At 49.8% G+C, this 278313-nt stretch overlaps 11 protein-coding genes and 1 long non-coding RNA gene across 19 annotated transcripts; 10 read left to right on the forward strand and 2 right to left on the reverse strand.

The window, feature by feature from the left end:
• The first annotated feature begins 6773 nt into the window (after positions 1 to 6773).
• NOTCH1 (notch receptor 1) lies at positions 6774 to 48407 on the forward strand. The gene is made up of 34 exons (XM_066562954.1): positions 6774 to 6831; positions 8512 to 8593; positions 24756 to 25018; positions 25547 to 25885; positions 28750 to 28872; positions 29021 to 29254; positions 29357 to 29512; positions 29602 to 29787; positions 30200 to 30313; positions 30950 to 31063; positions 32033 to 32266; positions 32621 to 32731; positions 33392 to 33584; positions 33818 to 33963; positions 34485 to 34598; positions 35474 to 35593; positions 35845 to 35997; positions 36404 to 36632; positions 36749 to 36950; positions 37057 to 37210; positions 37452 to 37636; positions 37810 to 37942; positions 38249 to 38506; positions 38607 to 38719; positions 39225 to 39796; positions 40510 to 40938; positions 41735 to 41883; positions 42513 to 42729; positions 43044 to 43134; positions 43354 to 43519; positions 44205 to 44500; positions 45205 to 45352; positions 45475 to 45572; positions 45979 to 48407. Exons 1-34 carry the CDS (start codon positions 6774 to 6776, stop codon positions 47446 to 47448), a joined length of 7650 nt encoding a protein of 2549 aa, XP_066419051.1. The 3' UTR covers positions 47449 to 48407.
• Positions 48408 to 54223: 5816 nt separating this feature from the next.
• Positions 54224 to 81675, forward strand: SEC16A (SEC16 homolog A, endoplasmic reticulum export factor). 2 transcript variants are annotated; one of them, XM_066562722.1, is made up of 31 exons: positions 54224 to 54332; positions 58310 to 62076; positions 62823 to 62965; positions 65291 to 65376; positions 66062 to 66191; positions 67574 to 67772; positions 68804 to 68969; positions 69370 to 69512; positions 69942 to 70003; positions 70216 to 70354; positions 70613 to 70855; positions 71086 to 71183; positions 71655 to 71736; positions 71891 to 72008; positions 72231 to 72342; positions 72567 to 72672; positions 73122 to 73262; positions 73358 to 73471; positions 74072 to 74273; positions 74481 to 74720; positions 75390 to 75478; positions 75870 to 76028; positions 76280 to 76357; positions 76581 to 76637; positions 76809 to 76920; positions 77224 to 77361; positions 77438 to 77538; positions 77903 to 77977; positions 78584 to 78643; positions 79534 to 79608; positions 80010 to 81675. In XM_066562722.1, exons 2-31 carry the CDS (start codon positions 58384 to 58386, stop codon positions 80076 to 80078), a joined length of 7230 nt encoding a protein of 2409 aa, XP_066418819.1. In that variant the 5' UTR covers positions 54224 to 54332; positions 58310 to 58383; the 3' UTR covers positions 80079 to 81675. The 2 variants fall into 2 exon arrangements, with proteins under 2 accessions (XP_066418819.1, XP_066418821.1); XM_066562724.1 differs by lacking the exon at positions 78584 to 78643.
• Positions 81676 to 82215: 540 nt separating this feature from the next.
• Positions 82216 to 91898, forward strand: INPP5E (inositol polyphosphate-5-phosphatase E). Its single transcript, XM_066563076.1, has 11 exons — positions 82216 to 82322; positions 83008 to 84063; positions 85721 to 85844; positions 86054 to 86151; positions 86670 to 86794; positions 86914 to 87033; positions 87405 to 87512; positions 88264 to 88425; positions 88966 to 89081; positions 89430 to 89566; positions 90540 to 91898. Exons 2-11 carry the CDS (start codon positions 83219 to 83221, stop codon positions 90670 to 90672), a joined length of 1968 nt encoding a protein of 655 aa, XP_066419173.1. The 5' UTR covers positions 82216 to 82322; positions 83008 to 83218; the 3' UTR covers positions 90673 to 91898.
• A 167-nt stretch (positions 91899 to 92065) lies between these two features.
• PMPCA (peptidase, mitochondrial processing subunit alpha) lies at positions 92066 to 97879 on the reverse strand. Its single transcript, XM_066563060.1, has 13 exons — positions 97827 to 97879; positions 97449 to 97651; positions 97251 to 97330; positions 96848 to 96930; positions 96592 to 96686; positions 96346 to 96446; positions 95737 to 96000; positions 95440 to 95532; positions 95054 to 95172; positions 94523 to 94613; positions 94350 to 94412; positions 93833 to 93977; positions 92066 to 93550 (listed from the first exon to the last, which is right to left on the reverse strand). The coding sequence occupies exons 1-13, from the start codon at positions 97877 to 97879 to the stop codon at positions 93381 to 93383; spliced, it is 1560 nt and encodes a 519-aa protein (XP_066419157.1). The 3' UTR covers positions 92066 to 93380.
• A 115-nt stretch (positions 97880 to 97994) lies between these two features.
• ENTR1 (endosome associated trafficking regulator 1) lies at positions 97995 to 100972 on the forward strand. The gene is made up of 7 exons (XM_066562947.1): positions 97995 to 98132; positions 98209 to 98400; positions 98861 to 98934; positions 99067 to 99178; positions 99738 to 99800; positions 100390 to 100526; positions 100812 to 100972. The coding sequence occupies exons 1-7, from the start codon at positions 98004 to 98006 to the stop codon at positions 100903 to 100905; spliced, it is 801 nt and encodes a 266-aa protein (XP_066419044.1). The 5' UTR covers positions 97995 to 98003; the 3' UTR covers positions 100906 to 100972.
• Positions 100973 to 101546: 574 nt separating this feature from the next.
• On the forward strand, positions 101547 to 114872 carry SNAPC4 (small nuclear RNA activating complex polypeptide 4). The gene is made up of 23 exons (XM_066562957.1): positions 101547 to 101712; positions 102363 to 102409; positions 102689 to 102856; positions 103223 to 103348; positions 104025 to 104103; positions 104614 to 104695; positions 105212 to 105316; positions 105787 to 105859; positions 106127 to 106291; positions 106511 to 106658; positions 106940 to 107046; positions 107299 to 107393; positions 107540 to 107634; positions 107903 to 107988; positions 108449 to 108847; positions 109239 to 109328; positions 109546 to 109777; positions 109867 to 109937; positions 110265 to 110363; positions 110605 to 110632; positions 111061 to 113132; positions 113615 to 113745; positions 114380 to 114872. The coding sequence occupies exons 1-22, from the start codon at positions 101547 to 101549 to the stop codon at positions 113732 to 113734; spliced, it is 4653 nt and encodes a 1550-aa protein (XP_066419054.1). The 3' UTR covers positions 113735 to 113745; positions 114380 to 114872.
• A 2120-nt stretch (positions 114873 to 116992) lies between these two features.
• Positions 116993 to 122949, forward strand: CARD9 (caspase recruitment domain family member 9). Its single transcript, XM_066563018.1, has 12 exons — positions 116993 to 117251; positions 117596 to 117733; positions 118072 to 118397; positions 118768 to 118959; positions 119142 to 119264; positions 119542 to 119667; positions 119755 to 119946; positions 120475 to 120516; positions 121103 to 121148; positions 121767 to 121837; positions 122342 to 122418; positions 122647 to 122949. Exons 1-12 carry the CDS (start codon positions 117068 to 117070, stop codon positions 122741 to 122743), a joined length of 1614 nt encoding a protein of 537 aa, XP_066419115.1. The 5' UTR covers positions 116993 to 117067; the 3' UTR covers positions 122744 to 122949.
• A 102-nt stretch (positions 122950 to 123051) lies between these two features.
• Positions 123052 to 125060, forward strand: DNLZ (DNL-type zinc finger). Its single transcript, XM_066562706.1, is given in 3 exon segments — positions 123052 to 123429; positions 123838 to 123977; positions 124738 to 125060. Coding segments are annotated over 3 exon segments (690 nt in total). The 3' UTR covers positions 124910 to 125060.
• Positions 125061 to 128098: 3038 nt separating this feature from the next.
• GPSM1 (G protein signaling modulator 1) lies at positions 128099 to 194350 on the reverse strand. 7 transcript variants are annotated; one of them, XM_066562699.1, is made up of 14 exons: positions 194242 to 194350; positions 174459 to 174680; positions 173890 to 174025; positions 173153 to 173295; positions 171915 to 172038; positions 170278 to 170393; positions 169271 to 169426; positions 166935 to 167043; positions 164387 to 164513; positions 152602 to 152672; positions 149879 to 150043; positions 132513 to 132672; positions 130145 to 130353; positions 128099 to 130052 (listed from the first exon to the last, which is right to left on the reverse strand). In XM_066562699.1, the coding sequence occupies exons 1-14, from the start codon at positions 194298 to 194300 to the stop codon at positions 129864 to 129866; spliced, it is 1986 nt and encodes a 661-aa protein (XP_066418796.1). In that variant the 5' UTR covers positions 194301 to 194350; the 3' UTR covers positions 128099 to 129863. The 7 variants fall into 7 exon arrangements, with proteins under 7 accessions (XP_066418796.1, XP_066418795.1, XP_066418797.1 ...); XM_066562698.1 differs by having other exon boundaries at positions 149879 to 150049; XM_066562700.1 differs by lacking the exon at positions 194242 to 194350 and adding an exon at positions 177248 to 177314 and having other exon boundaries at positions 149879 to 150049.
• Positions 194351 to 235910: 41560 nt separating this feature from the next.
• Positions 235911 to 237791, forward strand: LOC136564792 (uncharacterized). Its single transcript, XR_010784754.1, has 4 exons — positions 235911 to 236091; positions 236456 to 236797; positions 237137 to 237280; positions 237696 to 237791. It is a non-coding gene; the product is annotated as an uncharacterized lncRNA (long non-coding RNA).
• A 3593-nt stretch (positions 237792 to 241384) lies between these two features.
• Positions 241385 to 266178, forward strand: QSOX2 (quiescin sulfhydryl oxidase 2). Its single transcript, XM_066562955.1, has 12 exons — positions 241385 to 241718; positions 246593 to 246693; positions 247861 to 247909; positions 248995 to 249103; positions 249309 to 249399; positions 250725 to 250870; positions 251393 to 251536; positions 253289 to 253418; positions 255281 to 255403; positions 256468 to 256618; positions 260093 to 260281; positions 262352 to 266178. The coding sequence occupies exons 1-12, from the start codon at positions 241385 to 241387 to the stop codon at positions 262900 to 262902; spliced, it is 2118 nt and encodes a 705-aa protein (XP_066419052.1). The 3' UTR covers positions 262903 to 266178.
• A 2542-nt stretch (positions 266179 to 268720) lies between these two features.
• Positions 268721 to 274467, forward strand: LHX3 (LIM homeobox 3). The gene is made up of 6 exons (XM_066563009.1): positions 268721 to 268790; positions 271383 to 271554; positions 271732 to 271934; positions 272091 to 272242; positions 272333 to 272504; positions 274049 to 274467. Exons 1-6 carry the CDS (start codon positions 268721 to 268723, stop codon positions 274465 to 274467), a joined length of 1188 nt encoding a protein of 395 aa, XP_066419106.1.
• Positions 274468 to 278313: the final 3846 nt, after the last annotated feature.

The raw sequence follows: 278313 nt of genomic DNA on the forward strand, positions 1-278313 counted from the left end.
ATCGTGTACAGGCTCCAGAACTGAGCTCCATGATCCTGACGGGTCCCTTCCCACTCAGCATACTCTGTGATTCTGTGAAAACTCACCAAGATTTTCTGGCAAAGAAATCTCTCACGTAGAGCTGCCTGTGAGCAGAGGTCTGAGAATGGGCTCTGAGGCTCCTCCAAACCCTTTGGAACCAGCTGTGGCATCACCAAACCCCACAGCCAGCACAGGGCAGGGGATCCCCAGTGCCCCAGCCCAGGGGGTGTACTGGGCATGACAGGGGGTTCCTGCAGCTCCTGGGTACCCCAAGAATGGTTTGTAGGGGTTCTCCCTCCCTGTCAGGCTGTGGTGGGACACCCTGTGCCCCGCAGCCACCGCTCTCCAAGAGGAAATGGCATCTTTGGGCTGATTTCTCCTGGTTCCCGTCTTCGTGTGCCTGGCTTTGATTCGCGGCCGAGCCCTGTGATAATGTGGCTGCCTGGGAAGGAAGGGAGTAGAAGGAACTGGCTATTGTGTTTGGCCCCTCTCCAGGAGGTGTTTTTGCTGGGAGGCACCAAGGTCAGAGCTGGGTGGGAAGCGTTCCCCGACAGCAGCGCTCACACATGTGCCCAGCCATGGCAGGGGGGGACAAAGGAGCACCCCCAGCACCCCAGCACAGGGCTGCCATTGAGAGTGCAGCAGCCAGCACACCCTGCATCAGTGCAGAGGATGTGTGGTCCTCCCTGTGTGTGTTTCAGGGGGCAAAGGACTGCTTTGCAGCCCTTCTGGAAAGTGAAACATCTCCCAGCCTTCCCGTTTCCATGAGGAAGGAAAGAGGGGGCGGCGGGTGGGAGTGCCCGTGAATGGAGCATCAGCAAAGGCTGCGGTGCAGAAAATCCTTTTTTACTCTCATTTTGTAACCGCTTAAGAATTTCAGCTGTCTTCATCCCGGCACAGGAGTCCCAAATCCCAGAGCTGTGAGAACAGAGCTGGCACTGAACTACCCCTGAAACTCCCTGCTGGTATCAGTGGCGTCCCAGGACCCTGCAGCGCAGCCCCCCGGGGCAGCACAGCGAGAAGGGGCACGCCCAGATCTCTGTGAGTGATGTCTCCCAGAAAACCTGCCCGAAACCTCTGCGGGGCGAGTGTCCACATGGCATGACGTTTTTCTTGAGCATGAGCCCCGGGAGAGGCAAATCCCAGCAGCACAGAGAGGGTGAAACTGTGGGGATGCCAGCGTGACTTGGATGAGCTTGGCATTGCACCACGGTCCAGAAATCCAGTATCAGGTTCATGCCCGGGCTTGTGCACAGAGAATCACGCTTGGGTTTTCACTGCTGTGAGCGATGGTTTTTGATTATTTAATGGAGATATCAGAGGAGGTTTGATCCTGGCCCTTCCACACACTCCGGCGAGCAATTTACTTGCTGAGGTGATGAAAACTGCCTCGGCAGGAAAAGGGGGAATGGAAGAAAGAGCAAAGAATGGATGGCCTTGAAGGAAGATGCACATGAAATACGAATATGTCCCACATGTCCCCAGCACCAGGACAAAGCTGGACTGGGGTTTGCACTCCAGAGAGTCAGGGTCAGCCCCTGCATCTCCTCTGTGGTGTGCAGAGCTGTCCCCATCCCCGAGCTGGGTGCCTGTGACACCCTGAGGAACCGAGGGACAGCAGGGGGACACGCAGGGTCTGCAGCACCAGGGTGCAGACAAAGGCACAAACAAGCATGGAGGGAACAGGGACAGAGAGAGCTGCATTTCCAGCAGCCCATGTGGTTGGGACGGGCCTGGGGACAAGCACATTGTCACTCGCAGCCCCATAAACCCCAGCAGGCTCTGTTTACACAACAGAGAATGTTTCAGTTGTTTTATGGAGGTGGATAGGAACAGCACAGGGACCAAGGGGCCAGGGCCAGGCTGAGCAATGCCTGCCCAACACCTGCTCTCCCCTCACAGCCCATAAAGACATTTTATTTTAAATATGACACAGATTTTATAGCGCAATTCCCCAGCAGCACCTTTCACCCAGGTACAAACGGTGCAGGCAAAGCTGCTCCTCGGGGACGTCTTCCCGCCTGTCTCTAATCCCTGGGTGAGAGTTCCTGAGCTGACTTTACACACTGAGAAATGATGGCCAGGAGCAACCCTGCAATTAAAACCAGTTTCAGCAGCCTGTGAGGAGGAAAACTCAGCGGGTGCCAAGCCCAGTGCAGGAGCTGTGCCAGGGCAGGGACACACATGGCACCAATCTCTGCCCATGGCAACAAGGACTGATTGTCCTTTGTCCCATCCCAGCCCTGGACATCCTGATGGGACCAAATCCCACTGCATTGGCGGGAGGAAAGTAGGAAAGTCGTCCTCCATGAGCATGTGATGCCAGAGCACTGTGGCAGAGGGATGGCACTCGGTGTGATTTAACCTGTGACTGTTCAGGCACACCACTCAGCTCTTTAAGAAAGGTAAGATAAAAACAAATCAGGATTTCGGCAATTCTTGCAAATCCAGCCTCTTATCTCTGGTGCCCCAGAGAATCATGCCTTAATCCCGTTATGGAGAAGTTTGGGGATAGTTTTACCTCGCAGACTCCGTGACCAGTGCGTTTTTATCTGCTCAGACTTTCCAGGATGCTCTACCTGCTTTGATTCACACTTAATTACTAAAAATGAGTTTTTTTCAGAGCATGAGGGAGGGTGGGGGTGCATGTACCAGCATGAGGAGGGCTAACCCTCCGTGCTACTCCAAAATCCAGGAGGCAGAGCAATGCCAAGCCAAGCACGGTGGGGGAAGCAGGAGAGATCCAGTTTGATGTCTGCCTTATCAGTCTTATTTTTATTGCACCGAAGGTATAAGAGCAAAATATTGATTGTGATGATAAAGAGATGAAAGTGTCAAGAAGGAATAGGCACACAAGTTACTCAGGCGATTGGAAGCCGCCTTGGTTGTATTTAACAGGCATTTGCCATTAAAGAAAAACGCCTGTTTTTATTTAAATAGCCTCGGGCAAATTTCTCACTAAACCAACTTTCCCACGCCAGCCCAGTGCTCTAACTCTGGTTTTTGGCAAATTTTTTCCTGAGCTGTCAAGGCAAAATATATATAAGAATGCTGGTCTCACTTAGGTTTTTTTCCAGCCCCTGGAGACATGAAAATAATTTACAGATGTGCATTACCTGTTTATATTTGTATTAAGTTTTGCTTAACGGACATGATTTTCTTAGCTTGCAGTAACAAAAAAATATTCCCAGAGTTTCACTCATTTAATTTTAACTTATTAAAACTTTTAAACATGTGTGGAGGTTTCATGTTTTTAAATCACTAATCACATGGACAGTCGCCAAGGTTTCTATTAAAGCCTTTTACAAACACTATTTTTAAAAGGACCTAAAATCCCATTATTTTTAACCCCTGAAGACCACTCAAAAGAAAAAGTTTCTTTGGATTTATGTCTTATTCACCTCTTATTGCAAAAAGATTTATGCTGGACGCTGACTTCTGCCTTCCTCCCTTTTTTACTTTTGCTGGTAGGAGTCTCTGGAGGAGGCGTCTGGGAGAAGGAAACTTGAGGAGGTTCCCCACGAGGATCTCACAGCAGATCCCTCAGTACCAGGGGAAGGATGGTACCAGATTAAATCGGGACATCTCGCAGCAGCGCCTGGCTGGAGGAGCCATCCTCGTGTTCAGGCTTCCATGGGAAACCACAGAGGACCCTTTTGGCTCCCTCCCAGCAGAGCCTTTTCCCCAAGCAGAGCCCCAGAGCTGCGGGGTCACAGAGCCCCGGGGTGATGGCAATAAATAGATGTATTTGACCTGCTGTGCTCGGGGGACGAGGCGACGCGGCTGCGCGGCCGCACGCCCGGTCTGGCTGTGTTTATGCTGTGGACACCACACAGACCCTTCCAGCCACGGAGCAAACCCAGGGCCAGGGCTCACCCCTGCCTTCCCATGTGCCCTTCCAGTCCAGCACCTCCAGGAGCAGCCTGGGACACAGGGTTGTGCAGTGTCTCCAGCACCCTGCACAGCCCTCAGCATCACCACCTCTGCATCCCCAGGTGGCACAGGCAGGGCACCCTGACAGCCCCGTGTCCCCAGGCATGCCCATGATGGCTCGGAGGGGCAGGGGGGCTCTCCCAAGTCTCAGGGATCAAGTCCCAGAGCACAGCTGAGCTGAGTGCACGGTGCTTTCTGCACATGGAGAACAAGCCCGGGCAAAGCTTTGGCCGGTATTTCCAGGCAGTGGAGCTGAGATGCTCCGTGCTCCGGGGGCTCTGACAGAGAGGGGGAAAGGGGGGAGATGGAGAAAGAGCACAGAGTCTCCATCTCCAAGGATGCCCAAGTGGAGGAACCTCAGGCTGTCCTCACACCTCCAGATGAGGCTGAGGATGGTGACAAGGTTGTGGTGGCACAGCTGGGGTCACATCCCACTGCCCAGTTGTTGTCACCATACTTGTGTCTGCAGGGAGGATCAAACAGGCAGCACCCACATTCCGGAATTGTTCAGGGCTCGAGCTACCAGTGCCACCTGGACCCTGAGTGGCACCTGGACCCTGAGTGGCACCGAGCTCCACACAGGGCCCTGGCTCCCCAGCCCCAGTCAGGGCACTGCTTTAGAGGCCAGAGTGGGGAAGGCAGGAGGAGCAGGGAAGGAGGGAGCCGCGGGAGCGAGGCACCGCTGCAGGGCTCACGCCTTTGATCTGGTGAGCAGACTCTGCCCTTCGGTTTGTTTAATTGTTTCACACTTGCTCTGGAAATAGTTTACAACAGGAAGCAGTGGGATAACAGCAGGGCTGGCATGGGATGGGATGGGATGGGATGAGCCCGGGGGCTGGTGGAGAGGTACCCTGAGATGAGAGACACAGATGACCACAGTGTCACCTCCTTCCCATTAACCCATTGCTGATCCTCCTTCCCCTTCCTCTTTCCCAAGCTTTCAGCCAGAGGCTGGCAGCCATCCCTTCACGTCCTCATGTTTGGGAGCTGTAAAAGAACCATCCAGTAGACTCCAACAGTCTTGAGGTAGACACAGGAGTCCAATGGGATTTTTACCCACATCCCTGGAAGAGCTGGTACCCCAAATTCTCCACACTGAGTTTTTGCTCCCCACTTTTGCAGGTACTGCAGCCTCACTGAGCAGGGCTCATGAGGAACCATCATTTTTAAGCACCCTCACGCAGGCTGTTCCCATCAGTGGTGCTCTGTGGGTACAGCCCTGAGCACCCCCTGCAGCCACTGCTTGCACGAGACACCCACAAACACTTGTTAAGGGCTTCAACCTGCCCTGGGCTCAAGGCCTGGATGGATTTCAGGTGGAGCATTCCAGCTTGGCTTTTATTTTTTTTTTTTTCAAACTTGACTGTGGCCCACGGCAGCTGGGGCAGGAGTGGGGCTCTGGGGATGAGGGCACAAGGACCCCCTGTCACCACTGCTCCAACAGGAACCTGCACACACGTGGGGGTTGTGGGGCTGCCCCTGGGTTTGGCTTCCCCGTTTCTCCCAGAGTGTTTGTTTATTTGTGGATGCGGCAGCACACGGGGCTGGCCAGGCTCTGCCTGGGAGTTCATGAGTTCACAGCACAAAACAAACAACATCCGACCCAGCTGCCGGCACCTGCGGGGGAGCTGGGTGGGAAACGGCTCCGCATACCTGCACACACCTGAGTCCCGGTGGGGTCAGAAGGGGAACCCCACACTGCACTCCCCAGCACTCAGGGGATGGTCAGTCCATGTCCTGGTCCCCCAGCACAGCCACCCCATTCCCGTAGTTTGTGTGCCCCAGGTCCTTGCACGGACACACCGTGGGTCAGGCTGGCCTGGGGTCTCCTGTGCTCACTCAGTGGCTACTGCGGCCCCAGGGGCTGTGTAGGGACTGGGGGGCTGCACTGGGGAAGCTGTACAGGGACTGGGGGGGCTGCACTGGGGAAGCTGTGCAGGTACTGGGGGGGCTGCACTGGGGAAGCTGTACAGGGACTGGGGGGGCTGCACTGGGGAAGCTGTGCAGGGACTGGGGGGGCTGCACTGGGGAAGCTGTGCAGGTACTGGGGGGGCTGCACTGGGGAAGCTGTGCAGGAACTGCCCTGGGACCATGGAGGAGCTACACTGGGATTATGCACGGTGTGCACGGGTGAGGGCTGCATCAATACTGGGGTGGGGGCTGAACCGGGGGTGTCCAGAGCTGCACTGGGGAAATGTGGGGCTGCTTGTGGGGGCTGCATGCAGGCGTGCAGAGCTGTGCTGGGGCTCTGTAGTGGCTGCACGTGAGAGCTGTGCTGGAGCTGCCCTGGGAATGGGGGGCTGCCCTGCGGGGTTTGGAGGACTGCAGGGGGAGGCTGCACGGAGAGAAGGAGCTGCACCCGGTGCATCCGTGTCTGCATTCGGGGGGCTGCACCGGGGGTGTCCGGTGGCTGCACAGAGGGACGCGGCTGCCCCGGGGCTGCCCGTAGGGTCTGCGCGGACCCCGCAGCCCCCCTCGCGTCCCACTCGGGGACCCTCCGTGGCGGGAAGGGGGTTCCCGGCGGCGGCCCCCCGGGCTGGGCAGGGAGGAGCGTCTCGCCCGTCCCGTCCCATCCCCTCCCGTCCCGCGGCGCCCGGCCCGCCCCGCACCGTCCCGTCCCGCCCCCCGCCGCCCGGCCCGGCCCGCCGGGGCTGAGCAGCCGCGGGAGGCGCCGCGTTCGGAGTCGCTGCTCTCGGGCGCGCTGTGTTTGGGGCTCCCGGCGGGGCGGCGCGGACCCGCACCGGCACCGGCTCGGCTCGGCTCGGCTCGGCCGAGGCCCCGCGGATCTATGCGGCTGTGAGCGGCGGGAGCAGAGCGGGATGGAGCGGCTCCTGGCGCCCGGCCTCCTGGTGCTCCTGCTGCCCGCCCTGACGCGAGGTGAGGGCCGCCGCCGCCGCGGGCCCCGCACCGGCCGCCCCGCAGGAAGTTTGCCGGGAGCGGGGCCGGGAGCGGCGGGCACCGGAGCGCAGCGGGGCACGGCGGGCACCGGAGCCCGGCGCCGTCGGGGGGTCCGGGCCGGGAGGTTCCCGTGGGAACCGGGACTCGGCTTCTGCGGCGGGACCGGAGCGCGGCGCCCTCGGGGGGTCCGGGCGCGGGGTCCGCGTGGGAACTGGGGCTCGGTGCCGCGGGATGCGCCGGGACTGGGCTCGGCTCTTGCGGGAGAACCGGAGCTCGTTGCCAGCGGGACAACCGGGAGCGGAACCGGGCTGGGAGAGCGGGGCTGAGCCCCGCGGGGGTGGCCGGAGCTCGGGGGAGCCGGGGCCGGGACGGCGCGGGGGAGCGCGGCGGGGCCGGGGCTCGGTGTCCCGAAGGAGGCGCTCGGGGCCACCGGGAGCCGGAGCTCGGTGCCCGGAGCTGCCGGGGGAGCGGCGCTCGCTGCCGTCGGGGGGAGCGGAGCTCGGTGCCGGGGCAGCCGGGGCTCGGCCCGGCGGAGGGGCGCGCAGGGCGGCCGCGCTCCTGCTGCTGTTCTGCGACAGCTTTTGACCGTTTTGCAAATTTTTCTCGGTTTCCTGTTTCTTGAAAGTCGGGGCCCCCCGGGGCCCCCCCTCCGGGGCGGGTCCGGGTGCTTCGCCGCAAAGCGCTGCGCGACCGTCGGGGGCAGCGGGTCGGGGCACGGGAAAAGAGCCCCTAAAGCGGCCGGGAGTGTGGGACGGAGCGGGGAGCAGCCCATCCCAGGGGGTCCGGACCCTGCAGTGCCCCCCTGCCCCGGGACCGAGCTGGTAGCCCCCTCCGGAGTGCCCTGAGAGGATTTTGGGGAGCGAAGGCAGCGGTGCTGCTCCCACAGCAGGGCTGGGAGCCGTGAGAGGCGAAGTTTGCAGAAAGTTGCGCCCGGCCGGAGCGGTGCCCAGCACCCCAGCCCGTGTGCCGTGGGACACGGAGCCCCAGCAGGGTGACCCGGTGGGCTCGGCACCCGTGCAGGGCAGGATCTGGGTTGTGGCGGTGGTGGTGCCGAGCTGCAGTCGCTCAATGTGAAACTGGCCCGGCTGCACACGCGTGTCGCAGAACCAGTTACCGTGAAGAGCGAGCGGGCAGAGAAGGGGAAGAGCGAGCCGGGGTGGAAATCGGAAGCGATTCTGGTACTTTCAGCGAGTTGCTGTGGTAACTCTGCAGAATTTGGTTCTGAGGGCCAGACAATGAAACCTTTACTCATAGCAAGTTATGACGGGCAACTCATTTCGTTACCGAGCTTATGGTAACTAATGGGCCCCGGGCTGGATGTTTTTTCCCAAATGGCATTTGTCAGTCAAGGGCCTGATCTGGGGCTTCTCTCTGTCAGTCCTCCTGCTGGAGGAGCAGGCACAGCCTACCCTCAAACCCACCCTGGGTTTTATTTTTAGGTGAGCCTCTCAGCGCAGGGGCCACACAGTCCCTGCCCCGTCCATCACCCTGCGGGCGAGGGCTGCCGGGTGCTGGACCCCACCTCACCAGGCTGTGCAGGCACAGGGGGTCTGGGGGTCTCAGCGAGCCTGTCCCCAGCCCAGGTGACACCAGGGGATGCAGCCCCCCTGCTGCCACCAGGGCCCTGAGCTGTGGCTAATGCTGTCCCTCTGTTTGCAGGTTTACGGTGCTCGCAGCTTGCTGAATCCTGCCTCAACGGGGGCAAGTGTGAAACTTTTCCCAACGGGACGGAGGTGTGCCAGTAAGTATGGAACAGCCAGAGGATTTTCATCTCCCCCGACCAAAGTTATTGACATTCATGTTGACTTTGCTTTGAAGGCTCTGGATTTAATAGGGCAAGATGCGTTTTCTTTCCTTGAGTGGCAAGAATAACCTGCTTGTGTAGGAGTCACCGCGAGTTTGGCAGGATCGGGCTTTGTTCCTGGCTGGGTGGAAAAACATGGGCAAAGGGCCATGTTTTGCTGGTGTTAGCCTATGCAGACTGCCCTGCTGATGGAGCAGGAGGTAGGGCCAGCCTGCGGCGCTCCTTGGACCGTCAGGCGGGGAGGGAGGCTGTCTGTCTGTCTGTCTGTTTTCCAGCTACTCCCTCCTGGCCCTGAAGCATTGCCTTTCAGTCCCTTGCACACAAGGGTGACAGGTACACCTCCAATAAACACTCAGGAGAGGTTCCACGGCATGGCTCTGGCTGCTGGAGCTGCCCCAGTGGTGTCCGTGGGCCGATGAGGCATCGCCAGGGGAGCAGGGCACCTCCTCCTGCAGCCCTGCCAGTGCTGGTGCCAAGCTGTGGTCTAGGCTGGCGTTCCTGGTGGGACCTGGCACCCAGACTGGGTCTTTCTCCAAGCTGATTGTGGGGAAACGGATGTGTAAAGCGTTGGGACTCTTTGAAGGACCAACCGACCCACCGCAGCGATGGCCGATTCACTCCAGGCTCCCAGGGAACAATAACCGAGAGAAATGAATAAGACTCCAGCTCCCTTTTTAAAACTATTCCATAAAAGAAATGTGAATGGGCAAGGCTCTGTTTTCCGGCCAGATTTCCCCTCTGCCTGTTGAACGCGGCCTGAGCTGCGAGCAGGCGGGGAGACGTTCCCACCCACCCCAAATTTCCAAATAGGAAGTCCTCGGCGGAGGAACCTGAAGGCATTTCCAATCCCAACCTGTTGAATGGCAGTTTCCCTTGACAATGTGTGTTGCTTTTTTGCAAATCCGCCTGGGTGCCGTTACTCTGCCCAGTAGCCGGGCACCTCCCGCCCCCTTCTCCAAGCTGAGCCCCCCAACCCTTTGGTGCAAATAAATCAGCAAATCAATCAGGCACATGAGCAATTTAATGGACAAAGGCTGGGTCCCTTTGTGAGGCACTAATGAATGCACGCCACTTTTTTTTGCACAGAAGCCCTTACCAACGCTTGACGCTCTAAATCTTGTTTTCTTTCATTCAAAGAGCGACAGCTGGGATTCGGTCGAAATTCGGCAGCTATTGTTAAGGGAGGCAGATTAATGCTGTGTGACTAATCATGTATGGCTTCCCAGAATGCCCAACCCTCCACCCCCTCCCCAACCTTACACCCCTCCTTTTCCTTGTGGTCATTCTTTCCTTTTTTTCTTAAGTCTCTGCAACTCCTGATTTACATTTCATGTGCAGATGGTGATGGAATCTAATTAGATCTGATGTGTGCGAGCTCTATTTGGAGAAGCCTCCAAAGTAGGCTCAGGGTGGGTTGGGTTTTTTTTTAAGAGAAAAAGTTAACTTTAAAGAAGTTCTTGGTTGCTGGCTGTGAATAACCACTTTTCTCTTGGCTGCAGATGCCTTGTGAGCGTGTGTGAGTTATTTTTGCAGGAGCACAAGGTGTGTGCTCTGGCTGTGTGAAAGCTCTTGTCCCGTGCAGGGCGATGGAGGCAGATACTGGAGGTACAGCCAGACTGAAGGAGGTGCAACTTCCCAAATTACCTGATAGCAACTCGCAAAATCCTGGTTTTTCACTTTGTTTGAATATCTCTTGACGAGGAGCTTTGCTTGGAAGCTTCTTAAACAAAGCAGAGCCAAGAGCACAAGATAGCAGACACAGAAAAGCTTGGCACTGCCCTTTGGCGCCTGCGTGAAATGCACCATTTTGGCTGCTGGCCACATCTCTGCTCGGCCTGGCACTTAACAAAGTTTGGCCATAAAGCCCCTTTGTGCTGCCCCCACAAATCCAATTAGAAAGTGGAGTGAAATAAATAGTGTACGAGGGGGATGCTGCTCCAGAGGAAGAGTGTCCCAGCACTTGTGGCGGGACAGAGCTCGTTGGGTTACGTGGAGCCGACTCTGATAACTCCAAGCCCAGGTTATCAGCCCTGCTACGGAAAGGAAACTGCCAGTGCAAGACCGGGAGCTTTCTCAGCTCTTTATTATTTTACAGAGATAGTTTGTAAAGTTCCAGGTGCCTTATCTTGCTTGTCCCTTTGCCAGGCGGTGCAGGGCACGCAGGGCTTTAATTGAATGGAGGGACCAAGTGTTGGATTGGAGGGCTTGAGACAGAAGCACCCTAATTAGGCTCCTTTGGAGCTGCTTTCCATCTTGGCAGGGTATTATCTGGGTCTTTCAGTGCAGGAAGAGCAGCAGCAGGTTTGTGGGTCTTGCACAGACCCCAGCTGAAGGCTCTGGGTGTTTTTGCCCCAGAGCTGGAACTTTAAAAGGTCCAGGCTGGAGTTGGTGGCTGCTGCAGGGCTTGGCGTGAGGTTCTGTGGTGCTGGGGAGCTGTGGCATTCCAGAAAAGGCCCTTGCCTTGGACTAAGGCATTTTCCCAGACTAAATGAGAAGGTTTTTCCAAGAGGTCATTTTTGACTTCTAGTGATAGCTCCTAATTAGACTGTTGGATAACCCTAGTTTTGACTGGCATCCCTGCAAATGAGTCGGGCTGATTTTAGCTCCCTGTGCCATGTGACATTTATTCCCAGGACCTCCCTTGCTCTGCTAGTTAAAAGCAGATGGCATTGAAAGAGGGCTGAGCTTCCAGCCCTGCCCCACCAGCCTCTCACCATTAAAGCCAGAGGAGTCGTGCCTGGGTTCTCCTCTTGCTCAGAGAAGCAAAAGAGATGGAAGAGGGAGAGAATAAGTTAAATTAATCACTGGGCTTGTGCTGAAAAGGGGGAAAAGTCAGTTTGCTAAAGTACTTCCTCTGTTTATGAATCAGCACAGCGTTGTCGTTCAGCCAGGGCAGTGGCTCCTGAGCTGGTGCCCATTGCCACCACCAGCTTCCACGGGCAGCGGGCCAGAAACATGGGAAGAAACATTCTGAAGGGGGCCATAGCGGGAAGAGGAGATTATTTTAGCTCAAAACTCTTTCAGGAGACAACCAGGAAGGCAGAGGAGTGATGTGAGCCCTGTGAGTTTCTGTGCCCTTCAAGTTATTCAACTGCTCAGTCATTGTTATCTCATTGTAAAGGGCGGAAGTTTCCTTCTGGTTTGGTTTTTCTCATGTGCTTTAACCCAACGTTATTTCCATGAAATAATAACAAAGAAAAAATGCAGTCTCGGTGCTGGAGAGGAAGAGGGTGGAGTGTTGAACAATCAACCAGAGGAAGCTCTTAAAGAAGTAGAGGAGCAGTGATTCAGCCATGTTGAGAACTCTTGTTGGCTCTTTGGAGTCTGATCTCATTCTCGGAAAGAACAAGGTGGAAATGGGTAAGAGGGGAGATTAAAAATACCAAAGTGTCACCTGTTGTGGATTCCAGTGGAATAGAAACTGAAGCCCAGCTGCTGAGGTCATTGGAACAGCAGTGGGGGTTTTAGCTCTTGTCTGAGAGAATCTCTTTGTGTCTCTGGTCCCTGCGAGGTGTCTCGGTGGTTGTCAGTTGTCTCAGGTGGTCCCACTCACTTCTGCTCTGTGTCCTTGAGGTTTTTTGCTTGGTTTGTCTCTGTGGTGGCCAGAGGGTTGTCCTGCATGGGAAGTGTTTGAGAGGAGATATCTCAGCAGGTCCCACAGCACAGAGATGAGCAGGAGAGATGGGGTGATGCAGAGGGGGGTCAGGAACTCACAGTGGTGCTCATCACCTCACATGAGGTGGGCTGTTCCCCAGCAGGGACTCAAGCTGTGCTCACAGAGTGGTTTGGGTCAGAAAGGACCTTTAAAGGTCCTCTGCAGTGAGCAGGGGCATCTTCAGGTTCCATGGTCTCGTGGTGTGAAGCAGCGCACGGGGCTCTGCTCCCTGGGGCTGCAGGTCACTCACTCCATGGTATGGGTATGTTTTATTCCACCAAAATCTCTTCCATCTCAACACCTGACTCGCTGTCCTCCTTTCTGCTGGCAGCCCCAACACGTCCATTTGTTCCAGCTGATACCTCACACCTGGCCTCACCTCCCAGGCTATTATGGTTTATTGTATGTAGCATGAGGGTGACACGTATAAGTCACTGCTACACCAGGCTATTCACCAATTAAGGGCTCGGACAACATCATCAGGAGGCAGTTAGCAAGTTTTAAAATAACATTGTTTGGAAATTAACCTGCTTTTTCCAGGCCTGGAGGTGTGGTGACCCTTGTTTTGCTCGTGTTGGTTGGTGTCCCAAGTGGTGGCAGCGTGTGTACATGAGTGGAATGTGAATTTTATAGAGCATCGGCGTGTTTAACGAGGGAGTAGCCCCAGGGTGCACTTAGGGAGAGCTGGTGAGCTCTGGATCTGGATGGAGACCTCTCTGTGGTTAACATGCTGCCAGGTGAAGGTTTTGCACCATCTGTTGGGGCTGCAGAGGGGAAGAGCCTCTGGGATATAACTTAAAGCCCCCTGGGAAAGCAAACCTGCTGTAGGGTCTTAGTTGAGTCCTCCCTTCTTCCCAGTGGCCAAGAAGGTACTCAGGGTCCCCTGCTGCACTCAGGGCTGTGTGCAGGCATCCTTGAGGACCTGCCAGGCTCCTTCTGCTGCCCGGGATGGGGCAGCACCAAGGGGCACTTGGGGTGCTCACTCACCACTCCCCAAGCTGGGCTACCCTGCAGCTCTGCTTTGTGACCAGCAGTCTGGAGAAGCGATGGTTTGGGATGGTTCCAGTTTCTCCCCAAATGGTGTCTTCATCTCATTACATGCCCCTGGCACGTGGTGCTGAGCCTGAAGGGTGGTGCTGCATCTCCCCCATCCCAGCAGCTGTGCCCAAATCCCATCGGTCCCTGATGCTGCCTTGCTGCAGGGTGCCCTCATGAGCCCGGATTTGCTGCAGCCAGAGTTCTGGAATAAGGACAGAAATGCTGCTCTGGTGTCAAAGGGACAGGCTGGATTTTGGATTTCTTGGGTGTGGAGGTACCCAGGAGCAGAGAGGTGTGAGGGTCAGGCCCTGCTGACTGGATTTTATAGCAGAGCTCCTGTGTGTGATGTGGGGAGGTCTTTGCAGCACCCTGCTGGTCCCAGTGACTCCAGACCATGGCTGAAGGTTAGAGGTGCCCACCTGGGAACTCCCCAGGGTTTAACACCTTGTGCTGGCAGAGCAGCTCAGTGCTGCTTCCACTCCTGATCATCTGGCCAGGTGTGATGGTGCCTGTTCACACCTGGACACCCACACCTGGACTCTGCCTTCCTCTCGGGCACATCTGGTGGGTCAGGTCCTCTCCTGTCACCTCCCCATGGGCAGGTCTGTGGTACAGGATGGTGTTGGGGTTCCAGATATCTCAAGCAATTTGCTGGTGGTTAAGAGGGTGATCATGGAACTGTGGAATAGTTTGGGTTGGAAAGGACCTTAAAGATCTTGTTCCACCCCTGTCATGGGCCAGGACACCTTCCACTAGCCCAGATTGCTCCAAACCCTGCCCAAGCTGGCCTGGGACACTTCCAGGGATCTGGGGGCAGCCACAGCTGCTCTGGGCACCCCGATGGTGCTGGAGGTTCCCACTGGTAAATGCAGTGCTAGATGTGAGAGATGCAGGAATAAAACCACTGTGAGGTGCTGGTGATGGGGGAGAGATGTTTGGCTGGGCTATATGGGGAGCTCTGTCTCCAAAAAGAATATTTTCAGTTGGAAGGAGCCTACAATGATCACTGAGTCCAACTCATGCCTACCAGCTCACATGCAGCAGAATTCATGCTGTGCTTCAAGCCAGCCATACCCAAAACCAGCTCTGTTGGGAATCCCAGCACACCCTGAGCTGGAAAGGACCCACAAGGATCATTGAGTCCAACTCTTGGCCCTGCACAGAACAAACCCAAAATCCCAGTGTGTGTGCCATGGGAGCAGGATGCTGGTGAGCTCAGGGTGTGCCTCCCTCACACTGCAGTAATTAATGTCTGCTTTAAGCCCTCACCCGTCACGTCCTCCCCTTCCCCCCGTGGCAGCCTGGAGTTAATATTGGAAAAGCCAGTTAAACAGTTAATGTTTAGGCCATGGTTATTAGGCTCTTGCACATTTCCAGCAAAGGGAGCCGAGTCGCATTTTAATGGGAAACTTTCATGCTCAGTCAAGTTGCAAAAATTTATTTGCGCCGAAGTAATTTTCTTTTAACAAGTTTTCACCCTAATTCCCTTCCCCAAAACCTGGATTTAATGGTATTTATATGGGAAATGGATTTATTAAGTTTTAATGATGCTATAATGTTGCCCTTATTTAATAGAAGGGGCACCCTGCAGGCAAGTGGGCTGGGAGGGCTGGGTGCCACAGGGGCACCCAGGGGTGGGCAACCTGTGCCTTTGGGCTTGGTTTAAACTCACCATGGCTGAGAGTGGCAGTGCCAGCTTTGCTTTACCCTCTGGGCTGTGCAGGATCTGTTGTCAGGCCTGAGTTTGGCATCCTGCTGCCAGTCCCTCCTCATCCTCTGGTGTGATGTGATGTGATGTGATGCTACCTGTGCCTGTCACGCCTGTCCCCAAGAGGAGCAGGGCACGGAGCCTTTGGCACTTTTGGCTTTGTCAGCAGGGTGATGGGGACCTCAAGGGCCACACACTCCCTGCTGGCATCACTGCCTGGGGATTGAGCATTTGTGAGTGACCTGTGGTTTATTTTAAGGAATTTTCTGCAGCCATGGAGGAGAGCATGTCCCCAGCGCTCCCACCCTGCTGGAGCATCCCTGCTTGAGTGGAACAGGATGAGACCCTCCCAAAGGCTCTCCTGGCTGGTGAAGCCATGGGCTGGCTCCTCTGGAGCAGGTGGAGGAATGTGCCTGTCCTCTGGGATGCTTTGGGGCGGGCTGGGAGAGTGACCCCACGGGGGAGCAGCAGGGACAGAGGAGGGGCTGTCCCCGGCCCCCAGCCCCTATTAAAATGTTAGACACAGACCTCCAAGTCAAAAGGCAGGGCGACAGACGGCCCTTTCACAGGGCCTGCTGCTCCCCACAAAAGGGGGGTTTCCAGGGGAGGGGGGCAGGAATGCGGGCTGCGGCCGGAGGGCAGAGCCGCCACCATTGTCCTGCTCCCTCGGCGAGGACGTCATGTTGACACAGGGATTTCTGCCGGCAAAAGGTGTCAGAGGAGGCACAGGCTTCCCTCCCTCTCTGCTGTTTCCTTGGTTAAACTCGGCAGCAGCAGAAATCCCAGGGTGCAGATCCCAGGAGCTGATGCTCGTCCGCTCTCGGCTCCTTAAGCACATGGTTTCCAAGTGGGCAAGAGTTTTGTTGCTGGTAACTATTTCTGGGGGTTTTGCTTGCAAAGGGAGACCAGCAGCTCCATGGCTGTGAGGTTGAGGGGAGCTGGAGCCATCCCTGTCTGGCCATTGCCACCTCTGCCCACTCCCCATCCCACTGAAATGTCCCCAGCAGGAATTTCTTTGGCTTTGGGTTGGCTTTGTGCCACGGGGCACCCGTGCGCTCTGCAAAACCCCCCTCTCCTCCTTGTTTATAAATATCAGGGCTAAATTTAGCTTGTTTAAACTTTTGGTGGCTGTTCAGATCCTAATCGTAGGTTTGAAGTTTGGGATTAGACGAGTGGGATGGTGGGGTCACGAGTGGGAGTTTTCCATATTTGGCTCTGGGGCAGTGTGATGTTTAGCCAAAACTTGGTTTGAGGGGGAAAGGGGAAAAAAGAGCGAGTCCATCATCACTGAGTGAGATGGTGACGCTGGGGCTGTGTGTGAGCCAGAGCTCTGAGAGCACAGCAGAGTGAATTCAACCTGCATGGGCAGCAAGTGCTGGGTCCAGAGCGGGGTAAAACCAGCAGTTACCCCAAAAAGGGTGGTGAGGGAGGAGCGAGCTCAGGCAATGCTGGGCTGGCAGGCAGCCTGTGGAGGCAGAAACTCCTTATCTGCCCCAAATTCTGACTTTTTCTTCTGCTGGCTTAAAGAACATCAGATTTTTAGAGGGCAAAAGCAGGGAGCAATTGCACAGGGGGTGTTCTCAGATGCCACAGGGGCTGGGTGCTGTTCCAGTGTCTGATGGGCACTGTGGGTGCTCCTTGGGGGACCTGCCCCGGGAATGTGACACAGGTGGGTAATGGGACCATGTGCCAGCCCCAGCCCAGGCTGTGTTCCCTGGGGATCCATCCTTCATGGTCACCCCATAAATGCAAGAGCAGGAGCAGGGGCCAGGGTGAGCAGAGTGAGCTGGGCTCCCACAAACAATGGGGCTGTGCAGCTTTGCACTGGCAGAGGATATAAAAAACATCCACTGGGGAAAACAAATATTTCATAGCAGCCATTGTTGAGGGTGGGAATGGGGCGAGTTTTGTCTTGGGCTCTTCCTTCGACATCTTTCATGTTTGTTGTGAATGAAGCTGCATTGAAAGGCAGCTCCTTCCCAGGTAGCCAGATACCACCCCTGAATAGCCTGGCCACTCTGCCTAGTAATGGGATTATATTGTTTTTCATTACAATGGGAACTTTGATTCCCAAACTGTCCTGACTAATGTCTGCTTAAGAAACAAAGGCATTTTTTTCCTTCATAGGAGGAACAGGGCTCTAGCATGTTTTTTCCCCACTCCTGTCCACGAGTATATCCAGCTTTGGGAATTCCTTTAGTTTCTCTCCAGATGAAAGTCTGGATCTTAAAATCTCAATTAGATGACTTGGGCTAGGTCAAAAAATGAAATGGAACAAGAGAAAAAAAAAAACACATCAAAGACTTGGGATTGCAGTTTGCTTTTTTAATTAAACAAGAATGGAGATCTGCTCTTGCTTTATTAACCTGATGTCACTTGGAGTAACCTGCTGCTTTGCCAACCACCTCCCTGTGTGAAACTCTGCTTTTTTCCCAGGCTGGTGTCCCAGAGTGTTTAATAAAGCAGGACCTGGATGAGACTTCTTAAAAAACCACCACTTAGGTCTTGAGCTGGGTTTTGGTACTGGGAGCTCCGTCGTGGCTGCTGGAGGTTTCTGTGGGGCTGTGCTGGCACCGGGGCAGCTTTAGGGTGCCTCACCCAGTCAGGGTGCCCCACATGGGTGAGGGCAGCTCTGCCTTCGTGCCATGGCTCTCCTGGCAGCTGTGGTGAAGCCTTTGGTTTGTTAACAGCCCCACATGGGTGAGGGCAGCTCTGCCTTCGTGCCATGGCTCTCCTGGCAGCTGTGGTGAAGCCTTTGGTTTGTTAACAGCCCCACATGGGTGAGGGCAGCTCTGCCTTCGTGCCATGGCTCTCCTGGCAGCTGTGGTGAAGCCTTTGGTTTGTTAACAGCCCCACATGGGTGAGGGCAGCTCTGCCTTCATGCCATGGCTTTCCTGGCAGCTGTGGTGAAGCCCTTGGGTTGTTAACAGCCCCACATGGGTGAGGGCAGCTCTGCCTTCGTGCCTTGGCTCTCCTGGCAGCTGTGGTGAAGCCTTTGGTTTGTTACCAGCCACACGTGCCAGGAACCACCGAGCAAAGCTGCAGGTGAGGTGTAGAGCCAGAGGGGGCTCAAGCAGCCCCCCAGCCCCTGGGAACAGGGAGTATCCACAGCCCCACGTGCTCCAGGGAGATCAGGGCAGCACCCAAATGTATTCCTTGTCTCCCTGCACCGATTTCCTTCTGAGTGCTCTTGGTGATACCAGGCAAGGAGGTTGGGGCAGAGACCAAGGTCCTGAGCTCTGATTCCCCAGCAGGATTGTTTTCCAGACCTCCCTGGCTCCAGAGCGTGCTCCTGTGCCAGCAGGATGTTTCCAGGGCAGGAAGCCATCCTGCAGACCACAGTATGCACCTGTTGCTCCATGCATCACGGGAGGGATCCTTGGGGAGGCAGTGGAACAAGAATTAATAAGCTGGAGTAAGAAGCAGGTTTCTTCTCTCAGGGAGACATATCCCCAAGCACTGGCCTTTTCTCTGGTCAGATTACAGCCAGGGGAGCTCAGGGTTCCCTGGGCTGGCAGTGAGCAAGCGTGTCTTACAGGAAAGGGTGTGACTTCAGGGGAGAGCTGGGGTGCTGCTCCCAGGCCGTGCCAGGCAGGGAGCCACTGGCACAACTGGAAAGGTGACTCCTGTGTGTGGCAGCCTGCTGGAAAGCAGGGGCCCTGCTGCCTGGGCTGTGCAGCTGCTGGGGCACAGGGGAAGCTGTGGGGCTGTGGTTGCCATTGCCAGCCCGGGGGTGACGGTTACCCCGAGAGGTGCAGGGCTGTGTCACTGCTCTGCACCTGGAGCAGCCTGCTCTGCCTCTGGGCTCCTGTGCAGCCAAGGGAGGCCCTCCTGAGGGCTGGTTCTCCTTCCCTCAGCTGTTGCCAGCAAACATGTGAAATCTGAGTGTCCTGCTCTGCTTCGCTCCATGGGGTCCCGACCACGCTGGCACAGCCACCCACAGGTCACACACCACATTTGCTGCTGCACGGGGCTCTGGGGGCGTGAAGGTCCCGAGGGGGGACCCTCTGCACCACTCAAGGTCACAATTGTGCTCCTGAACCTTCTCTGTGCTGGGGTGGCTCTGCCTGAGACTCTGGGGCTCATCTGAGGTGGCTGTTGTGAGCCACAGGAGCAGAGAATGGCATCCCCCAGCCCAGCCTGTCGGGGTGGGAGCCTCTCCCCATGCTGGGAGACCCTGCACCCAGCACCAGGGAGTGTCCTGGTCCCATTGGTCTCAAGTGCCCCCAAAATGGTGCTTCAGTAAAGCACCTGAGCCTGCCCTGCTCATCTTTCCCACGCTGCTCAGACCTTGGGGAAAACAACCACGGCCGTTGATGCTTCCAGCAGCTGAGGGTGAAGAAGAGGTTGGGTGATAGCAGAGCAGATAAGAGGGAGCCTGGATGTGGGGCCAGGGGCCAGGATGGGGGTCCCCACCAGCCCCCTGCCCCTCCTGCAGTGTGGGGCTGTCCCTTGAACCTGCCCCTCCAAAGGATGGGCATGGGGGACAGCCCGTGCACGTGCTCCAGTTTACACCTGGTTTCCACTTTGCTTGTTGGGGTTTTTTGTACATTTTAAGCCCAGAGTGGGTTTTACCTCCAGCCCTGCCACAGTCTCAGCATTCCTTGGGAAGACAGGCTGTGGCCTGGCAGGAGGGCAGTGGTGGTGTGAGCTGGGGGTGATGCCACATCCAGGACACCCCTGGGACAGGGCCTGGGCTGTGCTTGTGCAGGGCTGTGCATCCTGAATTTAAACAAAGCCCCCGTGCTGCCGTGCAGGAGCTGTGCTGGCTGGGTGTCATCTGTGCTGGCTGTGGCAGATGGCAGCTCAGTGCAGAGAGGAAAACATTAGTCTTGGGTCAGAGGTCACAGAAACATCTGCCTCGGGATGCTTTCAGTGCCCGCATTGCTGCGCAGGGACAAAACCTGTTGCTGGTGGCTTGGAGCAAAAGCCTTGTGCACCACAGAGCCAGCAAAGGGCTGGCAGCACCAGAGCCACGCACAGGGAGCACCCAGAGCAGAAACCAAGGCTGGGGGCGCTGGGATGGGCACCCCAGCTCCAGCACCTCTGCCAGAGGTGCTGGAAGCTGTGGCAGCCCAGCAAGCAGAGGTGTGGAGCAGAGCTGAGGCAGCAGCTGGCTCTGATACTCCTGCAGCTCATTCATGCTGTTGACTTTCTGATCTGCTGAGCTCTCCTGGAGCCTTGCTGGAATAGCTGCAGCGTTGGGCCTCTGGTTGTAACTCCTCAAGGATGTGCTGCAGACACAACAAATGCACGTGCCCGTGCTGAGCAGATCCAGATTTGGCCCAGGCTTGGTGCTGGGAGCAGAGTGGGAATTCAGGGCTGCCGTTGCTGTTCCCAGGCCGTCCCCAGGGACTGCTGTCTGACCTTGGACAAGGCCTTCTCCATCACCCTTCACACTGGCCATGAATCATGCAGATTTATGGCCGGCAGCTCAGTGCGTTATTAATCTTGTCCCCCCTCACCACAGTTTGCACTCGGATGCTCATTCCGAGGGGGAAGACACATCCCAGCCTGGTGCTGTGGGAATCCAGCTCCCAGCCTCTGCCTGACCCCCAGAAACAAAAAAAGCCACTGGGGTGGCCAGCCCCAGACACCCAGGGGAGTGTAAATCAGCGTGCTCACCCCTGCAAGGAGCACCCTCATGCACAGGGGTGGGGACTGGCTGCTGTCCCCTGTCCTGCCTGCCCCCGTGGTGGAACACACCCCAGAAGTGCAGACGTGTGAGATTTTCTGCTGGAATGGTGCTGGGAGAGGGGGAATTGTGTGTTGGAGCAGGGCTTGGCCATCACGGGGATGGGGATTGGGATGGGGATGCCATCACCTCCATCAGTGGCTAAAATGGAGCACTTGATGCCTTCTCAGCACGTTAATGAGTGAATGGAAACAATGAGGGAGACACGGGGGTATTTTTAGCCATTCCTGCCTGGTTTGGGAACAGGGTGCTTGTCATGCCTGGAGCTGGGACTGTGACCACACCAGCCTAACTGAGGCTTTCACAGAGGCTCCTCAGGACCCCAGGCAGCTTGGCCACATTTCAGTGCCTCCAAGCTGCTTTCTAATGGCCCTCCCGAGCTGTTTTGATCCTGCAGCACCCGCCCTGTCCTCTGCCAACAGGTACATCTGTAATTAAAGCCGAGCTTTAATGTCTCCTATGCTAATTTCCATGAGCTGCTTGGGGTTTGGTTTGGGTAGCCCTGGCTTGGGAAATGCCAAAGGAAAAAACCACAGGGTGATCTTCACCTGGCTGAGCCCGCGGGGACGTCGCATCCTCCCCGTCTGCTCACCTGACACCACCTCATGTTTTTTACAGAAAATAAAGCTCAGCTCCTTGGGCTGAGCTTTAGGAGAGGTTTTTAGTCCCTGGAGAAACAGGTGGCTGCGTGGTGAGGTTGTAGCATAGCTGGGAGTTGAACTTAGCTCTGCTGAATCCAGCCTTTCCAGACCTGGAGAAGTTGGAAAATAACTACAACTTGTATTGCCCTGGTTCTTCACCTGGTTTTTGATCTCTTGCTTTGCATGTGAGACTTGTCTCCAGGCTTTCCTCTGCAGCCAGGACTCCCTGAATCTGCTGAGGTCGCTGGGCTTTGAAATGCAGCTCCAGGCTGTCTGTGAGTGAGCCCTGGGACCCGTGAGGGGAGGGAACAGTGAAATTTATCCTGTGGCTCCATCCACAGCTGGGAATGCGCTCTCCCCTGCTTGTCCCAGACCTGCTGCTGCAGAGAGGGCAGGAACAGCCCCGTTCTCTGCTGAGGCATCTGCAGAAGATGCACGAGCAGAGTGGAGAGGGAGGAGGATGTCCTGGGCACAAAGAAACCAAGATGATTCAGAAACCACGGAAAGATTTGGGAGGTTCCCCGTGCTGGGAGCTGTGTGTGCAGTGGGTGTGTGAGGCTGGGAGTTGCTGGGCACGTCAGAGGGTCTGTGCTGCACAGCCCCATGTGCAATGACAGAAACTCCTCCCTGGGTTAGAGCAGTGACTGCGGGATTGGAAGGGTGCCTGTGCTGTGGTGCTTTTTTCCTGAAGATTTGCTGGGAATGCCCCTTTTGGGAGGAGAAATGTGGAGCATGAGTGTACCCTGGACTTGATGGCCCAGCTGTGCCCATCTCAGCCCTTCCAGGCTGAACTCTTCCCTGCCATCTGCTGCACTCTCCCCACTTCTGGAGCTGATTGTGACCATGAATAAGCTCTTAAACAAATAGAAGTTAATTTTAAAATAATCTATCAACTCCATGAAATTTTGAGGGGTTTCCTGAAGCACAAGCCTGGAAAGCCCCTGAGCAGCCTAGCCAGGTGTGGGGCAGCCCCCATCCTGGGCAGTGTCACTGTCCCCAGCCCGGGCACTGCCACTGTCCCCAACCTGCCCTGTGCCTTCAGGCAGGGGCTTTCCTGTCTCTCAGGGTTCTTCCCATCACTAATTAACCTCCTGGCTAATAACCACGCCCAAATTCAGGCTGGGATTTACTTAGGTTTCCCATCCATGTGTTCAAACCCCACTTGCCTGCGTTGCAATCGGAATCAGTCTGAAAATTAATTCAGTGGGAGGGCATTGGGCTGTGTGCCCCTCTCGCCGACCTCACAGTGCAGGAACCCCAATTCCAGAGAGCCCTCCTGGCCTCCAGCCTTGTCCTGGGGTGCTGAGCATCCCCTCTGGTCCCGCAGCATCACCGTGTCCCTGTCCCGTGGTGGCACCACCGCGCCCAGCGCTTCCCGCGCTGCCACCGCGCCTCTTTGTCCAGCAGAAACTTTTCTTTCCCCTTTCCTCATTCCCCTCTTTTCTTTCCCCTTTCCTCATTCCCCTCTTTTCTTTCCCCTCTCCTCATTCCCTTCTTTTCTTCCCCCTCTTTTCTTCCCCCTCTCCTCATTCCCCCCTTTTCTTCCCTCTCTCCTCATTCCCCTTTTTCCCCCTCTCATTCCCCTCCTTTATTCCCCCTCTCCTCATTCCCTCTTTCTCCCCCCCCCATTCCCCTTTTTCCCCCTCTCCTCATTCCCCATTTTTCCCCTTCCTTTCCCTCCCATCGCACCCTCCCGTGACGCTCCGCTCTCCCCCAGCCCCGCGCATCGCGGGCGGATTGTTTTAAGAAAAAAAGCGTGTGCGGTGCGGCAGATCGGGGCTGTTGCCAGATGACTGCCCGGCCCAGCGGCGTGCCCGTGCCTGCTCCTCTCCCCGTCCCTGTGCCCGTGCCCGGCCCCGCACAAAGAGCCCTTCTCAGGCGGCCCCAAAGCTCCGCATTCCCCCGCGCAGCCACCCAGAAGCGGCCGCGGCGCCCGGGGCTCGGAGCCGCCGGCGAGCCGGGCACCGTCCGTCCGCGGGCGCCGGCAGCTGCTGAGCCTCATTAGGATGCACACCTGCTCCCCGCCGCCCTTTGTGTGCCGAGCAGATGCCCTGATTTATTATTATACACATTTTCTTTTTCATTTGGCCTGGATAATGCCGTCTCATTAACTCAAAATGTCTCCGAATCCTGACAAATTCTCACACAATCCCCAACAATGAAATCAGAATTGGGTTAAAAAAAAAAAAAAAAAAAAAAGGGAGAAAAAAAAAAAAAAGTAGGAGGAGAGGGGAGCTGGGCTGAAACGTGGTCTTGCTGCCGGCAGAGCGCTGTGGCTCCGGGCTGGAGTGGCTGAGGGTGGCGTTTGCTGGTTGTGCTTCACCAGAGGAGCCCCACCGGCTTGTTTTGGGGGTTGCAGGTGACTGCTGTGCTCTGCAGCATCCTCTGGGACCCCCCCCCCCCCCCTGCCCGTCCGCTTGCCACAGGAGCCTTGGAGGCGTGCAGGAGGCTCAGGAATGCGATGTCCCACCAGATCTGATGGCAACAGGTGTGAGCTTGTGGTGCCCTGAGCCTGACCTGCCACAGCACCCTGGGGACCCCCAGGTGCTGTCACCTTCCCCACCCATCACCTCCAGCTGGGGTTGCCTTACCCCCAAGCGGGGGGTTTTGTGCCTCATCCCTGGGATTTTTTTGTGTCAGGTGCACAGCTTTGCTCCATCCTCATCCTGCCCCCTCTGCAGAGTCCTGCCAGCCACACATCCTGCCCAAGCCCACCAGGACAGCTGGTGGGGTTTGCCCTCAGGGCATATCTCTGGTGCCAGCTCCAGCCCAGGTGGTCAGTGGTGACAGATGGTGAAGCTGGTGGTGGCATCAGTGGTTCTTTTCTCAGGGCCCCCACGCAGAGGGATGCAGCAGCCAGAGCCACTCACCCTCCTCGTGCAGGGTTTTCCTTTGGGGAAGCTCTCAGCTGACTTGGAGGAGCAGGAACTTGTCCCACCTGTTGCCAGCCAGTGCTGAGCCCCTGCTTAATTGTGTTTGAGTGATTTAGGAGGGAGGGAGGATAAAAATAACCCTGGTGCAGCAGAGACTCCAGCGTGGGCAGGGAGCAGGGCTGGCCCTGTGGATTTGGTGTGGGTTTGGGGATGCTCCTCTTGTCCTTTGTGCCTCGATTTCTCCGTTCAGCAGGGAGGGGAGGGAGATGAGACGCAGGATGTCAGTGCCGCGGCTGCGGTTCTGCAAGTCAGCACAGGCCCCTCCACGGGGGCCACCTTTGTTCCCAGCACCTTTCATCCTCCCCTTCCCAGCCTGGAGCAGCCAGGGCAGAGCCTGGATGGGGCTGGGCCGGTCCCCGGGGCTCACGGTGCCCTCGGGCCGCTTGGGGCCATCCCGCTGACGGTGTCTCTACGCCTCACCCCTGCCAGGTGTAGCGGTGCCTACGTGGGCGAGCGGTGCCAGCTGCCCAACCCCTGCCTGAGCTCCCCCTGCAAGAACGCGGGCACCTGCACGGCGCTGGTGCGCGGCAGCACGGTGGATTACAGCTGCGCCTGCCGCCTGGGCTTCACCGACGAGCTGTGCCTGACGCCCCGCGACAACGCCTGCCTCAGCAACCCCTGCCGCAACGGCGGCACCTGCGACCTGCTGACGCTCAGCGAGTACAAGTGCCGCTGCCCGCCCGGCTGGTCAGGTGAGGGGGGCACCTGGGGGCACGGCCGGGCAGGGAGGGATGGGCTGCCACCCCAGGGGAGGGGTGGAGAGCTGCCCCTGAGTTTGGCTCTGGGGAGGGTGGACTGCAAAGCTGGTTAGGGGTGGATAGCAGCTGAGGGAACTGCGAGCCTACTGCACAGTGGGGGTTTGAGGTGGGGGGACCAGGTACAACCAGTCCCAGATCTGGGGGGTGGTGGTTTGAGGTAGGGGGATCAGGCACAACGAATCCCAGATCCAGGTCTGCACCCTGGTGTAGATCCCTGGCACCAAGAGCTGCCACAGGGGTGGAGAGCTGCCTGTGATTTTGGCTTTGGGGAGGTGGGGAGGGTGCTCTGCAAAGCTGGTTAGGGGTGGGTGGATGGCAGCTGAGGGAACTGCGACCCTACTGCACAGTGCGGGGATCAGGTACAGCCAGTCCCAGATGCAGGTCTGCACCTCAGTGTAGGTAACTGCCACCAAGAGCTGAGCTGCTGTTTGCATCCTCACCCTCCCTCCCTGCCCTCCCCAGGTAAAACCTGCCAGCAGGCTGACCCCTGTGCCTCCAACCCCTGTGCCAACGGGGGCCAGTGCGTGCCCTTCGAAGCCCACTACATCTGCCGCTGCACCGCCGGCTTCCACGGCGCCAACTGCAAGCAGGACGTCAACGAGTGCAACATCTCCCCACCCGTCTGCAAGAACGGGGGCAGCTGCACCAACGAGGTGGGCACCTACCAGTGCTCCTGCAAGCCAGCCTACACGGGGCAGAACTGCGAGCACCTCTACGTGCCCTGCAACCCCTCGCCCTGCCAGAACGGGGGCACCTGCCGCCAGATCGGGGACACCACCTACGACTGCACCTGCCTGCCAGGTAGGGAGGGGAGGGCATGGGGCAGCACCTTAGTCCACCCTAAATGAGTGGTGCCTGAATTTCCCGTCTGGGAGAGGCAGAACCCTCTGGCTGTGGGCTGGTTGTGCTTTAGGGAAGACGTTGGGCAGCGATGCCCGAGGAGGAGAGTTCATCTGGGGGCTTTATATACTTTGTGCTCCACCAAAATAGCTCTTCCAAAACAACTGTTTGAGCAGAGGCCCCTGTGCGGATGCTCATATTCCAGAATAAGAGTGCCTTTTTCCGCTTTAGCTCAATCCACTTCCAGAATGGAATAATTAGCCCGGAATGGCTATTTTGGAAAGTTTCCGAGTGCTAATGGAGCTGGGGAAGGAAGACCCTCTCTGTGCTCGCTGCTGCTCCCTCTGGCAAACTCTGGAGCAGGATTGCAGCCTCTGGCATGGGGAGCTCCTGTGGAGGGGCCTGGTGGGCACTGTCCTGGGAGCTCAGCGCCCTGGAAGGAATCTTAGCACCCTGGAACGGAGCTTGGCACCCTGCAAACCCCAGAGAAGAACAGCAGCTGTGAAAGGCTTCCCTGACCCCAGCAAGCCCTTTCACTTCTGCCCTCAGACAGTGGGTCTGCAGTGCAGTAAGGGCAGGGAGCAGAAGGGACTGAGAAGCTCCCCCTGTCCCTGGGTCAGCTGGAGAAATGAAACTCGAGTTTCAGCTCAGAGCCATGCTCAGACCAGGTTGTGTTTCCTGGGCTGAGTGCTGTCCTCACCCCAGCCAGCCACACTGGCCAGCTGTGGCACATGTGGAGGGGATGCACCCGCCCTGTCCCTGGGAAGGAAGCTGTGGGCAGCACTGTGGTGCCTGAGGAGCCTCTTGTGGGGTTGGTTTGATCCTCTGGTCACCCATAGCCCAGCAGTGGCCAGAGCAGGGTGAGGCTTGGGTGGCTTCTCTGCTCTGCACCCCAGGCAGGGCTGGGCATTGCCATGGGGAGCTCCAGCCTCCCTCCTGTAGCTCCTGCCCCATCCCTGCTGGGGACGTGGCATCAGGGTGGGCATGGGGTCTCCCAGATGGCACAGACACCCACACCCTGCTGGCAGCCCAGCCTGGGTTAGGGCAGATGAGTGATCCCTGTGAGCTGTCTGGGAGATCTTGTCTGGATGTCTGACACAGGTTCAGAGGTTCCACCCCCTGCCCGAAGCTTTTGGCTGCAGTACCTCAGCAATCAATCTCATCAACCATCCAGGACAGACAGGGCCCTGCAGGATCTCCCGCCTCACCCAGGCTGGAGCAGAGCTCCTGTCCTTAGGGACAGGGAGGTGTGGGGCTGACTGAGCCAGCAGTGCCAGGAAGGAACTGTTCAGTTCCTTCCAGGACGAGCTCCCGGGAGCGATGCTCCTTTGGAGCACCTGGGAGCCCTGTCCCGCAGGGATGGGCAGGAGGAGGTGCAGGAGGAGCTGTGCTGGCCCTGCCCTGCCCTTCTGCTGACTGAGGCACTTTCACTGAGCACGGCGGGGTGAGGCACAGCCCGGGGCAGAGCCCGGCGCTGTCACACCCAGCTGCGGCTCCGTGGGCTGCTTCCAGGAGATTTGCATCCTGCAGGAGCTGCTTCACCTCCCGTGGGCTGGCACAGCCCCTGCCCCAGGGAACTGGGGGTCCCTCAGCAGCTCCTCCATGGCACACAATGCAGGGGCTGCAGGCAGCAGAGGGACAGGGGGCTGCTGCTCATGATAAGGGGGTGATTGATATGCTGGTATGTGGCACAGCAAACGTGGAACAATGTCCCCTTTTCATTCCTGGAGAGGCCTGGCTGTACCGGGTTTCTTCAAGTTAAACTAATCTTGGCTGTTTTATCGTGCCATCGCTGCAGAATGTAACCCTGAGTTTAAAGTAATTGCCGTGCTAATTATTCATTTGGATGGTTCAAAATGAGTTAATCCTGGTATCTAGGGCACTGTGAGCTATGGCTGCTCAGGCTCAGCCCCACTGCTTAAAAATGAGGTGCAAATCAATGTTATCTGCAGTCATAAAAAGCTGTGGCTGCTCCCCATGTGTTGGAGATGGGGAGAGGAAAACATGGAGAGAGTGAGGGGAAACCTCCCAGCTGGGCCAGGGTCTGGGGTCCCACAGAGGATGAGTCTGGGCACCTGGTCCTTACCTGTGCAGGTGACCTTTTTCGGTGCCTGGGTGGGGAGCAGCCTGATCTGGACCTGCAGAATGCCCTGGGGAGTTTGAGGGAGCTGCAGCTGGACACTGGCACTGTGGGCTGGCATTGCCATCCCAAACCCCAAGCAGCTGGGTTGAGAGCTTTGAGGGTCGTACAGTAAATGCAGCTTTTAGCACAAATGTCAGTCGGAGGTGGCTTGGCAGATGTCCTGAGGAGGGCCTGGCTGCTGTGCTCCTGCTGCAGAGGCTGGGGGCGGCAGGGTTTCCATGCTATCAGCTGGAGGTGATAACAAACCCAAGCAGGAGGTGGGCTGGGATGAGCCCAGCGCCCTGTGGGACGTTGGCTTGCACTGGCAGGGACTTGGATCCCCCTCAGGGGCAAGCACTGCTGCTGAGGCTCTTTACAAGTGAAATGAAACACTGGTGATTCAGCACTGGGTGCCACAAGCCTTCGTGGGAGCAGCCCTGCTTCGTTCTGGCTTGTGTGGAGTCAGATCCTCCACTGCTCGAGGCAGGCGTCTCCGGGGCTGGAGGCTCTGGCAGCAGGGCCAGCCTGCCCTGTGCAGAGGCAGAATGGGGATGAAGATCAAACCAGGCAGCTGCTTCAAAGCCACCTGGCACACGCTCAGCACCTGATAATGAACCTGCTGGAGGTGGGGGGTGGTGAGGGGCACGGTGGTGACGCAGCCAGTGGGTGAGTTGGCATCATGGCAGGTGTCTCCTCTGTGCAGGGTTCACGGGTCAGAACTGTGAGGAGAACATCAACGACTGCCCGGGCAACAACTGCAAGAATGGGGGCACCTGCGTGGATGGCGTCAACACCTACAACTGCCAGTGCCCACCTGAGTGGACAGGTAATGCCAGGAATGATGGTGGCACAGGGCTGGGCTGGGAGGACGGGTCCTGCTTGGGGGTTGATGGGCGCAGTGTGGGCAGAGCCATCCTGCTTCACATCAGGAGTGGTCAGTGCCAGCTCCAAGCAGGTGCCCTGTCCCCTGGCAGGTCAGTACTGCACTGAGGACGTGGACGAGTGCCAGCTGATGCCCAACGCCTGCCAGAACGGTGGCACCTGCCACAACAACCACGGCGGCTACAACTGCGTCTGTGTCAACGGCTGGACGGGCGAGGACTGCAGCGAGAACATCGATGACTGCGCCATGGCCGCCTGCTTCCACGGGGCCACCTGCCACGACCGCGTGGCCTCCTTCTACTGCGAGTGCCCCCACGGCCGCACAGGTCAGGCCCTGCCCCACCTTGTCCCCTGCCCTGCATGTCCCCTGGCTCCTCGGTGCAATGGCTCGTGTGCCCATCGTCCTTGACGTGCCTTTGGGTGCCCAGGTTTGCTGTGCCACCTGGATGATGCCTGCATCAGCAACCCCTGCAACGAGGGCTCCAACTGTGACACCAACCCCGTCAATGGCAAAGCCATCTGCACGTGTCCTTCGGGGTACATGGGGCCGGCCTGCAACCAGGACGTGGACGAGTGCTCTCTGGGTGAGCTCACATGGGGGACAGCAGCGTGGCTGGGGAGGGCTCTGGCACAGCCAGGAGCGAGTCCTGAGAGCTGTGCTTGTGTTTTACAGGAGCCAACCCGTGTGAGCACGCAGGAAAGTGCATCAACACTCAAGGGTCCTTCCAGTGCCAGTGTCTGCAGGGCTACTCAGGCCCTCGCTGTGAGATTGATGTCAATGAGTGCCTCTCCAACCCCTGCCAGAATGATGCCACCTGCCTGGACCAGATTGGGGAGTTTCAGTGCATCTGCATGCCTGGTGTGTGGGCAGCCCTGTGGACTCAGCCTTGGTGCTGGGGGTGGGCAGTGGGTGGGCTTTGAGTGGCCCTGAGCTTCAGCTCAGCGTGGGGTTGGGTCAACGTCTCCTGTGTGACTGGGGACAGCACTGAAAAGAAAGAGCTCAGTAAAGGTTGTGTGGTGGGGGCACAAGAAGTGAGATTTGGGCACCATCAGCCCTACACTGAGCTCCTCCTCTTGCCAACCTCGGCTTGGATTGAGCCAAAACCTGTTGATCCCAGGAGCAGCTTATGCATCAAATCCCACCATGTGTAGAACAGCTCCTGAGCTGCCTTTTAAAGACAGAGGATCCAGGTGTGCCCGGGGGTTAGGAACCATAGTGGGGCTGTGCCAGCCCCGTGCCAGGGTGCTGACAGTGCTGGGTCTCTCGGCAGGGTACGAGGGGGTTTACTGCGAGATCAACACGGATGAGTGCGCCAGCAGCCCCTGCCTGCACAACGGCAACTGCCTGGACAAGATCAACGAGTTCCACTGCGAGTGCCCCACTGGTACGGGGCACCCTCCCACTGCCAGCAGCCATCCCACTGCCACCGTGGTGGAAACAAGGCCAGGATGCATCCTGGCTCGAGCCAAGAATGGGCTCCTTAAATTTCATAGCCCTCCGAAATGGGGAGAGCGTAGCAAGCAGCTCTTGATGCTTTGGAGGGAGCTTCTCCAATTGGGATGAGGGGCTGAGCCCCGTGCAGGCCATGCTGCTCCAGCTCCCGCCCATGGGAGAGGGGAAGGAGGATTAAACCCCACGGCTTTGCACTTGAAAAGGCCCCTCTTTGGGAAGGAGGGCTGGGGGCTGGGGGGGGCCGCACCAGCGGCTTTGAATGCGGTGTCAAAGTCACGGGGTGGAGCAGAGAATGGGGAGACGGTTAATCTGTGAAAGGAGGTTTTGAAGTTCAGAGACTTTGCTCCTCTAGAGATGTAAATAAGATGCTCTCAATGGTGGGTCGCAGCCCCGCATTCAGGGCCCCCAGCAGCCGTCCCCATGGAAACGCGGCGCCCCGGCCGGGATGCGGGGCCGGCGGGAGCGGGGCGGGCAGGGAGGGGAGGCTGGTGGGGAGGGGAGCCCGGCCGGGAGGGGAGGCTGGCAGGTCCAGCCGTGTGCAGGGATGTGATTTCTCCCTCCGTTCCAGGCTTCAACGGGCACCTGTGCCAGTTTGACATCGATGAGTGTGCCAGCACCCCCTGCAAGAACGGTGCCAAGTGCGTGGATGGCCCCAACACCTACAGCTGCGAGTGCACTGAAGGTGAGGGGATGCTGGGGGGCTACGGGGGTTATAGCCCCGTGATGTGCTATAAAACCACATTGACAAATCATTTAGTGCCCACCTCTGCGAGCACCCGCTGTGGCAGGTGTCCCCGAGCCATCCATCAGTGAGGCTGGTCCCTGCTGATGTGACAGCAGGGCAGGATGTCTCTTTACCTGGGGGTGGCAGAACAAGTCGAGCTCTGGAGCCTGCTGGCCCCGGAGCCAGGTGTGTGGAGCCTGGCACTCCTTAGGTGTGGCCCCGCAGCAGCCGTCCCACCGTGCTCCCGCCTGCAGCGAGAGGGAAGGCAGGAAGGAAGGAATAAAGCTGCCTCTATGGGCATGCAAGGTGCAGGGCCGTGGGGGCTGGCCGACCGAAACCCAAGGAGCAGTTGCACAAAATGATGACTTGAGCCCTGGTGGCAAACAGTGGCTCTTTTGTGGAGCAGCTCCCGCCAGAAATCTTCCAGCTGAATGGCCTCTAATTAGTGTCTTGCTAATGCCAAGCCCCGATGAAAAGCTGCTATGTGGGCTTGGCGGGGTCTAGTCAAAGCTGTACTTTGTCCTCGGCTCTCCACCCCCAAACCCGGCGGGGAGGGAGCTGGCCAGGAGAATAGGAGCTGCCGGGGGGGTTATTATTGGGGGGTGCTTGCAGCCAGCTCCCCCCGAGCGCGCCAGGACGAGCGCGGGGCCCCGCTTGCAGCCCAGGCTGCTTTAATGCAGGGCATTGTGCACCCCGGGACAAAGCCCCCGGGCTGGGGTCTGAGCAGCCCCCCCACCAGCACATCGGGGTGCTCCCTGCCTGCACCCAACTCCTGGGGGTCCCAGAGATCACAGCGGGGCAGGTAAAGGCACCACAGTGCGCTGCCTCACGCCTGGAGAGGGTGGGAAGGAGTGTCCCCCATCCCCACCCCTTGTCCCCCACCCCGTGTCCCCCACCCTCACCCTGTGTCTCTCCTGCTGCTGGCAGGTTTCACAGGTGCTCACTGCGAGATTGACATCGATGAGTGTGACCCTGACCCGTGCCACTACGGGACCTGCAAGGACGGCATCGCCTCCTTCACCTGCCTCTGCCAGCCCGGCTACACCGGCCACCGCTGCGACATCAACATCAACGAGTGCCAGAGCCAGCCCTGCAAAAATGGGGGCACCTGCCAGGACAGGAACAACGCCTACAACTGCATCTGCCTCAAAGGGACCACGGGTGAGCAGGAGGGAACCCCTGTGGCTCCACACGGGTCGGCAGTGCCGGTGCAGCATCCCACTCCCGTCCTCTTCCTCAGGCAGGTTGGCCCTGGGCCACCACCAGCAGCCACCCTGGTGCCAGGGCCGGCCTGGGGCATCCCGGGTGAGGGCGAGTTCTCCCAGTTTGGTGCCCGGCTCAGGCAGGAGCCGCACCCCAGCCGGGAGCTGCCCATGGCGGAGGCGCTTTGTTGTGGGGCGGCAGTGGCAGTTGGTGCCAACGGGGTTCATTTTACTGCTTTGACGAGTCTGGGGACCTCCTAATGACACTCCTCTCCTCTTGGGGACCCCCTAACAACCCCCCTCTCCTCCCCAGGCTCCAACTGTGAGATCAACCTGGATGATTGTGCCAGCAACCCCTGTGACTACGGCAAGTGCATCGACAAGATCAATGGCTATGAGTGCACCTGCGAGCCGGGGTACACAGGTGAGAGCAGGGCCTCACACCCTGGGGACCTGCAGCTGCTGGTGCCTCACAAAACCAGGACAAGGGTGGAACAGGGAGGGGGGATGCTGCCATCCCGCTCGTAGGAGGTTTTACACCCTCCAGCACTCCTGCTTGTTCAGGAGGGTGACCCCGGCTCAGTCCGAAATCAAAGGGGTGTCTGGTGCTGCGAATTCGACTCCTGCTGCGCCCACTCCCATGGGTATCAGGTTGCTGCCTTGTCCAACTGGTTTGTTTGATGGCTGCTGGAAATGGTGGAGGGCTTTGATGGGAGCAGCCCCCACCGCTCCCCGCTCGCGCGGCCCCTTGTCCCCGGGCCCGCCGGGAGCTGAAATAAAGCCTGGCTTTGTCAGCCATGGCAGGTAGGGTTACAGGCTGAAACCTCCTCCCTTCGGCGTTCCCTCCTGGGCCAGAGCAGCCCAGGGCACGGCCTCTTCCCAGTCCCATTTAGTGAAGGCAGGCGGGCGATGCAGGGTGTGAAGTCACCCTGCCTGCAGGGCAGCCAGCAGAGTGTGTCCTGAGATCCCAGCTTCCAGCAGACCCTCCCTGGGTGGCTGGAGGGGGGAATGCCTGGTGGGTGCACTCCCCACCCCGTGCTGTTCATGCTCATGGGGTAACTGCTCCTTGCTCCCCCTTTGCCAGGGCGCATGTGCAACATCAACATTGACGAGTGTGCCAGCAACCCTTGCCACAATGGGGGCACCTGCAAGGATGGCATCAATGGCTTCACCTGCCTCTGCCCCGAGGGCTTCCACGACCCCAAGTGCCTGTCTGAAGTGAATGAGTGCAACAGCAACCCCTGCATCCATGGGAAATGCCACGATGGATTGAATGGGTAGGCTGGAGGGTGCTGGGGCTGCTGGGGGGCTGCAGGGACCAAAGGATCCCCACAAAGTCAGGGTTAGAGGAGGGCGAGCATCTGTCCCCTGAGCTGGTGCTTGTCCATGCTCTGAGCCAGTGCCATGGGATATTTCTCTGAAGGGACAGGATTTGCTGGATAAATCCTGGCTGATGCAGCCTAGAGGGCTGGGATGGACCAGCTCTTTATGCCCCAATTTTTTCCCAAAGCTACAAGTGTGACTGTGACCCTGGCTGGAGTGGGACAAACTGTGACATTAACAACAATGAGTGTGAATCCAACCCCTGCATGAACGGTGGCACCTGCAAGGACATGACCAGTGGCTACATCTGCACCTGCAGGGAGGGCTTCAGTGGTAAGTGGGGGGTTAGCTTGGATATTCTGAAAAATTTCTTCCTAGAAATGGTGGTCAGGCACTGGAACAAGCTGCCTAGGGAAGTGGTGGAGTCACCATGATTGAAAGTGTTCAAAAGGGGTGTGGATGTGGAACATAGTGATGCTGGGTTAATGGTTGGACTTGATGATCTTAGAGGGCTTTTCCAGCATTAGCAAGTGTGTGGTTCCATGATTCTCAGGGTGCAGCCAAGGATGCTGCCACATTCCCCCACACTGAGGCCTGGGTGGGAGCTGTGGGTGGGTGTTCCATGATGCCGGGTGGGCTGGAGGCTTCATTTTGGGGACAGTGGAGCCCCAGGTGTGGCTGGGAGCTGTGGCAGTGCAGCCCTCCTGGAGTTCAGGGCTGGAGCTGAGCACAGGAAGCTTTCCCAGGGCAATGGGTGTGCTGTTGTCACTGCCACCGTGTCCCACTGTGCCCTCAGCCCCCTGCCACCAGCACACCTCCATCACAGCCACTTCTGCCTATTTTTCTCAACACAGGCCCCAACTGCCAGACCAATATCAACGAATGTGCTTCCAACCCCTGCCTGAACCAGGGCACGTGCATTGATGACGTTGCTGGCTACACCTGCAACTGCCTCCTGCCCTACACAGGTGAGGGGAGCACCCCGTGCCCCAGCACAGCTCTGTGGAGTTTCTGCTTCACGTGTGACACCAAACTGGTCCCCAGCATATGCAGTGAGCTGGCACTGAGCAGGAAGGCTTCCCTCACTTTGCCCTGCCCGCAGCCACGGCTCCACCTCTCCACGGTGCAGCTGGAGGAAATTTACAGGAGCTTCCTCCTTCCCTCCTCTTCCTCCTCCTCCTCCTCCTTCTGGAGGGTGGCTCGGGGGCAGCAGCACCCAGGGGCTGCCCTACTGACATTGCCCAGCCGTGGTGCCTGTGCTGGAAGGGGCAGTGCGGGGCCGGGGGATTCTGCTGAGCCGATTCCTGTTTGCCGGCCCCGCGCTTCCGCCCGCCAGCCCAGCACAATCGCAGGAAGCCGTGAGCTGTTTCCTGCCCTCTCCAGTGGCCATAGAAACCCCTGGGGGGGACGGGGACTGGGCAGGCAGGGGAGGGGAAGGCTCTGGAAAATAGCAAAGGCCAGTTCAGGAGATATTGGCTGACAGGGAAGATAAGGGTTCGGAGGGAACGTGTCCCTTGGCTGGACGTAAACAGGAAAAGCAGCAGAGAGGGAAGGGGGGAGGGAGAGCAAGGGGGAAAAGACACCCCGAGCAGCACTTCCCTGCCAAAGGAAGTGTGCAGTGCTGTCATGCAGCCCAGATAGCCAGGGCTTAAAGGTTTGGGGAGTTCAGGGTCATGGGTGATCTGGAATGGAGGAGACAGCCCCATCTGGGCTGCCCTGGGGTGCTGGGGAAGTGCAGAGCCTTCCCCAGACTGGCAGCAGCCCAGGGCAGGGGACAGGGATAGCAGGGTCTTGAGTCCCCTGTCCTTGTGGAGGGTGTCAGCGGGTGCTTGTGCCTGTGCAGGAGCCACCTGTGAGGACGTGCTGGCCCCCTGTGCTGGCAGCCCCTGCAAGAACGGTGGCGAGTGCCAGGAGTCAGAGGACTACAAGAGCTTCTCCTGCAGTTGCCCCCCTGGCTGGCAAGGTATGGACATGGCCCTTTTGGGGTTAGAACCCCCCACTCCCCTCAGGGAGGGAAAGGCACAGGGGAGGGAGCCAGGCTTTGGGGAGGGTCCTGACCTGCCCCATGGCTCAGCTGGGTGGATGAGAGACAACCATTGCCTGCATCCCTTGGCTTCTGCCCTGGTGTGAGCGGTGCCCAGGATGTTATTGTCACCCCTGGGGCTTTCAGCAGCATCCCCAGCCCCCACAATCCCTGTCCTGCTGTGTCCCCAGGTCAGACCTGTGAGATTGACATCAATGAGTGTGTGAAGAGCCCCTGCAGGAATGGGGCCACGTGCCAGAACACCAACGGGAGCTACCGCTGCGCCTGCCGGACCGGCTTCTCCGGCCGCAACTGCGACACCGACATCGACGACTGCAAGCCCAGTAAGAGCAGGGGCTGCACCCAGCCCACCCTGGGCCTCATCACCCTTCCTGGGGCTGGATTCTCCTCCCCATGCATGGACCAGCCCATGGCTGCCACTGTGGCCTGGGCTGTGCTGCGAGCCCTGTTGGCTTTTGGGCCACTTCAGGCATGTCGCTGTTGCGCTGTGTCAGCCTAAGGCAGGAGGAAGGAGGCTGGGGGACAGTGTGTGCCATGGGTTCTCCTTGTGCCCAGTCTCCTGGAGGGGTTGGTGTGGCTTCTGCCCAGTCCATGGGCTCAGTCCCATCCCATATCTCCACATGGCCAGGGGATGTGTATGGGGACAGTGCTGTGGGGCAGCTCCTGGGCAGGGCTGCAGCACCACTGCTGGACCCATCACATCTTCACCTGCACGTCCCTCCTCTCCAGATCCGTGCCACAATGGTGGCTCCTGTTCCGATGGCATTGGCACCTTCTTCTGTGAGTGCCTGGCTGGTTTCCGTGGTCCCAAGTGCGAGGAGGACATCAATGAGTGTGCCAGCAACCCCTGCAAGAACGGGGCCAACTGCACCGACTGCGTCAACAGCTACACCTGCACCTGCCCCTCCGGCTTCAGCGGCATCCACTGCGAGAACAACACCCCTGACTGCACAGAGAGGTACAGTCCTGGAGCTGGGACACGGGGCTGAGGTCCCTGTGCTGCCCCACAGCCTGGGTTGGTGTGTGGGGCACGACGAGATGTGGCTCACTGGGGCGTGGTGTCTGTGTCCCCAGCTCCTGCTTCAACGGTGGCACATGCGTGGATGGCATCAACACCTTCACCTGTGTCTGCCTGCCCGGCTTCACGGGCAGCTACTGCGAGCACAACATCAACGAGTGTGACTCCAAGCCGTGCCTCAACGGGGGCACGTGTCAGGACAGCTATGGCACATACAAGTGCACCTGTCCCCAGGGCTACACCGGCCTCAACTGCCAGGTACGGGAGGGAGCCTGGGGTGGATACTGCTGTGGGGATCTGGGGGTCACTGCGGTCTCCACTCCCTGCTGGGTCCTCACCCTCCTCCCTTGCACTGCTCCCCCAGAACCTGGTGCGTTGGTGTGACTCCTCACCCTGCAAAAACGGAGGCAAGTGCTGGCAGACCAGCAACCTGTACCACTGCGAGTGCAACAGCGGCTGGACAGGGCTCTACTGCGACGTCCCCAGCGTGTCCTGCGAGGTGGCTGCTAAGCAGCAAGGTAAGGCCCTGCCCTGTGTACGGGGCCAGGCTGGGGTCCCAGGTGTCCCCTGTGCTGGGCACTGAGCGGGGATGTGGCCGGTTCTCTTGGTGGGAATCTCTGGGACAGCGATCTCAAGGATTGCTCTAGCAATGCGCGCCCAAGGCTGTGATTCCCTGTGGGGTGTGTGTGGCCAGGACATGGCCCTGTGGTGTGTGGGTGTCACCAAGGTCCCTGCATTTCACTCTGCTCTCCCTGACAGGTATTGAAGTAGCACACCTCTGCAGGAACTCGGGGCTCTGTGTTGACACTGGTAACACTCATTTCTGCCGCTGCCAAGCCGGCTACACCGGCAGCTACTGCGAGGAGCAGGTGGATGAATGCTCCCCCAACCCCTGCCAGAACGGAGCCACCTGCACAGATTACCTGGGAGGCTACTCCTGCGAGGTGGGTGCCTGGGGGGCAGGAATTCCCAGGGGAAAAGCCTCAGTTACTGCTTTTCTGCTGCCCTTGCATGATGCCCCTTTACCAAGTTGGAGATTCGGGTGCTGGCTATGCTTCTAGGGCTGTATGGGAATGGAAGGAACCTCTCTGATAGTTCCTCTCTTTCCTCCTTGCAGTGTGTGGCTGGTTATCATGGAATTAACTGCTCAGAGGAGATCAATGAATGCTTGTCCCACCCATGCCAGAATGGAGGAACTTGCATCGATCTCATCAATACCTACAAATGCTCCTGCCCCAGAGGAACTCAAGGTAAATTAATTCCCCAGGCTGGGGCATTAGTGGGTTGAGTGCAGATATCCTTGGATTCTGCTCATTAGCTGCTCGGGCTGGCGGCAGCAAACGCAGCGGGCGAGGTTTGTGTTTGCTCGTGGGCTTAGCCATCAAGGCCACGGGCCTTGGCCACGTGGTGCCATGTCCCTCCTGCCCCAGAGGTGGCTCAGGCTGCCACTGACGTGGTCAGGCTCAGCCCCTGGGCAGGGCAGGCTGACACAAGGGAGCAGCGGGCCCCCCGATACTGTTTGATGAGCTGTGTGGGTTGTTCCCCCCTCTCTCTAGGGGTGCACTGTGAGATCAATGTGGATGACTGCAGCCCTTTCTTTGATCCTGTCACCCTGGGGCCCAAGTGCTTTAACAATGGCAAGTGCAAGGATCGGGTAGGTGGCTACAGCTGCATCTGCCCCCCTGGCTTTGTAGGGGAGCGCTGCGAGGGAGATGTCAACGAGTGCCTGTCCAACCCCTGCGACGCCCGCGGCACCCAGAACTGCGTGCAGCGGGTCAACGACTACAAATGCGAGTGCAGACCTGGCTATGCAGGTGAGCACTGCATCCCCTCTGCTCCCAGGGCCCAGCCTGCAGCCCCCTGTCCCCCCAGGCCTGCCTTCCTCTGCTCCTCACACGCTCCTCTCCCTCGCAGGCCGTCGCTGTGACACTGTGGTGGACGGCTGCAAGGGCAAACCTTGCAGGAATGGGGGAACCTGTGCTGTTGCCAGCAACACTGGCCGTGGCTTCATCTGCAAGTGCCCCCCGGTAGGTGCCTGCTCCTCCCCAGGAGGAGGGAATGAGCGTGGGCATGAGGAGTGGTCAAGAGGCCAGTTTAGTCCCTGAGGCTTCCCCAGCTGGGATAGGCGTGAATGGGAGGATGCTTTGCTGTGGGTGCATCCATAAAGGTGCACCCTCCATGCTTGCAAGGATGCTGGAATAGAGTTAAGGAGAAGATGGCTCAGGCCTGAAGGTAGAACAGGCTGAATGTTATTTGCACCACACAAAGTGGGACAGGCAGCTATGGAGAAGAACTCCCTTCACTTTGAGGGGATGCTCTAAGGGGCTTTACAGTCAAGATTATTCTTGCCCATCACCAGTTTTAGAGGGTGGGTTTAATTTCCCAGAGCACACATGTGTTAATGCTGGTTTTAGTTTCCCAGGACACACATGTGTTAATGCTGGTTTTAGTTTCCCAGAGCACACATGTGTTAATGCTGCTCATAGCACAGCATCCGTGGCTCTGACTCCCTCCTTGCTGTGCTCTCCCCAGGGATTCGTGGGCGCCACCTGCGAGAACGACTCCCGCACCTGCGGGAACCTGCACTGCCTGAACGGTGGCACCTGCATCTCCATCCACAAGAGCTCCAAGTGCATGTGCACTCCAGCCTTCACGGGCCCCGAGTGCCAGTACCCGGCCAGCAGCCCCTGCACCTCCAACCCCTGCTACAACGGGGGCACCTGCGAGTTCTTCAGCGACGCCTCCCCCTACTACCGCTGCAACTGCCCCGCCAACTTCAACGGCCTCAACTGCCACATCCTGGACTTCGACTTCCAGGGGGGCATCGGGCAGGACATCATCCCCCCCAAGATTGAGGAGAAGTGCGAGATCGCCGTGTGCGCGGGCTACGCCGGCAACAAGATCTGCGACGGGAAATGCAACAACCACGCCTGCGGCTGGGACGGGGGCGACTGCTCCCTCAACTTCAACGACCCCTGGAAGAACTGCTCCCAGTCCCTGCAGTGCTGGAAGTATTTCAATGATGGCAAGTGTGACTCTCAGTGCAATAATGCTGGCTGCCTCTACGATGGGTTTGACTGCCAGAAGTACGAGGGGCAGTGCAAGTAAGTGGCTTCTTTAACACCTTCTTGTTTTTGAGGCCCATCAGGGTCAGCATCTCTGGTGACCCCCTGGTTGTTCTGATTGTATCTGGTAAAGCTCCTAGACTCAGGCCTGCTGTTCATTCCCAACATTTTGTTCTGCTGCCTGTGGGGCAGCAGCTCAAGCAATCACATCTCCCTGTGGTCCTTCTAAGTTTACATCCACTTGGAAGCTCTCTGGGTTTGACTCATTGCAGATGGCTTCCCTGTCCTTTCTTGTATCACTCCACAGAAGTGATTTCTCCAACTCACAGCAGTAACACAGTCAGTTTCAAGGCAGGGAGACCCCAGATGGAAAAGCAGCCAGGAAACACGATGATGTTAACATCCAAGCATTTCCCAAACATTGTCTTTGGCAACAGTAGGAACTTAGTCCCAGATTCCTGGACCAACTGTGGTCTTAGTAACTATTCTGTGTCCCCATGCCTTCTCTGACTCACAGCAATTTGTCCCTTTTTCTTTTATAATTTAACAGCTGCTCTCTCTCACCTGCAGCGGTGAATGCTTCACAGCGCTGCATGAAACAGCTGCTTTCTATGTAAACTGGTTTATAGTGTCTGTCAGGGTGAAGAACATTTATACAAAAGAGAGACCACCACTGCTTTTCTCAGCAGATAGGTGTTATTTGCACTACTTGGTCTAATTCTTTCTTCTGCCTTGCTTCTTCCTCCACCCAGCCCTCTGTATGACCAGTACTGCAAAGATCACTTCTCAGATGGGCACTGCGACCAGGGCTGCAACAATTTTGAGTGCGAGTGGGATGGTCTGGACTGTGCAAACAACATGCCAGAGAAGCTGGCAGATGGCACGCTGGTGGTGGTGGTCCTCATCACCCCCGAGAACCTGAAGAACAACTCCTTCAACTTCCTGAGGGAGCTGAGCCGCGTGCTGCACACCAACGTGGTCTTCAAGAAGAACCCCAAGGGGGAGTATATGATCTTCCCATACTATGGCAACGAGGAGGAGCTGAAAAAACACTATATCAAGAGGTCCACAGAGGACTGGTCAGATATGTCCAGTGCTGTCATCAACAAAGTGAAGAGCAGCCTCTACTCCAGGGCTGGCAGGAGGCAGAAGAGGGAGCTCGATCAGATGGACATCAGAGGGTAAGAGGGTTCCATTTTCTCTGAGCAGCACTCAGAGTGTGTTCTCTGTGTGTTGATAATAGTAACACGCTAGGAAGGGAAGGATGTAGGCCAGATAATTGTATTTAGATGTTGCTTTCTGTGTGAACAGAAACCAGATTTTGCTCTCATGTGGGAAAATGGAGTGATCATTCAGGAGTCCCTGATACAATCCTGCCTGACTCTCACGATTGAAGGAGTCCTGGGCATTGTTGGGAGCCAGGGCTGGGCTGGGTGGGACCTGGAAGCAGAGGTTGGCCTGGCTGACTGTCTGACTTCAGGAAGTCATTAAGTTAAGGCTCATTTTCTCCCTGGGAAATGCTTTCTAGAGCTTTGTTGTAAAACTCAATTGCTGCAATCTGTGTTTGGAGATCTTTGGTGTAAACATACACATCTAACCTGCTCCCTCTCCACGGACTCAATCAAAAACCCCTGAAAGCAAAGGAGTTAGAGCAGGGAAACTGATATGAGAACATCTGAAGGCTCCCAAACAGCATTATTTAAGATACTGTAGTGTCTGGGTAATTATAAAACATTGTGAAGCAGAGACTCCCTTCCATTCCTGTAGATAAAGAACTGGATTTTACAGCATTCACTGAGGCAAATCCAACAGACCATGAGTGTGAGCTGCAGGCTTTGAGCCACAGGGGAGCAAGGAGATGGGTTCCCACTTCTAATTCCCACTGATGGGGGTTAAAGAGGGAAAGGAGACAGGGCTTGGCCGTGTCCTCAGTGTGGTCATCTCTCCCTGTTCCTTATTGACTCTTCTCTCTCACAGATCCATTGTCTACTTGGAAATTGATAACCGTCAGTGCATCCAGTCATCTTCCCAGTGCTTCCAGAGTGCCACTGATGTGGCAGCATTCCTGGGAGCCTTGGCCTCCCTTGGCAACCTGAACATACCCTACAAAATAGAAGCTGTCAAAAGTAAGTACAGCTGGTCACTTGAGGAGGAGAGACAGCCAAAACTTTCCAGCCTTCCCTGAGTTTAGTTATCTGTCAATTGGCTGCACCGAGCACAGTCTGGTTTTAATAACCTCACATATATATTTTTTTTTCCTTTAAGTCTTTTCTTTAAAAAAATTTCCAGCCCACTTTATTATTTTTGCTTATTCCAGGTTTTATTTCAAAATCATTATCACTCTAAAAGTTATTAAAAAAAAAAAGAAAAGAAAAAGAAAACCCAAGCAGCTCCAATCAATCAGTGACATGCAAGGAGTTGAAGTTTGTATCTTGAAAATCCCCCCTAAATCCTTTTGTCTTAACAGCTCAATGCAAGCGCAATGATTTGAAGTTTGCTAATCCTTTTCCTTAAAGGAGAAAAAAGTGAAGCTGTCTCCTGGTGCAGGCTGCCTTGTGCAGCCGAGAATTTGCCGATAGTTTGCAATTCTGATTAATAGCGTATAAAATGACCTTATTTTGGTGGGGGGGGGGCTGCTGATTTAGATCAGACTTAAGGTACCTCTATTAACAAATTTTCCTTCATTTCCACTCCGTCCCTGGTTTGCTATGCAGCTTAATGTCTCAGCATCTCTCTGTGCCCCACTGTTGTGTAGGTGAAACAGCAGAGCCCACGAAGAACTCCCAGCTGTATCCCATGTACGTGGTGGTGGCCGCGCTGGTCCTGCTGGCCTTCATCGGGCTGGGAGTGCTGGTGAACCGCAAGCGCCGCAGGGAGCATGGGCAGCTCTGGTTCCCAGAGGGCTTCAAAGTGACAGAGTCCAGCAAGAAGAAGCGACGGGAGCCCCTCGGGGAGGATTCTGTTGGACTGAAGTGAGTAATTTGCTTGCTGAGACGATGGGCACGGGGCAGGGCTCTGCTGGGAGAGCCTGCTGGAGTTTTGTGTGTTGTAGTGGTGTGGCAGGGAGGAGAAGAATCGCAGGTCTTAAAGTTCTGCATGAAGGAAAAAAGCAGTGTTCTGTATGGTCTGTGCTTTTTAATCTTTTTTGCACTCGGTAAAAAATGAAATGCAGCCTGAGGGGAACCTCCTGGAAATTCGTTGATTCTTCTTTCAGTTTGTGCCTGTACAAACATCACAAACAGTTCCTGCAGAGGAGGTAACTTTTTATGTGGTTTTATTTTTAAAGACCCCTCAAAAATGCTTCGGATGGCACGCTGATGGATGACAACCAGAATGAGTGGGGTGATGAGGAGACCTTGGACACCAAGAAGTTCAGGGTAAGCCCTCTGCCACGTTCCCTGCCTGTGCTACAGGCAGTCACTCCTGGGTTTGTCACAGAAGGAGGAGAGGGACCCTCAGGGCCCCTCATTGCTGCTCTCGGCTCCTTTGCAAACCTGCCTGTGACAAACACACACCTTGGAGCCTTGCAGAGCCTCCCAGGCTGGAGCTCAGCCCAGGTGCTTTCCTGGGGGCTCACTCCCTGCTGTTTCCCTCAGTATGAGGAGCAGGCAATGCTGCCGGACACGGATGACCAGACGGATCACAGGCAGTGGACACAGCAGCACCTGGACGCCGCTGACCTGCGCATTTCCTCCATGGCCCCGACGCCTCCACAGGGGGAAATCGATGCTGACTGCATGGATGTCAACGTCAGAGGGCCGGGTAAGCACCCCTTGCACTTCTGCACTGGCTGGCAGCTCATGTGGAACCCTTCCTGAGCCCCTGCAGAGAGAGGAGCAGCCCCACATCCCCCTGTCCCTTGCTGGTGCAGAGTCATCGCTACAAGCTCTGCACCACAGGGTTGCTGTTGTGTGTGATTTAGAGAGGGACCCTGACACATTTTGCTTTCCATGAGAGCCCTTTTGTTCAGTAACTGAGGTGGAAATTACAGAAGTACCTATTAAATCACCCAGGTTATCTGTCTGCTGCTCCTATATTCTTCTCCTCCCACTCAACCTGTTCATTTCACAGCCTTCCATTAAGGTTTTTTACAATGGTTAGTAGCTTTTTAAATGCTTACAAACACTTGGTCTTCCCCATGTCTGTGAAACTGTCCTCTGAAATAATGAAGGTATTTACCATACTCTATTTGCTTTGAGCAGCCTTCCTTACAAACTGCACCTTACATGGTGCAGATGAAATAGGAAAAGCAGTGAGATACCACTAAGGAATTTCAGATACATATCAGAGGAAGCATATTCCTGTTTGATGTTCAGAACTAGTCAGGAACTCAGTCTCGGTGCACCCAGGAGAATAAGCATCTATCTCAGGCAGAGCATCTGCCAGAGCCCTGTTGCATTACAAGGGTAAAAATCCTTTTTCATCCGGGGCTCCCCTGTGCTTTCAGACGGCTTCACCCCCCTCATGATCGCCTCGTGCAGCGGCGGAGGGCTGGAGACCGGCAACAGCGAGGAGGAGGACGACGCTCCCGCCGTCATCTCCGACTTCATCTACCAGGGGGCCAGCCTGCACAACCAGACCGACCGCACGGGCGAGACCGCCCTGCACCTGGCCGCCAGGTACTCGCGCTCGGACGCTGCCAAGCGCCTGCTGGAGGCCAGCGCTGATGCCAACATCCAGGACAACATGGGCCGCACGCCGCTGCACGCCGCCGTCTCTGCCGACGCGCAAGGAGTCTTCCAGGTAAGCTGTGACTAAAAGAATACCCCGCTAGTTTGGGGGTTTTTTGGGGGAAATCGTGGTGCTACAAGAAGGGTTTTATCGCAGGGTGTCCTGCTCGCCTGGGCAAGGTGTGGGGTGACCGTCATAAAATATGAAGCCCCCTGTTGTCTCTGGGTGTAGCCACACGTTTCTCTTCAGAGAGAAAAGCAAGGCGCAGTTCTTCCCAAGAATATTCTTACCTCATTTTCTGCGCCTGTGCTTGTGCAGAAGTAGAATGCGATATGGAGATTGTTTGCCCAAAGTCGTGGTGTTTTGTTTCCTTGGCCTGTCAGGGCCAGGTGTGTGTGTGTGTGTCGGGACTGTGGGCTGACAGTCACGAGATTCTGGGCAGTTGGAGTGCAGTGTGTGCAGGGTTGAGTGCTGGGCAGATTCAGTTTAGATGTAATGTAATAGGGATGTAATATAGTATAGAATAAATAGTATAATAAAGTAATTAGTTAGCCTTCTGATAAGATGGAGTCCTCCTCATCATTCCTCCTTCGTTGGGGCCTTCTCAGCACTGCTATATTGGGGAGCAGCACCATGGCAGCATCCCTGGACTGGGAGCAGAACTGGAGAGATGAACCTTTGGAAAGGGCATTGCAGGTCCTCAGATACCTGGGGTGCCCTGCTGTCTGCCCCTCCTAACGTTTGTGTTCCCTCTGCTTTGGCCCTGCTTGTGGCAGATCCTGATTAGGAACAGGGCGACAGACCTGGATGCCCGAATGCACGACGGCACCACTCCCCTGATCCTGGCTGCTCGTTTGGCTGTGGAGGGGATGCTGGATGACCTCATCAACTGCCATGCTGACGTCAACGCCGTGGATGATTTAGGTACTGAGGCAGCTAAAACACCATGAACTGGTGTTTTGTCCCAGACATGGGACAAAAGGGCTGCTTGCTGTGGACCTCAGCACTCTCTAATGTGTGTTGTATTTCGTGGTTTTCCTCTCCAGGCAAGTCAGCTCTGCACTGGGCAGCTGCTGTGAATAATGTGGAAGCTGCAATGGTGCTCCTGAAGAATGGTGCCAATAAGGACATGCAGAATAATAAGGTAGGATGTCCTAGGCTGATATATGCAAGTGAAGAACCAATTGGGGAGTCTGTTAAAGAGTAATTTCTGGCTAAAATACAAATGTCTGGCACTGAAGACTCTGATTTGATTGTTCTACTGTGAATGAAGTTGGATTTAGCTCAAAGGAGCACTGTGGGATTTGGTTGTAGGGGTGGTGTTGAGGGGCCATGCAGTGCCTGGTGAGCAGTGTCTTTGGGGCCACTCATAGGGTTCCTGACTTGATACCAGTACAAGGACATGGCTCTGCAGGGTAGGAAAAAGAAGGAGCAAACCCTTCCCAGAGCAGAGATGGTGGCCACCCAACAACATGGGTGTGGAGCCTAGAGCAGCTTTAGCCAGGAGAATCTATGAACTCAACCCTAACCAAACCTTGCTGGCTTTGCAGGAGGAGACCCCACTGTTCCTGGCAGCCAGAGAAGGCAGCTACGAGACCGCCAAGGTCCTGCTGGACCATTTTGCCAACCGGGACATCACGGACCACATGGACCGGCTGCCGCGGGACATCGCCCAGGAGCGCATGCACCACGACATCGTCCGCCTGCTGGACGAGTACAACCTGGTGCGGAGCCCCACGCTGCACAACGGGCCCCTGGGGGCTCCCACCCTGTCCCCCCCGCTCTGCTCCCCCAGCAGCTACATCGGCAACCTCAAACCCGCTGTGCAGGGCAAGAAGGCCAGGAAGCCGAGCACCAAGGGGCTGAGCTGCAACGGCAAGGACACCAAAGACCTCAAAGCGCGGAGGAAAAAGTCACAGGATGGAAAAGGGTGTCTGCTTGACAACTCCGGGGTGCTGTCGCCCGTGGACTCCCTGGAGTCGCCGCACGGGTACCTCTCGGACGTGGCCTCTCCGCCGCTGATGACCTCTCCGTTCCAGCAGTCCCCTTCCATGCCTCTGAACCACCTGCCAGGCATGCCCGACGCCCACCTGAGCATCAACCACCTCAACATGGCGGGCAAGCAGGATATGGCCATGGGCAGCTCCAGCAGGATGGGCTTCGACTCGGTGCCCCCGCGCCTGTCCCACCTGCCGGTGTCCAGCCCCAGCACGGCGATGAGCAGTGCCCCCATGAGCTTCTCGGTGGGCAGCGGGGCCAGCCTGAACGGGCAGTGTGACTGGCTCACCCGGCTGCAGAACGGGATGGTGCAGAGCCAGTACAACCCCCTGAGAGGCAACCTGCAGCCCGGGGCTCACCAGCAGCCCCAAAACCTGCAGCACGGCATGATGACCTCGCTGCACAACGGGCTGCCCACCACCAGCTTGTCGCAGATGATGAGCTACCAGGCCATGCCCAACACCCGGCTGGCGTCCCAGCCCCACCTGATGCAGAGCCAGCAGCTCCAGCAGATGCAGCAGCAGCAGCAGCAGCTCCAGCAGCCCAACCTGCAGCCCCCGCAGCAGCAGCAGCAGCCCCAGCAGCCCCAGCAGGCGCCGCAGCAGCCGCAGCAGCACCACAACCCCAACGGCTCCAACCTGGGCCAGAATTTCCTCGGTACGGAGCTGAGCCAGCCCGAGCTGCAGCCGGTGAGCGGCGGCGCCATGGCCGTGCACACCATCCTGCCGCAGGATTCCCAGCTGCTGCCCACCTCCCTGCCCTCCTCCCTCGCCCAGCCCATGACCACCACGCAGTTCCTGACCCCTCCTTCCCAGCACAGTTATTCCTCCCCCTTGGACAACACCCCCAGCCACCAGCTGCAGGTGCCCGACCACCCTTTCCTGACGCCGTCGCCGGAGTCTCCGGACCAGTGGTCCAGCTCCTCTCCTCACTCCAACGTGTCCGACTGGTCCGAGGGCATCTCCAGCCCTCCCACGAGTATGCAGTCACAGATGGGACACATCCCCGAGGCCTTCAAGTAAAAACAAAAAAGGTGTTTTAGAGACGCTCGCTGCGAGCCAGAAGCTCGAGGGAGATCTTTTCTAAAAGGACCATCGGATGCTTTTATTAAAGGATCCTTTTTAAATATGTTTTTATAAAAAAAGAAAAAAAAAAAAGACAAGAAAAAGACGAATTAATTCTTTTTTTTTTTTTTAGTATTTATTTATGTACTTTTTATTTTACATGAGAACACTGCCTTTTTATTTATATGTTCTATTGTTAAGAACTCAGTGTGGGACACCAGTTGTGTTTCGAGAAATCAACAAATTAGGTTTTTATAGGATGTTCTCTTTTGTTTGGGGGGGTTCATTGTGTTTGATTTGAGAGGAAATGTTTATGTAAAGCTATAAGCAACGATTTGTGATTCTGAAATGCCATTAATTTATTTTTTTTCTCTTTCAACTCAGAAAGAGAGGTGAGAAAGAAGAGGGGAAGGAAAAATTGACAAAGTACCACTCCTTAAGGGGAAAAAATTAAGTATGGACAAATTTTTTAAATGTACTTTAAAATGTTTCCTTTGCAATTATATGAGAGGACATTTTATGGTACCAGTCATGAATCTTTGTTTAAATTTCAGTATTATATAGTTGTACATTTGCCTTGATAATAGAAATTTTTGTTCTCTCTTGTTTTTATATATATAAAAATATATATATTTAAATGATTTTTATGATCTAAAAAAAAAGAAAAAGAAAATCAGGATTATAGGCCTGTAAGAACAGTTTCTAAGCTAAAAAAAACCTACAAAACATGAATACTGTCCCCCATCAAAAAGAAATGTATTTACCAAACTTCCAAGAGAGCAAGCCCATAACTATGGAGTATATACACAAAAGAGACTTAATTTTACTTTGAATATCTTTACTGATTTTTTGTTTTGTTTTCGTGTTTGAGTAACTGTTTTAAGAAACAAATGCCAATATAAACTTTGTAAACCACATCCTTATTTTAAGGATGGCCTGCCTATTTTTTAGAAGAAGGTGTGTCTGGCAGTGCAGACACCCTGAGTGAGATTACAAAGCATTATCACACTGCCACCCCCACGTGCTCCTCTGGCAGAGCCCTCACTGGGTGCCCAGTGGGATGTGCTGCTGGTTTTGGTGGGAGGCTGGACTGGCCAAACTGGAGGGCGAGGGGCCAGCACAGCTGTGCTGTGAAATGTTGACATTTTGTTCTGTGACGTTAGCCTGGAGTGACGCATCTTTTTTTATATTGATGTGCACTCTTTCTGTGTATCATGTAAAATATAGTATAAGCCTGTGGCAGATTTAATGTTTGTAAATATGGGGGTTTTTCGGTTTTGGTTTTTTTGGTTTGTTTTTTTTTTTTTTTCAAGAAAAGGTGGATTTTGTTTCAAAAATCTAAATGAGCAAGTCTTAAATATATCATAAATATATCACCTTATAGAGGTGTTGGAATATCACTCACTCGGGTGCAAAAGCAAGCAGACACCCTAAGACTAGATAATGTGCATGGGACAGGCAGATAGAGAGCAGTTAATCAAGAAAACCTAAGAAAAGAGTTCCTTTTCCTCATTCCTTTCTATTAGAACACCAAATAAAATGGATATTTCTCAAGGCACAGTGCCTTGCTGAGCACTCATCTTAGTTAACATTTCAGACCATTGTTATTGTGACACGCCTAATATGAGTGATAAAAACATCACATGGTGTTGAATCTTCCTATGTTTTATAAACTAGAGTGTAGTTTAAGAAAAGATATCTTCTGTAATAAAGTTATCTACATGCAAAGTTGTAGTTTGCAAAAATGATGTATTTTTTTTGGTTAACTGATTTGCAATAAATGATGCTTCTGGGCATCTAGATTTTACTAAAACTGGAACTTGGTGTTTCTGTTATGGGTCAGTTGAATTCTGGATTTGACACCTTTCTTTCAGAGCTGCTCCTTGCACAGAGGGCTGGAACTTCCTCAACATCTTGTTCTCTGTGTGAAAACTCAGAGAAGAGCTTCGGACAATGAAGATTTCTCTTTAACTTCTGCTAAACTCTCACTGACCTGAGACACCTGAGCAAGGCAGGAGGGGCTCTGCCCGGGTGGTTTTTTATCTGCTGGGAGTGCTCTGATATCTTCAGGCCATCGGGTCAAGATCTAAAAGGGGAAACATGGAAAAATTGTCTTAAAGAATGTCCCTCATGCATCTTCAAAAAAAGCCAGGAACAGCAGCACCAGAGGGACAGTTTTACTTGTGCCGCCCAGAAATGTTTGCTGTCCTTGCTGTGCTCAAGATTTTTAAGGTAATTTAATTTAATTTCATTCTTTCTCTACCCCACAGGGGCTCTGTAGTGCAAATGCAGCTGCAAAGTCCCCAAATAACTGGATATAAATAGCAGAGCCATTGACCCTCCTCCCAAATCACATAAGCCTGGAATGCTGGTATTTTCCACTCCGTGGCTGGGGAGGGAGAGGCTCTGTGTGTGCAGGGGCCTGGTGTCCAGCCCCAGACACATCCAGGGCCACCAAACAGCTGCTGTACAGCTGGGCAGCTCCTGCTGCTGTGACAGTGGTGTTTATGTGCCACCCTCAGCAGTGAAATGCACCTTCACGGGTCAGGGTGGGTGACATTCCAGGAAAGGGAGCCTCAAACTCCATGGAAAGGGGTATTTTAAGGTAGAACAAACCACCCCTCTTCCCCCTGCAGGATGGGTCACCGGCGAGGATCTCAGCAGCCAGAGGGACATCCTGGAGGGAGCTGGGCTTGCCAGGATGTGTCACCCCCTGCCTGTGGCTGCATCCCATCTGGAATGCACAAAATGGAGTTTGTCTGCCTCCAGAGTGACTCACACATGAGCTGCTCAGGAATCCCAGCCTGCCAGGCTTCTCCCACATCCCAGAACCAGCGCAGCACGGCACTGGGACAGGCTCACCCCAAAATCCCATCCCAAAGTCCCATCCCAGAAACAGCCCCAGTGCTGCCATGGGGCTGGGACAGACCCATCCCAAAGTCCCATCCCAAATCCCATCCCAAAGTCCCAGCCCAGCACAGCCCCAGTGCTGCCATGGGGCTGGGACAGACCCATCCCAAAGTCCCATCCCAAATCCCATCCCAAAGTCCCATCCCAAATCCCATCCCAGCACAGCCCCAGTGCTGCCATGGGGCCGGGACAGACCCATCCCAAAGTCTCATCCCAAATCCCATCCCAAAGTCCCAGCCCAGCACAGCCCCAGTGCTGCCATGGGGCTTGGACAGGCCCATCCCAAAGTCCCATCCCAAATCCCATCCGAAATCCCATCCCAAAGTCCCATCCCAAATCCCATCCCAGCACAGCCCCAGTGCTGCCATGGGGCTGGGACAGACCCATCCCAAAGTCCCATCCCAAAGTCCCATCCCAAAGTCCCATCCGAAATCCCATCCCAAAGTCCCATCCCAAATCCCATCCCAGCACGGCCCCAGTGCTGCCATGGGGCTGGGACAGGCCCATCCCAAAGGGAGGAGGCATTAGAAGAATCCTCTCTCCTGCCTGGTCCACAGTAAAACCAAGTCACTCATGGGCAAGGCAGGAATTTGGCCTGGAATAGATGAAAAAAAGAAAAAAAGGGTTTATGAGGATGTGGAAAACAATGTGACATTGCAAGAGGCAACACATGTGGGCTTGTTTAACAAGAGGGGCTGCAAAGCAGGGGATTTTCCATGAGGAAGGTTAGAGGGACAGGATGAGGAAAGAGAGGGCTAAATACCATGGAAAGAAGCAAAGGGACAGATACTAATTAAGTGTCCTCAAGGTAATTCAAACTAGAAGTCAGTTAAGGTTTTTAAGGAGTAGAGGAGAAATTTAGGTTTTAAGTGCTTAGCCCCAAATTGCTTTGATTTATGAAAGCATCTGGTGACCAAACAACCTGTGGGCAAATGTGGTGTCACAGATCCAGATGGAATGGAGGCTAAGTTAGAGGATAAATGAGAAATATAGCCCAAGTTTCAAACTCTTTAAGGCTTCTTCCCACACCAACCAACCCACCACAAGCTCATCTTCACCTGGTGTGGATGAAGATTTTTGGGAGCTGAGCCTCAAACTCTCCCAGCACCAGAAGATGCCGAGGAGTGATGGATCATGGCAAGCACAGCTGTCTCAGCATTCCAGGTGAAAAAGGCTGAGAAGCACCAAAATCTCATCCCTCACATACCCGAGGGAAGAAGGGTTCAGGAGCGCTGAAAACAAGATTAGCAGCTATTGCCATGGCAGGTATGCTGGTGCTCTGAGGAATCCCTGCACCTGAACTATTTGTTTACATGCTGGAGGGCTTGGTTTTTTTTTTTTTTTTCCACTCTTTGTTTTCATTATTCCTGCTCAATTAGATGGGACATTTAGACATTTAGAAACTGCTACTCTGTATTGCCTCTCCCTCCAGGCTGTATTGGTGTTTGCTCACAAAGTTTCTCGCAGCTGCTCCAGCCCCGATTGAGGAATTGCTGCTGCAGCTGAAATTAGCCCTTAGAGAAGGTGCAAAAGGAGCCAAATTCATCTCGGGTTTAGCCTCGCTCAAATCACACAGGGGTTAATGTGGCTGGGGTAGCCTGAATAATCACAGCAACTGAATGAGTAAATAAATAAAACTCGGGTTGTCCGGTTGGCCAACACCGTGCAGAATACTGGTAAGGGATACTCTCCTTTAGCATTTTCAATGTTTCTAAACTCAAAGAATGATCCTTTTCATAGCAAGCCTGTGGGGCAAGGTTGTGTTTCTGGTTGTGTGCAACCTGAAGACTGAATAAATTACCAGAAAAAGGCCAGAGTCGTTTGTGTTGTACCCCAGGTGAGCGGAGGAACAGAGCAGCTGGGGCTGCCCCTGGATCCCTGGAAGTGCCCAAGGCCCGGCTGGACAGGGCTTGGAGCACCCTGGAATAGAGGAAGGTGTCCCTGCCATGGCAGAGGGTGGAATTGGATGATTTTTAAGGTCCTTCTCAAACCATTCTGTGATTCTGTGACTCAGGAGAGAAGGACACACGCTGTCCTCACTGGCAAAGGTTTTCATTTATAATGGCTCAGTCAAGTCCAGAACTACTGCTGAGTACAGCAAACCAGCTAGAAAACTTCAGGTTAAAAAGGGATTGCATGCTTTAATGTGGAAATTCTTTATAATCACATACATATCAAGAGAACAGCAAAGGTGAAATCCCACTGTTGATGTTTGCATTGTGTACCCCTGTATAAGGGGGTTAAATATGTAACATAAATATCTAACTATAGACACAGATGTGAGAGCTATTGATGCTATTTAGCACACAAAAAAGCCAATCAGGCTAATTAAAACCATGTTTCCTCAGATTACACCTGTTGGGGGAAGTATCAAGGGAGAACCAGGGCTTTATCTGCAACTCATGCCTGCGCAGGGAAATTGTATTTGACAAGCTGGTTTATAAGAATGTTCCTACAAAAGAGGGAGATGAAAGGCACTTAAAAATCACAGCGCTGCCTCTGGTTCCCACACCAGCATCAAAGTGCTGCTTCCCCTGCCTGGCTGGGGCTTTAAGGATATTCCCCTGCTTTAATGATGGGAGTGCAGGAACAGCTCTGCACTGATAACGACCCTTGATTAAGATGTTTGTTTAGCTCCTTGTGTTTTCCTCTCCAAGGCTTGTTGAGTGCAGGGTGGGACAGTGTCAGCACCGGGAATGACAGATATTCTTCTGGTGGCTGGAACGGGGGTTCACCCCCCCTAAAAAAGCTTTGTGTTTGTGTAAAATAAAGCTGCAATTCACAGAGCGAAGCTGATGAAGGGTCTGGAGCACCAGGGGTGGCTGGGGGAGCTGGGGGGCTCAGCCTGGAGAAAAGGAGGCTCAGGAGGGAATGTTTTGTGCTGCTTCTGGGCTTTTGATTCCCAAAGAGCCGTTTTCATGGAGTCACAGAGTGGTGTGGGTTGGAAGGGACCTTCAAGATCATCTCGTTGCATCCTGTCCATCATCTCATTGTCCCTGGGCACAGCTCCCCAACAGGAGGATGGACACAAGGAACAGGGTGAGAGGAAATGGCCAGGAAATGGCCTCCAGCTGTGCCAGGGGAGGCTTAGCTTGGCTATTTGGGAAAATTTCATTTTCCCATTCAGCCATAGAAAGGGTGGCTAAGCCTTGGAACAGTTCTGGAACCATCATCCCTGGAGTGTTCCAAAGGGCACACGGATGCGGTACTAGGGGACAGGGTTTAGTGGTGAATGTGGTACTTGGTAATCTTGGAGGGATTTTTCAGCTTTAAGGATTCTGGGATTCATTCCTGATTCTGCTGCTGTTGGACACGTGCACCCCAGCCTTCCCCAATTAATATGCCTTTCCTAATTAGGCCCCTACGGACGTGCAGGACAGGACCTCGCTGTGCAGCGAGCCACAGCTTCGCTCTGTGAGGCAGAATCTCATTCCCCGTGTCTATAAACTCGGATTTCTCAGCTCCGCGATGGGCAGCGGCTCCCCCGGGAGCGGCCCCGGAGCGGCGGAGCTCTGTCCCGCCCTGGCGGCCACCCGCGCCACTGCACCCGCACCGGCCAACCGGGGGCACCGGGGCCCGCACGGAACCCTCACGGGGCCGCGCTCCACCACTCCCCGGCCTGGGGGTGAGATCGCGACGGCACAGGGGAGGCACCGGGACGAGGCGCCCGAATGGGGCTCGAACCGTGACCTTCCATCCCGCAGCCGCCCCAGCCGGGACTCGAACCCGCGGCCCCTCCCGCCGCCGAACAGCAACACCGCCGGCTGCGCGCGCCGCCGTGACGTCATCGCGCGCCGCGCCGTGACACGTCGGCGGCGGCGGCGGAAGCCCAAGCCGGATGTGCCAAGATGGCGGCCGCCGGCGTTGGGGCCGTGCGGGGCGGCGGCGCCCGTGCCCGCTGCTGAGGGGCCGCGGCCGGCAGGGCCTGCCAGGTACCGCGGGGCGCGGCCGGAGGGAGGGCCGCGGGTCCCGGGTGGGCTGCGCGAGCACTGCCGGGCTTGAGGTGCGGGCCCCAGTGTCCCCGGTGCCCACCCCGCCGTGCCTCAGCGAGGGCCTCGGGACTGTCGCAGCGCCGGGAGCCGGCGGGTCCCGCAGCCCCGGGCTCGGCCCCCGGCCCGGCTGGGGCGGGCTGTGGTGCCGCAAGGAGGGGCGAAGGCGCTGCCGCAGTCGCGGGCCGCGCTGCCCGGGGCTTTCCCCGCAGGATTTGAGGTGCTCCGGGCGGTTTCGAGCGGGGCGGCGGACAGGGACGATCCGCGGGGCTCCGAAGGTTTTTCCCTGGGGTGCGGCGGGGAGAAGGTTCAGACTGATGCTGGCTATCGTGTGTCCCCTCCGACAGTGCCGGGCCCGGGTCAGGGCTGGTTTTGAGGCTCTCAGGTGCCCCAGGTCGGCGCAACTGGTGCTGACTCAGGAGTGCGGCTCCCGGAGAGCCTCGGCACCGCTGGGCTGGAGAACTGTGAGCCAGGCTCCTTTCGGAATAAACGGGAACGCTTTCTGCTGCTTCTGGGCTTTTGAGTCCCAAAGAGCTGTTTTGATGGAGTGACGGGCTGGTTTGCGTTGGAAGGGACCTTAAAAATCATCAAATTCCACCCCCTGCCATGGCAGGGGCACCTTCCACTGGCCCAGCGTGCTCCAAGCCCTGTCCCGGGACACTTCCAGGGATCCAGGGGCAGCCACAGCTGCTATGGGCATTCCCACCCTCACAGGGAAGGATTTCTTTCCCTGAGATCTCATTAAACTTGTCCTGTGCCTGTTCAAAGCTGTCCTGTCGCTACATTTTAACAGGAAAACATTTGTAGCTCTGGTTGCTGTTGAGGAAAAGCCTGGTAGGAATCTGTCAGGAGAGTGAATGATGCAGAATGTGTTCAGTCTGTCACCCACATGTGTGCAGATGTGCAGCTGTCTACATGAGATAAAACTGAAAAAGTACTTGCTGATTTTAAAGCTGCAAATCTCATTTTTCCAGCTGTTCCTGTATTTGAGATTGCAGTGGGTTGTTTTTTGTTTCTGTTTTTGTTTTGTTGGTCAATTTGTTTTTACTAGGAATCTGTGTATGTGAATATGTTATTTATTGTTTGCTTCATGTGTGAGGATGAGAGTTAATATTAGTCCTCTCTCACCTGCTTTATGGGCATGGTTATTCTGTTTAAGAGTAATTTATTTAGATAGGTTTAAATTAAATTTGCCCCCAAAGGAATTATTTCTTAATAGATGAAGCTATAGAGCTCATCAGATGAACTTAATTTTATGGCCTTGTCTGGAGGGTTTTAATCTTTTTTTCCTCTTTGGCAATGTTTTTTTGGTGTGCCTGGAAACACCTTCTGCAATTGTTACTCCTGGTGACTCATGTTTAGCAGGCTGCTCTGCTTTATCAATTAATAAACCAGCTGAAATATGAGAATTTCCAAACTATACAAAGCAGAGGTGGATTGCTCTTAACTTGTGTAGTTATTTCTAAATCCCTTAAAATCAGCATTTCTGTTAATCCTGGATAAGGCACAAGGGAGGGTCAGTAGCACTGAGTTATCTTCTGTTTAAATTACCTGACATGGACACGTTCATTTTGTTTGGACTCAGTTCCTCAAATCTTGCTTGCTTTTACTATGTGCAGTCTGTTAATATTAACTTTGCTTCTGAGGAAGCTGATCCCTCATATTGAACCTCTGTCATGCACCATCAAAGATCCTGTCAGAGGAATGGCAAGTAAAAAATAGGACTTAAAGTAGGACTTTACACTTAATATTCTTATTAGCTAATTACTAGTGCTGGCTGTTACAAAAATATGGTAAAGTATTAAGACTTTATTTTAAAATAAGACACTGCAAGGAGTAAAGTCCACGTTAGACATTTGGAAGTGGGTATTTGAGTTGGCTTTTGTGCTCAGCTGTATTTTAGAAACAACTTTTCTATGAAAAACAGAGCTATTTAGTAGATACCAATATTTTGGTCAGTGAAGTTTGTGCTTTCCAGGACATAAGTGCCTTGGCAGATGGTTTAATTAGCTTTTCCCCAACCCAAAGTATGCTCCATAAACCCATGTGTTTATTTGGAGGGGAGAGAGGAGTTTTTGAAATCTGGTTAATACAACAAAGAACACGATGGAGAAGAAATGGAGATGCCCAGAGCAGCCAGAGGTTCCTTCAGCATGTGGAAACTGGGGTGGGTGTTCAGGCAGGATTTCCTGGAAACGTGACTGGCAGCAAGGCTGGTGAGCATGGCCAGCTGGAAAAGCTTCACCTCAGGATTGGAGCAGGAGAAAAGATTGCAAAGTCCTGAAACATTTTTGTAAGCATTCCTTGATGGAATTCAGCAGCTGTGCTTTGAAAAGAACGGTGAAGGCACACCCAAGTAATGCATGACAGTGATGGAGCTCTAATGCCTCTGTTGAAATCTGTTTTGTTGTCCTTCCCATCTTAATAAAACACAGATTTATAGAGTCTTAACTCTAGATATTGCTGTGGGATATATGGATATATGGATATGAGGGAGAAATTGAGAATCTCTGTTAACCCTGAAAGAGGGACCTGGGTTATACACAGGCTGTTGGAGGCATTTTTCTTTAGGAGAGGTTGCTGCCCAGTAAAGGCTGAGTGTGGTGGTACTTCAGTGTGCTTTTTATTGTAATTTTTTAGCTGTAAATCTCTATGAAATACATGTAGTGTTTTTGATAACAAGAAACCCCAAGTGCTTTGCATTTGAACTTCTCTGTAACTATTACAGCTTTGTCCTGATTACAAACATCTGACTTTTCTGGCTTCCCATTTTATTACTCTTACTGACAAGATGCTGAATCTTATAAGAACTCCAAATAAGAATTGCACAGCTTTTTTCTTTTATAAGCAGAAATGCATCTGGTGTGGAGCAATTACTGTGGGTACTTCACTCTGCATATTGTAAACAATATTTGTTGTGTACTATGAGAAAACAGGATTATCATGTGCTGCTAAGGCTTCACTGAGCTCCACTGGAAACTGATGAATTTCTCTGGTTTGTCAGCCTCCATCCTCCCCAGATTGTTAACCGGTGATAAAATTGAAAAAGACACCCTGATGAATTTACTGAGCTTCCTGTGTACCAGATTCCTGCCTGGTATTGTTTGGAGCTGGGGTTGGATTACTTCCGAGCGTGTCCTTTCCACCCTGAGGTGCAGCTGTAACCCTGATACTGTGCCAGAGTCCCACTGGTGTTAAAGTGAGAATGCTCATTGATAGCATCAAAAAACATTGATGATTGTTTTTCTGTCCTTAAGTGCACTTTTGCTATGCAGCATTCATCTAGAAGAGAGAATATTTGTGATGAAGATGCTCTTGCCTTTCTCACAATAAATAACAATACTGTGTCACACCATGTTTTCCTGGTTAAACCAAAAGTTTAAGGGTGATAACATCTGATGAATTCCTTCTAGGGATGCTTCTCATCTTACCTGTGAAAAGGTCCAGTCACATGGAGTGCCAGTGCAGCAGGGCTGAAGATCATCTCTAACAGAATTAGAGTTAGATAATGACTTCTCAACTCTTCATAATTAAATTGAGCAGGGCATGGTGCTGCAGGCTGTGTTCCAGCCTGGTTGCTGTCCTGTCTGTGATGCATATTTCTGGGAAATGTAACAGTGGGATGCCACTGGAGGGTTTGACACTAGTATGGGTCTGAACTGTGTGTCATTAGTCTTACTTGGATCTATTTAATAGAATTGTTAAATAATGTGCATTGATACCACACAGCCTTACACTTCATTAATGCTGGACTGGATTTAGAAATACAATGGAGTCTGTCAGTTCCTTATGCATTCTGAAGAAAAGGGAGATATTTCCCACTTCAAATTCTTCGAGTGATTTTGTTTCTAAAATAAAACTTGCTTGAGTGCTGCATGTATTGTGAGAGAGAGAACTGACTCGTACCTGTGTTGTCTCAGCAGGCCAGAAGAAGAAGCCTCTGCGCTGCCTCCGCAGGTGGTTTGTCACCGTGTGACCCTGCCAGGAGGCCACCATGCAGCAGCCACCGCAGCCTGTCCCTGCGGGGGCGGCTCCTCCTCCTCCCGCCGGCGTGGCTCGCAACATGTACTGGAGGAACAGCCCCCTCGGCAGGCGGGCAAACGCCGCGGCCGCGCCGGTGCAGCCCGTGACAGACCCGTTTGCCTTCGGCAGGCAAACCCCGCAGGGCTCCCCCTCGGATCACCCACCCAAGGGCAGCGCTGCGGCAGCGTTCCCGCAGCCCGCCCGCGCCGGGGACAGCCCGCATGGACCACACACCTCTCTGCCAGCTCCTGTGGCTCAGGCAGGGATAGGCACCAGTAGCTTTCCCAGTGTTCCAGTTCCTTCTCCGTCCCCGGGGTTTGTTATAAATAGTGCTGCAGAAGGGCATCCCAATGCTGATGTTGGACTCCGCGGGCCTGCAGCGCCCTTGCATTATAACCCAGGAGCAGCAGTGGAAAATTCTTTCAGTGTGCATCCTGGAGTGGTGTCTGCAGCGAACAAACCTGGAGCTAGACAGGATGTTGGCAGAGATCCAAATGATGCAGCTTCAGCACCCAGCACAGCAGCGCTCTTCCCACCACCTCCCCAGCAGCCTGGGCCCCAGTGGAGGCCTGTCCCAGGGAATCTGCAGTCTCCAGTTCGGAATTTTGTGCCCTATCCTGAGCCGTCTCCTCAGACTGACGTTCATAACATTTCTCAGCCTTCCGTCAGCACTTCTCACCCTCCTCCACACACAAATGTCCCACAGGGTCCTGGGCACCAAGGAATTCCACAAAACATCATGCAAGCGCCTTTACCCGCTGGTTGTGAGAAGAATGGCAAAAATGGCCCTGCAAACAGCAGTCATCACATGAACAGCATCCAGCCTGGAAATGTGTTTAGGCAGAACACAGACATGACCAACCCTTGGTCAAACCAACCTTACCAGGAACAGTTTTACCCACAGCCACTTTTGCAAGACTCCGGTTTTGTCCTTCCCACAGCTCAGGAAAACAACCCCAAAAACCAGTCTCCAGCTATGTCTGAAACATCAAATAGATCTATTCCCACGGATCGAGATTCAGGAACTCTCTCTATGTTCTTCAAAGGGGATGAAGCAGAAAATGAAGAAATACTTTCATCTGAAAAAAAATATGTAATGGAGAAAACAGAGTTTGATGCCTGCCAGCAAAATCCGGCCTCCCTGTATCACCAGCCTGTGCATCCTCAGCAGGTGGCAGCCAATATTCTCTCTCAGGCACAGCTGGGTACAGCTGGTGAAATGGTACAGAAAGGAATGGATGCCCAGTACTTCCCTAAACTTGTCAGCCACCAGGAGGCACAGGCTGCTAAGCACTCTCTGTTTGCTGGTGATGACAAGGCACAGATAGGTGACCCAGCTGCTGGGTCCCAGTATGAAAACGTGGAGAACCTGGAGTGCATTCAGAATCAGGAGGTGCTGCCAAGTGAACCCCAGAGCATCAACGCTCCATCCCCTGCTGCTGGTCCTGATCCGTACAGGTACGGATCCTTCCCAGGTCAGGTGCTTCCCAAGAATGCTGTGAGCCATGCTGAAGGAGGACCAAACCTGGAGGCACCTGACTCCTTACCTCACCCTGGCCGACCAGACAGCGGCTCTTCCAACTACAGCAGCATCAGCCACAGGAGCACTTCCAGCTCTGCACGGCCCCCGGAGCAAGTAGGTACATTTATCCAGCAGGAAATTGGGAAGCCTGATGAGGAATCCTCTGCCAGCTTCTTCAAACAGATTGACTCCTCTCCTCTGGGAGGTGATTCAGGAGAACTGAACCTCAGCAAGAGCTACCACAGCAATCTATCCCAGCCGCCCACTCCAAGTCCTCCTAAGCCTACAGGAGTGTTTCAGACAAGTGCAAATAGTTCTTTTGAACCTGTGAGGTCCCATGGAGTTGGTATAAAACCTGCAGAGATCGACCAAGCAAAGATGGTGGTTGAATTAAGAGAGAACCACTCAAACCAAAAGAATATCAAGAAGAACACAGCAGTGCCTGCTGCATCCCCTGGCAATCTTGAACAGCCACCAGATAATCTGGAAACAATTTACATGCCTCAGGTACACCCAGGGCCTCTTGCAGGTGCTGGGGAGGCTGGAAACACGCTGCACTCTGGACCTGTTGTGGAAAATATACAATCAGTATCTGAGAGACGCTCCTCAACCAGAGCTCAGGGAGCAGTTAAGAAGTGTGATAGCCCAGCAACAACTTTATGGGCTCACAATGAGTTACCAAATTTTGGGGGAAATGTTCTCCTAGCTCCTGCTGCTCCTGCAGTGTATGTACCTGCCAAACAGACTGTGGAAGTCATTCAGCCACCAGAAGAAGGCCTGTCTCATCAGCAGCCATGTAAACCAGGGACTATTGCTGTGCAGCACTCCCAGGATGGAAATATAGCTTTTGAAAATCTTGAGAATCCTCCCAAAATGGGAGAGGAGGAAGCACTTCAGTCTCAGGCAAGTTCTGGTTATGCAAGTTTATTGTCTTCTCCACCTACAGAGTCTTTGCAAAATCAGCCTATCCTGATTGCTCAGCCTAATCAAAGCTATAACTTGGCTCAGCCAATTAATTTTTCTATTTCTCTATCTAATCAGCTAAGCAACAATGAAAACAATCAGCCAATGAAGGACTCTGGAGTTGGGGACAAGCCTGCGATGGGTCCCCAAAGTTCACATGCTGGTGGGGAAAACATGCCATTACCTGTGATGCAAGTTGGATCTCTCTTAGTTAATGCACTTCCAAATACTAATCTGTTAAAACATAATTTATTACAAAGTCCTGTTAATTCTTCTGATGCTGCTTCTAATCAGCCTGCAAACTTGCTTATGAAAACTCCTCTTAATTTGACTCCAGAAGGGCAAAAGAATGTTAATGTGGAAGGCCTTGTTCCTGAATTTGCTAGCAAGCCAGGGTCTAACTCATCTGTTTCTCCTGGGACAAATCTTCCCAGTGGAAGTGCAAGTGGCCTGGTCCCCCCTGTTAATTCCATAGCACAGGCTAATAATTCTGCAAATCAATCAAGTAGCAAAGAAGCTGCTGGAGTGCTGGACTTCACAGTGCCACGGACGTTGGAGAAAAGCAGCACAAGTAATTCTGTCCAGGTGCACAATCAGTCACCCTCTGGTGCTCCAGTCCAACAGGCAGCTGGTGCTGGTCAGGTGCGTCCCGAGGTGCCTGACAAACAACATTTCTACCAACAGGTGACAAAAGATGTGCAGCACCAGGCTGCAGCAGAGCGAGCTGCACAGCCACAAATGCAAGCAGCTCAAATGCAGCCACCAACATCTGGGCAGCCCTCAGTTCCTGCAGACTCCCAGATTTCCACAGGGGCTAAGGCCATGCAGCAGGGGGACAGCCAGGTGCTGGGTAACCGTCCCCAGCCTGGGGGGCCCCAGGAGGCAGGTTCAGCCCAGCCAAGGTACGAGCAGACGAGTCCCGGCAAGCAGCCGGTGTCAGAACAGCCTCCAGGTGCTCCAGCTGCCACTGCCCCTCCTGCCACCACTGCTCAGGCAGTGCCACCCAACGGGCAGCAAGACCTGCAGCGTCCACCCCCTCCTCAGACCCCTCAGGAAGCCTTTGGTCCACCCCAGAACCCTTACTACTACTACAGACATCCTTACGATGCTTACCAGGCTCCATATCCACCACCTTATCCTCCTGCAGACCCCAGGACAGCAGCTCACCTTTATTACATGGTAAGTTTCTATTTTTCCCTTTTTTTCCCCCTTTAGTATGTATTATTCATTTTCATTTTTGAGTTATGAATTTAAGCAGTCGTGTCACGATCAACATTCAGCAGAGCATTCATGTTAAGTGTTTAAGTGTAGGGAAAATCTGGACAGCAGTAACAAAATTGACATTGCAAAGATTATGGGAACTTAAATGGTTGCTGATACCAATTCCAGTTGGTACAGATGTCAGCTCATAGCAATTTGTTTGGAAAAAGTTGGCAGTCCAGTTGCTCAAACTTGGTTCCTATCTGCTGCCTGAATTATTGATGGTTTAGTAGAATGGTTGAAATGACTTAAGCCTAGACATAATTTTTTTTTCTTAAGTTTAGGATATTAATAATTTGACTATAATTCCTGCCACAAAAAGTAATAAAAGCTAAGCTGTAGTTTATTAGCCTCCATTTCTTCAGGTGTCACTGCTGTGGTGTGAATGGTGATGTGTTTGGTTTGAACTGTTCATTGTGGAGGTGTGAAGCCTTTTCCCTTGCCTGTGCTCTTGCAGGAGGACAGCTATGGCTCACTGCTGTGGTGTGAATGGTGATGTGTTTGGTTTGAACTGTTCATTGTGGAGGTGTGAAGCCTTTTCCCTTGCCTGTGCTCTTGCAGGAGGACAGCTATGGCTCACTGCTGTGGTGTGAATGGTGATGTGTTTGGTTTGAACTGTTCATTGTGGAGGTGTGAAGCCTTTTCCCTTGCCTGTGCTCTTGCAGGAGGACAGCTACGGGCAGTACGACCCCCGGTACCGGCACTACGAGGGCGGTGCTGCCTACATGGAGCCCGGCAGTTACCGCTACCCCGAGCCCGAGCGGCCCAGCTCCAGGGCCAGCCACTGCTCTGACAGACCTGCCTCCAGGTGTGTGATTCCTCAGCTGAGCCAAGATTTGGGTACCCCAAAGCAGGGAGGGTAGTGGTGCCTGTTGAAGTTTTGCAGCATAAACCACAGGGAGGAATTCAAAACCTCTTTGTGTGCTGCCTCAGGGATGGATGGTATCAAATGCCATGTCTGGGAAGGATACAATTCCCCAGCCTTTCCTCTTGCTTGTTGTTCCTTTCATTCAGTTCTTTGGAGGTTGTTGGTGTTTCTGCCAGGCAGGAAGTCACTGTGATAGCCTCAGTGCTGATGTTTGCTGTGAAAGAGCAGTGCAGGTCATGGGGTTATTAATCAATACTCATTTATTTTCTGCCTTGCACTTAAGCAGGGGCCCCCTGGTCTGTTAATGAATGGCAGTTTTGCACATTGGGTGAAATTTGCCTTGCAGCACCATGGATACACAGTGGTTCAGGTGCTCAGAAGAGAGTGGTGAGTCAGGTGACAGCATCCTGGTGCTGTGTCAGGTCCATTTGTGTACAATTCCCTCAGCTGTGGATAAGCTTTCCTCACAGAGCTCCCAGAATGTGGTCTGGATGGCAGAGGTGCTGTGTGGGAATGTCCCACCCACTCATTTCACTATTAGGGAAACTTAAAAGCCTTGATCTGTCTGATTAATACAAAATAAAGACATTTGAGAGAGGAGGAACAATGTGTTCAGATGCTACTTGAAAATATTAAATAAAAGCAGGATTAAATCTCTAACTCGAGCAAGAAGCAGCAAATTACCTTGAAGAGATTGCTGCTTTCTGATGATAATTGTGTAAGTTATTTGTATGAACTTCAAATTAATGACAAAATGTTACTGTTACCTGCTGAGGAGTTTGCAGTTTCTAACAGAGAAACTCCAGTTACCTGTCTGGAAATGATTAAACCCTTTGTAATGTTTGTCTGTTGTTGGTAGTTCACTCATGGAGCAGTGATCAAATTACAAATATCACATTTTATTTACCATCTCCAGAAGATTATAGATGTATTTTGGTCTTGAGGAGAACAAAACAATGGCTGTAGCTCCATGTGATAACTTTTACCATTTTCTTAAGTGAATTTAAGTGCGCTGTGAGCTCTTGAAATGAGATGATAACCTCTAGCAGCACTTCCTGCTGTGTCCTCTCCTGAGGTGCTATTTTTTAGAAGGGGTTGAAGTTTCTGTACGTGGCAGTGGGCAGATCAAAGCCTGTTAGAAGTGGCTGTGTCAGGGCTGCTGTGTGAGTGCCAGTGCAGACAGACAGGGACTGTGGTGTGGAGCTGCAGGGCAGCAGAGCTGTGTGTGTGTGAAACTGCCCTGAATGCGCAGTGATGGCACAGCAGCTTTGTAAACTCTGCTTGCAGAAAGGAATGAGATCTCTCTGGAGGAGACTGGGGAGACTGGTTGGGTGGCTCAACCTGATGTGATAAGATCAGAGCTCCTGTGCAGAGTGAGTGCTGTGTTAGCAGGCTTCCCACACTCCTGGACTCGCTGCGCCACTTTGGAGTTTGCACTCTGGGTTGTGGGACCAGTTGCAGGGAAAGGTGGAAGTTTCCATCACTCCCAACTGGCATTAAATACCTTCACCTGCTGTGTGTGTGCCCAGGTGTGTTTGTGAGGTTCATGAACCTGTGTTGGTACAAACAGACATGGATGTATACATATATATACATTTATGTGTGTGCACATACATGTAGACACTGCATTTTTCATCTAACATTCATCCTCTGGCTTTTTTCAGAAATTCTAGGATGATTTGAAAATGTTGTATAATAAAGGCTCATGATATTTAAAATAATGACCACATCTTTCTTTTTTTCATCAGAAGAAATGATCTTTTTGTATGCACTGACTCTTACTTTGCTGTCTTGGTTTTAGCCAGGTTTTTGTGCTTGTTTGGACAATCAGCTCTGTAAATGAGTATTTTCTTCATCATGAGCTGTATAATAAAACACTGTTAAATTTAGGGGAGCTATTATTTCTTAATGAATTGTTAAATTATCGACTTCTCTGTTGAGACAGTTCAAAGGATGCTAATTATAGCAGTAGTTTCTGTGAATAATTGTCTGTAAGTAATTAAACTTATCACCAAAACAGTTTATAAAGCCACTAAATGATTGTATGCTAAGGGCTGTCAGCTTTCAATGGCACACAACAATTTAGTGGTATATTGGGTTGTAAAGTCTTAATTTTGGGACTCCTTGGTTTCTTGGAAATGCATTATTTTAACTATGCAACTCTGTCTAATCAATTGGGGCATAGAGTTTTTCCTACCTCCCGCTGAATTTAGAAGAGATTAAGGAGGAATAACGACTTTTTTATACATTTTTGCTTTCTTTCAGGCAAGGGTATACAGAAGATTATTATGGAAAAGGTGGATGGAGTGATTACTATTCAGGCTATTACCCAAACTCCTATGATTATGGAGGTAAGGTCCAAAAGAACTCTGACTTTTTTCCATAGATTTTCCTCACTTCACCCTTCAGTTTGCCTTTCCTTTGTGCAAACCCTCCATTGTAAGGGTACAGAACAGTTTTGTTCCACGTGTTGCAAGGCTGCCTTTCACTGGGGTGTGTCCTTGGTGTGTGACCTGAAGGCAAACCTGTAAAGTCAATTTTAGGTGGGTGTAAAGTTGACTCACAACTGGATTTTGGTTTTGTCCATCATTATCTAAGTGCTCACTGAGACATGCTGGCGTTGGGAGTCTGGAGGTAATTGCTTGTGTAGTGCCTGGGAGGGTTTTAAGCAACATCTGTCCACATCCTGAGATGTTTTGCTTGGCACTCTGCAGACTGATCACAGAGATTCTGTGAATCTCATAACAAATAATAGAATTGAGGTTTAAAGATGTTAGAAAAGATCTGATGGCAAACACTGACCCCTTAGGAGTAACTAACTCTAACAGCCATGTTTCTCTGAAAGATGTGAAATTGATTTTTTAAACTTTTTTTAAAGTAAAAAGAGTGGGCATATTTATGTTGCATTAAGTGCATTGCTTTGGGTTTGCTCTGTGCTTTAGGACCAAACCAACTTGTAATTAAAGAGAAAGGAGCAGAAAAAGATTACAGACAAAACCTACCAATATCTGAACCATTTCTTTATCTTTTCCAAAGATCCAAGTCGCTGGGAACGATACCCTTATGACCCCAGGTACAGAGACCCCAGGAGTTATGACCAGAGGTACTGGTATGATGCTGAACACAACCCTTACCAGAAGAGAGAAGCATATCCATATGGCAGCAGGTTTGTCCAGTCTATCCACGTTCTCCCAGTGCTCTTTCCAGAGCTGGGGCAGCAGATTCTCTGGAGCAGGCTGTTAAAATGCAGTGTTACACATATTTCACAGTGTAGTTTCTAGTGTGTGTGTGTTGCTAGTTCTTTCTGTAGCTTTAACATAGGTCATTGAGGGAAAACCAGATGAGCTGTCACATCACTCTGACAGAGGGATTGAAGGTAGCAGCATTTGTTTTTAAACCAGCTTAACATTCTGTGGGTTTTCAAAACACACTCTGAGTATAATGTTGGTCTTGATCTTGAATAATCTGGATGAACTCCGTGAAGGAATGTCAGTTTGTTTACTGTAACAACAACCTCTGTGTAGGCAGATTTAAGAGCCCTTCTGGAGCAGGTCCTGTGGTGTTACATTTTAGTTAAATGGTGTTCTCTGTCTCACCCCTCGAAAATGTAGGGTTTATTCCAAGCCTGTGATACTGCAGGGGGAGGATCATGGATCTGTAATCCCATTGGCCCAAGTCTCATTCTGCGCCCACTTTGAATCTCCCTGTTAGGCTGTGCTGGGGAGACCAAACCTCTCTTGGCCCTTTTCTCCCTAGGCTCTCCCTCTCTCCCCCTTCTCTCTCAGAAACCAAGCAAACCCCTGATAGAGATCCGAAATTTCATCATCTGGAGATATTTGATGGTGCTGGGAGATCGATTAGGGCGTTGTGATGATTTTCAGGATTTTTTGGTGTTTTTTATGAAGGTTGAGGGCCATTGGTTGTTTCTGTATGTGGATATGAGGATGGTCCCACCGGGGGTGGGACCTCCAATAAACCCTCATCTAATCAGCTCCTCCAGAAGCTGTGTGGAGTCTCCTCGCCTGCCTGCTGCTACCAGTGAGCACACAGCTTAGGGGGCTCCCCAGGGATCCCCCACACAAACTGCACCAAAGTCCAGTGTGAAACAAACTGCACCAAAGTCCAGTGTGACCGTGTTCACAGGGGTCCGAGGATGAGGGAAGAGACGAGGATCTGACTCCATCTTTCAGAAGGCTTGATTTATTATTTTATGAGATATACTACATTAAAACTATACTAAAGGAATAGAAGAAAGGATTTCATCGGAAGGCTAGCTAAGAATAGAAAAAGAAAGAATGGTAACAAAGGCCAGCAGACTGTGATTGGCCATTAATTAAAAACAACCATATGAGCCCAATCCCAGATGCACCTGTTGCATTCCACAGCAGCAGATAACCATTGATTTTGTTCCTGAGGCCTCTCAGCTTCTCGGGAGGAAAAATCCTAAGGAAAGGATTTTCCATAAACGATGTCAGCGACAGTCCAGCTTTCCTGCCTCAGCCCCGAGGGTGCCTGAGCTCACTCCTGCTGTGTGTGTGTGTCCCTCAGGAACGAGCGATACGAGGACAACTGGAGGTACGACCCCCGTTTCACCGGGAGCTTTGACGACGAGGCGGAGCCGGCGCGGGATCCGTACGGGGACGAGTTTGAGCGGCGCAGCGTGCACAGCGAGCACTCGGGCCACAGCCTGCGCAGCTCCCGCAGCGTGCACAGCCACCGCAGCAGCTTCAGCTCCCGCTCCCAGCAGGTGAGCTCCAGCTGCACACACAGCCCGCCACCTGCTCTGCTGCGGGTGGCTTTCTTGTTTCCTAATAAGAAAATATTTCAGGGCTTAGCACGGGGAATGAAAATTTTGGTTTTTTTGAAAACGTTCATAAGCTGAGGCTGTTTTGTGATGTAGTTTTGAACTTAATGCTTGTCACAGCTCTTAGGAGAACTTTGCAGGAGTTCTCCTGCAAAGAGAGGTTTCAGCACTCAGCTGTGCAGGTTGCCACACACACACACACAAAGAAATGGAAAATTTCCTCTACTGAATCCATATGCTGTTTGTGAGAGCATTGCCTTCCCTGTGCTTGGCTGTAGTGGACACTGTGCCTGGCTTTGAGTCATGTCATTTTTCTCATCACAAGTTTGGCTGTGTTACTGAACTTGGGATGTATTAAAGGACTAACTCATATTAATATGATGTTATTTTGACTTTAAAAGCAAAAACCAAAGCTAACTGACTACTCATCTACTTACACCACAAATACAGATACATGAAAAGCTCAGAAAATATTTGGCTAATTTTTGAGGTACAATTTTTGCTCATGTAATGGGTCATTTCACCTGTACTTGGTTCATCATGTTACTTGGAAGTTTAGGTACTTTTCCAGTCCAAATTCCAATTAATTCAGTAGTGTTTGAAGCAGTATTGGAAATCATTTAGACATTAATCTTTAGGCACCTGCTGTCATTTGACATTTGTTGGGGTTTTTCAGTTGGGATTTTCTGTCTGTTACAGCAGAGGTGAGCATTCATTCTGGCCCACAGTTGTTGGTAACAGAACTGGTGCTGTAATCTTAACTTTTCACACGAGCACGTAGAAATTCTGTTGTGAGAGAACTGAACATGCTTGGATGTGAACAGATCAAACGATGGTAAAAACATTGGGGGAGAAGACAAAATGATTAATTATCACAGAAGGGTCACACAGGGGGGCTTTCTGCAAGGCTGTGTGTGTGCAGTGCTGCTTGCTGAGTGTAACCCCAGCTAACCTGGCTGATGTGCCCTGCCTAGAGCCAGCTGTACAGGAGCAATCACGATCTCACTGCCTACGAACCCCCTGCACAGGCAGTGCACGCAGATTATCCCTACGGAGGGTATGAGCCCAGCTTTGATGGACAGCAGCCCTTCCCAGACTATGGCTACCCTGCTGAAACAGCCTGGTCAGCTGTGGAACAAGGTATGGAGCAAGGGGAGGGAGGGAAAACCTTGCTAGAGATACAAAACACTTCCTCTGGAAAAGCTTTGCCAAGGTGGTGATGTCTGTTTGGCTCTTTGAAGATGTGTTATGTGTTTGTACAGAGATGACAGGAATGTGTCTGATACTATCAAAACCCCTGCACTGAAAAAAAAATAACAATATTTTAAAGTTCTGGAGTTTAGTTATTGCAAATCTTCAGGTTTGGGACTTTGGGATTATAAAGGAACTGATTGTTTCTTAGAAAGTTCAGGCAACTTCAGTAACAGGGTGTTTTCCACTAACACTGCAGGATTATTGAATTGGGTAAAATGCATCAGCAAGTTTGCGTAGCTGCAGGGCAGGTTACCTGTTCTTATTTTATCTTTTCTCCCCATTTCAGCACCTTTAAGGCCCTCAACACCTGAGAAATTTTCAGTGCCTCATATCTGTGCCAGGTTTGGGCCTGGGGGCTTCTTAATAAAAGCACTGCCAAACCTGCCTTCTGAGGGTCAGCCAGCTCTGGTTGAAATCCACAGCATGGAGGTAAAGTTTAGAAGGAAAAATGGGAAGTAATGGAATAAAGGTCTTTTTTTTGGAAGGGAAATAGGGAACTTGAATCTATAACTTCCTGATTTCTCTTCTTTTTATGTCAGTGCATGTATCTTTGTATGTTTGGGCTGTAATCATAAGTAAAACAGTAAATTTAAAAGTTCCTTTCCTCTGAGAGATGACTTAGTCATGATGAGATCATCCAGCTCCTTATAATTTTGTTCAGGAAGATGTACAGAGTAATTGCATTAAAGTAGATTTCATAATTCATCGTCCTTATGCAGGTTGTGACAAAGTCACCCTTTAAATTTTGCTTAAGGGGCTTGATTACATGATGGGTCATGTTCAGCTCTGGGGGTTTTATCAGTAAAAAGCAAAATTTAGAGTTACAAGAATTTCTTATGGATTATATTTGTGTTTCAGACTATGTTACAACATTCTCCAGAGCAAGAAGAGATGAGAGCCTTTCCTGGTCCACTTGCTAAGTATGTCCCTACAGTTTTCAAAAATAATTTTCATACTTTCAGAAATTATTTCTTCATTGCAAATTACAGGATTTAAACTGACTTAAAATATTTGTGGCTTTTCACCTGCCTAAATAATACATGAGCTTTAAAATTATTCCTCAGAGTAATTACAAATAATGACCTGAATGTTTACATTTGTCTCATTAAAAACTTTTTTCTTTTTTTTTCAGGGATGAGACCCATAAAGTGGATGTTATTAATTTTGCACAAAGTAAAGCTGCACAATGCTTTAAGAATGAAAATTTAATTGACAAAGAATCTGCAAGTCTTCTTTGGGACTTTATTGTACTGTTGTGCAGGCAGAATGGGGTATGTCTCACTGCTGGAGTTTTTATCTGTCCTAAAGTGTGTTGTACACAAATAGTTTTTGTGCAGAGATCTGGAATTTGTGTTCTAGTCATTGATCTTGGGATATGTCACAGACTGAAGGAATGTGTAAACTGGGCACTCACCCTCAGCTGCTCAGAGGTGCTGATGTTCAGATATTGCTGTTGAAGTGCCAAATAAAATGCAGGCAGTGTTGAAATAACAAATTTTTCAATTTTTGTTTCCTCTCCACACACACAGACCGTTGTGGGAACAGACCTGGCTGAACTTCTGCTCCGAGATCACAAAACAGTGTGGCTTCCTGGGAAGTCCCCTAATGAGGCAAATTTGATTGATTTCAATAATGAGGCTTTGGAACAAGTGGAAGAGGAATCTGGTGAAGCCCAGCTCTCATTTCTCACTGATAACCTTGTAACCACAGTTGACAGTTTTGAGAAGGAGACTGAGAGATTCAGGGAGTTGCTGCTTTATGGCCGTAAGAAAGTGAGTGCCTGTGCTGCTACTTATTTTTGTAGTGCATGCAATATTTCATGGCACTGTATTGCTCTGATACAGAAATTTATACCCTACAGCTCATAATCTAAAGCAAAATTACAGTGTGTTAGCTTTTATCTAAACATACTTTGATTTGATCACAAATCACTACTGTAAAACTGGTTTTTATGAGTAATATGTGAAGCTATTCCCAGGAAACTAATTTGTGTGTTTATTAGGATGCTTTGGAGTCTGCCATGAAGCATGGCTTGTGGGGTCATGCTCTGCTCCTTGCCAGCAAAATGGACAGCAGGACACATGCAAGAGTGATGACCAGGTACTGGGTTGCTTTTTGATTAGTGAAATTTGGCTGCCTGTTGTGCTAATGAGGTGGAGAATTCAAAATCATGGGTTATCCATAGTAGTTAATGCAAGATGTGTGCTTTAATTTTACCTGTATTTATTTGTTAATTATTACTTTTTATTCTGGGATCTTCTGGGTATAAATTTAGACATGAGAAGTTGTTCTCTGCCACTTGATCCATTTAAGGAGTATTTGAACAATGTCATCTGTGGCCTTGCTTGGAAAAAAACTGCAAAAACTCAACTGTCAATTTTGTTAATATTTTACTGATAACATTTTACTTTTGAACATCACCCACTGGGTAATTTCCTCTTCAGTGTAGTATTTTCACACAGCACTTCCTTCTCTTGGGCTAGGTTAGATTAATTGCCACTGAGAGTTGAAGTACATTTTAACTGCTTACCCCACGTCTGTGTTTTGTTTTTCTCTGCAACGTCTCTGTAGATTTGCCAACAGTCTCCCAATTAATGACCCTCTGCAGACTGTTTACCAGCTCATGTCTGGGAGGATGCCAGCTGCATCCACGGTAAGATTCACTGGGAGCTGTAGGGAGGAGTGGAGTTCCCAACAGAAATCCTTCCCAGAATGTCAGAGAAAGTTGGTCTGGTCCTTTTAAGGTTGAAACACTTTAACCATGCAGAGCTCCAGTCACTGATTTGACTAAATTCTTCTAATTTTAGTGCTGTGGAGATGAGAAATGGGGAGACTGGAGGCCTCATCTAGCAATGGTGTTATCCAACTTGACCAATAATGTGGACTTGGAATCCAGGACCATTGCGACCATGGGAGACACTCTTGGTAACTCTTGGGGAAATGAAGGGTGGTGACTGAAGGAAAAACTTTGATTGCTCAGCCTATTTTTTTGAAAACAGGCAATTTCTTTATAAAATATAAAGTGGAGCAGTTCTATATGGGCTTGTCTCTATTGTGAAGGCATTTGAATGCAAAGCCAAACAATACAGGAAGGACACTGAATTTGCCACTGGAATATCCTGAGCTCTGTCCATTATTTCTCTACAGCTTCTAAGGGCCTGCTGGATGCTGCTCATTTTTGTTACCTTATGGCCCAAGTTGGGTTTGGAGTTTACACAAGGAAGACAACAAAGCTTGTCCTAATTGGATCAAATCACAGGTTTGACTTTCTTTTTTTTAAAGCCCAACTTTCTCGATGCAAAAATGAAAGTTTGAAAGACTGAATTGCACTGTTCCCCTTATCCTCACTAGCTGGTGTTGAGATAACTGTTTGGTGTCCTGTCTTGCAGAAGTTATTTTGTGTCTAACAGAGCTGTGTGTCTGACAGTGACAGTTCTGTGTTTGTCAGCTCAAATTATATTTTTCTTCTCCTGTTTGAAACAGCTTGCCATTTTTAAAGTTTGCCACCAATGAAGCCATTCAAAGAACAGAAGCCTATGAGTATGCACAGTCACTAGGAAGTCAGCCTGGCTGCTTGCCCAATTTCCAGGTGAGGAGCAGTTCCTGTTTTGGTTTGGTTTCTTTTTTGGCAGATGTCATGCTTTTAATCTCTCATGTGCTGTAGTCAGTGGGGCAAATATTTTCTCTGTTTTAACATGAAATGTTCATGGATAGTAATGCCATATAGCTGTTTTCCTGTAGTCATTTCATTTTCATTTTTTTCATCTCTACATCCTGAACTTCTGAATTTTAACAATAAATTGTAATTCTGTATTCCAGAAGAAAAGTCCAGCAGAATATGCTGGCACTAGCTGTAGATAAATAGGCAACTTCCAATGGATTCATTAGGTGGAAGAAATGAATTGAATGCTTTTTCCTTTAATTTTGGATGTGACAATGAAATATCTGAGCTTTCAGCTGAAATGTCAGACTGCCTTTTATTTGTTACCACCCAGAGTGTTGTGATCACTTGTTTTATTTGTCCTGTTGCCTCCCCAGGTTTTCAAGTTCATCTATGCCTGTCGGCTGGCTGAGATGGGCCTTGCTGCCCAGGCTTTCCACTACTGTGAAGTGATTTCCAGAACTGTCCTCAAAGATCCACATTACTATTCCCCTGTGCTGATTGGCCAGCTAATCCAGGTAACATGAGGAAGAATGAAGTGTTTGTGGCTGGATATTGTAGGTGGGAAGCTGTGGCTGATGAACTCACACTTGGCAATGGTTCCTTTCCACAGATGTCCTCCCAGCTGCGCCTGTTTGACCCTCAGATCAAAGAAAAGCCAGAACAGGAATCTTTTATTGAACCCCCCTGGTTGGTGACACTTCGACATGTGGATGGACAGATCAAGGTATGGTGTGTGGTTTTCAGCATGAATTATTCTGTATAAAGGATTAGTGTAAATCCAGTTTTTTAAATGCTTTTGTTTACACTGCTAATCACAGAAACATGGGAAGTGACCTAATATATTCATGTCCTAAATGGCAAATGCTATGGTGTAAACCAAGTGAATTTACCACACTTCAGTGCCCTGAGATTCAATACAGAATAATGAAAGTTATGAGAGACAGGTTTTTCTTAATACCATAATGCAAGGAGAACTGCAAAACTCATTAGGCTGCAGTAATCAGGGGATCTGCTTGCCATAAAAATATCTCATGTGTGGATTGGTGTTGCTAGATTATAACAGTGGAAATAGTTATTGTCTGTTTAAAGAGATGTGTTAGAAATTGGAACCCTGAGCTAATGAACTGTGTTTCAATTTAAAAACAAATAAACCCTTTAGATTATTGGTTGATCTTGGCTTATAAATGACTGACAACTCGTTTTTCTTTGACTGAACACTAAAAAACCATTTTCACACCTAAGATTTCCTTTGCTTTGTGTTCCCTTGCTTCTGAACTGAATGTCTGGTAGAGATGAGTTAACAATATCTTGTTTTTTCCTGCAGGAGGGTGCAATAGCCTATAACACAGACAGGTCCACCCCCCCTCCCTATGAATGCAGCACTCCCAGCTCTGAGCTGGACCGTGCCAGTCAGTGTGATGGGGGAGGAGGCCGTGACGTGGGGCCAGGTGCTGAAAATGCCTTGCTGGCATCCTTGTTACCCAATATGGCTCAACAGATGCAGAGCGTGCAGCTGATGCCTTCAGGTTGGTGTTTCATATCCTTTATGAGAGAGAGAGAGAGGGAGAAAACAAAGGGTTTGGGTTTCTGATACAAGAAACCATTTAAGGGGCTGGTTGGAGCAGGGAGATTTCACTTCTGCATTGTATCATTCATAGGGTAAAAGGTTCACACTGGAATTTCTGCCTAATTTTAATTCTGGTTTGGTTTTTTTTCTTTTTTTCATGCTGCAGTACCTCAGGCTGTCCTTGATGGCTCAGCTGCCATGATTCCTCCTGGTGACCAGGGAAGTGTCCCCTTCTACCCAGTGGCTCCTCAGCCTCTTGGCCCAGGACCTGGCTTTGCACCTCAAGGGTTTTCAAATCCATATGGAACTGAACCATCCCCACTATATTTAGGGACAACACTACCCCCAGGAGGGCCACCACAAGAAATGGAACCACAGCCAGAAGAGCAGACAAACCTGGAAACAGGTCTGGGATCTTAATAAACAACTTTCCTTCCTTAGAAAGGGAATGAAGTGTTTCAGGGAATAATTCAAAATACCTCAGTATTTTAAAAATAGTCATGTTTTAGGTAATGAAATTTAAAAGCACCATGTAATGGTATGGAAACACCTGTAGAAAGTTGTAGTCTTCATCCTGCTTTGTTGGCCTACTTTAAAAGAGAGCTCAGACTCAGCAGGTGATGATTTAGACCTTGACAGGTGATCCCTGAGTGCAGTGAGATTGGCAGTTCTGTTTCCAAGGGATATCAGGGATTTCTGCCTCTGGACATGACTTTCTAGGACCCTGATGAGTTTTAACTCTGTGGCAGTAGAGCCTGACACATGTGGAGTAAAGGAAACTTAAGTTTGTTTAGAGTTGGAGATGTGAGGAACTTCTAATTGCTCCATCCTGATGGTTAAGTCCCTCAGCCTGCTCTGGCCTGTGTTTAGAACAAACACAAACCCAGACAAGAGAAAAAAAAATCACAGCAATTGCAGCTCTCATTCTTTAAGAAACCATGTTCTCCCTAGCACAAAACTCATAACTGTGAAAACTTTTGCCTTAAAACTATTGTGGGGCTTGGGGGTTTTGGTGTTTATTTTGGTTTTTTGGTTGGTGTGTCCCTGCTAACATAATATAATTATTTTTTTTAAGGAATGCAGAGAATTGCCCCAGAGTCTCCTTCACAAAACTCCTTCCCTGAGCAGAGAGAGGATGATTTCTATGGCAGGATGGCTAACATGGTATTGTTATTTCACACATTTCTTCAGCTGCATTGCAGCACAATGCAAACACAAGAGGATTTGGGACTGTGTATTGCTCTTCAGCAAGACTTGAAGCTTGCTTTTTAGATGTCCCCAAAGAACCAGATTAAATGTCTTTGTGTGCAAAATCTTGATAAAAAATTAATGCTGTGTCAGATATTTATCTGCTTGTTTATTATGCATTGATGTCCTGGCTTTATATCCAACCAGGCAGCAGGACAAAGATCCATCTTTAGGTTTATTTTGTATGAACTTTTAGGTCTGTTCTGTTTATGGATTTTTCAAAGAAGGGTTGTCTTTTAGCAAGGTGGAATGTGATCCGTCACTGCAGCAGTGACAACTTTTGCTTTCCTGTGTATTTGTCACCCAGGGCTATGGGCGAAGGTCCCGAACAACCTCGGAGTCCTCTGCTCATTCTGTGGGACGAGAGAGATCCAACTCTGCAGCAAAGCAACCCTCTCCTCCCCCCTCTGCTCCTGCAGGGAAAGACACTAAAAAAGAAACAAAAAAGGAGGCAGCACCCAGAAAGGTAATCTTTGTTGGAAAGGTACCTACAGCTGGAGGAGATTTGTTAGTAAATGTGGTAACTCCTGGTTCTCTGTAGTTAAGAAATCCTGACTAAATTATTTCTACTTATTCGTTGCAACTCTGGGCTCAGAGTTGAAGTCCCTGACAGAAAATGTGTTGTTGCATGAAAGTTTGTTTTAACTTGCCTGTAAAGTGAGACAAGAATTGACCGAGAGGGAGAGAATTAACTAAGAAGATTTGATTTGTTTTTAGACTGGTGGAACCTGGTTTCGCTGGCTGATGGGAAAAGGAAAGAATGAGGCTCACCTGCCAGATGACAAGAATAAATCAGTAAGGCCCCAAGAGTCACAAAAACCTTTATATACTTGAATTTGTTCCTAATGTTCTCCTGGATGACAAATTAACATTGTTTTGATGAGTAACAGATGATTGTAAAACTTTGAGGATTACTCTTATTCTAAGACCAGCTTTAAAAAAAAAAAGTTACAGTTATTTTAAACTTCTTTAGCAGCTTGCTTTGAGCTCTTTGTTTTTGACTGTGATTTTCTTTTAGATTGTTTGGGATGAGCAGAAACAACGTTGGGTTAATCTGGATGAACCAGAAGAAGAGGTAAAAATCTGAGTTCTCATGATTTCTCCAAGTAGAAAACAAAAATTTGTACTTGGCACACAACTTTCTTTAGTCTGTGATTGTCTCTTAAGAGCTGCTTTTTACTGAATCTGGATTAAAATCTGCTACATCAGACAATGATGTGATTGGAATTTTTTTGTCTCCTTGCAGAGTAAACCTCCTCCACCACCTCCAACAGGATTTCCTAAAGCTGCTCAGGCTGCTCCCCCTGGGCCTGGAGGCCCACCTGGTGCCTCTGTCAATGTGTTCTCCAGGAGAGCAGGTAACAGCCAGCACTGATATTTGAAGACTTTCTCCTGCATAAAATATGAAGGCAGAAGTTCTGACGTTCCCTGGCTTGTTTGGGAACATTGGCAGCTCAGTGGAGCTGTGGCTATTGCTGGCTTTGCTCGTGCCCAGCTCCTGCACTGCTGTCACAGCACCATGACTTGGGTATTACTGTTTGTATCCCTGGGGTGTTATTTCCTGATCCTGAAGGATGCTTTAACCAGCCAGCTGTTCAGAGTAGACACAGGCATGATAAACACAAGGGTTCTTTCTGTTTTTCTGCATGTTTGTGGTTTAGCTGGAAGCAGAGCCCGTTATGTGGATGTCCTGAATCCAGGAGGAACCAAGGCAAGTGGTGCTGTTCCTGCACCATCAGACCTGTTTGCCCCCCTGGCACCCATGCCCATTCCTGCCAACGTCTTTGTTCCAAACTCAGGTGTGTGCATAGGATTGTGGGGAGGTTTTATGGCTATTTATGGGGTGTGTTTGGTTAAATCCCATTTTCTCTGTAGTTCCAGGGGAATCCCAGCCCGTGGAGGGGAGTGGAGCAGCAGAGCACACAGCAGCTGCAAACCAAACCAACACAGACCCTGCTGCAGCTGTGGAACCAGAGGTGGGTTCCAAGGAGTATCTTGTAGGCAGAACCCAAAGTTCTGATTCAAACCCCTCAGGATTCTGAGCAGCAGTTTGACAGCCACAGTCCATAAAGCATGATGTTTGTGGTTTAACGTTGTACCTAAAGAACAGAAGAGAAATACAAGTGAAAATGGAGGTGGGAGGTTGCATTTCCTAATTTGACAGGGCTGCAGCTTCCATGGGTGCAGGAAAGGGGCTGAGAACATGGGAAGAGCCTTTCACTGCAGGTTACAAATGCCTGATTTGCTGTAACATTGTTCTGCCCCGGTGGGATCTCTAAGGGAAATGTGGAATAGCCTCGTAGTAATGACGATAAACAGAAGTGCCTTGTTTTCCTTCAGTACTTAAACCCTGCAGCCCTTCCTCCTGGATCTGGACTTCCTGTTCCTAACCCTGATGGCTCCCAGTCAGGCGAGGTAAGGCTTGATGCAATTTAATTAAGGACTTTTTACAGTTAATTGTAGTGGTCTTACAATGGGCCATTTAAAACAACCAGTAACTGATTCAGTTGCTGATAAGTAGGCAAGATGTGATATGACTGCCTTCAGAATTGTACAGAAAAGACCTCTAAGCCCATATGAGAAGTTCAGCCTCCGTGTCCTACATTCTGTGATCTCCTTTTCCTATATAAGTACTTTTAAAAGCCCTTTTCAGAGTAAAATATCAGTAGCAGTTGAAGGGTCTCTTCTTGCCTCCCTGCATGCATATAATTTCACTAATATTAAATGCAAGACAAGGAGAGCAAGTGCTGTGTGCCAGGCAGAGTAACGTGACCTTTGTTCCTACTAAATGTTTTCTATACCTACATAATTTTGTGCTTTAAGAAGTCCTTTTGATTTAAACTAACTTCTGGCTTTACGTTTGTTTTTTGTTTTTTGTTTTTTTAACTTGAAGTTGGTTTAACCTTTGGCAGTGAGACTTTGACAATGAAATAAAACAACTGAAAGCTTGAGGCAGTGACATGCATGACGACTTTTTTTATTTGTGTTTTTTTGTATTTGTGTGTTCTTGCTGTTTTGTAGCTTTCGCGCTCTAGTTCAATGAGTTCATTATCACGTGAAGTAAGCCAGCATTTTAATCAGGTACATGTGGCTGGCCATTCTCATTTATGTTAACTTATTTACTTTCCCCTTTCCCCTCTTTATTTTGCATTTGCTCAAATACTAATGCTACTTTTAGTCATTTCCCCCTCATTTCACAGAATTGTCATTAAAAGTAGATCATGATGTAGTGTTCCTTTTTACACTCAAACAGGGTCTTCAGTTTTGTGTATTTATGGGAGTGCATGTAATCCAGGCATGCTTTTTATTTATGTTCCTGAGATTCACATAATTTCATCGTCTTATTTCTGGGATACCAAAGAAATCAGTTGATTTTAAACAAAAAAAAAAACAAACATCCTCCAACAAAACCAAACCAACCTCCTAAAAAGTCTCAATACAAGCAAAACTTGGTCGTTCTGCTGCTGCCAGTCTCAAACTGGTAATAAACCATTTGCAAAAGTCCCTGTAGGAATTAAAGGAATGCTTCATCTCTGCTGGAAGTTCCAGAGCTGTGGGGTCACCACAAAGGGGTGACACAAACCTTTCTGATATTTCTTAATAAAGCAAAACCTGACATAGAATGTTTATTTTGGGGCAAGTCCTGAGGTGTGTACTAACAAAGGCAGAAGGTACTAATTGAGTGGAGTTGCACTGGTGTCTTGTGTTGGTTTTGCATGCTTTGGACCTGCAGAGCTATTTGCAGTTGATGCATGTGCCACTGTTTGGCCAATTCCTACATTAAGCCAGCCCTGTTCTAGATCTGGATGCAATCTGTACCAGCACTCTGGAGTTGTTCCAATAGGCTGCGCTCTCCATGTTGTTGGCATTATTCCTGTGAATATTTGCTCTGTATAACTTAGCAGACCACATTTGAGAGGCACTGGAGTTCCTCTCTGCTCTTGTCTAACTTCAGTGTTTTCTCTTCCCAGCCTGCTGCTGTTCCACCCTCGGGGGCACCTTCAGCAGGGGCGGTACCGTTCTACAACCCCTCTCAATTTGCACAAGTGAGTGAAGGCCCCGGCTTTCCTTTTCCTTATCCTTATTATCCAACATTTCCCAGAGAAGCTGTGGCTGCCCCTGGATCCCTGGCAGGGTCCAAGGCCAGGCTGGGCAGGGTTTGGAGCAGTCTGGGACAGCAGAAGTTGTCCCTGCCCATGGCAGGGGGTGGAATGTGGTGGGGCTTTAATGTCCCTTCTGACCCAAGCCAGTCTGATCCTATGCTTTGAACAAAACATGATTTTGTGCTTTATCAGTTTAATCTGGGTTGTTGCACAGGGTGTTAAATGTGCACAAAGATCAGTCTGGCACCTGTTCCCATTCCAAACTTTCTTCCAGTTTTCTTGAATTTTTGTCTCCAGTATAACCCTTTTACAGAACATTTTATTTATCCCTGTTCTTTTTTCAGTCTCCTGCAGCCACTGGAAGTTCAAGACTGGGAAGAATTGGACAGAGGAAGTATCCAACATTGAAGTAGAATACAATGGCTTTGTATTTGGAGTCCTTACTCATGTTCTGAGTATGCACAGAACTCTCCAGCCTTATGGCACGTGCTATCAGCTGCAGTTGACAGGACAGAAATCTGATGATGGGTGATCTTTTTCATGCTTGCACCTCATCTACGCAAACCATTACCAAACATGAAATATGTGTAACTTTTCCTTTTCAAAACCTGGCTAGAAATAGCTTTGCTGTGATAAAGAATAGGCACAAGAGAGGAAATAGTTGCTGTCTGTTACAAAACCTGTTTGTAAATTGCATATAGGCAATTTATTCCTTGAATTTATTTTAAACCTTACTAGCGTGACCTTCCGAGACATAGTTTCAGGGATTCCTTGATTTCTGAAGGATGCTTCCCTCCCAGCAGGGGGTTAAAAAAAAAACCCACAAACATGTCCACATTGTAAGATAACACTGTGGCCTTAAGAGGACCATGCACAATCAGCCAGAGTGTGGAACCAGAGGTGTTCCCCTGGGAGAGGCTCACCCAGGAGCTGCCTCCTGCTGGTTTGGCTTTTGGGAGGCGGGAGGGGGCCACAACTCATCCAAATAAATCAACTTCGATTGAATGAAAACTGTGACTGTAATCTAATCCTGATTTGATTTGGATCTTTCCTAGTCTGTATGTAGTTTGTGGTTTAGACTACCTGTAAAGCCAAGTGTATAGTGGGAAGGAGCTCTGTATCATAGCCAACGCTGTTCTCTTGACAAGTGAGTGTTTGTTTAAGTGCAATACGGTTACTTTGCTTTCTCTCAAACTGCTGGCACTCTGCAGCTGGGGGTAACAGCTTGAAAGTTGTTTATTTTTTCCTTTTGGGAGTGCCAGAATCAGTGTAATAATCCGTTCTTGAATCTCCCTTACTAAAATAACCAAGGTCTTAAATAGCTAACTGCTAAATTTCATACTAAAAGTAGATGGATTAGACCTCTACAGATGGACTTCAAAATCTTTAGGTTTAATATAGGAAATCTTGAAAACCATGGTATGCAGCATTTATATTCACTGAAGAATCTGAATTATCTGCAAAGAGAGAAATAAACTTTAAATATTTATTAAATCACTAGGCCATATTTTATTTAGAACTTGCCACCAAACTATTTGATTTTACTTGAATTTCTGCCCAGGAGTAGAAGTAATACGAATGTGAAATTGCCAGTATTTGTCCCCAGTTGTTTTGTTTTGTTTTGTTTTTCTTTTCTTTTCCTGAGTAACACCACTTTTCTAAGATTGTGATAGCCTTATCTACGTCCCAAAAAGTTTGTATGGAGCCCAAGTAAAACACTATTTGGGGGGATTAGAAACCTTTGTGTGCTGGTCCATTCTCAATTCCTGACATGGACAGCAGCAGTCAGTGTGGTTTACTTTTCTATAATTGAAACCTAATCAGGCACTTGGCTTTCCTCTAGTCCAGCCAGGCTGCTGATTATTTTCTCCTTTCAGTAGAGACTGCCAAACAACTTCATTCAAGGAGGCTCCCCCTGAGCTGGGAGCGGCTGTCTTTCCTAAGTGTAAGATTTGACACTGTAAATTCTTAAATAAAATATTTTGCGCTCTGGAGCACTTTCACATTTCACTTTCTTCTTGTGGTTATTGCTCTAATTAGGTGGGTGAAGGGACCTTTCCTGTTTTTCTGGGAATGATCTGAGGAAAATGAAATTTTTGGTGTTTGAACAGCTTCATCGGTGCAGGTTTTGATGCAATATTGGGAAGAAATCCTTCCCCATGAGGGTGAAGAGGCTCTGACACAGTTGCCCAGGGAAGCTGTGGCTGTCCCATCCCTGGAAGTGTCCAGGGTCAGGCTGGACAGGGTTTGGAGCCTATGGAAGGTGTCTGTACCCTTGGCAAAAGCTGCAAACAGGGTCATGCTCAATGTCCCTACCACCCCCCGTAATCAGTGTTTGTACTGAAACGTTCAAAATTGAATCTTCAGCCTTAATATAGGCAACTTTTAAACTTCCTCGAGTGCGACACGTTTATTTTTAAGCTGTTTTTTAAATGCCACCTTCATCCCGTGTCGCGACAGCCGCGACTCCCCGCGGGCGCTGCCGGGCGCTCCTCCGGCCGCCGGGGGGCGCTGCGGGCGGGGCGGGCCCAGCGCTGCCCCCGTCGCCACGGCGGGGCCGGGGCGGCCGCAGCGGGACCGGCACCGACACCGGGACCGAATCGGGCACCGGCAGCGACTCTGCGGCCACGGGTACCGGCGGGGAGCCTGAGGAACCGGTAAGGCCCGGGCTGCAGCGGCGGGGAAGGGGCGGCCCCGGCGGGCGGGGGGCGAGGCCGTTGTGAGGGCCGGGGCCGGGGCCCTCCCGCCCGGCCGGGGGATGCGGGCGGCGGCCCCTCGGTGCCGAACCCCAGCTCGGGGCTGCGGTCACCGCGTGGTGCCCTCCCGGGGCCGGGGGAGGCTGGTCCGCGGGAGCCGCAGAATGACGAGGTGCTTCCCTCGTGGAGAAATGCACTCGGAGCCCGGTCCCGTACCCCAGAGCCACCCCTGGGGCGTTTTCTCGTTGAGCGGGGTTGGTGCAGGGCAGCGAAAGGCGACAGCGATTTCCCCGTGCCTGTGGGATCGCTGGAAATTTCCTGGCCTCGGGCTGCGGGCTGGTCGTGCTGGTGACGCCTGTGTACAGCAAGGACAACGAGCTGTGGTTTCTATGCAGCTTAAATTCCCTCTCGTGCTAACAGGGCACGCTGCCTTTCCCTAAAGAAGCGTGTACACAGCCGTACAGGAGGTCTCTGCTCTGCTTTTGGGGTAAAAAAACGGGAAAGAACAGTGATTTTCTAACAAGGTCACGTTAAGGTGTGAGTTGTGCTAGAGGGAGGTGCTGCAAGGAGATGCTTTCTGATCGGGGAGTACAGTTTGCAGCTCGATAACTTCTCATTCTTACATCTTTCTCTTGGGGGAATCCAGGTACCCCACGTCTTGGAATTTTGCAGACAATGCCTCTGCCTGCACATTCACCTGCCCTGCATTCCCAGCTAAAGGCTGAGCTGTCTGCAATTCCCATGCCTTGCTGGCTGAGTAGAGCCCTGTGAAACCCACAGGGTGGTAAAGGGAAGGAAATTATGCTTTGAGGAATTTTTCATCTGGAGCAGCATCCACAGCTGGTACCTGGGGGACAATGAGTACTCCAAATGGGTTTCCGCAGCACTCAAGGGTGTGTCTTACTCGGAGCATGGAGGGTGGAGCGGTACAGGACCTGCAGGCAAAAAAAGCTGGAAAAGCAGCCAAAAAGGAGGCTGGGGGTGATGGGGCACCTCCGAAAATAGGCACTCCTATAAGTGAGACCTTAAAGCTTCTGCCAGACGAGCTCAAAGCTAATATGAAAATTAAATCGATCACTCCAAGGCCCCCTCGGAAGCCCCGGCTGGAACGTGCTGCATCCCTGGATGAAAAGAGCTGGAGGAAGTGGAGACGATTTAGGACAAGCCAGGAAAGTCTGACTGACCCCAACGAGACGAGCTCCTCCAACGGTTCCCTGCAGGAAGCGTCGCCCAGCCCGCCCAGCAGGGGCAGGGCCAGCCCCTGCAATCCCTGCTGCCAGCAGGAATCCTTGCACACTTCACCAGACGCCTTGGAAGCCAGCCCCGGGGGGAAGAGCAGGGGGGGAGGCGCCTCGGACCTGGGCAAACGAGCCTCCGAGATCTCCAGTGCCTTTGGGGGGCTCCTGCGGGGCAAGGGGTTCGCGGGGGGCAAACCCCGGCTGTCCCAAATCATGCCGGCCCGGCCCCTGCCCCCCATGGAGCTCAACGTGGCCTCGCACTCGCTGAGGACAGCTAATAGGATCGACTCGGATTGTCTGGATTACCGACATCATTCCCAGCACAAGTTTGGGAGGGTGAGCAGCAGCCTCAGCGACTCCCGGCTGCAGGGCAATGGGACTCTCTATGACAGCTGCTCCACAGACTCCATGAAATCCACCTTCAGCGTGCTCACCCCCATCCGAGCCAAGGATGTTCGAAGCAGGTAGGGCTCCCCCAGGTTTCTCCTGCTTTTGGGGTGCCAGCAGGGAGGAGAATCCCTCTGGGCAGGGGCAGGGAGCTTCTGAGCTCAAAAGCCATTCTGTGTTATTTTACCTGCTGTGAAGAGAGTTGGAAAATTAAGAGATCAGCACAAATACTCTTCGTTTGCTCCTTTTAGCTGAGTATTTTCATTAATACATATGAGTATTTTCATATATTTTATATAAATATATATAAATATATAAATATATTTAAAGACATATAAATATAACTATAAATATTCATATATCCATTATCATAAATATATAATATTCTCACAAATATATACATATAATACATTTCTATATTATATAAATGTATAAATATTATATGTTTTTTATCTATTTATTCTCATAAATACATATGAGTCTGGTCTGCTGTCAGTTTGCTTGTAATATTAACATAATCTGGTTTGAGAATTAAGAAGTGGTGGCTGTGCATGCCAGCAGTCAGGAAAACTTTTTCAGAAAAATCTAAAAGTACATTGGGCTTGAACTAAAATGATAAATTACAGGAAAAAAAATAGCACCAGATATTTTAAATTGAGATTGTCATGCAGCATTATCACAGTCCTGTGAGGTGCTGAGCAGAGGTTGCACTTGTTTGGTTTCTGTCAGGAACAAATTTATGTGCTGGGAGCTACTCCAGTATCCCACAGGAGCTCCTCTGCAGGAGGGAAAAGCCTAATCATTGATCCAAAGCGTGGGAGTCAGTAGTAGAGGGGAAAGAATTCTGAGATAAATTAAAGTGTTACTAGCTGATAAAAAAGCCCCAAAGATAGATTGTTACTTGTTTGCCATGAGGGTTTTCTTTCCCATTCCTCCCTAAAGCAGCTGGAGCCAGCTGGGTTGCCCAGAACTCTCTGACATTATTCTCTCATCATTATTTGCAGAGCTTAAGCAAGATTAAAAATGCTTATTCAACATGCAGTCCCTGTGCCAGCATCCCTCACCTCTGTAAGCATGTCCTTCAGAGAGGCAGGTGCTGTGGGATGCATCTCTCCTTCCCAAAGGGGATATTTTGGGACCTCAGGCTCAATAAATTATTTTCTTGAGGCTGATTTGATGAGCGGAATTGAAGGAAGGATGTGAGTTTGAGGTTTTGGTTAGGAGAAACCTGATGCCAGAACACTGGGAATGGTGGAGCTGTTTTTCTGTTTGAAGTAAACTGAGCTGCTTCAAGGTACTCAAATGTTATGGAGTCACAGAAATGGTTTGGGTGGAAGGGACCTCAAAGCCCATCCATGCCACCCCTGCCATGGCAGGGACACCTTCCACTGTCCCAGGCTGCTCCAAGATCTGTCCAGCCTGGCCTTGGGCACTGCCAGGGGCAGCCACAGCTCCTCTGGGCACCCTGAGGTTATCAAACCAATGTCTTTGTTCTGTGTCTGGATGAGTTTAGTGGGGCTGAAGACTTTGGATGGCTTCAGTCTTCTCACCACAGTTCACCCTTGTGTCCTGACTTTGGAAGGAACTTCAGGCAAGCAGAACAATTTATAAATATTCAATTCCTTCTTCATAAAGGCATATTCTTGATTCCTTCAGGATTCAAACATTACACATCAATATCCCAGCTGCCCTGCCCTTTCCTTAGATGCTCTTTTTTGGGTCTTCTGTCCACAGGAGCTATTTGGAAGGCAGCCTTCTGGCAAGTGGTGCCTTAATGGGAGCAGAAGAACTCAGCAGATATTTCCCTAATCGGAATATGGGAATCTTTGTGGCCACCTGGAACATGCAGGGGCAGAAGGTGAGTGCACAGAGGTCTGCACAGGTGCTTTGGAAGCAGTAAAGTTACCCCAGCTCTACTGAGAGGACTGGGGTGATGTTTTTCCATTCAAGACTATGTTCCTTGTCAGTCATCTTTGTCAAATTACAAGGTATTTTTCTAGTAAATACTCGCATAACTAATACTGCTTTTCTTTTCTTCCCGTTTGTTTTCAATTTCTTGTGTAATAGGAACTTCCAGTGAATCTGGATGACTTCTTATTGCCAACAGATCCAGACTTTGCCCAGGACATGTATGTCATTGGGGTTCAAGAAGGCTGTCCAGACAGGTAGCAAAAACAATGTAATGAACCATCTTCTTTTATTGTTAACTAATCATTTTGCTTTGAATTAGACTAGAAATAGTCTCCATTGTATTCCTAATATTTTCAATAATCAACCCCTTTAACAAGACTGAATTCTATTGCATGAACACCAAAGGAAATGGGATTTAGAGGAAAAAGTCACGGAGATCTGTAAATCATAAAATCCCAGAATGGTTTGGGATGGAAAGGACATTAAAGCCCATCCAGTGCCATCCTCTGCCATGGGCAGGGACACCTTGCACTAGCCCTGGCCTAGGACACTCCCTGGGATGGAGCAGCTTCTCTGTGCATACAGAATTTCACCCCGATGGCAAAACCCTGCTGATTTCTGTGGCACCTCAGTTGAGTGCAGGGAGGTTTAGCTTATGCCTTGATGCTGTGTGTGAGAGGGATGGCTGTGTGTGCACGAGGCTGATCTGCTCTCCTGGCTGTTGCTGTGTCCTGTGCTGGCTGTGTGGTGCAGCTGTCGTTCTGTCCTGCAGGAGGGAGTGGGAGATCCGCCTGCAGGAGACGCTGGGCCCGCACTACGTCCTGCTGCACTCGGCTGCGCACGGCGTGCTCTACATGTCCGTCTTCATCCGCAGGGACCTCATCTGGTTCTGCTCGGGTGTGTGGGGAGCTGAGGGCACGCTGCCAGCCTGTGCCCTGCCCTTTCTCCCTCTCCTAACCTCCCTGCTCGCTGTCAGAAGCGTTTCAGTAACAGCATCTTTTTTTCCCTCCTTCCAGAAGTGGAGTATGCCACGGTGACAACTCGGATCGTGTCTCAGATCAAAACCAAGGGGGCTCTGGGAATCAGCTTCACCTTTTTTGGGACCTCCTTTCTCTTCATCACCTCCCACTTTACATGTGAGATATTTGCAATCTTGCTACAAGTGTCCTGGTTGAGGGAGGAGGGGAAGGAGCTGTAAAGAGGTGAAAAAGCAGCTCAGGCTGGAGCCAAAGCTCAGGATTGCTGAGCTGAGAAGGATAAGGGAGGAGGTTTGTTTGGTAACAAACTTACGAAAGAACTGTGTTTATGGAAACAGAAACGAACTCTACATCACTGTGTCCCTTTTTCCACACTTTCTGTCATCGTTATTCAGTGCAGACACTCCCAGAGTGTCACATTTTATATGCGGAAAATGTCTGATACCGTTTGGAAGCACCTGGTTTAACCAAAAATCATCATTGCATGAAAATGATTCACTGTTGGCAGTAACGGGGTTTCTGTCTTGCAGCTGGGGACAGTAAAGTGAATGAGAGGAAACTGGACTACAATAAAACCATTCAAGCCCTTACACTTCCCAAGAATGTTCCAGACACAAATCCATATCGATCCAGTTCCAGTAAGTGTGAAACCATGAGCGTGGGGGAGCCCAGCTCAGCAGGGTCTGGGCATTGTCTCTCAGTCTGCACTGGGAAAGAGACAAGAAGAGTGATCATTTGAGACTGTGTGAAAAGAAACTACAGCTCTTTTTGTCTGAGAATGGTTATTACTCCCATGATTTTTTTTTCCTTGAAATTGGGAATTTGAGAAAAAAATTGAAATGGGAGAGAGAAAATTCAAAAGGGAACTTTTACATTATGTATTTTTTTAGAAATATGATAATTTTGGTTTAATTATTATTAATATTACAGATGTGTTTCACTTTCCAGGTGTTTTCTAGAACAATTAGGAATTACTTTATTTCAAATTTAAGAGAATAAACCTTATGTCACTTTGCATGTACACAGGTCAGAGCATTGTTTGCCAAAGTCCATTATCGTTTCCTAATACTGTGCTGACAACTTGATACCTAGATAGATAATTAGGTCCTTGTCCAAGGAAATTTAATATACTCTATCTGCAATGTAGCATTAGCTTTTTGTGTTCCCTCTGGTGTTAGGTCCTGTAGATAGTTTGGTCTCCTTACAGCTTTTTCTATGGTTTTTAACATTTCTGTTCTGTTTTCTCCTGGGTTGTTAATTCCCATATTCATTGGGGATCACAGGTAGAAAACATACTCAATATCACATCTCCAGGTAGTGAAAAGAAAGAATTTCTTCCACTAACACATTCAGCAGCATCTCTTAAACTCTTGTGTTGTGAATTTGCAGGTGATGTCACAACTCGGTTCGATGAAGTTTTCTGGTTTGGGGACTTCAACTTCCGGCTGAACAAGGATCGGGAGACGGTGGATTCCATCCTGAGCCAGAACCCGGACACAGACGTGTCCAAGCTCTTGGTGTATGACCAGCTGACCAGCGAGATGAGTCGGGGTAAGGGGCAGCTGTTCCTCTCCCTCCTCTCCAGAAACAAAGATACCTGCACACAGGAGTAATGTCAGCCCAGTCCCCATTTCCTGGAGGCTTTTTTTGGTGAAGTTCCCTGAAGAAGGGAGTCAGCAGCTGTCAAATACAGTGGCAGTGTGTCAAGGGACCTGTTGCTGTAGTAGTTTGTTCTGTTTAATGTAACCTCCCAAGCCATTTGCTGCTGTTTCATCTGACTCCTCCATAACCTGGGCATCTTTGTCCCAGTGTCCAGGGAATTTAGATTTGAACAGCATTTGCAAAGCAGCACAAGCTTTCAGTGGAAGGGGAAGTGCATGGACCAGTTCTTCTTTGTTTAACTGACCACTGACTAAACAGCCACTGGTTATTTTTTATCCTCTCCATGTCAGGATTGGAGCTTGCTCCCTTTCTGGAGCCCAAGCCCAGTTTTTTCTGGGCCGTACATGGCTGTTGTTTCTAGCCAGCATTAGTAGACACGGTTCTAAGGAGGGAGGAGTTTGTTCATGCCATTCTCCCCTTCCCTTACAGGGTCTATTTTCAAAGGATTCCAAGAGGCTGATATCCATTTCCGTCCTTCCTACAAGTTTGACATAGGAAAGGACAGCTATGACACCACCTCCAAGCAAAGGACTCCCTCCTACACAGTAAGGGATGATTTCAGAAGTCAAAGGGGGTTCAGTTGTGCTGAGATTTGTTGCTTAAGGATATCTGGGACTTGTGGAAGAAAGGACTGTAGAATCTGTGAGCACAGGGAGAGCTTGGCACAGGCTGTTAACTTTATTTTCCCTGCCTTACATCCTGAGTGGGCTCAGAGCTGGCACAGAACTGTTGGGATCAGACAATGAATGGATCCCCAGCCAAGGCCACGTTAATTCCACCAAGTGGAGGGTGATGAATGAATGGATTTGTCTCTTGTGAAGCAGTGCTGCTCTCCAGGGTGGGTGATGTGCAGAGGGAGTCACCCTCCCTGTCCCCTCTCCCCCTGCCTCCAGGACCGGGTCGTGTTCCGCAGCCGCTACAAGGACGACATCCAGGCTGTCAAGTACTCCTCTTGTCCTGTCATCAAAACCTCAGACCACCGACCTGTGTTTGCCTTGTTTCGTGTCAAAGTGAGGCCTGGCAGAGACAAGTGAGTACCTCCTGCAGCTCCACGTGATTGATTGCTCCATGACCCGAGGATATCCTGTGTCTATCCCTGCAGCCTGGTTGGGTTTTACCCAGTATATGCTGGTGGCCAGAGCAGGAAGAGCTTAAACCTTGCCCTGACAGCTGAAATCCCTGCTGCCAGGTCTCTTAACCCTTCTGAGAGGGATAAACAGAGCCCACTGGAATTGAATGTAAATCTGTGCTTTATCTGAGATGCAGCTTTGTTTTCCCTATCAGCATGAGCAGCTTTCCTCTTCTCTTCCTTTTCCCCTGTTTAGGATCAGTTCTGTTTTCCCTCCCCAGTGGTGGCTGCAGTTCAGCACAGCTGGATGTCAGTGGAGTATTTTGAGATCCTCCAGGTTCCTAATGTCCTGTTGTATTAGTAGAACTCCTTAGGAAATTTGGTTTGGAATTATTCTCTTTTTTGTGAGTAACATTGTCAGGGATTTCAAGACCTGAATATCTAAAAAAGTGATTTCTCAAAGTATTCGATCAGCAGTGCAATTGCAATGGGAATTTTTGTTTCTGGGTATTAAATACCCATTAAATAGTGTGTGATGGGCTGCTCAGGTTTCCTCTCTAAAAGACCAAGGTAAGAATAGTTGAGATGAACCACACCAGTGAGTACACCAAGTTAGCAGTAACCTGGTGTAGCTTTTCAAATGAGTAGGTTTTAATTCAGAGTCATTAAGAAAGTCCTTTATATATAAAAGGAGGTGAGTTCATACTAAAATTTAAAGTACATTTCCCTTTTACAACCAGCACTTAAAGTATTGTGAAAAACCTTAACTTGTTGCTGTGGAAGAACAACACTTGTTTCGCCCACAGCAGTCACTGAATGCCTTAAGAAAGTAAAAATCAGATTTGTGGCCTTTGTTGTATGAAGTAGTAGGGAAATTCTGGGCAAACAAGAACCTGTTTATGCCCTGACCTGCTGGCTTGTGTTCCTGTTGCAGCATCCCCCTGGCTGCAGGGCTGTTTGACAGAGATCTGTATTTAATCGGAATAAGGAGGCGGGCCACGAGGGAGCTTCTGAGGCGCCGGGAACAAAAGGACCAAAGATCCAGCAGCATATGTAGCATTTCTTGAGCTGAAAGCTCTGCAGTGCTTGTGGTAGAGGTGCCCTGAAAGAGGATTTCAGACCATGGCAAACTCTGCAGGGAATTGTCAGCATAAGCACCTCTGGCAGTTGTTGTGGCTTGTGAAGAATGTCTTAAACCTCATCTTGGATTCATTTGCATGAGCTAATCCATGTAGCTCAAGTGCTTCTGCCTAAGAAAAGGAGTCAGTTCTTTAAGACATCCATCCCAACTGGTATAATTGATTTATTTTTAACCAGACTATCCTAGGAAGCCACTGGGTGCAGACCCTTGGTTCCCCTCCATGCAGGGGCACAGCTGCTGGAACTGGCATCACCCAGAGGGCACCTGAGAAAAGCCTGCAGAAAGGTGAATTCTTTGTTTGTCTCTTTGGTTTGGTCAGGTTAACTTCCATCCAGTGTGGGGTTGGGTTTGCTCCTTCTCTGTAGCCAAGTGTTGCTATTCTGTACAGGGAGTAACAAGGACCAGTTCATGGCAGTTGTGTGTATGGATGGTGCTCCTGTGTTGGGCTTTTTGGGTCCTCTACAGCAAATTGTTTGTGAATGTACTCCTGTACATTGAAGTGTAGAAACATTGCCTTTCAATAATTGTTCTTTAGGCCTTCTGTTACTAAGGGGGTAAATATCAAACTCTCAGGCCATATATTTGTCTGCTGAGACTGCTTGAAGCCATCCCTTCCTGAACTCACTTGTCCTCCCCAGGGCTGATTAAGCACTACCTGCCTTCAGCAGCAGGAGCTGGAATTTATCTGAGAACAGGCACTGTGTGATGCTTCACCAAAGTGATGCAAGTGAGTGCACCAGGGAGGTTTGCAGAGCAACTGCAGCCACTCAGCTCCACACAGCTCCATTACCTCCAATCACGGTCAATTCCTTTTGGTTTTATTTTTCCAGATCAGTAAACTGTGAATAACTTGCTATTTCTGAGGTAGTGTTGTCTTAAGGCTATATATACTACAAGGACCAGTATGGCACTGGTAAAATGTTAAGTACAGCTAATAATTAAGAACTCATGGGCACAGATGGGATCATTAATCACCTTAGGACCTAAAACATCATGCAAACACCTTGGAGGAAGTGCTGCTGACTATGCAACCTGTCCAAGACAGGCTCCTGTTCTGCGGTACATTTATGGCACTGACCTGTCTGTAGTCATCAGGTATTTGGATTTCCTTTCTTTTTAAAGGAATAAAAATAAATTAATGCAATACCTTAAGTGAGAACCAGAGTTCTTTGTGTGGTGTGTGTTTGGGTGACCTGGGCCATGTCTTCAGCTGGAGGGGTGGGACAGATTTCTCTAATTGTTTGCATTGAACAGAGCATGCTCCACTGGCCAGCTCAGGAAACCCTTGGCAGATGAATTTCAGAACTCTTACTACTTGCTCAGTTGTTCAGAGGCCTCTTTATTTCCTCACAAGCAAACACAACAACTGAACAGGACTTGCACACTGTGGGCTCTGCAGGAAGCAATGCAACGTTTGAGTTGCATGAGGAAAGGATGGGGTAAAGCAGGTAACAGCAGCCTCACAGTGCTCTGCTCCCAGCTGCATTGCTCCTTACCAAACACATCTAGCAGTGAAGAGCTGCAGTGCAGCTGTCTTGTATTTTTAAACCCATGTATTAGGGGTTTATATAAATCCAGTGTTTTATTCCTCTGTTGAGTCTCCATTTCTTTAGCATGTCACACATGTGGCACTTGGCTTTCTGTGATGTGGTGTCAGTCAAGATTGTGTTTCTAAATGTTATGATTTTGTTATCTTGACTTCCAGCTGAGCCACATCTCTGCTGTGAGACTGATTGTGTCTTCCTTTTGCAAGGCCTTAAGTCCATCTGGGTGACACTGAGGAAATGAGGCACGAGTTTAAGGTGCGGCAGCAGCAACTCCTTTAATAACTGTTTGTAAAGCAACTCTGGAGGAAAAGAACTTTTATTCTTTAGCACAGTTCATGTCCAAGTGAAAAACCTAAAGAACAGGATCAACCTCATTCTCAAGTAAGTGTCCTTTATGTACAGTACCTCTGCAGAGGAACTCCACAGAAAATTGGTTCTGTCATGGGGCTGCTTTCCTTGGAACTATAGCAAGACGATGAAGTTATTCCCAGGTGGGTGATTCCTTGTCAGATGGTGAATGGATCCATGATTTGTAACAAAATCTGGATTTGCAGGAAACTTTTTGGCTAACTTCACAAGGACAGTAACTATTATTCTCCTAATTCAGTTTGACCAAGTCTTAGTTCACCTTGGTAACAGTTATTAATATTCTCTGAATTCAGACATGGAAGCTAAGTTGTTTAAGGTGCCACACATTCCTCAGGAAGGGCACAGTGGGGCCTCATGTGACAGCCCCACTTCCACTGCTGGGGTGATGAAGAGGCAGTGACTGACTGCTCAGAGATGTGCTTTCACTGTAGTGATGAACATTTTGGCTTGCTCTGTTCTCCCCAAAGCCAAGAGAAGGGTGTCAACACCCATCTTCCCTTGTAGCCTACTCAGAGGGTCAAACTCCTCCTCCAGGGGCAGTGCTGGCTCCTTACATGAGCTCTTCACAGTCCAGTGCTCCAAAGCAGCTTTGCTCAGCTCCACGGTTGCACAGAATGCCTGGGAGCATTGGGGGGAGGGAGGCTGGTACAGCAACATGAGAATGAGAAAAAAAACCATTAAAAAAGAAGGGATTTGAGGCCGGGCAGGAGGTGCTGCTCTATCGGAAGAGGCGGTAGAGCCGCGGGAGCCGCCCGTCCTTGCTGGAGAGGGCGGCCTGGATGTGCTCGTACGTGGGCAGGTCTGTCAGGTCACCCAGGGCAGCCACTGCTGGCTTCTTGTGCAGCATCTTAGTCACCACCCTCTTGATATCACTGGGTTTCACCTGACCTGCAGGCAGAAGAAAGGCAGAGCTGTGACACCTCCATTGTGAACAGCACAAAGCAGATTTGGGCCCGTGCTCAGAAAACCAACTCCATATCTTCTCCACCATGATTCCTCTTTTCCCTTCCTTCTGACTAAAATAAGCCCTGTGCTGGAATTGTGAAAGCAATTAAGCTCAGTTTGAAATGTATTCCTGTAGTATTTTCAGAGGTAACTCATCAGTGCTACAAGAATATTTTAACTGTACCTAGAGTTCCCTCAAGGTAGGGCAAAGCATTGGCTACTCACTGATGAGGTCACAGAGCTCATGAGGTAGCTTCCTTGTGTTTGTTGCCAAAACCTGCCTCCCCACATCTTCAAAGATCACTGGCCGAGACTCCAGGTTCATCATGAGCATGGACTTGAGCTGTGTCTTTGCTCTCTCAAGTTCTACCTGTAAATGAGCAGGAAATTAAAAAAAAATCTTCTGGCTGCTCTGTAGTACAAGGTAACATGGGAGAGTTCTGCAGACACCTCTCTCTTTGTGGATACATTGCTAATGTTGCTGTATTCTTTTACAGAAATATATAACAAAATTATCTCTAAAAATCCATTCTAGCACAGTCAATGCAATGCATTCACAGAATCCCAGAATGGGTTGGGTTGGAAGGGAAGCCTTAAAGCCCATCCAGTGCCACCCCCTGCCATGGGCAGGGACACCTTCCACTATCCCAGGGTGCTCCAAGATCTGTCCAGCCTGGCCTTGGACACTTCCAGGGATTATTTCAGCTCAAAGACCATCTGCAAACTCAAATGTGCTGCTGACCTCTCCCACTGCTCCTGCCATGAGGATGAATTCCCTGGTGATGATTTCCACCATCTCCCGAACCTGGGGAAAACAGATGATGGAGAGAAGATCAGAGCAATACTTCTTGTGTCCACAGAACCCTGGTACTGATGTGGTTAAGGACTCCTGTCCCTGAGTACAGGACTCTCTACCTGTTTTGGATCTGCACTGGCATGGATGCACAGCAGACCTGTGTCCTCATAGCTGTGGTGGTAAGAGGTGGCATTGTACATCCAGTGGTGCCTGTGAGTATAAAACAGTCTTTTAAAATGTAAAACCCAGAATTTACAATGTGAAAATTAAACATGGACAGTGAGCACCCTCCCAGTGCATTCTCAGGGTTCTCAGCAGTGCAGTGAGAATTGTCAATCCCTGCCTCTGACAATTTGTGCATGTGGCATCTACTCCCTTCTCTCCATTTCAATCCTTGAATCCAGGAAAATACAGAGCCAATCCTGTTAATATTCCCTGATCAAAGCATGGACAGGGCTAAAAGAAGAAAACACAATTCCTGGTCACTTCTGCCCTTTACTTTCACCCTCTCAAAATGCCAACTGACACACGAGTCCCATGTTCCAAGCAGAATGAACTGATATAAAAAATCCTGGTGGGATTTGCTTTTTTCCATGTAAACCTGCTACAGGATTGTTTCTGGCACCCCATAAACAGCAAGACAAACCCACCTGTTGAGCACATTGAGGTAGAGCCGGGTGAACATGCCCTTGCCAGGCCCTCCAGCTGAAAAAGAGCCACCACCTCCCATCATCATGTTCAGCACAGCAAAAGGAATGAAATCGTCCTCCTGCATTGGAACAACAAACTCAGGTCATGGCAGAGCTCTTGAGGGTCTGGGGTGAGTAAAGGGGAGGGAAAAAACACAGCACAAGAGCAGTGGGAAGGGCAAAACCTTCAGCAAAGTGTCGTGGGAAATGCTGCTTGTTTTTATGTGCAGCAGCAAAAATGTCAATGTTTGTGGGATGAGTGAGTGTTCTTGGGATTCTCCAAGGAACAGGAATATGTACTCCAAGTACAGGGCACGTAAAATGAAGGATTTCAGGTTAATACTTACTAAAAACGAGCAGCTTTCTAACCCAATCATGATGTGGGTGAGCTCTGGGATGGGAGTAGGGCCCAGACTCACATCTGACATGTCTTTTTCAACCTGTGGCAAGGGCAGACAGATCATTAACACCAATTTTCACAGCTCTTATACCCACTTTGATACATTTCATACAATCACCATACCACCCAATTAACAGCAGTCATGGCCAGTTTGAGGCTCATACTCATGAAATGCAACTCAAGAAAAGCAAAATCCTGTAGAGAAATCAGCAAATCCCAGCAAGCTGCCACCTCCACCACGTACCTTGATGATGCCTCCGGTGTACTGAGCCACGGATCTGTCCACAGCCCTGCCCTGCCCCGAGCCCCACACGGGCTCCACCCCCAGCAGGTATTTCCTGGCACACTCCACCAGGTGCTCGTGCTCAATGCCCACCCCAGCCAGCACCATCCTGTCTGGGGTGTAGTAACTGCTCAGGTAGGAGTGCAGCACGGCCCGGTCGATTTTGTCCGTGTTCTCCACAGGGCAGAACCTGTTCAGTCCCACTGTGTTGTCTCTAAAGGCTGCCTAAAGGGGAACAGACACATTGAAGTCACAAAAATTTTTCTCTCAATCTCATTTTTCTTTGGAATTAAGCCCCCATCTGAGAGAGGAAAAGCTGAGAGTATTTCAACTCAGTAACGTTTTGTCACCCACATCAACAAAGGGAAGTTACAAATAGAATTATTTTTCAGTTTGGGTTAGAATCTTCCACGTGTGGAGAATGCTGGATTTCAAAGGGAAGGGACAGCCAAATTCTCTCATCACAGAAACTGAATAACAGAAAATCTGGTTTTGGAACAGTCTAAAATAAACCCTGAAGCTGCCAAAACACAGGAGGAATGCAGCAGGGTGGAAATGCCAGTGTGTTACCGCATGGATCATTTCTGTCAGGAGAGGCTCTGGGTCAGGTCTCATGTTCAGATCCTCTAGCTCAAACCTTATGGCCATTCGGGTCATCTCAATTTCTTCATCTGCAATGAGACAAAACAAGGGATGGCAACACCTACAGAAAACCCCCAGCTGCTGCAAGGTCACCTCTGAGAGAATTCTGAGCTCTCAGGAGCAAGCCATGAGATGGAAATGGTTTTTTTGAGATAAAGGATTGTGCTGCCAGACCTGATAACCTGGGCTGCAGGGTTACATCAGCCAGCAAGTTGACCACGGTGTCCAGGCCTCTGGCATCAGCAGACACTGCGTACATGATGGTGTCCCTGCAACACACAACCAGGTTCTGCACTGAGACATCACTTCTGGGGTCACTCAGTGTCATCTCAGCATCAGGAAATCACAGATGAAACTGTCCTAATCATTAAAATATTCAAAGTGCTGTCAGTGCTGCACCACCCAGGTAAGAGCAGAAGGAGCAGCCCACCTCGATGCCTGGCAGTCACAAATGCCTCCATGCTTCTCCAAGGTGAGGAGAATTTCGTCTTTGCTGCCAAACTGAGCTGTGGACTAAGGAAGATACCAGTGTTATTACCAAGTACCAAGATACCAGTGTTATTAATTAGTAAAGCAATAACTGTTTATAACCCTTCAGCGTAACCGGAGCATCTCTGACATTCTTTCAGCCCAATCACTACATGCAAGCCTTGGAGGTAAAACCATAAAGACTTTTAAAATGTAATTACAATCATGCTAATTAATAAGCAATTAAGATTCTGCGACTCTGTAGATGCTGGCACCACTGTTTAACAGCTGAGGTGCAGAGAGCCCTGTGGCTCAGTCCTCCTTAGCTGCTCTGTGCAGATTTGGGGACCCAGGGCAGTACTCACAGAGAACGCCAGTTTCTCCAAGAAGTGCGAGATACCACTGAGATATTTCGCTTCGTGTCTCGATCCTGAATTCACCAGAACTGCAGCAAAGAAAAGAACAAACCAGCGTGACTTTGACACCCGTGCTCCTCACACCCACCCCCGGCTCGGGGGGGAGCTGGGGTGACCCCGGCTGCCCCCGGCCCCGCCGGCACTCACCGCCCACGGTGCAGAACTGCCCGAACTTGTTCTGGGAGGCGACGCGGAGCCCGTTCTCCAGCACCGTCACCCGCGTCTCGAAGCGCTCCCGGCTCTCGGCCGCCGCGAACACGGCCTTGGGCACGCCGGGCAGCGGGCACGTCAGCGACACGCTGGGGTAGGCGCCGCCGCCGCTGTAGCTCCGGCCGGCCGCCAGCCCGCACCTGCGGGACACCGGGCACACCGTCAGGGCTGCGGGCGCGCCGCTCCGCCGAGGCCGGTACCGAGCGCTGATTCCCCCCCCAGAGCGGGTGCCGCCCGTCCCCTCGCTGTCCCCCCGCTGTCCCCTCGCTGTCCCCACCACCGTGCCCTCCCCGAGCGGTGCCGGGCCGCGCTCACCGTCGGGCCTGGCCGCAGGCGCCGCGCCGCAGCCACGCCATGGCCGCCGCCATCTTGCCGCCACCGGGAGCGTGGGGTCAAGGGGCGGGGGCGGGGCCGCGGGTGGGCGCGGCGGCGGAGAGCGCGCGCTCATTGGTCCGCTCCGAAGGGGAGGTCCCGCCCCGCCCTCAGGCGGCCATGGCGGCGCCGGCGCTGCCGGTGGCGGAGCCGCTGCCGGAGGGCCCGGCCGAGCCCAACCCCTTCTCCTTCCGCGAGTTCGTCCGCTCCAAGGCCCGCGGCGGGGGTGGCGCGGGCGCTGACACACAGGTAAGGCCGTGCGCAGCAGCGCGGCCGGGATCCGCCCCGTTACGCCGCCCACCTCAGCCCGCTGTCACCTCCGCAGGCGGCTTGGGCTGCGCCCGCCGTGCCCCCGCTGCCCGCAGTGCCTTCAGAGTCGGGGGACGAGCAGGAGGACGAGGAGGAGGAATGGAGCGAGAGCTACCGGCCGCTGGCCGTAGAGCAGGAACACCTGGGCAGCGCCGGAGCCGCGCCGGGGCCGGGCCAGGTTCCCCCTGGGCAGCCGAGCTACGAACAGGTGAGCGCTGCCCGCCCCCCGGTACCGCTCCGTGAGAGCAGCCCCGAGCCCGGCGTGCTCCAGAGCCCGGCCTGGGCACCGCCTGCCCCCACCGAGAGCCGCTGGGGAGGAGAATGAGCTCTGGAAATGTGCGTTTCAGCAGGGCCAGGTCCGGTTCTTTCCCTGTCCTGCTGCCCTGCACATGACCCGGGTGACTTCCTCGTGCTCCTGCCCTTGGGGTCATGGTCATTTAGAGTCGGCGGCATTAATTAGTCACGTTTACACTGGTGCTTCAGTGCCACGTTCCTGTGCCCCACAGTGGTTTCCAGATGGGTAAACTGAAGGTAAAATTCAGCTTGAATGTATTAGAAAGCAAAAGGATTTCCAGTATTAAAGCCAAATATTCTGCTATTGATCTTGGATTGTTGGTATTGTTGTGAAAATGCACTTCAGTCCTAATAAGAATTTTTTTTTTTTTTAGCTAAAAGAAGAGAATGCTATTTTGAGAAACGAGATCAATAAGCTTCAGATTCTGTCTGAAACTCAAGCAGACAAGTGCGTGAGAAGAATTCATTTTCCACAAAACCATGAGATTCTTGATCCTTTCCCAGAATTTTCCTCCTAAAGCATTTAATGGTACAAGTGCTTACTGTGTGCCATCTCTTTTTTTTTTTCTTATTTTTGAAGGATGAGGAAGCTTGAGAAGAAGCTTGAGGAAAACAAAATCAAAGAAGAAAAGGAAGCACGGGATTTGGAAGCAATGGTGCAGCATGTGGAGCAGAATCTGCAGCTGATGACTGTAAGTGTTGGCTTTAGATTGGGCTCAGATGTCAGGAAGAAATTCTCCCCTGTGAGGGTAGGGAGGTTCTGCAGATCCCAGAAAGAAGCAGTGAGGAGGGAAGGAGGGAGCTGTTCCTACCTCCTAAAACATTCAGAACACAGCGTGGTGTAACACAAACCCTGTCCCTCCAAATTCTGTGCTAGAATCACTCATTCCCATGTGGCTCAAGCTGCCTGGGTTATTATTATTACTATTTCTGTTATAATTTAATTTTTATTATTAATATTAATTTCAAGAATAAATGTGATCTTCATTATAGCATTACTGTATAATATTTTTTATATATAATAATATTCTATTTTATTATTATATACAATAATATATAATACTATTATATAATAAATCTATTATTATTTTCAATAATCAAGTTTGATTATTATTAACACTATTGTTATACAATTATTATTATTATTATTATTATTATTATTATTATTATTATTATTATTATTATTATTATTATTATTATTATAGGAACCAATTTATTATTACTATTTCAATAATCTCTATTCTGTTGCAGAAAAGGGCTGCCAAGGCTGAGAACAGTGCTGCCAAACTGAGGCAGGAGAATGCACAGCTGCAGGTACACAGCAGCACTGCTGGGGCTGCAGGGACATGTCTCAGAGTTGAGCCAGTGCAAAGGATATTCCAAGGGTTTTGCAGGCTCTGAGGAAAATGCTGGGTGTGGGAGTTGTGTCCTGGCAGAGGCTGGGAGGGCCTGGATGGTGCCAGACTCTTCAGTGGTGAGGAGCAATGGCCAGAAACTGAAATGAGGAAGAATTTCCTTCCATGGAGGGTGGCAGAGCCCTGGAGCAAACTGCCCAGGGAATTCAGGGAATGTCCCTCTCTGGAGACATCCAAACCCACCTGGAATTGTTCCTGTCACCTGCTCCAGGTGACACTGCCTTGGCAGGGTTGGGCTGGATACATCCAGAGGTCTTTCCAACCCCAATGATTCTGGGCAGACACTCCCTGCAGGCAGCTGGTTCTGGGCTCCAGTCCTGTTTATTGCATTGCTTATTGCAGTGTTTATTGCAGTGTTTATTGTATTCCCTTGTGTCAGTCAATGATTACATTCCAGCCCATCAGCTGCTGTGGGAATGCACCATTAGCTGTAGAGTATCTGCTGCGGTTCCGGGGTTGTTTCTCATGGATTCTGCCCCTCGCCCCAGGCGGAGCTGAGGAATTCCAGGCTGGAGAAGGAGGAGCTGCGGGCGGGGCAGGCGGGATTGGCCGCGGCCAAGCAGAACGCGGAGGCGGCGCTGCAGCAGCTGCTGCAGGTCACAGCCAGCTCCCGAGCATCCATCAGGTCAGCTGCGCTGGGACAGCCCTCCCGACACCCTCCTGGGCTCACAGATAAACCTCCTCAGTGGGTTTTTAGGGTTAAAATTCAGGGGTTTGTGTTCTGTGCCGGAGGAGCTGCTCTGTGTTATTACCTGCTATGTGTTTTCCTCCAAGTGTAAAAATAAGTGGGAAGTGGGAGTTTCCAGTCCTGATAAAATGCTGCTTGATAAATCACAGAATGTGGGGAAGCTCTCCCAAAGCTGCCTGGCTGCCTGTCTCCACGTGTAACCCTGCATCTCTCCCACTCCAGGCAGCTGCTGTCTGGAGCAGAATCCCTGCAGCTCGTGGCTGATCTCCTGAAATCCATAGACAGAATCTCTGAGGTGTCAGAGGACAGACACTGAGTGACTCACACAGCACGGAGCACTTTGTTTTCATATGGAAACCATTACTAAAAAGTGATTTTTTTAATACTTGGCCTCATTTTGACGCGTCAAACTGCAGACCTGGCTTCTCCATCCCTTCCTAAGAGATCCCTGACCCAGGAAGGGAGCAGCTCCTGCGGGGCCGGGAGCGCGGTCCCTCTTCCCCGGGCACCGCCATCCCCCAGGCCGCGCTCGGCGAGCCCCGCGGCTTTGGCTGCGGCTCCCGTTGCCCTTCGGTGCTCGGGCTGCGGAGGGGGAAAGGCCCGTGGGTCGGCCGGAGGTGGGGGCGTCCTGGTACCATTGAAGGCCGTGTCCTGGTACCATTGAAGGCCGTGTTGCGGTGTCCCGGTGCCATTGAATGCCGTGTCCTGGTGCCACTGAAGGCCGTGTTGCCCGGTGTCATTGATGGCCCTGTCCCGGTGCCGCGGTCCCGTCCCGGGCCGATCTCTGCGGGTCCCGGGGCCGCCCCCCGGCCGTGCACGTGCGCCAAGCCCCGTCCCGATTGGCTGAGCAGTGTCACGTGCCGGATCAGCTGACCCGCGCTCGCAGCAGCGATTGGCGGGGCGGGGGGGCGGGGGCGTGGGCGGGGCCGGCGCAGCCCCGGGAGCGGCGGTGCCGCCATGTCCCGCGGGCCGGGCCCGGCCGGGCCCCTGCGCTCTCCTCAGGGCCTGGACCTCGATGCGGAGCGGGAGAAGATCCGCCGCGAGATCGAGCAGCTGGAGCGCAGCCTGCAGCCCGGCGGGGCCGACATCCAGCTGGCCCTGTCCGACTCCAGCCTCAGCTCCGGTACGGCTCCGGGGGGCTCGGGGCGCTCCCCGGCGCTTTGCGCGTTCCCTCTGCCCCCAGGACCGGCAGTAGTGCAATGGCGGGGCCGAGGCAGCCTCACCCAGCGCTGTGTGAGCCGTAGCATGCCCAGCGTGACCAGTGCGGTGTGCGGAGCGGAGCGGTCGGTGCCGGCGGGAGCGGCGCTGCCCGAGCGGCTGCACCCCCGGTCCTGCGGGCGCTGCGGCTCCGGGACCCCCGCCCGCAGCCTGTGCCACCCCCGGTCCTGCGGGCGCTGCGGCTCCGGGACCCCCGCCCGCAGCCTGTGCCACCCCCGGTCCTGCGGGCGCTGCTGGTGCCAAGGCTGTGCTGTCTTGCCTTGGAGCTGTCCCTGGGCTCTCACCCGGGAGCCTCTCCAGCAGCACCGTTCAGCTTTGCTGTGCTTACCCAGAACTGTTCTCCAGAACAACAACACACAAACAAAAAAAAGCATAAATGGACTGTAACAATGCACTTTTTACATGACAACGTTGTCAGTATCCAAACCCACTGATGGTCACGTCTGAGCTCTCTCTGGTGCTTTTTCCTCTATGCTTTAATTGAAAAGATTTGGGTTTAAAGCTTTTCTTTTATTCCACTGCAATCAGCATTTTTGTGTTTTGTTTGTCTAACAGATGGTGATGATGAAGATGATGATGATGAAGATTCTTATGCTGAAATGGTAACTGTTTTTTTTTTAAGTATGTATTTCCAGTTTTGAAGGGAAACCTCACCCTGCTCTGGGGAAATCCAGGCAGTTGCCTTGGCTTTGTGCTCAGGAAAACCTGGATTTGGGGTGTTCCTGCCCAGGATGTTGTTATTCAGGCTCAGAGGCCTCCCTGCAAACCCCTCAAGCTGTGAGAACACAGCAGCTTCAGCTGAGGAAGAGCTGAGTTACAGCACTGGTTGTTACAGACCTGCTTTTGTCACTTTTCTCTCTAAATGCCTTCTTTGCCTGCAGGAAGTGGAAGTGGAAGAAGACAGCAGTGATGATGATGATGATGATGATATTGAAAGTTTGCCCCAGGATCCAGAAACCTGCCTGCAGATGAACCATGTGTACCAGGATGTTATCAAGGAAAAGATTGAGGAGGTGGAGCTGCTCATTGCACAGAACAGAGCACAGCAGGTGAGCACAGCAGCAGTGAAATGCTCATTTCTGTGCTTTTCTGGGTTGCCATTTGCCTTCCTTCCTTCCCCTCAAGCCCAGGACTGAGGTGGTTTATTTAACTGATGATTCTATGCTTTCTTACAATAAAAAGGGTATTTTACATGTTATTTTTTAGCTTGTTGTGGCAAGTTAGTATTTTATTAAGCTTATAATCATCTGCACAGTGCAAGCTCAGCAAGTTCCAAATGCTGCCTTTGAGTCCTGCACTGATTTTGAATCTGGTGCTGCAGGTTTGAGCCCTGGGTTGTTTGTGAGGGCTCAGCTCTCTGAAATCAGCACTTTGGGGGAGACACTGATGCTGTTCAATTCACTCTTGTATTGCAGAAGGAAATCATGGGTGAGCGTGATGCTTCAAAAACAACCAAGGCAGGAGATGGCAGAAATCTGCCCGCAAATGTGTTTTTGGGTCATTTTATGAAGCCATACTTCAAGGATAAAATAACAGGAATTGTAAGTAAATAAAAGCAGCTTGCAGACTGGTGTGTCTTCAGTGATGGTTGTGCACTGTAATGTGTTTGAACTGTTCTCATTTCAGGTGTGTAACTGTCACTCCTCAGCCTGAAACTTCTCCCTCTCACTTGTCACTCTCCCTCTTTTGGAAATGTTTGTTCAGCCCTGTGAGGTCTGAGGAGTGGAATTGCAGCCACCAGGGGCTTGAATGTTCTTGAGTTTAACTTAACTTTAATTGTCTTTGTTTCCATGACCCAATTCCATGCTGCTCTTTAAAGCCCTCACTGAAATCTGATCTGTTTGTCTGGGAAACTGAGTTTTCTCAGTTCCTGAGATTTTCTGTATTTTTTTCTATTTTCTGGAACAATCAGTAGTACTTTTTTAATGTGTTTTTAAAAGGCCATCATCAAAAGGAGATCTTGGCTTTTTGTGGTAGCCAAGATGTCAACTATCATCATCCATATATTAATATATTCCAGCAATTACTGGTAATTTCTGTTTAATTAAATGAAACCTGTGAGCTCTTGCTAACAAAGGTAGCTAAGCAGTGTGATTGTGACAGTTTGCACAAGTTTAGGTTTCCAGTTATTGTTGTAGCAGTTCATGCTGGAGTTTTAAGAAGAAACAGTAATTTTGTCTGACTCTGAGTGTATCTAACCCTTCTAATCCTCATCAGGGCCCTCCTCCCAATGAAGAGGCCAAGGAAAAGGCAGCTCAGGGCATAAAATCCTTTGAACAGCTGCATTCAGCCAAGTGTAAGTAAGTCTGGGTGTTGTTCAGTGCTCTGGAACACCTATAACATGTATATATTTATATAACAAATGTATATATTCATATTGTTTGTGTGTGTTCCTGTTTGCAGTTAAACATCAACACCTCTGCCTGACTCACAAAAAGTTGTTAGAAGGGAATGGGGTGCTCTGTAGATTATTTCAGTGAGTCATTAAGGACTTCTTTTCCATTTGTTCTGCTGCTCAGCTCCTGTGAGCACTCCTAAACCAAGTAAGGTGGTGCAAGGTGCCCAGATGAGGGCAGTTCAGGGGACACCTGCAGCTCCAGATGCTCACAGGGTGATTCCTTTATTGGGATCTCTTTGGGGATCCCAGTAGAACCGAGCCAGAGGCTGTGCCTTGCCCAGGGCTGACACCACGTGGGTGATTTATGCAGGGAGCTCTCACTGCAGAGCTGCTGGGCATTCCCTGGCAGCACTGGCTGTCTCCTGGCAGTGTTCTGCACTGATCCTGGCTGCTCCCTGTCTGCTTTAGGGAAAGCTGCAGAGAAGACACTGCTGCAGAAATCCGTGGTGAGCGACCGCCTGCAGCGCCTGCTCCAGCCAAAGCTGCTCAAGTGAGTTCAGCCCCCAAATCCCCTCTTCTCCTGCTGAGAACATTGCATGGCAAAGGAGAAGGGACATGTACAGATTTCCCCTTCCTCCAGCAAGTTCCTGTGTTGCTTGTGTTTGGAATTTTACAGCCATCTACTTCTTCCCCTTGGCACCGTGGTGTAACTTCAAATACTTGGTAGGGCTTGGAGCTGAAATTGTGATATGAGGCCTAAAGGTGTGGATTTCTGTGCTGGAGCTGGCACAGTCTATATGGCTGTTGCAGCAACCATTGGTTCTCTTTGTAAACACCAAAATGGTTTATCTGAAACTTGCTGTGGGTCAGGGTTTGCACTGAAGGGGCAAAAATATGGCAGTGAGTGTGCCTTGTGGGAAACCCTGGGGGAGCAGTTTGGTGTGGAAATAAACCTGAAGGGAGGAATGAAACTGATGGGGAAGGTGTCTCTGCTGTACATCTCCTGATGCCATTGACCTCATTCCCATCTGTCCTCTTAAGTAGTGATAAAAATGTCTTTGAACAGGTTGAGTTATTGGAATCAGAAACTGGAGAAAATCAAGACTGAAACAGAAAAAGAGACCTTGGAAAAGCAAATCAAAGACTTGGAGCAAGAAATAGAGGCAATTAAGTAAGAAGTCTTTCTATGTTCTTGGGGAAAAATGAAATGTCTTAGTGTTTAGCTCTAAAAGTTCCCTCCTTCTACTTCTAGATGGGTCATTGGTGTTGGGTTGTAAAAAATTAGGTGCTGTTGTGGCTCTGCAGCTCTCTCATCTCCACTGTTCTTTACTAAGAAATGTGTTTGGGTCTTGATACACAAAGTGCCTGCACCCAGTGTAGAGGTGCTGCTTTAAATGGTTCTTTAGCAACAAAGGAGCAAAGCTCTGATTTTTCCATAGTTTTGAGCTTTTGCTCATGAACAAATATCAAGCAACATGTTTGGATATGGCATTAATTGTTTCTCCTGCTAATCTGAGTGTTCAGTTCTTGTGGAAATCAGGAACAGGTGGGAGGAATGAGATGAGGCAGGATCAAGAAGACAAAGTGTTTCATTAACCATTTAATAAGATTCTTTCTTCCTCTTTGTACCTTCTGCTGTAGCCAACTCCCAGAAAGTGACTTAATAGGAAGCAGATTCGATGAGCATGACTGGGACAAAATTTCAAACATCCATGTGAGTTGGGGGATCAGCTGTTTCATTGCTTCTGATATCTGGGTCCTTCCTCTTGAGAATCTCTGATCTGGTTTGCATCCAATGTTTCCATCTTGCATTTCTCCAAGCTGACTGTTAAGTGATCTCAACTTGTTAAATTTGGTGATTTAATTCTGGAAAACTTGGCAGTAAGACATATCTGGAATGCAAAATACTGATTTTCCTGTTTGTCCAGGTGTCTTAATCCCAGCTATGAGACTAAACATATTTTTGTTGGTTTTTTTTTAGTTTGATGGACAACGTAGCTCAGAAGAACTGAGGAAGTTTTGGCAAAACTGGGAACATCCAAGCATCAACAAAGAGGAATGGACTGAGGAGGAGCTGGACAGGCTGAAGCAGATAGCTGCTGAGCACGACTGCCTGGACTGGCAGAGCATTGCCCAGGAGCTGGGGGTAAGGGCTGAGCTGGCTGAACTTGGTTCATTCTGGCTTTACTTTGCCTCTTGTCAGGTTTAAAAAACAATGTTAATACTAATTCAGTGTTAATTAGTGTTTTCTGAGGAGTGTCCCAGAACAGTACCAAGAAGGTTTGGTGCTTTAGCTTTTCCCTCTTGCTTTTTGTCTTCATAAATGACTAATTACCTGCTTCTCTCTGTTTTCCCTGTATTTAAGACAAACAGGACACCTTTCCAGTGCTTGCAGAAATACCAACTCTATAGCAAAGATTTAAAAAGGAAGGAATGGACCAAGGAGGAGGATCAGATGCTTTTAGAGCTTGTTCAGGAGATGAGAGTGGGAAGCCATATCCCATACAAGAAAAGTAAGTGGCACACAAGTGACAAACCTTTCCTTCACCTGGAATGCTTCACTCTCCCAGTCTCTTTTCCTTGGTGATCTCTGCCTTTCCTGTTTCATTATATCAGCAAGGACTTCATATCTCTTGGAACCTTTATCCATACTGGAAATTTGGCTGAAACTGGCAGAGCACCATTTTTAAAGACATGAAAGTGCTGCTTATGGCAATCACTGCTTGCAATTGTTGTGCAGATAAAGGAAGAAGCATTAATTACAACAGATTTAAATAAACCTTTTGATTTCCAGTTGCTTATTACATGGAAGGAAGAGATTCTGCTCAGCTGATTTACCGCTGGACGAAGAGTGTGGATCCCAGCTTGAAGAAAGGACCCTGGACACCAGAGGAAGATGCTGTAAGCTCCATTCTCTGGGCCTGGAATTGCAGGGTGGGAATGTTGGAGTGCTGAGGTGTGGCATGGCTGTAAATCTGAGTTTGAGGAGTGTGACACAGACCAAATGGGCACTCCACAGCTCAAGAGCACTTAGAAGCTCCTAAACAGTTTTGTCCAGAGATTTGCACAGGAAACAAACAGAACTGCTGCTGTCACAGGCCTGTTAGGGTTGATCCTGGTGAGGATTTCAGCTCTGGCTTTGCCTGCACACAGATGCTGATGGCTGCAGTTAAGAAGTACAAGGAGAAGGACTGGTACAAAATCCGGAGGGAAGTGCCGGGCAGGAGCGACGCCCAGTGCCGGGACCGGTGAGTTCAGGCCAGGGAACATTTTCCCTAAACTAGGGAGAGCTCTGACTGGGAATGCTGGGTTTGATCAGCCTTGGAGTGCAGGGATGGTCTGAGTTTTACAAGCAGGATTGAATGATCCTGACTGTAATGTTTTCATTTGGAAGGTATTTAAAAGCATTGCACTGGGATGTAAAGAAAGGCAAGTGGAGCTTGGAGGAAGAGGAGCAGCTGATTGAACTGGTTCAAAAGCATGGCCTGGGTAGGTGTTTCTGTGGCTTGATCTATAGAAATTTAGAGGTGTCATTGAGGTTTTCTCTTCTTTCATTGTAAGCCCTGCAGGCTCTGCTTTGTAGTGATGATTGCAGCTTCTCTCTATTGTGTGTTGTGGGTATGAGATCCATTCATTCAATAACTCTGTCTCTTATCCAGGGAAATGTATAACATGTGTGGAATGGCTGCATTGAAAGGCCTGTTGCTCATTTTGTGGCACAAATAAAAATGTTCTGCATCCTCTGCATCCTTTTCAGGTCGCTGGAGTAAAATAGCTTCAGAGCTGCCCCATCGGACTGGTGCCCAATGCCTGAGCAAGTGGACAGTCATGATTGGCTCTAAGGTACTGTGGGAATCCTGCCATGTCACAGCCCCATCTCTTCAATTAAGTTTCTCTAAACTAAAAGTGGAATCCTGTGAAATCAATTAAAAATTGACATTGATTTCACACAATCAAGGTTTTTGTTGTGGATTTCAGAGTTTAATCTTTGGTGGGTAAAGCAGCCTTTGTTCTGAAGGGATGAAGTTAATTTGCTGTATATTTATATATTATCCAGAATCCTTTCCTGCCTTGAAATGCCTGTAAGAATGGGATATATGTAGGTTTTCATGTCTGTACCTCGTGAGTTGCCAGTTTTGGTCCCAGGCACTCAAGAAATTCTGACTGCTTACGACCATTTTGAAGATGGCCTTGTTTCCAAAATCTTGTTTCCTTTGAAAAAGGAAACTTCCTGATTTGAGACAGTTGCAAGCCAGGGGTGAACACTGACTAAAACTTGTGTGTGCTTTTTTTTTTGATCAAGAAGAAAAGATCTGGGGCAACCAAACGGCGCCACGCTGAGGAGAGCTCCAGCCCCTCAGAGAGCAGCAGTGAGGAGGAGCTGGAGCTGGAGCTGGCAAACAACTCAGAGGAGGAGAAGGTGACCACGAGAAAGGAGAAGTTTGCAGTCCCCAGCATTGACCTGTGGATACCAACAGGGACAGACAAACAGGAGGCAACCAGAGAGAGAAACCAGATCCAGTCCCTCCTCTCTGCTGCCAGGGCTGGCACAGGGAGCAGCTGCAGTGAGGTTCCAAGGGCAGGGTGTGATGGAGACAGAGCTGCTGATGAATCATCTGAGCTGAACACCGTGCTCATGGGCATTGCAAATGCCTGTTCCACAGATGTGCTGGTGAAGAATCCAGCAGAAGTGATGGCCAAGGTGAGCTGGGATGGGGGCTTGGATCAGAAGTTGGAAGGGAAGTGCAGCTGCTGCAGTAAGGGCAGGATGTGATGAGCAGATAACATCTTGCTGTTCATTCCCTTGTGGTGTTAAGTCAAAAAATGTGAAGATAATTACCCAGTAAATTCTGGTTTTTGGGTTTTTGGTAGATCCCTCACACAAAAGCTTCTGTGCAATAGGCATTTCACAGAAATGATGTTGTGATGATGCACAAGGATTAAAAGGGAAGGTCTCCAGAGTTGATTTCATTTAGTAAGATACCTTCAGCAGCAGCAATGTTGAGAACTTGTACCTGCTGTGCAGATCCAGTGCAAATCATTTTTTTGAGGGACTTTCCCTTCTGTATTTTCTTGCGTTCTTTCATTTTCAGGCTTCCCAGTGTGGGAAACACGTGCTGCGGGTTAGCCTGGAGGAGGTGAGGACAATATTGAAGAACAACACGAGCTTCCAGAGGAAACTGGTGAGTGCCTCTTGTGTCTTGTCTGCTCTTGTGACATGAGCACTGCCAGGCTGTGCTTAGTAGGAATTTATTTTTATATAATCACTGTAATCCCAAGAGGAAAAGCTCACAGCTTTTTGTCCTGCCTGCCCTGTGAATGGTTTGTCCTGGGACTAATGGCAGAACCTTCCTAAGGGGAACTCTTAATTGTGTATTTTTTCATGCACGGCAATTCAAGATGCTGAGACCTGCCAGGCTTTTAGCCATGCCCCCTGGAGAGGCTGCAGCTGTTGGCCAGGATGCCCAGGGGCTGCAGGAGCTGCCCAGGAGAGCTTGGCGCTGGAACAGGGAGCACTGGAGGAGGCTGAACCTGGACAGGAAGCTGCTGATGGCAGTGACCCCTTGGGTGGGCAATGTGCTGCTGCCCCGCACCCTGCGGGCTGGCAGGATGGCTTTCCACCACACAAAAGGTACTGGGGACCCATCCTACCTTTGTCCCTATTTTCTGATGTCTTCTGAGTGATTTCCCAGCTGATTTTGATGTTGGATTTCTTGCCAGCTGCTGCTATTCACGAGAAGGTTAAGTCAGTGAGTCTCACCAGCACTCCCCTGTTTGCACTGCTCATTCAGGTAAGTTTTACTGTCTTAATAACATTACCTGCTTTCAAACAGGGGGAGTCTTTATTTCTCAGTATTTGAGGCTTAAATAAGTGGTTTAACTTTGTTTCTTAAACAAATAATCTAATTATTGCACTAATCTGCCGTCATGGTTTGCATAAGAAGTTTCTTAAATAAGTCCTGCATCCAAAGTCTGGTCCTGCCAGGGCTTTTCCTATAAGTGTAAAATATCCCCAGAATCTTGCATGTGGAGCATGTCCCATCTATCTTGCTTTGTCACTGGCCCCACCAATACAATTTTGTTCTCATTTGAATGTTAATGAAGCTCTCACCTTGCAGCTCCTCCAGATTGATACCAAGGGCTGTATGAGGATTATTAAGGAGAGGAACCTGAGGCACTTGGAGCTGCCTAAGGCTAATGCAAAGAGCCCTCAGCAGGTATTGTGGTTTTAAGCTTTCCCCAATGAAATCTTGACTAAAATAAGCACTTTAATTGTGTGGCCACATAGTTTATGTGTGTGTTAGCTGTTTTGGTTCAGAGGCAGAATAAAATGCTGGCTGTATGGCCATTTGTTCAGGAGGTGGCAGATGTGGGTTTGATTCACATCTGTGCTGTTTCAATCATCTTTAAATCTACCAGAAGTATAATTTATTATGCTTTTTTTAAATTTTTTTACAGGCTTCCCAAAATACAGAGACTTCTTCAGGTACCTACCAGAACATTTATTTTTGTGATGTACAAGAGAACTTTCACATAATTCATCGCTGTTACATTAATAACCAGTTTAACTGAAGGAGAACTTTGGGGGACAAACCTGCATTGTCATGCTCATTTTTGCTAGCTCTTTGATCTTTAAGCATGTTCCCCTTTGGTAAGGACTGGAAAAAACTCTGGAGGGCTGGGGAACCAGTGGCTCTGGACCAGTTCAGTGGGGTGTTAGGGTGCATTCCTGGCCCATCTCTGATTTCTGGGGGCAGTTACCCCTTGTTCAGTTGTTGGGATGTGGCTGGATTAAATCAGGACTGTAGTGTTGTAGGAATTCTCACAAACAGGAATTTTGCCACATTCCTTGATGTTTAATGAGAAATGGCTTTTGGAAATACTGTTCATTCATTGTCATTTTATCCTCTGCAGGCAACTCATCCCAAGCTTGTTCTCAGAGGAATTCCCAACAGGGCATCCCCAAGAGTGCTGTCAGGAGATCTCCTGCCTTGAGAGCACGGGCCAGCCCCACTGGTGCCTTGGAGAGCTGTGCCCCAGCTGTGCAGGGAGCTCCCCCAGCCCAGGGCCAAAGGCAGAGGGTGAAAACTGTCTCAGAATTGCTGCAAGAGAAGCGTTGGAGGAAGTCCCAGGCCAAGGCAGCCATGCAGAGGACGGTGCTGGTTGCCCCACAGGTGCTGGTTTCAGGGCCTTTGATAATCCAGCACCCAGCACAGCAAATCATTCCCTCTGCACAAGCAGAGAGCACACCTGCAGCAGCTGCTGGGACAGACAGCCAAGTACAGGGTTCACCAAGGACTTCTGCTGCAGGTTCTGCTCCTGTGCCTGAAAACCATTCCTCTGCAGTGCCAGAAACTGGGGAGAGCCCTGGCTGCTCACAGGGGACAGATCTACAGTCAAGTAAGGACCTAAAAAAGGAAGCTCTGGGAAGCAGCTCTGAAGGAAGGGTTTCTCCAGGTGTGAGTCCAGCTGCAGCAGAGAAGGCCCCAGACCAGGGAGGGTGCAATGGTCAGGTCACAGCCAGTAGCTCAGCTTCAGCAGTGTTGCCAAACCAGGCTTTTGTGCCTCACCAGATCACAGTGATGGCTCTTGGCCTGGAGTCTGGCACCAATAAATTGTCCCTTTCCTCACCAGTCACCAGTGAGCTGGAGAGTAACGGGCCCCAGCAGAGGCCAGTCAGCCTGCTGTCTGCTCTGGTCACTCCACAAGCTGCTTCTCCCGTCATTCCCAGCAGCATCCTGCCCTTCAGGTGGGTTGTAACCCCCCAGGGTCTGCTCCCCAGCACTGTGCAGGCTGTGGTGGGTGTTCCCCAGGGAATGCCAGCTGCTCCTGGGGGATGCCTGGGTCAGACAGCTGTGACTTCCAATGGCAGTGTCTCTGCCTTGGGAGGGACTCCTGTACCAGCTGAAGCAAATCCACCTCAGCCCAGCAGTGCAGAGCCAAAAGGGCTGAGTTCCCAGCTGGCAGGAGTTCCTTTGGCAAAGGCAGCTGGCCAGTGCACAAATCTCTTACCTGTGACCTCAGTGGGTGCTGGATGCACCACATGCAGCGTTTCTGCTGTAACCCCTGCGTGTTCAGATGGCTCCTCCACGGCTCCAGACTCCTCTGCAGCTCCAGCTGCCCCTCCAGCTGCCAGCCCAGCCCTGTGGGCCATGCTGCTGCCCCAGACACAGCCCCCTGCCAGCACTCAGGGCTCTGACACCCAGCCTGTGCCCAGTCTCACCAGCTTGGGAAGGAGCAGTGACTCCATCGCACCAAACGGATCATCCTCCAACCCAGGCAGCAGCAGGAGAGGGGCTGTGCTCTCACCAGGAGCTGCAGCTCCTCACAGCAGTGTCCCAGGAAGCTCTGCCTGCTCTGGTGCCCAGGCCCTGAGGAACAGACCCATTGCCTCCAAACCACCAAGCACTGATGTCCCCCCCCAGCCAAGCACCTCCCATGCACAGAAGAATCTCCTTGACTTCAGCCTGATCTCCCTGGAGGACCAGGGGCTGGTGAAGGAGTGGCTGAGTGGGAAACAAGGGGTTCAGGTGCCACCACTGCAGACCAGGCTGCCTTATCTGCCACCTTTCCTCTGCAGCATAAAAACCCTCTCAAGGCTCCTTCTGCAGAAAACAGCTCTGGAGGTGCAAGCAGCCTCTCTCCTGGCCTCTGAGGCCAGCGGGGATGGGGGCACTGGGGATCTTTTCCACGCTATTGGAGAACTGGTGCAGCAGAAACTGGGTGATAACCCTGCTTACCTCCTGCTGAAAGCCAGGTTCCTGGCAGCCTTCACACTCCCAGCTGTCCTGGCAACTCTGTCTCCTCCCAGAGTGACAACAACTGTGTCAGCCGGGAAGCAACTGGAGGAGAGTGATGAGGAGGAGTGGCAGAGTGAGAACCAAGTGTGTAAGGAAGAGAGCTGTGGGAATGAATTAACAGGAGTACAGGAGGACTGGAGACTTGGGGATGAGCCTGGAGATGAAGATGCTGATTTACTAAATCAGGTAAAAACAGATTCCAGGGGCAAAAAGCAGAAAATTACTGCCAGATAAATATTGCACTGGAATCCAGGGGGAGGCCCCCACTGTTCTTAAGTGTAGCAGAAATTTGGTCTTTTTGAATAAACACAGTTCTGCAGCTGCTGAAAAGAAAAGCTCTGCAGCTCAGCTGGGAGGCTAAAATCCCATGGTTTATGTAGCACCTTAAACTTGCCATGACAGTTCCCAGAATTGGGTATCAAACTCCTTTTCCCTTTCTGTTTATAATCTGCTCTTGCCTTTTTGAAGTCAGGCCTTTGTTTTTACTCTGTAAACTGACGTTTTGTGCCTTCTCTGGTAATGGAATGTTGTCACTGGTAATGGAATGTTGTCCCATGCATCATGCAAGATTGTTTTAGAAATCTTGCTGAGCTCCCTAAATCAGGAAGGTGGCTGAAGGGGTTGTTTGTAATTCTCATGGTGTTGATCATCTTCTGCTTCTGTTGCAGGACATGGGGGCTGAGGAGGGCCCTGCTCAGGCTGCCTTGGGCTCCTGCACTGATGGGGCTGATGCCAGAGCTCCCCAAAGCAGGAGAAGTGCCCGCTTCAGGAAGAGGAGGAGGACATGAGAAGGAGATGTGTTAGTAGCTCCTCAGTGGTTTGCACATCTTGCTGAGAAGCTGAACCACGTTTGTCTGTGGTTCAGCTCAGGCAGTGACTCATGACCCCAGGAAAGGACTGAAATGATCTCTGCTCTTGTTCCCTGAGGACACAGAGTTCTGCAGTCACCATCAAGCACAGCCTAAGGCTGATAATATTTGGGGCAGAGGGAAAGTTGATGTCTCTACAATAAAATTATATATAAACTCATGAAATTCAAACATTTGGCAGCCTTTTAGTTCATGCCCTGAGCCCTACTTAGTATGCACCTGGTTGGTAGCACTCTACAGGCTTGACAGTATAGTTTTTCTTTAATACTTCATTTTTGAGCAGCTTGGTGGAGTTTGGGGTTTATTTCCCCCATTTGGCTTCATTTCTATGCAGTTCTAACAGATCACCTTCTGCAGGGTACAAATGGGTGATGTCCTGATGCCTGCTGAGGCTTTTGGTGCACTGGATGGAATGAACATGAGCAGTGTTTGATTCACATGGTTGTCAGATGAGACTGGTTGGAGATTTTTTTTTTTTCTTGAAAATTCATTTTAGGAACTCCAAAAGGGCAAGTTCCCTGTAAAAATGTGTGACTGATAGGAGCTGTTTGTGCTTTGTTACAGGGGTCATGGAATGAGCTCTGCCTTCCTGCATGGCAGGAGGAGATAATCTTTGCACTGTTCACCTTTACCACTTCCAATGCTGACTGGATGGACCTGGGGAAGAGGAAAATGCTGGATTGATTTTCCCATCCCTCAACAAAATCCGCATCTGTAGGCAAGGTTTAAAAATGATGGAAACTGGCTGGAGGGAAATCTTTCAGGCACAGACTCCTGCTCTTTCAAACTCCCACCTGCCATAGATTCTGAGAGGGAATATTGCTGGAAATGTGGGGAAACAAGCAATGGTGGTTATTTATTTCCTTCTTGTGTTGTTTATGTGAATGCTTATCCATGTTCAGAATATGTTAATTGGGTGGTTTTTAGTGCTGTGACAGTGGCTTTGCTTGGTAACTGACTGAATACTGTGGAATAAGCAGCAGATTAATTTTGTATCAAAATGACTCTTAAGTATTTGTTGAAATACAGATGTTTTATTTTTCACACTTAAAAATTACTGATGTGTTCTGTGTGGGTTTTTTTTTTTTCCTGGTAAATAGTGCTTTTAATAATGTGTGTATGAGAGTGATTGCTAATGAGAAAAACGAAGTTTTCAGGCTGCATGAAAACCAGGGAAAATAGGGGAAATGAATATTCATGTGCCTAAAACTGCAGGATTGAATTAGGATTCTTCCTTGATTCTTCCACAGCCTGCCCTGTACAGACATCACAAATCACTTTAAAAAAACTTGTTTCTTCATTTATAACCCAGCAATTTCTGTCTCACAGAGAGGTGCAAGGTTAGCTGAGGCAAAGCTGATAAAATCTAGAGGGAAAGCGCTGTGAAAGCTTCATTCCACTGCACTGACTGAACTCCCCTGAATGCGGTGGGGAGTTGAGAGTTTGAGCTTTTCCACCAGGGCTCTTCAGGCAGAGCTGGGGGCAGAGGGGCACTGGCTGCCAGTGTTGCTGTAATTTGGTGTCCAGACTTTATGGAGCAAAAGGAATGACTGTGGAAGGCTCTCCTCTTGCAGTGTACTCTGTTTTCCATAAGCCACTACAGATAGCAGTTTTCCAGGAAATTCAGCTGTGGCAGAGTTGTGGGTGCTGTGCCCAGGCTGTTACAGTGAGACACTGCTGGGAAAGGTGAGCTGGGCTCTAAATGATTGTTGGCCTTTGCAAATGCTGCTGAAAAGATGCCCTTGTCATTTATTTGTGGGGAAACTGCGTAAGCAGCAGCTGGCTTTGTCCTTTTTCAAGATGAAATTGATTTGTCACTAGAATAACACCTCCCCAGGCTAAACTGGTCAATTAACAAACAGACACACTGATTACCTCCAGCGAGGGCACAGCTGACACAGGTACTGCATCTTTTTTTAGTGTAAAGCTAATTTCATGACAAGAAACACAGGCTGGAAGAATCTCTGAGCATCTCTGCCCTACTCCTAATGATAAGATGGAAAAACTCTCCATAAACTTAGAAAGCAGAACAAAGAGGGGAGTGGGAAGCTAACGGGAACATGTGTCATGCTGCCATGGCATCAGAGCCTGTGTGCTCTCCAGGCTTTCTTTAAAAAACACTGAGTGAGTTCTGAGTTCAGTGCCAGGGCTGTGGCAAGGGGGGGAGGCGGGCTCGGGTCTTCTGGTGATGCTCAGCATCATCACAATGGCATTATCAGCATTATCAGCATTATCACATAACCCATGGCCACAGGCTGCCATTTGGGAATCAGGGGTGATGTTCCTTGCTTTGCCAGGACTTCATTCCCTTTCTTGTCATAATTATGCTGGAAGCTTAATCCAAAATGAGAGGCATCAATATAGAAATCACCCTTTTCAGCTCAAGAGACTTCTGTCTAAAAGAAGGGCGAGTTCTTGCTGCCACCTGTTTTCCTGGAGAAGATGTTAACAGCTGGAAAGCTTTTGAAGAGCCTCTTCCTTCTTATTTTGTGGCTTGTTTTGTCCCCTGCAATCAGCTGCACACACCTCTATGGCTGTGGCCTTCATTCTTTTTAGTCTTTCTGACCCACTGTGCAAGGAAACTTTCTGGAGCCCAGGAGGTCCTTCAGTGGGACAGATTAGAAAACAAAACCAGAATTAATCTAAAATCACTGCTTATGTGTTGCTGCTGACTCACAATGCCACTACCATCTTTCTCCTCCCCCAACATCCATTCTGGCTTCTGCTTTTTTTATTTATCTCTCTTTTTCTTTTCCTTCCCTTTCCTGTCTTAGGGTATAGCTGAGTAGTTTCTCCTTTTTCTCAAACCAGTTTTGTTCCTGGAGTTATCTTTTTTCTACTCAGAATACAGAGGGAGGCTGCATCCAAGATAGATTTTCTCAGAGCCAGGACACAAGAGGAGAATCAAGGAAGCTTTTGTGACTGCAGAGGTGAAGGTCGGTGATACAGAACGGCTGATATTAACAGGGAATTAAAGTTTATTTCACAGCTCTGTGGGTGATAGATTTGGTGTCTGTGTGGTCAGACAGAACACAGGGATCTCCCATGCTGGGAGGTGGAGAAGGAAGAGTGAGCTGCTCGTAAAGCAGAGGCAACAGCTCATTAGGACACTTCTGCATTCTCAGTCTTGACGCCCTTGGTTTCACCACCACTGCCACACTGCTCCAAGAGCCTCAGGGGCTGCTTGGGGATTTTTTGGTGTTTTTTTTCCAGACAAGACAACGCTGCTCACTGATTGCCCTCACTGCTGACATGCTGGAAGAGGATAACGATGAGATCTGTTGGAATAAGCTGGAGAGCTTCCGTGTGAAGCTGATCTCGGTGATCGAGCCCTCCCGGATCACCCCGTACCTGCGGCAGTGCAAAGTGCTCAGCCCTGACGATGAGGAGCAGGTGCTCAACGACCCCAGCCTGGTCATGCGCAAGAGGAAGGCAGGTGGGAGCACTTCAAATCCTTCTGGGGAGTTTCCAGGACATTGGTTTGGGATTGTCTGGGGAGTCAGACACTGGAGGGGCTGCCCAGGGAGGTGCTGGTGTCACCCACCCTGGAGGTGTTTAAACAAAGCCTGGATGTGGCACTTGGTGCCATGGTCTGGTTGCCAAGGTGGTTCAGTCATAGGATGGACTTAATGATCCCAGAGGTCTTTTCCAACCTAATTTATTCTGTGAGTGGATCCCAGGGACTTTTGTATGTGGAGGAAGTGAAGCTATTTTTTCTTAGGTTAAGAACAGGTGAAGAGAGAAATAACTGAATAGAATATCCTGTTGCCATGATTTCAGGTGTTCTCCTGGACATCCTTCAGCGAACGGGGCACAAGGGCTTTGAGGCATTTATGGAGAGTCTTGAGCTTTATTATCCCCAGCTGTATAAGAAAATAACTGGCAAAGAGCCCAGCAGGGTTTTCTCCATGATTATAGGTAATATTTGTGTTCTCAACAACAGCTTTTCCTTTGGTGCTGCTGAGCAGAGCCAGGAGCATTCCCTGCCTTGCTCCACGTGTGCTTGGGAAGGGTTCTGGGAAGAACAGCCCTGGTGTCACGGGCTGGGCTGGGGAGGGGGAAGGGGAAGCAGAAGGATGAATTCTTCCTTCTGCCTGTTGTGTGGTGCAGGAAGGCACAGAGCAGAGAGGCACAGCGGGGATAATTTGGTCACACACCGCCAGGGTTGGCTGCAGTGACATGGAGGGGAAGCTGACCTCTGTGTGTGCCTTGGCAGCAGCCAGGAGAGCAGAGCGTGACCTCTGTGCCCCAAACAGACACGGCTGGCGAGTCTGGCCTGAGCCAGGTGCTGATGAACGAGATCATGAAGCTGCAGAGCGCGGTGCAGGAGGAGCGGCGCAAGGCGCAGGAGCTGGCGGGGTGGCTGCACTCCAAGGAGGACACGCTCAGGGAGATGTGGGTCAGGGACAGCCTGCTCCGCAAGCACCAGGAGCGCGCCCAGAGGATGAAGGAGGAGAGGGACAGCCTGAGCAAGGAGCTGCGCAAGTGCAAGGACGAGAACTACAGCCTGGCCCTGAGCTACGCCAAGCAGAGCGAGGAGAAGAGCGCGGCCCTCATGAAGAACAGGGACCTGCTGCTAGAGGTCAGGCACGGCTTCTCCAGCTTCCCTCTCTTACCTGGGCTGAGCACCTCGTCTTTGCCAAGGATGCTCCAGTCCAACATCTTTTCTAGCACGTGTCTTTGTGGTCCCCAGCTCAGCCCTGTAGGCCTGAATTTTACAAGTTGTGCTGTGAATGATGACCAGACTTGCCCTCACTCAAAGCTGCTCTCACAAAGGCAGCATAGGAACATGCACCTGTTAGCACACAGGCAGGACTCTGGCCCCAGGGCACAAAACTTTGAGGAAAACGGCTGGGGAGAAACTTGCCCTGTATTTGGCTGGGGAACAGAGAACTGGTTTTGCAGGCCAGAGCTCTCTCCTTTCTCCTGCTGAGCTCTGAACCTTCTCGTAGATCGATCAGCTGAAGCACAGCCTCATGAAGGCTGAGGATGACTGCAAGCTGGAGAGGAAGCACACCATGAAGCTGAAACACGCCATAGAGCAGCGCCCCAGCCACGAGGTGGTGTGGGAGATCCAGCAGGAGAAGGAGCTGCTCTTGGCCAAGAACCAGGAGCTGGAAAACACTCTCCAGGTTGGTGGGGTGGTTGAGTATGGACTGAAGGGATTATTTGTAGCAGCCAGGGCAGCGATGCTGCGGTGAAGATTGTGGGGATCAGCTGTTACCCAAGAGCCCCGAGGGGAGAGAATTGATATGGACTTAGATGGTGGCCCTGTCTCACTTCTGCCTTTGTCCTGCAGGTTGCCAGGGAGCAGAACTTGGAGAAGAGCCTCTCCAAGGAAACTCTGGAGAATGACTGCAGCCAGACTGTGGAAGAACGCCGGGAGCTGGTGAACACCATTTACAGCCTGCGCAAGGAGCTGCGCCGAGCCAAGGTGCTCCAGGACAAAGTAGGTGCTGCTGTTCCAGTCCCTGCTGAGGCTCTGGATCAGACAGGAGGCAGGTGAAGCACTTGCAGTGTCCTGCCTGTGGAGCAGAGCAGCTGCTCAGGAGCAATCCCTGCTGCTCCTGCTGTAGTACCTGTATTTCAGCACTCCGTGTGTGGCAGCTGACAGCTCAGACACCCATGGAGCTCTGGCCAGAGCAATCTGTGGCACAGAGCAGGAGTGGGGACAGTCTGGCTCAGGCTCTGCCCACAGGCAGGTGCTTTTGACCTTGTCTCAGCAGTGTGCAGAGGAGAAAGAGGTGCTGGAGCTACAGTGCACATCTCTGAGGAAGGACTCCCAGATGTACAAAAAAAGGATTGAGGCTGTCCTGCAGCAGATGGAGGAAGTGGCTTCGGAGAGAGACCAGGTGATAAAATATCCCTCACTGCTTTTTGGGCAGACAGTGCCAGCCTGTGTATGCTGTTGTGTGACTGCCCCATGTCCCCCTGCACAGGCTCTCCTGACCCGAGAGCAGTTCCACATGCAGTACTGCAAGAACCTGGTGGAGAGAGACGCCTACCGCAAGCAGATCCGGGAGCTGGGCGAGAGATGTGACGAGATGCAGCTGCAGCTCTTCCAGAAGGAGAGCCAGCTCCTGGCCACTGAGGCCAAGCTGAAAAGGCTGCAGCTGGAGCTGCCCACTCTGGTATAGCTCTCCTCCCCTGGAAGGATTGGGAAGCTGAGGATGGGGTCACACTGCGGCTGTTGCCAGGCCTTGGCGCCTGAGCAGCTCCAGCTCATTGGGCAGTGAACACTTCCCTGAGCCACCACCAAATTTAATTAAAACCATTGCCATGCAAATGCTGAGTTTAGAAAATGAAAGGTGTGATGGTCTCTATCACCCCACCCTGGTTTCAGGCATGGAAAAGCTGGACAGATGCAAGCTCAGGCCACCTGTGTTTGTGTTTGGAGCATTTCCAAAGGTGGTGAGGGGTTCCTCATCCACCACAGAGTGACTCTATTTAGAGACTGGCTGTGAGCCATTTGGATGAAACGGGGAGCTAAGTTTTCTGGAAATAAATTAGATATATTTTAATTAATATGGCATCTTGTGTACTTTCTAGAGTGGCCAGACAGGAGTGTAGGAGTTCTGTGTTTTGAGGAGCATTAAGTCTCCTGTGTGTTCCCTCCCTTGCTCATGAGGAATGATCAATCTATACTGGTTTTGTTTCAGACCTCTGACCTGGATGACTCCTCCTCCAGAGATTCCCAGGAAGTGAGTAGAGTTCCTTGTTTACCTTTCCCTTTCTTCTGGGATGGTTTCATGTTCCTCGCCTGTGCTCAGCTCCCCAAGTATCAGCAGTTTGCAGTGGCTCAGGTTCATTTCAGTCAAAAAGTCCAGAGGCAGCAAGACAGTGACAGAACCTCCCTGTGTCCTGAAGTTCTAAGTGCAGGACACAGTTATGACATTAGTCAGCAAGATGTGTTGAGTCTAAGCAAATCAGGGAATTTAATTATTTTAAATTGCTTTTAATTGTCTCTCTTGTGTGAGAACAGGCAAAAATAAGTCTTACCCTGGAGCTACCTGTAGTAAAGAGTTTCACTTAGTTCATAACTTCAGTGAGGGAGTGATTGTCACATTGTCTGGAGGCCAAGAGTATAAATGAGGCCAAAGGAAGCTGGATCTATTAATGGAGGAGAAATCCATGAGTAAATCTGTAACTCCTGGCTGTCTGCTGTTTGCTGGCAGCAACAGGGAGAGAGAGGTTGGTTCTAGCCTGTCCTGGGTTTTATGTTCCTTTTTCTGTTCCTACAGACTGAGGGACAGTTCTGAAGTTCTTGCTCTGTTTTCTGCCCCACAGCTTGTTCTTCACAGTCACCTGGATGAAGATACACAGACAGCTAAAAGTAAGGGAAAACACTGAGTAGAGCTCTGGAGAGGATGGTCCATTCTGTTTTGCTCTCCTGGAAGATCTAAATGATCTTTTCATCCGTTGAGATGGGAGAATTTTCACTAAAACTAAACAGCACTGATCCAAAAAGGCTTTAATTATTATTCTACCTTACTCAGTTCAAAAATATATATTGTAACACCTGGTCACTACAGAAGGTGCTTCACCAAAATAGGGTCTGGTGTGAAGTGCCATGATATTCACAACTTGGGGAGCAGGGACAAATGGTGGATAAAATAATGATTAACACATTTCTCACAGTGGCCTCAGAGGAGCTGCTTGGAAAAGGTTTGTTTTGCTCCTGCTGAAGCTGGAAGTGGAAAGCTCTGTCTCTTTCTGAGGGAGGTGGGGAACCCCACCATCCCGGGGAAGATTCAGTGCTCAGTTAAAATGAGAAGTGACTTGTGATTGATGACAGGATGGAGTTCTGAGTGCTTTGGGCTTGGTTTCAGTTCTGCTGTGGACTCTGTGCAGTCACATCACAGCTCTTCTGTTGGAAGAACTGCTGGAGGGAGAAGTTACTTTGCAATGGCAACTCTGACTAAAGCTGTGATTTTTTTTTTTTATCTTTCAGAAGATAGCCTGGAAGTACAAAACCAGGAACTCAGCCCTCAACAGAGCCATCTGCCCCCAAAATCACCAAGTGTAAGATAATCTTTCTGGGCTCTTCTTTATGATGACTGGGATTTGTGATCTTTAATATTCTCATTAATGATGGATTTACCAGCTTGGAGAAGCATGGCAGCAGCCCCTGCTTTTCTAAACTCTGAGCACTTAGTGCAGAATCCACCCTCCAAAAAGGGCGAACTCTGAACAGCAAAACATTTACAGTGGACATTTCTCCATCTGTATATACAAACTTCTAATTACTTTCTGCCCTTCTTCTCTGGGTGGGGACGTTTTCCAGTGTAATTACTGCAGAATTACTGTTGCTGCAGAAAACAGACTCCCAGAATTACAGATGTAGAGGGAATAAATGTAGTAAAACTGTGTGAAACAGCAGCATTACCATCCTGCACACACAATAAGGAACCTGCTGGTACTTGATTCTGCAGATGCAGGAAGCAACCTGGTGTTAACATCGATCTGATCAAGAATAAATTTGTATGTTTTTAGGGTTTTTTAATTTTTATTTTTTTTTATTTCAAGGAGTGTGGCTTGGCCAACGAGGAACTGGCAGAAAAGGAGAGGAGGAGGATGAAGGACTGCTTTGAGCGTTACCGAAGGTCTGGGCTGCAGTAAGCAGGGCTAACCTGGCAATATCCATGATTTGTATTTGTATATCCATGTTTTTATATATCCATGTATTTGTATTTCCCCTTTCCTGTCCCCAGGCTTGATCAATGGAGGGCATTAAATGAGCCACAAAGGGGACTGATACACACTAAGGGCATGAAATGCCTCTTGTTTGCAGAAACACCTTCTGAAAGTTGTATGTCTGGTGATGTTTGCAGAAAAAGAGCAATGAGAAGGGTGCCCAAAGACCGGCACCATGAGGCGGATTGGGAGAACACCTCTGGCAGTGACAACACCGACACCGAGGGCTCCTGAGAGAGGGACAGCGCCAAAATCCTTTGGAAAGGGACACCACGGCCACCACAGGCTCCCCAGGAGCCAATCTCTGAGGGAAACAGCAGCTTCTACAGGGTGCCTGTGCCTCTCCATTTCACTCACAACGGACTGTTTAGGTTCTAAAACCGTCCAAACACCAATTTATGAAAAGCGCTGCAGTGACACTATTGTATGGGTCTGACGGCCCCTCGGTCAATAAACAGGTTTAAATTCCTGCGTGTGACACAGGGCCGGGCTGAGCTGGTTAATTACGGGTCAATTAATGAAGGGCATTGCCCGACACCGCCATGGCGGCTGCCCGCACCCAACATGGCCGCCGCTGCCTCAGGGCGCGCTGAGGGCGCATGCGCGGTGCCATGCAGCGCGCGCTGAGGGCGCTGCTCCGGGAGCCGCCGCCATGGCGGCCCCGCCGCCCCCCGCCCGGCCTGAGGGTCTCGGCCCGCACCGCCCCGGGGCTTCTCTGCGAGCCTGTCCGCCCGCTCCGCACCGGCCAGGGACAGCGCTGGGGCCCGGCCCGCCCGCTCTTCACCGGCCAGGGACAGCGCTGGGGCCCGGCCCGCCCGCTCTGCACCGGCCAGGGACAGCGCTGGGGCCCGGCCCGCCCGCTCTGCACCGCCCCCGGGCCGCCGCCGGCCACGCACTATCGCCTGGTGTACACCTGCAAGGTGGGCGTGCGGCCGGGGCGCTCTGAGGGCACTGCCGCTGGGGTTCGTGGTGTAGCTGTTTTCTTAGTTTTAAACTTGCAAAGACTAATTCAGAGTGGAAGAGTCCTCTAGAGATTTCAAATCCAAGCTCCGTGTTGGAGAAGGATGTTCGGGGTCTTGTGAGTGTCTCTGAGGGTGGAGATCCCACAGCCTCCATGGATCCTCCTCATTAGGGAGCCACGGAAAGCAGTAAAACCTCTCTCAGCCTTCGTGTCCCGGGTTGAACTCACGACATCCTAACATGATGGAGCCGACTTGGGATAGTTCAAAGTGAGGGAGGGAAGACTCTTTTAATGTCAAAAGTATTTTTGTCTTAAAAGTCCCAGGAGCTGCAGTTACGGTGCTCATGAAACCCACTTTGTTTTTCAGGTGTGCCAGACCCGCTCAGCCAAATCCATCTCTAAGGCTGCCTACCACCGAGGGGTGGTGATCGTGACCTGTCCTGGCTGCGGGAACCACCACGTCATTGCCGACAACCTGGGCTGGTTCTCTGACCTGGAGGGAAAGAGGTGAGTGTGCCAGCAGCATCCTTGTCACACCCTGCTCCCAGGGATGCCAGCAGCATCCTCCTCTCACCCTGCTCCCAGGGGTGCCAGCAGCATCCTCCTCTCACCCTGCTCCCAGGGGTGCCAGCAGCATCCTCCTCTCACCCTGCTCCCAGGGGTGCCAGCAGCATCCTCCTCTCACCCTGTTCCCAGGGATGCCAGCAGCATCCTCCTCTCACCCTGCTCCCAGGGATGCCAGCAGCATCCTCCTCTCACCCTGCTCCCACCTGCAGCTTCCTGAACTGATGCCTTATTTTTGTGATTTTTTTTTTCTAATGTGGCTCATACTAAAACCAAAGTTTCATCCAGTTCATTAAAACACACAGACTGTTTTCAGTCATTATAATTTGACTGTTGCTGTCTAGGATCTAAATAAATTGGTGTGAAGCTGCAGTAGAAACTTCACAGGGATCCTTAGTGGTGCCAGCGGGTGATTTGCTGTTCCCCTCAGGCTTAATCCCTTCACTGCTGGCTTTCCTTGGATGTTTCAAGTGTGTAGATTGGTCTGTGGAATTCCAGTGATTTCTAAATTCCCAAGATAACTTTAAAAGCTTCTGTAATTGCTAAATCATTGATCCTGGTGGATGAGAGCAGTCCCAGAAGGTTCGGGTGGTTTTCTGTGGTTAATTTTGGCTGGTTTTCCTGGTGATGTGATTCCCTGCATGGTGTCAGTGCTGAGGGCATTTGCTGTGGTGTCACTGCTGGTTCTCAAATCCCTGTGCAGGAATATCGAGGAGATCCTGGCAGCCAGAGGGGAGCAGGTGAGACGTGTGGCTGGGGAGGAAGCACTGGAGCTGCTGCTGGAGAGCCCTGCAGAGCCCGGGCCCCAGGCTCAGCTGGCACAGGGGGACAACGGGGAAGCCCCCCCAGATCCTGGCAGCAAGGGACACACCTGACACGAGGGACTGTGGCCTGTGGGACACATGTGACATTGTGGCCTCTTGGACAGGCCTGCCACGTGGGATTTGGGACATTCTGCTTGGACTCTTCACCTCCATTCCCTGATTTTAACTGTTTCTAAAATAAACTTGGGTGTTGGGTTCTCTCTGTTTTGTGTCTTTGCCTTGTGTAGTTTTGCCTTTGATCAAGCTGATGTCTTTAGAGATGTGTTGGTGTCTTTCCTGGTTCTTTTTTTGCTGACTTTCAGGCAATTTTCAGTACCCCAGCAGTGTCCCATGCCTGGCTTTGTTCTGTGCTCAGAAATTCTCTATGTGTGTTTGACCTAGTGAGGTGCAGATGGAGCTGGAGGTTTTAGGGATGCTCAGGTGTGGCAAATCAGCAGAGGGGGCAATTGATTCCACCTGAGGAGATGGGTCCCAGAATTCTAAAGCCAAAATAACCCTGCAGGAGGGTCAGATCACCTGCTCTTAATGCAGTCAAGGGCTGCTTTTATCTGTTCTTTTGACTTCTTCCAGAGTTTTTTTTTTTCTGTGTCCCTCATGTCAGGGCTGAAAGTTTTGTATTTTGATCCCACTCGAGCTCCAGCTTGGGGGTTTTACCACTCCTTGTTGGTGAGGGGGAGTGTGGGTGTGAAGGCAAAATTACTAGTGCTGGAGAGAAGAAGAGGACCCAGAAAGTTGTCTTGGCAGATATTGAGGGGCTTATTAGTGCTACTGCAGTATGTTAAGATTAGTTAGAAATTTAAAAAGAAATAAATGACAGATGTGGGAGTTTGTCAGCATGCAGCTCTGGGGTAGTGGTGGATCAGGCACTGAGATGATGATGCTGTGCTTTGTTAGGGTTTGTTCCCTCTGCACAGTTCCCACCTGCTTTCTTAGGGTTTTGAGCTTGCAATCAAAGACTAATTCAGTTTGGAAGAGCCTTCTGGAGGATTCCAGTCCAATCTGCTTGTCAGAGGAAGATATTCAGGATCTTGAATCACAATCTCTATGGATCCCCCTCATCACTGAGGCACATAAAGCAGTAAAACCTCTCTCAGCCTTTGTGCCTTGGGCTGAGCAAACCCAATTCTCTCAGCCAGCCATCCCCAGCTGCTTGTGGTGCTTCATCAGGCACAGATTCAGTGAGTATTACTGCAGGCATTCATGAGTTTCCTTCATCTGGAGTGTTCATAACAATTTTGTGTTGCATTGTAGGTGTTGGGTCAGAGCACCAGGAAAGTTGTCATGTTCCTGTGGGTGTGTCAGTGCAGAGTGATGAAACAGGGGCAGGAACTTCATCAGCCAGCTCGTGTGTGCTCAGATCCTGTGAGATGCAGCTCCCCCTGACACAGCCAGCTGCTGGAGTGACCCAGGATTGACAAACAGGAATTTGCATTCAGAGCACTGCTGTGTTCTCCCCCTGAGCTGGGCTGCTGGCACCTATTAGCACTGCTGGAAAAGTGTTTGTTTTATTACCTTTAATCTGAAAATCAGCATTCTGCTTCCATGGTGCTGATGCCTTTGATGGGGTGGAACAGAGCAGCTGTTGCAGGATCCGTGTTGCCTTGGAAACAACTCATTTACAATCTGGCTTTTTTATACTGTTTTCCTTACCTTTCTTACCTGTTACTAGGTCCCAGGAAGGTGGTGCAAATTTTTGCTATGTTTTAGTAAAAAAAGTAGCAAAATCTTTGTTGGCTGTTCCTAGATTTTAGTGTTTCCTTGTGCCAGTGTCCTTTGTCACCAGGTGCCCTTTGGGGTAGGACAGAGACAGAGGCCCTCTGAGCATGGTGGGTGGCAGTTCTTGCTGCTGCTCTGAACATTCAGGTTAACATAAGGGGAGGGAATTTACACATAATACAAAAAGATTTGCTGCTATGACATTGCAGCTAAAAACCCGATTTTTTCCTCCCTTTTGAAGCTGTTTTTTCTGCAAAATGTTGTGTCATAGGGCAGTGGGTTTGCTCTGGAAAGGGGACACAGGTCAGCACACGGGCTTGCTGTAGCCAAAGGCAGGGAGGGAGGAGAAGCAGCTTTTCTCCTGAGTGCCTTTCTCCATCAGCCCTGTCCTGCGAGTCCCTCTGGTGCTTGTGCACAGCTGGGTAGGAGAGGGCAGGATCTCGTGTTTCTGCTGGATTTTTAGGGTTCTTTGTGAAGAGGACGTGCCCTGCACGGGGGACAGCCCTGCTCCAGCAGCTCACACTGCACAGCTGCAGCAGCAGCAGCAGCAATCAGGGCCGGCAGTCCCGCGCCTCTCCAGCGGATGTCAGCATCAGAGAGCTCTTCCCGACGTGGGAACGAGCCTGGCAGCGTGGGAGAGAGGAGGATTCACACAGCAGGAGCTCAGAAGGAGCCTGTGCTGCTCAGGATGGACAGACAGGAGGTGAGACACCATCACTCTCTCCCAGGGATCACCTGCTCCTGGGGAATCTGAGCCTCTGCACACCTGCAGGCACAGTTCTGGCCCCAGGTCACACTCAGAGCTGCAGTGCCCAGGCACCCTGAGGTGTGAGAACACCTGATGGGAACAAGCTGGTGGCTTTTTAATTATCTTTGATCAGGGCTGGCAGTGGCCAGCACAAATGAGCCAGGCACGGGAAGCCCAGCTGTGACTTGGCTTTATCCTCAGAGGGCTCAGGATCCAATCTGCTGTTCCCAGGCTGCCTTCCAGCCCAGTCCAAGAGCCTGCTCATGCCTGCTGTGCTGGAATGAGCTGGTGCTGCTGCTTTGTGTCTACTCCAGGCTGTGCCCAGCACTCCCTTCCCTTGTCCCCTGGCTCTGGGGAACAACCCAGCTTTGGGCCAGGTGCCGGGGCGGCACCGAGACCGGGCAGGGCCTGAAAGGAACAGCTCAGCCTCTCCTCAGCCTTTTCCAGTGGCCTTTTCTCAGCCATGCAGGGCTGCTCTGTCTGCCCTGTCGTCCTGGAAACTTCTGGGCAGGGAATTCTCAGGGCTTTGTACCTTCCCTCCACAGCCACTCCATGCTGGCAGACTGGCAGAGCTGGGATGGTGGTGGCTGCCATGAGCCCCACGTGCTCACAGAGTAAAGTGATGTGGAGGTGGGTGCACAACACTTTTCTTAGCACATGTGCTGGTGTCTGTTACCAGAGACCCCCCCCTCCCTCCATTCACCCCCATCCTTATTCCAAAGGGCCAGGATTAGCCCTGCTGTAAGCCAGGAAATAATGGAAATGAGTATTTGCACTGAAGCTTAGACACAAATATTTATTAAGCACAATTCCCCCCACCCCTTCCCCTTGAGCTGTATTCATTTCTAATATATTAATCCATTTGGCAGATTATTTTTTAGAAAAAAAAAACAAGTACCTGTGGGTTGGAAATTCCCCATTAAAATGACATTAGCAAATGCACATGTAAAAAATAAATAAGCTCATACATTCAAGTATATGGCAAATAATACCTCAATAATACCTCTGAAAGCTTAATGGTCAGGTTCCAGTTCACCACCTGGCTGAGAGCTGCACAGGCCTGAGCCTGCAGCTGGTCAGGTCATCATCATCCTCAATGTTTTTCTCTTTTACAAATGCCAGCCTGGCTGGTAGGTAGGGATGGGCAGCTCCTCCTCTCCCCTCTCCAGAGCTCTGCCCAGCCCCAGGAAGGAGGCCCAGCCTTGGCCAAGCAGCAGGTGAGTGCTCCCAGGTAAACTGCAGCTACCTCTCCACATGGTCAGTGTAGGCAGGGGAAATGCCCCATGAGCAGCATCACTGGTCTAAGAACACCTCCCTGCTGGCTGGGAATGTTTCCATCAAATGCATTTCCAATCCAAAGTGCTGAGTTAGTCTCTGCAGGAGCGGCGCTGCTTCGGCACAACGCTGGAGCTGCTGAAGTCCAGCACAGTCTCTGGTCAAGCACAGGAAAAATACTGCACCTCCTCAAGTCAGGGCCCTGCTGCCCTCCTCCAGCTTTTCCAGCTGGTCCAAAAGGGGAAGGAATGTCAGTAAATGTGAGTTCCCAGCCAGCCCCCCCAGGCTGGGGCTCTCCTGAGGCTCCAGGGGCTGGAGACAGGTGGACAGAACCAGAGAGTCTCACTGGGAGCACCTCAGTGCTGGTTTGGGGAGAAACAAGAGGAGGGAAGGGCCACTGGCCCGAGCTGCTGTTGGACACAGAAAAAAGGAGGGATGAGCCATGGGCAGAAAGCTTTGCTGGCTGTTGAAGCAGGGCCCTGGCACACACAGGTTCTGTCTTGGACACCTTCATATCGGCTCAGTGGCACCAGGAGCTGTCCCTGATTGCTGTGGGCTGAACACTTGGGCAGAGACCTCTTTCCTCCTCCCCTCTGCCCAGGAACAGCCCCTGCCATGGGGCTGCAGAGGTAACAAATCCCACTAAAGCTTAGGGTCAGAGAGGCTTTTCCCCTGCTCAGGAGGTCCTGCAGGGTTGCAGCTGGAAGCAGAGAATGTCCAGGGCTCTCCAGAGAGTCCTCAGCAAACCTAAAATACACTCAGGTGTGTGGGACCACGATGCAGTTGGGGTGGAAAAGGTTTAAAGGATTCAGGCTCTTTTTCTCCTGTAGAAGGAACAAAGCTGAACAAGATGTTCCAGAGAAGGATCCAGAGCCATTTGTGTCAGGGAAGACAGGAGGACTTCAAAATGGAAAAGGTGTTCTTCCCTTTCCCTGTTTAAATAAAAGTGTTGTGGAAATAAAAGAAATCAAGGATGGAGTTAGCTACCCCCTGTGGGCGCCTCCAAGTTCCTGGGGTTTTAGGTGATCAGCAGGGGGCTGCTAAAGTCTTCCAGGTGCTGTGCCCAGAGTTACAGTGGCCGAGTGTCCTAAAAAAACTCCCTTATTTAAAAACTGTCCCCCATCCATTGGGCTCTCCCATAGGAACACGATGGAGGTGCAAGACTGGGAGCACAGGAGCACTCGGGCTTGAAACCACCTACTCTGTTCTTCCTTTTTAAAAAACAAAATAAAGCTGAAACAACCCCCCCAGACCAAAGCCCAGTTCTTAGCTGGAACCAGGCCTCTGCTGCTCCTCCTCGGCCTCCTCCTGGGCTGAGGCCAAATCCACACGCTGCTCGTCCATGCGTTTGGCCTGGACACGCTGGATGAGGCTGAAAAAGTCTTCATCAGGCATGGTGGGGCCACGGGGGATGGAGTCTGGGGGGGCACAGCGCTGGTCATCGATCCTGGAGGACTGCAGGGGACACAGGGGCTCAGCATTAGCACAGGGCGGGGAGGAAGGGGCTGGAGCAGAGGTGCCAGAGCTCCCCAGCCCTGTGCCCGTACCTGACACTTCATGAGCATGTTGAAGAACTCGTCCCCGGGCTCCTGGGCGTCCCCCTCCACGCGCAGGTGGCCCAGGTTGTTGTGAGTTATCCGCAGGCCGGGCAGGTTGCCCACGTTGGCTCGTTGGTCATCCAGGCGCCTGCTCTGCGAGCTGGCAATGAGGTCGAAGAACTCCTCTGTCTGTGGAGATGCCATCAGGGTGGACTGTGCTGGGGGAGAGGAGCACAGGACAGGGTCAACGCTCTGCCTGCCCTGCCTGAGCTGCAGAGCCCAAACCCCCTTCCCAAACTCCTCTCCAACCCACACAAACCCAGCAGGCAGCAGCGGGGGAATCGGGTGCCTTGATAAAGCAGAACCTCACACACCCACCTTGCACGGCTGGGTCCCTTGCAGGGCTCCCTGCCTGTGCTTGGCCAGCTTCTGGAGGCCACCAAAGTGCTACCTCAGCCCAGGAGATCCAGTGCCCCCGGGATGAACCACAGCCTGCATGTGATCCCTGCACTGCCACTTCCACTCTGCCTTCCACCTGGACCAAGAGGCACAGGCAGAGCTGGCAATGGCAGGCGAGCACAGAGTTCCTGGTGGCCCCTGTGGCTGTAACAGGCACCCACACAGTCCCAGCTGCTGGGAATAATTGCAGACGGGCCATCAGCAAAGCCCAGGCCTGGCTGAGCCTCTCACCTGGCAGCACCTTCCCAGAGCCCCCAGAAATCCAGGCTGTTTGCCCAAGGAGAGGCACTGCTGAGGTGAGTCTGGCCATCATGGGCTGCAGGACCTGGTCAGCATGAGCAAAACACTAAAACACTCCTGGGCTCTGCTGCTTCTCATCCCACAGAGCAGAGCCTGGGCTGTGCTGGTGCTGGGGGTCCCAGTCCAGAGCCAGTACGTTTATCTATCCACCACTGACCCTTTGGAAACACCTCTGGGCTGTGCTCCCTGGAAAGGGCCTGTTGGCTCCTGCAGCTGCTGGGTAGGGAGAGGCTCCCAAACAACAGATCAGCAAGGGAAAACTCAGAAAAAACTCAGAAATCCAGCCCAAGTGGGGTTACTTTCCCTGAGCACAAAGCATTGGAGCAGAGCTCTGAGCCTCCCGACACAAGTCCTTAGAGCCCCAGCTCATGGAGCTGCAGAAACACAAGAAAATCTCAGTGCTGACGCAGGGATGAGTTTCCTCCCCTTCAGCTCACAAAGAATCCTCAAAAATAACACGTCCAAAAGGCTCAGAGCCCAAAAGAGCCGAACAGAACGTGGGGCCGCTCGTGCATTCTTTATAAAGCTCCACATTTTCAACCCCATCTCCTAAATTACACAGCTGTTACAGCCAAATGCACTTGTGTGTCAGAAATGCATCTCTTGACAAAACAATGCTCATTTCCACCTTATTTTTAGACAATAAATACCCTCTTCTCACCTCAGAGCCAACCTGCCTTCTTACCACAGCCTGACCTCTGCTTCAGCCCCTGCCCTGGCACACGCTCCTTGTGCTGCGGCTCTGGGAGCAGCGTCAGGGGGCCCCTCTGCTGTTTGCACTTCATATTCATTTGGAAACTGATGATGAACAAATCCATCAGGTTAAATAACTGGTTTGAGCCCTCTGTGCTGGTGATTAAGCATGTGAGGGTGATCGTGCATTTTAGAGCTTCTCCCCAGCTTGGGTTAAACAAAGGCCCTGAACACTGAAAAAGCCACGAAACCCAAGTGCAAACACAGCCCTGCCTTTCCTGCCCTATTTGTCAGGCGCCTTCCTCAATTTATCCCTGTCCTTCCTAGGGCTGAGCTGTTTGCCTGAGCAGTTCCCACTGTTTATCCATCCTCCTGGCTCCTCTGTCCTCACACAGCACCTATCACCGCCGTATCCAAGAACTGTACAAAATCCAGAAGTTTTTCCTCCATGGCAACGCTATTACAAAAACTGGCAATATTTTAACTTGCCTGAGAAAGCCTGACCCGGCCCCTGCATGTCCCAGACCCCAGGTTCTCACAAAGCTCCTTCAGCAATGACCATCATCATCTTCCTCCTGGAGGTACTGGAAGAGGCACAAGTCCTGTGCCAACCTCCTTGTTCAGAATCCAAGACCTAAAGACCCACACTGAAAAAAAATCCAAGTGTATTCTGCATTTCTGTCGCTAATTTACTCCCCAAACCTTAGCTCACATTCTCCAGCCTTTCCCTCGGCAACCATTTACATAAGAATGTTTTTTCCTTCCTTAAATAATGACGGAGATTGCCAAGGAACTGCTAAAGTTCAGAGAGCTGAATGAAAACATCACGGGATGCACGGCAAACCACAACAGCTGGGCACGCCGCGGGAGCAGCGTCACTCCCACAGGAGCAGGAACGGGGATTTGGGAACGCTCGGGTGCTCACACAGCCGCTCTCCCAGGGCAGGGACCCGCGTGGCCGCTCCCTCCGCAGCCTCGGCGGGGCACTCCTCCAGCGGGCAGCGCTGATCATCCATCCGGTTGCTCTGGAACTTGCTCAACAGGTCAAAGAAGCATTCCTCGTCCGAAGGGGTCCGGTTGATTTTCTGGGAAGAGAGAGGAGAGTCAGAGTCAGAGCACCCTGAACAAATCCCCGAGTCTCAGGAACAGCCGTGCCCTCTCTGCTGTGTGCAGGGCTGGCTCCTGGCTGGAGCCTGCTGGGGTCTCTGCTCCTCTGATCCCAGAGGCTCCAGGCACTGCCACAGCCCAAATCCGTGCATGGATGAGCCTCGTGCAGCTGCTGTCACTGCAGAGCAGCCAGAGGAACCTGGAGGCTGAATGGGAAAGAGGGAAAAGGAGACAGAATTTACCCTGGCACTGCTCCAAGGGGAGCTCCTGGGCTGGACAGGGCTGGGTCAGAGCAGGACAAGGGGAGCCGTGCAGCCACCCTGGCTGAAATGCTGCCCTGTGCCCAGGGCTCAGCCCAAGCTCAGGGATTGCTTTTTCCACCAGCTAAATCCAACGTTTCCAGGCCACTGCCCCTCACACCCCAACACTTCCCTCGGTGCCTGTTTCCTCAGCACAGCACTTGTAGCAGTCACCCAGCTGAAAATGCCACAAAATTACAGATTTTCAGGACAACAGCCCTTGCACAAGAGCCCCAAATGAGCACCTTGCACTAGACAGGGATATATTTAAGTTGTGCTGCAGGAGGCTGGCGTTGGAGGCAGCCTCTCCAAGCCACTGCCAGCAGGGAGAGGGGCTGTGTGTCCTGATCTGGAGCAGACAGAGCAGCAGGAACCACAGATCCTTCCAAAGAGTCACTTGGAATAGGAAATAAAATTAGCCAGTGATTAGAGGGGCTTGATCTGATCTGCCAGGCTTGGGGATATTCCCTACACACTGAGCTGGTCCCACCAGTTGCTGGAAAAAAAGCCACAACAGAAAGCAACCAAAACCTCTTAGAACTGGGTCTGAGCTTTTTTCTAGCCAGAGGTCAATCAGAGGCACTGGGCCCTTCCTGAGGGGCTGCACATTCCACCAGCAAGATGGAGAGGGCAGAGCCAGACTTTACAGCAGAGCAAGGGATTCCCTGGGCTGCTGGTGAAACAAATTCCTTCTCCCAGCTCTGCTGGTGGCCACTCTGGGCAGCTTGGGAGCCCTCCCAATCCCACCACAAACAAAGCTGCTCCCACCAGAGCTCTTCCCCATGGCAGGGGCAGGCAAAGCCCTTCAGGGGAGCTCTGCAGTGGGGAGAGACTTGTGCTGACAGGGTTAAAGCCACAAGTTGGATTGGGTAGATGAAGGAAAACAATTTTCCTGTATGCTAAGCGAAGCAGATGAGATGCACTCAGCTTCTATTTAGGGCAGCGTCAAAATTAGCAGCAGGCCAGAGAGGAACATTGGCAATGTGGGAGCTGATCAGGGAGGGGAAAAACCCCTCTCACCTCCTGCCTGCCACGTGCTGATCTAATGGAGCCACAGCCCCAGTGGACCCTCTGAACCACCAACAGTTGCACCTCAGAAATCAAAGCAGGCTTGGGCTTGAACTGAGGGTGAACTTCATCTCTCACAGCTCTGCTGTGCTGGGTTGTGTGACCCAAATTTCAGGGTAGAGGAGGAAACCGGTTCATTCACACCGAGCCTCCCTCCTGCTGTTCCACGACTGCATGGAGTAAAGCAGAGCAGTCCTGCTCCAGGGGGAAGCTCCAGCTTGCAGGAGCAGCCTGGCAGTGCATGGCAGAGCCCCCAGCTCAGAGCTCCCCTCCACAGATCCCCCCACAGCACCTCCTGCAGACCCTGCAGTTTGGGGATCCTGCTCCCAATGCACCTGGCAGAGCAAAGGATGCTCTGAATGAGTAGGAAGAGCAGCCAGAGCATGGAGGTGTGGGGCAGGGCTGGCTGTGTGCCTGGTACCTCCAGTGGCACCCGAGGGGCAGCACGTCAGTGCCCATGGGCCATGTTAGTGCTGACAGGGCTGTGCCAGCCCCAGGGCACCAGGCTCCCTCCAGCCAAACCCTGCCCCAGGCCTGAACCTCTCTAATTAAAATGCCCAAATGTGACAAGGCAGGGAGCTCTGAGCTCCTTCCCTGCCAGGCTGCTCCCAGCCCTGAGGCAGGAGCTGGGAGGGCAGATGGAGCTGTGATCCCACCCTGGGGCTCTCCATCTGCTCCGAGCTGTGCTCACCCAGGGCTTGGCACAGCCAGGGTCAGGAGGCTTCCCGAGAGCCAGGGCATCCCTCGTGGGGCTGAGCAATGCCCTGCCACAGCACAGACACACAGCCACATCCCCAAATGCTCCTGGGCACCAGCCTCAGGGTCCAGCCCTCAAACCACTTCTCACCTCGTGGCCGGTGTCCCTGTCTGGCCTCATGCCCCATCCTCTGCCTCCAGCGCTGCAACTGCCCAAATTCTGCCAACTGTCACCTTCCTGTGGCAGCCAGACTGTCACAAGGAGTAAAACCAACGGTGCAGAGGGACCCGGGGGCTGCTGGCACTGCAGAGATCACCCCAGGGCAGATCTGGCTGCAAACACACTTGTCCTTGGCACGGGCACAGAGACACTCCCAGCTCTGCCCACACAGGGACAAGGACAAGTGTGGAGCCTCTGCTCCTGCTCCCTGACCTCAGGCAGGACAGGGATGGCACCATCCCAGGCAGGTTGGGGTCCCACTCGTGGGGGTCAGAGCTTTGTTCACATTTTCTGAGAGTAGCAGGGAGCAGGACTCCCTCTCCTCACACAGGTCACTGGAAAGCATCCAGGCTTTTGCACACATTCCCTTGCTGGAGGAACAGGCTGTTGAACCTGCCTGGGTGGATTCAGGATGTGTAAAACCACAGCCGAGGTGTTGGAAAGGCAGCAAAAAGCAGCTGCAGAGTGTGACAGGAGCCTGCTCTGCCTCTGTCCCCTCTCCCTGCAGGCTGGGACCACCAGCTCCCTCAGGAGCCCCAAGCCAAGGTCATCACACCCCGTGGAGAAGCACAAATCCACCCATTTTCCTTTCTGATAAATTCTCACACCACATTAACACCTGTCACAGTTTTGGGGTGAGACGGTCCTGGGCTGCCCAGCTCTGCCCCAGAGGTGCAGGACATGGAGCAGCATCTCCTGTGGAAATCCCTCAGTCTGAGCACTCCAGATGTGCAGGTGAAGCCAAGGCTGGAGCCATCCCAGGCGAGGCAAAACAAAGTCAGAACTGACTCCTGAGCCTCACCCCCCTTGGCCATTTTCACTGGGATTCAGGAAAGCCATCCAACAAAGGCAGAAAGCCTCCCTGCAAGAGCTAAACCACCTCCCAGCTCCCAACACCTGAAGGCACAGCCCAAAAATGCCCTGCAGGGCTCCCACCTTGGACCCGCTGCCCACCCGTGACCCTGCAGAGAACACGTTCCCACTGCCAGTGCTGGGATCAGCACCTGTCCCAATCTCTCTGAGCCACGCAGACCCCCAGCCAGCCCAGCTGTGCCCCCACCACACCAACATCTGCTGCCAGAGATCCTTCAACCCAACACTGGTGGTGGCTTCTCCCACAGCTTCCTGCTGCCCCCACAGCAGCTCGGGATGCAGCTCTGCCCACAGCGCCGCTCAGCCCCACCAAAGCCTGTCAGATCTGCTCTGGGACAGTGCCCCAGAGGTCCCCAAGGACCACAAAAGTATTTCTGTGCTGGTCAGGTCATGGCACATCCCTCAGCGACTCCATGGTCACCCAAACACGGGTGGGACATCCCCTTCGAAGGGAGCTTCGCCCACCAAACCAAACCAAATCACAGACACCCAAGAGCCACCCAAAGGGCCAAACCTTGTCCCTCTGTCAGACCAGCTTCTCTCACAGCTGGTGTCCCCAGGGCACTGACCTGCCTTTGGTTCCCCTCCTCTCCTCCAGGCTCAGCTTCTTGCAGCCCTGACCCAGTGCAGGATGGAGCCGTCAGGTTCGAGGGCTGCTCACTCCGGCTTTGTCCAGCCCTCCCTGGGACAGCTGGTTGGGATTTGCAGATCCCAGAGGTGGATGGACCCTGGTGGGTCTGGTACAGCAGATCCAGCTCAGGAGCTGCTCCCTGAAGGTGCCTGTTGAGTGCCCAGGTCAGGGACGAGCGAGGAGGGTTCAGCATTTGTCACTGTCCCCTGCTCGGAGCGCGCTGCCTCGGCATTCAAACGTGGCCACCACAATTCCACCTTATCTCAGGAGGACACAGCCTGGAGATGAAGTGACCTGACCATGTCCCACAGTAACAGAGCCAGCAAGCAGCCCCCAGGACCAAGTTCTCCCCTGTGGACAGTCCTTGGAGATCCGTGCCCTTGCCCAAGCAGGCGCTTACCTGCCCTGGCAGTTCTCCATTCCCACACCTCTGTGCCCACATGCCCTGCCCTATCTGCCTCTCCCCTGTGAGCCACACATGTCACCACTCCTTACCTCTGCTCTTTTCAGGGCAGCCGACCTCAAAATCTCCAGGCAGGAGCAGGGCTGGTGCTGCTGGTGACCACCAGTGCCAGGAGCACCTCATCCAGGGCTGTCTGTCAGTCTGGCAGTCCCCTGCACTCCCCAGCTTTTCTTTATCCTGCACCACCCCACACCTCAATCCACAGAACTCACCGTGGGGGCTGCACCTCTGGCACAGCCACAGCCTCAAACCCCAAAACCATCAGGCACTGAACTTCCCAGCCTCACCTGGAGAAAGGCTCTGAGGGGGAGGTTTGCAGAGAGGCAAGCGGGGGCTGGAGGAGAGGAGTGGAAGGAAATCCCTGGCTGGAATCCACAGCCTGTTTTAAAAAGCAGGAGCTGAAATGCCTGGAGAAGCGTCCCTGTGCTCCCGAGCGGGGCTGTCCCTGTCCCAGCCACCAGCTCCCGGGCTGGAGCCCCACTCCTCTCAGCTCCAGAGGCAGCAGAGCTGTAAAATGCTCCCAGTCTGCTCAGGACAGGCAGCAGAGCTGTAAAAGTCCCCGGTCTTTGCTCAGGACAGCGCTTCCCTTTCCGTGCCAATCCCCCGCGGGTGACAGACGGACAGACAGACAGACTCCCCGTGTGTCCCCCCGAGCACGGCCGGGCTCAGGGACCCTCCGCCCCCCCTGTGCCGTGACACACAGCCCACCGAGCAGCCTGAGCCCCACCGGCAATATTAACAATAAAAAGTTCACACCGGAGCTACCTGAAAACTTCAAACCCCCGAGCGCACACACGGCACATCCCGGCCCGAGCGAATCCTCCGTGTCTCCGCACCCACCTCCTCCTCCCGATGCTCTCATTTCAGAGGAAGACGGACACACGGACAGACAAACCCCCGTTTCCCTCACTGACCTCAGCAGGCGGCTCCGGCTCTCACATGTCCGCGGGCAGCAGCGCTGGATGCTCCGAAGCTCTGCCGGGTTTGTGCCCAGCGGGGTTTTTGTGCCCAGCGGGGTTTTTGTGCCGAGCAGGGTTTCTGTGCCGAGCAGGGTTTCTGTGCCCAGCGATATGAATGAAGAGCGTCGCCGGCTGCAGGGACCCGCTGGGTGCGAGCCGAGGTTTAAAGCGACAGCCCCGCTGCCACCTCCCCCCGGAGCCCTGGCACGATGGGGAGGCTCCAGAGATCGCTCCCGGCTCCCTCACCTCGCTGCCACGATCCTCCCGTTATTAGATGATGCTCTTAAACACACAGTGCAGCTACGTGAATATTTAGCTTCCCTTCCACCTCCTCACCTCCCACCCGCCACACTCACTTCACCTTAAAAATAGATCGGGATCGATTCTCCCAAACTACATCTGCAAACACGCTCGGCTCCGCGGGCACAGGCAGCACACGCTCTGTGCACACACAGACACACTCTGATCGCTTGGATTTAAAGCACCAAAATACTGAAGGACCATTTTTAGCTCCTGATAGTCCTCCTGCTCTTCATATTATTAGATATGTGTGGTTTTTTTGTCTTACTGCAAGAGCCTAGGCTGCTCAGCCATAAGCATCTCTTGATTTAAATGTAACACTGCTCGACAGAGGGAAATTTCTAATTGCAACAGGGTTTTAAACAGGGAAAGATGGAAATGCCACACAGCAGCCAAAGAGCTGCTCTCACGTTTGTGAGATGGGAATTACTGACAGAGAAATGGGGCACTGGGAGGAAAATCACTTTTCCAAAGGGGCAAAATGGGGACAGAGCCCCACTGGCACTCTCGGCTCTCTGTCCACACTTGTCCTTCATTCTCATTTTTCACTGCAAAAGTAGGAAATCACTTTAACCTGAATAGCTTTGGGGACCTGCCCATGCTGTTCCACACCAGTAAATTCATTTCCAGGAGCTATCCAGTATTTTCCAGAGAAAGATGGAATCTGTCTGGGACCTGAGATCAGGATGCCTGGCTCGGTACCTGGCCCTGACTGAAGAAGAAGAGAAAGGTGAGGGAAGGCAGGGCACAGCCACAGCTCCTGTGAGCTCAGTGCTGGTGCTGCAGCCCTGTTCCCACTGGGGCTGAGATCAGGGATCCACAGACAGAGAGGGCAACAGGGGAATGAACCAAGATGGGGACTCTGCCCCTGATCCGAAGAGCTGAGCCGCCTTTGGAGAGCTCTGAAAGAGGGAATCTGCAGCTGGAACAGGGGGAAAGGCAGAAAAGGGGGATAACAGAGGGGGAGAGGTGCTTGGAACAACATGAGGAAATGACATTTTCCCTCTGAGTTTAGGATGCAGCAAAGAATAACGAGCGAGACATCTGTGATCTGCAGAGACACCACCTACCACGTCAGGCTGGAGCTCAGGAGCTGAGCGTGCCCCGGGCACACGTGTGCCCTGCACTGTGCCCAGCCCCTGGCACAGCCCATCCACACCCTGCCCGGCCCCAGGACGTGCACACGCTTCCCTCGGAGCATGAAATTATCACCCTCACTTGGACACTTTTCAAAGATTTTTTTCCCTTTAAACAACTCGCCCACTCATCCCTATAAACGCCGGTGCTAAAAGCTGGTTCTGTTGTTAAGATTTCAAATAACTCGGGTTTTATTGTTCCAAACAAAATCAAAATAACTCACCCACGCTGCCTCCTTCCGAAATGCAGTCAGTGCTGACCTGTTGGGACCATGCCCTGCTGCCACACAGGCTCAAGCACAGGGCTGTGCCTCACTGCAGGTGACAATATCACTGCTGATTGCATTTGGAGGGAGCCCCGGGGGTGTCAGCCTCAGGTGTTACTGACACCTCTGATCTGTCTGGAAGCCACTGCCACCGTGACCAGATTGGGCCACTTTGTGCCACAGCCACACAAAAATGGGATCTTCTCTTTTTCCTCAGCTGCACAACAACCTGTCCTGAGATCACAGGCCAGTCCAGCCCTCACTGCTGAGACATGGGGGAATTCTGGTTTCTCTTCTGTGTATTCACACAATCCTCTGCAGTTAATGTAGCAAGTTTTCCATGTGGATTTTGACAGCATTTACCACACCAGGCTGGGTTTCCCTGGCACTATTTAACACAAACACACCAGCCTGGATTTAGCACCTGGAGCTTGTTTTACTAACCAGGGACACAAGGTAGGAGCATTCTCACTCCAGGTCAGTCCCTGGAGAAGATGAGTGGCCAGAGAGGTCAGAATGGCCCATCAAAAACCTTAAACACCAAAACTGGGAGTGAACCTGAGCTACTGCTTGGAACAGCTCAGGCTGGAGGTGGATGACAACAAGCAGAAAGTTTTTGGGGTGTAGCTCTCACCCAGGGCTGTGGTACCTGGCTGTGCACACCAGCACACACCCAAAGCAGTAAAACACAGGGTTTTGGCTACAACTCACTGCAGTGACTGACCCTGCACCTGGAGAGGGTGGAACCAGGACCATGCTCAGCCGTGGAGTCTCAGCAGAGCAGCACTAATTTGCTAAACTGAAATAACTCTGTTGCTTGAAAGGGTATAACCCATATTCCTGGTTAATTAGCACAAGGTTAATATATAGAGCACTTTCTCTATCCACCTCCCCACTCCAAGCCCCACGGAGCAGGGCAGGTGAGCTCCTCTTCAGTGATGGAGACAATCCATGCTCCAGCTGCTCTCCCCATCCCTTGCACTCCCTGCCCCTCACATTGGAACCTCCTGACAGTTTGCTTTGAAAATGCTTTGCAAAGAAAGCGTGCACGTCTCTGGATTGCCAAAACTGTGCTGCTTCCTTGAATCAGACTTTTATTTAGACACCTACTTGCTCTGAGCACAGCGAGGTTTTCAGAAGGAGCTGAGCAGATGCAGCACCTTCCTCAGGGGTGGTGGGGATGGGGGAAGTGGAGCTGTGCACACCCATCCACATCAGCACCCATAACACATCCAGCCTGCACATAAACACCCCTGCTCAGCACACACCCAGATGTTAATTATTATTTACTCCCAGCCCAGAAACGCCTGAAGGCCGCGTTCCAGATCAAGGCTTTGTTGTGCAAGGCACCCCACAAAACACGAAATCCTGGCCCTGCTGGGGCTGCTACCTGTGGGTTTGCCACTGCAGCCATGGTCTGTCTGACCTGCTCAGGAGAGTTGAAACAGGCAAGACAAAAATCACATGCAAAGGCAGGAGCAGCTTCTCCTATCAGGCAAAAGCATCTCCTGCTCTGGTACCTGCTGCTGCAAAGGGCAGGATGGAACTACACCCTGTTTGGGGTTTGCTCCAGGGAACACTGGGATTCAAGTGGCTTTAGACACAGGCAAAAAACCCTCCTGGGACTTTCCTGCAGGTCCCAGGGAGTGGCACCTCCTGCACCCAGGCACAGGCAGGGCCTGGCTCTGCTGGCTCCCAGACAGGGCTGCATTGACTGCCCTGCAACGAGCACTGCAGGGAGCTGGAACTTCCCCTGTGGCACAAACAGCACGATCCAGGCTGGAAAAGTGGGATCCATGGGATGGTTTGGGGCCTGCTCTGATCGCACATCTCCCAAGGGGAGCCTCTCCAGCCACCCCTGCACTCAGAGCCCTCACTGGGCTAAGCTCTGCCAAGGCTTCGGGGGCCACCCGGGGAAGGGGAAGGAGCCAGGGGCTCTGAAAAACCATTCTTAGGGCTTTTTAGATTAATTGGTGTAAACTGCCTAGGGAGGCTTAAAAATAGCACAGCTAATGGAACATGTGGATGCTGAAGGTGAGGTGTGAGCAGAGGCCACGTTAACCTGACACAGGCTGTGCCCAGCCTGCAGCCAGTGCCCAAACCAGGGACACCTTCTGTCCAGCTGTCCAGGGACACCTTCTGTCCAGCTGTCCAGGGACACCTTCTGTCCAGCTGGGAATTGCTGCCTGCACCTCTAATTCTGCCCCCTCAGCTGCCTTCACACCCATCTGTGGGGGACAAAGGAACCTCTCTGCTGTCACTGCAGGTTTTATCAGGAGAGCTCCAAGATACAGCCCCCAAACCCTCCTGTGATTCATGGATTCCCATCCTTCTCCTGCAGCCATGGAGGACCCTCAGCCAGCTCCCAGGCAGCCTCAGTTTCCTGCACCCTGTCCAAGTACAGATGCAAGGACAGCTCAGAGAGACCCCAAAGCCCCTGCTCGCCCCAAGGCCACCCTAAATCCAGAGGAGAGGATTGCATTGATGGGACAGGGTCTATCCTAAAGCAGTGACTTAAGGAATAACCTGTCCCCTGAGGAGGTCACTGCCTCCTTGAGCCTCCTCCTGCCCACAAGCTGCAGGGATGGAGCTGCCTGGTGCCAGGGAAGGCAGCAGGGTGGCCTCTGGGCAGGAGGCCCCACTGGCTGCTCTCTGGGGCTGATCTGCCCTCCCCAAAACTGAGCAATGACAGAAAAAACCCAAACCTGCCCCAAGGCTGTGCTGTGGTTGTGTCCTCTGGGGGAGCCTCCACTGCTCAGGAACTGAAAACAGCCACAATCAAAGATAAGGCTCAGACAGAGCTGGTCTGGTTGTACAGCCCTGTCCTCCAGTGAAACCCAGGAAACAACAGCAGCAGCATTTCCTGGGTTTCAATAGAATTCACAGAAGGAGAAACACAAGTTATTGGTACAGAAAGCATTCTTTAGGTAGCCCCAGCAAGCACAGCCAGACCATGAGCCCTGCCAGCACAGGGACCTGCTGGATCCATCCATGCCAGACCCCCCCAGCCACAGCTGGGAGCTCAGGGATGGTTGTGCAAGAAAATCAAACACAGCCCCGAGTCACCAGAGGCCCCCTTGTCATCTGGTGTCACCCCAGCTCCAGGGATTCAAGCCCAATTAGGCCAATTTACATCCAAAGAGAACCTGGGCTATGATATTTTTTAAGCTCTTCCGCCATGTGAAGTTTAATAAATGCCAGAGGCCAGAAGTGTGAAGGTACAAGGTGCCCCAGGCACAGCAGAGACCCAAGAAAGGAATGAAAGGTTCCAGATTTTGAGGGAAATCAAACATTTGGAGGCTTATCGCTCTGGGTTTGGCTTCAATTCATCCTTTTTTCCCTGTGCTGTTCCCTTTAAAGTGACAGTTTCTAGGAAATGGTGAGTGTAACATCTCTTTTACTGTCTCATCCCACTTGATGGCTGACAGTTTGCCGGGAGAAAAGGTTGTGCAAGGAGGAAAGCAGACCTCAATTAGGGTTTCAAAGTGCCAATAACTGCAAACTCAGTTACAGTGAGTCAAGAATGGATTTGGGGAGCTTGGTTTGTCACCCCCAGCCTGGCTCATCGACCTTCAGACCTCCAGCACGAGTCTGCTGGGTGGCCTTGGACAACCAGCTCAGCTTTTACCTCCTTCCCCGGGCAGATTCCTCTGCTAAGAGGCTTTTTCCTCACAGTTCTCTAGCCCCAGAGCTGGCCTCCACATGGAGCCAGTTTAGGATGGAATATGAAGTCCCTGATGCTGAAGCAGAGAAGCACCCAGACCCTGGGTGTCCTTGGTGCCACCCCTGCAGATGCCAGGGCTTGTTCACCCTCCTGCAGGTGGCACAGCCCTGGCTCTGTGCCCTGAGTGCGGCTGAGGCACAGGCACAGGCTTGTGCAAATCCTGTCTCCCATTCCCCTCCCTGACCTCAGCCTTGGGAGGAGGGAAAACACAGAAAGAGGGAGTGCAAGAAACAGAAATATCCCAAAGAACTGGGGAGAGCAGGGACACTGATCCCTGCAGCCCAAACAGACACTGCCAACACCAGCCCTGCCCCAGGGAGCACGTGGAAGCTTCCTGCCTTCTCAGGAAGGGTCAATCCTAAATTCAATCCCTTGGATCTGCCCCTCAGGAAGGGCCATTCCTTAATTCAATCCCTGGAATTCAAATCTTGGATCTGCCCCTCAGGAAGGGCCATTCCTAAATTCAATCCCTGGAATTCAATCCCTTGGATCTCCTCCTCAGGAAGGGCCATTCCTAAATTCAATCCCTGGAATTCAATCCCTTGGATCTCCTCCTCAGGAAGGGCCATTCCTTAATTCAATCCCTGGAATTCAATCCCTTGGATCTCCTCCTCAGGAAGGGCCATTCCCGAATTCAATCCCTAGAATTCAATCCCTTGGATCTGCCCCTCAGGAAGGGCCATTCCTAAATACAATCCCTGGAATTCAAATCTTGGATCTGCCCCTCAGGAAGGGCCATTCCTTAATTCAATCCCTGGAATTCAATCCCTTGGATCTGCCCCTCAGGAAGGGCCATTCCCAAGCTCCATCCCCCAGGCACGACACTCGCCTGCAGCAGAGCCAGCTCTGCCCTGCCTCCCTCTCACTCACACAGGCTCATTGGATAATTACAGAGAAAACTAAGGCAAATCCCAATTTTAATGCCATTATAAAACAGAGAGGGGGAATTCATTACCTGGCAGCTGTTCATATTCAAGGAAGAAACTGATAATTTGCCTCTGAGGCAACGAATGCAGCAGAGGCAGCAGAAGCCAGAAAACGCTGCTGCCTCCCCCCACCTTCTCCTGCAGCCACTTTTTGCAGAGCTTTTCCATCCCCACGTTTATTTCCCTGCCTCCCATGACCAAAGTCCCACAGAAGAATTACTGTCAGGGTTCTGCAGAACTCCTGAGAGCTCTGGCTGTGTTGCAGCTCCAGATTTGGGGGAGCAGTTCTTACACCTCTCCTGGCTTGTGCAAGGAGCCCACCTGAGCCAGAGAACAGGAGATGAGAGAACCCTACAGCTCAACAGAGAGACTCAGAGAGAAAGACAGGTCAGACAATCCAAGATGACTCTGGGGAGACGCCCCTGACTGCTTCTCCCAAGAGCCCAAATCCCTGGCACAGCCTCCCCATACCTGTCAGGCTGGAGCTCTCCAGGTTTTCCTGCACATCCAGGAACCAGCACAGCCTCCCTGCCCCGAGCACTTTGGAAGGTCCCAGCAGCTGAACAGGCAGATAAAGCACTCTGAGAACAAGGCTCTGTGTTTACCTGCTCACTTCCAAGAGGACTGACACCACCACAGCAGCCTCCAGGTGTCATAGGAACAGTCTTAAATTTAGCAGCAGCTGCCTTTCCTCTCTGCCTGGCTCTGGCTTCTCCCTTCCTCTCAGAGCACGTTCACAGCAGAAAGTCTGACCAGCACTAATGGCATAATTACAGCCCTGCAGCTGAGCAAAGTGAGCTGTGGGGTGAGGGAGGGTGTGATCTGCACTGCCCCTGTGCTGTGGCATTCACACACAGGGAGAGGAAGCAGGGACCAAGCTGATGTTCAAACAGGGAGGATGCAGTGAAGGCTGCCTGCTGTAAACCCCTCATCCCAGCTCCAGAGGGAACTGGGGAAGTGCCAATCTCCCCTCAAACAGCACAAGGCAACCAGGGAAAGGAGGCAGTGGGGCCAGCAGCCCCCTAGGCTGACACATCCCTGCACCCACCCAGCCCATTCTGCAGCTCCCAGTGAAGTCACAGGGGAGGGATGGGGACACCTGACAGCCAAGAGCTGCCTGGACGAGCCCTGATTCAGCAGGGACAGGCAGAACCCTCCAGATCTGCTCCCTCTGCCAGCACCCCCAGGGCTGACCCTCGGAGGGTCAACCACGAGCGTCCTGCAACCAACAATCCCCCAATAAATCCTGAGGCAGAAAGCCACCAAAACAACTCTGGCAGCCTGCCTGTGGGGTGGGGATGTATGACCTACAAAAAAATTCCTTTCTTTTATGGCTGCCTCTCACTGTCATCATAAAAAAGGCCTTATAAAAACATTTGTCCCAGGGAATGTTTGGAGATGCAGAGTGCTTGAAAATCGTTCAGTGTCTAAATACATCAGCAGCCATCCCTGCAAGTCATCACTGCAGTCACACACAGCTCCTCTTCCCCCTGCCTATAAATGGGCCTGGCTGAGGACAGGCTGGGGGACAGCTCTGGAGGGTGAGGAGCCACTGCCTGGAAGGGGAGAGTCCTGAGGACCAGGAATTTCCAGAGCACAGATCCAGACGGGTGGGTTTGATCCTTACCTTGCTCCATGGGTTTAGTTCCAGCTGCTGGACCTTGACACAATAAATTGGTTTGGCCCTTGAGCTCTGGCTGATGCTCAGTGCCATTGACCTCAAACACAGCCCCAGAACTGGGGCAGGTCCCCAGGAAGTCTTTTCCAGAACACACAGCCCCTTTCCTCCATGGGCCCTCTCCATTCTGCACAGAGGAGGGTGAGGGACACAATCTCTGAGATTTCTGAAGTGTTAGAAAAATTCCATCCTTCCAGTAACCTTCTAATAACTCCCTAAAACACATCTGCTACCGAGTCAAACCCAAGCTGGAGCATTCTGACCTTCAGCACAGTGGAGAGAGGGGTTAAATTTATGAGCAAGCCTTTGATGTCTGCAAGTTTCATGTAGTACAAAACCCCTGCTTTGATGTTCCTTTGAAAAGAGAGGGAACTCAGAAAGGTGTGCACTGCACGAGTCCCAGGGAGGGATTTGGAGGGACTTGGATCTGGCTGCCCACAGCCACAGGGACAGAGCTTTAATGCAGCCACTCCTGCTCAGGGCTCTGCTGCACCAGAGCAAAAACGTGACCAAAAGCACCTCACCCTCATCAGCTTCTCCCACCCCAAATCCTCCTCAGGGCACTGACAGCCCTGAGCATCCCCAGGGGAGCTGCACACCTGGGCTCCAGGTGAACAGGGCCTGTCCTTGCTCATCCCCACACCCTGCAGGGCTGCTCCTTCTCCTGCAAGTGCCACCAGCCATGGCTGGGAAATCTCCCACTCTGGGCAGGGTAAGGAGGGTCAGGAGCCTCCTGCATGGGCACCACATTCAGCAGCAGCCTCCTGCAGAGGGTGGCAGGCGGGTGTGAGGCACAGGGGCCCTGCCACGCTCTCCTACCTTCCTCAGCAGCTGGGCCATGGCTGCTCCCATCCATGCCAGCATCCCCACGGCTTCTCCTGCGGGCTGAGCCCTCCTCTCAGGGCCCCACGGAGCTGCCAGGAGGGACAGGCTCCTCTCCATGCCCCGTTCCCTGCCTCCCCTCCGCCTCCTCCCAAGGGGAGTTTCCCAGCACTCGGTAATTAGCAGCATCATCACCAGCGCTAATGACAGCCACCAGGGCTCCTGCCATGCCAGGCTCCAACAACTTCACAGCCATCAGCACGCCCCTGGAACCTCCCCGGGGGAGCCAGGAGAGCAGCATTACCCCAGCACAGCAGGGGGAGAGGGAGGGAAACAACAGGCAGGGATGGATGGGGGCTGAGTGCAGGAACTCTGAGTCAGGCACCTCATCCCCAGCACCTCCCCAGGCTGGGTCTGCCCTGGGATGGAGCTCAGGACAGGGCTGGATGTGCCCTGGGATGGAGCTCAGGACAGGGCTGGATCTGCCCTGGGATGGAGCTCAGGGCTGGATGTGCCCTTGGATGGAGCTCAGGGCTGGATCTGCCCTGGGATGGAGCTCAGGGCTGGATCTGCCCTGGGATGGAGCTCAGGGCTGGATCTGCCCTGGGATGGAGCTCAGGGCTGGGTCTGCCCTTGGATGGAGCTCAGGGCTGGATCTGCCCTGGGATGGAGCTCAGGGCTGGATCTGCCCTTGGATGGAGCTCAGGGCTGGATCTGCCCTGGGATGGAGCTCAGGGCTGGATCTGCCCTGGGATGGAGCTCAGGGCTGGATCTGCCCTTGGATGGAGCTCAGGGCTGGATCTGCCCTGGGATGCAGCTCAGGGCTCACCCACAGGTCACATCACTGGACCTGGGTTAATTTTTTTCCCTGCTCACAGTCTGGGTTTTTTGTGGCATCCCAGAAAAGCCTCAGATCAACCTGCAGAGATCACCCCTAACTAAGGACTCACAGTTTACCAGCGGATTAAAGAGAATTTTTGCTTTGTTCCTTGCAAAATGAGGAATCTGGGGGAGTTGTTGCCTGAACAGCCTGACCAGGAAAAGCTTCTCTCCCACTGGGGTGGGGTTTGCTCCCTTTGCCTGCAAAGGCTCCCATGGATGGAACTGCAGCTTTCCAACAGTGACAGCAGAGCACAGAGGGGTTGCTTTGCTCATGGCAAAACCCACAGGACAACGCTGACTTTGAACACCCTGAGGTCCAGCCTGGCCGAGCTGGGAGCTCCAACACAGCAAAGCTGCCCTGAAGTGACCCAGAGCCACCCCAGAGCCCTCTGGCCTCTCTCAACCCCCCATGTGCTGCCAAGGGGTCACCAGTGGCTGGCAAAGCCCCACAGGGCCATTGTCAGCCACAGCCCATGGACCCCCAGCTCCACTCCTCAGGAATGCCTTCCCCAGCTCCTGATGGAGCGTGGCTCTTGTTTGGTCTCTGGCTGAATGTCTGAGTTAAAAATACAGGGCTATTTCTGGCAGAAGTGGGTTTTTTTTCTCTCTTTATATTGCCTTGTGTGCCCCCATGCTGCTGGCTCCTCTCTGGCTCAGATGAGCTTTGTTTTCCTTCTCACTGATCATGTTTGCACCTGTGAGCTGCAGGAAATGTTTTTCCCAGCAGACCATTTCCATGAGCACTGTTGGGAATGAAGAATGAGCTCAGAGAAGTCTAAAAAAAAATTTTAAAACTCCAGTTAGTGTAAAAATTGGGTCTCCAGTGGCCAGAGAACTGAAAGTCAGGAATGTCTGTGGTAAAAAAAGGATGTGCCCACACACTCATGCACACAGGTACAGCAGGATGTGTTCTTCCCATGATCCACAGCTGAGGAACAAAGGACTCAGAGCCAGAATTCCCTTCAAGCATCCCCACTCCACAGCCACGGCTTCATCCCAAGCTCTGCAGCTCTGACTCTTTCTTAGCCAGCATGAAAATATTTAATTTCTCTTTTTCTTAAATGCCAAGGAAAAACAAAACCTAGGCCTATCTTTTCTGGCTTGGATTTCTTCCATCTGGAATCTCTGCATGATCACAGAACTGTGACAGTGTGTTAGAGAGCCAGTGCAAAGCAAAAACCTGAATACTTCCAGCACCCATGAGATCACTGATCATTCATGCTTTGTCTCTCCTGGCAACAAGCTGAGGGTTTGGGGCTTTCTCACCCGAGATCACTGAGCTCAAACACCTCCAAGCCCCCTCCCACCATGCAGGAAGGTGCCATCACTGTGGGAGTGAGCTCTGCTTCCAGGGCTGGGAACAAACCCAGCACAGCTGCAGGGAAGCTCCCCAGTCTTTGTGTTTGCCATGTGTCACCACAAACACCAACACCAGCCAAGGGAAGGGCCCAAATTCAGCAGAACTCTCGGGTTAAAAACAGCAAAAAGGCATCTGGGGAGCTGCCCAGGACATGGATCCTCACCATCCCCCAGGGAGCTGAGCCCAGACTGATCAGAGCAGGAACCTGGAAATCACCAACACCAGGGCCAGCTCTTGAGGAAATGAGCTCCATCTGTGCTGCTCCCAAAGAAAAGCTCCTGGATGATGATTTCTACCATCTCTGATGGATTCTAAGAGATCACTCTGCACATTGACCATCGGTGTGATCAGAACATGAGGCAGAACTTCTACAGTCCCACATTTGGCAGAGGCAACCAGCAAACCAGCACCTCTGGTTGTGTGTCAAAATCCTGGGAAGGGCTCTGCCTTTGGAAGGCACCAATCCCACTCATGGGCCCCAGGAGCTGGTCAATCCAAGCTCCACAAAGCACCCAAACTGCTGTGCTTTCCTGCAATCCAAGGCATCACATCCTGACAATCCTAAACTCAGCTAAGCTCAGCTCCAGGCTCCTGTCCCTCAAGAGAAGGTTTAAATGTCACCACTGAGACACAGTTTGTGATGGAGACTGGTTCCACTGCTCTGCCAAAAGGACAGTGATGCTCAAAAAGACAAAAGGATTTGCCCACAGCTGCCCCCAGAGCCAACAAACAGCACAACTTCAGAATCTCCTTTCCAGCCAGAAGTCCCCCCCTGCACCCCCACACCTGGCTGGAAATGAGGTAAGAACAAAGATGAGGAACTCCCAGATCAGCACTGGAGAGTAAAATCATCCCACTGGAGATTAAAATCATCTTCCTACCGACTGTGGCACCTGCACCCTGAGCTCCCCAGCATCCAGAGGGGATCCCTGGGGTCTCCTCTCCGAGCTGGCCTGGTGCTCCCGGTGCCTCCTCGTTCTGGCAGGTAACGACAAGAACTCCTTCCCTGAGATCTTCATCTCTCCCACGTGGTGGCTGTCCCCATTCTGCTCCTTGGGAAAGCAAGAAACAGTCACTGCAGCAAGGCCTGCCTCAGGGTTTGGGGGAGCTCTACCCACAGAGCAGGAGAGGCACAGGAGCACAGGTAACGTGGGGCTCGTGCTCAGGGATCCCACAGACACAGAAACACAGGATGGGACACAGGATTGGGACACAGGATTGGAATAGAAGATTGAAACACAGGATGGAAATGCAGGATGGGAACACAGGATTGAAATACAGGATTGGAATACAGGACTGAAATACAGGATTGAAACACAGGATTGAAGTATAGGATTGAAACACAGGATGGAAACACAGATGGAAACAGGATTGAAGTACAGGATGGAAACACAGGATTGAAACACTGGATTGAAACTCAGGGTGGAAACACAAGACTGAAATACAGGATTGAAACCCAGGATTGACACCCCAGGTATGGGGAAACACAGGTGACAGAGATCCCAAACAGGAACACTGAGAAGGAAGGAGAGATTCATTGCCACGTTGATGGCACAGCCAGGCCAGTGCCCACATCTTAAAAAGCAGCCACAGGAACATAAATCAGAGCTGGAGAGTGCCTTGCAGTGCCTTGGTTGGAGCCCTCACAGCGCTCAGTGCATGACAACAGGAGAGATGACTCAATTGCAGCAGGTGGGCACCTTCAGGGTGAAACCCAGAGTGTGAGAAAGGGATTTTAGTCTGGTACACAAAGGAATAAACAAGAGGCTGGGAGACAAAACCAGAGGAGATGAAATGCAGGAGTGAGAGACACAGGGTGAGCAGGGAGCAGTGTCCTGCAGTGTGCTGGAGCTCAGAACCAAGGTGGGTTCCTGTGAGAAGAAAGAGAAGGCATTTCTGGTAGAGACAACACCCAGAGGATGCTGGAGAGGTCAGGGTTCACCCCATGGGTTCACTCCTTGCTCCTTCTCACTCCCACCACAGCACAAAGCACAGCAGTGTCGCAGACATCTTTTATGGAAAATCCTTTCCTTAGGATTTTTTTCCTCCCGAGAAGCTGAGAGGCCTCAGGAACAAAATGTAACCAATGGTTATCTGCTGCTGTGGAATGCAACAGGTGCATCTGGGATTGGGCTCATGTGGTTGTTTCTAATTAATGGCCAATCACAGCCCAGCTGGCTCGGACTCTGTCCGAGACAGAAGCTTTTGTTATCATTCCTTTCTATTCTATTCTTAGCCAGCCTTCTGATGAAACCTTTTCTTCTATTCTTTTAGTATAGTTTTAATGTAATATATATCATAAAATAATAAATCAGCTTTCTGAACCATGGAGTGAGATGCTCATCTCTCCCCTCATCCAAGATCCCCTGTGGGCACGGTCACACAGGAGCTCCCCCAGGGCTGTACCCAGTGGGACAGAGCAGAGGAACTGCACCCAGAGCACTCTGAGGGAGAGGTGACCTCACAGCCTGCCAAGGACACTGCAGGGGGACAGGAGTGCTCACACTGACCCCACAGCTCCTGCCTGCTGCATCCTCCCACAGAACCCCTGAAATCCCTGACCCTGCCTGAGCTGGTGAGTGATGCTCAGCATTTACAGCCGAGAGCAGGAACCAGCAGCATGAACAGCCAGCCACACAGCAGCCCAGCCCCTGGCCAGCCCTCAGGGCTCTGCTGCTCCATGGGGACACCAGCCCATGTCCCCTGACCTTGGGCACTGCTGTCCCTGCCATCGACACCCCGGAGATGGAGTCACGTTGGTGAGAGCAGCAAAAGCCAAAATGGCCAAGGGGCACTGGGAGAATTGATCAAAATACATCAGGACATTTGGAATTTATTTTCCAAAGAGAGTTGATTCAGGGAGGAGCTTTTGCCCGGCCTTCCCAGTGTTTGCTGGGATTTTTAGGTACCTAAATGGTTTCTCAAGGTTGTGTCCCATTGACCACCTGCACCCACCTGCGGCTTGGGTGAGCTTCTCCTCTCTGTGAGTTCTGGAAATGCTGTGCCTGGAAAGCACTGGGTGAATGGGGATGATTTGTGCCAAAATCATTCCAAAAAGGCAGCACGGCTGCAGGGGCAGGGCTGACCCTGGGCAGCAGCATTTCCTGAGAGGCTGAAATGATCCCTGGGGCTGGAAGGGCTCAGAGCCTCCAGCTGCTGCAGGAGCAGCCCTGGGGACACAGAGGAAACTCTGATCTGCTCAGATCTGACACTCCCAGGAGCAAAGCAACCCCTGGAACAAACCCTGGAACAAACCCTCTGCTCCTGCAGGGCTCCATCTCCCTCTGTGCCACTCCACTGGGGTGACAGGCACTGGCAGCACTCAGGGCTAAGCTGCTCACCATGATCCTTCCAATCAAGGGCTGCTTGTTCAAAAAAAGCCCAGAAGTGACTTTCCAGCTCTGAGTGTTAAGTGCATTTTGAGTCAGACCAGCTGTTCCTCTCCTCCAAGCTCTCTAGAAACCCTCTTTGGTTATTCCCATTGACTCCAGTGATATCTGCTAATTGCATATTTCCCTGCAAATGAAGCCAGGCACCAACAAACAACTGGAATCTGTGCACAGATTCCCACTGAAAATCTCTGAGGCCAGGCATCTTTGCTTACCTTTCCAGAAGGGAACTTGAGGAGGTCTAGGCTGTCCATGCTGTTCCTCTGGAGCCTCTTTGGCCTGGCTCCTGCAAAACAACACTCTCACATCAGGGGGGTGTCACCAACACACAAATGTCACACAGAGAGAACCCAAACCACGGCAGATCCCCTGCTCTGGTTAGCTAAAAGTCAAAGGGGTGGGATGATGCAGCTGTGCTGGCCTTGAGATTCAAATTTGGGGGTTTTTTTTCCTTTTGTTTTGGGTGTTTTTAAAGCTCTGTCACAGGGCAGTGTGAGCCTCTGGCCATTGAGCTGCAGCCAGGTCACACCACGACCCTGATCTCAGACAAGGTCTCTGGAATTCAGGAGTTACAAACCTCACCCTAAACCACAAAAGCCATGGGACTGGCATTGAGAAAAATCATAACAAAGAGACAATTCAATACATCTGTGGATTTTCTGCTTTATCATCATGTTTATAGCTGAAAGAATGTTTCTGGGACTCAACTTTGAGCTTTTCTCTACAGTCACAGAGGCTGGAAAACTAAGTGAAGGAGCAAATGTGTTCTACCATAGGCCCAGCCTTAAGGGGAACAAAATCTTGCCTTGAACCTGAAAGAGGAATCAAAACTTGGCAGGATTTATGATATTTATTTGAGATTTCATAAGATTTTGATGTTTGATTCCAACAACAACAGAGTGGGTGAAACACAGTTCACTCCTGGTTTCCAAACCCTCTTTACCTCCAGTCTCCTTCCAGCTGCTCCCGCCCTGCTGACAAACAGCCAGGATGTACCAAACGGCCCTGGGATGCTTTCACCACACCTGGGAAAGCTCCTGCCCTTCCCTGAAGGCTCCTGAAGGCTCAGCTGAGCTGATCCCCATGTGACACCCCACTGCATCAACCCCACACAGGGCAGAGCCCAAAACTCTGCACTCGGGGTCCTGTGACACCTTCCAGGCTGGAGGGGAAATCCTGGGCAGGGAGGATCCCTGTGCTGAGCCCTGAGAACAGAAACCACAGAGCTCTGGGTGGTTCCTGCAGCAGCCACGTCCCCAAACCCCAGCTCAGCTCCCCCAGCCCAGCCCAGTGCCCCTCTGAGCTCAGGGGCCACACAGCTGCTCACTGGGCAAGCACAGCAGAGAAAAAGCACAAAATTCACAGATCAAGGCTGGCTGAAAGCAGAGCATGGGGATTAAATGGAAAAAGGCTCCAGGGAATCCTCCACCAGCACACCCAGGGCTCCAGATGCCACCACAGCTGGATCCAAACTGCACCAACTCCAAGGACAGCTCTGCTTTGAGAAGCTCAGCTTCACAAGACACAAGCTCAGACCAGCTGTGTCTTTTATCTGCAAATCACCCTTGGTTACAGAAAAGCTGATGCACATTTGGGGGAAATCTGAAATCAAAGATGTGCCCAACACCACAGCAATTACTCAGGAGTTGTAATCTTATTGTACAAATAAGATCCCCTTGTATTCCAAAGCTGCATCTTTCCTACCCTGAGTTTGCTCCTTCTGGGGGAAATAAATAGCAAATTTATTTATTATTTAAATAATAAATAAAGGGTCACAAACTCACATCACAGTTCAGCCAAAAGGGACCTGAAGTTGATGTCTGTGCCCCACCACCATGAAGGGATTTGCTGCTTGCAGCCATAAAGACTCCAATCAGCAAAACATTTCTGCACATTTCTGCCTCTCTCCTCCAAAAAGCACACCAGCTCCAGCTTTGTTTTAAGGTGATTCATTACCAGGCTTTGAGTTCAGGGGACTGACATCAGGGCTGGAGGTGGGGAACAGGCACTGAACACACGTCACGAGGAGCAGGCAGAGCTCCCACCAAACTCATCCCCTGCACACAAAGCCAGGGGCCCACCTGCCAGCAGCTCAGAACATTTGTGTCGGAAAAGGCCTCAAAGACCTCAAATCCAACCAATTCCCACCCTGTCACCCAGATCAGAGCACTGAGTGCCACATCCAGTCACTCCCTGAACACCTCCAGGGGTGGCGACTGCCTGGGCAGCCCAACAACCCCATCCCTGCAGAAAACTCCACTTGCTCCACCACATTCCCACCACCCTCAGAGGGAGGAGATGGCTGTGAGATGGCTGAAGGACCTTTGGGTGCTGTCAGGCCTGGCTGAAGGACCTTTGGGTGCTGCCACGTTGCTCGGGCAGGAGGGGACAGCAGGGCTGGGCCGTTCCCAGTTACACCCTCTGGACACTGCCACAGCTGCTCGTGGCTTCCCTCAGAACAACCCACAGCAGCAAAGGTGGATCTGGAAGAAAAGTCACCTCCAAACACCTGATGAGAGGCACATCTGGGTTCCAGAGGTGAGCCCAGCCCTGGAAGTGAGTGTGCGTCAACGCTCCCTTTAACAGCCACTTCCAGGAAAGCAAGAAAGCAGCAAAGTGTGCCCAGTTAGATAAACACACATCATTTCCAGCTGTCTAAAGAGTCATTAATTACACACCTCCATCCCCAGGTGCTTTTGTGTGTTCCCAGAGCACTGAACTGCTGGCCAGCAGCCATTAATCTGCGAGCAGAGAAAACCTGCCTGCTGTTAATTTAATAGACACAGGCAGCTGAGCCTACCCCAGCACAACAACTCATCTTCTCTTGCTCTGATGCTGGTGGCTGTTTGTGACTGTGTGGGGTTTGCACACACTGGAGCTGAGAGAGGAAGAAGTTCAGAATTACAAATAAACTTCATCCAACTCAGCTGTTTCTCCCAGAAATCCCAGCCAGTGCTGGGGGCACTGTCTCCACTCACCACCCCTAAAACAAGCAGCATTAGGAGGGTCCCTATCACCCAGGGCTACAAGAAACTGGATCCACACCAGCAGCAAATCCCACCAGACATGTGGGAGCTTCTCCCCTTCTCATCCCACACATCCTCATGCACCTTCCAGGAGAGCAGAGCTTTCCATACTCACAAGCATCCCACAGGATGGATGGATGGCAGGAGGAGTCCCTCTAACTTTCTGTCTCCATTCCCTCAGATGGCTCCAGATGTAACTTTCAGCCTCTCCCAACTTATTTTGCCCAGAAATACCTGCAGCACCACTTCATGCTCAGCCAAAGCTGAGCTCTGCCTCCTTCTCCCCAGGGCTGCTCCACAGCAGCAGTGGGGATGTGAAGGATTGAGCAGCTCAAAACCCAGGTCTGCTCCTCTGGAAGGTTTTTTTTCCCCTCTCTCTCTCTCTCTCTCCAGCATTTATTGGCATGTTTACCAAGCCTGCTGCAGAGAAATGGAAAACCTCAGGGGCCTTTCTAAATGCTCTCTCTGTCTTGGAGGTTTACTGAGGTCTCAAAGAGAGCAAGTTGAAACCTTCTTGTGAACATCAGCTGAGCAAGGCTCCTGACTGGCTGCATTCATGCCCTGTTTTCCTGGAGCTCCTGGGCTGTTGCTCTTTTCAGGGGTGTTGCTCCTTTTTTAAATATTTTTTTTTCAAAATCTCTTCCTCCTCCCCATCTATGATCTCAACAGCACCATGAACCAAGGGGATTTTTGAATTTTTTTTTTTTTCAACTTTTTGCTTCTGCAATTTGGCTGCTGAGGTGAGTTTAACGGATTTCACATTCTTGTCTTTAATCTGCAGCCACAGAGAACACACAGAAGGTTTATCAAGGATGGTGATGGGATCATCTCAGGGAAAGGAGCACTAGGACAAGCTGGGCAGACAGAGCTTTGTTCCTGCATGGACAGGCTCCCTCTCCCAGAGATTGCACTTGACAAGGTCAGGCTGAACACGTGTAGAGATTGCATTTGATAAGATCAGGCTGAACATGTGTAGAGAGAGCAGCTGATAAGATCAGGCTGAACATGGGTGGCAGGGACTCAGGGAGCCCTGGCAGGAGCTCTCATCAGGCTGACATGAGCTTCGATGAGCCCCAGCTCTGCCCCCTCTCCTGCAGCTCCAAGAGCAGCAGAGCAGGGCCCCCCCACCCAGACACGGCCCCAGTTCTGTATTTACAGCTGGAACAGGCTGGATCCCTCGGGGGGGGCTGTGCCAGAGCAGGCAGAATTCAACCTGACAGGGGACTCCAAGGAAAAGCAGCAGGGAAAGGTTGTGGAGCCAGCATCAGCCCCCCTGCAGCCCTGCTGGGTGAGCAGCCCCACAGAGCACAGGCTGGGCACCCCAAACACATCAGGACTTGCTGTATTCTCATGAAAAGGTCATTTCCCCCTGTGCCTGTATTAGCCAAGAGAGTGACTTGGCTTTTGGGTGAGTTCTGTCAGCCCTGGACAGCACCTCCCCCCTCTGCACAGACCCAAACCTTGATCCTGGCAGACAACTCTAAATATTGCCCAGGATAATTGCATCAGAGCAGCCAAGACCATTGTGTGGGGTGGAATGCTGGTCTGGAAACCCTTCCCAGCCCCCAGGTGACAGTGGGGATAGGGTCCAGTGCTCCCAGAGCATCTCCAGCCACCCTCTGCTGACATCTCATCAGGGCAGCTCTGGCAGCCTCGTACTCCTTTGTTACAGCAAAGCTCTCACAGAGGCAAGGGGGAGGGGGAGAACGAGCACAGCAGCAGGAAAAGAAAGAAGGAAAAAAAAAAAAAAAGAATCCTCCAGTAGGACAAGCATCTCATTTAAGGCTTTAATTAGTCTTCAAACACATAATGGGTTCTGGCACTATAAATCCACTTGACCTCTATTATTGTCAGCACTCGCCTGATAAATGGTGGCATTTGTTTTCCCAGTTGCTACTGGGGTAGAACAATACTTTTCTCCAAATAGAGAAAGCAAATAATATCAGTTATTTACAACGACTGGGCCATAAAATGCTGGTGCCAGGCTGTTGTGTGCCCATCCATGGAAGGGCCATCTGCTCACCCTGCTCCTGCAGGCAGGGAAGGACCAGGGAATCCCAGCAGCTCTGGCCCCTTCTGTGCCTGAGGACACAGAACCACAAGGACAGGATTGATCCCTGCTCTGCTGGGAGGCACTGATGAGCTCTATCCAGAGCACAAGCAAATCTCAACCTCCCAACAGGCCCTGAGCACAACACAGCCCTGCTCCAGAACAAGAATCCTGCAGTTTTCTCCTCTGTGGCAAAACTGCTCCTTTCCAAAAGCTGCACACAATATTGTGGCAGTAAAGAGAAATTCCCTTTGCATCAAGGTGCTTGTCTGGCTGACTGGCAGAAGATGATGCTCTGTGTTTGTGTCACCCCAGCTCTGCATCTCCACAATCCAGCCTGACAGCTGAGCAATGGGCTGAAAAGAACAGAAATAATAGAAATAACAGCAATAACAGCAGTGCTGCACATCCACACAGCACCCAGAGCCCTGGGGCATTTCCTGGCTGCACTCAGGGTGAGCAGCTGGCACAGAGGCTCCTCGGATGGGGAGAGGGAATGAGGAGATGCTCTGGATCACTGGCCAAAGAGCCCTGACAGTCACATGGAAGAGGTAAAACCTGGGAAAAGAATCCTCCTTGCAGGTAGAAATGGCACAAGGGAGCCACTTTTTTTCTTATTTGTTATTTATTTCCCCCAGTAGGAGTAAACTGAGGGTAGGGAAGCTGCAGTCTTGGAATACAAGGGGATCTCATTTGTAGTCTTAAAACTCTTGAGTAACTGCTGTGGTGTTGGGCACATCTTTGATTTCAGTTTTCCCCCAAATGTGCAACAGGCATCAGCTTTTCTCTAACCAAGGGTAATCTGCAAATAAAACATTGGCAATTTGGGTCAAAGAATGAAATATTTAGGAGGGGTATTTGCAGAAAACACCGAGCGCCCAACCCCAAAACCCTTGAGAAAGTCAAGCCTGGAGGCTGTGGGGAGGTTGGGCAGTGCAGGCAGAGTCTCCTGTAACCAAACCCCTGGCAGGCAATCAATCCCTGCTGCAGAGAGGAGCCTGTGGGGACAGAGGGATCCTCTGGGGAGCAGCAGCTGAGCGGGGTGGGGCAGGCTGGGAGCAGGCTCAGAGCCCCAGGGCTCATCCAGCAGAGGGGAGATGGACTTGGCAGCAGCACCTGGCTTGTTTTGAGGGCAGGAATTTTCCCTCCAGGATGCAGCAGAGCCTCATGACCTCCCACCAGCCATTATCAGCCGGTGTTGAGCAAGCAGAGATCAAAAGCAGGGTTCAGCTAAAAGTGACACGCAATAATTAACAGGGGCAACATCTCCAGCAGCCAGACAAGCCCAAGGACACGTTCCTGTCCTCCAGACTGACTCAGGGAGGGCACAGAAGGAGCAGCCACATGTCAGCTTAGCAGCCATCAAACACCCACAGGAAAACCCTCAAAAAAAGAGGGGGGATGGACTCGATCCCTCCTCCTGTGATCAGCCAGCAGCTCCCAGAACACGCTGCCCACGCTGGACTGGGCTCCTGAGCTCTGCCAGGGGTTTTGCTAAGCCAAGGTTGGCTGTCCAAGGGTTTGTCCCTGCCAGGGAATGGTCCTGAGGCCACCCCAGGGATGACAGGGACTCTGCTGAGGGTCTGGCCTGGCCCTGCTCACAGCACACCGTGGCCATCCACACAGAAAGCTTTAGGAGAGAAAAAGAAATTCTAGCTGGGCAAGAAAGAGAACTTCCTCCTTCTCTTTCCTTGCTCTGTGCTGCATAAAAGGCACAGCAAGCAGAGGAATCTTGTTCCTAAGGGCAGTGCTGTGCTCTAGGCCAGAGCAGCATCACAGCCAGGGCATTTCCTACCCCACAGCTTCCAGGGAAAACTGTCTGGGAAGGAACCAGACAGCACAGCAGAGCTGGGAGTGCTGCTGGAGTCTGGAACTGCAGCCAAAGGGAACTTCAGCCTTCCCAGAACCAATGGTTTCCAAGAAGTTCTCCCTCCCCACAACAAGAGATTCAATCTTGATTGGATGCGTGGCTTTGCCACAAGCCACGTTGTGCCTTCCCCTGCCACAGGCTTCAACAACTGGCCTGCTCCTCATCCTCTTTTCCTGCTCTTGCCATCTCCCCTGGCATCAAGATAAAACAAATTTCAGTAGCACAACATCACCTTCTCCTGTCCTGGAGCATTTCCTCTGCTGTGAGCCAAGAACTCCTGCTGTATTTGACACCAGTGCTGGGAAGGAGGCTCATGGACACAGCAGGATGAGAGAGGAACGTTAAATAATCAGGAAGAGCATCTTAAAACTTCCTAAAGCCAATACTGGGGCAGTCTGAAGTGAGTGCTAAATTACTGAGTTTAAAATCCAAATGACTCAGAGGTTCATCCCCCCACCAGTGCTGCTGGAATGACTTCACAGCTGTAACAGCAGAAGATTTAGAAAAAAAACTCATTATAAAGAGGAGGCATCCTTGAGAATCCTGAATCTTCACTGCAGAAGCCCTGTGGAAGCAGCTCTCCTGCCCTGCTCCTTGAGGGGCCACACTGACAGGTATTTTGGCCCCCCAAAAGTGTTCAGAAACACTCCTATTTCCAGATACTGCAGAAGGGGAAGGATGGAAGAGGGATGGAGGGATGGAGGGCATTTTCTCCCTGAGAGCCCCTGCTGGAGCACAGCAAAGCCACCAGCCCACCAACCCTCCCGTCCCCTTGGCCAAAAGCCACTCTGCTCCTGCAGCACCTCATCCATCCATCACCCCCGCCTCAGCAGGTACAATTAGCCAGCACAGCCTCAGGCTCTCCTTTTCACAATGAAAAAAAAAAAGGGCTGAGATGCAGCCCAGCAGCTCCTGGGAAAAATCAAATCCAGCTGAGGAGATTTAACATGAAGCACTTTACGTTGCTGCCCTTGCTCAGTGTGACTGGAGGGCACTGGGAAGGTTCCATGCTGGGGATGTGACCCCAACCCTGCCCCAGGGAAGGCAAATGCTTCCCAGACAGTGAAATCACAGCCTGAGGGAGCAGGGCTGGCCCGCTGTCAGCAAGATGCTGCTCTCACACTGCCACAGCTCCCAGCTGACAGTTTTCTGCAGGAAGATGGAGCAAACTACAGGGAAGGAACATCCCTGTGGCTGGGCAGCATCACCCCCTCCCTGCTTGCATCAGCACAGGGATGGTCAATCCTGCCTGGTTTATCAGCCCTAAACACTTTCTAGGTACTTCAAAGATATTTAAAGCGAGCAAACAAACAAAGACAAACAGGCTGGAAAACATAAAAGCAGATTTTTTTCTATTCCAGTCTGATTGATCCAAGGGTTCAAAGATTCCTGTGAAGAGATGAGCTCCAAACTGCACTGAGGATGCAGAGCCCCACAATCAAAGCCCCACAGAGCTGAGCAGTGCTCAGGAAGGAGTGGGGTGCTGTGCCCGCTGCAGAACACACAGGACGAGCAATCCCAGCATGGAGCACCAGACAGGCAGGGCAGCCTCGTGCAGGAGATCAGCAGAGAGGGGAGTCAGGCTCCTTCTTTGACACAAACTGACCAGGCTTTACCTGTAAGTCAGCCTTATTCCAGCCTTGGCCAGGCAGGGTCAGCTCAGTGCTCCCAGGCCATGCCGGGCACAGGCAGCTCCTCACAGAGCAGGTCTGCAGCTTCACCTCATCTGCAAAAGGGCACCAATGCTGGCTGTCTGTCTGTCTGCACCCCAGGACATCCCCCAGTGCTGATTCTCACCCTGGCTGCCTTCACCCCTAAAAACAGAAAAGCTGATGCCCATTGCATGTGCATGGGGAAACCAAAATCAAAACCAAAGATGTGCCCAACATCCCAGCAATGCCTCAGAGCTGTGTGAGACCACCTTGTACCACAGCCCTGCACTGAGTTTGCTCCCAGCAGGGCAGAGGGGTCTGTGCTCTGCAAACAGCACAGAAACCCTGCCAGAGCCAGCATCATCCCCATGCCAGCGCCTCCTGAACACCTGCAGCAGCCTCCCCACCCACTGCCAGCTGCCAGCAGAGGTTGTTTGGTGTCTCCTGCCTCTGCTGCTGCCAGCAGGGATGGCTGAGGCTGAGGAGAGCAGGAAAAAGGAGCCCAGAGCTATTTCTCCCTGTGGAGAGGCACTGAGGGGGCCAGGGCTGCTGTGTGCCCCCAGCCCACGGGGGATCCCTGTCCCTGTGCCCCCTCCCAGCTGGGCAGGATCCCCCAGAGGATCAGGGCAGCAGCCCCAGCCCTGATTCCCCTCCCAGGCTGGGACCAGGGACAGCTCAGAGCTCCCAGTCCATGGTGGGAACTCTGCTCCTCACAGAGCAGATCTGCAGCTTCACCTCATCTGCAAAAGGGCACCAGTGCTGTCTGTCTGTCTGCACCCCAGGACATCCCCCAGTGCTGATTCTCACCCTGGTTGCCTTCACCCCTAAAAACAACCCCATGGAGCCACAGAAAAGTCCTTCATTCTCTCCAAAGGCAAAGCCTACCAGTACTCAACTCTCAGCCTGCAGTGTGTGAAAGAGAAGGAGATTTATTCAGGGCCACATTTTTGGTTGTTTGGAGAAGCAAACCCAGCCCCTGTTTATTTACTTGGTGTTCCAGCTCCTCTCCAGCCTCCCTCAGTTTGTTGCTTTAAGCTCTCTGTGTTTGCCTTTCTCAACAAGGTCGCTGCTTTCACAAGACTTCTGCAGCCCTGCCCCACTTCCCCAGCCTCCAGCTTTGTCTTCTGACATCCAAATACTCTCAGAATATTAATTAAAATCATCAAGAGCTCAGCAAGGGGAGCCAGAAGAGCAGAGAGAAACATCAGGCACTCCTTCCACCCCCAGAGCCCAGGGAAGGGCAATGACCAAGAAGGAACCTGTGAAGGACACCACAGTGAAAACCTGGCCCAGCCTCTGCTAGGAAGCTTTACTGTACCTGCCTGATGAAACTGATGTGTTTAATCACGTTTGCCTAATCAGAGGGTTTTAGCATCCTTAGGAATGTGCAGCCATTTTGTAACCTTAAGCAGGAAAAAGAATCGGAATGGAATAAAAAGGTGGAAAGCTCTCCTCACCATGAGATTTGTCAACATCAAAAGGCACTGCTGGTTCAGGAGCCAACTCCAATCTCAACTCCCTCACCTGCTTCCTATTACAGAAACAGATGTTCCTCTGGCTGGAAATTGCTGCTATTAATAATATAAAAAATTATGCTCTTCTAATCATTTAATAGGTGCACAGGAGGGTACCAAAATTTCTGGCAGTCATAAAATACATCTCCCTCCCCTCAAGGGCTCAGAGACACATTGGTGGCCTCTCATCCTCCAGTGAAGTTTGGAATAAGAGAGCTGAAAAGGATAAAAGCTAAGGAGAAATCAAGGAGTCAGGCTCCTCTCTGCAGGCTGTGCCTCCTGTGACAGGGCCAGCCCCTTCCCCACCTGTAGAGCACGGAGAGCTCAGCCAGGTGTGACCTCACACTCCCTCCCTGTGGCCCCAGCCCAACACACAGAGCTGATTTTTACATCCCCAGCAGATTCCCAGGACCTGGAGAGGGGAAATCAGCTCTCCAGATCCTTCTCTCCCTGCACTGCAAATCCCAGTTGTTTGCTGGTGTTCCTCCTCCCAAGAACACTTTGTCCTTCTCTCAACAAACAGCCCCAGCCTTGGGAATGCAAGCGAGAGCACCACGGATTAACGGGGTCACTGCAGCCTCCAGAGCTCTGCCTGCAGCTGCTCAGCCCCTTCCCATCCTCCAGGGATCCCACAGACCTGCTCAGCTCTGCCTCTGGCAGAAACATCACTGCTGGCTCCAGATGTTAACACGGCACATCTGGATCTGCAGAGGGCACTGAGCAGCCCGTGGGCCACATCCACACCTCCTGTGATCCAGACACAGCCCCAGCACTGAGGCTCATTTCCTCTCCCCTTTCACAGCAGAGTCAGCTGCCAGAAGGAAGCCCCTGAGGAGATGCCAGGCACGAGTTCTTCAGGAGTTACAAGAGGAGAAGAGGTGCACAGGGAGCTGTGGGGCTGCTGTGGCCCCCACAGCATTTGAGGCAACAGCTCAGCTCCAGTGGGGCATGGCAGGACATGCTGGCTCCCTCCGCTTGCCAGGAGAAGCTCCAGCAGTGAGGCAGCAGGTTATCAATGTGAGATCAATTGAGGTTATCAATGTGAGATCAATACAGGCACACACACACACAGCCAGCCTCCCCTTCCCCTCCAGGGCACAGTGCCTCAGCCCCAGCATCATCCCCTCCACGTCAGTGCTACCCACAGGGCAGCGTGCCCGTGCCACAAGGTCACATTTAATCAGTGACACCTCCTGGGATGCAGGGTGTGCATTAATAACTCTGCCCCAGCATGGAGCTGCCAGCTGGCAGTGCCAGGCACCACCCGTGGGCAGTGGGCAGTCCAGGACAGTCCTGGCAGCACTGTGGGGACCTGTCTGTGCCACCCTGCCCCCTGGCAGCACAGGCAGTGACCCAGAGCCCAGTAAAGCCACTCTGGCTGCTGTGACCAAGTGTTGCCACATCTTCTTTCCACGTTCAGCACTGCTGCAGGTGTTCCTGTCACCCAGTGTGTGCTGATGGTCCCAGCCTGCCTCCAGCCCCTGCCCTGAGCTGGTTACTGGCTGCTCACCAGAACAAGAGCAGAACAAGAGCAGCCAAAAATCCCTGCCAATCACTCCTGAAAGCCTCAGGTATCAGTCAAATCAGAGAAAAGAGCCCTGCAGAGCTTTAAAAGATACAAAAGCTGGTTTGCTGCATGGCACGTGGAATTCCATTCCCAATGCAGATTAATTCCATTAACTCCTTCTGTACCATTTTTTGGGGACCATTTCCTGCCTTTGCAGCTTGTGGAAAGCACAGGGCAAACATCCCTTTGGGGTGAAGGCACTCACTCCACAGCCTTATTCTGCTCTAGCATTTCCATTTCCTGCCCACTTGCAAACGCCTTCCCCTCCCCACACCACCTAATTCCTGACTTCCCAAGGCCACCAAAATGCCAGGAACTCACCTTGTGCCTCGTAGCCAGGGTAGGGATGAGCTGCAGCCAGGTCCTCCTGGCCAGGGCCCAAGCCCAGGGCTGCCCTGAGCTGGGCCACGTTCAGCTGCGCCGTCAGCTCCCCGCTCCTGTCCCCGATCTGCAGCAGGAAAACCAACAGGGCTCTGGTTAAAGGCTTGGGCTGCTCCAAACACACAGCCCCCAGCCCAGGGTTTGGCAGTGCCACCCCAAAATCCAACACAGAGACACCTGAGAGGCCACACAGCTCTCCAGAACTATTCCCCAGGGATAATTTGGGAGAGGGTCTGGGCTCGCCGTGCTGCAGCTCAAACAGCTCAGTGCAAGGACTGAGAGGGCTCAGCTCGCCCACTGCCACAGGACTGAGCCTAAAAGGGCTCATCTGGGCTGTCCTGTAGGCACACAGAGCTTGGCAGAGAGCCCTGGAACTCCCAGGCCCCTTCCCCAAGGATTTCCATAGTTACTGAGCACAGACACCACGCTGCCGTCAGCCACGTGGGCACACCGGGGCCCTGGGAGCCCTTCTCTCCTGGCTCACAGCCATACAACTCCGAGTTGTTCCTAGTGATCCACCCACACAGTGCTCCAAAAATCCCTTCAAAAGTCCACATTTCCCCCAATTCCCACCTCTTGCTGGCCTGAGGCCAAGGAAGCTGATGTTACATGTTTGGACAGAGATCTTAAAATGAGGAGTTGTGGGACACATCACTGGATCCTCCTCAAAGTTTAAGCCAAGCAGAGAATGGCTGTGCTGCACACCACAGAGGTCACCCAGAAACAGCCTCTAATCTTCAGAGGAGGAGCAGCCTGTGTGACAGAGGAAGACCTTGGCTGTTCCCCTGGAGAGGCCAACTCCTGTTAAATGCCTGGCAACAGCTCCTTTGTGTCCCCTGCCATAGTCTGCAGCATGGAACAAACCCATAAATCCCCACATTATTTATGACAAAGCCCCAAGCTCCAGTAAAGGGAGGCAGATCAAAGAGCTTATCACCAGGCATAAATCCCCCTGCCAATTACAGGAGATTTGCTGTTGACATCATCTCCAGAGAAATGACTATGCCCATGTTAGGTCTTACAGTCCTTGATGCTCATTTGTTAAGTGCTTCCCTGACTTCCACTCAGTTCAGATCATCTCCAAAGCCCCATTAACAACCAGGAACAGACAGGCAGGACAATGACCCCGGGCAGGACCTGCCACACACACACACACACACACACACACACACACAGACCAGAGCCCTGGTTCCTGCCCCCAGCCTCCCAGGAACTGCACTCTGAGGTGACAAAAGTATTCCAGAGCAGTGGCAGCTTCCAGGGTTTTTAGGTAAATATCCTTTATTCCAGTGGGATTTTGTGAGTAACTTCTGATCAATCTGCAGCAGTTTCCATGTGGTTACCCTGAGCTGGTTTCATTTGGATTCAAATGCCACCATTAGATTTTTGTTGGGAAGAAGGGTGATGGGAAGTGAGTTATGAACATCAGCCTGAAAGGGTTGAATTCCACAAGGTTTCTCCTGGCCAAAATCCTGCTGCTTGTCAAAGGGACAGTCTCTCATAATTCATGATGGGGGGGACTTCATCAGCCACCTGCCCTGAGGAACCCACTGCTGGCACAGCTGGAGCCACAGCCAGCACCCTGCAATGACAACACTGGGACCCCCACCCTGCTGGGTCTCCCCTCCATCCCCAAAGGCCCAGGACCACCAGGGCTGATCCTCCCAGGGCCCCCCAGCTGATGCCTGGCTCTGAGAACTCAGCCCCAGCCTGAGCAGAGCTGGGAAAGTCCTAGAATGTGCAGGGCCAAAGAACAGAATTTCTGTGTGCCTGATAAGTATAATTAAATCTGTAATTAGGCTGCTGTGTCAGCCCTACTCAGAGATTTAGCCACCCTAAGAGACAGGCAGGAGAACACCCAGCACACTTACAGATGGTGATTTCAACTAGTGCTTCAAGAGGGCAATTTCTTCATCTGGGGAAGACTAAAGAGGCCACAGCCGATTTCCTCAACACACTGAAAAGAGCAAACAGTGGAATTCTGGCTTTCTGCACTTCTGAGCCACCTGAAAATGGCAGGAAAGCTGCAGAGAGCTGGGCCAGGCCAAGGTGAAAGCAGAGCAGCTGCACACAGAGGGGTGGCAGTGGCACAGGGCTGGCTGCAGGCTGTGTGCACCCAGGGACAGCATCCACTGCAGCTCCAGCTCAGCTGGAATCTCCCTGGGCTCAGCAAAGTGGGATCTTACACACTGGACACTGCACAGCACCTTGGCCAGCCAGTGCATGAGTCCCCAGGTCCTTTCTCACCCAGAACTTTGGTTAAGAGCAAAGTGCAGCTCACACACTTGCTGTAATCAGGGGCAAGGCTGGGAGCCTCCCATCAAGAGAGTGTTTTCCAGCCAAGCTCTGCAGTTCCCAAGAACTGAACCAGCACAGAGAGAAGGGCTTTCCAGAGCAGGGAGAGCACCAATATATCTTATTGGCATAGAACAGTCCTGCTCTCAGCAGGTGTCACAGGCTCCCTCTGGTTTGCACCAGCCTCTCTTACCTCTTGGGAGATTTCAAGGTGTTTCCTTGCAAAGTGCAAAGCCTGCTCGTGGCTCCCCAGGGACACGTAGGCATTTCCCAGGCTCCAGCAGGCTCTTCCTTCTCCCACCCTGCAGGACAGCAAACTGTCAAAGCACAGAAATGCTGGGCAAAGCCAGCAGGGCCTCTTGGAGAGCACTGACTGCCAGGCTCCCTGCTCTGCTTCCAGCTCCACAGAGCTTCTACACTGAAAATGAAGCGAGCTGGACATCGTCAACTCTTCTTACACTGGGGATGAACAGCAGGGGAAGCAGGACTGCACCCACAGGACAAACTGCAAGCAAGGGCCAGCATGCTTTGGCTTCACTGGTGAGCCCCAGCCTGAGAGGAGAAGCCAGAGCCCCTGCCCAGCTCCCACCTCACACAACCAGGGCTCCTCTCAGAGCTACAGAGAGAGAACGTGTCCTAGGGTGAGGTTATGATGCTTGTATCCCCATTTGTGAGTTCTGTTGATGCTGGATATCATGTTCTGTGCCTTCAAGACTGGCTCTGAAGGATGAAAGTTTTGTTTTGGTTTTGTTATCAGCTGCTCCCCCACAGCTGGCAGGACACACAGACAGGGCAGTACATGGTGCTGCTTTTGCTTTTTGCTTTGCTCTCACTCTTGTTTCTGCTTGCTCTTGCTTCTGCTCATTAGTTAGTTTAGCTAAGCAGTCCAAATTTTCCCTGGACTGTTTCTCCTTTCCCTTTTTGGACCAACTTGAACCTGCTCCGGACTGGGACCTGGGAGCACCCAGAGTTTGCCCCTTGTGGCTGCAGCAGCTGCCCCAGCACAGGAGGGACTGAGAACAGAGCGACCACCCCCAGAGAGACTTTCTGAAGTTGTCACCTTTTTCAGAGCAGTGACAGAGTGGTGTCACCCAGTATTGTTCATTCTGTGTGCTGGGGGTGCTGTGCCTGTTACAGAAACAGGTTCTTTCCACTTCTCTCCAAGGAACCCTTCCCAAACCAGTTGTGGGGAGGGGCAGTGTGGGTTTGCTTTCTGGAGGGGACCCCTTTTGGAGGTTTTCTCCCAAATTTGCCCTAAACCAGGACTGAATGCAACACCCAGCTCTGCTTCATCAGCAGCCCAGAGCTGACCCAGCAGGGAGAGAACACTGCAGGCAGGCAGGCAGCAGCTCCAGCTGAGCCCCAGCACTGCATCACCAGGGTGAACTCAGAGCACGAAACTGCACCCAGCAGAGCACAGGCACAGCCTGCCACAGGGCCCTGCTGCTGGTTTCCAGGAGCCAGGGAGAGCAGGGGAGTGTGGAGCCTGCCCTGGGCAGCCCAGACCCCCAGCCCGGCTCTCTGGAGCTCCAGCAGCTGTTTGCAGGAGCAGGCAGAGCCTCCTGAGCTCTGCAAACGAGCAGATGTGGGGGGAGAAGGGATAAAAAAAGCACCTGGGGGCGCAGGGGGAGGTTCAGCATGACTGCAACTCCCTTTTCAGAGGTTTGGGCGGGTTGATCAGCATTTCACCGTTTTTCTTGTCACCCTGTTCAATACCTTCTGCTCACAGGGTGTGTTCCCAGAAACGCAGGAGCCCACAGGCCTGCACCCCCACAGCATGATTCACCCTTGGGTGGGATTGTGCCTGCCCCGAGCAGAGGCTGCCCGGGTGGTGGCACAGCTCTCCCATCCTGATGTCCCTGCTCCATCTAGTGGAAGACACCCGGGCTCCCAGGGAATTCAGCACCGTGCTCAACGAGCTGGCTGCAAAGTCACTGCAGCTGCCAGAGGGCTCAGGAGCAGAACACCCAGGAAAAAGGAACCAACCTCTCAAAAAAAAAAAAAAAATTTAAGGAAAATTAGAAAGCCAGGCCTTCTAAAGAATGAGGAGCAAGACCAAGATACATCATCTGCACGCTCTCTATGCAATATCATCTGTACATGGAGGTTTCCAGCATCAACCCAGAGCAATGGGGCAAAGTGGCACATCTTGTGTGCCCTAAACACACAGCTTTTAAGGGAAATACAACTTTTGGGAACATAAGAGAGCTCTCTAGAGGCCCTCCTGGGACAACACAGCAGCAGCACAGGCAAGGCACTGAGGACGATGCAATTTTTTGAAGCACCTCTCATTAGAAATCTCACTCAGCCCACACAGACACTGCATTGAGGGCACAATCTCAGGTTTGAGTGACACGAGAAAGGTGAATCAGGTCAACTTTTTGACAGATGATTAAACTAAGGACTGACTGCTCAGAGATTTCTAATGCCTTTCGAGCACACACACCACTGGTGCTCAACCCCAGCAAGAGAGAACAGAAGTCAGAGAAGGGTCAGGGCTCTCCACCCTCACCTGAGGCACTCCCTTACCTGTCCCCCAGCTCCTGTGCTATCACCAGGTGCCTCAGGTGGTACTCAATGGCTTTCTCATAGTCTTGAAGCAGTGTGCACGTGTTCCCCAGGCTGTAGCAAGCCTGGGCTTCTACTGCTTGGTCCTTGAGCTGTCTGGAGAGCTGGAGCGTTTTCCTGCAGGGAACAGGGAAATCATCCCTTGGAGCAACAGCCTGTGTAAGAGCCCAGATGAGAGATGTGGGACTCCAAGCAGCTCTCCAAAATGCAGTTTATTGTATCCAAGGTGTTACAGCAGTCCAGGGTCGTGGGTGACAGAGCTGTGCCTACAGCTGCCAGCTCCAGCTGCAGGCAGGCCTGGAGACCCTTTGGTTTTGGTTACAATGCATTCTAGACTTTTCTTTGCTGAGCATCTCAATACAGTAGGACCAATCTATACCTTAACTTTTATCTATAGCCTGTCATAACTGCTATAATTGCCATATTCATGCTTCTATTCTCCAATCACTAAAAGCCAGTACATTACAGTTTAAGCTAGTACATTTTTAGTTTACTAGTACATTACAGTTTAAGCTAGAAGTTGTTTTTCAGTTTTCTTGCAGCGGAAAATTCTGAGACCTTTTTTCTACCTGCACCATTTGCTGCCTTGTTTGCCTGCGCTGTCTTCCTGCTTGGTAAAAACATCTTCTTGTTTGGGGTGGGTTTATCCTTTGCTCTAAGCCATAAAAACCCCTTCTAACCAACACACCCTCTGCCTCCTTGGTTATCCAGTGACACTGGCTCAGCAATTCTTTTCTTCTATATCAAAACTTGCTTCCATCTCTATTCCTTCATCACACTCTACATTTAAAAATCTTTTTGCTAAGCACACATATCTGTGAGACTTCCTTGTCAAATTTTCATCCTTCCCAACAGCGCTGCGTTGCCGCCACAGCGGCCCTGCCACCCCAGGTCCCTTGTCACAGTCCCCGGGGCTGAGGGGCGGCTGTGGCAGCTCAGGATCCGCAGGAGCAGCCCCTGGCACTCACCTGTAGTAGTCAGCAGAGATGTCAAACCTGCCCAGGAAGATGTGGGCATTGCCCAGGTTGCTGTAGGCGCGGCGCTCGGCGGCCTTGTCCCCAAACTCCTTGGCGATGGCCAGGCGCTGCAGAGACACAGCACACACAGCTCTGTCAGCGCTGACCCCTCTGCCCCACAGCAGCTGACCTTGTGGCAGATTCGTGAGGTCCCCAGGAGGAATGGAGAATCTGACTCCTCAGAGTCCGACACAGCTGATGGTGGTTGGTCATTAAGTTAAAACAATTCAGGTGAAACCAATCAAACATGCACCTGCTGGTAAACAATCTCCAGACCACATTCCAAAGCTGCTAAACACAGGAGAAGCCAATCAGTTAATTATTATTTACATTTTTCTCCGAGGCTTCTCAACTTCCCAGGAGAAGAAATCCTGGCAAAGGGATTTTTCAGAAAATATGACAGTGACAATCTTCCCTGGGGATGAGCTCCCAGGGCTGCAAAGCTCCCACCCAGCCAGAGCTGAACCTGCCTGGCAGGGTGGCTGCAGCAGGAAACCTCTCCCTCTTCTGCAGCTCAGCATCAGGAAAGGCTCTTGGAAAAGTGGGAGTGATGCTGCACCCCAGTGTCACAGTTATATTTTCTGAAACATCTTTTCACCCAGGATTTTGCTCCTGGGAAGCTGAGAGGCTTCAGAGAAAAAGGAAAACAAATTCTTATTTCATTTGCTTCTCTTCTGTTTTGCTCATGTAGAATGTGTTTAGAGATTATTTATCTAACAGGTAGTTGCTTAATTGGTTTTTGATGTGAGTGCTTTCACCAATTACAGCCAAGCTGTGTTGAGGCCCTGGAAAGAGTCACAAGTTTTCATTAGTATCTTTTAAACCTTCTGTAAATACATTTTCTGGTTTTTTAGTATATTTTAGTATAGTATTTTTTAATATAATATAGTATCATAAAATAATAAATTGGCCTTCTAAGACCATGGAGTCAAATTCATCATTCCTTCCTGCCACGAGGCACCCAGCAAATACAGTACCCCAGTGCTGTCCCTCCAGCATTTAAAAACCAGAGGAGCAGTGAATCTCCACCTTCCCTGCATGGGAACTGGTACACACTCTGCAACAGAAGCTAAATTGCATTTGAATTGGGGCAGGGACTTTGTCACCTCACCTCCCTGTAAAGCTTTGCAGAAAGTTATTATGTTCTACAAGCAGCATTTATTCTTGATCAACAGCTCTTTCAGCAGCTTAATTAAATTCATGGCTTGCATTTATTAAAATCTAGACTGAGACAAATTAAGAGCAGAAAAAAAACCTCCTTGCTAGACCCAGCTGCAATTTGCCCTTGGATCCCTCCTTTGGTTTCCAAGCCAACAGCACCCTTCCCTCAAGCTGCTCACGAGGTGCTGATGGGACTGGAGGAAGATTTGCTCAGAGTGAGTTGGTACAACAGGGCAGAGTTTGCTCAGAGTGAGTTGGGACAACAGGGCAGAGTTTGCTCAGAGTGAGTTGGTACAACAGGGCAGACCCTGGGGTCCCACAGGAGGAGGAGGAGAACAGCTGGGGGAAACCTCTCCCTGTGCTTGCTGGGCTGGGGTGAGAAGGAAAGCTGCTGCCAGGCCCAGGGAAGGAGCAGAGGCGTCTCCTACCTCCTTGTGGAAGGCAATGGCCTCACTGAAGTTGCCCAGGAGGTACTGGGTGTTGCCAAGGTTGCCATAAGCACGGCCCTGTGCAGCTCTGTCCCCCAGCTCCTTCACCAGGGACAGGTTCCTCCTGAAAGAAAGCAGGCAGAGCATCCATGAGGCACAGCCCTGCACAGAAAGGAAGGAGAGGCAGCCCTGGAGAAGGCATTTCCCCCCCAGGCACAGGTGACAGGCTGGTGACCTGTGCTGGACAGCCCCGGCAGCTCAAGCCAAGCCAGGGGTGCAGGTCCTGCTGCTGTGTCCCCTCAGGCAGTGGGTGGCTCTGTGCAGAATCACACCTGTGCTCACACACCTGCTCTGATCCATCCACATCACACCATAAATGGCCTCACTGCAGCACCAGGGCCACAGGAAGAAGATTTCCCTGTCCTGCTGCAGGGAGAGAGGCAAAATCCACAGTGCCATGCCAGGGCTCTGCTCTGGGAGCCTCCTGGCATTTCTTTATCTTGTTTTTACCCTTTACACAGCACACAGAGAATGGTGGAGCACTCACCACTGGCACAAATTCAGCCCTTGGCTATGCCACATGCACCACTCCTTGGAGAAAGTGCCTAAGAACAGCTCACCACCCTATCACATCCTCAGATATCAGGGAAGGGATAAAAGATCTTATCACTCTCTTCACTTAAAAAGCCTGTTTAAAAACTGCATCATGAAAGCAGAACTCTGAAGCACAGGGAGAAAACACAAGCCCCAAATTCTGGTGCTGACCTTCCCGTGTGGCACATCACTGATCTTTGAAATGATTTGGGAAAAGGAAGGAAGGTTGTGGCAGGTGAGACAAAGTGCAGATCCTCCACAAGAACCAGGACTCCAAAGTGCCTCCTCCCTGGGGTGAGGGGGATGGAGACACCCAGGGATCCATCCTCACAGAGGCCAGCAGAGAGCAGCAGGGGCCACAGGAGCTGGGAGCTCAGCTTCCCAACCCAGCTCTGGCCAGCAGCAGAGTGCTGCACTTCATTGCATGATCACAATTCAACCCACAGGGAGTTTCACGAAGCCAATGCCAGCGTGAATTTCAGCTCAGATTTTATAAAAGATCTTTCCTCACCTTCCTTGAGACTAATTTGCCAACACAGCTTGGCATCACAGAGAAATATTCCTAATCTATTACAACCTGCAAATTCTCAGCCAGTGGCCCTGTTCCCTGCAGGAGAAGGGGCTGGCCAAGCTTGGATACTCACTCATAATATTCTGAAGCTTTCTGTAGTGTGTCCTTGACTTCCTGAGGCAGGTAGCCCGGGTCCTGGGCTGTGTTCCAGGATAAATGCTTTCCTTTTGCATGGTAAACATTCCCTATATTATAGAGAGCTCTGGCCTCACCTACCTAGAGGGAGGAAGAACAGGAAACAGCAAAGTGTCACACTTCACATCCCAGCATGGACCTCTGCACTGCTGGGCAGAGATGGCCAGAACCATGAGCCCACATTGTCCTTCCCCATCTCTCAGAGCCATGAGCCCACATTGTCCTTCCCCATCTCTCAGAGCCATGAGCCCACATTGTCCTTCCCCATCTCTCAGAGCCATGAGCCCACATTGTCCTTCCCCATCTCTCAGAGCCATGAGCCCACATTGTCCTTCCCCATCTCTCAGAGCCATGAGCCCACATTGTCTTTTCCCATCTCTCAGAGCCATGAGCCCACATTGTCCTTTCCCATTTTTCAGATCCACAAGCCCACATTGTCCTCCCCCATCTCAGAACCATGAGCCCACATTGTCCTTTCCCATTTTTCAGATCCACAAGCCCACATTGTCCTTTCCCATCTTCACCCTCACAGCAGCAGCAGGTGTGTGATGGCAGACAGAAGGGAGAGCTTCCCCCTGCAGCTCCTCCCAAAGCCCACCTTCACCAGGTCACATTTACTGACCTGCAGACAGGTTATTTTTAAAGGCAGGAAATATTCCCTGCTGGAAGCATCACCTTGTCCCCCTGCTCCCGAGAAATGTCCAGGTGTCTCTGGCAGCAAACCACAGCTTCATCAAACTGCCCCAGGATTTTCAGGGTGTTCCCAAGGTTGCCACTTGCCTTGGCTTCTCCAATTCGGTCCCCAATGGTTCTACAAGATGAAGATGTTAAAGAGCTCAGAGACTTTAATTCACCAAATAAAAATTACCTGCTGGAGGCAGATTTAAGCTGCAGCTTCGCACAGACACCTGGCTGGAGAGCTTCCCACAGGCTCCACAATTCTGAAGGCAGATCCTTGCTCCCAATTTGCTGTTTCAGAACTGCTCTAATGACTGCAGGTCATTGTAGGGAGTGCTGGGGACAGAAGTGGACCCTGCTCTTGCTCCAGGCACCCTCCCCACATCCACATCCCTTCCTCCACCTCCCTGCTCTGAAGGCAGCTGTCCCATCCTGGGTGAGTCCCAGGTTCTCCACAGGACAATCCCAGTCAGTTTGGGATGTGTATTTCTGGGTTTACACCCCACAGAACCTGCCCTCACTCAGGGCTGTGCCTGATGAGGATGAAGCAGAGCTGACACACTCACCTGGCCAGGGTAAGGTCGTGTTTGTGGTACAGCAGGGCCTTGGAATACTCCTTCAGGTAGAAATAGGCATTGCCCAGCTGGCTGTAGATGGCACTGAGAGTCTTCAGGTCCTCTGTCCCCACCTGCACTGCTGCTTCAAAGAAAGCTGCCCCAGCTTTGAAGTCCCCAGCCTTGCACAAGCGCTCTCCTTCCAGGGCCAGCTCCAGGCAGGACGCCTCCATCCTGCCAAAAACAAGGGAATTGTTCCTAGAGGAGTGTGGCTGCAGTGCTCCCAACTCTGCCCTGAGGTGCTTACAGGGCTTGTTCACTGCACACCTTTAAATTTTCCCCTGGAGCATCCAGACTCCAGCTTCCAATGGAAGTGCCCCAGCCCATGGCAGGGTCTGTAAGGTCCTTTCCAACCCAAACCATTCTAAGATTCTCTGATTTACAGACCACATCTGCAAGCAGCCAAAGGCAGCCCCTGGGCTCCCAGCAGGAATCTGGACAAGAAGCTCAGGGCTCCTGGCTCCAAGACATGGAATCATCTCAGCACTAACACCTGTTCTCCTCCAGGTGCTGCAGAATTATACACCCAGGAATTTATACCTGGACCATTTTCCCTGGGGTAACAGAGAGGGAAGCCAAATAGTAACAGGTTTTTCCTGGATACCAGAGAAAAGCCTGGACTGTGTAGATTTTCTTGGCTGAGCAGCTCCTAGCTCAGTGTCTGTTTTCCATTAACTCTGCTGCTGTCAGGTTTTCCACAGGCACTCAGCACATTTCCCTCCAGGGCAGCTTTCCTCCCCTACCTTTTCTGACGCCTCTGGCACTGGCACACTGCATGCTGTCAGAGAGAGCACTGTGAGCAGTGACACTGCTTCCAGAGACAGAAAACACTCCCCTCTGAGTGCCCCAAGCCCTCCCTAAGCCACAGCTGTCCCTGTTAGACCATGCCTATCCCAAGCTTTCACTGGAGATGTCCTGCCTGCTGCAAAGCCAGCCCCTTCCCAAGGGGGATGGACACAGCATGTTCCTGCTCCTCCATCCTGATGCTTCTCTTTGCTCTTTTTCTGCTCAATTTATCCTGAAAAGTCAAAACTATCTAGGTCAAAGGTGGACATCTGCTGAGAAAAATACAGAGCTCCCTTGTCCAGAGGCAGAACAGCAAGGCTCTGTCAGAAGATAATAAATGCCCACAGGTGGTTTCTGGTCTGTTCTGAGCACTTGGAGAAGCTTGTGGTACCCAGCCCAAGAGCACAATCGCCCAGCTGACTCCTCCTGCAGCAGTTTCCTGCTGAGCCCTGGGAGATGCTTCCCCAGAGCCACCCAGGAGCCCCAGCCCAGCCATCAGGGGCTCTGCAGAGCAAGGACAACCCACCCTGCACACAGCAGCCCCAGGACACAGCTCCTGCTGCTCCAGGCCAGGAAACAAAGGCAGCCCCTCCAGGAGCAGCCTGAAATGCAAACCCATTTCCCTGGCAATCTCCCTGCTGATCTCCCTGCTCCCTGTGGCTCCAAACACACAACACCTGGCATCCTCCAAAGCAGGACAACCACAAGGACTGGCCAAAATAAGAAAAATAGCACAAGACTTGGTTTGAAACTCTCCCTCCAAACACACTTGTGGCCTCTTCTGGCTCGCTGTTCATCTGTCCCCAAAGCCACAAGAGGGAGAAGGGGGTGGTGAAGCAGCTCCTGTGAGCTCCCACCTCAAACTCCCACACAAACATTTCATTCCAAAGCAAAGCCCACATTTGAGTGGCTATTTTATTTACACAAGAAAGCTGCTTGTGCTGCCAGCACAGCATTTGTCCTTGCCTCAGCTTCTGTTCAATAGCAGGAATAAAAATATTAGGATTAAAAACATTTAGCTTGTCTCTGCTGATCCTCATGCTAGACCACACAAAAATTAGTAAGAATGAGTTTCTACCCGGGGATCCCACCAAAATTTCATCAGTCCCAAGGTACATCCATGGTTTGTAGATCCTGCATCATCTTCAGGTATTGACAAGTCTCTGCTGATACATCCCAAGCAAAAGGAGCTTTGGGACTGAAGGCAGGCAAGAAACAGCTTGTACTCAAAGCAGCAGGATTAACTTCAGACAGCTTAGTGGGGATGAATCTGGAGAGGACCTGAAACGCAGCCATGAGCCACCACCACCAGAGTTAATGTTGGATTCAGTTAGAAGGTGGCAGAGACAGAAACAAACTAATATGAACTTGAATTTCAACCCAAACTGAGCTTGAATTTCAACCCAAACAAAACTCTTTCCAATATCTAGGTTGTCTTTGAGACATATGAGTTCACCAGCTGTAAACAGTCCAAAAAACTGGGGTGGAGACCAATTTCCCAAATCCATGGCATTGCTGTACAGCTTGTGTGGAATTTTTGGGGTGATTTTAAGAGCTTGAACTGAAGGTTCCCATTCCCACAGCAACAAAACCCAGGTATACATTGCAGGGGTGGGGCCAAAGTGGATTTTGTGCCCAGAGCCCACTTTGGGACACTCTCACACTCTGTGGGTGCTGTCCTGGTGCTCCCATAGTAACTGCCCAGGCACAAGGCAGTGACATGACCTTCCAGTGCACACAGCCCGTAATTAAAATCTGTTTGTCCTTGAACAGGCTGCTCTGCAGAGTATCTGACTTCTCTAATTAACATCACTGCTCAGCCTGGGACCTGAGCAAACAAGGGGAAGGCACAGGAGGCTTTTCCCTGCATCCTGCTCTGCCAAACCTTCTCTGCCTTGGACAACAAACAAGGATTGCAATTGCAAAAAGGAACACAACCCACTTGTAAAACCCACCTGCCCTCCAAAGCTGCTTTTGGGAAGCACCTCTGCTGCAGTTCAATCACTTCAGCCTCAAAAGCACACAGGAAAACAATGCCAAGGGCAGAGGAATCAACTACAGGTCAAGGAACAAACTCGAACGCACTAAAATTCCACTTTAAAAAGCTTCCAAAGCCCACACATCTCAACCAGCCACAAAACACAGCTGAAAGGACAACCCTGAACCAGGCAGTGAAGGGCAAACAGTCAATGACAGCAGGGTGCAAGCCCTGCCCTACCTCTCCTGCTGTCTGTGCATTATTCTCTGTACACCCACAGCTCCAAAGCCACCGGCAGGAGGAAGCAGTGGGGCTGGGCCACACATAAATGCAGAGTTTGGCCACTGATGCCCTCAGCAATCTGCCCAGAATTCTGCCAGGGGGATGAGTGAGTGGCAGATGCTGGGTCCCCCTGAGCCCGGGAGGGGATGTCACTGCTCACACTCATTCCTGTGCAGTGACAGGAGGAAACCTCTGCCCAATCCAACAGGGGCAGGGCCTCCCTCCCTCCTCCTTCAGTTTTTCTTTAAAGGATAACTGATGTGAAGGCAGAAAGAGCTGAGGAAAACGGGAGGAGCAGCCTTGAGCAAGAATTCCCAGGGTCACCCATCACTGTCAGGCAGGCAGTGCTAACGAGGAGCTGGAGCACAGGTTGCCTTTTGCCTGCTGCAGGCTTGTTCAAAGGACTCCACTGCAAAAATGTGCCTCTGGAAAAGGTAAAATAGAAAGATTCTCACATGTCAAATGTTTTCAGCAATTTGGAGAAGGCAGAGACAGTCCCAGGAGTGCTGGGGAAGCCAAGGACACTGTGAGGAATAAAGGGAACTGCACAAGGTGCCACCAGTGCCATTATCAGTGATTACCATGACTGCTGTCAAACACTATAATTAGGATATTATAATTGGGTGATCATAGAGGTCCCCAGAGTGGGAACACCACACACCCAGAGCTCCCAACACCCTGCTCAGGGCTGCTTTACTCACAGCAACCTGTCACTGCTGATAACAACTCCATCAGGGCACACAGAAAATTATCATGGCACCAGACAGAGCCTGGGGTCACCTCTCTGCTGCCTTAAATATTGCAAATATCACAGGGCAAGAGAAACCCTTCCTGCCTGCAAGGTGAAACTGCCTTTAAAAAAAGGAGAGAAGGGAAAAGGAAAGGTATTTATAGATATTTGATTCATGTTAGTGGGGGCGACTGCAGAGCTCATTCCCAATCAGACCTCGTGTAGTTCAAAACTCCAGGCTTTTAGACAGAAGGTAAGGCAGGAAAAAACCCATCAAAACCACCAAGAGTAGTAAAAAAATCCCCCTTAGTATTTCTATTAATTTGAGTTAGCGAAGCAACAGATTTTAGCATCTTACTTGCAATCTGATTAGGTTTTGTTCAAAAATAAATCTAATTCCAGAGCGCTGCTGACGGGCAATTAAACATTTCTTCTGAACCAAAAAAGGATCACATTTACCAGGTGCTCAGTGTAAATGCATATTCACTGCCTTAACAAACTAAATATGCATTGAAATAATGACTTTCTCTAAGGGTGTGCTGCCAGTCAATCAAGCTGGGAATTATTCCCCTTCAGCAATTTCCTCAGCCAGCCCTGCATGGCTCCTGTAGCTGAGAGGGAGCTGATGGCTCTGAACCACCAGGGCCAGGTGGCCTCAGACCCTTGGGGATGTGTCCCCTCCACTCATGGCGAGTGGCCTGAATATTTTCCTTTGCTTCCCTACCTGAGGAAAGCTGTTCCAGACCCTCCTGAGGCACAGGCTGAGTTATTCACATGAATTTATACCCATTTAGCCTCAGGCACTGCTCTTCTCTGCCTGGGGCACTCTCCCAAGGGTTCGGGGCAGTTTTCCCTGTTTACTCTGCCCCAGGCAGGGTCCCAGCACATCCACACCTGCCTCTCTCTCTCTCATTTGCTCCCAATGAGCTCCAATCTTTAAGAAAATCCCACTCCTTGCTCCTAAATCCAGGTGATTTCATCTTCCTCCCCTCAAATACCATCTCCTGCCAGAGCACATCCATCATTCAGTCCCTCCTATCCACACTGCTCCTCTCCATCACCAGCACACCCAGCAGCAACCTGGCAGGAGAATAATGAAAATCCTCAATTATCTCTCTCCCAAATCCAGATCTGGCCAGCACAGCCCCTCACTTCCCACCCACATCACATCCCCAGCACTGATCCCCTCCTGACAAGCAGGTTTCTGTCTCAAACTCCCTGCTTCTGGCAGGGAGGGTGACAAACAAACCAAGATTTACAGGAAATGAGCCTGGTTCGAATCACTTTTGGAAGCTGGAAACAGCACACAGGAGCTGCTTCCCCTGCAGCCAAAGGGCAGAACCCCTGGGACACCCTGACCTATCCCTCACCCCATCAGTGAGGGGAAGGAAACAAAACCTCCTGTTGAGCTGGGAGAGGAAAAGGTCAGAGATGAAACCAGGAGTGCTGCACCCAGTCCTCCCCAACTTCTGAACTGGTTCCAAGCATCTGGGCCAGACCCTGCACATCTGGAGGGGAGGAGGTTCCCACTGCACACACTTCCACTGCTAGGAACACTGCAGTGAGTCCTTTCAGTGACCCCTGAGCTGAAAATAACAACATCCACACTCTCCCTGCTGCTGGGGAAGTGTTTGCTCAAGCTGGAGCTCCAGGGATTGCCCAGACCCAGCAATTTTCACTGCAGACTTTTGCTAAAGGCACAAAACAGAAAATCCAGAGGGAAAAACTCCAGGGAGCTCTGGAAGCTGCTGGGTCTGTGCTGGCTGCAGATTTCCTGTCCCCTCACTGATGCAGCATCAGTGCTCCACAGTAGTCATTTCAGCTAATTGCTATCTACCATTAGCTGCAGAGTACTTACAAGGGATTCAATTCCACTGCATATTTGCTAATAAATCCCAAATGCCACTGAGGAAGACAGCTGTATTTAGCTGCCTTTACCCTCTCATTAGCAGTGCCGAATGAGACCCCATTTCAATGGGGAATGGATCCAAAAAGCTGCATCATTGTCAGAAATCCAAATCCAAACTCTCCACTGCCTGTGGAAAGCAAAAGTCATCCAGCCCTCCCCTGCTTACACAACCTCTGTGGCTTTGATCTGTGGGGATGGGGGAGCAGGGGACAGATGGGAGTTATTTGCTGTTTTCAGAGTTATTTGCTGTTTTCAGAGTTATTTGCTTGGTTTTTTTATGACTCTGAGTCGGTAGGTGCAGAAACTTCAACCTAAGAACTCCAAAATATTTTGCAGAGGTGCGAGGGCAGCAATTACCCCATTTTTCAAAAAGGCAGCTGAGGCTCTGGGGGAAAATGATGCCTTGTTGTGAGTCAGCTGCAGGGAAGGGAAAGGAGCCCTGGCTCCCAGAGCCTCTGCCAGGCCCTCCCTCCCAAGGGGAATGAGGTGAATGAGGTGCAGCACCTCCCATCCATCCAGGCAGGGATGCTCCCAGCTCAGCACACACCAAACAACCAAAGAAAAGCCCTCAAAACTCCAGGAGCTGAAGAGATCCCTGACCTGCAGAAACCTGCCCCACACCTGGGAGGTTTGGGCTCTCAGTGAATGATACACTGGCAGAATTATCCTGAATCCATGACCCAAATGCTGCCCACAAATCCGGCTGGGCGCACAGGAAGAACAGAGAGCAAAAAGGAAATTTTTCTGTGTCAGCTGAGGAGTGAAATTTCTAACAGGCAATGAGCAGAAATTTAAGTCATTGTGCTCCAAAATTAGTCAAGTATCAAAGAACTACCATGGATGTAATTAACTTCCAGCACTTGAAAATGCTCAGACGAGATTAAGGTGCAAATGTGAATTTCATCTCAGCCTGGTTAACAGTTTCACTTGATAGCCAGTTTCAAAGCACTTAAATTATAAGATGCAAATACTTTGCAGGGTCTGAGGAAGTGATGATTAAGGAGATATCAATTTGAAAATTAATTCATTAAAACATGTTCTGACTCCCAAAGGGGAAAAAAAAATATTATGAATCCACCAAGTGTATGAACTGATCAAATTTTCTGAAGGAGAACTGTGCAGGAGAACTCACTTTCAATAAGAGTGAGAATGAAATGAGCCTGGAACACAATTTCTTTGCACAGCTCATCAGCAGGGCATACACCCAGCCACCAGCAGCCATGTGAGAACAACAGAAATAAATGTAGAGGCCAGGAGCACCAGCCTGCCAAACACAAGTGGAGTCACGATGCTGATGCCTGAGGATGCTCTTTCCTCCCCAGAAACACAAACCCAGCAGTTTGGGCTGCTCCTGACCCCTGAAATGTGCCCTGCAGAGCACCAGCAAAGCAGCACCTGAAACAGGATGGGGTTTTAGACATTTCTATTTGGTCACGGAGGAACGAGCTCAGCAAACAAAGGGAGCTTCCTGAGTTTTCCAAGAGTATTTTGCTTTCCTGAACAACACCAGCACCTTTAATGAGGTTAATCCATCACAGTGCCATTAAACAGCACTCTGGGGATGGTTTCACCAGCAGTGAAGAGCTGTTTCCTTCAGTCACTTCCAGAAGCCAGAGAGCAGCAGAGGACATGCAGGCTGAGAGGCTTTTCAGGACAAACTTACTTTGGCAATTGGGTCAACACATCTCTCACTAAAATATATAAATATATGCTGTGATTTAAACAAACATACTGCAGAATCCAGCATGTTACAATTACCAGATCCATTAGAAAAATTAAGTGATTGCCTTATCCACATCCAAACAATGAAAATAATCGATTTATTTGTTACCTATTTTATTTATGCCATTCAGCTTCTACCACCCACCAGTACAGAGGAGCTCGTTCAGGTCAAACTTAATACTGAAAATGGGCAAGTTTGGGGGGTTCTTTCCAAATTCAGAAGAACCATAAATGAGAGATGTACAGACATCTCCTCTCTAAAACTGCCCCAGACACCCAGTGGGGGCTCAGCCTGGATGCTGTCCTGGGATGGGAGAAGGGGCTCCTGAGCCAGGGGTGAGTCCCCATGGATCCCAGCTCAGCACCAGAGACTGAGACCACCCCAGCCCCCCCAGCTGCTGGCAGGGTCAGGCTCAGCCCCACCAGTGCCACCAGCACAATGGTCCCAGTTGTTCTGGGCAGCTGCACAGGCTGTGTGAGGTTTCCTCTCCTGCACAACCTTGAGTGAAAGCAAGGCTTGTTTTCTCACAGGCCCCAGCCTATTCTCCATTCAAGCTGCCTGGAAACCCCTCCAGCTGCAGCCCCCACTTCTCCTTCCTCTCCCAGCCTGCCAGTTGCTCCTGCCTGCAGAAGCAAAACAACTGTGTATGGAAAAGGTGCTGCAAAGCCCCAGAAACACCAGGGACTGCCTTAGAGCCAAGCCCAGCCAGCCAAAGGAGCCACCTCTGCCTGTCCTAGGTCTCACCTCATCCCAAAGCTCCTGCAGCAGCTGGAGGCTGCCCACAGTCCCCACGTGGTGCCTCCTTCCTGCCCCACAGCCCCTGCAAACCACAGCCAGGCTGGGGCACGGCCATGGGATCGTCACTGTGATGCAGCAGAAAAGGAAACCATGGCAAAGTTCACACCACAGCTTTTTCCACTGACTCCACAGCAGCCCACAGCCAATCTGGTTCTGCTCCCTTCCTGTCTCATCTGCTTCCACCAGCCCGAAGCCAAGGGTTCCAGGCCAAGAGAGAGAGGAGCCCTTGGGATCAAGCAGAGAATTCACACCCTGAGCCTGGGAGCCAGGGAGGGGCTGAGCCTTCCCAGCTCACCTGAGAACGCTAAGGATGCTCTGCAGCACCTGAAAGGGGCTTGGATGGGACCTCAGTGACAGAGCCAGCACAAACCTGGCCCTTGTTCTTCCTGCAGAGCTCTCTGAAGAGCAAACAGCAGGAACCAGACAAATCCAGTGAATCCAAATGTGCAGCAACTTCTTTTTCAAATGACCATCTGGTAAAGCCTGTGTGGAGGGTGAAACCCAGCCAGGGAGAGGCTGTGCTAGTCGCTCCCTCAGTGATGAGAGCCCTGAGTGCCCAGAGCAGAGGGACCGACAAAGGTGGCACCCCCAGGTCACGCAGGGCACATGGGCAGAGCTCCTGCCAGGCCTGAAGCACTGCCAGCCACCAGGACAGATTGCTGCTGGCAAAGCTGCAGCACAGCAGATTGCACCAATTTGACATTGTTCTTCTGCAGCTGTCTCCTGCTCAGAGGGCTGTTTAAAGCATTGTTGTGCTCTCCCTGAAAATTCCGGGGGTGCCAAAAATCAGGCATCAGCCCAGAGACACTCATGGGTTTAGAAGGCCAAGAGAACAAGAGCTCACACTGGACACTGCCCTTCCCCCTGGCTCTTACACAGCCGCAGGGCATCCCTCCAGATTTTGTAAAGATAATTCCACATCTGTCTGAAAAACAAGGGAAGAGGCTCCCCAGGAGCTCAGATATCAGCCAGGTGTCCACTGCAACCCTTGCCAGCGTCTCTAAAACTGCTCCTGCAGCTCCTCAGTGCAGACCCAAACCCAGCAGACCAGCACCAAAAGTACTTCAGAGCACACTGTGGAAAAACCTGTGCATCCCACCAGGTGGGAAGCCCCCAAAAATCCAAGCATGGCAGGAGTCCCAGAAAGGCACATGGTCCCACACAAGGTGAGAATTTCAGTCAGCCTCTCTCCTCAGAGAGCAGCCCCGCTGTCTGGCACTGTGCTGGGTGTCTGCTGCCTCTCAGGGATCCCTCCAGCACCCTCCCAGCTGCTCCCACAGCACCCTGGCACTGAGTTCTCCACCACACCCCCCCAGATTTTCAGCACTTGTGTCCCAGCATGGAAAACACCTACCCTGGCAATGCTTCTGTGCAGATCAAGCACAGGGAGGCAGCTCCTCCCCACACACCACATCAGTCTGGCTCTGACACTGTGGTATTTGTGCAGTTCAATCACAGGTGTAAACAGCAGCAAACACATATTTTGAGGAGAGTTTGTCATGTAGATCACATCCTCTACGTGTGAAGTGGGCTCTGGTCCTGTTCTTTCACAGGAGGAGTTTGTACCAACATCATGTTTCTTGAAAAGCCCTCCCAAATCCAGCCAGAATGCTCCTCTCCACAGGCCTATTTTGGGTTTAATTTAGATCCTTCTTGCAATCCCACAGGTACTGCAATGAGTTTACAGAGCACAGGCTGGAGCTCTGGGAGAATTCCCTGCTCCCCTCCTGCCTCACACTGGTGAGAGAAGGGAGGATCCAGCATCAGGCTCACACACATGCCCAAATCCAGGGAGCCCATTTATCCTGACAACTGAATTATGCATGTCTGCAGAAAAAGAAAATATCTGCTCCAGCACAGAGACATCATCATCATCCAGCAGTGAAAAAAACACATGGCACAGCACCAGGCTGCATGGAAAATGTGCTCCAGGAGCAGGGACGGGGAGGAGGAGACAGCTGACAAGGCAGCTCTTACCTTAACCCCTGAGGGTGGTGGGCTGGGGGAGCTGCTCTGTTTCCACAGGGATTTCACGTGCTGGAGGAGCCTGCCTGTTCTGATCCAGGGCATTCCAGAGCTGCTGCATTTGTGCTGCACAAGCAGCCTCCACGAAGCTTCCAGGAGCAGTTCCATCCACCAACACACATGGCTTTAATTGGGGATGGGTTTTTTTTCACTTCCATTGCAGTCACATTTTGGGAGCTGTTACTTTTCTCTCCTCTGTGTGTATCTGGATGGCTGCATCCTCACTCCCCTGCCTGAGCCATGCCAGCCTCAGGCAAGCAGCTCTGAGAGTGTCAGCCTCGACAAATGACTCAGTTCTGTCTGCAGCCAGGGCTGCAAAGCATCTCCTGCCTTGCCTTCCCTTCCCCTCCTGAGCTGCTGCTCACACAGCTGCCCTGGGCAGCTCAGCTCTGCCCTCTGGGTTTGGAGCTCCACAGAGCAGAGCTGGAGCCCCCAGAAAACCTGAGGGGAATTCCTGAGTCACCCAGGGCCATTCAGGAAGGGATTTCCACCACCACAGGAGAATCACTTTGCTCAGGGCAGGGAACACAACATTTTTCTCTGCTCACTCCTCATCCTTACATGACAGATGTGCTGCTGGTCCCCTCTGCAGAGTGGTCAGTCACTGGCACAGCTGGTGACAGCCTTCTGCCAAAACCACTGCTGCCAAAGGATGGTTCTATTGAAGAGAACATCTAGCAGAGTGAGTTTTTCTTTTCTTCAGAACAGCAGAGGAAGATGTGGGTATTTTCAGTCATTTCATTATTAACTCCCCAGACACCTGAGCACACTGCAGAAGCTCCCTGTGGACCAGCATCTCCTCAGAGCCTGTGGTACCTGCTGGAACTGCCCCTGCCTGCCCTCCCAGCAGGGCACACACACCAGAGGGATGTACAGACAGCAAACAGCAGCTTTCCCTTCTCCCCTGGCTTTACCCAGGAAGGCACCAAACCACAGACTTCCATCAGCCAAGAATTCGTGCTCGGGGTTTCCTGGATTACTGCCCTGATGGAAGCAATTCATACCAGAGCTGGCCCAGGGCTGCAGCCTTAAAATTCTGGGCACATGGCAGTGAACTCATATGTTTTATTATTTAGACCTGTGCAGGAGCTCAGAGACTCAGCTGAACTCGGAGGCCAGGAAATGCCTGGAGGTGCACGTGGAGGATCACAATTCCAGGACATTCAGCTGCTTTTATGGGTGTAAGTCTCCATTCAAGCACCATGAGATGTTGGCCCACGGGCTTCCCAAGCTGGAAATCACAAGGGCTTTTTTGTCAGGGGAAGAAGAGAGGCACCAGTGGCTTAGGAAGCTCGGTATTTCCATGTGCTGGTCGCTGGTGGTTTGTATTCCTGCCTTCATGCTGCAGCAGGCTTGGCTGATAAACAAGCTCAATCTGATGGCCTCTGTGTTTTGCAGCAAAATCCAATCCCCAGAGCATTTCCTCCATACAAATCTCTGCAGACAGCTGCTAAAAAAAGGGGCTGTTGCTGCTGCAGCACCAGCTGGGATATGGTGAGTGCACAAGGACAGTAAGGACAGGACCCTCCTCAAAGCCCTGGCAGCTCCTGCCCACCCCAAATCCCTCCTGCCCAACTGGAACTGCAGATGTGTGCTTTTCTCCCTCCATCTTTCACCATACCCCAAAAGACAACCACCCCCAAGGCAGGGCAGCTCCAGTCTCTCCCACAATTGGACTTGCAGGATTTTCTGACAGGGAACATTGCTCTGTGTCCCTCTGTCCTTTTTCAATTAACTGCTCTCTTCTCAAAGCCTGAGACAGGGAACTTGTGGAGGGACAGGTGCCTGAGCACTCAGGGCTGCTCTGCTTCCTTCAAGCCCTGGCTCTGGGCTCTTCTCAGTGACCAGAGAGCCCCGGGCCACCCAGGCTGCTCCTTCTCCTGTGGTCTGCAGTGCTCCCTTTGCTAGGGACACCTTGCAAACAGGCAGAGGCTGGCATTTACTTCACCAGCTGCTAACTTCCTCCTAAACTTTCTGCTCCCTGTTAGAACAGCAGAGCCACTGTAATTTTGTGTGACACCAGTGCTGCAGTGCCCAGCAGGGCTCAGTGAAGGACAAAGCCAAGGTCTCCAATTCACAATTAGCACAATTACCCTCACTCTGACGTGGGCAAGGAAGTGCTGAAGGAAAGGAGTGGGAGTCAGGACATTCAGCTCCCAGTTTTACCCCCTCTGTTCTCTTTCACCCCGATGGCTATACAATCTCCCAACCCTTGAAAACAGGAACAGTATTTCCCAGAAAAGCTGCAATAAAACACTGGTGTTTACCATGCACTCTGGAGCCCTGGAACGGATGCAACCCTACCAGGATCCACTCAGCACCATCGCACAACCCATGAATAACAGTAATTAACAAATAGCCCCAGAGAGATGAGTATTCATCAGCACTTCCCGGCTCTCCTCAGGCATGAACGGATATTCCACAGATGGAGTGCACAAAGAGCCACCTCAACTCTGCAGCGTGCATCACACAAGAAACTTCTCCCACAAGGAACTAATTTGGGCTGAAGCTGCTCCAGAGCACAGGAAAAAGCAGCAATTCACACCAAAGTGCCCAAGGAAGCAGCACCAGGTACAGGTGAACACTCAGATGGCACCTGCTGTGACACCCCCCAGAGCAAACACAGCCCAGTGCTCTGCAAAACCACAGGAGTGTCAGGAAAGTCCTGGAAACAGAACTGGGAAGGCACTTGGTGCAGCAAACCCCTCTGTTCTACCTGGAAATGCACATTGGTGCAGCTCTGCTCATCAAGGCAGGCAGAAACTCCTCCACACACAGGGACCCCTGTCCCAGCAGTGGGGTAGGGCTTCCCCTGAGGAACTCAGCACAACCATTAATTATTTGTGCTGCCCTATGGCAAAGCTGATCTCCTCTGCTGCAATCCTATAAGAGAAGCCAATCCTCCCAGGGAGAGGCTGCAGATCAGGAAATCTGTCCCAAATCCCATCACAGATCAGCAGCTGGACCTGCAGCCACAGCACCCAGGAAAGGGCTCCCAGAAAGTGTGAGGGGAGCAGAGCAGGGTGCCCAGGGCAGGAAGGGAGCCCTGTGAGCCCCTGGGTGCTCAGAGCAGCCTCCAGCAGTCACCCTGTGCAGCTCAGAGCCAGCTGCAGACAGAAATGACAGCTCCCAGCCCTGCCTATGCATTTTTAAAAGCAGCTTCCAAGACAAAACATCTGCTCCCAGGTGGAGCATGAAACAGCTCTTACACTGAGCTGTGTTATTAGCTCCTTCCCCATTTAAGTCCTTTTTCTTGGCCTTTCTCTTGCATTAGCCCCCAACTCCCAGTGAGGAGCCCCTCTGGCTGCTCCAGAGGGTGGAAGAGCAAAGGGTAACAGAAAAGCTTGAGGGGAGCCAAGACAATCCAATATTCCTCTTCCAAAAATCCCTCCAGGGGTAGCAGCTGCACAGAGCTATGGCTCAGAGCAGAAGGTGAAGCTTCTTTGGATGGATCCTGTTTAATCTCAGAGTCAGAAAGGAAACACCTGTGGTTCCAGCGCCTGCCATCCTCGGGCAAAATCCTCTCACTGAAAGCAAACTGGGAATAGATTTTTAAGCTATTTACTCCTACCCTGAAGGTACTGAACAGACAGCAGCACTGCTTGCCAAATCATCAATTCAGAGGTTTGTTGCTGCTCCAGTGTCCAGGGCCTTGCAGGTCTCCTTATCCCTTCTACTGAAATAGGGAAGAGCAGATATCAATGAGGTGCTTCAGCAGATGCTTGTCCCCCCTTTGCCAGGCTCCAGTGGGACAGGGATCCCTCAGGCACTTCCAGGGTTAGGCCATGACATTGGTTTGGGCTTGGCTGCCCACTTGGAAGGCTCTCAGTCCCATGCCTCAGATTCAGTTCTAAACAGAGCCTGTCCCTACCCCTCTCCTAAGAGAACAGAGGTCATGGCCATTGTCCTCAACCAGCCCTGTTAATTTTATCTCAGGAGAAGTGAGTTAAGTGACTTAAGTACAGAGCTGCGCTGCAAATTGCTCATTTAATACTGCCCTTGAAACTGCACTGTAATGATAATTTTTCACTTCCTTCCCTAGGCAGTTGCATAACATTGCTGGGCATTGTTTAGAGAGCTCCAAAGCTGAGGCAGCCGTGTCCCTTTCACCCTCTCCTCACCAGGCACTGGCAGGGATGTTGACTTTCTGGTTGTGGGGTGGGTTTTATACTTTTTTTTTTTCATTCTATTAGCTTATTACATTAAACAACAGATGGATGTGACTCTGAATGCAAAGAGCCTTCCAAAAAAACGATTCCTACTTTCTTCAGCTTTCAGTGGGAAAAAAATCCCATTTATACCAGTTAAATCTAAGCCAATTAGAAAGTCAGATCCGTCAAATAACATTTAATTAAAAGTATCTTTAGGGAGGGAGCAGCCCAGTCAATGAAAAGCTTTCCCACTGACAATATAAATAGCCCAGGCCCAGAATTCACTTTGTGGTTGGGATACTCAGCCTGTGTGCCCAGACCAGCAGGAATTTGGGTTTCATGGCTTTGGTTGGCAAAGGATTTTATAAGAGGGAAGTGGAATTCTGGAAGCTGGGCTGGCTGATCAAAGGGGCACAGAGAGCAGGACTGGGATGGGAGGGATGGGACACAGCACCAGACACGCCTGAGAGCAATTTGGAGATAAAATTGCTCTTCAAGCAGAAGAGCATCAAGAGTTAAGTAAAATCCCTCTCTCTACTTTCAGAAACTTGCTGCTTGTGGCTTCTTGCAGAGTAAGACCTGACAGAGTTCAAACCTGTTCTTCAGGCAAGTCTGGACACCACCTCAAGTGCAAAATCATGAGACAGCAAGAAATCCACATAGCACAACAGAAATACAGTTTGTGTTCCCCAGCACCAAAGTCTGATCTGCTGGAGAGGAGGCAAGAGGGGAACACAGGAGCCTGAGAGATGGGGAGATGGGGCTTGAGACAGCAGCATCGGCTCTGTGGGGAGCTCAAAGCAAAGAGAGCAGTGACAAAGTTGTGTCCTGGGGATGTGCTAAAGCAGCACAGATGAAGGGAGCCACATTTGAGGGGCCTGCATCAGGACACAGGGCAGGCCCAGGGCAGGTGGCAGCAGGGTGGTCCTGCAGGGACCCCCCGTCTCACCCTAGTTCCAAGCACAGAGAAGCAGAGGTGGGAATGTCACCCCCCAGGGCACACTGGGCCCTCCTGCTTTAACAGGAACACACAGACACTCCACAGGGCTGAACCCAGGCAAGATCTTCCATCCTGATGAACTTCCTTAAACAAACAAAGCATTCTGTCACTGTCAGCCCCTAAAAACATCCTCTCCTATCTGCCTCCCACGGATGCTCCCTCCAAGCCTGAGGCCTGCATCAGTGAGAAGTTGATACCCAGACTTTTACCAGCATTTCCAATGTTAAGCCTTTCTGCTTCTGGCTATGACTTTGCTCATCCTCAAGGCACCACGAAGGCAAGGCTTTCCCCTGTGGTTTATGTAATATATCAGGAAAAAACTCAGTGTCTGGGACACTCATCCCTGAGCTGGAGGAGGGGAATGCCAAGGGAGCTGTGCAGCCTGTTCCTGTCCCCAATCACCATGGTCCAGCTGCATTTGGCTCAAGAGAGGAAGAGCCAAAAAGGATTTTAAAAATCACTCTTCTATAACAAATCAATTTCTCAGCTTTCATAACACGTTTTCTTCCTTTGGTGTAACAGGCACTGCTTCCCCTAACTTTGAAAATAAGGGGCAGCAGATCTCTAATTGGCCACATCCTCCAGGAAAACGGGAATTAATCACACACAGGATTTTCCTGTGGCATGAGCAGCTCATGCTGTGGAATCAGCCAGAGCTCTGACAGGACCTGGAGCCAGAACAGGACCCACCAGTCGTGGAGCGAACAAAACTGCTGCACCAGTCCCCACAATCCAACACCAACCTCCTGCTTACAGGAACCCTTTGCAGTGTCCCTCCTGTCCTGCTGGCCACGAGCCCCTGCAGACACCTTCCCAGGAGAGAAGCAGCCAGTGACCAATGCAACAGGCAGCAAAAGGCATGGAGCTCTGGGCAGCACAGCTCCCTCCTGCCCCACAGCCAGCATTCCAGGTGGGAAGGGTCACAGCTGCTTCAGACCCAGCTCTGGTGTGATTATTAACATTTGTCTCACAGAAAACTGCTGTGAGGGGTGTCCTCAGGCCACAGCCGAGTCACAAACTGATTTGACTTCAGCTGACTCAGAGGCAAACTTGGAATAACCACAAACACGTGGCCAAGGCACAACATTCTCTTTCTGGTCTGCCTGGCACAAACATCCCATACAGGGCACAGGATTTGGGGACAAAACAGAAGAAAAATCAGAATCTTTCAGAAACCCTCTGAACCAGCATTCAGAAACGTAATAAGCAATTTCAAGTTTAATCGACAGAGTAAACAGATACCAAATGGCCATTCCCAGTTTTCTGGTAGTGCACCTGAGCCCTTCCCCAATCCCACAGAGGAAGCTGATTGCCAAAGCCAGCACTGCTGCTGGTGCTAATTTTCACCTCGGGCAGATACAATTAAATACCACCTCTTGGAAAGAAAATAGATGTTAGCCTTGTATAAAGTCCAGATTCAAAAGTTGTGTGAGTTTACAAGAACTGGGGAAAATACCAAGTATTTCATGGTATTGTTATCCCTTACACACAAAACAAAGAACAAATCCACCCCAAAAGTGGATTTTCTCCCCAGTTTGCTTTGCAAACCCCAGTTTACTCTGCCTCAACCACCAGGCTGAGTTGTGCCCTCTCTCACTGCCTCCCATGTCAGAAGGCCAGCAATTTCTGCACCCCAGTTTTCCCATCAGAAGAGGAGGAAGGAGCCTCCTCTCCCCGAGCTCTGTGGTGCTCAGAGCACTCTCTAATTGCCCGATGCACATTCAGGTCAGGTCCTCACCCTGGTGACACTAATGAGTGAGATGGGGACTGTTTGTGACACAATCAAGGAAAGTTTGTAAACATCACAAAAGCCAGGAGTGCTTTGGAAAACAGAGGCTGGCAGGAGAGCAGAGAGCAAGGGAAGGGAAAGGTGTGCTTTTCTCTGAGTTCTCAGGGCAGATTAATGCATTTCTGGACTGATTACAGCACTATCAATGTTCTTGCTGTGTGGGATCAATAACATCTCCATGATGTCAGTGCAGGACAGGGAGGGTTTCCCCAGGACATGTCCACGACTCCCTCCCACACCCAGAAATCTCCAGAGTGGCCTTTTAAAACAAGGGCCCAAATCCAGGGGAGCTCTCTGGGCAATGGTGGACGTGTCCCCAGCATGAGCTTGTCACTGTCCACAGTCCAGGGGAGCCATTGGATGGATTTGGTGCTTCCTACACCTTCAAGATCAGCCAGCCAGCACAGAAGGGCAGGTTAGAGCACCTGCAGCAGTGGAGGAGAGCAGGACACCTGCTGCCAGCAGGTATTTCACAGCTCCTACAAGCCCTATTCTGCCCAACAAAGTCCTCAGAGGTTACACACAGCTGAATTAAGGCACTTGAATTTATACCAGCCCAAAAGCCCATGGAAGGTAAAGCACTAACTCAGGCTCACACAGAACTTGGCCAGCTCAAATCTGAGGAGCACAATCACAGAACTGGACAATTCCAACAAGCCCCAGCAGTGACCCCACACCAGGAGCTGACCCCACAGAGCCACAACTTCCACAGCCCTGGACTTCCAGCAAGTCCTGCCTGAAACTCCACAGTTCTGTGTAACAAATGGCATCAGAAAGGTGAGCAAATGCAGACACAGAGCTGCACAGGGGCAGAAACACTCTGGGTTGTGGTGTAGGACTGCTGTAGCAAAAGTTTTGACTGCAGTCTTTGTAAATAGAGATATTTGGCCCAGTCAGCGCTTGGATTATTTGCTGTCAGCACAACAGAGCATGTGCCTTTGTTTAGGAGGGGTTGAATTTAGGGAACCACTAAAGGATGTCATAAAATGAATAAACACTTTCATTTTTGGCATGTTTTACCCCACCTCACCCTTTTTCCTAGAAGGAAAATCCTTCCCCAGCTCTCCTGCCTGCACAGGTACCTTCTGCAGTTCTTGCACCTCAATGCTCCCACAAAAAAGAAAACCCCACATATTAAGATTTTAGTAGCAGTTACTGGATTTTTAGTCCCAGTCACCTGAGGTTCCACCCATCACACCAGACTGAGCCACTGAACCCACCCTCAAGTTTCCGCACTGCAATAGAAGTGAAATTAAGGAAGAAACTAAGTTACCACTTATTTTGCAGAGCAGTAGGAACAGAGGCTCCACCAGCACTTGCTTTCAAGGCCTAAAAGGCACAGCAGAGACTTGTAAAACCACATGCCCTGCCAGAGCCACCCAGATAAGCCACAGGAAAACGCTTCCCATTTCTCTTCCCCAGCAGCTGGGAGCAGAGCTCGTGTGCAGGCAAACATTTGTGATAAGCAGTCTCCCACTAAAATTTCCTTTGCAAAAGTGACCAAAATCCACTCCCCAAAAAGTTTCCATGAAAAACAAAGAGAAAGAAAGACGAAGGCCAAGTCTGGTTAAAATCCAGCAGGTTTCTCCCCAGCTCTAGCTTGCCCAGAGTAAGCAGAGCAATGATATTAACTCTGCTGCCTCCTTTTCCCTGGAGTTGCTCTACAACACAACATAACCAAGAAACACCTGCTGCCCACCCTAATGAACCAACACTCATTAAAGCAGACAGCCCACTAGCTGCTGTGCTAATTACCGCAGAGCCTGCAAAGAGAATTGGTGAGAAGCTACTGTATCCCATACACTTGAAGCATTCTTGGGCTTTTTTAGCCCTCTAGTCCAGCCACTGCATCACCTCCACTTCAGGCAGCTAGAGGAGAAATAAAACACCATGGTGAACAGCATGAACAACGCTGTAAGGCCTCAAAGTCACTCATTTAGTCTTCTTTGGGGTTAACGTTTTCCACTTTTGATCTAAATGAAGAGAATGAGCCTTGCCACGAACGCCAAACAGCCTGGAGCTGTTTTTCTTCCCCCCAGCCCTGTGTAAATTTCTGTAGCGACCAGTTCAGTTCTAAAGCTGAGACTCGAAGTCTCTGCAGTGCGATCAGGAGCCTCCCATGCCAATGCCCAGCACCGAGGAGCTTCGAGCATCACCCTGCCCAGCCGAGGAGCCGCTCTCCTCCTTGGCAGGCCGGTGCCACGGATCCGCCCGGGGCTGCCCCACGGAGGGAGCGCCGCGTCCTTCCCGGCTCCGCTCCGGCCGCATCCCCACCCGTGCAACAGCTCCGGGCTCCCGCTGCAGGAGCGCTCCCTCCTCCTCCTCCTCCTCCCGTCCCTCCGCCGCGCTCCGGGGCTCGGGGCTGGGCACGGCTGCGGGGCCGGGCTGTCCCCAGGGGGACCGGGCTGGGCACGGCTGCGGGGCCGGGCTGTCCCCAAGGGGACCGGGCTGTCCCCGGGGCTCGGGCTGGGCACGGCTGCGGGGCTGGGCTGTCCCCGGGGCTGGGCGGGCTCGCAGCTCGGGGCCGGGCTGTCCCCGCTTCGGGCTGTCCCGGCCCCGCTCACCTGCAGTGGAAGCGCCGTGCGGCGGAGCCGGGGCTGTCCCCGCCGGGCGGGCTCGCCATGGGCGCCGGCCCCGCGGCGGGGAGCGGGCAGCGGAGTATGGCAGCGCCGGGAAGTGATGCACCGAGCAAAGAAACTCGCGGGCAGGCCCCTCCTCCGGCTGATGTCACCCGGCCTGCCTCCCTCCCTCCCGGCCGCCCGCCCGGCACGCCGGGTCCCGCCGCGGGACGGGGAGCGCAGCCCCGGGCACGGCATCCCCCGGGCTGGCAGAGCCCCCCTGTGCCCCCGGGACATCGCATGGGGACATCCCCGGCAGTGCCTCAGCGCTCACCTGGGAGCGGGCACCTCACCTGCGCGTTATCACGGCGGAGCAGCATCGCTGATTCCTGCCCAGCTGGAGCTCTGCAAAGCCGTAATGAGTCTCGGGTTTGGCCTGGCCACAGCCCTTTTGTCTTCGAAAGTGTCTGCACCTGGAGGCAGGCAGGATGAGCAGCTGGGACCAGGCAGGACCTGGCAGGGCTGTGCCACAGCCACAGAGCAAAGTCTGGCTGCTCTCTTTGGCAGCGAGGAATCCCCCAGGAAAAGGGATTTTCCCTCCAGCCCACAGCAGTTTCTTTCAGTTAACTATGTCCTGTTGGAACTTGAGGCCTTAAGTATTTCTTTCCACCCAGACACCTGGAGAAGGATGCAGGTCATCTTCAAACACTGCATCCAGCTCATTGTGCTCTTCAAGGCTTGAGATGCTCCTGGAAAAGTTAGGGAGTTGGTCACTCAGCAGAAACCTGGCTGAAAGCTAGGGCCACTTACCCAGCAACAGCAAATTAAACATCATTATCAGCACAGACCCACACCTAAATAAAGACAGCTATAAACTGTGACTTTCCCTGGGTTCCAGCAGCTTGCTCTGCACACACAGAACCCTCTGTGGTGGGAATCCAGAGCCATGCTTGTTTACTGCCTCTTTCACCCTGGGGACCTGCTCAAAACCCCTCTCAGGAGTAAACCCAGATCCTGCTCGGGAAAGAACATCATCAATAACACCCCACTAGCAAACCACAAAAGCCTCTTTCCCAAGAGCTAATTGATTGGGCATTTAAATTTGAAACAAAACCTCATAAACAAACCTGTGTCTGTGTCTCAGCTTAGGAATAGTCTCAATTCTATAGATAAACCACAGCAGAGAAAGCTGAAAGCATCCTGCTGAGAGCTGTCTCCTCACCCATGGAGGTGTGGTGCTGTCCTGGGTGCCTCATTATCCCAAAAAAAGGAACCCCTTGAGTAAGCAGCCCCAGAACCCCCACTGGAAGGAAGGGACACTGTGCCTCCTACCAGCCAGTTTTCACCCAGGTTTGTGGTTTCACAGACAGCAGCAAACATCCTGGGGCAAAGCAGCTTTTCACAAGCCATGGAAACACGGGACTGCTCAGCCTAGGAGATTTAGGCACTTCAGAGGGGGTGTTTGTCCTTGCCTCTCCCTCTTCCAGGCAAGGACATGAGTGCAAAAGATGAAACCCAGCCTGTGTTGCTGCTGCTGCTGCCCTTCCTCAGCCCCAGGCACTGAGGATGCCAAGCTGAGCTGGGCCCAGTGCTGGGCTGGCATTCAGCGAGTGTGGGAAGACAGAGGAATTGCCCTTTGGAGAAACAATGCTGGAAAGGAGAGCAGGGGAAAGGAGGGAGGAGGCCAGCTTCCATTTTGGGCTCCAGCCAGTTCTCTGGTGTTCCACAGAGCTCTGGGCAAGCGGGGTCACCCCCACAGTAATGACACAGGAATGGCTGGGGCACATTCCAGGGCCTGGGGTGTGCAGGAGGTCAGGCTGAGATGAGTGTAATGGTCCCCTCTGGCCTTCAAACTCATGAATTTGCAATGGATCATTTATCATCTGACAAACTCAGCTTCTCTTTCTTCTCCTACAAGTGGCAAATAGGTCACAATAGATTTGAATTCATTAGATGAAATAATTCAATTACTTTGCTGTGGGTTGGGTTTGGTTAACCCTACATGTTCATGCCAAGAAGCTCCCTGCAAGCACTTGGACCTCAGCCACAACTCAGATCCATTGCTCAGCTGCAATGAAACAGGAAAATGATAAGAGTACAGAGAGAAAGAAACCCCAGTAGTTCAGAAATGCCACTAATTCCTCTGGTGAACTGTGTGCACATGTGCTGGGAAGGACCCAGAGCAATTAGAGAGGCTCCAGATGAATGTGACAAGTGTGACCTACCAGAGAAAGGCATGAGAATTGATTTGTTCAGTGCAGATAAGATCAAGAAGTGGAGCTGGAATCTTTAGCTGTTAAAAGGGCTGCTGCAGAATGGAAAAAAGGAGGAGTGGATCCTGAAGAACAGGGCAGGGTACAACAGGGCTGGGCCAGAATCCAGCAAAGGCAATGCAGGGTTCATTTTCCTTTGACCTTACTCACCCCTTCACCTCCAACATCTTTAGTTCTGCAATCTTAAAGCTCAAAATCTTGTTCCTCCCATTTCCTGAGTGTCTCTACACCTTCACTTACCAACAGGCAGAATCCCAGCTCTAAGCAATAGGATTGCAGGATCCTTAAGACTTCTTGGGCAATTTTTAACATTTCTTTTATAAGTTGATACCCAAAGCTATCACAACAAAAGATGAAAGAGCTCCAAGTATTGCCATATTTCCTTTCACTTGGAAGAGACAGCCTCGAGAGCAGGAAGGCACAGAAAGCTCAAGGGAAGACAGAGAGATAGAGGACAACAGTAAATTTTGCCCATCAGTTAAGGATTGCCAGGACACAGGAACATCCCTCCACTGCCTCCATGTCTTCATCATCCAGACACACCAGAGCCAGGCACTCCCTCCAAAACACAAAGATTTGTCTTAATTAGCATGGCAGCTCTCCTGCAGCTCATGGAATGGATTGCTGGGGGCCTCTGCTGGGGTTTGTGTGCAAAAAGAGCTCTGCAATTCAGGCTCCGAAGCTGACAGACCCCAGCTGAAATCACTACAGAACTGGCACTGTAATTGTCTTCTCTTTCTGGCAACAGCTGTGATTAATCACCAGACTTTGCACAGTCTTGTTTTTTTCAAGCTAGCAGGTTCCAAAAGCACCTTGCTATTGTCCTGCATTCCATTTCCTAAATCCCTCTCAACACAGCCTGCAAGGAAGTTCTGGGGGTAAACCAGCCTAGAAAAAGAACCACACAACTGAAGAAACTTTGTCTTGGCTTATATCAGTTTCACAGCTGTGAATTTACATGGAGATAAACTTATCTTGGAGGAAGTTTGCACCTTTTTTAAAAACAAACTATCCCAGTGGATGTAGCTTCCTTTGTGTGCAGGACATGAGGGCTCACAGTGGGTATTTTTCAGCTGGATCCAGCTCTTCCCCAGCACACAGAGCTGGAGGGGAGAGGATGATGTGCAGCCTTGGCCAGGGCTGCTTTCCCGTGCAACATCACTGTTGGTGCTGCCTCATGCCAGTTTGTAAAGTGGAGATAACAAAATAATTCTACCCATCCCTCCTGGGGAAAGAACAATGGCTGGAGATCTCTAATGTGTCACTGAGCTGCGAGCACAGGAGCTTGAATCAGCCTGACAGCAGTGTGAAGATGGGTAAGAGAGGAGTTGGCTTTGTGAGAGAAAAAAGGAATAATAAAAATGCCTCTGGAGGGTCTGAGGGCTGCTGTGCAAATCGGGGCCACACACAGGAACATTTGCCTTGGCTTTGGGCTTTTCATAAAGCATAATTACATGAGTTGCAACAACATCCTCCCCAGAAGAGCCCAGAGTGGGGAGGGAGCAGGGGTGGGTTTCAGCAGGAGTGCGTAGCTATTCCTTTCGTTGAAACAACAAATTAAGAACAAGGTTCAATGTCTGTGCTTGGGGAACAGAAGCCTCCATGCTGCTGAAAGATTGAACAGGTCTAAATAAAACTGCTGTGCCACACTGCTGCTTTTTCAGGAGCTGGAAAGAAATTACAGTTTTCAAGGGCTTTTACAATCCTTCCTTGCACTGAGTCTGATCCTAAGGCAACAAAACTCCTCTGATCAGAGGGAAGGACTCAGTGAGGAACCATTATTTTATCTCCAAAGCAGAAGCACAAAAGGTTATTACAATCTGCAGATAACCTGTAATAGAGACTCACAGCCAGGAATATTATTCATACCTGAAATAAAGAGGATCATCTGAGAGTGAAGAGTTGTTTTGCTGACTGTGATTGTCTCTTTTAAAAACCTCTTGGAGCACAGACATTCAGGAAAAGCTCTGAGTAACGAGCTCCTCTGAATAATTCAGCTGTGTGCAGGCACTCCTGAACCAGCCCCAAGTGCTGAGCACAGAGGGGCTCAGGAGAGCTCAGCTGCCCAGTTTGGGGTGGGTGAGCTGGATCCAAGCCCTTCCCAGAACCTGGGCAGGGACACAGCTAAGGGGGCTCTTCCTTTCCTTCCCCACCCTCCTGCCCAGCCCTCTCTGCTGGCCCAGCATTGCAAACACGCATCAAGACCTCAGTGATTCTCACCAGTTCCATCCCCTCGTGTTTGGGTGCACCTGAGGATCTGGCCTGTGCTTTGTGGATATTTATACATCCTGTGTCTCTGATGTCCCCGAATTTCCTTTTCATTAATGCTCCTCTGGGTCTCAGAGGAGACAAACAAAGCAACAGAGCTCATCCGCTTCCTCCAGCCTTCAAGCCTGACTGCAAATGCTTCATTAAATAAATAGCAAGAGCCCCTCAAAGTGCCCTTGCTCCCAGCCTCGTGGAGAGTTTGATGAGATGGAGCCCTGTGGGCTGGCTCTGGCCTGCTGGGGAGATGGGGATGTTTTAGGCAGGGCCAGAAGGGACTGTCCTGATGCCTCTGTGCTCATGTCATGTATCCCTTGGATCCACCTCCCCGCAGCTCCTCCTCCACTGAAATCCTGCTCTTTGCCTCGGAGCAGAGTCGCTCTGCAGAGTGCCTGGGAAGGCTTTTGAGTAAGGTTCGAGCACAGGAGCTGATGTTGGGCAGTTCTTCCTCTGTGCCCCAGCATCTCCTCTCTGGTGCAGTTTCCTAAGGGGCACCGGGGCAGCTCGCGCTGGCACCCATTGATGGCTGCAGCAAGCTGGACATGCTGGAGGAACATTTCTGCTTCTTTCTCATTCTTTGGTGAATTCCCACCCCTTCTCGCTGCCTGGGAGCAGCTCTTCTGTTCCTGCAGCAGAATTCAACAGCTGGTGGTGCCTGTTCCGAGAGAGCTTCAACCAGGAACCCAGCAGGGGTGATGGGAGGCTCTCTTGGGGCTCACCAGAAATATTCTGGATTTTTCTGACCTTGGAAGCCTTGATGGAAGTACCAGGGAGCTCTTCTTGGAGGCCCCTTATCAAAGATCTATTGCTCAGACAAATATGCCAGAGCTCAGTCATGATCAGTTTCTATTTACAATGTTGGCAGTGGATTTGTTTAACCAACTTCAATTTCCAAGAGTCAACAAAACCCCAATTTCTTCTGCTGGAAGTCTGGGAAAACCTCCTGTTGGCATTGACTGAAATGAAGAGTAATATTGTGCTAAGAATTGAAAGCCCAGAGGGGGAAATAAACATTTTCACCTTTGAAGGGGGCTTTATTTCCTTTTAAGTTGTAACTGTTGGTACTGACATTAATTACAAGCATGTTTGCATTTGTTTTTAAACAGACTGTCAATATTTGCAGTGTAATTGCATTATTTAGTCAAGCTTCTGCAAGTGCTTTCCAAACACTCAGGGTGGGACTTGTTTCTGTGTGGCTCCCAACAGTTCAGTGCACCAGAGGCAGGCAGAGCAGAAGTTGCTGCTGAAGTGACTCTGTCACCAGCCACAAGGTCACCAAGGCCCCTGCAGCAGAGCCCCTCCAGTCCCCAAACCAGCACGTGGTGGCAGGAAGTACATTCTGGTTATCACCAAAACTGCATCAAACCACAGGCTCAGGTCTGAACCCATCGAGTTTCTAATCAGCAATGAAAGGCAGTGCAAAAATACCACCATGTACAGCTCAGCTCTGCTCTGTTTATCCACATTTTCCTACATTTCATGCATTTGAAGGTAAGGCTGTTCTTAGCATTCCAGTCGAATATTAGGATAATATTTTAGCAACATTAAGCAGCATAAAAGTAATAATTTTCATTTATATTTATCAGTTATAAAAGTTACAATAATTCTCATTTTAGGACTGGTAACTGGCAGACACCATTAATGCTGATTTTTGAGCAAATCACAGAACACAAGGAAAGTTTCAAAGGCCCAAAAAAATCCTTCCCTGAGAGGGTGGAGATGCCCAGGCACAGGCTGCCAGAGAAGCTGTGGCTGCCCTATTCCTGGAAGTGTCCAAGGCCAGGCTGGACAGGGCTTGGAGTAGCCTGGGATAGTGGAAGGTGTCCCTGGATGAGCTTTAAGGACCTTTCCAACCCAAACCAATCTGTGGTTCTGGGATTTTATTACATATCTTAGAATAAAAGTAAGTGGGATTACCCAAGTACCTCATTAATCCAATACTGGTGCAATGCTAATATGGGAGGCAGTGAGAAAGGCTGAGGAATGTCAATCCCTTGCTCCAGAAAACTGTTCATCAAAGAAGCAATCTTTCATATCATTTCAGTTAATAAAGATAATTCTGCTGACATAATATATTTAGACTTCTGCAAAGCAAATGACTTGATCTTGCATGACATTCTGTTAAAAATAGTACTCAAAAAAAAAAAAGAAAAAATAATCAATGTAGCTTATTTTAAAAGGATGGAAAAATTAGTAACATGCATCAAAAAGTAATTATCTGATGAAGGAATTTCTAGTGTGTCCAAAAGGATTTACTCTTGCTACAGTGTTATCCAACACTTTTATCAATCCAGCATTTTATCAAAGCACCATTGCAGCCAAAACTGGGAATATCACCTACAGGAGTCATGCAAAATTTGCAGGTGAATTGGTTCTGTTTGCTTAAGTGACATTTAAAATCTGACTTAATCTTAGGTGAGAGTTAGCTTTATAGACAAGAAATTTTCTGGGAATAAAAAGTGGTTTAGTCCAGGAGAAAGTGGCACACCCAGAACTTGTAGTGAGGCAAATTCAGCCTGGAAATAAGAGGTGATTTTTAATTGTAGGTAATTAAACAGTGGCACAATTAACTTTTCAGGAGCAGAGTGCAGCCTGCATTAGGTGGGGTCTGGAAGAACGGTGCCTAAAAATGCTGCAGTTCAAACCCGAGTTCTGGGGCTGCTGCAGCATTCACCCAGTGTTTGCATTAACCCAGATCTTTAATTAGACAATCTGCCCTGTTAGCTGTGAAAACACTCCTCTTGTTTTTCCCATTGATCAGGTTATCCACGGATATTTGAGATTTTCCCTGGCCGTGTTTGTGGTGCATCGATCCCGCGGGTGATTAACAGCCCCCATGGCCCGGGGGGAAATGGATGGGAGCGTTTGCTCCGAGTGCCCACTGTGATCAAACATTGGTGCCCCTTGCAGGAAAGAACAGCCCTGGTTCTGAGGGAGAGGTTCAGACTGGCAAAGCAGCGTTTGTCTGTCCATCTCCATCCCCTCTTCTCCTTGAAAAGCAAAAGCAAACTGTGTCACTGTCATATTTTCTGAAAAATCCCTTCGCCAGGATTTTTTCTCCTAGGAAGCTGAGAAGCCTCAGTGAAAAATGAAAACAGTATTATCTCATTTGCTTCTCCTGTGTTTTGCTGCATTGGAATGTGGTTTGGAGATTGTTTGTCCAACAGGTGGTTGTTTGATGGGTCTGATGTGAATTGTTTTAACTTAATGACCAATCACCATCAGCTGTGTCAGGACTCTAGAGGGAATCATGAGTTTTCATTATCATTTTGTAGCCTTCTGTCTGTATCCTTTCTCTATTCTTTAGTATATTATTCTTTAATATAATATAATATAATATCTTAAAATAATAAAATTAGCCTTCTAAGAACATGGAGTCAGATTCATCATTTCCTCCTTTGTCCTGGGGACCCAGCAAATACCACACAGCGGCCCCTCGGAGCAGTGTCCATCTGTCTGTCCCTCCTGGCTGCTGCTGGTGACTTTCACTCCAGAAGTGATGTTGGCATAGGAACCAAAAAGGGGCATGTGGGAACCCTTCCAGTCCAGGCTGTGACAGGACAGCACATTTATCCTCTCCTCATCTTGGTCTCTACAAACTCAACTCCTTCCTAGCAGAAAAATTCATCGAGATCTCGTTTTCCTACCAAATTCTTGCATAGTGCTGGCACTCCGTGCCCCCTAAATAACCATCATTTCCAGGTGCCCAGGATCTGCTGTTTCTCTACACCCACCCTTTGCTGCAAGCAAACAGAAACTCCTCAGGGTCAGCTTCCCTGCTTACATAAACTGGGAGAGCTCTGGTTGCTGCAGCACTTTACAGCAGCAGGGAATTGAGCCTTCAACATAAGCAGGGCTTATTTTCCATTGGAGATGGGCAGGCACTGGTACCTGTTTTCCTTTGCACTTATCTCCATATAGATTCATTTTGTCAATATTAAGGTAATGTTTTTGTTGGTTTACATGATTATCTGAAGAGACAGAGAGAAAAAAAATAAAAATTAAGCCAGACAAACAAATTCCAGTCAGTCAGAAATGATCTTGGGTTAAATGACTGTGCTGCCTGGCATCCCAGGGGACAGCAGGAATGAAACTCCAGCAAATCTGAGGGCAACCTGACTTGACAGAGCATAACAAGGCAGGAGAGGGCCTGTTGTGTTGGCTTAGCCTGCTGCTTCTCCATTGATACTGCTTTGGATTGGCATTAAGTGGTGAAACAAATATAATCCAGGGGAATCAGGTGAATTTATGAGCAGAGGGTCAGCGACCCCAGGGGCTGTTCTTAGCAAGGGGGGTTTATAAAGCTCCTCTGCTCTCACAACCTCTGCTAGTCATGCTGATGTCCCAGCTGGGACTGGGCAGAGCAGCTCTGATGCCAGGGCTGAGATTGATGGCCTGCAAATTGCTGAGGAGATAGAAAGAGCTGAAAGGCAGAAGGAAGGATTTTGAAGGCTGAAGGCCCAAGGAGAGCACTCCAGAGAGGAATAAATGCAGCAAGGAAGGGCAACTCTGGCTGGCAGCATCTGCTGTGTGGGCAGGACTCAAAACAGGCAGCAGCAGAGGTTACAGGAGGACCCAATTCCCAGATTCTGATTGGACTGTTTGGATTTTGAACACATCATTCCTGCTGAAGGAACAGGCCATTCTGGGTAGCTGTTTGATGCCTTGTTGAAAGGTTGAAGCCGAACAAAGTAACCTGTGAAGAAAAAGCAGTGGAGCACAATAAAACACCCTCACAGAGTGCACAGAGCTTTGAGACTTTGCCACCGGGGACTCTGAATTTCCAGGCTCAAAAGGAATTTTCCTTCTTATATTTAGTGACACAAATATAGCCAGGTGTGCAGCAACCTGCACACTAAGCCATGGTAAATCAGGAGACTTTGAGGTTTACAGGATAGGACGAAAAGGCAAATTGGTTAAACCCTGGCCCCATGGTGGTTCCACATAAGTCAGATTTAACCACTGCCCTTAGCTGGGAATGGGAGCACACAGGTGTGTGGTGTCTGATCCAGGGAATTATGGACTCAGGCACTCAGGACCTGGCAATACATGGGGATGAAGGCAGCACTGCAAAAATAATGTTGTTGCTGTCTCACAGCACAGCATAGATCACTGTGCTTGAGTGCCAATAAATTGGGGCATCTGAACATAGTAAATCATTCCCATTTATCTGATCCCTTGTTCAAGAGCAGGGCTTGGGGGTCATAGCAAATTTTGTCTCACTTTTAGGTGTAACAGGCTGGTTTGGGAGCTTTACCAGATGGAATCTTCCCCAGCTCCAAACCAAAAGAACAAATTGGGAGCATCCCTGAGCTGTGGGGTCTCCAATCTGTGGGTTATGCAAGCAGGGAATGGACCCTGCTTCTCATCCCTGTGAGGCTGTTGGACACAGGGATTGTGCCTGCTGCTCTGTTTTGGGGCACAGGGAACACAGAGCTGCTCCTGCCCCCACCAAGATCCACCAGGATCTTTGCATCAGCTCCTGAGTGTTTTAGGTCAGGCTTTAAGACACCTCATCACTCTGTGCTGTAATTCCCACCACCCACGTACCCTTCCTTTCTCACTTGGCAGTGCAGGGAGACAAGGTGGAAGGAAATGTGCCATTTTACCTGTAGATTGGTGATTTAAATTGCCCACTCCCGGCCTGGCACTATAAATCCTCTCCTGCAGCTGGAGAGCCCCGTTTACTACAGCAGGTTTCCATGGCAATGCTGTGCTCTCTCCCATTCCACTGCACCGTGCAGGCAGCCCCCCCTTCTCACTTCAGATTCCATTCACACAGTCTCCTATTGATAGGAAAAAAACCCAAATGGGCCATGGATAGCTATTTGCTATCTTAACACACTTTCCCCCAATAACTGGATGATGGATCTGTATTTTAGCACATCAAGAGAACACTTGCCCTTTGCCAGACACCACTTGGCAGGCAGCATAAAATTCAGATATTCTGAAGGTCTAGTTCCATCCTGACACACATTACTCCTGTTATTTTAGGACATCAGTAGGAAAATACGAGCTTGATATTCCCTTGTGTTTCTGGCTGCCAGCCAAGCCAAAGCAGTGTGTCTGTGTTGCAGCAAATCCTTCCCTGAGCTTGGGCAGCCTCGTGGCAGCCTCCCACCTGCATCCAAGCTGTTCTCAGCACTCAGTGCAACTCAGCCACTGAGGGGATGGCACAGCCCATGGGAAAAGGATCTGCTCCTTTTTCCTTTTCCTAAGGAATTAGGAATTTTGTCTGCTAGGACAAAAACAAAAAAGAGGAAATGTTATCGGTGGTACCAGCAAAAAATCAGACTCCTCCCCTGTCTCTGAGTGTTTTACATGAACACTGATATCTCACATCATTACCTGTGGAGGAAGAAATTTGTGTCTTATCTCAGCAACTGTGACATGGCACCATTAATGGGGCAGCCCATTTGTCTCAGACTTATAATGCAGCTGATTGGAGAGATGATAAGTACTGCTAAGAATGACTTCAAAGCTTAGGGTCCCCTAAGCTCCTTGCAGGTTCAAATCAAATCCCAATTTATTAAGTGTCTTTATCTTTGTCCCTTGTAACTTCAGGGGGTGTTTTGTCACAGATTCCAGGGGGTGCAGGACTGGGGCCTTGGCTTCCAGACTTCAGAGCAGTGCACTTGGTGTTTTTACCAGCTGTCTCTTCCCTCCATATGCTCACTCCAAAATTCATGTCACATCCAGCTTGCAATCGAAGTCTACGTTTGGGCTTCGATTGTTTGCTAACTGAGAATTGCTGTGAAGATGGTTTACCATGAAAATTGCTTAGTCAGGCACTGTAAAAAATCAACAAAAAATATAATTTTCTTTCCTTTAGCTGGATGTGTTTCCCAGAATTGGAATTCACAATACTCCCACAAAGGCAGGCATCAGCAAGAGAATAAAGGGGTGTGGCTGCCAGAGCTGTGGGCTGTTTGTAAGATTCTTGGAGCATGTCTGGAGGGTGCAAAAATTTCAAAACACTGAGACTTAGGAGGAATTTCTGGTTTTGGTCCACATACATCTGCACTTCCTGAATTTTGCTAGACCTTGTGGGTTACCGGGTGAAATATTTCCTAAACAGTGACAGTGCACAGCAGCAGAAACTGAAGCCTCTGGGAGGTGAGTCTGTATCAAGCAAAGCTTCAGAGTCCAAACAGCCTCGTACAGGGCTGAGTAAATACCAAAGCCACTTGCCTTTGCCTTGCAAAACCACCAGAAATCCACACTGGAGCTCTGAGTGCCACAGTGTGGCAGAGCTGGGCACTTCTTGCCCCATTCAGCACCGTGTGTGCAAGGGGGAAGTGCTGGATGGGAGAAAGAAGACTCCAACCCAGACCATGTGCTCCTGGTGGGATAACCCCATGTGGGGGGTCAGCAGCACCTCTCTCAACAGGTTCTTAGATGAGAAACTCTGCAATATCCTTGCTAAAATTCCTTTGTAAAACCTGCTCTGAATAGGTCATAGCCTGTTGTCTGATTTGCTAAAATGAATAGGTTGTAGTTGGATTATCTCAGTTGGGGGAATTCAATGTTTTGGGGGCTAGTGCCTCTAAAATGCTTTAGGAGTAAAAACCCAGGGCCTCTTCCTTCCTTGTTTCCATGAGACAGGAGCTGTGGAGTCAGCAGGACAGAACTGTACATGACTGGCTCATGTTGCTCCTGCAGATCTAAAATACAAATCCTAATGGATTTGCTGCTCTTTGCCTCAGCTCACCCTCAGCTCCCTCACTTGGGAGTTTCACACTCTGCAGAAGTGGGATTTGGCCCAGTGATAGGTTTCACTTCATCTCTCAGCAGATTTGTGGTCTAACACTCCAAGATGTGCAGCATAACACAGTGGCAATCTGTCACTCTCCTGGCTCTTGTCAGCTCCAACAGCTTGCTGAGAAAATACAGAGCCAAAATAGGCACCAGTCCGACCTGAGGGACCCAGAATCACTGCCTGCAGAGAGCTCTGCCTGTCACAGCACACACATTCCTGCTCCACTTGGCTCTCCCACCATCCCAGCAGGCTGGGACCAGCCCTGGGCTTTCCTGGCAGCTCTCACAGCTCCCCATCTTCCCAAATCTTCCCTGAGCGTTGTCCTCTCACTGCTGAGGCTGCACATTGTGTTCTCTCCCCTCTTGGAGGTTCCACCCCTGAGCCCTGAGTCTGCAATTAGGGCTCTTATCACTCGTGCACCCAGAATAGCTGTGGCTCCTCTTGGGCAGGCTCTGCATTCCCAGCACTGAAACCTCTAATCAGGCCAGAACACTGGCTTGGAACAGCTTGAAAAGGGAACTTTGTGACTCCAGTCTGGAATTCCTTGTTTGGTTAGGCTTGAAAAGCTGAAATTCTGGGATGTCAGAGCAGAGGCTCTGAGCAGGGACATTTATTAGATTAGGCTGGGTCTGTTTCTCCTCTGAGGAATTCTCAGAGACCACAGGGATCCGTGAGCATGGAAGGAGGTGGTGCCAATGTCTCACCTCACCCTCTGAGTGCTTTCCAGGAATAACCAACACTCACAATCCTGACATTGCTGCTAGAAGCAAATCTTGTAGAGTTATAAAGAATGAATGAATAATTGGAGATATAAACCAGAAAAAAAGGAGTCAGATTCAATATAAACCAAAATGCTGATGGAACAGCACACAGCTGGCTCTGCTCTGCAGTGGGGTGGGAGAAGAGGATACAGAGCCTTTTCTTGGGGTACTCACTGAAATTCAACCCACAACAGCAGTAAGTGGGGTAAGAAGAAATGTGCTTTATGGCTTTGCAGAGGTAATTTTCAGGGGTTGTAAGAAATGCACTGTCAGGACTCAGTCCAGGACATCAGAGCCCACTGAAGTCCATCAGATGCTCCATGAAAAGAATGAAAACTGAAAAGAAAGTGAATTGTTGCTGTTGTGAGAGTTTTGCTGCTGCTTCCCAGCCCAGGCTGTCCTTGTCCAAGGCGACACCTGCCCCTCCCCTGGGCTGTCCCGGCAGAAGCTGGGGCCGGGAGGCTCCAAACGCCGAGTGCTGCAGCTCCAGTGCGTGTGCAGGCTGCGTTTGCCCTCTGCTGTTGGCTTATCAGACTGTTCCCTCCGGATAACCCAAAACCTGCAGAACCTGGATGGTCACAGCCCAGATTTCAAACGCTTGCACTTAAAAAAATGCGATGCTTAAAATAAGTGATACCCACAAAGGGGGGAAAGCTTCACCTGAGAAGTTGCTCTTGGCTGGGGTCACCTCCAGCTTAAGCTGTTTTTAAAAACATCAGTAAAAATCTGAGGCACACACATAAAGAGTAAATAAAGGAGAGAGGTGATTTCACCTCTTATCTTCCCAGTCAATAGCATTCTTTCCAACTGTAGGAAATAGCACATGGAACAAGCTCAGACAAGCCAGTATTTACACAGTAACTAGGAGCTGCAAAACTAATCAGAGAAGCAGCGGATGCCAGCAAAAAGCGTCTCCAGAAAAAACCCAAAACATATGTCTCCCTTCAAAAGAAAAATCTGCTTTTTCACAGCTACAAAGGATTGAAAACAAATTTTGTCATCAGATGTGGAGCTGTGCCAAATCACAGGCAGCCAGAAGAAAGCTTTGGCACGAAAAGAGCTTTGGTGAGTTCTGAGTTACTGGGAAACTGCTGAGATGGGACTGCTTTGGTGCTGGAGGGAAGGGAAGGTGACAGGAGATAGTGAAAACTCTCTTTATTGAGGCAAGTGTGTATTTTCATCAGCTTTCTGTGTGTTCCCAGCAAAATATCACAATGCACAGGAAGTGACACCTTGCTGGGGAGAGCTCAGGCAAAAGCTGCAGCATCAACACCCACCAGCTACAGCACAGAAAAGCTCCCTGTGCTTCTCCTCTGAGGGTTCCTTCCCTAGGGATAAACTGATGTAATTGCAACGTTGTGTTTGCTAACTTTGGCAGGAAATACATAACGTGTTTAAAATAGTTTCAAAAAGATGAAGTGGGAGAAGGGAAAAGCAGGAAATTTAACCCAGTTCCAGAATGTTCTTACAAATTAATGACAAGAACAGACTTCTCTTGTTATTTTTCATCTGTTAAATATTTGTTTATGAGGTGGTTTATTGGCTGGGAGCAGTTTCAGCTGCCAGCCTTTAATATTTATTTAATATTTATGAGCCAGGTTTTTTGGGGGGAGAGTCCCCAGTCAAAGTTGCTCTTTGAATTGAATGGTTGAGGAATATTTTTGAGATTTTGACATTGACACAGCTTTAATGTGCTGTAGATGGCGAGAGGAACAAAGATGAAACAGCTTTGAATGAGAAAAAGAGCAATGAGATTGCTCCAGCCCAAAGGTAAATAATAACCTGAGTCTACAGCTCTTGGGGGGTGAGCTGGTGAAGGGATTTAAAATTTGGGATGCAGGACTTCAGAAAAAGTTTAGCACCTTACTGTTTATTAGGGGAAAATGGATCAAAAGAGTCACCAAACAATTCCTCCCTGAGCAGTGACCAACAGGGCAGTGGAGGAAGGCAGAGCCTGGTATCAGTTCTCTGCCCATGCTCATAATTTCTCATATCAGATCACGATTTGCACTGCACTTCCCTAACATCATCCCCATTTGCCAAACTGCTGGTGGCTGGCAAAGTGCTGATTCTGTGGTGATGCTGAGGTCCCACCAGAACATGAACAAACTCAGCAGTCACTCCTGTCAGTGTATTGACCAATGTAATAATCTTTAACCCTACATACTGGCCCTTCTTTCTCTTTTTCCAAAGAGAGAAAAGCTCTGCTGTTCTCTCCCCTGCTCACTCACAGACCTGTTTGCCTGGGAGCCCTGCTGTGATCTCTGGTCCATCCAGAATGTCCCCTCTGTCCCCCAGGGCAGCCTCAGGGCACTGCAGCCCTGCCAGGAATTGTGCAGTGCATGGAAAAGGCTCAGCTGGGACATGGGCACCTGCAAAGAGCCTGGACAGCCCAAGAAGGGACAATTTCAGGGAGCTGAGAGATTCAAGAGGATTCCCAGCACAGAAGGAGAAATCTCCCTGCTGCCTGCATGGCTCACCTTGCTGCCCTGCAGGGAGCAGCCCCTGCTCTGTCCCGTGTGGCAGCAGCACTCCCGAGCCCACGGCTCTCCTGCTCCCCACATCCCTCCTGGCAGCAGCCAGCAAGGCCAGAGATCAGAGGCTGGAAGAGCTGTGGGGAAAATCACCCCAAAATAAATTAGAGCAACTCAAGAAGAGGATCCAGGAGCAGAAGAGGAAGCAGCAAGCAGCACCCTGGGAGCAGGAGCGCCTGGTTTTTGCTAAGGACCCCCTGCCAAAGAGAGCCATGAAAAGAAAGGTTTGCAGAGTGGCCTCTGCTCCTCCTGCTCCAGCTCACAGAGGTAAGTGGTGGTCTGGAATCTCTGGAGAAAGGCTGGAACTGGGTATTCCCTAGCAGGGCTTTGGCACAGCTGAATAACTTAGCACAGATTCCACCCCTCCCTGTGATATCTGGGGGACATCACCCATAAATCCATTTATTTCTGCGGGTCTAAACCTTCCTGTGCTGTACATCCCACCCTGCTCGCTGAGTCCACTGGATTTACTCCTCAGCACACAAATACATAAATTTCCTGAAAACAGTAAAGAATTTGCTGCAAATCTCCCCTTTCCTCCCACATCCTTCCTTTTGCCACTTATAAAACATGGAACAGGAGGCAGTACAGTAGTGAGGAAAGGCACCACAGGTATTTAAATCAGGAATTGTGTAGTTCAGAGGCATTACAGGGGATTTAACAGTTCATTCAGTGGAACTAGTGTGGATCTGAAAGCAAATATTATTAGACCTTCTTATCCTGCTTTGCTGCTAAATTTGGGGCTGGAGAACCATCCATGTACAGCTGTCAGTTCAGTTTAGTGTGGTTCAGGGTCTGGGATTGCTGGGAGCAAGGTTGGGGTCGGGAGTGCCTGGGGCAGCCCCAGCCAAGGGGGATTACAGAGGAGCCGGGCTGCAAAGCTGCACCTCACAAATCTCATTGCTGTAATAGCATTAGTGTTAATTCACTGGGCATCCCTGGCACACCCTGCCAGCTTCCAGGGCTGATTCCCTTGGATTTGCTCCCTGCCACCTTTTGCAGGGATGCTGTGGTGCTGCCTCAGGTGTGTGGCAGCCTCTGTCCCTTCCCAGCTGCATCAGGAGCACTTTCTGTCACCAGTGCCTGATGTTACCCCTCCTAAAGCCAGAAGCAGAGCCACAGTCCAGGCTGAGCCTCCCTGGGACATTCCCAAGGGAAGGCTTGTTCAGTTTGTTTGTAACCCAGACCATTTTATGTAACTGAGCACGGGAACTGCCAGACAAACTGTTCCACCTGTGGGACACACACAGACTGAGGCTGGGCATCAACAGCTCCAGACACTCAGTTCAGTTGCATCTTGTTCCCTTGCTCTGCCTGTCCCCTGCTACTGACAGAAGTGTCAGAGCTGCTTTGCCAAGTGTTCCCTCTGCAGACACCCGGGAGCCCAGTGCTGCCCTTCACACGTGCAGGAACTCAGCTGTTCAATCCCAGCATCTGCACAGCTCCTTGTAGCCTAATGGCTCTCAAACACTTGTTTTTCTGGGTTTTAGTGCTCTGAACCCAGCTCTGTTCTCTCCTTGCCTGATGAAGAGCATAGAATACCAGGCAGAGATTTACCATCCCTGGACAAGGAAGGGATTATAAAAAAGCCCCAGAGATCCCAGGTTAGCAATGAGGTATCAAAACTGGGAACTTCCCCAAGTATTCAGTGTTCGCTGTGCATGGAAAGGTTGGCCTGGATCTCCAGAGGCACCAAGGGGAGGTGTCCCACTGCTCCCACAGGATGCAGCAGTCAGGGCAGGGCTGTTTCTTGTGTTGTATGGGTGGACAGGGTCATGGATAGAGCCTCAGGGATGGATCCAGGCCACTGCTTCCTTTGCTGGGACATCTACACAACAGAAATTAAATAAAGAAGGAGTGCTGCATGTTTGGTGACCAGTTTCAGTTAAAAGACTCCTGGTTTTGCATTCCAAGGAAATGGGGCTGGGATTGGATTGTTGGGTTCAGCAAGTCTGATTTTAGCTACACTAATTCTTTTCTGTGTTTTATTTTCACCTCCTATTAAAGAGCAAAGAGAGAGAAACTCAGTGTGGAGAATTCAAACAGAACACCAGAGGCAGCTTTCAGCCAAGTCCTGTGCTCTGGAGAGAGCAGTGGCAGGGAAAGGTAAGACCATGAGAAATTACAATCCCTGATGGACAGAACTGCCTGCAGCAGTTGAATTGCAGAGCTGCCAGGATTAAAATCCATCAGAAAGGAAAAATAAGTCATACACCCGCAGTGGGAAGAGCTGTCTGTCACCTATTCAGCTCTGTTTCCCTAATGAATTAAGGGTGCCACCAAAGGCAGGGATTTCCTGGCCTGCCAAGCAGGGACTGAATGCAGGCAGTGAAAAGTCAGATGAATTATCCAAGTCTCAGTTGCTGGTTCTCAGTTTTATTTGACAGGTATTTCTAAGGGCAGGTTGGAACTCCTGGTGTCATTTTACCCATTTAATGCTATAGCTTTGCATAGAAATGGTTGCATTCAAATGTTGTGGGGAAGAAGTGGAAGTGCTGTGGGTTGTACTTTACACCAGCCAAGTTCCCAAGTCACTTGTGTGAAACAGAAATATAAAAATCCAAACTCTCTAATCCAGATAGAATTATCAGCATAGTGTGCTGTAGTCCCTAAGTATGATTTAAAATGCATGAAATATGTAATAATTTCCTTCTCCCTCCCTTTTTTTTTTTTTTTGTTTTAATGGATTGTTTGAAAAATGGCTTGCTCTTCCTCTGAGAGTGGGTCATAATAAGAGCATGCCACGTGAAGCATTCATCATTGTAACTGCCAGTGTCATGGTGTCTTTATTGGCTATTAGTTTCTGTCACTGAAAGAGCCAAGGCAGGGCTACAAAGAGATGAATGAGGGGCAGGGGTCAGAGCCAGAGTACTCAGGAATTTGATGAATTATAAATTTGCTGTAGTTAACAAAAAATTAAGTCACCACGGCTATAAAATATTCATCTGTTCGTAGGTAGGGAAAAAACCCAGGAGAATATTTAAATCAAAAGAGTTTCTTCTATCAACTGTTCTCATCAGGAATGCAGGCTGCTCATGAACTTTAGCATCATAGTTGCTGTAGTTAATGAACACAGTACAGATAAAAAGAAGATTTAATTGAAATAAACAACATGGTGAGGCAAAGATTGTTAGACCCACAAAATAATTTGTCTGGTGCATTCAGAGGAGCTAAGACAGGGTACAAAATAAATGCATTTTTAGTACTGCTAAACACAAAATGAAGTGACACAACAAGGTGTTTCCTTAAAGACATGGATGGACCCCAGCCCTCCTGAGCCCAGCAGATTCTGACAATTCCCTCTGTGTTCCTGCTGTGAACACCATGCACAGATCTGGTGAGAATTCCTTCCAAAGGAAGTCCATGGGATTGTAGGAAGTGACTTCAGACCCACAGGGAGTGCAGCTCTTCCTTTGAAAAGCATCATTCTCCCTGTGACACGATTCACAGGAGCTGCAGAGCATCTCAGAGGCTGCTGCAAATGAGGAATAAAAGCTGTTGGCTGTGACCCCTTCAGTGGTACAGAGGAGGAGAGGTTGCCTTGCACTGTTCCCAAAGCACAGGGGGATCTGAGCAGGGAGTCCTTGGAGAGTCCTTTGTGTCCAGCAGCTCCCCTGACCCTGAGGGGCTGCCCCGTTGGCTGAGCACTGAACCACACAAGCTGAGGCTCATTTCAGAGTAAAATCTTTCCTGTTATTAAAAACACTGAGTATTTTAATTGGGGGAGATTGTGGGGGAGTAGAATTTCCATGCAAAACCCAACTAAGTACCTGCTCAGCCACCTTGTGCTGGAGAAGGGTTTGCAATAAATACACAATTGTGCCAGTATTGGCATGCTGTGAATGCAATCTGAAATTATGAAGTAAAACAGTGATAAATGTTGTCTATTATGTGACACCACCTATTAAGCAAGAGTAATTTGTTTGTGTTGCATTCTGCACGGTTTATTTCTGCATTAGACATTGTCCCTCATCCTGTATCCTCCATTGATTCTTCCACACCACATCCTGCTGATTCTCACCAGTTTAAAAATGAATTAGTTTCCTCTGGTGAGTTTGAAGTAATCACTTCAAAGGAAGGAAAATAATAATTTTGTTATCCCCTTCCCTTCAGTTCTCAAATGTGCTGGTACCCAGGAAGTCCTGACCTTTTCTCAGTGTTCTTGAGGCCTCTGGGAGTCAGTGATTTCTGAGTAAAATTTGTAAGAACTGTGTGAACACACTTCGAGTGTTAAATGATATATTTGCTGATGGTAAAGCCTTAGGAAAGCACAGAACCTTCACATTTTACACTCCTGAACTCATCTGATTCATGACCCTGGCAGCCTCCGAAGTTTGGGTGCTTTAAAAACATTTTGTTATCAAAGTAGCACCGATTTTTTTTTTTTTATTTTAAACCTTCTCTAACTGAAACTTTTTAGATCTCTTCACACCTTGAGTGTGATTCCTGGAAATCACCATTAAATAGATTTAAATAAGAGAGTTAAAATAGTCTTTCAAAGAACATGTGGGGCTTCAATAATTAAATACAAACTCTCTGTTTCAGGTGTGAATCTACCTGGAGTTTCAGCATGGAGAGAAGGTCAGAAGTTGGCTAGAAGGCTGCTGGGTCCTCCACTTCCACATTCGAGGAGCAGAACTGGAGAGCAGAGCACAGCAAAGACCTTTGGTACAGCTGTCCCTCTACAGCACTGGTTATTTTGGCACACCCAAAAAGAAAAAAAAAAGGCTTATTAAACCTAATTGAAACAAATTAAACCTAATCTAAATAAAAGCTTTCCAGGTCCTTTCTTTAATGGCTCTTGCAATAACAATTGGCCACTGCAACTTCAAATTCCACCTTTACAGGTTTATCTTCTCCCTTGAATATCGCAGATTTTACAACAGACAATGCAAATAATCCTCAGAGCTGCATTAGGAAGCAGGCTGGGAGATGCACACTATAGATACAGGAATTGTTACTCTCTGAAATAATTACATCACTGTTGTTTCCAAACCTTCCCCACAGAACCTTTGGAAGGAGGTCGGGGACTTGGGACAATGCCAGCGATGGAAAACAGCTCCAGAGTGAAGGGAAGTGAAGCTGTGGGGAGGAGCCCTGGAGCCCAAAGCGCTGTGGTGGCTCCCAGCAAGGCTGCAAGTGGCAGCAGTGCACCCACAGAGGGCACAAAGCAAGCCCTCAGGAGCCTCCTCTTGCAAAGGCAGTCCTGTGAGGAACACAGATATATCAGGGTTCCCAGAGAGGCTGTGAAACACCAGCCCCAAGGGATCCATTCTCCTTCCCCTGGACTTGCATTGGGGAAAGATGGAGCCAAGCCCAGCACCTCAGGAAGCTGCAGCAGAGGAAGAAGTGCATCACCTCAGAGACAGAAAGAGTCTGAGAAAGAAAACCTTAAGCAACCTTCAAAGAGGAGGGCAAACCTTAAAAAACCTCACCCCTACAGCCCTGAAAGTGTTCGGGAATTTATGTATCGGAAAAAGGCAGAGAGAAAGAGAAAACTCCTCAAAGAGAAAAAGTCTTTGGCACAGGCTGTGGAGATGAAGAAGAAGAGGTTGCAAGAATTGTACAGGAAACAAAAAGAAGCTATTGGGAAGAAATCCTGTCCTGATGAGATGCACAAACCCCTTGGGAAAATGGGTTCTGCCAAAGGAAATCCTCAGAGTGAATTGGAGCAAGTAAGTCCTAAGGAGTGGCAGATTGAAACCCCTCCAATCTCAGTGCAGCACTGTGTAGGACATGAAACACTTCACACAAATGCTTTGAGAGGGAGAAAAAGTTTTATCTAGAAAAGCAGAGCAATTAACTTATAATTATGGCATAAATGGCTGGGCTCATTGGTAGGGCTGGAACCCTCGACTTCAGGCCAAAAACCTGGAAATCTCCAGTGCCTGAGCTAAAAGAACAGGTTTGCTGTGTTACATGAGCAAATTATTAGGTGGAATAAAAGCTAAACATTGCCCTTCTGTTGCCAACTATTGAGTGCTTACACTGCTGGACTCTTCTCTTTCAGAGGCAAACCAGTGGGGGAGTACTGGAAAGGAGTTTCATGGCCTGGGTGGATGAAACATCCTCTCCTTTATCACCAGAAGATCACAGAGGCAGGTACTCAGACATAAAAGGCATCCTAGAAAGCCACTTTCTCAGCTCACACTGCAGACATCTCTCTCTTGGTTTTTTTTTTTTTTTTAACAGGAATCAACTCCTAGAAACAGCTCAATCACCTAAAAAAGGAGTAGAATCAGGTCCTCCAGCACCACTGGAATCTGAACGCTGGTTTCTCAGTCCTCTGAAATGTGAAGACTTGAGGGACTGCTCTCCCCCAGCTCTGCATTCACCTCCTCTGAGCTTTTCTGTTCCTCAGAAAGATGCAAAACCTTCCTCCAAGGACTCATCTTTTGGACTTTCTCCACAGAGAAGCAAACAGGATCAAGTGAGAGCCATTCACAGTCTGTCCAGGGAACTTGCAGAAAAGATTGACGTGGCAAGGAAGAGGCTGAGTGCAGCCAGCTGGGATAAAGCCTCTGCTGACAAACAATCTACAGAGACAGCTCTGGACCTGCACAGTGATCCTCCTCCTGCCCCAGAACCTGAGACTTCCAGGGATAGGCAAGAGAGGACAATGACTGCACAAACGCCTCTGGACACAGATCCTGAAGTGCTTTGTGTGACATCCCACAGGGGATGCCATGGACTGGGCAGGACTGGCCTGCTGGGCACACAGAGGGAAATGCCAGCTCCTCTGCCTGGTGGGAATGCTGAGAGGGAGGAATTGCCCTGGATCACTCATAGTGCAGGACAGAGTCACCTCAGCTCTGCAGGAGAGCTGAGCAACACCTTGCAAGGTAAATCCTTTCCACATGACACAGCAGGGATGCTCAGGTGCCACTGCCCAGGTCTTTCAAAGCTACAAGCTACAAAACTTCATCTCTCCTTGGCTATTTATTGGAAATGTTGTGCCTTGGAAAATCCCTGAGCAGTGGCTCTCCCAGGTTTTACTTTCCTCCCCTCCCCTTGCACCTGTAAAACTACATCTTATAATTTATCTGTGGCTTTGCCACCAATTTTGGACATGTCACTTTCTGGTGCCTAGGCTTTCCCAGAAGTAAAAGAATGATAAACCTAAGCCCCTGTAGTTAAAAACCTGTGGATAAGAAGAGCTGTATTGAGTGAAGTGCTCACACGTAAGTAGGCAGTGAATAGATGCCAAAGCTTGGGCCATTTCATTTCTATGAAGAGCATATTTATTAAATGTCTTCATTTGTCTTTTTAAAAGGTTTCCCTGTGAATAAGGGCTCCAAGGTGGACATAAGTCTATGGCATGAAAAGCCAATAACCAACCCAGCCTCTCCAGCTCACAGATTCCTCACTAGAAGGTAAACAAAGCTGGATATTTTATTCTCTGCTTAATGTGCCTTGCATGTATCTAAAATAAGGAGCACCAATTCAGCATGGAGCCAGACTCGGGGCAGTGGTCTCCTAGACTTCACTTTCCTCTTATTGCTTCTGTGAAATGACATTTCATAATTTCATCTGTGGCTTCACCACGGATTTTGGACACATCACTTCCCCTTCTGCTGCCCGGGCTTTTCCAGAAGTAAGAAAGGAAATATAAACCCGAGCCCATGCAGTTGGAAATCTGGGGATAACAAAGCTGGGTGTATTATCCTCTGCTGAATGGGCCACACAGACTTAAAATAAATAGCAGGGATGCTGTGTTCCTGGGGCTGGGGGACTCCTGGGAGCAGTGGATCCCCGGGAGGGGTTGGTGGATCCCAGGTTCGGTGGGTTCCTCAGGAGGGGTGAATCCCGTAGAGCACTGGGTCCCCCAGGAGCTATGGATGCTTGGGAGGGGTTGGTGGATCCCCGGGTCTGGTGGGGATCGGTGGATCCCAGGGCTTGCTGGATCTCCCGGGAGCAGTGGGTCCCCAGGTTCGGTCCATGAATCCCGGGTGACTCTGGTCAGTGGATCCCGGGTGGATCCGGTGGATCCCGGGTGGCGCCGGTGGGTCCTGGGTGGATCCGGTCGGTGGATCCCGGGTAGATCCGGTGAATCCCGGGTGGCTCCGGTCGGTGGATCCCGGTTGGCTCCGGTCGGTGGATCCCGGGTGGCTCTGGTGGGTCCCGAGTGGCTCCGGTCGGTGGATCCCGGCTAGATCCGATCGATCCCGGGTGGCTCCGGTCGGTGGACCCCGGGTGGCTCTGGTGGGTCCCGAGTGGCTCCGGTCGGTGGATCCAGGGTAGATCCGGTGGATCCCGGGTGGCTCCGGTGGATCCCAGGCCCGGTGGATCCCGGCCGCGCTGCCATGACGCTCTCTCGCCACCGGAGGGCGCCGCAGCCGCGGGCGCGGACCGGGACGGAGCGAGCCCCTGGGTAAAGCTGCCCCGGCCTCCTTCGGGCGGGGATTAATTAAAAAAATGAATTTCTAGTGATTGTTTTCACTCGTTTTGCTACAAAAGCGGGTGAAGGATTCCCAGCAGTGCAGTTCTGTAGGTTGTGTGCATGCGGAGCTACACTTGCTCACACACAGCACCTTCTCACCACAACACTCGCAAAGGTTGGGCTGATCTCTGCTCCGAGAGATCGGTTACAAGGATTATGGAGCTGTTCTGTCACAGAAGATGGCAAATGTATAAAACATGAGCAGCAGGCACTGCGAGTGTGCAGTGGAGACAGTCAGAGCTGTGTCTGCACGGCACCTTGGGGAGCACAGCCCAGCAGCCGTGGGCTCCGTCACTCTTGTCCTGACACCACCCAAACTCACAGGAACGATGGTAGGTGCAGGACCTCCTGGGCCCATTGGGAACAGCCCCCAGCTGTAAGGGACAAGCCTCAAACCAAGGAGAAATAAGACAGATTGCAGTGTTCTACTGAACAATGCAATTACTGAGAAAGCAAAGCAGCCAGAGTCAAGAAGTCCTCAGAGCATCACCGAAAAAACCACCAATAAAACCTCTCAGACAATAAATCACAACCCTCTTGCAAGTGCTGCTTCAAAAGATGAGGAGAGCTACTTGCAGATAAAATATCGCTGTATTTAGAGATTAGAAGTGGAAAGTGTGGCTGTATTGTGAAGGACTCCAGACTCATCTCCTGGTGGGCTGAGGGCTGCCTGTGATGCAGCAGCAGTGACAGTGAGGGGACAATCTAAAGGAAAGAGGACCCCATGCCTAACCCTTCCTTAGCTACTGGTAAAGTACATAATTAATACAAATGCTCAGAGTACAAGCCTGTATTTTGCCCTCAGCTTTTATTTGTATATAATTTAGAGTCTGATTTTGCACCTCTCCTGAAATCTGCACACTCACAGGAAGCAAAAGTGGATGAGTCCTTTGGCACACAGAGTGAGGCTCCCGTGATCAAGTTATTCCTGAAGTTGATCTGGTATCAACTGATTCACTAGAGATCAAATCAGACAGAAAGCCACCAGATAAAGGAGCACCAGTGTGCTCTAAGGAGGTGACTGAGGAACTTTGCAGGGCCGTAATTTCTCCTTCTCCAGGAACACTTGCACTTTGAGTGCATGAACTCTCTGTGGGGAGTGCCAGCAGGCAGTGAAGGGAGCCTGTCTCTTATCTTGCACGCAAACTTCACAGGCTGTGCTAAACGGAAGGAGTCCATGCTGTGTTCTGGGCCTTGTAAACCTGTTTCTACAGAGCTCTCATTGATGTAGCTAGAGCTGGGTTAGAAAATGTGATGGTAAAAGCAGCTGAGTTGTGTCTGTGCTCTGACTTCCACTGCTAAAGAGTTAGGAGTCCACATTTGGCTACAACAGCCAAGTTCTGTCTCCCCAATAGCTCATCTGAACAAAGCCACCTGTTAAAACTGACTGTGTGCTGGCCTCAATCACAAATACAAAACATGCAGCGCTCCAAACCCAGCGCTCTTGAGCATGACCTTCTCCACAGCCAGTTTCAACAGCACAGTTTGCTGTTTACATGTTTAATTATAGCTCTGAAAACAGCAGCTCGTGTTCATGCAGGAAATCCTGCAGGTGCCTGTTTCCATAAGCGATGTTCTCATTTCATGCCCGGCTGCTCCCCCGTCCGCAGGGGCGGCTCGCAGAGGTTTGTTGCTGATGCAAATGAATCACTGATGGGAATTCTCCAAACTGCCAGAAAATGTGTGGGCAATTCCATCTTATTTTGTTTCTGTTGCCTCTATAAGTGGTTACACTCTCAAGAGTCAAAAAAAATCATCCTGTTTTTGCTGTAAGTTCAGATTTGAAAGCACTCTGGGTGGATTCAGGGGCTGGGACTGAGGGTGGTGACTAGAGAGTCACCTGTTGGATCACAGCTCTGCCTCCTCCTGTGGACTCAGCATGCTTTCTCTTCAGTGCAAACCCAAAGAGCCTCATCTGGGAGTTGTGGTGGGTTATGCAGAGCTGGCTGTGTCGGGAGGGCAGGCAATGCTGGCCCCTCCTGTGGAAACCCAGTGTTTTCCGTAGAATCTGCATCGATTTCCACTGATGCCCTTCCCAGGACACAAACCTTGGCATCAGTCTCCCCAAACAGAGTAGGCATTTCCCAAGAGCCAGAGAGAACAGAGCCTAAAAAACCACCACAACACAACAGCAGAGACAAAACTCAGCACATTTAACCAATGAATAGTAGAACTGCTTTGTAAGAAATCCCTGTTTCTTCTGTTCTTTCTCTCTCATGCACCTTTGCTCCCACTTTCTGAAGACTACATCCAAGACGCGTTAGTGGAAGCTGTCCTAATCGTTTTAGCAGTTTCTGGGTCATGAAAAACAAAGAAAAGCTTATTAACGAGAAAAATGAAATAAGATTTCCCTAAGCTGATTGCTGATAAAAAAAAAAATTCCACGTTCATTTTTCTGTATAAAAAAGAAAACATCTGTCACCATTTCAGTGTCTCAGTGTCCCTGCGTGTGGTTCAGCTGAGGCTTGATCAATAAATGCCCATTTTCACACCTTCTTTCTTAATCTTTTTAGTTAAGCTCAGATAGTTGCAGACCAAAACAAAGTAAAATCAGTTAGCTGAGGTCTTCATCTGCAGGACTTGGTGCTGACACTGTTTTGAAATATGAAAGTATATGTATCACTCCCAGATCTTCGTTGGGCCACAGCCATGCTCAGCACAAGTCCCAGAAACACTGGAACAGAGTTCAGGACTTTGTGTTTCTAAACAGATTTCTTTGCCAAGGTTCAGAGCTGGATTGTGCAACCAAGTCCCAACAATGGCACGGATTGTACAATGCAGCCCCCATAAATTAAGCTTCCACACTGCAAGGTTGTTGTTTGTATTTGCCACCAGGTTGAAAAATACCCAGCTCTTTCAGAGCAGCAATTAGAGTAGGTAAAAATGCGTGTTGTTAGCTTTCCTGACAGCATCAAGGTGCAAGACAGGAGATTTTGTTCGTTGCCAGGTATGACTTCTCAAGGAGCCTTTTGTTTCCATTTGACAAAATGTAATAGTTCTGTTTAAATGAAATAACCTTTTTTTTTTTAAGTTCAAAGATTGCTTTATACACATCTCAAAAACATAGTTAATTGTTGTTGTTACCTTGACGCAGCCCACAGGAGGCACGGGGGGATCAATGTGGACGTGAGACTGTTTTGAAAGTTCAGAACCAAGAGGAAATGGCCAACCCATCTCCTGGAGAGAGCCTGAGGATCTGGGACAGCCTGAGCTTCCAGCCCTCTGCCACTCTGAGCACTGGCAGCTTTGAACAGCACTTGGGTAAGGTGGCATCTCCCAGAGGGTCACTTGGTGCCCTCCCAAAGTATTTCTTATGTGGCAATAGAATGAACAGTTCCTCATTGCAAAAGAATTCTTGCTGATGGTTCTGGCTAGGGCTGAAAAATCTTCTGGGCTGAGGGGGAATTTCAAGTAGATGGTTCTCCTCCAGATTTAAAAGGTGAAAAAGGGGTGCATGAAAAATTGTCCTCTCAACATTCACGCACAATCTAAGGGATTATATGGAATTACTATTAAAATTGCATAAAATGCATAGAATCTCTTTGCCTTTTCCATGCTGTGCTGTCATAGGTGTGAATTCAGCTCACAGTGACAGCTGCAGGTGGAACAAACCCCATTTAGCTCAGAGACATTTCCAGCTTCATCTGAAGGTCTCTGGAAGCCTTACAATTAACTCTTCATAATTACCCCGTCTGAGCAGTGTGGGATATTGTCCTGCTTGGACAGCAAGAGACATCAGGGCACAGGACATGGGCAGGGTGCAGGGGGAATGGAGGGATGTGCTGCAGGGTGCCCAGGGCTGGCCAGGGTGCAGGGCATGGCCACTTCTGCTGGGAGCAGAGGTTTGCACAGAAACAGGGAAAGTTTGTGGCTGAAAGGGTTAAAAGCCAACCAGTAGCGTGCAGACCGCTCTGTCTGAAGAGATCTCTGCCTGCTCCCACCAAACAGGAGCAGATGGTGCATTGTTTTAAGGGCTTTTCCGAGACAAAAGAACAAGATCAGATAACCTTTCCTCAAAGAGGGTACTTACAAAAAGCCTTTGCTCTTATTAAGGATTCTTCATTGTTTTCCTCACAACATTTTATACATCATATTGGATTTTGGGGTGGTGGAGAAGCCAGTATTGTTTACTCTGCTTCTCCCTCCCCCCCAGGGACCAGGAGGGCATCTTAGAGATTGGGCAGCAAGGCTGTTGTCTGAAGTGTTTTACCCTAAACGAAAGACAACCTATTTATTTACTATTAATAACTGAGGGCCCCAGTTCTGCAAGGCCCAGCCATCCACTATTCACCACAGGAACAATAGGAGCTGCTGCCTCGTGTCTGTGCCAGGAGAAACCTTCCCCTTCCCTGAGCATTTGCAGGAGCTGCCAGCCCAAGGCTGGACTGGAGGCAGCACTCCCACCATGGCCATGCTGCTGCACAGGAGGCACAGAACTGTCGTGCTCAGCACAAAGTGGCTTTGAAATATGGGTCACAAGTGGCTCTGTCACCCCCCAGAGCAGGGATGGGGCATTCAGACTCGAGGCTGCATTGTCTGCTCAAGGCATCACCCAGCAGTTGCTCTGTCCTTTCATGGGACACAGGAGTCACCGTGCACATGCAACATAATGAGGTGTAATTCTACAACTGCTGCCAAATGCAATATTTACCTTTCAGAGGGACACACGTCACCAGACCACCCACTGCTGTGCCAAAGAAAGATTTTCTGTAGTAAACACACTTGGCAAAATAACAAATTTCATTTCAAAGATCTTAAAACAGAGAGAAGATGATATTCACAAGATATTTGCTTACTGCCTGGGGTAAGACAGTGAACTTGTCCTGAATTGTTGAATTTTCTTTTTAAACACAGCCAGTATAAAACCCAGAACTGCAAATCCTATAAGCTCATGCTGTGGTGAGCAAAAATTGTCTCCACAGGTAGTGTTGGGAAGTATTTCACATTGCACTTGCATGAATTTCTCATCAGTTTAGGCACAAAACTTGCTATAAGCAATGAGCTGATAAGGAAAGGCTTTGCATATTGCACTACCATGTAAAATCTTTCTGTCATTCCTGCCCAGCCACCAGGGCTGTCCCACAGGGAGCTGAGGAGACGGGCTGTACTCTCCTTGCTACTCCAGCATGTCCTCTGAATACAGCCCACACTATCCACATTTCTGTATTTCTATGAAATAAGAGAACTATATGATTTTTTTAAAACCCCAACATTTCTCCCATGCGCCTTCCTACAGTCTAGGGAATGGCCTTTGAGATGGATTGGACTGAATGAGCCAGAAATCTCATTTCATCAGAACAGACTTTTTGTTTCCTTTTTTTTGTATTTGAGAGATATCAACATTTAAGCTGAAATTGATTGTTTATAAAGTACTTCAATACTTCAATACTTTATAAAGTATTGAAGATTAGAGAAGAACTTTGAAGATTAATCATAGCTAGTGCTTTAAAATAATTTGCATTAGGAAAGCAAATGGAATGTTTTCCATTGTTCTTGAAATGCAGAATTTTAACCTGAACTACAAGAAAAATGTATTTATATGTATCATCTTTCTCCTAAAATGCTGATTGACGTATTTTCTTGTATCAGTAGAGGGAGCTGCCTCCTTGCTTCTAGAAGAGGGAGAAATTATTAAATTAGTGGAATTGGCACAGAAATGTATCAGCATGGCTTCAGCTAATTGTGCTCTGATGGAGAGTGTGGAGCTGAGGCAGCTCTTTGTGTTCCCTCCCAAATCCTGGCTGTGTTTTGTATTTCCCACAGCTCCAGTGAGCTCCGGCTCTGCCTTCAGCACCTCTGGAGTTGTCTGCAATGATGTTGTCAGTGACTGAGAGAGTTTAGAATAACTGATGAGGAGCACAAGGACCATTCCACAGAAACTCAGGATTCTGGTTAGGTCCAGGTTCAGGCCTAGCTCTGTTGCTATCCTGAGCCAAGAGCTGCCCTGCAGCTCCTTGTGACAAGGGACAGCAGCAGGGAGAGGCACTGCCATGTGCTGCAACATCTGGCTGGGAGCTGAACTCAGGCCAGCCCTCCACACCAGAGGATTTAGACATAAATACAAAATATGCAGAGCACAGGAGCAGCACAGGCCACATTAATCCCCTTGTTTGGTAAGCAGCCACTCTCCAGTGCCAAGCAGGATACCAGACATGTTCAGAGAGGAGAGAAGGGCCTGATCCAGCAGCTGTGGAAATACAGATTCTCCAAGGTACCCCAGAGTGCAGCTCAGCCCGTGGATTTCCTGAGGGAACAGGCAGAGCCTTCACACTGAGAGTCTCTTGTTTGGGGATTGCTCATGGCTCCCAGGTCTCGTGAAAGGCCAAACTGCCCTCTGTGATCAGATGTTACCAAACCTCTTTTCTTCCTCCCCTTTTAGCTGTCATCACTACAGGCCCTGTCCTGCACAGAGAGTGCTGAAGTCTGGGCAGTATTTCACCTTACCTGGAGAGCACCCTGAAATAATAAAGCAATTGAGCTAACATGGTAATTTTGGAGAGGGGAAGGACTGCCCAAATGGGGGCTAATGGGGAAATTCCTTCTGGATCTGCTGGTCCACTCCACAGCAGCATTTCAGGACACTTTACACCCCATATTCCTACACCTCCAGGCAATAATGCAGGCAAAGTTGTGCTTACAGTTAAAGTTGCAACTATGTCTTTTTATAATAACTGCTTTGGTCTGATTGCTGACATGGGCAGAAAGAGAAAAAGCTGTCCTTGAGTAAAGCAGCAGTAAATGCTTCTGCCTTGCTTCAAGTGATTAGAAAAATGAGACTTTTAGCCTGGCTTTTTTAATTATATGTCAGGGAGATTCTACAGGGCTTTGCTGAGATTCTGCAGGTGCAGCGGAAAGTGATTTAATAAATAGCATTTTTTTTTCACAAGGCTGAGTGTATGCACATTGAAGCTATCTGGGTAGGCAGTAAATGCCATTCATCATCACCTAAAAGGATGTGAAGTTTAGCCAGATGGTATTTTCTTTAATGCAGGATGTTGCAACACAAGAAATGCATCTGGAAATGGCCACAATTAGGAAAATTACATTCAAAAGAAAGGAAAAGAGATCAGAGCAAACTTTTTAATCACTTTGAGGTCAATACCACTGGTTGGGCTTTGGTCGGAATAACAAGAGAATTGTTCAGTTTGAGGCACAAATTGAAAATATTTGTCAGGTTTTAAATTATATCCTAATAGATGATCATATTTCTGACTGGATATTAGTATTAAATGCTACTCAGACAACTTAGCATCATAAATATAGCTTGTAACTTTTTTTGTAGAATGACCTTATTTGTTAGCATTGAAGGAGCTTTTGAAAGTGCTGTCTTGTAGACCCACTGAAGAATTGTTCACTTGTCTTTTTTTCTATTGCATTGCTTAAAATCACTAATAAAACTTCCCTGTACAAAACCCAGCTTTTTCATCCACTCCATTTTCCTAAATAGGTCATTGCACAAAATCATCTCCAGTTAACTATCAGCATTAAGGAGTCTGAGTCAGTCCTCAAAATTAGAAAGACTGGCTAAAATGAACATTCTTTCTAAAAAGATGAACTCTTAATTTGGCATGTCTAGATAATTTAGTATGATTTTGCCTTTCCAAACCACCCTCCAAAACCAGGAAAGGCCCATTACCAAAGGAAAGGATGAGATTTCCATCCAGTCTGTTGACACTTAAGAGAAGCTTTATAGGAGAAACCTCCTCCTCCACTGTAGGAGGAAAGTGAAATCTGCAATCAAGCTGTTTATAAAAACAGAGCAGCATTCTAATAGAAAATCTGCACCAGGCTCAAAATTTTAATATTTTATTTCACTCACACCCACAACCCATCCTGGCATGCAAACAAGCCCACATCTCTGCTCCTTGTGTGTTACAGACCCTTCAGTCTGTAAAGCAAAAACAAACTCTGCATGTCATGGGCTTATCCTGCACCATGGGGTAATTTGGATTCAGGTGACCTGGATAGAGACAGAGATTTTATCTCAATTTTCCAAATCAAACCTATTGCTATTTATGACCCACACTTCCATTCATTTATGACTCTGGTTGCTGTGGCAGTGGCACAGCACAGAATAAACACACAACCTGTTTGCATAAGCTGAGCAATTCATCTGAGAAGCTCAAGCAGCCAAGAACATTTCACTGGTAAACAAAATATCAGCTCCACTGTCACACACAGGCAGGGGAAGTGCAGTAAGGAAGTGAAAAAGGTGCACCTGGAGCAAGAGGGGAAACTTCCCCACTTTAAAATGGAAGATTTTTTTTCCAGGGGTTTGTGTCCCCCTGTGACAAAAGAGAGAGGAAGCAGCCTGCCCATCCCAATGCAGATGGAGGGGACATGCAGGATGCTGCTCGAGTTCCCAAAGTGACCTTTTTTCACTTGGGAAACCTTGTCACAAGGTTGGGACATTTTTCTTTTGTACCCAGTGACTCTGATCCTGTTGGTGCAGCAAAGGAGCAGCAGGACCAAGAGTCACAATAAGCCACACTCTGAAATTCAGGCTTAGAACAGGAATTGTTCCTCATTCCTCTCTCCTTAAGTCCTGACAGTCCCCAGTACTTGCAGGACTTTATGCTCAAACATTTCTTGACAGGATGTAGGTACTGACATTTACTTTCTACAGTTATGGTGGAAGAGGTAAATGTATGCAGAGAAGTTATTTCAGTAATAAAGGCAGATGTCAGATTTGGGAGGCTTCCAAAAATAGGCCCAGGGAGGATTCAAAAGGAAAATGCAGTTGGAACAATGTACACATTTGTTTGTGATGATCCCCTAAACTTCTGCAGGTGAGGGAGATTTTGGTGGCAGAGAGCTGGAGGACAAACACGGGAGACACCTGGACATTTTGAGTCAAACCTCCTTACTACTGGCTCACAAACTGAAGGTCAGTGGGAAACCTGTGTAATGAGAAAAGGGAATTCCAGTTCTGCTGTCCCAGGGGAAAAGGTGCTCCCTATCCCCAGAGTCAGGTGTGCTTGGGCCATAATCAGTTGGCATCAGCTGCTCTGAGTCAGGTTTATAAACCCTATGGACTATAAAGGTGAGGTGCCAGCCCTCATTTGTCTTTGGAGACCTCAGTGTAGCTCTTGTGGGTAAGAGGGTGTTGCTGCACTTGCCCAGGGCAGCAGGATGTGGCAGGAGCTGGCTGTGGAGCTCCTGTCCTGCCCTTTGCCCCCCAGCTCTCAGGTGTTGTGTCACCTGGTTAGAGATACCATTTGTAATGTGTCACTTCCTAACACAGCTCCAGCAGCAGCAGCAGAAACATCGGCTTTTGGTGCTGAGGGAGAAGGCAAAGCAAGAGGTTGAGGAAAGCCACAGGTTTTTGAGGGGCCTGCTGCAGCTCAGTTCTGAGGTAAGTTATGGTTTCAGACCCTGGGTTAACACCTCTAGGCCCCAGCTCTCATGAGAGCAGTTCTAAACACACAGCAATTTGTGAGCTGCTGTAGCACCTCACCCTCACATGCCCACAGAGCTTTCTCCCACCCCATTAATTAATCAACTCTTCAGCAATTGTTGGCATAGGAAAAGCATTATCTACAACCAGGAGCTTTCCAAAGAAGATGAGGAAAAAAGGTTTAAATGTTTTGCTTTTCAAATAGATCACTGAGGCGTGTGCCAATGTGTGTGTGTGCAGGACAGCAGGAATTCCAAAGGCAGTGATCCTCCTGTGACAAGACCTGGCCACGCAGAGCAGACACAGAGGGGACACTGGCTGGAAGGTGACCTTGCTGCTGGCAGCTACAGGAGGTAGGATACAGTGAAGCACTCCAAGGATTTGGCCTGTGGTTTGCCTATATCAATATTTTGGGGCACTAAAGTAATTGCTATATAGTGTTTTTAAATCTGATTTATGCCCAAACTACAGTATTAATACCTTTCCAATGTTGTGGGAGATCTTGCACTTTTAAAAAAGTAGAAACCCCTCTGAAACCTGTGTAAAAAAGTATCATTTTCTTCATTTGGCTTTACTATAAATAAATTTGATATAATTTATTGATATAAATGAGAATATTGTATGTGTATTTTTAAAGTTCATTTAAAGTGGCATAAAGACTTGAGAATTGCTTCCAGGGTCTTATGGATGCAATTACCAGAAAGGCACCTTTGCAGAGGTAAAACTTTCAGTACCACATAAAAATGAGCAGCATTCTGGTTTGAAAAGATTCAATCTCCATGGAGGACTTGGCTGTGAAAGTAAGGAATTGAAATAATATTTCTGACTGCAGTAAGAAAATACTTCCTTTCTCTTACCTTCAGTAATCAAGAGATGGGTTCACTGAGACACTCTGCATTGAAGATAGGAAGAGATCCCAATCCAGTGGATCCCAAAATATTGGGAAAAAGAAAGCCTTTAGGAGGAGGAGGTTCATATTGCCCAGTGCTTCAAGGAGGTGAACATGACGTTAAAAGATTTAGTGGTATTGGGAAAATGCCCCATTCAACCTGGTCTGAAACAGTTTTCTAACTAATTTTGAAAATTTTGACCTGAATATTTATGTTCATTATGCATATTTAAACTATGGCCACGTTCCTTTGTACTCCTGGCCCTTCTAAGACAATCTTGTTGGGAGCTGAGAGTTATTTATCCTATTGATGGGCCCCTTTTTTTTTTATTTTTACCTGTTTGCCATGATTTCGCTTGTAAGGGAGGTTGATGTCCATTCCTTGCTCCTGGAAGTGTACAGCTGAGGGATGACCCCTCCAGCTCCTGCTGAGGGCAGTGCATGGGCTTGGCAGACAAGTATTTGCCAAAGGCACCTTGAGTTCAGAAACGGATGTGAACTTGTACTGGGGGAGTTGTTTTTTGTATTTTTTCCTTTCAGATATTTTATTTTTGGTAACATTAACTCTTTGCCTTGGGGTCTCTGCCAGCAGATCACAGGCAGTCACAGCACAGCCATCACACCTCGAATCTCTTGTCACCTTGGGTGAATCTGCCCCATGGGGAGACCTGGGACAGCTCTGAGGACAGCAGTGACCAGGCCAGCTCCAACAGCCAGGTAACACCAGCTCTCGAAACAGTTTGAGGAGTGTTTCTCTCTATGGGTTGGTTGGTTTTTTGGTTTTAGTCCCTCTATCAAACTGTTCACCTGATGACACCGATACTCTGCTCTGTCCCCAGCGGAGCGCAGCCATTCCACGTTTCGGATGTTCCAGCACCTTGCGTGGTTCCAGCCTGGCCGTGGTGGAGCAGTGCCTGAGGGCAGAGGAGCTGCGGGCTCGGCACCGGGCAGTGCTGCTGCAGCTCCGGAGGAAGGCCCTGCGGGAGAGGGCCAGGGCTGAGCTGGCCTGGCTGGGCCACCGCAGACGGTGAGGGCACTGCCGCTGGAGGCCTGCTAGGCCAGGAGTGCTTTTCCTCCTTTCACGGGAACAAAATAAATGTAAAATCGTCTTAGAAAGCAAGTAAAAAATTAAGAGAGGAAAGGAGTCTGCATGGTTTTAGTGTCTCCAGAGCAGAGTTGAGCTTCTATTGGAGCCTCCTCTGTGATGGTGTGATGCACCAACTGGAAGAGGAGCCCTCAGGGATGGATGGTGAGGGGTGTCCCTCAGCGCTAATGAGGATAACGAGCCCTCAGGGACAGTGAAGGTTGTTCCTCAGCATTGACCGGGCTGAGGAGCTCTCAGGGATGGACAGTGAGGATATCCCTCAGCACTGATGAGGATAAAGAGCCCTTAGGGATGAATGGTGACCGGTGTCCCTCAGCACTGATGAGGATAACAATTCCTCAGGGACCGTGAGGGATGTCCCTCAGCACTGACCAGGATGAGGAGACCTCAGGGATGGACAGTGAGGGGCGTCCCTCAGCACTGACCACTGAGACACTGTAAGGAACCCCCAGTGTTCAGGAGACTCCATTTGCTTCAGGAGAGGTCCAGCCACCACAGCCCCAAGGTGGTGAGATGTCTTCTGAGTCCATTGTAACTTTCTGCAGACTCTTCCATACCTATAGCTGCTTCGAGAGGGGATTTGCTCCCATTCCATCCATAAATTCAAGGCATTTAATGATCTGACTCTGGTTCTCATCCTTGTGATCTCCAGTGTTCTGGAAAACCTGCAGGATAGTACAGGAGCCTCTGCCATGGCAGCAAAGCAGCATGAAGTCCTGATGGAGCTGAAATGGGAGCAGGTAATGCTGCAGTGAGAGGAGCTGGCATTCATTTCATATCCACAGGGAGGTGTCTGGAGTTGCTGGAGCAAGTGGAAGTTGTGTTTAAAAAAAAAATCACTTTGCATCCATTATTCTGCATATTTCCTACATACCCACAGTGAGGTGGCTTTTGTGCCAAAGTCAGCAGTCTGTAAATCTTGCATAAAAGAAAACATCTTTTTTTTTCCTCTTCTGCTACCTCACTGTTATTGTGGATTTTTCTATTTATCCATAACAGGTCATATAATGTAGGTTTCCATTGATTTATGTTTGTGATGTTGAAATATATTAAATTAATCTGACAGCTAATTTTATAGTCTTGGTTATTCCACTTTGCTAGGTTCATAATTACACTTGGTAGTCAGAAAATTTCTGTCCTGCTCCTTACATAGTGTGAGCCTCTCATTTAAGTAAAGGAATTCCTAGTGCAAACCACAAGCACCCTGTAGTTTTGAATGATCTAAAGACAATTTTTAAAGGTCTCACCCCTTGGCACCCCATAAAAACATCCCTTTACCCATCATCAGTTTTCACAGGTGAAAGCCCTGTTGAAAAATAAAACTGCAAAATTTTTATAAAAAAGGAAACTATTGTATTTTCAGGGTATTTTGGGATTAACAGTGCCCTCTGTGAAGAAACATTATACATTTTTTTAAGTATAGCTCTTCATTATCCTCACTCTGTTATGTTCCTTTCTTTCTCTGCTTTGTGTAGGCAGAAATCCAGCATCTGAAAAACATCCACAGGGCAGCCCATCAGGAAAGGAAGCTTTTATTAAAACAGCAGAGAGAAATCTTAATGAAGCAACAGTCAACAGCACAACTCCAGGAAAAGCTGCACAGTTTGGCGGGAGAGCAGGAGGTTGTGAAGTTGGGGAGTAAAGACAACTGTGTCCAGCTAAAGCATAAAAAGAGCAAGAAATATGAGGGGTAAGTAAAATCTCTCTCAGTGATTACTGAAGGTAAGACTGAATCCAGTGGAGTAGATGGAGACAGGTATGTCCTAGATAATTGTGTGAGCTTAGGTACTCCAAAGAGGGAGTGTATAATGATAAATTTTTCCAACTTCTGTGTTCAAGCAGTTGATAAATCAAGATCACTGCTTATCATTCTGTCCCAAATGGTGAGTTCCTCAGGGCACCTTTAATGATGCCACCCAACTGCTAATGATAGTTCATGCTTTCATGGTGGCTTTTAACTACAAACCCAAACACTTTGCAACTATATATTAATTAGGCTTCACAATACCCATCTGGAATGAGTAGAAATGTATTGATTTAATTGGGGCAATTCACTCCTTTGTCACCCTCTGGCTCTCAGCCTCTGTATCACTCAGCCCCTCAGAGCTGCTCTGTGCTTCACTGAGGATTTAACCAGAGAAGGATTTTGTAATACACAGGGCTAAATTTTAGGCTTAAACTGAAGCACAGAGGCGTCATGTAAAATCCTACAGTGAGCTATAATTCAGGAGTTTAGTCCGACTGAGAAATCCCCATCCTGCTGTTCCCCAGGAGCATCCCTGTCTGCTTCCTGCTGGGCTGCAGGAGCTGAGCAGTGTGAATGAGAACCCCACAGCATCCACACTGCTCAGAACAAAAATCTAGTTTGCTTCAGGAAGAGTAAAAGCAGTTAAAGACATATATTTATCAATGTGAATTAAAACCTCCTTTCATTCAGTGTTACCCAAAGCTTTAGCAGGGTGGTGAGTCAGGTTTGTGCATTTACTTAAGTCCCCACAGGGGAAGGCTTTCAAATAAATCCCTGCATGGAACTGATCTATAATTCATGGTATTATTGATTACAAGTCAGAGAAATCTTTAAAAGGTTTCTTGGCTGTGCTTTCACTTCTTATCACTGATAAGGCTGCTTGTAGGAGAACAGTGAAAATTGGTGTCAGTCTGGAGCAGCCAGGGGCTGGTGGAATCAAATGCACCCAAATTCTGGCTGCTTGTCCATAGATCTCTGTCCTGTATAGGATGCAGAGTGGTGAGATGCTATTTATCCACCTGCATGGGTATGTTCATATTTTATACTCATCAGGAACAAAGCATTCCATGTCTAACTCTTTACAGCTTTTCTACTGAGAACAAGGAATCACTGGTACAACACCAGAAACAGGTGGAGGAGTTGCCAGGTTTGGAGCAGTCCCTTAATGCTCAGGATGATGTTTTCTTACCTCTGGAACCTACACCTTCAGCTGGAGTGGAATCTATAGCCACACTTGTTACAAGAAAAGGCCAGAAGTGTGTATTTCTGGTAAGGACCACCTCTGGAATTCCCTTATTGCCTAAAGAAAGGGTGCCCCAGATTATATTTGCCTTAAAATAGGACCAGCACAGGACTCATTTGGCACTTAGGAACATGAAGTCAAAATAAGTGTGTTGGTTACGTGCACCTTTTCCTTAAGATATTAACTCTGTCTCCTAAATGTTTACATTCTAGGAATCTGTGCTGGAGGAAAAGGCACTTCTTTCAAACCCTGCTCCTCAAGACAATGAAGATATTAATCCATATGGCAGAAAGAACCCAGTGAAAGGCCTGGAGATGCTTCCTACTTGGTGTAACTTATGCCTGCTTCAGGAGGAAAACACTCTTGAAGGAACAGGTCGATCACATTTAATGCTATTATGTCCAATCTGTTTCAACTACTTCAATCAAATTTTAATCCAGACAGAAAGAGAGACAATCTTCTCATTTATTACCAAAGTGTCTTGCTCACTATAGCCAATGTATAAATCACTGCTGGGCAAGATGGTGGGGATCTCTCAGAGGTTTATTAAGAGATATGATTATACTGCTTCCCCAGAACAAAATCATAACTTACTCTGATTGTGTCATTAACAATTTGCTCTCTTTTGATACAGTTTTTCAAGAATTTAAGGCTGTTCTTTTTAAAAGAACATAGATCAGTTGAAGATAGACTTGGACAGGACATGCTGGAGTTATTTTTGTTTCCAGGTTTTATCCTCAGCTCATATTTCTTACTCTCAGTAGGACAGGTGAAAAATAAAACTGTCTGTTTATATATGAGTCAGTTATATCATTTACATAGTTGTGGGTATGCATAATTTCTGTAATATAAACATTTACATATTGTGGCAGTATTTCCTATTTCTGTCATTTTTCTAATGAACCATCTTTCTGTGTTTCATAGAATATCCTGATTTGGAAGGGACCCCCAAGGATCATAAAGTCCAACTCCTGATTTACTCCTAGATAACATCATAGTGAGGAGCATGATAGATTTGAGTGTCCTAAATGATCTATGAGCAAGCTCTTCCATAAAATATTTTTCTTTTAAGTGATTTTAAAAAATTTCTTTTAAATGTTCCAGTTAAAGAAGTGGAAGTGCCTGTCCCTTCTGAGGTCCATCAGGTGGATGCCAGTCAGTGTTTGAACCATTTGGACCATATTTCTCATGAAGCTTCTGATGAACAAAATTTAAAAGCATTTTCTGAGGGATTAACTTCCACCGAATCATTGTTCAAGTCAAACAACTCCTTTTTGCAATGTGAAAGTGCCAAATCAGACTCTTCTCACTTGGAATTTCAGAAAGTGTCTGCAGCTTGGATCAGCTTCTCAAAAAGTTCCATTTCAGACCCAGAATTAGAGCTGAAGCATGGAGAGGACACAGATGTCAGTGTCCCAGAAGAGTTTGTCTGTGACAGTGGTGATGTGTTTGCTAATATCTCAAAAGAGATGCCAATAGCAATAAGCAATGGAAAGGAAACATCACCTAGTGACAAACACAATGAATGTGAGCTGCCTGAAGATGACAGAGCTGAGACTTCATCGCTCTCCCAGAAATACCCTGGAGATGTGTTGGGTCATGGCTGCACTGATCACCTGCTTTCCTTCATCCCAGCAAACAAAGCAAATGCCTCCAGAACTGACTCAGCACATTGCTCCCAGTCTGAAAACCCTTCTGAGGGAGCGGATGAGCCACACCTGGGTGACTGCAGCAGAAACAAGCCCTGTTCTCAGGAGATCCCAACACTGGGAAATGATGCAGCTGCCAGCCCTTCATGCACTGATGCAACCTCCAGTAGCAATAAGGGTCTCCCTCCAACTGATGAGGATACCTTGTTGGAAATGCTGTGTCCTGTGGGTGAAGTATTGTCCTCTGGAAGTGCTGACTTGCCATCCTCTAACAGAAAGGATTTGTCATTTCCAAGTGAAGATCTTCCTCCTCCCCCTTTAGGTGCAGATGCAATGAAAAATGATGATCCTGCCTCCAGCACGGATGATTTCACATCTCCACTGGAACAAATGACAGGCTTAGAGTCTGCTCAAGGCATGGATGAAGATGTATCACTGGAAATGGATGCATTACCCCCATTACCTGATAACACCATGCCTGAAGAATCTCCCCTGCTCAGTACAGAGACAAGTGGTGCTTTTTCAACTCAGGATGATTGTCTCTCAGAGCAATCTATTACAGCTCTTTCCAGCTGTTTATCAGAAAACCAGCATGGAGAGCAAGAGATGCCTTTGCAGCATTTGGAGTTACTGCCTGTGTCAAATACAGATTCTTCTGGTGGAAGTAAAAGTCCTGAATTCCCAATGAAACAATGCAAAATGTGTGAAAAGCTGCCCAGTGCTGATGAGGACAGTGATGATGATCCATTATCATCATTTGAAACTGGGGACAGAGTGTTGGTAAAGCAAAGCCAGCCTGGAACTCTGATGTTCAAAGGCCAGACTCATTTTGGCAGTGGTCAGTGGGCTGGTGTTGCACTGGACAAAGCTGAAGGTGACAATGCTGGAACTTATGAAGGGGTGAAGTATTTTGAGTGCGCTCAGCACTGCGGGGTCTTTGTCAGACCTGATGAGATTTCACACCTGTTTGGGGTTAACAAAAACAGCTCCAGTTACATGGGGAATGAAGACTCTGACTCCTTCCATGATGATGATGACTCCCTCAACGGAGACTGCAAATATTCTGAAGATGATGAGCAGAGAGTGGGGTTTGCAGAGGAGAAAGCAGAAGATACAAACAGTGCAGGAGGTTCAGAAGTGAAAGAAAACCAGTCTGGTTTACAGAGTGCCTTGCTGTGTGGAAAAGGGCAAAAATTTCCCCATTCCAACCAGTGTAACTGTAATGAATTCCTCTATCAAAAGAACTTAATGTGCTTGGGATCAGATAAAGAAAAACCAGAACTGGCACAAATAAAACAAACAATATTTGCAGATGCTCTTCCAAAGAAAAACAAGACAGATGAGGTAAACACAAGCAAAAATATTTGTTGCTTGGTAGAGGATCAGAAAAGAATTAAACTTGCTGATGATATTGCAAGTGAGCTCAGTAAAAAACTTCTGTTTGACATTTTAATTGCATTTTCTGAAACAGCTCAACACAAATATAAAAGTGCCTTTGAAAAAGACATGATGAATTATGGCAAAGGCCTGAGGCAAGAAGACAATCAGAAACCATTTCCCCTCAAAGAAAATTCAGTTGCTGCCTTATCTGAGCCATCAGCAAAGGTTTCTGATGTTTCACTGGGTGATTTTGATACGCTTTGCATTCATGGTTGTCACACAGTAACAGACAGAATTGTAACTAAATTTATAGATGATGCAGTTAAAGAATATAAGAAGATTAAAAGAAAACACAGATCAAAAACAGACAAGATACTTCATTTATCTCCAGAGACTTCTCCAACCACTTTGCCTGTAAGTATAGTGAGAAAGTTTTTATTTCAATTGCTGGTGCTGAAGCTGGGTCTATAGAGGCAAGAATTTGTGTGGCCCAGTTTTTCATCATCCAGAGAAATTATATCAATGCTAGGAAGTAGATTGCTCACTTCATGTGACCCATTCCTTATTTCAGGAATTATTCAGTATCCATTGGATAGTACATGTATGGTCCAAACAAAGAAAATGGGAGTTCTTTATTGGATTCTTCAATAATGCATCAGTAAGCTTTCTTGGAGCCCATGAATAAAATGGTTTTAAGTGTAAGCTTGACCAGTTGCTAATAATCTCAATACCTCTGAAAAGATGGAATATATCTGTCTTTTCTTTTCCTCTCTTGAAGCTCCTTTTAAAAATCCTTGATGCTGGTGTTTTTGGAAGCTCTGAAGATTTTGATCAGCCTAATTCTGACCAAAACATGCTGGTGAGACAGACACAAAAGCAACACTTGTACAAATTAGACCAGTGGCACTCAGCTCCTTGGAAGAAAACTGTGGAAGTTCCTCTTGTGATACCACATAACAGTTCTTCTGTTAAAAATTTGTCTGCATATGCTGTGGAAGAATTATGGACCCCAGAGAACATAAAATCAAATTTCAGGAATATCAATGTGCCAAAGTACTTGGAATATAGTGATCTCCCAGGGAATGATTTGGCAGAAGAAAGCAAGAGGATGTATAATCAGGTATTTTTAAAGCACTAACTGTTAATTAATTTTTGTAGTGTTCTGGAGGCTGCATCATATTAGCTAATATTTAATGTTATTCCAGTAGCTAACACTAAATATAACTAAAGGAACACTGAAAGGTACCACCAGGAGTATGTTGCAATTTGCTGCAGAATAATTCCAGTAGAATAAATGTCCTTGCAGAGATTTCAGAGTTTTGCCAGAGTTCCACCATGCGCCCTTGGACACCTGCCCCAGTGTCTGTTTGGGTCTGTTCAGGGAAAGCCAAGTTCCATGGGAAGCTGGGGACTGGAATCCAGTTTTCCTGACTTCAGTGTCCTGCTGAGTTTGTTACAGGTTATATTTGATTTGAGCCATGAGTTGCTGTGTGCAGAATATCAAGTGACTGCAAAGCCAAATATGTTCCCATGGATGGAAAAAAATGTGGGATCTCCCTGTTCCAGGCATCTCTGCAGAAGGACAGATGTCAGTGATGTCAAGGTATGTTCTGGCAATGTAAAGTACAGGAACAAGAGTGAAAAGAGCAGAGATTGCAAAAATAAATGTGAATTTTGGGAGGAATATGACAATGTAACTGAGGTGATGGGAGAAGAAACAGTATTACCCTGAAATGCCTGAATAAATACAGACTGAGCTGAATAGTAAAAATATTCCATATGTATAGAGTTAAGAATGGGAATGGGCCTTTAAACTCTCCTAATTATGACTATTTTGTGTCTAATATTATGATTAAAATGTGTTGGCTGGCCAGTATTGATCAGCTACCTCTAGATCAGTCCCCCTAAACTTGGGGATGTTTCTGGATCTTCACACTGGCACCTGTCACTCATCTGGAACCTTCACAGCACCAGAATTCTTATGAGGAGAGTTCTTTTCAGCCTTCTTTATTTTGTAGACGTTTGTTCAGGGTGAAATTATTAAAATAATGAACCTGGAAAAGAATGACTTAGAAATGAAAAGAAAAGTCCTAAATATGACCAAGTATGGAAACTGTAAGAGAGACAGAGTGGACCTTATTCTGGTAAGCAGAATTTCCAATGGGGATTTGTTTATTTCCTCTAGATTTAAACTAGAAATTCTCATCCTGTTGTGAGAATCACATTTACTGAAATTAACTTCAGAACTTCAAATTACTGCCCTTTTAAAAAATTGAATTAATAATCCAGTATTTCTAGTTCTTGTGAATGGTTTAAATTAAAAAAAAAAAATGATGCAGACGTAAAGTTGTCGGATTATGTGCAGTGTCTCAGTATTTTTGTGAAACTCTTCTTTTTGAAGTAAAAATTTGTTTCCATGCTATATTTTAGATCCAGGAGCTTCGCAAAGAAGAATCTCAGTGGACTTCCTATGGTGATGATGAATTAAGAGTGAAGATGAGGATGACTGAAGCCATATTTGATAGCTTGATCCTTGATACAATCAGAGTTCTTAATAAGATTTACCTGAAAAAAGCCTGTTTGAAAGGTGACTGTGCACCATCTTTTCTGTCTTAATCCACTGTGGAACTGGTTAAAAGGAGCTTGGAGATGGCTTCAGAGAGCTGGCACAGGGAATGGCAGGACCTGGAGCCAGACAATCAGGTTAAATGTCTATAATTTTATGCAAATGAGGCAAATACTGATGTGATGCACTTTAAATTGGAGATTTTTCTATCAGCACCTTCAATTCCTAACAATTAGATGAGTGCCTGTAATTGGGTTATTTATCATGCAATTCACAGGAGCCCATTGAAATTTTATAATATCTAAATGTGGGGTGCTGAGAATGTACTTTAACAGACAAAAGAGAGGAAATCAATACTCTTTTTGTATTGGTAAAACTGGAAAAATCAGGATTTTGACAAGGAAATAGAAGTATTTCCTCAGCATGGTAATTGTTCACAGTGCTAATTGCTGTGGTCCCACTTATTCTGTACTGAGAAAATCAAATTTTTGTTAGTTCTTTTTAAAATAAATGCTGTGCAAATATTTCTTACTGGAATTCAGAAATTGTTTATTATTGAATAATTGATTGTAAAGAGATCAGCTTTTTTCCAATCCTACTCATTCAGAGTGTCTTTCAATAAAATTAAAATCAGGATCAATAAAGATAAATTATAGATAAACTTAAGATTTAAAAATACAATACTTAAAAGCTGCTTGGGGGAATAGAAAGACATTTTATGTTTGTATTTTTAAATAGTGTTGACTTAATTGTTTTTTGTACTTGTTTTCTGAATAAAATATTATACAAGTGGCTTATTTTGTTTATTTATTTGTACTGCAATCAGTTACAATTGCAGATTATCTTGTGCACACTGTTTTTCTCAGCAGTGAATGGGTGCATTTTTGCTGGGCACATTAAACCCTCCTTTGCTTGTTGCCATATGAACAGAAATAAAAAGGCAACTTCTGCCCCCAGTGCCTTAACTGATGTTCTTGCCCTATAAACTATTTTCATGTCTCTAGTGGTACTTTTCTTTGTCTCTGACTTTATCCTCATTGATTAGTTAATCCACATAAGTTACTTGTTTTCTTGTTGTCAGTTTATAGCAGAATTTAACTCCATTTTTTTTTCTCCTGGACCTAAAGTGTTGCATACAATGACCAATCTATAAATTGCAGCACTCTGGCTTTTCAGTTTATTCTCACTTTGGTTTTGCAGCAGCAGGCTCCCTGTGTTTGGAATGAAATCTATTAAAAATATCACTTAGACATGAATAAATAGCCGAAGGACTTGTTTGATTTTAGCCTTATGTTACAGCTGAGGCAGAGACCCATCAGATTTGCAGTGAGTGTTGTGAGTGGAGCCTGAACCCTCACACGGTGCTCTGCAGGGAAGGACACAGCTATAAAGTACCTCCTGCTGATGAGAATAAAAAGTGTGTACACAGAACATGTCAGACATGTTTAATATCCTCCACCATTCTGTGTTCAAAACCTGAGATTCTGGCACCCAGATATATTGACCTGTTCACTCAGTGGCAAGGCTTCAATATCAAGATTACTCTCCTTCAAGGTCTAATATTTTGTTTGCCTTGGGTTTGATCAATATTAACCTCCTGGGTCAATAAATCTTGATACTAGCCTCAAGAGGAGTCATTATCTTTCATAGAAAATGATTATTTCTCAGTTAAACCCTACATTTAATTCTCCTGTAATCCATCTCTTTCATCTTCATACATTTAACAATTCTTCTAAATAAAATGTGCTCTAAAATATCTTAGGCACTGCAGATTTTTAAAATCCTAATTAGCAGCTGCTACAAGGTTTTTCAATTCTTGGAAGCCATTGTAGTTCTGCTATTGTAACCATCTATTTTGTTGCTTGTTGTACCCAGAAAAAATAGAGAAAAGCCTAAAGCTGGGCTGTGATATGAGAATCATTTAGGTTGTAGCTGTGGATATGGACCATAAGATGTGTTTGAACCATTTTAGATTTAATGGTCAAATAAAATAAAGGGTCAGGAAAAAGCAGAAGTAGCAGAATTTTACTCTTGTACTGTTTGTGGGTTGTTGGCCACAAACAATGATTAATTAAGTTCTAACCCTGAACTCCCCCAGTGGGCCCGAATTAAGAATTTAAACCCCTTTGTTCCCTACTTGTTCTTCAAGGATTAAAAGAAGTGTTTGTGAGCAACAGAAGCAAGTATTATCTTTTCAGAGACCTCAGTCTTTCATTATCTGAGTTTTAAAATCCTCTGAAACGCTTCTCTGGGGACGTTGTTGGGTTTCTGCTTCTCGTTAAAGTAATGAAAATTCTTGAGCCTGTATTTAGAAATGAAAGGAGACTTCCATAGTGGGCCAGAGTGAAAAGGTGCTAAAATCCATGACTAGTGCTCATCCTGAATTTATGGAAAGAACAGAGCTTCTATCAAACCACCTACACACAGCCTTTTATCAGAGCTTCAGTCTGAGGAGAGGCTCTTCCCTGCCGAGAGAAGTGCTTAGAGATGAAAGAGCTCTCGACCCAAAGGCTGCCCTGCTTTCATCTCTGCTCAGCGAGAAGACTCGTGAAGCTCAAACTTTTCTTTCTATATAAATTATCACATAAATTTGGCCACCGAGTGATCTCAGAAGGCCACACTGGGTAAGACAAGAGAGGACCACAGTGGGTCCGGCAGTGCGAGCTCCTGGCCCAGCAGGGTTATCCCAGAGCCAGGATCGTGTCCCGATGGCTCTGGAACATCTCCGGTGAGGGAGACTCCAAACCCTCCTGGGCAACCTGCTCCTGTGCGTGGCCACCGGTGACGAGCGCTTCTCTAACGCCTGGAGCTTCTTCGTTGCTCTCTGTTTCGCTGATTGAATCTAACATCAAAGAACATTCTTTTTTAATAAAAAAATATAAATTCCGTATTTTGTAGCGCTCAGGGGACACGGAGAGTCCTTGCTCCCCTCGGGGGTACCGGGGGGTTCCTGCTTCCCTGGGGGACACGGACAGTCCCCGCTCCCCTCAGGGGACATGGGACAATTCCCGATCCCCTCAGGGGACACGCGACGGTCCCCTCAGGAACACGGACAATCCCGGCTCCTCCAAGGAACACGGGACGCTCGCCGTTCCCCTCAGAGACGCGGGACAGACCGCGCTGCCCCCAGCCCCTGCCGCCATGGCCGGCGCGTTGCTATGGCGCGGCCCCGCCCCGCCCCTCTCCGCGCGTCCCAACATGGCGGCGGCGGGCGGGGGCCGGCGGGCGCTGCTCCCGCTCCCGGTCCCGCTCGCGGTGCCGTTCCCGGCGCTCCTCCTGGTGCTGCTGGCGGCCGCCGCCACGGCGCGGCTGTACCGGCCCGGGCACGACCCGCTGACCGTGCTGACGGCCGGCTCCGTGCGGCCGGCGCTGCTCAACTCCTCGGCCGCCTGGGTGGTGCAGTTCTACAGCTCGTCCTGCGGCCACTGCATCGCCTTCGCGCCCACCTGGCGAGCGCTGGCGGGGGACGTCAAAGGTGAGGCTCGGACCGGGTCACCGCACACGGCCCCGCCGGCCCGGCCGCTGTCCCGCGGCCCTTCGCGGCCTCCCGCGGTGCCCAGAGCCGGTGCAGGGCCGCGGCGGTGCCTGGCGGTGCCCCGGGGGGCGCTGGGCTGGGGGACCGCGGGGCCTCGGTCACTGTGTCACCGGCGGGCCATGGCACGTGTGCCTGGGGGCGTGTGAGCATCAGCCTCATCCCCTGCTCTGGTATGTGAGCATCACCTTCATCCCCTGCTCTGGTGTGCGAGCATCACCCTCATCCCCTGCTCTGGTGTGCGAGCATCACCCTCATGCCCTGCTCTGGTGTGCGAGCATCACCCTCATCCCCTGCTCTGGTATGTGAGCATCACCCTCATCCCCTGCTCTGGTGTGCGAGCATCACCTTCATCCCCTGCTCTGGTGTGTGAGCATCACCCTCATTCCCTGCTCTGGCGTATGAGCATCACCTTCATCCCCTGCTCTGGTGTGCGAGCATCACCTTCATCCCCTGCTCTGGTGTGTGAGCATCACCCTCATCCCCTGCTCTGGTGTGTGAGCATCACCCTCATTCCCTGCTCTGGCGTATGAGCATCACCTTCATCCCCTGCTCTGGTGTGTGAGCATCACCTTCATCCCCTGCTCTGGTGTGTGAGCATCACCCTCATTCCCTGCTCTGGCGTATGAGCATCACCTTCATCCCCTGCTCTGGTGTGTGAGCATCACCCTCATCCCCTGCTCTGGTGTGTGAGCATCACCTTCATCCCCTGCTCTGGCGTGTAAGCATCACCTTCATCCCCTCCTCAGGTGCTGCCACACAGCCAAAATAGCACATAGGACAGAGCAAGGGGTGCATGGTGGAAGCACACCTCCAAATTAAAGGTTTTGAAGGAATCCAGGCATAAACCATTACCTTGCATGCACACAGCAGTGTGGTTTGCATGTAAGTGTCCCTGTGAAGCCAAGGTTTGTTTACACTGAACTCTTGAAGGCACGATGTTTATCTTCTAAATGTTTTCTCAAGAGAGCAGCTTGTTTCAGAGGATAAGCAAAAAATACTGTGGTACTGGAGAGGCTGTGTACACACTTGATTTATATCTGGCATATTCAATGTAGTGTGGATGGGCTCAAAGAGGGGAAAGGACCACCAGAAAATAACACAAAAATCAAGCAAAGTGAGAACCAGGTTTTCAGATTTCTCGATTAGTGACTTTAAAAGTAATGGTGGCATCTACAGCTTATGCTGAGGGACCTGCCTTGCTGTCTCTCAGCCTGCTCAGTTTTTTTGGCAGGTGCTGAAGAGTTTTACTCTATTTGTAGATGTAAGGAAAGAAACAGGCCCCTGAGGTATCAATTAAAGTTCAGTACTTCTGCTGGGGAGGAAACGTGAGATCAGATTTGTGGGAAATGTTATGCTTAATACAGCAGTGTAAAAGGCTTTTAAACTACTCTTAATTCACATTTCACCCAGGAGAGGTTTCCAGGATGGATTCAGCAGTTTTTAATGCATCATGGTTTCACTTTGAGAGGAACTGAAGAGCTCTGGCTGTTCTGTGACACTCTGAAAAGCATTAACAGCTCACATGAAATGTAGGTGAAGTATTAGGTGTGCATTTAGATCTCTGGAAATGGAAACCCACCCTAAAATAGGTGTATCACACACTGAGGAATTGTGATTGGTGAGCAAAAACTCAAAAGCAGAGAAACACAGAACTGTCATGGTTTTCAGAGCACTTCAAATGCTCCTTACTTGCATGAAGGGTTTGTTTGTAAACCACAACTTTCTTCTGTTTAATTTGCATAAGTTTATGTAACATTCTCTCTCCTGCTTTAATCTGCTTGTGGCCAAAATAATATTAGATTTTCTCCTTCTTTGAAGTAACAAGGAGGTCTTTGAGCACAGCAGTGGAGAGCATGAAGAGCCCAAACTGGCCAGAGGTTTGGTCAAAATAAGACAGGGATTTAGACAGGATTACAGCAGTGTGATACCTTTGTAACTTGTAAAGACTTCCTAAAATACATATTTTCTTCCTCACCAGCAGACATGGTAACTGCAGATGCTGTCATGTACTTGTATCACTGAAATCAATTAAAGGCCTCTCTCCGTTAATCCATTGAATTTTATGAAAACTTTTTATTTAGGAAGTGGGTTTTGAATTTTTGTGGACATTGGCACAACCAGCAAATGCTATTGGCTTTTGGTGTTACTTGTCTGCCAAATATTTCCATTTTCAAGCTGGATGAATGGATTTTAGGAGACTGAGAACAGTCACACTTTTCATTGGTAGCTTCATCAAAGAAACCAAATCCAAAACATTTTGCCCACTTAATCTGTCTCAGCATTTCTTTTTCAAAGATATTTACTCATCTGCTAGGATATTAAAGGATATCTTCGAGGATGCAGAACTCCTAGATCACTGGGGTTATGTTTGCTGATTTGGTGTCCAAACAAAATCCAGTTAAATTGGTGCAACAGCTTTGTCCAAAAAAAGGCCTGTGCTAATAGACCTAATTTTAATTTTGTTTCTCATTTGTTAAATCTTGGCAATACTACCATTGCAGACTTCACAACAGAACATAATCCTCCTGAAAAATAGGATCAGTGCTTGCTTTTGTGTAATTAATGTTTTTATTTTGATACTCCCTCTCAGAACAGGCTTTAAGCTCAGTCAGTGCTGCTGCTTTCCTAATCACACATTTCATTTTATTACAGCATTGGCCAAAGTGGCCATTAGAGTTAATTATCCTTTTTCTGTCTAAAAGATGATTAAGTTTAATCAGCAAAATATATACAGGCTGGAATTATGTGTAGTAACAAACCCTTGGAAATCACACATAGGACAACTTATGGATTAGACATAGAATCAATTCTCAGTTTTCCAATCCTCAGGATTTGGGGTAACTGTCTAAATTTAGCAGGTTTTGTTTCAAATCCATAATAATGATTTCCTGCTAGAAACTGTTCTTTGAACACATTTGGTGGGGAGCTGCAGTCACCTTGTTCAGGAACCAGCCAAGTGTCAAAATGGGCAGCTCTCAAGTAGCTGTGAGAGAGAGGTGCCTGTGATCAGGCTTTTACCCCCCTGGCTGAAACTTCCTGCTGGAAACCAGCCAGCTTTATGGGAAGGAAGTGAATTCCTTGTCATTCTCTGGTCGATGCTCTGTGGCATTTCTCACATGGCAGGTTTAACCCACCTGCAGGATTCCAGTTTGTCCAACGCACCCCTGTCATTCACTGGAGCTTGTTTAGCATAAACAGAGATTGTGTTGGTTAATGCATCCCTCATCTGCCTCTTTCCCATCGCTTGTGAGTGAGTATTTCACAACCACTAATGCTAATTTCAAATTAATCAGCATTTTGAGAAAAGCCAGCCCAGGCTACAGCGCTGCAGTAACTCCAGAGTGTCAGCTGTGCACTCCAGCAGCTCTGGCACCCCTTGGAAAGCAGAAGCTCCGTTTTCAGCAGCAGCAGGAATGTTAAGCAGCACATCCCAGCTGGTGCTCTTTAACCCGGGTGTTCAGCTGGGGTGGGGCTGCTTTGTTGTGCGGGCTTATTTGCATTGAGTTCAGAGAGCTCCCATTCATGGCGAGGAGGAGGATCCAGACAGGTGGAAAAAAGAGGAGGAGTGGTGAAAGTTGAATGAAGGAGATAACCAGAAGCCAAACTTTTCTTTTGTGTTTTGCATTTTATTTGATGAAATGGGCTGTTGTGTCCTTTGTGCTGCTGTGAATGGGTGCCCATCTGCTCTCCTGGTGCCCGCTCAGCTCTTGGCATGTTCAGCACAAACCTCTCCATCAGCTGCCCTGGCCTCCTCCAAACACAAGCAAAGGTCAAGCTAAATTTCACAGACCAGAACTGTCCATCAGCTCTTGAACTTGATGAAGCTTTCATGCTCTTTGCCATAAAAGCAGCTTTAATTTTAGTGCTTTTTAAATTTTATTGGGAATCATGGGGGACCTTCAAATTCTGCCCACGGCTGGTTTGATTTAACTTTGCTTTCAAAAGCAGCTAAGGATTCTTTTGGAGTGGTTCTTCCTTAAAGTGATTGCTGTAGCAGAGGCTGGCTCAAAAAGATAAATTCCCAGCAAAAAGAGAAGGAAAAAGCTGTAAGTTAGTTGAAAGCTTTTATTGAAGTTATATAAGCATATTTATGGAAATCCTTGAACTCTCGTGGTTGTTGCTATAAAGTAAAGTCAGAGTGATGCTCAAACTCAACTATTAAACACTCTGCTTAAAACTCAGGTATTTTCGAGGGTATAACTAATGTATTTCTGAACAATACTGCCAGATAAATGCAGCTTTCAGCAGACACTACATGAGCTGGGATTGTGTGTAATTCTGAGACCTCTGAGAAAACTGTAAGTTGGAGAAAAAGCAGCTTGTTAAAAAAGCTCTAATACAAGTTGCATCAAATTTATGGGTTTGGAATTGACAGCCATGTGGATGAGTTACTGTTGGATGAATTTTATTCAGTTATATTCATTCTGCATGCTCTATTTTATGAACACAGCTAATGGGAAAAGCTGAGGAATTCAATCCAGGTCCTTGCAAGTGTTGGACTGGCCCTGATTTCATCTTCCTGGATTCACTCCTGGAGCTGCTGCATTGTGTGCTGGGATTCCTCTTGTTCAGGTGCATGGAAAGCACTGATGCAGCCAAGAAAAACAGGGAGGTTTTAGTTATTTTAAAAATCAGTAGATTGTATTACACTGGGGGATGGAAATGAATGGCGAATGAGAATCGACCCAGGGCTGGATTTTTATGCCTCTGGAATCTCTGAGTCCTGTTGCTGGTTTCCATGGGAAGCAAGGTAATTCATCAGCTGGGATCCATGGTCACTCCTGCTGAAAATTGAAAGATATCTTTGTTTGCAGACTGGGAATCTGCAATTAGAGTTGGAGTGCTGGACTGTGGGGAAGAAGGGAACTATGAGACGTGCAAAGAATATGGGATTCACTATTACCCAACCCTCAGGGTAAGTGCAGAACATCCTGCCTTAGGCAAATTATGCATGTTTTCTAGTAATTAAACTGGGTAACTCGTTGTTCTGTAGCTGGAGTTTTGCTTTGCTGAGAAAACTGCAGAGCTGATAAAAGATTAATTTGAGGGGGTTTTGCTGAATGCAAGAGCTGATGCAGCTGTTTTGAGCAGTAATTGAGTTCTGAATCTGAAAAATTCTTATTGAGAGAAGGTATGATTCTGTAAAGTATCATGTTATCACATGTATATAACCCCTAGTTTCAATAGATTTATTAGATAATAACCATTTGTATAAATATTTTTCAAATTCAGCTGTTACAGGATTATTAATAATGTTTTTAGTTTTGGTGTGTGAAAGTAAAGGGAACACATTGAAATTGCCTCATGAAAACAGCTTATTGCATGACCAATTAAAAATTTACTCTTGATAGATCCTTCACTGTTTTTGTGATTAATCATATTTTTCATAATAAAATGCTTAAACTGCCTTTTAAAGAGGATGCCCACATTAGCCAAGAGTAACTGCCATTGTTCATTTTTATGCAATTTTTACCTTCTCAGTCAGTCTGAATTAATCACATTATTAAGTATGAGCAGATTGTGGTGGATGGAGAGGGTTGAATAAACTGTTTGTGATGACAGGAGAGGGAACAGGAGACATTTCAGTGTAGGATTTGTGATCTTTTACCCTGATAGTAAAACCAATTTTTTTTTCTTTTACTCTCCAAATTTTTAGGTGTAAATTGTGATATCCTCTTTATTAAACCTGGAGTCTCTTCCATTTTATTTTTTTGTAGCAGAAGGCAGCCAAGCTCCCTTAGATCTCCTGTTTAACCACTGGAGGGAGTTGGAAAAATGTGAACAGTGTTCCAAGTGCACACACACAGTTGGTAGCACAGATTTGGTGATCAGTTCATTTGTGTTTGGGTTAAAGTTTGCAGTGCAGGATCAATACACACCATTGAATTATGCATTAAGGGATTTTTCCTCTTGCTCTCAGCTTTTTGGAACTCACAGGCTAAGAGGGAACACTGTCTCCTGAGCAGATAAATAAAAATGTTTTGCAGTTAGAGCTGTAAAAGTAAAAACTCTTGAAAGCAGTTTTTATTCCTAAACTGGGCTTTTTTGTCTGATACAGTGACTTTTCTTTTCTCCCACACAGTACTTCAAAGCATTTACAAAGCAGTTCACAACTGGAGAAAATTACCACGGTAAGAACATTTTACTGTGAGAAATTCCCAGAGCAGTTTTCCTGTCAGCCAGGGCTGTGTCACACAACAAGCAAAATCCTGTCAGTTCCTTTGGGCAGGGATGGGGTGGACACTAAATAGCTCTCTAAGACAGAATATTTCAAGTACTCTATGAAGTGTTAATCAGAATTTTAGGCGGGCAAAATATTTCTCCAAGAAATTTAGGAATCACTTTTTTTTTTTTATTGTAGCTCTTAATTTCCACAAATGGCTTGTTAATTTTTCTAATCCCTTTTTTCCCCACCACACTCCTCATCAGCACGAGATCCAATTTGCTCAATCCTGACTTTTGATCCCTCAGCCATTTTCCAGGCATCCTGGGTTGCACTGGGAGAGCCCCTATTCAGATGGTGACTCCCTGAAAATAGGCTTAGCCCAGGGTTTGTCAGGATCACAGCTTGAGGTGGTTTGTCTGGGACAAAAGTAATGTTGTCCCTTTCCATGGATGAACATTTAAAAGGCCAGAGGTCAGAGGAGAGACCACCTGCACCATTAACCCTTCCTGTACAAGGGAACCTTGGTTTTACCTCTTGGGCATTTGAAGTATTTTCTGCTTTTTAATGTAGCTCTTTTAAAGCAAATAAAATACTCTCACACTTCAGTTATTTCCTCCTCTTGTGCCATGGCTTTGTGGCCTCTCCAATGGTAGGAAAGATACATTTTGGCAGATTTTAATTTGTGGTTATTATCCTGCTGAAGTTGCCCACAGCAACTACTGTGTAAATGTTCACATTGAGAATCAAGAATTGTTTGAAGAGAAAATCAGCAAGGCAGGCAGATGGATACATTTGGAAAAGTCTTGAGGTTTTATTAATTTTAAGGTGGGATGACAGCTTTTAAATATGATCCCACAGCAACATTAAAATGAAATCCTACAACCAAATCCTTTTCTTCAGCCAAATAGTATGCTGAGTTTTAAGTCTGAATTTAAAACAAAAACCTGACCCAGAAAAGCATGAGAAGCCACATGCATAGCAAACCTTCATGGGAGTCATTTTTTCCCAGTTTTCTGAAGGGTTGTGTGGTTTTTTGGGACCTGTTCTCAGCAGGAGCAGATCGAGAGCTGCAGACGCTGCGTCAGATGATGATTGACTTCCTGCAGAACCATTCCCAGGAGCTGAGGCCTCCTGCTTGCCCACCACTGGATCCAGTGCTGTAAGTTCCTTGTTTTCAAATGTAGCTGCTCTCTGTTCACTCAGTCAATTAAATAAACTGTAGAAGATTAAAAATATTTTAAAAGTTGTTGTTTTGTTTTTTTTTTTTTTAATACCAGTTGTGCTATGAGATTGTAAAAGGAAATTCCATGAGTAACGGTGGGTGTATTGCATTCTGTGCTAAATTGCTTTTCTTTTCCTCAAAGGTCCAGTGATCTCCCATCTCTTTTTGACAAGAGCAGCCACCACTACACAGCCATTGTGTTTGAGAGCAACAGCTCCTACGTGGGCCGAGAGGTAACGTGGGACCTGTGAGGGACTGAGTGTCTGTGGATGGAGGTCACCATAAACCAGCTGGACTTGAGCAACAGCTCCCTGAATGCAGCACTAGAGCAGGGCACCAGTGTTTGGGGCATCATAAAACCCAGGGATTTTATAGGGCTGCAGTGTTCACTCCCACAGAGGAACTTGCTTACAGAAGAATGTGATGTCATGTTAACTTCTTCCATTCTTATTTCAGTAGAAGGTTAATTTATCAGTTTCATTCTCAGCACAATTTTCTTTCAAGAATTTGAAAGATCACAACAAAAATATTGCCAGATTACATTATTGTTTTGTTACTACTAGAGAACCATTTTTAGTACTCATTCTTTTGGACAACTGTTTGTAATAATCTAAACTCTCTAGTTCCCTTTCTTCACATATAAATTTGGGGAAATTAAGATGGTAGCATAAAGCAGTTCAGAAACACAGAGGAAGTGGAAGTCTTTGGGTTTTGCTTCCCAATAAAATATTTGATTGGGCACCATTTCCCCACTTAAGGAGCCTGTTGTTAGCTCAGACAACTGCTACTTTTCTCTTCCTGGTAAGGATGAGTGAAGAAAAACAATTGCATAATTACCCAAGCATAATCTGTGTGGAAACATCCAGTGTCTGCAAAATGTTTCTAATTAGATTTGATGCTGAGGTGGCCCAGTGTCATGAGTGGAGGAGGTTGTGCTGCCAAGAGTGGGAATCACTTTGGGACCAGGCTGATTCCAGGCATTTGTTCTCTGGGAGCTGCTGTGGTGCTGCAAGTGGGCATTACTGAAGAAGTGTGAAGGTTATGAAGTTCCTCAGCTTTTTATCACACTGTTTTTATTATCTACAGTTAGAGGGGAAGACAGAGTCGTTTGGTTAACACAAATTGGAGTCTGCTTGCAGGATAAAAAATGTTTGTTAGTGTTATGTAGTATTTGAGCTTTATAGAATAGTTTAATGAAATAGAAAATGGCATTGTTTTCATGTTTACAACACAAGACAAAATGGACAAACCTTCCCATACTGCTGAAGAAAAGGAGGCCATGTGTCATCACTGATGGAAGGAAGGAGGAAAAGAACAGAACAGACCAAGAAAAAATAAAATTAAAAAAAGCAAAATAGGAGTAATAATTTCTAGAGAAGAGTAAATCTTCTTTAAGTGAAATTGTTCATGTGCATGGAGCAGCCACAGCTGCACTTCCTGCAAACAGCTTAATGATGCCCTTAAAGGATGATGCACTTCACCTGTTTATGTGTCTTGTCCTGCAAGATTGGATATTCCTTGAACAATGTATAATTCATGGCATCCTCTCATTCCCCAGGTCATCTTAGACTTGATCCAGTATGAAAACATCGTGGTGAGGAGAGCCCTGAATTTTGATAAACCTTTCCTGGAGAAGCTGGGGGTCACCTCAGTCCCCTCGTGCTACCTGATACAGCCCAATGGCAGCCATGGATTAATTAGCAAGTAAGTAATTATCTGTCAGAAGGGGATGTTCACTTAACTTATAAAAATGTCAGGATTTGATGTTCTGACACCTCATCAATACATTGCACTGCCTGAACTTGTGTGTTCCCTATATTATCAATAAAAGACCTAATACTGCATTATTACCACTGTTGCCTATTTATAGCTTCAATTTATTACTGTGATACTTCTGAAATGAAAAAAAATCTTTGGAATAAAAGTGGAAAAAATAAATAAAGCATCAAAATTCTTAAGAAAACCCATTTCTTGTGTAATGTGAGCTGACATTTGGATAAACATTATTTGTTCTTATTTTGAACAGAATTTCACACTCCTAATCCAAGTGATTTGTTATTCATAAATTGAACATTATTTCTTTTCATTTTGTATCAAAACAGGCCATGCTGCACTAGGACTGTAAAACATATATCAAAGTGAATAGCTTATTTTATAAATGCAGTTATTAGCTTTGGGCATTCACTTAGTCTGAGATTAAAATTACCTCTCTTTGTCCTTTTGCAGTTTGAAGCCTCTACGGTCTTTCTTTTCTTCATATTTAAAGTCACTGCCAGGTGTAAGGAAAAAACTCCTTTTGCCACTGCAGCTGCCTGCTCCAGAAAATAAAGAGGAGAGCACAGAAATCAAGGTGTGGAAAGAGTTTGATAAGTAAGTGATGCCCTTGATTTTTATAAATTTGGTTATTAAAAATTACCTGCAGCTTTTTCCTACTATATGGGAAGCTGTGCTGTAATTTATTATAAAATCCTAGAGCAATTCCATAGTTTACTTCTTTTCACTCCTTTCAGTTCAATTGTGAGCAACTTTTCAAACAATTCACAGGTGAAATTACTGAGGTATTCTGGTTTTAGCAGCAAATGTCTGCACTGCTCTGGAAGGAATGTTTTTACCAGAAGTGTTGTGAAATATTCAATTGCCTTGAAAATGCCAAGGACTTATTACCCACTACCTGAAAGAAGTGAACAGTGACCCTGAAAAAAATTCATGGTAAAATGCCAAGCTGTAACATTCCTGTAGGAGATTCTCTGTGTGTGCAATAGTGAAACAGTGCCACTGGAAAGGGCTTGTCAAATGCAAGTACAATAGAAAATGCTAAAGTCACTGTAAAAGATGTTTATCACCCCAAATCCCCTGAGGTTTATCTTCACCCTCTTTCCCTCTGAGAGAAGGATGCAAAGCCTGTGCAGAGAGATAATCCCTGAGCATCTTTAGATGGAAAAGATGTGGGGCTGAGTGCTTTAATATAATACTTATTTTCCTTTCATGGACACTATTCGTGTCATCTTCTTTCAGTGACTATTATAAAATACTTTATATGGAACATTCAGTTAGCAAAACAACTTAGTTAAATTGAGCTGCTTTCCAGCAAGGCAAAATCTTTTTGACATGAATCTCCACTCCAAGTATCTTCTAAATAGGATCCTTTTGGAGAGCCTCCTGCATTCATGTGGATGTCTCTTTATTTAAGAAACTTGAAGCAGAATTTTGCTGGGTTTTATAACTTAAGTGAGTACTTTATTAATTAAGGAGATAAATTCAGAATAAGTCTGTGGCTTAAATTAAATTATAGATGTAGTATATATGATTGTAGATGATTCTGTCTTTTAATATGTTCTTTCCTGCATGTTATTTAGGAGGTGGGAGCAGCCAGTTTTTTCAATGCTTGTTTTTTAATTCTGTTATTTTAGCAACAGCAGTGCTGCTGAGCTCCTCAAGAAGTGTGAGCTCTTGAACTTCTGTTTGTTCACTTCCTTTGCTCTGTCTCAAACTGCCTGAAAAGCTTTGAAAGCTGGGGCTGTGTGCCTGCTGCATTTGTACTTTGTAAACCAGGTTTAGTTATGAAGATACTTGGTTGTGAGAAGGACCTTGGAAAATGTTTCATTTGGTTTATATGGTTTACTTGCACCTGTCAGAACTCTTGTCTTAAGGGCTGCTGTGTTTTAACTGGGAGGTAAAAGACCTGCAGTAAAACTGCTGCATTTGGGAGAGGATTTCTAATTGAGTCCTTCCCAACACTGACATTTCCAGTCTTGTTTGCACCCCTGCCCTGTGTGGGATCCCCTGTTGTTCAGGGCATGTCCTGTTTCTGTTTGTGGTCAGCCCGGCAGAGAAGCTGTAATTTCCTTACACCAGAGCTGTAATTTCATTTCAAGGTAAAGCTGGCTGGGAAGCAAAAAGTTCAGTCAAATCTAAAAAAAAACTTTTTCATGTGTGGTTGTGCCTCAATTTTCCAAACTCTGCTTGTGCCTCTGAGGGCTTTAATGACACCTCCTGTCATCAGTTAACCTGGTGAGTGGTGAGGGAAAGGGTGCAGGAGGCTGCCAGAGCCTGCAGGATTATTTTTATTTTTATTTATTTATTTATTTTTATTATTAAGAGGATTATTGATGTGTGTTCCAGGTCCAGGCTCTACATGGCTGACCTTGAGTCAGGATTGCATTTCCTGCTCCGGGTGGAGCTGGCCACGCACAAGGCACTCGAGGGAGCTGAGCTAAAAACCTTCAAGGACTTTGTCACCATCTCTGCCAAGGTAGGCACTTCTGGGCTCTGATTATTTGTGAAGATGAAGTGACTCCAGCAGAAAATTTATTGTGGGGCATAAGTCTCTCAAAATGTCTTGCTCAGTGTTGGAGTGTGTGCATCCTCAGCAGCTTCAAACAGTCTGGTGGGTTTATTTAAAGACTATTTTTGAGGTATTGTTTGCTGTTCTGACATACTTACAGGGTTAAAATGCAATTTAATTTCACCTTAGGGGGCTCAAAATTAAATAAAGCTTAAGTAGTCTGCAGCATATTGAACAAACACTGTAAATATAGTCCATTTATCAGATTTTCAGGATAAGTGGCTATTGTTGCTCAGTGGGATTAAACCAACCTTTGTTTTTCATTCTTGACTTTTGAATTTCATTAATGCATACTTGGCAAATGCTGTTCTATTTAGAGATGTTAGTAGCTTCTATCTGGATTTTGAATATAATTGAGGTACTGATTTTGATTAAATAGATATTCAAAAATAACTGAGCTATTGAATATAATTGAGTATTTAAAAATTAAAAATGCTTATGTGTTACATTTGCATAAAAAGAAAATACATAAAACCTAATGCAATATGACTTGAAAAAACTTAAAATCATTTTGCTTTACAATGCCAGCTTCCTGAAATGACCAATATATCTTTATTTTTACTCCCTGTGTAGCTAACACTATGTTTTATTTTTAACAAGTGAATCAATAACTCTTAAGGGAATAATAAGTCCTATGTGAACCACTTCCAAATATCTGGGTTTATCTGAAAATCAGACAGACAGTTCCTTACCCAGCCAGCTCCCCCCTGCAGCCATCAGAGGTCAGAAATCTGCAGCTGGCCTCATTTCTTTAAGAAAGTGTGGTGGTAATCTTTCCATCATATTATCCCCTCTGCTCTTCCCCATGGCCAGCTGATGTCATTTGGTTCCCTGGCTGTTGTGATGAATGGGGAATGTTCTCTTTTAGGTGCCTGCTCATCTCCCCCTGCCCTGTCCCACCAGGGGTTGCTATCCTGTATTTGCTCTTTTTTTTGCCATGTAACCCTTTCCTCGTTTCTCTTGTTCATATTTTCAGGTGTTTCTGTTAGGAATTTTTTAATATTCTTCTCCTGTTTATAGTGATGGTCAATCCAAAGGCACAGAAATCTCTGATTCCCTGCCTGGGGAGTTTTTATGACTGAAATTCTGCTCCCTCTGGAAGGGTCCTAACGAATGGCAGATACTTGACTTAATTCTGTAATAATTCCAACCCTCATTAAAGCAAAATAGCCTTTCTGCTGTAAAATAATGGCCTTACCACTGATTTTCAGGTCTTCACACTCCTCTGCCAGGCTGTGGCTCTCTAAGTTCTGAGTTAAGGAAGTCCCTGATTCCAGATCACTTTGGAAATCACTGTTACACATGAAATGAAAATGTTCTTCTGGATAACAACTCCTAAACTCACAGAAATCTTACTAAAAATAACTAATTTTGTGATTGGTCTTCCAAAAAATGTGAAGGATTTCAGCCTCTCTGTTTCACTGAGGTGTCTTACTCTGTTTTGAGCAACATTCTGAACTGAATTACCTTAATGTGAAATCCTAGATAATGTCAAGTTGTTCTGTAGCATTCCTGCCTGCTAAGAATTCTAAAATTTTAAACATTTTTAACATTTTGCACAAAAAAACTTGCTGAATTTTGTGAGCAAAAGCTGGTGTGAGATGGCTTTTTACTGCAAGCAGAACAAGTAATTAATTTGCTCATCAGAAAACGAAATGAAGCATTTCACAGACGACAAAAACACTTGGATAAAACCAAAAAAAAAGCTCGTTGCTAATGAGATTTGTGCTTGAAAACGTTTTCTTCTTGGTTTTCTTTATTTTTCTCAGCTTTTTCCTGGCCGTCAGCCTGTGGTGAAGTTGTTAGAGACCTTGCAGGAGTGGCTGGTGAGCCTTCCATTAGACAAAATCCCTTATGATGCTATCCTGGATCTGGTCAACAACAAAATGCGGGTAAGCTCTTCCCAGTCCCAGCATCAAACAGGGCATTAGGAAAGGATAAGATTCTGTATCAAAGACATCATTTACTGCTGCTCCCCCACTCATAATGGAGTTATAAGAAGGTTAAAATGAATATAAAGTGAAATCATTAACAGGAAAAAAAAAAAAAACAACCCACATCCACACAAAGAAATTGAAATGAGAGAATTGAAATATCCAATCCTGGCTGGGTTTTATAATGAGCAAGCAATACTTGTTCCCTAATGTCATCCCCAGGGATGCAAGATTCCCAGAGGATATTTCTGACTTTGCTGTGCCTGCTGTCAGCAGGATTCTCTTGAAGGTCAGAGTTTAAGTGATGGGAAATTTACCCACTGAAATGTGCATTATTCCTGAAGAGTTTCCCCAAATACTCTCCAATTTCCCTGCTGGAATTCCATCCCACTTTGGCAAAGCCCTGTCACAGGGTTGTCTTTGCACAGAACTTCACAATGTCCTCCCTATTTCTGTCTGAAATTTGAAAGCCTCCTGTGTGTTTTAGGAAGAGGAGAGAAAAGTCTCAGAAATTAAAATGTTGTGCTACATTTCAGGTGCAATGAATAAGGAGTGGGTTTGTTCCAAGAAGAAATAATATGGAATTTTACAGCCAGTGAAGCTTTACACTGTAAATCATGTAAACTTTGTGGACTAATAGGGAATTTTAGATTTTGGATGTGCCCAGGGGAGCTCTGGCAATGTCGTGGAATATTTTCATGTGTTGTGTTCTCAAAAAAAAAATAATCTTCACAAGTTGAACTACTCTGTGTGCTCTGTCAGACTGATTTTAGTAGGTTTAATGTCAATGACTGAACAATTTGTATCTTGTCCAAAAGGGATGAGTTTTATGATGATGCTTCAGAGTATCTGAGACATGAGGATTTTTGTTTGCCTGCAGCATGAACTGATTATCAAGTGCAGAAAGTCATTTATTGTTCTTTACCCTGGATCACCTCAATCCCATGTGGGATCAGCAGTGCTGCCACACTCAGTGGTACATTTAGGCCCCTAAATAAATAAATCTCTTTTATTTTTTGCAGATTTCTGGGATATTTCTGCCCAGGAAAGTGCAGTGGGTTGGCTGCCAGGGCAGCAGACCAGAGCTCAGGGGCTACAGCTGCTCCCTCTGGAAGCTGTTCCACACCCTCACTGTTCAGGCTGCACTGAGACCAAAAGCTTTGCTAAATACAGGTGAGCAGCAAATCGTTTTTGGTGTTTAAATCCTCAAGGAATCAGTTTGTGGAGGAGAGTGGCTGCAGGGCTGCACCAGCAGGGGTCAGAGCTTGGCTGCAGCAGGAAGCTTTGGAAATGTGCTAAATAAAGTGTGTGGCCCTAAAGCTGGGAGTAATAAAGCAGAAAAAGGGAAGAAAAAAAAAAAAGAAAAAGAGAATTTCAAACAAATAAATGTTGAGCTCCCTGAAAAGGGATGAAAATTATTCAGGTTACCTGAGGTTGCACTGAGAATGAAATTTGAGGAAAATGAGGTTTTACCATCCAGTTTAGTAGCTATAAAAGATGTACAGCCATTAGCTGATCCTTCTGTAATGTTATTTCTTAAATTATTTCTTAAATACTGCATGTTACAACTTTTTGGTTTATTTTTTTTTTCCAGCTGAATGTACCTGTCATTAATCCCTGCAGTGATTTACTACTTTGCCAGCACTCTGTAAAATTGCTCATTTTTAGACTTGCAGCATCTTGTGAGGCTGAGTGTTAATATTCTGGTGATGGTTCCTGTTTAAGAAACATGCTGGTTATAAAATCTATTCTCCTCACCCAATGAAAATAGAACCACTAATTCTAAAAGTTTGATTTTTATTATTGCCAGGACAGTGCTTTGTTTGGTTACAATTCTATTTAGTTTTCCTTTAAAGCCTTTTAAATGTCTTTTCCAAGGAATATGAGAATTCTACATGGACATCATAAAACTCAGAATTTTTCAATTTATCAGCTGTTCATTGTATGTTAAAAAGGATTTTGTTATTTCACATTATAGATCCATACATTTGTCCAGCACTATTTGCATCAGAGTGAAAATCCTTCAAATCTGACTAATTCTCCTGCAGAACAGGCATTTTTTGATAGCAAATCATTCTGTTGTTGATTTTTGTTTCTGTTTTTGTTTCTTTTTCATGGGGCAGTAGATTGAATTTCTTCAATTGAGTGCAGTGAGTTTGAGAGGTTTGTGCTGGATGATTTTGAGCTGTTCAGCAGGATCCTGCATAACTTAAATTTCCCCTTTTTAGTCCCAAAGTGTTCTGATTAAATCTATTCATTCTTAATATTTAACAACACAAAATTGCCCCTCAAATTGTGTGTTTCAGGCACGAGCCTGAAGTTAAAAATACATTGCAGGACCTGAGAACTCTTTGGCACAGTTAACCCTGGCTGTAAATCGGGCCAGATATGTGATGATCACTTCTTATGGTGAAAGAATTGGGTCAGTCTGAGACTGTGGGATTATGTCTTGGGAGGTTTTCCTCTCCTTATTGCTTGTTTAAATCCCATCTACTAAAAAGCATGATGTACTCCCTAATCCTTCCCACCACAGGTAGGGTTTTATGCTTCTTGTCCACTTTAAAGATTAGGGTTACCCTGAATTGCAGTAGTTTGGGAGGAAAGAGAAAAGGAGGATTACACAATGATACATGGCAGATGTTAATAGAAGATTCATCTCGGGGCTGATAAAAGAAAAACAACCAAAATGAGCCATTTTGCAATTGTTTGCTTTCTGAAGCAGATGGATTTCTCCTGATCGTCCCCTCTGCTCGAGGGCCTGGCACTCTGGGTGAACTCCTCTGGCTTTCTTGATAAAATTATTTTACTTGGTTCTGTTTGATACATTTTAATAATACTGAGTGGGGAAATCTGAACCTGCAGTGGGAGAAGCAGGAGGGATCCAAAGGGACTCAGGACAGAGCTGCTCACAGCCAAGAATGTGTAAAATCATTGTAGAAATCATTTCCTGAGCTCACTTCGTTGCAAGAAATGTGGTTTTAGGTAACAGGATGTCTTGGTGTGAATAAGACAGGCTTGTGGATTTTATAATAAATGATCTGGCATTTTTAAATCTAGTGCTAAATTTGACAGATTTCCCCACAAAATTAATTTTCAAGGGTGTACCATTGCACAGGAGAACAGATGAAATTAAATTTGTGGATGAAGCTCTTGTTTCTCCACAAAGAGATAATTTTCTGGTTGTGTTTATTGTTTTTCCTAAATACATATTTCAATATAAATGGTAAAACTATTCTGCCTGAAATTTGTTTTAACTTCCAAAATAATTTTCCAGCCTTTCTTTTAATGCAGTAATTTAATCTGCTTTAATCTCATAGCTTTTATTTATACATGTCTGTTCAATCACAGATATTGAATGGCTGAGGAGAAATCAGGGTTTTTTTTAGGATTTCTTTAAAGACTTCTTTTTGCTGCTGTGTTTAAGAATATCCTGTTGTTGTTCTAAATAAAGGTGTTGATGACAATCTTTATATATTCCCCATATCTGTAACAGATGAGTGCTCTGATAGTTTGAGCAGGTTTTGTTGATTTTTTTTTTCCCCAAGAAAACAAAGCAATAGTAAATTACTCGTGGTGCTCAGCAGCAGGAATCTGTAATTTGATCAATCTGCACCATAAAATGTGTTTAATTTGACAAGTGTGTGCTCGTGGTAACACACAGGACATTTTTAAATACATTTTGACATAATTTACTGGGTCAATTAAGCATGAATCAGAAATTCTGTGTGACAGAGATGAAACCATTAGGATTTCAACAAATTATATCAGGTTTTCAAGGCTCTTAGGGATGTGAGGAGCTGCCTGCTGACACAAGAAAGGCCACAAAGTTCTCAGCCTGTGCAGGCCTCATCTTCCTGCTGAATTCATGATTCTTTTGCATTATCTTTAGTGTGAAAGTGTAAATGTTACAAAAATCACGTGTTTGTGTTTATTTTAGGAGGAATTCCTGATTTATTCCCCCAAGTGTTGCTCAGCAGCTGCTCTGTGCATTCAGAGCCTGCCAAAAAAGCCATGGAATTAATAATTCTAATGAGATTGTGGAGCTCTCTAATTCCTCAGAACTGAGGAGTAACAAACAGCCCTCACAGGCACCTTGTGCAGGACTCACAGAGGGGCTTGGACTCTTGATTTTTTCAGTAGCAAAGTCACCATAACTTCAGTGCCTGGCCATGAATATAGAGGTGAATGCATAATATAAACATTTCTATTAAATTTACATATTGGGCAAGAGCTTGGAGAAAGTCTCCAATTCCACAGGAGTTGTGACATACAGAAAGTGGGAATTTTGCATATTTTAGCAATTTCACAAGGTTCTCTGATAAAAATGTCTGGTTTTCATTAACTAAGTTTGGTTTTTCCCTGAAATTTTATAATTAAAATATCTCCCAAGATACTCTGAAAGGAGAAATTCCTCTGTAGAGACCACTTGACTTTTATTTGGTTGTGGTGTTCAGGGTAGCTTTGAGCTCATTTGTACAGGCTGAATGTGTGTAGGTGTTGGTACAAACAGCCACTTTAAATTGCAAAAGTGATTTATTTCAGCTCAGGTGTCAATTCTATTGAATAACAACGGAGCAAATTTTCCTTTCCATCTCTGCCCCCTTCACTTCCCTGCTGCTGGAGCTGTGTCTGTCCCTTGTCTTGCAGGCCTTGAGGACAACCCCCAAATTGTGCTGCAGGTGATGAGGAGGTACATCCAGCACTTCTTTGGGTGCAAGGCTTGTGCTCAGCACTTTGAGGAGATGGCCAGAGAATCCATGGATTCTGTGAAAAGCTTGGAGCAGGCTGTTCTGTGGCTCTGGGAGAGGCACAACGTGGTCAACAACAGGCTGGCAGGTAGGGGAGAGAATGAAAACCATCATTCTCAGAGCTGGTTTCTTCTGAGGTTCCACCTGTTGCTTGGTGAGGCTCTTTCCAAATCAAAGGAGCAATTCAGCTGCTTAGCAGTGGATAAAAAAAAAAAAATTGCATTTCTTTCTGTACCAGTTTAGGGTTAAAAGCAGCCTTTGTTTTGGTTTGGGAAATGATGGCAATTGAAGAAGAGGCTTCCTCAGGATAAAAGAGCCTCAACTCTTGGCAGATCAGCAGCTGAATAAAATAAAATCACTGTATAAAGGAAACCTGTGCCCCCTCCAGATCCCAGTGTTTTCACTTGAAAGTGCTGTTAAAATACTGGTTGTGTTTAATCCATTCTGTTATGGAGGTATCAAGTAACTAAAGCACTAAAGAAAATTGGTTTCTCTTTGCACTAAATCCCTGTCTGCTGTTATGGATCTGGGTAATGCAGCATTAGTTACAATTTCAATATGCTACATTGTGTTCATATTATACTCCTGCTGCATTCCCAAGATTTATGAAGAATTAAATACTGTTGTGAGTACAAACAGTTTGCCTCCTTTCTCTGAGGAGGAAAAAGGTAAATAATAAGAGATTAAATAAAAGCATCCTCTAATTTTGGTTCCTATAACAGGCAACTCCTGTGGACTTGGAGTTGCCAAGTGGTGGAGCAATGCACTTATTTAGAACATTAAGGTATTGGAAAACTCACATGGATATTGATTTAGGTGATGCAGCAGCCAGCTAAAATACCCTTTTAGTAAGAACTATAAACACACTGGAATAAATAATAATGTTAAATTATGCTTTTTCAGTTTGCTAAAATTTCTCTGTGGGACAGTGATGTATTTTCACCCTTAAAAGCTGCATCTGTATTTGTGGTGCTGAGTGAGAAATGATGTTTGGTCAATGAAAGCACCTTGGGGTGGGGGTCAGGAGGTGCCTGGGTATGGCTCTGCCCTATTGAATTATTCCCTGTTCCTTTGGAATGCACAGGATTTACAGCATTTCCCTCTTTGGCAGGAAAACACAAAGTACAGGGAGCTTTCTGTTTGTAACCTTGCTGTAACACATTTTGTTTCTGCATTTTTTATTGAAACAAATTGATTGCTGAGTGATCTTTAGGATAAAAAAAGCCAATTTGCTCTTTTGCTCATAAATATCAAGGAGACACATATTTTAAATGTCTTTTGAATCCCTATTTTACCCAAAATCACGGGGAAGTTTCCTGCTTTTAAAAAGAATTAAAAAAATAAAATGAGAATAAAATGCAAAATTATTATTTCTAAAATATTTTAAGTGCTAGTGTACTAATCAGGTTAATACATCAGGGGTTTTCCCAGGTGGAGATTTTTTTTCTAAAAATTCTCTCCATTCACATTTTAAAATATTGGTTTTTAGAGCAAAGTGTGAGGCCAGCTGCAGTGTTCAGCTCAGAAACGTGGCCAGAGCTGTGAGCATCTGAAATGTTAAAATCAGCTCTAATTCAAGACAGTGTTACATATGTAAAGACTTGGTTTTTAGCTGAAAAATACATCTTAAACATGAACATGGCTATAAAATCCTGATGTTTGTTCTGGTAATGATGCAGAGCTGTGGAAACGCAAGCTTGCCATGGAATGGTTCACAACACAGAAACAGGAAAATATCTGAGTGTCTGGCCTTGGAGCTGCTCTTGCAAACCAGGCAGAAAACAGGGATTAAGGAGTGAAAAGAGCAGTTTGTTTTGCACCATAATTCAGGTTAACCCTGCAGGGCCCAGACTGTTGAGTGTTCCTGCCTTCTAAAAGCAGCAATTGCAGATTTGGGCTTGGGATTGAAATGCTGCAGCTTTTCCTGTGAGAAAATGGAAATAATTTTGAGTCAGTGTTTGTATTTTGAAATATTTGGGTCATAATTGATGAGAAAAGTTCCAAATTTGTGATTGACTTTGTTTCATTCAGTTATTGTGCTGTGGCTTTTCATGCCAGCCTCACTGGAAGTGGAAAGCACTCCCTGGGCTGATGGTGCAGCTTTCCCTCTTCATCCCTCCTGACTTCTTTCCATTTCTCTTTTTCTCCTCCCAATTAGGTGATTTGACTGAGGATCCAAAATTCCCCAAAGTTCAGTGGCCAACTCCAGACATTTGTCCTGCATGTCATGAAGAAATCAAAGGGCTGCACAGCTGGAATGAAGAGCAAGTCCTGCAATTCCTCAAGTCCCACTACAGCAGTGAAAATATTCTCTATCAATACACCCAGAGCCAGGCTGACCCCAGTGACAACGAGCAGGGAGACACGAGGGAGGTGAAAGACAAAACCCTGCAGAAGAACTCGGGGGGAAATGGAGAAAACCAGCTCCAGGAGCAGGAGAAGCCAGGAGCTCCAGGCTCCAAGGGCTTGGAGAAGCCAGTGGGGAATCCTGGAGCTGTCCAAGGTAGCGGCAAAGGCGCAGCTGCATCCGTGAGCCTCAAAGGGACCAGGCAGGCTGTGTCCTTCCTGGGGATTGGATTTTCCAACCTAGACATGAGTCTGTGTGTCATCCTCTATGTGGCATCATCCTTGTTTTTGATGATCATGTACTTTTTTTTCCGGGTGAGGTCCAAGCGCTGGAAAGTGAAGTCTCACCGGTCCTCGGTGTAGGAGCTCTCGCTGTTTGTGGCTGTTGGGTCCCAGACACAGCTTTAATATTAATGATCAGGGATTTTATATGCAGTATTCCTTGGGTCACACCCCTTTCTTCCTGAGGCATTTCCCAGGTGTTCAGCTGAACGGGTGGAGCTGGCCTTGAGATCCCCAGGCTTTGCCCAAGGCCACCTCAATGTCCTCACACAGGAGCGTTGCATTTGGCAGTTAAGGTTTTCCATGACTTCCCACCAACATCCTTTACTCATTTCCAGAGTAAACATTGCATTATGCAATCCACTGTGCCTGCTGGAGAAGGAAATTGGATATTGTTTTGTGTATTTTCAAGTCAGGTGGTTTTTTTTAAATTCATCCAGAGCTGATTTCACCTCCTGAGTGCTGAGCAGTTCCTCTGAATGGTACCGTGGCTGCCTCACTGGGAGAAGCAGGAATTCTGATGATTTTTTTCAGGAAACACGAGTTCTCTTCTGATTAAATCAATTCAATTTCACTTTCTGAAATATTACTTACATATTTAAAGTAGGAAGCATTTCATGTTCAAATCATTCATCCATTCTCTGGTGCATTCCAGCCAAGGATATGTGTGTGCCATCCCTAGGATGAGAGTTTTGGGGCACAATTAGCAGCCTGATTCTGATTGCTAAGTAATTATGGTGTTTTCCAGCTGGAAACCAATCCTGATGAACTCTAGGAAAGGAAAACAATGTTTTTAGAGAAGGACAGCAAGGTTTGTGTTACCGTGGCAGAACAGATTGGAAAATCTACAAATACTGAGTTTCTTCTGATGAAATTCTCCATCACAAGAGAGCAATTAACACTTCCCTTGGTATTTCCACCCAGAACTGCCCTGTTCTGGGATGTCCAGTTTCCTCTAGAGCTCAGTGTGGGGTACTTGGAGCAGCAGTGAGAAGAAACCATGAAAACATTAAAAAATCATCCTTGGGAGTAGGAGTTGCTGTGATCCTGGCTGGGGGGGATAATTCACGTCCTGGATAGTGAAGTTTATAATCCTATCCAATGTAATTGAGCATGTTCTAGTTATCCATTACCTAATCTTTAGTTAATCCTAATAGGTTTTGGCCTCAATGTTTTCTCGTGGCAGTGAGTTCTCCAGATTAATTATGTTATATAAAAAGGCTTTTCCTTTCAATTCTACATTTGCAACTTTTAATTTAATTGAATGTTTGTTGGCTCCTCTGTTACAGGAGAAGGAATAAGGAGTCCCTGGCCAATTCCCTGCATTTACACCATTGCTGTGTCCTCCTCTGATTTCCCTCAGAACCCCCAGCATAGAAAGTTTGAAGCCTGGCAACAAAAAAAAGCACAGAAACTTCACAGGGTTATTTTTTCATTGTCAAACATTGGCTGTTCACAGAATTGAGTATTTCTGACGTGTCTCTGCAGCATCCAGTTGGAATGACAGAGCTGAGCTGCAAAGATTCACTGTCCCTTGTAGCTGAAGTTTATCACAGTAACACCCATGCAGAGGAGCAGCTTTCTGGGGCTGCTGTGAGCAGAGGAAGAAATCTCAGTTCCCATGACCCTGTCAGTGCTGCAGAGGGGCTGGGTCCGTGTCCTCGAGGACCCTCAGAATTCCAGAGTTCTGGCAGAAGGAACCATCCCAGCTCTTTCCTCTTCAGGAATTTATGACTCCCATCCTTAGAGCAGCTGGGCTTGGCTATTCAAACACCCTGTGAGCACAAGGGTGGTGGTGAGCCCGTGGGGAAGGGGCTCCAGGCTCATCAGGGCCCTTTGGTTTGGGCTGGAACCCAGTGAGAGATCCCAGGGCGAGGCTCATTCAGAGGAAAAGCTGGAGATTGCACACTGACTTTGGAAAATCAGGAAACTTTGGGGTGCTCTCAGCCCACCAGCAAGGACCCTTAGCTTTAAAAGAAAACCCAAACACCAGGAAAACCTAACCCAGCACAGCAATGTTGGATCTGGAAAACTGAGCTAGTTAATAATTCCTGCTGTCAGTGTTGCACATTCTCAAGTTGCAATTCAGTCATTGGTTGTGTAGAATTCCAGCAAATACACAGGCCTGGTTTCACAAGCTTTGACTCATTCTGCTCATTTTTGTCTGCACATGGAAGCAAAAGGCCTTGGGGGTTTGTAGGGATGATTTTGCCATTAAAAATCAGCAAATGTGGGTTTGGAATAAAGTTTGGGGGGAATAAAGTTGAACCTCCACATTGCTGTGACCCTGCTGCAAACACAACAAAATGAATCAATACTCAAACTTCAGTGGCTTTTTTTGTCTCTTCAGAGTATGAAAGTCTGAAATTAATGAAATTAGGATATTGCTTGTCCATGTTGGTCCTCCAGCTCTTGCCGGTGAATCAGCCAAGGCCTTCACTTCCATGTCCTCATCTGGGAAGGTTTTCTTGACTTTGAATTCACTTGAGTAAATTTTGGGTTTGTTTTCTGTCTTTCTAATAACAAATTTTACCGTTTTATGTCTCTGTACCAATACAGTGTGCACTGGGGGATGGGGGATGTTGCCAGGAAAGTGTTTCTGGTTAAAAAATTGCCTCCAAGCCCCACATCCTCAACCTTGGAGGCTGTATTTGTGTGGTGTGTTGTCCACAGAGGTTCCTGCAATGCCACTTCCCTGTGGGAATCGTGCTGTGCTGGGGCAGTCCCTTGGCCCTTTGTAATTCATGGAGCTTTCTTTGCTCTCAGGATGTTTTCAAATAGGAAATATTAAAATAAAAGGAGTAGAATGTGCCAGGAGAGACAAAAGCTGCAAATGCTAAAGAAACCTGATGAAGTGATTGGTGAGAATTCCTAATTTTCTGTTTCCAGTAGTGCATCCACCCTGCTGTTCTGCACAGAACTGGGTGGGAACAAAGGTCCCAGGTGTGGTGTTGCACATGAGGTGTTGAAAATAGTGACAATACCATTTCAGTAATTTAAATGTTCTATTTATTTGAAGTCAATAACTTGACATTTCCAAGTCTGTTCTGATTGGGTTGGATTTTTACTGTCTCATTCCTCTCTTGGAAGGAAAAGTGACTGTTTTGTACTAAATTGTAAATTAATGTGCTTGTTTAAAATAAACTGCAAACGTTTGGGCAAAGTGGATGCATTTGGGCTTTTTATCTGTGTTTGCAAATTGTTTTGAGCTGAACTCTATTGCCAGGACAGCTCATGAGCATGTCCATGATAAACCAGGTCCATCCTCTTGGGGAGATGTATTTTTAAGCCCAGACTTCTCAGGAGTTGCTAAGGAATCTGAACGAGGGAAGAGAAAATAAACCAGGAAGAAACAAATGCTTGAGTGGGTTGGTTTTTATTAACGGTTGTTTTTTTAATTAATGGCAGAAGCCCAAGTGAGGAAGGCCCCCCTGGGCAGGAGGGCAGAGGAGGGTGAGCAGGGAGAGATCAGCACAAGGGCTTCTGTGAGATCCTGGATGTCACAGCGTGAGAAACCACAGGGCTGGCAAGGGCCTCTGATGGTCCTGAGTGGGACACAGCCCCTGTCCTCTGTCTTGGGTGGGTCACAGCCCCTGACCTCTGTCCTGAGTGGGACACAGCCCCTGACCTCTGTCCTGGGTGGGTCACAGCCCCTGTCCTCTGTCCTGGGTGGGACACAGCCCCTGACCTCTGTCCTGAGTGGGACACAGCCCCTGATCTCTGTCCTGAGTGGGACACAGCCCCTGACCTCTGTCCTGGGTGGGTCACAGCCCCTGTCCTCTGTCCTGGGTGGGACACAGCCCCTGACCTCTGTCCTGGGTGGGACACAGCCCCTGATCTCTGTCCTGAGTGGGACACAGCCCCTGACCTCTGTCCTGAGTGGGTCACAGCCCCTGATCTCTGTCCTGAGTGGGTCAAAGCCCCTGATCTCTGTCCTGAGTGGGTCACAGCCCCTGACCTCTGTCCTGAGTGGGTCAAAGCCCCTGATCTCTGTCCTGAGTGGGACACAGCCCCTGATCTCTGTCCTGAGTAGGACACAGCCCCTGTCCTCTGTCCTGGGTGGGTCAAAGCCCCTGATCTCTGTCCTGGGTGGGACACAGCCCCTGATCTCTGTCCTGGGTGGGTCACAGCCCCTGATCTCTGTCCTGAGTGGGACACAGCCCCTGACCTCTGTCCTGGGTGGGTCACAGCCCCTGATCTCTGTCCTGGGTGGGTCACAGCCCCTGATCTCTGTCCTGAGTAGGACACAGCCCCTGATCTCTGTCCTGGGTGGGTCACAGCCCCTGATCTCTGTCCTGGTGGGTCACAGCCCCTGATCTCTGTCCTGAGTGGGACACAGCCCCTGATCTCTGTCCTGGTGGGTCACAGCCCCTGCCCTCACTCCTGCCCGGCCACAGCTGCCCCACCCCTGTGCCCGGGGGAACTGGTACCACCCCACACAGGTTTGCTAAAAGTGCTTCCTTAGAGGCTCAGACTAAAAATCCACTTAAAAACCGAGTTTAAAAGGGACGGTGTGGGCCATCACTGTCCCCAGAGATGTTCCTGGCCCTGGGGAGGGCCAGGTGCTGGTGCCACCCGGTGTCACTGCTCAATGGTACCAGTCCCACTCGGGCAGGACCTGGACCCCAACTCCCACCTGGCCGTTCCTGGGTGCTTTATTTGGGGATCCCAGTCCTGGTCCCCAGAGTGTCCCCCTGCATTTCCCAGCCTCACAGGCTGAGCTGTCCCGCTGAGTGGAGCCTGTCCCCGGCCAGATGAGCCATCCCAGGGGACAGCCCCCAGCCGGCCCCGGCCCGCAGGACCCAGGGGAGGGGAGGGTGGTCGGGGCTGGGTGCCTCGGGGTTCGGGGCTCGCTGGGGGCTCCACGGCCGCCCCCAGGAGCGGGCGAAAGTCCCGGTGCCGCCGTCGGCAGGAGCATATGTGAGTTTGGAGGCACCCGCCCCTAAGCTGCTTTTATTAATTTGTAATCCCCTGCGAGCAGGAGGTAAAGGGATTCGGGGGATTAACGGGCTCACAGTAACAACCACAATTATCAGCTCCGGCTGCCTGCGGCAAGCGGTGCACACGGGCACGGGGCTCTGCCCGGACAAACACGGCCCCGCGCCCCCGGGAGCGCAGCGAGAGCTCCGCACACGCGGGAACGCGACAGAAACTGGGACAGAGCCCAGGCACAGGCTACGGGCACACGCACCCCACACATCGCACCCCACACATCCCGCACCCCACACCTGCGGCCACGGTCAGACCCCAGCCCGGCCCCCCGCGCTCCCGCACAGCTCCGGGACCGCCGCGCTCACAGAAACCCCGCCCGGCCCCGCGTGTTCCGCACACACAACTCCGTCCGTGTCCGCCCCGTCTTCAATTAGCGCAATTAACCTCCTGCAGCCGCCGCTGGCCGCGGGTCAGGCACCCGCTACCTCTCGGCGTTCGTTAATTAATTAGCGGCGGGGAAAGAGCCCTCCCGCTGCCCAAGGGCGGCGTCGGGGGAGCCCCGCACCGCGGGGACAAACGAAATCTGGGCTCGGAGGCGGCCGGCGGGGCCCGGGAGGAGGCTCCCCCCGACGGCGGCTCCCCCGACCCCCTTCGTGGGACCGCCGGGGGATTCGCGGGGACCCCGGGGCCGCTTTGCGCCCGAGGGCGGCGGCTGTAGCCCGAGCCCACGCGTCGGACGCGGCCACGCGTGGGACGGTGGGGACAGCGCTCCCTCGGCCGCTTTTGTGATGCTAAAGAGGCCGGCGCTGAACCGCGGCCCAGCTGCGGCCCGGTGCCGCCCCCGGCCCGCCCCCCGCGCCCCCCCGCTCCGCCCAGCCCCGCGCCGCTCCCTGCGCGCCCCTCCGCGCCGCTCCGCCACTCCTCCGCAGCCACCCGCGCACTTCGGACGGCGCCCACGGAGGCCGCGATGCTGCTGGAGCGGGTCCGCGCCGGTTCGGAGAAGGCAGCGGAGCTCTGCCCCTTCCCGCGGAGCCCAGGTGAGGGGGAGGCGCGCACATCTCCGCGTCCCCCCGCGGAGGCAGCGGCGGCTGCTCTGGGCCCGGCCGTGCTCCGTCTGTGTCCCGGGGGCACCGTCGGGGCCGCGCTCGGGGCTGGCTGCGGGGAAGGGCGGCCCGACGGCATCGGGGGATCCGTCCCGCCCGTCCCGCTCCGTCCCGCGCTCTCCCTCGCTCCCTCCTGCCTCGTCCCCGGTATCAGAGCCCCTCTCGCTGCCGGCCCCGCGGCTGCTCCAGGTCCCCGTCGATCCCGGGGAAAAGCGGCGCTCACGGGAGCCCTGCCCGGCCCGGCGGAGCGGCGGCTCCTGCCCCGGGGTCCCACCGCTGCCCGCTCAACGAGGACAGGGACGAGACGGGGACTTCTCGCTGCCCGACGGTTCCCCCTGACTGCGGGGACCCCCCGCGCCCCCCTGCCCGGTTCCCACGCGGCTTTTTTCTCTACTTTAAAAAACCCCGTTAATTCTTCTTTTAAACGTTTTTTCGTCCCGTTGAACGAACGGGGCCAGCCCTGGCGGGGCGGGGAGAACCGGGCTGCGCTCCCCCGGGGCTCCGGGGCTCAACGGGGGAGCCCGAGCCGGGTTCGGGGCAGCGGGTCCGGTCCCAGAGCAGGACCGTCCCGGTTCTCGCCAACATCGAAAGCTGTCGATGGGTCTTAAAAAAAAAAGAATCAACGACGAATCGGGGTGGGGGCCCCGCCGGTGAGTGGGGACAGAGGTGTCACCGTGAGCGGGACCGCCCGCGGTCGCCGTGAACGGGCCGGTGCCCCGGGTCCTACCCCGGTTCGCCTTTCCGTGAGTGTCCCCGTGGGCTCTCCGCGGTGCGCACATCGCGGCAGCTGCGCCTCTGACCCGGCAACCGGGAGCTGCTCGAGCTCCCCAGGGGCGGAGGCGACACCGCCGAAATCGAGCCCCGGTAGAACGAAGGACGCGCAAACTCCGTTTTCCCGCAGGACACGACGCTCGTTCACGGCCCCGCGCTCCTGGGCTCCGTCGGGGCCCGGGGAGGTGGCGGGGAGGGCTCGGCGGGGCTTACCGTGGCCGAGGGCCGGTCCTGGGGGATTCGCGCCGCCGGGGGGGCCGAACCGTGGGGTGCTTTGCCCGGACCGGGGGCAAATCCCGGGGTTCGCAGCTCACAACGAGCTCGGGGCAGCGGCCGGAGCTGCCTCCCCCGGCGCGACCCCCGCCCGCCGCCGGCCCCGTCGGGGTTCGTTTCCGGGGCCCCGGAGCCGCGTCCCTGTCGCCGGGCGCAGCCGGGAAGGGGCGGCGGGAGGGGATGCGCCTCCGGCCCCGGGGGCGGGGGGGATTAAATACAGCGCGCCGCGATGCCCTCCCTGCCCGGCGCTTCAGATCGGCACCGGCGACAAGGGCCGGCGTCTAAAAATAACCCGCTTTAGCGAATTAAATCCCCGGCGGCGCGGGGCTGGCAGCGCCCGGAGCGGGGCACGGCAGCCGCTGATTTGGGGGGGCCCGGCGGGGGGAGAGCGGCGGTTCCGTGCCCGGCCCGGCGGCGGGGCTGGGGCCGGCGGCAGCTGCGCCCCGCGGAAGATGCGCCAGAGCCCGCGGCCCGCCTGAGGGAGCGGAGCTGCCGCGGCCTGCCGATCGCCATGCAGCGTAAGAGCCGCGGACCGGGCTGGACCGGGACATTGCCGGGCTGTGCCGTGCCGCCGTGCCCGGACATTGCCGGGCTGTGCCGTGCCCGCTGCCGGGGCTCCGTCCTGGCCGGGGCCGCTGCCGCTGTTGGGGTTGTTTGTTTGGACGCGGTGAATTGTTAAGGATAACGATTATCACCTCCACCTCTTACCCCTGTGCACGGCGATCCAGCTCCTATATCTACATAGAATTATCTTTACATAGAAATACTCTCGTGTCCGTACCCATCTGTTCCTGTACAGCCGTGTCATACATCTCTCTGCCTCTATTTATGCCGATATATCTGTATTTATGTACCTCATATCCATATTTTCACCTACTTATCTCTATCTATACCTATATACTGAAATCTATATATTTATGTCTATATATCTGTACATTTCGTTCTCTATATGCTGTATCTGTTTATTTTTATATCTCTATTTCTCCATAACTGTATCCTTATCTCTTTCTGTGCAATCGCTGTCGGTATCTAGAGGGGGACGGGACAAGACTGCTGCATTTTTATTTTCAGTGCAATTCTCGTAATTTTTGGTAGTTTCTTTCCCCACCCTATTGGGGTTCCCCCGCCATTGCACGCAGGTGAATTTTGGAACTTTAGGAAAAGGAAAAAGAGCCTGGGATAATTACAGCTTTGCCGGCGGCTCGCTCGGGGGGTTTAATTCCGTTTCCATCACTTCCCTTCTTGTTTATCCCGGTTCTCCCGGGCACTTCTCCCGGCGTGTGCTCGGCCCGGGCGTTCGCTGCTCTCCACGACGCCACGATAACGAATTTGAACGAATAATGCTTTTTTTCGTGCTGTTCCTCGGGCCAGCCCCGGGTCCGCCGTCGGTCGGTGGCAGCCCCGGGGCTGCGGGCCGGGCCGGTCGGGGATGCGGATGGGCCAGCGGGGCCATCGGGGCTGACGGGGGCTCCCTCCCCGCAGAGATCCCGCTGTGCGCCGGCTGCAACCAGCACATCGTGGACAGGTTCATCCTCAAAGTCCTGGACCGGCACTGGCACAGCAAGTGCCTGAAATGCTCCGACTGCCAGACGCAGCTGGCCGAGAAGTGCTTCAGCCGCGGGGACGGCGTCTACTGCAAGGAAGATTTCTTCAAGTGCGTGGGAAGGGCCGGGGGGCGGCCGGGGCCGGGCGGGTGTCACAGCGCGGGCAGCCCGGGGTTCAGCACCGGGACAGCGGCACCGGCAGCAGCACCGCGGACAGCGCCGGGGCCGGCGGGGACCGTGCCCGGCCTCCCCCGGCTCAGCGGCCGCCGCTTGTCCCCCATGCTCAGGCGCTTCGGGACGAAGTGTGCCGCCTGCCAGCAGGGCATCCCCCCGACCCAGGTGGTGCGCCGGGCACAGGACTTCGTTTACCACCTGCACTGCTTCGCCTGCATCGTCTGCAAGCGGCAGCTGGCCACCGGCGACGAGTTCTACCTCATGGAGGACAGCAGGCTGGTCTGCAAGGCGGACTACGAGACGGCCAAGCAGAGAGGTACCCTTGCCCCGTCCCTTTCACCCCGAGGGCAGCGGGGGGCGGCCCGGGGCGCTCCTGCCCTCCGGGACAGGCTCACACACCGGGCGGGAGGGCCCGGGGAGGGTCGGGGGTCTCCCGTGGTAACTTCACCCCTAACTCGCCCCGTGTCGGCAGAGGCTGAGTCTACGGCCAAGAGGCCCCGCACCACCATCACGGCCAAGCAGCTGGAGACCCTCAAAAACGCTTATAACAACTCGCCCAAACCGGCGCGGCACGTCCGGGAGCAGCTCTCGTCGGAGACGGGGCTGGACATGCGGGTGGTGCAGGTGAGAGCGGGGTCCGGGCGGGCCGGGCCGGGGCGGCGGGCGGGGAGCGGCCCCGCAGGCTCGGAGCTCCCCGGCGTGCCCCGCTCGCAGGTCTGGTTCCAGAACCGCAGGGCCAAGGAGAAAAGGCTGAAGAAGGACGCGGGGAGGCAGCGGTGGGGGCAGTACTTCAGGAACATGAAGCGATCCCGGGGGACATCCAAGTCCGACAAGGACAGCATCCAGGAGGAGGGGCCCGACAGCGACGCCGAGGTTTCCTTCACAGGTCGGTGCCCGCAGCCCCGGGCTGTGTCCTCCCCGCAAAGCTGCTACCGTGCCCCGGCTGCTTTCACCCGCTCGGGGCCGCGGTGGGAATTTGCGGCAATAAAAGAGCGGGTGAAGCCGAGCGGCCGAGGCGAGAGAGGGGCAGAGCCGCGGATTCCCCGCGGGGCGGAACCGGAGCCGCGGCAGCGAGGGGCGGCCGGGCCCGGGCACGGCACGGGAGGCACCGTTCTGCCTCCGGCCGGGCCCCAAAGCTGCGGCAGGAGCAGGGAGAGCTCCCCGAGCAGCGCTGCAGGGTCAGAGCCGCTGCTCAGACACGGCCTTTCCAAGGGATTCTTGGAAATACAAAACCGGGAAGCCCAGAACCACTGAATGTTTCTATGGGAAAATGAGTGCGGGTTTTGTTTCTTTTTTTTAGTCTTATTTAGGGATGGTTTTATTTGTGCAGTTGCTCACTAGGACTCTTCAGTCCTGTGGGAGCTGTTCCTGTGCTGCAAAAAGGAAATTGGTGCACGTTAGGCAGCTTCTGCAGCAGTGTCCCCCTTTTGGGGCCGAGATTTCTGGTGACAAGACCAGGAGAGACCAAGAGCAGCTCACCCCACACTCTCCATCCCTGCAGGGGCAGGGCCCCGGGCCAGGTTACATTTGCAGGAAGATGTTCTACACAATCCCAGCTCCATCCCAAATTTTTGTATTTTTAGGAATGGGAGAGAAACTGAAATGCAAACCTCTGTAAATATTTACACAGACTATGTATTTATAAACACACACTTTTTCATCTCAGCTCCTTGCCCGTGCTCCTAAAAACTATTTGATTTTCAGTCTGTTTATGCACACTGTGTATCAGCTCATTAAATATGAATAGTCTATAAATAATAACTAAAAAATGTCAAACAATTATTGAGAGCTCGATGCCACAAACAGGTTTGTATCCCCGGCAACAGAGCAGCTCTCACTGTTCTTAAAGCTCCTAACAAATACAAACAATTTTTGCTGGGAACTTAAAAAATATTGCTCATTTTTCAGGAGTGTTTTTAAGCCATACAAATACATTCTGTGTTCCTGTGGCTTCATTACCCTGTTTCTGAGGAGACAAATGTAATATTTTAGTATCTCTTTTCCTGAGCAATGGGGAATTTATCTTCCATTGGTTCAGGTAGTTCCTAAAAGTGATATCAAAATTCAGGATAAACCTCAAAACCAAATAGAAATGAAAGGTAGAAAGACATTGAAACAAAACAGAAGGTGGAAGACATTCACTTCCCCTTTAAAGAATTATTTTTAAATCACAGTTTTATATTTTAATATGTACTTTGCATGCATATTTTTAAAATCCAAGATGTATTAGATGTTTGTGCTCGGGAAAAAAAATAATAATCCCATGGCTGCCTATGAAGATTTATCAACAAGGATGGGAATAATAAGGAATTACAAGAGGAAGAGCGTGACTGCTCAGCTCCCATCCTTTTAATCTATGTATACCCAGAGTCTGCAGGAGTTCCTGGGTGACCGGTGCTCTTCCATTAAACCAGGTGTTTTCCCTTGCAGATGAGCCCTCCATGTCGGAAATGAGCCATTCCAACGGGATTTACAGCACCCTGAGCGAAGCCTCGCCGGCGCTGGGGCGGCAGGCGGGCACCAACGGGAGCTTTGCCCTGGAGCACGGCGGGATCCCGGCCCAGGAGCCGTTCCACGACCTGCGCTCCGCCAGCCCCTACGGCATCCCCCCGTCCCCGACGTCCCTGCAGGCACTGCCAGGCCACCAGCCCTTGATCTCCAGCTTGGTGTACCCAGACAACGGCTTGGCCATCATGGGACAGAGCGGACCAGGGGTGCCCCAGCCCATGAGGGTCCTGGCTGGGAATGGACCGAGCTCCGACCTCTCCACCGGCAGCAGCGGGGGGTACCCGGATTTCCCGGCCAGCCCGGCCTCCTGGCTGGATGAGGTCGACCACGCTCAGTTTTGATACAGGGGCCACCCCCAGGCAGTGGGAAGGGAAAGGACTCGGTGCTGTTAAATGTCACCTGCTCTTGGAAAGGACAGAGGGATGAGCCGTGAGTGCCGTGACGCGGAGGGAGCAGAGGGGATTTCGGAGATGAGCCTGGCATGATGGTGATGATGATGATGATGATGATGATGATGATGATGGACAAAGGCCCTGGCACTGCAGCCACTGGCACCCGGAGCGTCCCAACCAAACTGACTCTCGTGTCTTTACCAAACACCAGGACTTGTGCTTTACAGATTTGATAGGAGGTATTTTGCATTTTGTTGTCGGTGCATTCTCCAAAGCGAGGACTTGCTCCGTCACCCATCCACACCGAAACATTTTTAAGGGAAAATAAAATCCTCATCCATGGTGAAAGGTGTGACAATGTCTATATTTCTATAGGAGAAATGTTCATAGTGAATCACTTCAGAAATCCATGGTAGGAAACTTCTCTGTTCTTCCAACAGATTTTTTAAAAGTGCACCAATGCGGTATGTTTTGTTTTACTTTGAATTTACATTAACTTTTCTAAAACAAAATGCTCTTTAATATGCCAATCATTTATCAACAACCCTTTTCCTTTGTAAAATGAAAATCATATGTTAATTCTGCTTCTCCCCTTTTTAATTTGTAGATTGCTAGGTTGACTCTTCCATATAAGCATTAAACCGTGAATAGATGTATTTATTACCAAGTAATTCCACGTTTATCACGAGGTCAAGAGGTGAATTTTCTTGACCCAGGGACACCGGTGGTGGATCTGGGTTGTGGATCTTATGCTTTTCCTTGAAATTTCTTTGTATCAGTTTTACTGCAAAGTGTCTCAAAAATCACCCTGATGTCTTGTTGCCAAAAACCTTCTCGGGGGGTCGGTTTTAAGACGAGCCCTTCCCCAGGCACTGCTGGAGTGAGCAGCCCCTTCCCTGGGGACACATCCCTGCTCCAGGCATTTGTGTATTTCCACTGATTTCGTGCAAGCTGATTGTGAGGAAAGGCAAGACAATGTGTATATTGTTATCTGTAAAAATTATGGAATTAACTGTAGATTATGTGGATGTCCAGTGTCTTTTATTTATATTCTCACTCTCTGATGATCAAATACTTCAAGGTTACAAATAAATTTGTCAGCTAAACTTTACATAGTCTTTTGCTAAATTCACATCAATATCAGCAAATAAAAAACCTGAAATTAAAAGCTCTTAAAACTTGATGCCATAATTGAACAAAGTGTTGAAATATTCCTTTTCAACAGAGGAGCAAACCCACGGATGTAGAAATGCTTTGGAACAAAAAAAAAAGGAGGACAGGGAGGCTGGCAGTCCTTGGGAGATCTGAACAGGATTGTTCTGGCTTTGATCATATTTTTGATGGGACATTGTTCTTTTTCAGCATTTGTGGCAAAGGTGATGGCTGATGAAAATAGAGTCTGATGTTGTCTGTCTGCAGAAAGTTGTGAACGTGAAACACAGATATGGAAATATTTCAATCAGAAAGAAAGGGAAGAATTTCCTAAGGGAATCAGTTTGACCAAACATTTATAGATATTTTTATATGTATGTATGTATGTATATGTATATTTACACACGAATACATATCCAGATAAGCACACACATCCACATGTCCGTGGTCACGCTGCTGGGAGCGCAGTGCAGGCTGTGCTGAGCTCTCTGCTGCGAGGATCTGAGGACAGACACTTTTTGTCACACGTGGGCTCTGAGGTTCTCACTGCCCTGGGAATTCAGGGAATATTTGCACCGGGATTTTCCAGTGCCCATGAAGCAGCAGCACAGCCCTGGTGCTGCCCCAGTACCTGCGGGTGCCCTGTGGGCTGACAGCACCTGGCACAACCCCCATGCCCCGGGGCACACCTGGAACATCCCGGATTTTATTCCTCACCTTTCCTAAAGGACACATGGCACTGCTTGGGTGGTTTGGGGGCTGTGCTGCCCACAATGCCCATCACCCCCTCCTGCCTTTCCCTCCAGGTTCTGCTCTCAGGGAGCACAAGGAACCTGCCCAAAGCAGAGCTGGTCCATGGGCACGGCTTTAGGGAAGAATTGCTCACCCAACAGAGAAATTCCCTCTTTTCTCTCCAGGAGATTCACTCCATGAGCCAAGGCAGGGACAGGAGAAATCCCAGGCAAAAATTTGTTTCCTTCAGTTGTGAGCTCCTGAGTCCAGAGCTGGGCTCAGCAGCTTCTCCTTCCTTCTCCAGAAGTGAATAATAAAGAGACAACTGTTGCTGCCAGCCTGCAGTTACATCACAGGGACATTTCTTAAGGAAATTTATGGAGTAAATAGAAAACTGTGGGATTTAAAACAAGCAGATTGCAGAACTTCACTGAAAGAGAAAAGAAGAGTTTGTATTTTCAATAATTCAGTATCCAGAAATGCCCTCAGCAAATCTAGGAAGGTGTTTTGCATCAAAATTTTGGCAGTTCAAGTATTCATAATATTTTCATATAAAAGACTAAAAAAATACTTTGAAATACTCTTATTTACTAAAAATTAAGAAATAACAACAGAAAGACAGAAATGCAGTTGGTTTTAGGATAATTCTTGTTGTTATAAAAACAGTCTAATAACTGTAGTAATCAAACCTGTGTTTTATAGATATTTTTCTCATCATTTCCCGCCCAGTAAATAACGGGTGCTGCTGCTCCTCTGCCCCTGGGATTTCCCAGGGGATGGCTGAATTTAAGAAAGGAAGAAATGCAAATTTCCCTTTGCCTTTGTGCTTTGCTCAGAAAGGCAGAACGGGGCTGGAAGTTGCTGGTGCTTGTGCTGTTCTGAACAGGGAGATGAGCTCTGAGTGTCCTGAGCTCAAATTCAGGGATTGCATTTCAGCCTCTCCTTTCAGGGCCGAGGCTCAAGGATTCCATTAATATAAATGCTTTCTTCCCATTAAAAAGAAAACCAATTTGAAAGAGGCAAATAAAACTAACACTGTCCAACTGACTGACAGCTTGTAAAACCCAGGCAGAGTTAGGAAGAGGAGGTTTGCACTGCTCAATTTGCAGGTGGCTTTACAACCTCCACTGATTTCCATTAGTGCATGACATGGGAGGCAGGAAATTTTTTGTGTTCTCAATGAGAAAGTCTACCTTTTTCTTTTTCTTTTTCTTTTTCTTTTTCTTTTTCTTTTTCTTTTTCTTTTTCTTTTTCTTTTTCTTTTTCTTTTTCCCCCCAAACAACATATGCACCTTTGTGCCTCAACTTGTGTTCCCTACAGAAATGTTTAAATTTTATGCCAAACAGTAAATGCAGCTTATTTTTTTCTTCTTTGGATTTCCCATGTGAGGCCAATGAAACCAAATCCCTCATGCCCAGGGGACAGACACCTCCTCTCCTGTCCAGTCTGATCCAGGGGAGGAGGTGACAAAAGGGCACCAAGAGCTTGGGCACAGAGCTTGGGGACCTCAGTGCCCCTTTTGGGGGTGTGGGCCAGGTGAAACCCCTCATGCACAGGGAGAGGGAAGGTGGACATGGCCAGCTCATCCTCAGGTCCCTCTGGTGGCTTCTCCCAGATGTACCAGAGCATCTGAGCAAAGGTGTTACCACCACCCTCATGTCCCACCTCACCTCCCCCTGCCCAAATCACCATCCTCAGGAACAAGGCAGCAAAACCCCCAGATCCTCCTCCTGCAGCACAGGCAGAGCTGCTGGGTAGCAGGAGGGAGAGTCCCAGAGATTTGGCCTCAGTAAATATTCCAGCAAAAGTGCTGCCTGTCAACAGGAAACTTCATCAGCAGCTGCCCACAGCTCAGCAAAAGCAAATTCCACACGGTTTTTAGCTCCCTGGTTCTTCTTCCACCGAGGCCT

The sequence above is a fragment of the Molothrus aeneus genome, chromosome 19, assembly GCF_037042795.1.
Source record: "Molothrus aeneus isolate 106 chromosome 19, BPBGC_Maene_1.0, whole genome shotgun sequence".
Lineage (NCBI taxonomy): Eukaryota > Metazoa > Chordata > Aves > Passeriformes > Icteridae > Molothrus > Molothrus aeneus.

What these genes read in the sequence shown, in the direction of transcription:
- NOTCH1 (XM_066562954.1), top strand. Translation starts at nt 6,774, where the DNA reads ATGGAGCGGCTCCTGGCGCCCGGCCTCCTGGTGCTCCTGCTGCCCGCC. An exon ending in ACCCCTGACTGCACAGAGAG is followed by an intron (nt 36,633 to 36,748) that starts GTACAGTCCTGG and finishes CTGTGTCCCCAG; the next exon opens with CTCCTGCTTCAACGGTGGCA. An exon ending in TCATCTGCAAGTGCCCCCCG is followed by an intron (nt 38,720 to 39,224) that starts GTAGGTGCCTGC and finishes TGCTCTCCCCAG; the next exon opens with GGATTCGTGGGCGCCACCTG.
- SEC16A (XM_066562722.1), top strand. Translation starts at nt 58,384, where the DNA reads ATGCAGCAGCCACCGCAGCCTGTCCCTGCGGGGGCGGCTCCTCCTCCT. An exon ending in CGTGCAGCTGATGCCTTCAG is followed by an intron (nt 74,274 to 74,480) that starts GTTGGTGTTTCA and finishes TTCATGCTGCAG; the next exon opens with TACCTCAGGCTGTCCTTGAT. An exon ending in AGGAGGCAGCACCCAGAAAG is followed by an intron (nt 76,029 to 76,279) that starts GTAATCTTTGTT and finishes ATTTGTTTTTAG; the next exon opens with ACTGGTGGAACCTGGTTTCG.
- INPP5E (XM_066563076.1), top strand. Translation starts at nt 83,219, where the DNA reads ATGAGTACTCCAAATGGGTTTCCGCAGCACTCAAGGGTGTGTCTTACT. An exon ending in GACCAGCGAGATGAGTCGGG is followed by an intron (nt 88,426 to 88,965) that starts GTAAGGGGCAGC and finishes CTTCCCTTACAG; the next exon opens with GGTCTATTTTCAAAGGATTC. An exon ending in AAAGGACTCCCTCCTACACA is followed by an intron (nt 89,082 to 89,429) that starts GTAAGGGATGAT and finishes CCCTGCCTCCAG; the next exon opens with GACCGGGTCGTGTTCCGCAG.
- PMPCA (XM_066563060.1), bottom strand. Translation starts at nt 97,879, where the DNA reads ATGGCGGCGGCCATGGCGTGGCTGCGGCGCGGCGCCTGCGGCCAGGCC. An exon ending in TGACAGAAATGATCCATGCG is followed by an intron (nt 96,001 to 96,345) that starts GTAACACACTGG and finishes GTTCCCCTTTAG; the next exon opens with GCAGCCTTTAGAGACAACAC. An exon ending in TACCTCAATGTGCTCAACAG is followed by an intron (nt 94,614 to 95,053) that starts GTGGGTTTGTCT and finishes TTATACTCACAG; the next exon opens with GCACCACTGGATGTACAATG.
- ENTR1 (XM_066562947.1), top strand. Translation starts at nt 98,004, where the DNA reads ATGGCGGCGCCGGCGCTGCCGGTGGCGGAGCCGCTGCCGGAGGGCCCG. An exon ending in GCGCGGGCGCTGACACACAG is followed by an intron (nt 98,133 to 98,208) that starts GTAAGGCCGTGC and finishes TCACCTCCGCAG; the next exon opens with GCGGCTTGGGCTGCGCCCGC. An exon ending in AGGAGAATGCACAGCTGCAG is followed by an intron (nt 99,801 to 100,389) that starts GTACACAGCAGC and finishes CCCTCGCCCCAG; the next exon opens with GCGGAGCTGAGGAATTCCAG.
- SNAPC4 (XM_066562957.1), top strand. Translation starts at nt 101,547, where the DNA reads ATGTCCCGCGGGCCGGGCCCGGCCGGGCCCCTGCGCTCTCCTCAGGGC. An exon ending in CGACTCCAGCCTCAGCTCCG is followed by an intron (nt 101,713 to 102,362) that starts GTACGGCTCCGG and finishes TTTGTCTAACAG; the next exon opens with ATGGTGATGATGAAGATGAT. An exon ending in CTCCAGCCAAAGCTGCTCAA is followed by an intron (nt 104,696 to 105,211) that starts GTGAGTTCAGCC and finishes GTCTTTGAACAG; the next exon opens with GTTGAGTTATTGGAATCAGA.
- CARD9 (XM_066563018.1), top strand. Translation starts at nt 117,068, where the DNA reads ATGCTGGAAGAGGATAACGATGAGATCTGTTGGAATAAGCTGGAGAGC. An exon ending in ACAGGGACCTGCTGCTAGAG is followed by an intron (nt 118,398 to 118,767) that starts GTCAGGCACGGC and finishes ACCTTCTCGTAG; the next exon opens with ATCGATCAGCTGAAGCACAG. An exon ending in CCTCCAGAGATTCCCAGGAA is followed by an intron (nt 120,517 to 121,102) that starts GTGAGTAGAGTT and finishes TCTGCCCCACAG; the next exon opens with CTTGTTCTTCACAGTCACCT.
- GPSM1 (XM_066562698.1), bottom strand. Translation starts at nt 194,300, where the DNA reads ATGGCGAGCCCGCCCGGCGGGGACAGCCCCGGCTCCGCCGCACGGCGC. An exon ending in GCACGGCGCTTCCACTGCAG is followed by an intron (nt 174,681 to 194,241) that starts GTGAGCGGGGCC and finishes TGTTTTTGGCAG; the next exon opens with GATGGAGGCGTCCTGCCTGG. An exon ending in ACCTTGAAATCTCCCAAGAG is followed by an intron (nt 164,514 to 166,934) that starts GTAAGAGAGGCT and finishes TTCCTGCTGCAG; the next exon opens with ATCGGGGACAGGAGCGGGGA.
- QSOX2 (XM_066562955.1), top strand. Translation starts at nt 241,385, where the DNA reads ATGGCCGGCGCGTTGCTATGGCGCGGCCCCGCCCCGCCCCTCTCCGCG. An exon ending in ACTATTACCCAACCCTCAGG is followed by an intron (nt 246,694 to 247,860) that starts GTAAGTGCAGAA and finishes TCTCCCACACAG; the next exon opens with TACTTCAAAGCATTTACAAA. An exon ending in AACTGGAGAAAATTACCACG is followed by an intron (nt 247,910 to 248,994) that starts GTAAGAACATTT and finishes ACCTGTTCTCAG; the next exon opens with CAGGAGCAGATCGAGAGCTG.
- LHX3 (XM_066563009.1), top strand. Translation starts at nt 268,721, where the DNA reads ATGCTGCTGGAGCGGGTCCGCGCCGGTTCGGAGAAGGCAGCGGAGCTC. An exon ending in CCCCTTCCCGCGGAGCCCAG is followed by an intron (nt 268,791 to 271,382) that starts GTGAGGGGGAGG and finishes CCCTCCCCGCAG; the next exon opens with AGATCCCGCTGTGCGCCGGC. An exon ending in CGCCGAGGTTTCCTTCACAG is followed by an intron (nt 272,505 to 274,048) that starts GTCGGTGCCCGC and finishes TTTCCCTTGCAG; the next exon opens with ATGAGCCCTCCATGTCGGAA.